At 39.3% G+C, this 288,358-nt stretch overlaps 3 protein-coding genes across 4 annotated transcripts; 2 read left to right on the top strand and 1 right to left on the bottom strand.

The window, feature by feature from the left end:
• Positions 1 to 45,683: 45,683 nt before the first annotated feature.
• Positions 45,684 to 196,674, bottom strand: MAN1A2 (mannosidase alpha class 1A member 2). 2 transcript variants are annotated; one of them, XM_061121050.1, is made up of 13 exons: positions 195,621 to 196,674; positions 162,615 to 162,870; positions 147,749 to 147,845; positions 130,170 to 130,288; positions 124,520 to 124,600; positions 111,093 to 111,187; positions 102,908 to 103,031; positions 97,897 to 97,990; positions 88,476 to 88,591; positions 85,553 to 85,772; positions 79,469 to 79,641; positions 76,382 to 76,497; positions 45,684 to 51,093 (listed from the first exon to the last, which is right to left on the bottom strand). In XM_061121050.1, exons 1-13 carry the CDS (start codon positions 195,920 to 195,922, stop codon positions 50,907 to 50,909), a joined length of 1,980 nt encoding a protein of 659 aa, XP_060977033.1. In that variant the 5' UTR covers positions 195,923 to 196,674; the 3' UTR covers positions 45,684 to 50,906. The 2 variants fall into 2 exon arrangements, with proteins under 2 accessions (XP_060977033.1, XP_060977034.1); XM_061121051.1 differs by having other exon boundaries at positions 50,954 to 51,518; positions 195,621 to 196,662.
• LOC133040842 (ATP synthase subunit g, mitochondrial) lies at positions 70,795 to 71,240 on the top strand. Its single transcript, XM_061121052.1, has one exon. It carries the CDS (start codon positions 70,833 to 70,835, stop codon positions 71,142 to 71,144), a length of 312 nt encoding a protein of 103 aa, XP_060977035.1. The 5' UTR covers positions 70,795 to 70,832; the 3' UTR covers positions 71,145 to 71,240.
• Positions 196,675 to 196,891: 217 nt separating the features above from the next.
• On the top strand, positions 196,892 to 220,803 carry LOC133040843 (thymosin beta-4-like). Its single transcript, XM_061121053.1, has 3 exons — positions 196,892 to 196,983; positions 217,672 to 217,777; positions 220,338 to 220,803. Exon 3 carries the CDS (start codon positions 220,348 to 220,350, stop codon positions 220,561 to 220,563), a length of 216 nt encoding a protein of 71 aa, XP_060977036.1. The 5' UTR covers positions 196,892 to 196,983; positions 217,672 to 217,777; positions 220,338 to 220,347; the 3' UTR covers positions 220,564 to 220,803.
• Positions 220,804 to 288,358: the final 67,555 nt, after the last annotated feature.

A 288,358-nucleotide genomic window follows, 5' to 3' on the forward strand; every position in this document is an offset into this window, starting at 1 on the left:
GACCTTCCTTCCATCTGCTTAGCTTCACAGCTGGGGTCCTGTCACCCACAGACAGATCCCCACTAGTTCACTGGGCATTAGCTGCCCCCTGGAGTCCTTGCTCTGCACCTTTTCTCTCCACAAGATGCTGGAGCAGTTCCAGACCCTGCCGTGTGGCTGAGGTTGTCCTGCAGTGCCTTGCATCCAGGCCCAGGCTACCATAGAAGGGGCAAACCCAGAAAGAGGCAGGCACATTAGAGGGAAGAGAAGAGAAGGCCTTGGGGAAAGGATGGCAGATACAGAATGCCAAGGAATGTTAATCAGGAATTTGAGGCTGAAAGCAGCCAGTGAATGATTGCCCACACTGCTCTCCAAGATGAATGTCTCCTTTCTCAGAATTTTTCTGATCACCCCAGTAGCCCAGCAAGGACTTTATCAATGATCATAACTTTGTACCCATCATGGACCTTCAGTCCTCCAGGCCGTGCAAAACCTATTTTTTTCTGCTGGCACCATGTGCAAACTCCTGTTTATCCTTCAAAACCCAGCTCAAATGTCACCCCCTCCAGGATGCTTTCCCTGAATACTCCCTCCCATGTTCAATCACACCCTCTTGAGGTGTCCCACAGTATGCTCTATATCTACGTATCTCTCTGTGTTGTGGTTGATTAGTTCATATGTCATCTTCTCTGTTTTTCTCAGGACAGTGAGTGTGTCTTATCCATCTCCACGCCCCCAGCTCCTGTCACAAAGCTTAGCACTGACTGAAGACTCAGTTAAAATCTGCTGACAGGGAAGGCAACAAGAACAACATCTTTTGACTCATCCTTCACACACACACACACACACACACACACACACACCCATCCCAGCAAAGCAAATCTGAAGACCCAGCTCAAGGCCTCTGAGGGGCTGAATGTGTAAGATGAACATCAAGACAAGTTCCAAACATCACACAGCCTCACGGAAGTATCAGGATGTGCTTGCCATCTGCAAGGGTGAGTCAGAAGAAAGCTTCCAGAATGGCTCAGAAGTCACCCACTGGGTGTCCTGCAGCGAGAAAGCCATCCTGGCAGGTGGAGATCTGAAGCACCAGAAGAATGAAGAACAAAAAGGCAGGAGTTTCCTGGTGGTCCAGTGGATAAGACTCCACCTGCCAATGCAGAGGACATGGGTTTGATCCCTGGTCTGGGAAGATTCCACATGCTGCGGGGCAATTAAGCCCGTGCAGCACAACTATTGAGTCCATGCTCTAGAGCCTGAGTTCTGCAGCAAGAGAAGCCTGTGCACCACAACTAGAGAGGAGCCCCTGCTTGCCTGCATAGAGCAACAAAGGCTCAGCACAGCCAAAAATTAATTAATTAATTAAAAATAAAATAATGAATTTGCCGTATGACTCGGAACTCAAACAGGGGCTCCGTATCAACCTTGAAAGGTGGGATGGGGAGGGAGATGGGAGGGAGGTTCCAGAGGGAGGAGACATAGGGATACCTACGGCTGATCCATGTTGATGTTTGATAGAAAACAACAAAATTCTGTAAAGCAATTATCCTTCAATTAAAAAATTAATTAATCGATAAAAAAATAAATAAAAATAAAAGAATGAAAAGGCAGAGTGTGACCAGAACCTAGAGGCTGTACTTGCAGGTAAGAGCAGAGGAGGAGCCCTGTAGGAGAACCTGAGCAAGGCCTGACCTCTAGCCCAGGGGGCTCCAGGCAGAAGGACAGCCTGGTAATGTCACTCAAGCTAGGCACCTTGTGGGGACTAAAACTGTCGCCTAAGAGCACTTTGCGATGCCACAGCTCCAGGCCTGACTCCATCAAGACTGTCCAGCCGGGGCCACCACCGGTAGGGGTTGGCAGCTCCAAGTCTGCCTCTTGGCCCCTAGCACATGATGCTGCCACCAACTGCCTGAACTTATGGGGTCCTCTCCTCTCCCAATTGCCCAAATGCAATCTCAGTCGCCATCGCCTCCCAGCTCCTAGCAGCCAGCCTCTGGGTCTGTCTCTCGTCCAGGCTTGCCCCCACGATGCAGCCAGACAGTCCGTGTTAACATGTGGATCAGAGCCTGTTTAAAATTCTCCCATGTGGCCCCTCCTCTGGAGTGAAAAAGGCAGGGGGTCTGATGCATGAGAAACTCCCTGCCTAGCAGACCTGATGCCCTCTGCTCACCTGTCCAACCGCTTCTCATCAGCCCCACCAAACGACCTCTGAGGCTCAGATGACAAAGTTCCTTCCTCCTTTTTCCACCTGCTGCTCTCCAGGTCTGTCCCCCCAACTGAGAGAGACCCCCCAATATTCCCCAACCCTCCACCCCTTGTCTGTTTTTTTTTGTTTTTTTTTTTTTTCATCTCTTGTCTGTTATCTGTCTCTCTGGACTGGGAATTCTGAGCTCCAACTCCTGAGCACTACCAGGAATATGACAGTAAACCAAACAGAAAAATCACATACTGGATGGAGCATACTTAAGATGCATATGTGAGTGTATATATGTACACAAGATGTTTGGTGCTGGGGAGAAAATATAAGCAGGAGAAAGGGGAGTAAATGCTGGTGGTGATTTAAACAGGATCTGAGGAGGGGAGACACCAGTTGTTGAGAAACTGAGGGAACTTTGTGCTGTGGGGAAATGTTCTCTATCTTGACTGTAGCAGTGATTACACAGTTGCATACATTTGTCCAAATTCATCGAACTATACACTTTAGAGTGATGAATCCTACCTATATAAATTATATTCCTCAATAAGCCTGACATCATAAAAGAGTGCCCCAGGCAACAGAAACCCAGAGGCAGGAGTGTGCCCAGCAGATCGGCACAGGATTGGAGGAGCCACAAGCCAGGCGCTGTGGACAGTGCGTGTATACATGTGCTGTGTGTGCGTGTGTGCACCTGTGTGTGGTGCTCTGGGTGGACCCGGGCAGCAGTCTCCTGTGAGCACCACTGATGTACGTGGTGCTTATCAGTATCTATGCTGGCAGCCCCTGGAGGGCAGGAATTGCGCTCCACTCATCTCTGCATCTCCAGGAGGAACCAAGGGGGTGCTCAGTACACAGTGGGTAGAGATTAAATGGTGCTGATTCCCACCAAATCACGTTGTAGGAATCCGAGGTTATCTGTGGCAGTGGATGCCACCTGCCCCCTGTCCCGCCCCCCGCCTCCAAGCTGGAGCGGCAGGGCCCAGCAAAGTTCTTTGTGGATTTGTCCTGGGACAACCCTGTTTCTGAGGCTCACCTGTTCCAAGAAGACACGTAAGGAGGGGCCAGTCAAGTCGCGCTATTTGTCAAGTGGAGGCCAAGCTTGCTCCCCCTCTACCTGACCCCGAGGGCTCCAGGTGGGGTGTGGGCTTGCAGCCCTAAACCTGGACTCTCTCATCCTCCTCTGTCTTCAGGGGCAAGAAGTAAAAGTGTTAATCTTTCAGTCGTGTCCTACTCTTTGCAACCCCATGGACTGTAGCCCGCCAGGCTCCTCTGTCCATGGGATTTCCCAGGCAAGAATACTGGAGTAAGTTGCCATGCCCTCCTCCAGGGAATCTTCTCGACCCAGGTATGGAACCTGGGTCTCTTGCATTGCAGGCGGATTCTTTACCATCTGAGCCATCAGGAAAGCCAAGAGGATAGAAAAAGGCTGGCAAGCAATTCAGACACCTCTCCTCCTCAACTAGTCTCACATGAATGAGGCTGATGGCAGTGGCTTATCTGTGTGCACACTTGAGGGGTAGGGGACTTCACTTTGAAGACTCTGAGAGCTTATACTGGGAGAGGAGAAAAAAAACCCCACGTTTCTTGAGCAAATGCCATGTTTCAGGCACTGAGCCAGCACATCACACATGTCATTGCTTTATCTACACTGCAACCTGCAGGGTGCTGGGGCCCTCACTTAGAGACATAGGAAATGGGTCAGAGTAGTTGAGTTATTGCCCATAGTGAGCATGAAAGACAGAGGTCTTTCTGTCCCTAGAGTATGAGCCCCTCTGAGGTGAAGGGAGGAAGGGGCCACTGGGAAGAAGGTCACTTGCCAGGAGGAGCTGGGAAGGGATGGGGTAAGGGGGTGGGGGGCGGCAGTGGCTACACACAGGCTGTTTTGGCCAGAAACCAAGGGATGTCCCTGGGTTCTAACAGAGAGGCTCTGTTTTCCCCAGACTAACCTTGGTAAGTCTGGTAGTAGCCTGGGGTGGGAGTAGGGTCAGCTCGAGGCAAGGTCAGTGGCCACAGCAGGGGTCTGAGCCAAGGGTGACCAGGGTACAAAATGGAGAGGAGCCTGGGAGACCTCACCTCCAGCCTGAGGACCACGAACCCTGATTCACCAGCTGTACAACCGGAGTCACGGTTCCTGAGGTCCGCAGGGCATGTGGCGCTTTCCACGAACCTTATAAATGCCCACATGTGACCATGTTCCACCTTGCTAGCAGCCTCCCAAGGGTGTCAGGGAGGTGAAGCAACAAGGGGTGGAAGGGTTAAGTGGCTGCCAAGATCACACAGCAGTAAGTGGCAAATCAGGGCTAGAGCAGCCCCCTCAAAGGGCAGCATCCATCTCCCATCCATCCATCTGTATAATCATCTGTGTGCTTCTGGAAGGCCTGGATAACCAGACTGGATTGCCCTGGATAGAACTGAAAGAGTGCGAGAGCCTGAGTGTGCCCCACCCACCGACCCAGATTCATATGTTAAAGCCTAACCCCCCTTGCGGGCTTCACTGGTGCCTCAGACAGTAAAGAATCTGCCTGCAATGCAGGAGACCTGAGTTCAATCCCTGAGTTGGGAAGATCCCCCTGGAGAAGGGGATGGCTACCCACTCCAGCATTCTTGCCGGGAGAATCCCATGTACAGAACATCCTGGCAGGCTACAGTCCATGGAATCTCAAAGAGTGAGACACAATTCAGCAACTAACACACACAGCCCCCGATGTGATGGCATTTGGAGTTGTGGCCGTGGGGAGGAGACTGGTTCCTGAGGGAAGAGCCCTCAGCAGCAGAACTGGTGCTCTTGCAAAAGAAACCCTGGAGAGCTCCTTGCCCCTTGCACCACGTGAAGCCATGGTGAGAGGACAGCTGACTATGAACAAGGAAGTGGGCCCCATTAGGCAGAGTCAGCCAGCACTTTGCTATTGAACTTCCCCACCTCCAGAACCATAAGAAGTAAATGTTTGTTGTTTAAGCCACCCAGTCTATGATGTCTTTGTTACAGCAGCCTGAAGAGACTTCAGTCGGGGCAAGGGTACCAGGACCTCAGAGTTTGGAGGAATAATGTCAACCTCCCTATCTGTGCTCCCTGGGGCTCAGAGCTGAGCTGGCCAAAGCAAGTTGAGTCAATGGTCATTTGGTTTGGGAGCTGCCAAGGAAACATCTGTTTCAGCACTGGGGCTGGCAGACAGGCTGAGACTGAAAACGATCCATCCTTCCCTCTCGCCTGCCAACAGCCAACAACCAGAGCTCCGGTGTTTGCATGTGTATATGAGGAGACCTCTAACCCTGGGTCATCAGGTTATCCATAATTTCTCATCAGTTACCCCGTTGGGAGTCAGGGGTGAGGACCATGCTGGTGCGAGCCGGGAAGGAAAGGAAACCCTGTCCTACCCTGAACACAAATGCTAATGCCTCTGGAGCTCTGCTAGGAAATAAAAACTGCCTTCCACCCCTTCCCACCCCTCTAGGTTGTCACAGAGCCCCAGTTTGTGTTCCCTGAATCATACAACAAATTTCCATTGGCTATCTATTTTACATATGGTAGTGTATATGCTTCCATGCTACTTTCTCCTGGGAGGTAAGAGGGAAGTTCAAGAGGGAGGGGACATATGTACACCTATGGTTAATTCATGTCGATAAATGGCAGAAATCAAACCAATATTGTAAAGCAATTATCCTTCAATTAAGAATAAATAGATTAAAAACAAAAACAACAACTGCTTTCCATCTGGTCCCCACATTTACCTTCTCCCAGGTTCCCAGACAGGTATCCGGCAGATGGATCGTGGGGCCAATAAGCTCGGGGCATGGTCCTCCAGGCCTGGGTGAGCTGCTCCCTGATCCAGGCGCAGAGATGTGTCCTTTGTGCAGGGACCAGCTGACACTTGGTCAGTCCTGGGCTTCCCAAGCCTGTCATTCCCAGGTCCCTGTTTTGGGTGCACAGTACTTTTTAGCCTGGGACACCAGTTGCCACAGAACTCCCTGTATATCACCATGCCAGAAAAATTTTCTGCCTAAGGGCTTCCATTCCCTATCCTGGGTCAGCACTTGAGGGCTTTGCATGCACACCTGCAGGGCTCCCAGAATCAAAGTGCTTTTTTCATAAGAGGCGTTTTTGAGAGTGCATCATGGAGAGTAGCTTTTGTGCTCCCCTTTTCAACAAATATTTATTGAGCTCCTCTAATGCTTTTCTCTTTGTTAAATAATTGCTTCATATGTACTCTGCAGCGGGATCCACAGGAGGCAAGCATTTCTCACCAGGACTAACACATTCCTGAGCCCGCGGCCCTTCCCTTGCTGCTCTCTTCATGAGGCTAGAGGAAAGCTCCGGATCAGGCGTCCTGGCCAAACACAGAACCAAGCCAGACCAAGCCTTCTGCTGGTGAGGTGTGTGGGAGAAGAGGGGAAGGCTGGCTTCTCTGGCTTCAGAGATGCCAGAGAGCGGCCTTATGAGGTGGGAGGTGATCATGGGGTGATCAAGGAGACAGGCCCAGGGAGAAGCCAGAAAGCCTGACAGAACTGTGGCCTAACCAAAAGGTGAAGAAAGGGAGACTTCTTAGGCATTCCAGGGGTTAAGGCTACACCTTCCAATGTGGGGGCTGCAGGTTCAATCCCTGGTCAGGGAGATAAGATCCCATAGGCCTAGTGGTCAAAAAAATAAAGCATGAAAGAGAAACAATATTGTAATAAATTCAATAAAGAGTTTAAAAATAGTTCACATCAAAAACAGACAAAAAAAGGCAGTAAGAAAAGAATGCTTTCTCTCTATGGGGCAAAGAACACCAGAACTCAGTCCAGATGTGAGTTCCCTTCCAGAGCTAAGGGCTAAGGAAGCAGAGGTGGTCTGGGGGAGAATGGCAAAGGGCAGAGGCCCATGGGCCAGACCAGGACAGAAAACAGCAACGCCGTGACAGTGGGTATTGGGGGCCTGCACATTGAGCCACAGAGCGGTCACCAGCCAACACAGACTCTCGGAGCCTTTTACTGGTGACATCCAGGCTGAACGGTGCCAGATCTCGGCACTGTCTTAGGTGGAACTAGGAGAAGGCGTGGGCTTCAAATGGCAACCTGCTCCAGTATTCATGCCTGGAAAATTCCATGGACAGATTTGCCTGGAGGGCTACAGTCCATGGGGTCGCAAAGAGTCAGACAAGACAGATCGTACACACCCAGGAGAAGGCCTTGCAGAGATGAGCCTAACACAGGGGTTCTCAAAGTGTGAATCACCCCAGAACTGGTTAGAAATGTAGACTCTCAGGCCCCACCCCAGACCCACTGAATCAAAACCTCTGGGAGTGGGGCCCGTAGTCTGTTAACAACCCCTCCCCCACCGCCAGGTAGGTGCATTTAAGTTTGAGAACCTCTGGTCTGAAGGAATCCCTGATTCTCTTTTCCTCCAGCATCCCAAGGCGGGGCTGCATCAGGGCAAATGGGGCCTGTAGACTTGGGTTCTTGGGAAACCCACACGAGAGCACAGGAATCCTGTGGTTGAAGAGCGGTCAGAGTCCACCTGCCAGAGCCAAGGCAGCATCTATCGTCCTGCTGCTCCACTGCTGGGGGTGCAGTCAGGCTCCCGGGACTCGGGTCCCTCTACCAACCTGCCACCCAGGAAGAGGCCTGGCCCAGACACAACATCCCATGCTGGGACTTTCCAGGCCCTGAACAAGACCCGTCAGGGCACCAAGAGGGCTCCACCTCCATTTCATTCCCTTTACCCCCCCGCCCCCAACACCAACCCTATTGAATATTGAATTGAATACTCTCAGCATCCTGGTTTTACAGTTGCAGTTTCACAGTTTCAGAGAGTTCAATACCTAAATTGATACCGCTCACTCCTAAGCTGCGGGGGTGGGTCTTGAACCCCTTCTAGCTGTGCACTGCTTCTCCTGATCTCAGCCCCCACTCCATAAATCTTCACTCCAAGGTTGCTTGCTGCCCATTCCCACAGCTCGGGGGTGCAGACCGGCATCTCAGTGACCCTCAGGTTCCCTCTTAGGGGTGGGCATTTGACTCGGTTTTCTCATCCCAGAGCTTGTGAAAGTGTATTCTGTGTCCAGCATCTCTTAGGAGTTTGCTTATGGAAGGAGTCTCTATTTCCAAAACTTCCTTTCCTAGCCCTTCTCCACCCAGCCCCCCGCCGGCATCCACAGCCATCTGCAGGCAGCATGGAGACCAGCAGGGGAAGCCCACCTTGTTTCTGGTGAGTCAGCCTGGTGGGGCCCCACTTTGACAGGACCCTGCCTTATGGGGCTCTTGACATCTCGTTTCCACTGTGTGCCCACTTCTGGAGGAAAACAGATGTGACGGGTGGTGCGTGGGCAGGAAACCACAGGGCAGCCTCCCGCCTCGTCTGTCCCCATCACTCGAGGCAGCCCCCTGTGCTGACAGAGGGAAGCTCCCCGGTTTTCATGCTCCTGAGCTCTAGGCTTAGCCTGGGGGGTGTCCCAAGGCAGTGGAAGGTGGATCTCAAAGCTGTGCAGCTGACAGTGGGAATGGCTAGAAAGGCAGACTGTTGGCCCAGACTCAGACCTGCTGAAGCAGAGACTCCTTGGGTGCAGCCGGGCAGCCTGTGTTTTAACAAGCCCTCCCGGCAACTGCAATGGGGGATCCTCAGACGGCCCCAGCCATGTTCGCAGCCTCTTCTCTCTCCACAGGCCCTCACCCTCACGCTGCCCTCTTGCTGTGCTCATGCTCCTCCTTCCACCAGCGTGTCCTCTTAGCTCTTCTCAGCAGGCCAGCTCTAGGTTACCCTCTGTCATCCCTGACCCCCACAGGCAGCATCTCACGTCACTTCCTTTCACAGCTGTTTCCTTCCACATCTGACGTTCCCTTCCTACGCTTTTGTCTATTTTTCTAACACCAAAAAATCAAAGCGTTTGTTCGTAGCGCACCTGCCTCCGCCTACTCTTTGTCAACTATTTACCACTGTGGATGTGGCAGCAGGCAAGCCATGGGACCCCAGCTCTCACAGAGCTGACGGTGCGGTGGGGACACCTGGACGAGGTGGGCAAAGACCTTTGCTGAGCTGTCCGTTTACTCAAGAAGCAACAGTTAGAACCAGACATGGAACAACAGACTGGCTCAAAATTGGGAAAGGAGTATGACAACGCTGTATATTGTCACCCTGTTTTTTTAACTTATATTCAGAGTACATCATGGCAAAATGCTGAGCTGGATGAAGCAACAAGCTGGAAGCAAGATTGCCAGGAGAAATATCAACAACCTAAGATATGAGGATGATACCACTCTAGAGACAGAAAGTGAAGAGGAACTAAAGAGCCTCTTGATGAAAGTAAAGAGGAAGGTGAAAATGCTGGCTTAAAACATTAAAAAAACTAAGATCATGACATCTGGTCCCATCACTTCATGGCAAATAGAAGGGGAAAAAGTGGAAGTAGTGACAGATTTTATTTTCTTGGACTCCAAAATCACTGCTGATGGTGACTGCAGCCATGAAATTAGAAGATCCTTCCTCTTTGGAAGAAAAGCTATGACAAATCTAGACAGTGGATTAAAAAGCAGAGACATCACTTTGCGGACAAAGGTCAATAGAGTCAAAGCTATGGTTTTTCCAGTAGGCATGTGTGGATGTGAAAGTTGAGCTGTAAGGAAGGTTGAGCGCTGAAGAACTGATGCTTTCAAATTGTGGTGCTGGAGAAGACTCTTGAGAGTCCCTTGGACAGCAAGAAGATTAAACCAGTCGATCCTAAAGGAAATCAACACTAGATATTCATTGGAAGGACTGATGCTGAAGTTAAAGCTCCAATACTTTGACCACTTGATGAAAAGAGCTGACTCATTGGAAAAACCCTGATGGTATGAAAGATCGAAGGCCAAAGGAGAAGAGGGTGACAGAGGATGATATGGTTAGCATCACTGACTCAATGGACATGAATCTGAACCAACTCCAGGAGATAGTGAAGGATAGGGGAGTCTGGCATGCTGCAGTCCATGGTTTTCCAAAGAGTCGGACACAACTTAGTGACTGAAGAAGAAGAAGAAGAACTGTTCACTCTCAAGGCACCCATCAGCCCCTTTCTGGCTATGTCACTGCTGTGAGCACATGCCGTGACTAACGCCACACCAGGCCAACACAGTGCTTCCTCCCGAGGCCCAGGACTCAGTGCTGCATCAGCAAACCGGGAGGTAATGAGCACAAGCCACACACACCAGCACATGTGTGCCCACACACTCCTTACAGCCCTGCTTGAGGCGGGGACAGAATGTACTGGGCATGGCTGGGCAGCACCCCAGATAACCCTGGTGTCCACCTTCATCCTTAGCACTGATCACTCTTGGTGCCACAGGGAAGAGGCACAAGGAAACATCCCCCTTCACTGAACATAAGGGAAAATGGATAAAAACCATTTTCCATCTGCTTTTTTTAAAAAATTTTTTGTTTTCGAAAACACCTTTTTTTTTAAATTAATTAATTAATTTTTAATTTTGGTTGCTCTGGGTCTTCACTGCTGTGAGCCAGCTTTCTCTAGTTGCTGCGAGTGGGGGCTACTCTTCGTTGCTGTGCATGGGCTTCTCATTGCTGTGGCTTCTCTTGATGGGATGCACAGGCTCTAGAGCTTCAGCAGTTGCTGCACATGGACTCAGTAGTTGTGGCACACAGGCTTATTTGCGCTACAGCAAGTGGAATCTTCCCAGACCAGGGATTGAACCCATGTTCCCTGCATTGGCAGGTGAATTCCTATCCACTGGACCACCAAAGAAGACTTCCATCTGTTTTTGTATACCTTGCTTCCTCTGATAGAGGCCAATTCCCCCTTAGGTTGTCTCAAGTGTTGCTGAATCTCCCTGTGAATGGTATTCTCAAAGAGGCTGACCAGAGTTGGCCCCAGCCATGGGGTCTCAGGCTTTGCAGCCCCTGCCAATTCCAGATTAACTGATAAAGAACACCTCTTGCCCATTGCCAGACAGTACAGCGGCTGTAGAGTGTGGTAGGTGAGGGTGTGGCCCATAGAGTCAGATTATCTGGAATCGAATCCCTAATTCACCACCAACTTACTCACCTTAGACACAATTACTCAACCTTTCTGTGCCTTCATTTCCTCATCAGACTGTTAAGATGGGCATAATAACAAAGTCAGTGTCATGGGATTTTTACCAGGATTAAACTGATTCATGCACACAGTTTATTGAGTAAACATTCAGTACATGTTAAGAATTGTGATGAATGGCTGGTTGGATGACTCAAAGTCTTGTATTTCTGAGGACTGGCATTTTCAAGCAGCAGATGGCACCTGAGATCTCACCACAAATCTTCTGATAGGAGACTGTCTGCAGGATGGGTAACTCCCTCATGATTGATTATCTACCTTACCAATTAGGCTTCCATTGGAAGGTGCCCTGGGGGTTTTCATAAACCCATAGAAAAGATTCAAGGAACTGAATATATCCAGTTACTAGTTGAGTTTTAGCAAGTGCGAGGTAAGGTCAGTTTTCAGGGGATCATCCAAATGGACGCCCAAGCTGGTTACTAATCTACCTCCCCTGGCATTGCCAGCACTGCTCACAGATGGGTTGATGTCTCAGCCTTTCTTTTCTGGAAGGGTGCTTGGCAACACACAAACAGTAAATGAGTTTCTACCCTTTCACCTAGTAATTCCTCTTCCAGGAATCCACCTCAGGGAAACAAGCAGAGAGGTACACAAAAATTTATGTATAAGTTTTTCCATCATAGCATCATTCGCATTTTAAAATAAAATAGGAACAAATGTCAAATACTAGAGAAGTTAACTCCGTTCCCTGGTGATCTAGTGGCTAGGATTCGGAGATTTTACCGCTGCAGCCCAGGTTTGATTCCCAGTCGGGGAAGATGTGTTTGGGCTTCCCTGGTGGGTCAGAGCGTAAAGAGTTTGCTTGCAATGTGGGAGACTGAGGCTCAATCCCTGGGTAGGGAAGATCCCCTGGAGAAGGAAATGGCAACCCACTCCAGTATTCTTGCCTGGAGAATCCCCATGGACAGAGGAGCCTGGTGGGCAATAGTCCATAGGGTCACAAAGAGTTGGACACGAAGGGAAATTAAAGGAGGTACATGCCTAGCCTTTAATAATCTCTTCACCCTGGAGCATGGAATGACAACCCACTTCAGTACCCTTGCCTGGAAAATTCCACGGACACAGGAGCCTGGTGGGCTACAGTTCATGGGGTCGCAAAGAGTCGGACATGACTGAGTGCACACACTGAACCTCTTCAAAGATATTTAACAATGGCACACGGGCTGGTGGGCTTCATTTGCTCTTTTGTGAAGGAGGGTGACCACACTCAATTCAAGGGCTCCCCCGAGCCTTCACCCAGCGAGGCCCTGAACCCCATAGAGCACAGGCCACCTGTTAAGTGCTCAGTAGAGGGGCTGCCTTTACTAGGAGCTCCCGGCAGCTCCTGGGAGGTAAGGGCCACCCTTCCATTTCAAAAAGAAGGAGCGCAAGAGGCTGCAGGCTGGGACAGTGCCGATCCAGGCTCAGAGGGAGAGGGTGCTGCTGTGACTCTCCTCAACATGCCTTTCCCATCCTCTTCGGCTGGCACCCCCATCTGTGTAGCCCCTGTCAGCTCTCAAAGCACACTCTACGCGTTATTTCCACAGATCAGTCTGCAACCCGTGAGCCCGGCTGGACCAGCATCACTCCAAGTGCCCAGCTTGAGAGAAGCAAATTCAGATCCCGACACCAGGACTTAGCGGCTGTGTGAACCTCGCAAACCAGCCTCGCACGGTCTCAGATTCTATTTCTGTGGCTTCAGCCTGTTTTGTCATGAGGAGAAGATGTGGAAGTGTCTTTTCACTTGGGAAGTGCAGTGCTCTGTGCCATGCTTTCCAAAGGAGGAAACTAAGACTCGAAAAGGTTTTAAAAAATCCTGCTCCATGTCCTGGGGTTAGGTGGACACAAATTTGGGAAGCACCAGCTCTACCACAGTCCTAACATTTCTTTTCTTATTTTTTTAAAGAGTTTTTTAATGCGGACTATTTTTAAAGTCTTCAGTTAATTTGTTGCAATATCGCTTCTGTGTTGTGTTTTGGTTTTTTTGGCCAGGAGGCATGTGGGGGTCTTAGCTCCCTGACCAGGGATTGAACCAGCGCCCTCTGCATTGGAAGGTGAAGTCTTAGCCACTGGACCATCAAGGAAATTCTTTATTTAAAAAAAAAATTCTTTAACAGTTTTATGAAACATAATACCTATGCCACAAAACTTACTCCTCTAACCTGTACAGTTCAGTGGTTTTTAGTGTATTCATAGTTATACCCCCATCAATACACTCTAACTTCAGAACATTCTTATCACTTCCCCCTAAATAAACCCTGTCCCCACCAGCAGTCATTACTCATTTCCCCCCAAGTCCCTCTGTGCAGGGCAACCACTAATCTACTTCCTGTCTTTAGGGATTGGCCTAACCTGGACATTTCATTTAACTGGAATTATACTACATGGTCTCTCACGACTGACTTCTTTCATTTGGCATAATGTTTTCAAGGTTTGTTTATATTGAGCATGAATCAGCCCCGCGTTCCTTTTTATGACTGAATAATATTCCATTGTGTGGATATGTTGGTTATTCATCCATCAGTTCCTGGACATCGGATTGTATTCACTGCTTAATTATTATGAACAATCCCACGACGAACATTTGTGTACAAGTCCTGTGTGGACATGTTTTCAATTTTCCTGGGCATACACCCAGGAGAGTAACTGCTGGGTCACCCTGCTTTTACTGTGCTGTTTCTCAGAACTTTTTGACATAATGTGCATTTTCCAAACTTACTTGTCCAGGAAACCTTTTTTTTTTTTTTCCAAAAAGCATCTCAGATGAATTTGGGAAAGTCTTATTTAGCCCAACCCCCTCATTTTGGGGAAACAGAAGCCCAGAAGTGTTCAGCACCCTGCCAACATCACACAGGCAGTGAGGTGCAGCCACTACAGAAACAGTAAAGATGCGTGACTATCTGACTAGGAAAGGCAAACCAGGAGGAACAAGAGTTACCCCTTAAACATGAAAGATACTGAAGAAATCAGAAAGGAAAAGAAAGATGAACATGGTTCACACGTATAAACTTCTGAACCTCAAGCTGTGCTCTGCTGTGCGCTTAGTCATGAGCAACTCTCTGTGACCCCATAGACTGTAGCCCACCAGACTCCTCTGTCCATGGGATTTTCCAGACAAGAATACTGGAGTGGGTTGCCATTTCCTTCTCCAGGGGGATCTTCCTGACCCAGGGATCGAACCTGCATCCTCTGTGTCTCCTGCATTGGCAGGTGGATTCTTTACCACTGAGCCACTTGGGAATTGACTGAACCTCAACCTGCATGTAAACAAAGTCAGCAAGCAGATGATGACATAAAAATAGACAACCGTAACCCAATCCTGATTATATAGGAGAATAGCCTCAGGAAAGCGAACAATTCACAGGCCCAGAACCTGCCCACGGAGAGGGATTTAAGTTTTAAATGGGCATCTAGAATTAAATGTTAGAGGACCTAGGGTTCATGTAATTAACAGATAAACACTTATTACAAGATCAATAAGAAAAAGTCCTGTACTGCAGTAGAAATGTGGACAAATAGCAAACACATTATCTTCTCTTATCAGAGAAGAAAGATAAGAAATATGAAAGTTCAACTCTACCTCTAGCCAAAGAAGTGGAGACAATATATTTATTAAGCATCTACCATGTTCCATATAGCTTATGTTAAGGTGTGTGTGTATGTATTAGTTTCTCAGTTGTGTCTGACTTTGAAATCCCCTAGACTGTAGCCTGCCAGGCTTCTCTGCCCATGGAATTTTCCAAGCAAGAATACTGGAGTGGGTTGCCATTTCCTACTCCAGGGGGTCTTCCTGATCCAGGGATTGAACCCAGGTCTGTAGGCAGTTTCTTTACCATCTGAGCCACCATGGAAGCCTCTCAACAATTCCATGATATAGCCCCATCCTACAGATAAAGAAACCAAGCCCGAGGAGTGTGGCCTGGTGTGAGCAGGGTTGTGCAGCAGTGGGGGCAAAGCTGTGACTGTGCCCAGCAGTCTGCCCCTAGAACCTGAACTTAAACCAGCACAGCATGTGGAATCATGAGGCCAGGGCGTGGATTTACCCATCGCATTAAAAGCACTCTGGAAAAGTTAGCTTTCCTTGTTGAAGAGGACCCAGGGAAAGAAATGCTTTCATCCACTGCTGGTGGAATTTTCAACTCTGGATAATCTCTCTCGATAACCATTTGGCAATATGTAGTGCCTGCCTTAACTTGCAGATATCCTTTGACCCAGGACATCCACTGTTCTGAGGAATAAGTGCAGGTGAGGACACAGGACATTTGAAACAAAGCGGAATCCTGATCCCATTTCACAAAATGAGGAAACAAGGACTCAGGAAGATGAGGAATATGCCAAAGTATCTTGGGTCATAGAAGACTAGGGGTTGCCATGTGGAGTCAGAGGCCCTGAGCCAAGTCTACGGGTGTGGCTGGCACCTCTCGGAGTCTAGGACTGTGTAGCCACCCAGGGGCCATGTGTGGTTCCGTGTTGTAACAATCCAATCCTCCCAGAAGCAGTCAACAGCCCTGGCTGAGCCAGGAGAGGGCTGGAGGAAGACATGATGGGAAGTGGGGTGGAGAGGGACGGCCCACAAATGGAGTTTAACACATGTCTCCCTGTAAAACAGAGTGGAAACACTGTCAGGAGGAGAAGGCAAGAAGGCAAGAAAGGATGAGATGGTTGGATGGCATCACTGACTCAAGAGACATGAGTTTGAGCAAATTCCAGGAAACAGTGAAGGACATAGAAGCCTGGAATGCTGCAGTCCACGGGGTCTCAGAGTCGCACACGGCTGATCAACTGAACAAAAACTCCTTGCATAACAGGTATAGGCATGCATGATTATTCTTATTACCCAAGGCTCCAGTGGAGCAATCCTGAGTCCGTCTTTGGCTCCAAAGTCCTGGAGGTCAGGGTCTGGGGCTTGCTCCTATCTTAATCCCAGCCCCTGGCCTGATGCTATCTGGATCACCAGAGGTCAGGGACAGAAAATGTTAAATATTTAATAATGGCTAGTTATCCTTCAGTGACCCTTGCCTGTCAGATCTGTTCTACTGCAGGACAGTGGCACCAAGGATTATTTGAGGAACAAGTCCTCACAACAGAGGTTAGCAGGAAGGAGAGACCAGCCCTGTGCCTGGAGGTACTTGACCTGGATTCCAAACCTTGGAAGTCACTTAGCTTTCCTTCTCAGGTTCCTTGTCTATAAAATGGTTGCAATGGTAGCCCGGGTAGCCCGGAGATATTAGGAAGATGACCGGTGTCATTTTGATTCTGGCATTCCAGGACCTGTCTCAGGCCAGAGGGTAGATGTGTGGTTTTCCACAGGTCTTCCCAGTCCCCTCAGATCACACACTGCTTCCCCATGGACCCATGTTCTAAACTCAGATGGCGCTGCGTGGCTCTGAACCAGGACTGGGAACTCGTCCTGAGCTGCCACGCCTCTGCCCCGTCTATGCGCTCTCCACACAGCTTGACACGGTCTCCTGAGGACAGCTGTATTTGCTGTCCCACTCTGGCCCACCTGAAACCCATAGTCAACACCTCTCTGGGCTACCCAAGCAGGTGACTGCTCTCCCTGGCCCTCCCTTCCCAAGACCTTCCCCGCCCATTCTCCATTCTGTCACCAAGGTGACGCTGAGTATGGTCTGTGAGAGCAGAAAGCAGGTGTCTTAGCTCTCCCAGATCCATTAGTCACTAAGCTGGAAGTGCCCTGGAGCCTGAAGCCTAAGGTGTAGGCAGACACTGCGCACCCCAGGGGCGGGGAGTGGGACCGGTCTCGGAGGCCTACATGTTTGCTGACCTCACTCTAGCTCCACGCGCACTGGCTGCGTCAGTTTGCTCAGAAGTGTCCAGTCAGCCCTGCAGGGGAGATCCGGCTGGGGAGACCCACCCTCAGCCCTGCAGAAGCTTTCAGAGGCAGGGAACATGGCCATCGGTAAGGCAGTTCCATAGCCCACTGCCTCCCCCAAACTTCTCTCCCACTGTCGCACCACAGGATCTAGAATTCATTGTTGCTTTTTTTTTTTAGTTTTCTTCCTTTTTATTAAAAAAGTTTTTTTTTTTTATTTTGTATTGGAGTAAAGCTGATTTACAGTGTTGTGATTGTTTCAAGTGGACGGCGAAGGGACTCAGCGATACATATATGTGTATCCATTCTCCCCCAGGGGCTTTCCTCCTGGCTCAGTGATAAAGAATCTGCCTGCCAATGCAGGAAACTTGGGTTTGATCCCTGTGTGAGGAAGGTCCCCTGGAGGAGGAAATGGCAACCCATTCCAGTATTCTTGCTGGGAAAATACCATGGACAGAGGAGCCTGGTGGGCTATAGTCCATGGGGCCACACAGAGTCAGATACAACAGAAATGACTGCGCACGCATGCATGCATTCTTCCCCAAAACTTCCCTCCCATCCAGGCTGCCACGTAACACTGAGCAAATTCCCTGTCCTATACAGGAGGTCCTTGCTGGTTTTCCATTTTAACTGCAGCATTGTGTTCATGTCCATCCCAAACTCCCTAACTATCCCTTCCCTTCATCCTTCTCCCTTAACCCTAAGTTAGTTCTCTAAAGTCTGTGAGTCTCTGTTTTGTAAGTAATTTCATTTGTGTCATTTCTTTTTAGACTCCACATATAAAGCATGTCATTCAATATTTCTCCTTGTCTGCCTGACTTACTTCACTCAGTATGACAGTCTCTAGGACCATCCATGTTGCTTGCTGCGCTGTGCTCAGTCGTGTCTGACTCTTTGCAACCCCGTGGACTGTCGCCCGCCAGGGATTCACCAGGCAAGAGCACTGGACTGGGTTGCCATGCCCTCTTCCAGGGGATTTTCCCGACCCAGGGATTGAACCTGTGTCTTTTGGGTCTCCTGCATTAACAGGCAGATTCTTTAACACTAGCACCACCTAGGAGGTCCATCCATGTTACTTAGAATTCATTTTTTAACAAATACAATGTTGCAGGCACTGGGCTAGATGTTTGAGAGACCAATTTCAGTCCCTGCCTCATGGAACTCAAGTTTAGTCCTGGCACCGACAGACAAAAAGAAAAATCACAACACAGTATAAGGAAAGCCTGCTTTGGGAACAGGTGTGGGGTTGAAGCAGGAAGGCTTCCCCGAGGAGGGGACAGTGTCTTGGATTGAACAGGGGCTGTGGAAGGGCTGCTATGTAGAGCGTGAGGCTGCACCCTGGCTTATATAGGGAGCTTCTTGTTTGATTGGTGATGTCTGTTACGGAGAGAAGATAATGTCTTGTGCCAAATACTCACTGACTCTGTATTGGGCCTTAGCTTGAACAAAGTAATCAGATTCATTCTAAGGAGCTGACAAGTGGAACTCAGATTGTTTTGATTATAGCAAACATTTATTGTTTCTTATATGTCAGGCATAACCCCAGATGATTTCACAACAACCCTCTGAGGTAAGAACTATTTTTATTTCTATTTTCTAGATGAGGAAATTGAAACCTAGAGAGATTAAATAACTTGCCCCAAACGACAGTCATCAAATGTCAGTATTTAACCTCAGTGATCACTGGTTGAAAACTCTTCTTTTACAGGGGAGAAAAAGAAGGCTGGAAGAGATGTGTTTTGCACCAGGTCATTCAGAACCAGATATGCAGACGACATCACTCTAATGGTGTCAAATCAATCCTGAATATTCATTGGAAGGACTGATGTTTATGCTGAAGTTCCAATACTTTGGCCACCTGATTCAAAGAGCTGACACATTGGAAACGACCCTGATGTTGGGAAAGATTGAGGGCAGGAGAAGTGGGTAACAGAGGATGAGATGGTTGGTTGTATCATCAACTCAATGGACATGAATCTGAGCAAACTCCAGGAGATAGTGAAGGACAAGGAAGCCTGGCATGCTGCAGTCCGTGGGGTTGCAAAGAATCAGAAAAGACTGAGCAACTGAATGACAAATTCAGAGCTGGAAGGATGAGGAGTGGGCCCAGACGCAGCCAGCTCAGGGGTGGGCTGTGGGCAGCTAGGGCTTGTCCAGGCTCTGTTTAGAGCAGAAGCCTGAGTGGATCACTAACTACCCCAAACATCCGCATAACCATGTAACCTTTCGTTATTCTTTCTTTGATGTGGACCATGTTAAAAGTTTCTTACTGAGTTTGTTACAATGCTGCTTCTATTTCATGTTTTGGTTTTTTGGCCTCAAATCACCTGGGATCTCAGCTTCCTGACAAGGGATCAAACCCACACCCCCAGCATTGGAAGGCGAAGTCTTAGCCACTCAACCATCAGAGAGGTCCTGTCTCCCCCGCAGTCCACCCCGCTCCCACTACCTCATGCATTTTCCATTTGAATAATAAACCTTGCTTAGTTTCAGCTGGGGACAGGGCTATGGCACTAGAAACAACTACATTTCCCAGGCACCTCTGTAGAATGCGTGGCCATGTGACAGTTTAGGCTGAGAGATGTTAGCTAAAACAACTCAAGGACACTTCCCTAAAGACCAGCTTCACACCCTTTTGTCCCCTTCCGGCTGCCTAAAAAATAGTGACATGAGGGGCCCACCGGATGTGGAGGGTAGCAGGCTGCCCCAGTACTGCTCCCTAAATGGCCTCTGGGTCTCCTCAGGAGAAAACAGTCCTTGATGGTCTCATGCAGGTGATGTAATATGCATCTCAGAAACAGTCAGTGTCACTTTAGCCCTAGACTAGCTCCACGCATTCACCCAGCCACCAGGGACCTGGAAATCAAACCCTACCATGTGCCTGGAAGGTGCTAAGCCTGTGGCGAATGGCAGTAGTTAGGACCACAGCTTACGGTACAGTTCTGCCTGGGCTGCTTCAGAGAAAGGCTGCCCCCGACTCCATGAAGTCCAAAAGCCACAGCCTCTAGAGCCACAGCTCACAGACGGACTCGTAGATCAGTGTGGGGGAGTAAAGGCCTCCTGGGTTCCCTGGGCCACATACCCTGGAATGCCCAGAAATGCCAGGTGAGTGCAGAGCTGGGTACCAGCCTCTCCACCCCCAGCACCCCCTCCCCCCAGCCTCTGCCCACCTTTGCCTTCTCAACACCCAATAGGACCTGACTCAGAACAGACACTCAGCCCCAGGTGATGGCAGGTGGATGAAGGGAAGGCTGAGTGGCAAGGTGACAAGTAAAGCTTAGGCCTCCCTCTTGCAGGGGGGTCCATCCAGGGCTTGTCTGTTTCCTTCCGGAGTCCAGACAGAGTTGAATTTGCTCCTCAGGTTTCTGACTTGCGTCTGAATCCTGGATGGATCTGATTCAATTTCACAGGCATGGATGGAGCCTCTGCCAGACGCCAGGCCCTTTCTGGGCCCTTTGGGGCCACATAAATGGATCCTGCACAACTCCTGCTCTGGCTGGGGCTCTTGGCCTGGAAGGGTTGAGAGACGGTGCCAGGGAAGGAGCCACCCAAGGTAAAACTGTCTGAGCAAGCAAGCGAGAGAGGACAGAAAGCAAGCAAGGATCTGGGAGCGCAGGGAAGGAGCAGGCACATCTGCAGCCTGGACGTGGGGGAGCGGGAGAGAGCTGTGAAGATGTCCTGAAGAGGTGACAGGTGAGTGAGGCCCTGCGTGATGAGTGGTCCGTATGGGAAGGGAGGGATGCAGGAAGAGGGAACTGCCTGAGTGAAGCAGGAGGGCAGGCTCCAGGTCACGTAGGCAGAGCCAGGAGGGCAGAGGATCACCTCTCCCTTCTAGCCTGGTGAAAGCTGACCCTCTCCACTGCTGTGGAGCGGAAGCCCTGGACAACCCTGGCTGTTCTCAGGCTGTTTACCTTGGAGACCCATCTATCCCTCTGGGCCTCAGCTTCCTCCTGGTAGATGAGGGCCCTGTGCTGCAATAAGCCACCACAGGAGGAAGCTGTGGGAGGGAGGCATTTCCATTGTCCCTGGGGGCTCTGGCACCAGGCTCTGCTCTGCCCCTGGGGACTCCGACACCTGTCAGGCTGGGCTGGGTGGTTGGTTCCCCAGGGTCCCACCCTTGCAGCCTGGGACCTGGGGTTCTCTCTGAAGGTGAAGTGGTGACGTCAGCCAGGGCGCTGTGCACCTTTCCCATCAGCCCTTCCTCCTTTCCGCAGGTGTTGATGACAGACATGGACCCTGGCAGCGGCGGGGAGGAGGGCCTTTGATGAAGGGGAGCTGGGAGGGGCTCAGCTTTATTTGCTGACTATAAAAATGTCAGCTCCTTTGGGCAGCTTCTTGAATCAATATTTGCTGTTCTGAGGCTGAATTCAAATGCTCAGTAATCCGTCAGCCTGGCTTCTTCCTCCCTCACCTGGGTGAGGACTCACCCACAAATATTTGGTAGGGCCCTTCACTGCCCGGGATGGGGAGCCTTCCCACCCCATCCCTCAGAGGGGCTACCCTGAGAGTCCTGTGGGCCAAAGGTAGCTCCCAGAAAGGAGGGTTCCAGGGGAAAGGATTTCCGGGTGTCATTGGTTCATCTGAAAAATGGGTGCAATAATAACTCCTCCTGCCCGTGGTGTTGTAGGCTAAAATCCAAGAAGGGCTGTGCGAGGGTTTCAGCAGCATGACAAGCGTAACGACGATGCTGGTGAGGCTGGTGATGGTGAAAGCCGTCTGCCGAAGCTGTCCACGTGTTGCTGTGGGGCCACGTTCTCCTCTAATCCAGTCTCGTGGCAGTGATCTGAGAGCAAACAGATTCTGGTACACTTTTCCTTGGGAACCTCCACACCAACTGGTGGTTCTCAGCCTCCAGCAGCTGCCCACCCCAGCCCTCTTTCTGATAAGGGGCCAGTAGAATGTTCGTGGTGAAACACGGGACTCTGAAGGTAGGTGGATCCTAATTCTCCACTTAGTGCTGTGTGCCTTTTGGCCGATGACTTAACCTCTCTGAGCCTCAGATCCTCTCCTACAAGATGGAACAGCAAGGCTAACCCTGAAGAGTTAAGAGGGCTCAGAGACAGTGCACATGTGACACCCAGCAGAGCATCGGGCGTATGGTAGGTGCATCACAAGTACTCACTCTCCTGTTCCACAGTTGCTGGCTTGCAATCTAACATGATTTTCCCCCTCACACACCATTCTGGACATCCTCAGAAACCATGAGGTTTTTTAGCTGGCACATGAGAGGCTATCACTATAGAGACTGCTTCCAAGTTACTGTCCCCTACCTTTGTTTAGCTTCTGAATTGGCTTGGCTGCCAGAGTTGGCAAGCAGTTTGCTACCTGCAAGGCACAGACATCCACTTGGGACAGGTGGAAGCCTGGAGTCTGATGCTAAGAGTAGCCTTGGAGGGAGGGGTACAGATTAGGTCTGACTCACACGGCACCAGTCTGGGGCTCATAGCATCGTTGCAGATGGATGCAGGGCCCCACAGACTCTCCCAACCTACTGCCATTTACCACGAGATTTCAATAAGAGGGCCGTGCCTTTGTGGAGACAAGGGGGAAAATCTCAGGTGCTAGAGGGAATTAAAAAATGAAACAACTACTTCAGCAAACAAGAAGCTTCTTTGAAAGCTAAACATACAGTTACTCTATTTTATGAAGAACAATAACAAAACCATACCCTTGCCTTTGAAATGTATTTAAAAATGTATCTTTTAAAATTGAAATTATAAAGGTAAATGTCAAGTAACTCAGTAAGATAAAAACAAGAATCAGTAGGGAGGAGGAAGGCGACACGTATGCCTATGACCAATTCATGTTGGTCTATGGCAAAAACCATCACTGTATTGTAATTATGCTCCAATTAAAATAAATAAAAATTTTAAAAAAGAATTGTCTTCAATTCCCCATTTCCTTTTCCCAAGAGGGTTATCATTTTCTCAATTCTATTTGTTGCTTCCTTTAGCTTTTTTTTTCTTTTCAGTTTTTCATATTTTTCATTCTAACTGACTTTTCACGTTGGAAGATGAGAATTTAGGTCTCTTTAACCATCACTACCACACATGGAGAAAGAAATGGCAACCCACTCCAGTATTCTTGCCTGGAGAATCCCATGGACAGACGAGCCTGGCAGGCTACTATCCATGGGGTCGCAAGAGTTGGACACGACTTAGCGACCAAACTACTACTACTACTGCACATACCAATATCTCTTCCCCTACCACGCTTCCAGGGTGGCTACATCTTGGTTTTTGTTGGATATTTAGTACTCATGATGCCTTGACTAAATACTGAGTATTTAGTAATGGCTGAGCCGCGTACTATACTAGTGTTATTTTTCCTTTCTTACACTACTTTTAGTTTTTGCTGAAGTTTCTCGTTTAATCATTTGTTCAGTTTTAATCTTAGCCTAGATCTAATCTAGCCAAAAACTAGAGTTGGGAGTAGGGATTTAAGTGCATAGACCTCCTTTGGGAGATGCAAATCCAGGTGTGTGAGGATGAGGGAGAAGGAAGGGAGACAAGGAAAGTGGGGGGCAATACAAAGTGGTGTGTTATCAGGCTTGGCAACACAAGAGCCGCTAAAGGACAGAGTGGGCTGCTCAGCAGATATGTTCGCTTGCCCTTGCCATTTCCCTAGCTGAGCCATGCCCAGGGTCCTCTATTTAAAATAAGGGAGAATTTATCTGCCTGTCTCCTTCTTCTCGCTGGTTTCCCATTTGGTAAAATTCATGCCATGTTAATTTATTCCCTCGTACTTCCCAATTGCACTCTCTAGTTCCTTAGTGGGCTGCCCACCTGGGGATACTAGATCCCACGCCCTGTGGGGCGGTGTTTCATCCAACACTGGAAGTGATGGGAGGAGACAGACTCTGGGCAGTGTCTAGTTGGCCCAGCTACAGGAATAGCCAGCAAAGGCTCAGAGAGTTTGAGTCTGATACAGTTTTCCATATACTTATTACTAATGCATCCCCAGCTCTTATCTGTCCACTTAGAACTCTCTTGACCATTCAAACCATCAGATTTTCTGTAAGCTTTGACTTCCTGGAGATCTGTCTCTGGACGCTTTTGACCTGCTCTATTTGGGACTGGTTGCTAGCTATACCTGCTGCACAACTACTGTCCTAAAATCTCCTTTTACCATCATTTGGCGAATTTCTTCCTCCCTCTCTTAAGTTGGAACTCCTGTTTCCTGAATCTCATTTTTCCTTCTTTCTTGGTTTACACCTTTGTTTTGGTAGACAATTTCCTAAGAAATGGGGTATAGTATGCATAAGGTGCATACTAGTTCGATTTTGGCCTTGCTATGAAGCCTCAGCCTTAAAAAGACCAAGGAGCCAAATGCATACTTCAGCATAATTCCTTGCATTCATGAGTTTGTGATATCAATAATCATGTGACTTTGAGAGTAACTATGATATATAATTAGTGCAAAAATGCCAGTGATATGAATATGTCAAGGCATCCAAATTACTGGGTTTTTTTTTTTCCTGAGCCACAAGGCATGTGGGATCTTATTAATAGTTCCCCAATCAAAGAGTGAACCCATGTCCCTTGAGTGGAAGCATGGAGTCCTCACCACTGGACTGCCAGGGAAGTCCCTAAGTTACTGTTAAAATTAGATTATTAATCTTCAGATATAAGCAATCCCTTGAGATGTATTTTGGAAAGAGAACCTCCTTCTGTTTCAATTCTACAAATTATTTGAATATAAATATTATTCCAAAACTGAAATGCCACCATAATTAAAGAGTAATTTTGTGTATAGTAACAATTATTTTAAAAATTCAAACAGGGAATTCCCTGGCAGTTCAGTGGTTAGGACTCCATGCTTTCAATGTGGGTTCAATCCTTAATCAGGGAACTAAGATTCCTCAAGCCATGCTTGACATGCCAAAAATATCTATTTTTTTAATAGTTAAATATATAAGAAACAGTGTCAATTGACATGAGGGTAAGAAAGAGTGGGTTAGAAAAACAGCTATAGGAAGAAATTTTTGAACCAAAAGTGTTTTTAAAAAGGCCTAATATTACAAAAAAGAATAATACAGGCTAGTTTATAGCATGACTTGAATCATTATATTAATAGACTGGTTTGATATATTAGCAATCTGGAAACTAACAAAATAAACTTCAAAAACTATTTTTAGCTTTTTCATTTAGGCCAAAGATATTTCAATAAAATTTGTCAAGGCTTGTGAGGACACACTTTGCCCCTTCAACATTCCATAAGAAAGAAAAAAACTCCCAAACCATGTATGTCATCATTCATGATAAATCATCATCTAACTAAATATCATAGATAAATAAGGGATTAAAAAAGAAAATTTTTAGGAAAAAATGTGGTAAACAAAACATATTTTCTTCTCACTGATCAGATTTCAAAGTAATAGACATCACATGAGTACTTTAAGATGGTTTTTCATTGTTTTGAGTCGTAGGAAGTTAAAAATGTAAACAAAATACTTGATGAAAGAACTGAATAGGGCTTCCCTGGCAGTCCAGTTAAGAGCCCGCCTTGCAATGCAGGGACACCAGTTCCATCCCTGGTCCAGGAGGGTACCACATGCCGCGGGGCAACTAAGCCCATGCGCTACAACTACTGAGCCCGCATGCTGGAACTGCTGAAGCCCGCATGCCATAGAGCCCGCGCCCTTCAACAAGAGAAGCCACTGCAGTGAGAAGCCCAGGTACCACAACTAGAGAAAGCCACGTGAAGCAAAGAAGACCCAGCACAGACGAAAATAAGTAAATAAATAAATAAGAACTGAGTAAGCTGCCATTAATTTTCAGTAATTAAAGATGATGTCTTTTTGAGACTTGGTCAAGCTATGAATTCCAGGTCAAAAAAAAAAAAGCATATTATGATACTAGAAAACCTACTCCTAATACCTGCTATTAAAAAAAGGATAATATTAGCAATGCTTCTGATATTATGTAATAACACCAACTTTCTTTTGATTAATGTTTATTTTCACGGTGTACCTTTATCTATTTTATTGTTTATAACATTTCTTCTCCTTGTATTTCAACTGAATTCCTTGACAGCATCATATAACTTAGCTTTTTTTTGGTTTTTGTTTCATTTTTTAGTCCTGTTGCTGACAGTTGCTTTTAATTGCAGTATTTAGTTTGTTTATATTTAATGTTGAGGCATTTGGATTTAAATGTCATCTCATCATTTGTGCTTTGTTTGTCTCACCTTATCTATGTGGCTTTTTCTCTCATAAATTTTTATTAATTATTTCTTCCTTCCATTCCATTAGCTTTTATTTTTCTTTTAATGATTACCCTTTGAATTTACAACAGGTGTCTCTGACTTATGAAAGTCTACCATATATTAAGTTTTTTTACGACTTCCCAGATATGGTATAATAATGTGATATAATGAGAGATATAGTTTGATCTTTATCCTCAGTTCCTGGTTAGTGCTCCTAAAACTCTTTATAATTTCCTAAGTAATAAAGGTGCTAGGTGCATCTTTGTTCCACCTATTACTTGGTCTTTGATTCTGGTTCCTGACAGAGTTCCTAAACCTCTTGGAATTTCCTGCAATAGAAGCATCTTTTGTTCCAATGAGGTGATTCTTGGTGGGTTACTGGATAGCTTCAGGATAGGGGCTGGTCATCAGAAAGACCAACCAATGATTAGAAGGTTGGAACTTTTAGCCCCAGCTCCATCTTCTAGGGAGGAAAGAGGGACTGGAGACTGATTTTATAATCAATTATGCTATACAGTCCATAGGGTCGCAAAGAGTCAGACATGACTAAGCGACTTTCACTTTCACATGCCTACATGATGAAGCTTCTATAGAAATCTCTGAACAATGTGGTCCAGAGGGCTTCCAGGTTGATGAAAACTTATTATGTGCTGGGGGGTGACACACCCAACTCCACAGACAGAAGGTCCTGCTCTCAGGACCCTTCAGGATTTCTTCATGTATTTCTTCATGGGGCTGTTCATATGCCTCCTTTATCATATCATTTATTATGTAATAAACTGAGAATACACAAGTGTTCTCCTGAGTGCTGTGAGCTCTTGTAGCAAATTACTGAAGCTGAGAAGGGGGTCATGGGAACTCCCCATTTGTGGCCAAGACAGATAGAAATGTGGGTAACCTGGGGGACCCACAGTTGTGATTGGCATAGGCAATGGGGACAGTCTTATGGGGCTGAGGCCTTAACCTGTGCGGTATGATGCTAACTCCGTGTAGACAGATTCAGAACAAAACAAATTGTAGGACACCCAGCTGGCACTAGAGAATTGGTTGGAGTCAAAGAAAATCCACACATTTGGTGATGAAGTATGGTGTGAGTCGTAGTGTTTTTTCTTTTCATCAGATAACATTTTAATTCCTTTTACCACCTCTTGCTTTCTGTGCCTTTCATTATGCATTTTAAACATATATACAGACATAAATTATTGCTATTATTGTTTATACGGTCAATATTCATTTAGATTTACCTTCATTGATGTAGCCTGATCATTACTCTCCATTCCTCCTGCATTCCCAGGTTTCCATATGAGATTTTTTTTCTTTTTCCTAAGGAAGTATTTGTTTTGGTGTAGCATCAAATTCTCCCAAGCTTTGTCCCCCATAAAATGTCTTTATTTCATCTTCATTTTTGAAGGATATTTTAAGTTTCCAGCTGTTTCTCTTCAGCACTTTATAAATATCATGCTAGTATCGCCTATCCTCCATGGTCTCTGTTGAAAAGAAAAGTCAGCTATTAGTATTTTTGTTGCTCCTTTGAAGATGTCTTTTTTCCACCCTCTGACTGTCATTTATTTTGGTCATTTTCATTCTGATGTGCCAAGATGTGACTTTCTTTATATCTCTGCTATTTTGATTTCATAGAACTTTTAAATCTATTGTCTGAATTTTAGAAAATTTTGGCCAGTAGCTCTTAAATATTGCTTCTGTCCCATTTTCTTTTTTCTCCTCTTCTGCAACTCTAGTTGCATTTATATTAGACCTTCCAATGTTTCACATATGTCTCATGTTCATCTCTATATTTCAATCTTTTTTTTTTTCCTACTCTTTGCACTTCAGTATATATATTTTCTATTAGCCTGTCTTTTTAGTCATGAATTCTCTCATCTTCAGTCAATCTGTATAATGCTTGGTTTCAATTACTTTATTTTTTCCATTTTATAATTTCCATTTGACTCTTTCCATGGGTTCCAATTCTCTGGTGAAATTCTCCATCTTGTCACTTTTTCTTAAAAATATTAATCAATTATTTTAAAAATCATGTCTAATAAACTCCAATACCTGGATCATCTGTGAAACTGTTTTTACGTTTTTTTTCCCTCTTGGATTTTAGTTATGTAGTTCTATATCCTATCTAGCCTGGTATTGAATGGTAATTGGTATGTATAAAAAAATTGTAGAGAGAATTCGAGGCTCTGGATGATGTATATTTCTCTGGAGGGGAGTTGTTAATACTTTGGCTTTCTGATAGAGTTAGAGGAAGGACAGATTATATTATTCCAGTGGGAGAGGGTTATACTTGGGTTTCAGTCATTTGTGAGCACCATCTATTTCTGATTTACCCTTGTCCCAGAGTCAGGCTCTTGGGGGTCCTAACGGAAACCTAGGGTGTTTATTAGGGCCAGTTCTTGGTGATCCCAGGACTTACTTTTTTCCCTTAGACTTTTTAGACTACAGAAAACTCTGTTATCTCCCTAGCTTCTCAGCTCTGTGTTGCTTCTAATTGGCAAACGGGCAAATGTTTCAAAGAAAAAGCACTGCAGAATATGGGGTTCATCTCTATGCATCTTTTTTCTCTCAGGGATCTGGCCACTCAAGTCCCAGTTACCTTCAATTTAAGTCTGTGATGCTGTCAAGAGGATGCATGTTTGTATTTTGTCTTGCTCTTATTTATTTATTTATACTTTTTTTGGTGGAAGAGTTGATATGCAATAAAACACCCCACCACTCCTATTTAATAATGTAATTCAGTGTGCTCCTACTGTAGCCTGTTCTTCAGTCATTTAGACAAGCAGAACCAAGTAGAAGATTTTTTTTTCAGAAATGGTCACCACAGTGGATTAATGATGAATGTTTGCCAAGGAGTGGGGGTAGGAAAAGGAAGACTAACCAAAAGGATGGTGAAACTGATAGAAGACAGTCACTGAATAGAAAATCAATCTTTAGAATGACAGTAGGAAAACCATGACTTTCCTGGTGGCTCAGACGGTAAAGCGTCTATCTACAATGCGGGAGACCTGGGTTCGGTCTCTGGGTGGGAAAGATGTCCTGGAGAAGAAAATAGCAACCCACTCCAGTATTCTTGCCTGGAAAATCCCATGGACGGAGGAGCCTGGTAGGCCACAGTCCATGGGGTCGCAAAGAGTTGGACACGACTAAGTGACTTCACTTTCACTTTCAGGAAAATCATAAAGAAGAAATTACAAGCAAAAAACTTTGTTCACATCCTTAAGTTGTGTATTCAGAGTTGTTAACAGTATGTTTTAACAAAATTCCAGGCTGAAGCAAAAAGATAATGGGCCATTTTCATCATTTTCCTTTGTAAAAGAGAAACTATGTGACTTTGAAATTGATCTGTCATTTACTGATATGAGATGGTCAACCAAGATGGAATTGCAGCTATCACATATTAAAAATGACTTGACTTTTTAAAATGACTTAATATTATATGTCAGGTAATAATAATACTAAGTTAGTGGGATTTGTTAACAACCCAAAAGTGAAAGTGTTAGTCGTTCAGTCATCCTACTCTTTGCGACCCCATGGACCATAGCCCACCATGCTCCTCTGTCCATGGAATTTTCCAGGCAAGAATACTGGGGTGGGTTGCCATTTCCTTTTACAGGGGATTTTCCCCACCCAAGGATCAAATCCAGGTCTGCCTGCATTGTGGGCAGATTCTTCACTGTCTGGGCCACCAGGAAAGCCACTAACACTCAAAGGTTAGAGGCAAAGAAATAATTCATTTGTTGGAATCTGCTGGAAAAAATAAGCAAAATAATGAACCTCGAGAGGGCAACCTTTTCTTCAATTGTACCTGTTGAAATTCTTTCATCTTTTTCTAGGAAAATGCCAAAATTCATAGGCATGCAATAAAATCTTAGGCCCAGATGAAAAAAAAATTTTTAACAACTTCAAAGCATCATGTTTATTTTTATGTTATTATTTTTAAATTTTTTGGCTACATTGTGGGATTGTAGTTCTGTGACCATGTATTGAACCCAGGCCTCTGGCAATGAGAGTGTCAAGCTCTAACCACTGTACTACCAGGGAATTTCCCAGGTGAAAATTTATAGAAGGTTTTATTATTCTGAAACCCAGTTATGTTATTTCATTTCCACACTTGTTTATCCTCAGTTTAAAGAAATACAAATCTAAGTGAGAACAAAAATCTGAAGTTTTCTTATGAAAATATAGCTACAACACAAAACTTCAGTTTGCTTCAATCAGATAGCATCTTCATCAGCAACTAAATCTTCAAGTAGGTGTTAAAATAAGCATTATCTTAGTTGCAACAGAGACAAGGAAAGATTAATATGTTGGGAGCATCAGTACCATCAGAGGTACCATGATGCTGGCAAGGAGACATTAAAATAGCTGCTGTTCCATAATGATCATAGGAGTAACTGAGCATCTTGATGAGCTGACAAATTTCATTTCTGCATTACAATGTCAAACTTTAAAAATTTACTTTTAATAATAAAATTATATTACTGGGACTTCCCTGGTAGTCCAGTGGTTAAGACTCCACGTTTCCAATGCAGGGGGCATGGGTTTGATATCTGATCAGGGAACTAAGACCCTACGTGCTGCATGGCGAGGCTAAAAAAAAAAAAAAAAAAAAATTATTAAGTAAACTCTAAAAATAAAATTGCTGGTTTAGTCATGTGTCTCAGAAGTTCATTCAACAAATGGTGACTTTTGGCTTCAGCCAATAGCCAATTTAACTTGGCCATTCTTCAGCATCTCTTCTTAGGTGGTAAAATTTTAAGAGCTGGCTTCTCTGAAAAGTGTCTTTATTTTAGCCTCTTCCTTGATAGTTTGAGCAAATATAAAATTCTGGGTTGGAAATAATTTTCCCACCAGATACTGAAAGTAATGCTCTAGATGTTCTTGCTTCTGGGGTTACTATTGAGAAATCAAATCTATTCTGTTCCTGAACTTTTTATCTGACTTTTATACCCTTGAACCACTTCAGAAGCTCTTTAGATTTTCCTCTTTGTTCACACTGTTCAGAAATGTCAGTTTCACATACGTGGTCTATTTTCATCTCTTGTGATGGGCACTCAGAGTCCTCCCAATGTATTGACGCCTGCTTTTTAGTTTGAGGCAATTGTCTTTATCTCTTTGATGACTTCCTCCTCTATTTTCTTTCACAGGAACCGCTATTATTTGGATGTTGTCCTTCCCACGCCTCAGGAGCTGCCTTCCGCCTCTTGAATTGAGAAGTCTGTTAAAGCCCAAATGAAAGGTTTTATATTTATCTAAAATTTTTCCTTATTTTGTTGGAAAAAAGCAAACCAAAGAAGAAAGACTAGTGGGTGGATGTGGATGGAAATATTGCTGGAGTCGGCCAGTTTCTCTTTCACGGCTCCCTCCTGTCACCAAAACAAGCTCACACCTGACAACAGAAAGAGAAGCTGGCCCACACCAGACAACCTGGTTTCCATTCTCAGATTTACCACTTACTGTTGAGGCCAGCCACATCAATTTCTAGATTGGTGTCTCCTCATCAGTAAAAAGAAATGTGAAAAATAGCAACCTATCCAGCCTAGCAAAATAATATTGCCTCCCATGGAGAAGGGTGAAGGTCTTGTGACAGCAGAGTTTTTAAATCATCCAAGCTTTGTTCCTGCGGGAGAAAAATTTATTGCAGTAACATTAGAGTTGGTAGTTTTAAGATACCGTGTGCGCATATGTGTTTCTGTCTCTCTCTCAATGTTTTTCTAGTTACTGAGAGAGCAGAGCCACAAATGACAATCCCAGAGACAGGGTTTCAACTTGACAATTTGACAACCACCTCCCTTGACAGCAGCCTTGGAAGGCCTGGACCGCTTAGAGTACTAATGATGTCAGTTGTGAGTGAAAAAAGGTCAGCTTCTCACAGTTCCAGAGGCCTTGACACAGAGCTCAGAATTCAGGCCTGGTTTTGGTACAATGGCTTACATGTCCCTGCTTGAGATCACAGGCTTGCGGTTGTCATTTTTACATTATCTTAGGATAACCACTGGTGGCTCAGAAGGTAAAGAATCTGCCTGCAGTGCAGGAGACCTGGGTTGGATTCCTGAGTCAGGAAGAAGGAAATGGCAACCCACTCCAGTATTCTTGTCGGGGAAATCCTATGGACAGAGGAGCCTGGTGGGCTACAGTTCATGGGGTTGCACTGAGCAACTGCCACCAGGATAACTGACAACGTCTTTTACATCTCCACCCTGCCTGTCCTCACTGTTGCTGCCCCAGCCTCAGCTCAGACCTTCCTAGCCTAGACAATAGAGTGTCATTCCTAACGGTCATTCCTGCCTCCCATCTCATCCCGTAGTCCACAGGCCACGGTACAGGCCACTTCATCTTCCTAAAAAGCACAAGTCTGATGAGTCACACTCTGTTTATGTCAAACCCCTTCATCAGGGCACTTAACTTTTCCCTGTCCTTATCCACTCACTCTTGCTTGTCATTAACAGCATATCACTGTTGTTTTTTTTTTTTAAGTGCAACAATTTCTGTCTTTCTCCATTTTTCCTTTTTTAAAAACAATTTGTCAAGTTACTTTCTTTATTTCTTTTTTTCCCCTTTCTTTACACATTTGAAATGTTTGCATGCTGTTTTTGTTCTTTCAGTGACCTTCAAAGTTTATCATACATCTTAATGACCCAAATAACCACCATGGTGTGATCACTCACCTAGAGCCAGACATCCTAGAGTGTGAGGTCAAGTGGGCCTTAGGAAGCATCACTATGAACAAAGCTAGTGGAGGTGACGGAATTCCGGTGGAGCTATTGCAAATCCTAAAAGATGATGCTGTTAAAATGCTGCACTCAATATGCCAGCAAATTTGGAAAATTCAGCAGTGGCCACAAGACTGGAAAAGGTCAGTTTTCATTCCAGTCCCAGAGAAAGGCAATGCCAAAGAATGTTGAAACTACTGCACAGTTGTACTTACCTCACATGCTAGCAAAGTAAAGCTCAAAATTTTCCAAGAGAGGCTTCAACAGTATGTGAACCATGAACTTCCAGATGTTCAAGCTGGATTTAGAAAAGGCAGAGGAACAAGAGGTCAAATTGCCAACATCCATTGGATCATAGAAAAAGCAAGAGAATTACAGAAAAACATCTACTTCTGCTTCATTGACTACGCCAAAGCCTTTGACTGTGTGAATCACAACAAACTGGAAAATTCTTCAAGAGATGGGAATATCAGACCACCTGACCTGCCTCCTGAGCAACCTGTATGCAGCTCAAGAAGCAACAGTTAGAACAGGACATGGAACAACAGCCTGGTTCCAAAGTGGGAAAGGAGCACACCAAGGCTGTATACTGTCACCCTGCTTATTTAACTTCTATGCAGAGTACATCATGCAAAATGCAGAGACGGATGAAGCACAAGCTGGAATTAAGATTGCTGGAAGAGATATCAATAACCTCAGATATGCAGATAACACCACCTTTATGGCAGAAAGAGAAGAGGAACTAAAGAGCCTCTTGATGACGTGAAAGAGAAGTGTGAAAAAGCTGGCTTAAAACTCAGCATTCAAGAAACTAAGATCATGGTATCCGGTCCCATCACTTCATGGCAAATAGATGGGGAAACAATGGAAACATTGACAGACTTTATTTTCTTGGGTTCCAGAATCACTGTAGGTGGTAACTGCAGCCATGAAATTAAAAGACACTTTTTCCTTGGAAAAAAAAAGCTATGACAAACCTAGACAGCATACTAAAAAGCAGAGACATTACTTTGCCAACAGAGGTCCACCCAGTCAAAGCTATGATTTTTTCAGTAGTCATGTGTGGATGTGAGAGTTGAACTATAAAGAAAGCTGAGTGCCAAAGAATTGATGCTTTTGAACTGTGGTGTTGGAGAAGACCCTTGAGAGTCCCTTGGACTGCAAGGTAGTCAAACCAGTCAGTCCTAAAGGAAATCAGTCCTGGATATTCATTGGAAGGACAGATGCTGAAGTTGAAGCTCCAATATACTTTGGCCACCTCATGCAAAGAACTGACTCATTCGAGAAGACCCTGAAGCTGGGAAAGAGTGAAGGCAGGAGGAGAAGGGGGCGACAGAGGATGAGATGGTTGACAGCATCACTGACTTAATGGACATGAGTTTGAGCAAGCTTCAGGAGATAGTAGAGGACAGGGAAGCCTGGCATGCTGCAGTTCATGGGGTCGCAAAGAGTCGGACATGACTGAGTGACTGAACTGAACTGAGCTGACACCTTCCTTCCTCTCCTAGAATTCAGCTCCCTTCCTCCCTCTCTGAACTCCCATAGTGCTGTTTGAATATTTTTTAACTCAGCAAGGACATTTTTGAGTTTATTGATATTATTACCATTTATTTGCTTCCCATTTTCCTTCCCATCCTCTTCCTTAAAGTTTTTTTTAATGCTTATTTACCTTTATCCTTAGCTGTGCTGGTCTTTGGTACTGAGTGTGGGCTTCTCTCTAGTTGCAGTGAGCAGGGACTACCCTCATGCCTCTAGCGGGTCATGAGCTTCTAATTGCCGTGGCTTCTCCTCTTGCAAAGCACAGGTGCTAGGGTGCAAGGGCTCAGTATCTGTGGGGCACAGGCTTAGTTGCTCAGCGGCATTTGGGATCTTCCCGGATCAGGGATCAAACCTGTGTCTCCTGCATTGGCAGGTGGATTCTTTACCACTGAGCCACCAGAAAAGCCTCTGGAACTTATTTTTTTTAAATGGTTCTCCTGGTGGTAAATGTTCTCAATTTTGTTTGTTCCCTATAAATACTTCGCCCTATTCTTGAGCAATACTTCTGCAACGTGTACAAGTCTAAATTGAGAGCTATTTTCACTCAGTCCTTTATGGTCCATCTTCTGGCTTCTATTGTTCTGTTGAGAAGTCTGATGAATCACTCTCATGTTAAATCCTTCCATGCTAGCATTATTCTGATTGCCCTTTTAAAGAGATCTGTCATCTCTTTCTGGCTGCTTTCAAGCCTTCTCCCCTTCTTTGATGTTTTCTCCTTTCTCTACAACGTGTGCAGACACGGATCTCTTTTTTATTTATCTTGTTCCCTGAAGTTTAGATGCAAGCATCCCAACTGCCGGCTCAGTATCTCCACTCGGCAATCTAACGGCCTTTTACACATGCCACATTCAGACATGAGCCCCTGAAGTCCCCCGCTCCCAGCATTGCTCCTGTTGCTATTTTCCTGTATCACAAAGGTCAACTTATTTTTGTTTCTCAAATTGAAAATATTTCATAAGTCCTCCTTGCTTCACTTCTTGACCTTTTAAAGTTTATTCTCAATCCACAGCCATAATCATCTCTTAAAAACGCAAACTGGATCATCTGAGTTCCCGTCCAAATTCACCAGTGGCTTTCCATTCCCCTTAGGACACGACCCAAACTCCGAAGTCGGCTCTTCTTACCTGGCCTCTGCTTGCCTCCCATTTCCTTGTCCCCTCACTGTTCTTCTCCTCATTCATGACACTCCTGACCCCTGGCCATCGAACATGTTTCCGTCTCTGCCATTCTCTCTGCCTGGGGTACTCTTCCCCCAGAGCTTGCAGACTCATCTGCCACTTCATTCAGGCCTTTGCTCAAAAGTCCTCACCTTAGGAAAGCCTTCTCTAACACTCTGTCTGATATAGAATACACATGCCTTCCCCATCTGTACTATTTGTCTCCTGCACCTTCTTTTAATTTACAGCACTCATCGTCACTGACGTGGTGATACATTCATGCCTTCATTTGTTGGCATCTGTCACCCGTCTCTTCCCTCCTGGAATGTATGCAAACGGTTAGGCCTTTATCTGTGTTACTCATTGCTGCATTCCTAGTCTAGAACAGTGCCTGAGACATAAATATTTGGTGAATGTCTGGATGAGTGATTAAATAAATGAATAGACTTGGCTGGGAAAAGACAGAGAGGATAGGAAACAGAAGGCGGCACAATATCGAGGAGGGCTGTCTTAACTCTCTAAGGCCGCCTTCTTCAGAATGTCCAGCCATGTGGTCTTATTCTCTCTGCCACCACGTCATGCCTTTTTATGGCATATAATCTACCTTGTAGTTTGGATATGTTTAGACTGTGATCTCCTTTGGAACAAGGACTATATCTTATTCATTTCCACACCCCTGGTGCCTAGCCTAGTACCTGCCGAATAACAGATGCTCACTCAGTGCTGTTAAGTTGAATTAAAACCATATTGGCTAAACTTTAATTTAAAATGTCTTTATCCTAATTGTTAGCTGAGTCACTTTTGCCCAAAAAAACCCAGATTTAAATTTTACTAACAAAAAGACTAGATGGAATGAAGCCCTTTCCGGGGCAATTCAAAGCATCCTGAAAACAAAGTTGAAATGACAATAGAGTGATAGGTCCTTGAGGCCAGATACTAAATATAACTAATCTTTGCAAACACTCTAGCAGCTTGGCACTGATGATCACTGAATGTGCTTTGTAAGTAAACAAAAGTTGCATGAATGAATTTTTAGAAGAGTCTCCTCTTTCTGCCACCTTTTTTTTGTTTGTTTCCTAAATTGCAAATTATCTCCAAGGGCAGTATCTAGGATCTCTTCAAGCTAGATTTTTTAAAAATTTGGACTTCTCTTTGACATATATACACTATCATGTGTAAAATGCCAAATAAATAAAAATAAACAATAAAAAAAGTCTAGCTTCTTTTAGGAGGAGGTTGACGGTTCTTAAGTCAAGAAGGAGAAAGCTAAGGGAACTTCAATGTGCGGGGAAGGCACTCTGGATTTGCCCTTTGCATCCTCTTCTCTGCTAATGTTGCTGGGAAACCAGGAAACATGTCAAGTGAGGTCCCTTCTGGCATCTCCTGGCTCCTGGAGAGGCCAAGGAGGACTCTGCCTCCCTGCTCTTACTTTGTAAGAACCTTTGCTGGCCTAGGAGCTTATGATGCAAGCTCTGGGTGAATGCGGGGATTCTCCTCTCTCTGGTAGTCTCCCATGGCTTCCCCTTGCACCAAGGGGGCAAGGCCTTGTGAGCTGAGTATGCACAGCCAATCTAAGCCCTCATCCTGAGCTGGGCTGACAGGGAGTGTGGGTGGAGGAAGAAGGAAAAGACTAGAGTGAGCGAGGTGTCACAGGGGCCCTATAAATCATAGATGTTTGCCAAGTGGAAAAATACCCAACTCTCAGAATGCCTCATTTTGCATTTCTTAGAAACATTTCATGAAAGAGGTCAAATGAAATGTACCAACTCTGCTGGAACCAGGTGTGAACTGCTTCCCTCTGTCCTCTACAAACAGGGCCCCTTTCCCAGTATTTGGTCTGAAGCGTGCTGGGCCTGTAATGCCCAGAGGCAATGGCACACACAGTATCACTGCCCTTTTCAAGAGAGTGTCTTCTACACGCCTGGGAAGCTTCCTGCAGTCTCTAGTCCTCTCTTCATTCCGGAGCTCTTCAGGGACTGCACCCTGGACAGCACAGCTCTCGTCAGCCACAGTCCGAGCAAGAGGGAACCTCAGGGCCGCTCGGGTCACCCCTCGGAGCCCCCAAGGCTGGAGGCTGGCCAGGCTTCTGAGGTCTGTTAGGTGCAGATCCCGGTGGGAAGCCCAGCACTCCAGCTAGACTCATCCAGGCCAAGCAACGCGCCAGGACCATGATGTGGAAGAAACGGCCCACCTGGCTCTGATGGAGACTGCAGGATCCCTGTACCTTTTCCAGGGGGCCCACGGGAAGATGGGCTTCATGCTGTAAGCTAAGGCAGCCAGCACTGGGCCCGCAGATGGACTCCACCTGTCCTCATCAGAGGCGCTGTGGTTAGGAGCATACTCGCTTGTTTCAAATGACCATGGGGAGGCTACTTAGTCTGTCTGAGGCTCCATTTCCTAATCTGTAAGTGGGAGTGATCATAGTCCCTACACTCCATGTTGTTACGAAGATTATATGAGATAATATCTGGACAACGAAACGGCAACTCACTCCAATATTCTTGTCTGGAAAATTCCATGGACAGAGGAGGCTGGGAGGCTACAGTCCATGGGATCACAAGAGTCAGACACGACTGAGAGACTAAACCATCTCCACCATGAGCTGATATCTGCAGTGTCCTAGCAAGGTACCTGGCATTTTAGAAGGGCTTGGAATACAAGGGCGTCATTGCTAAGCTGAATGACGAGAGCCTGAATTATAGAGGGATTTCTAGTCATTACAAGATGTACAGCAACCACCCTCTGCCCATAAAAGGCGTGTTAGTCTGAGTTATTGAGCAAGGCTGAAGCCAAGCGGTGGGTCTGTGAGTGAAGCCCTGGCTCCTTGATCTGGGCTCCTGTCCAGAACAGCTGTTCAGGAAGCAAGGGTGGTCTAAGCCTCAGCTGGTCTCGCCTGGTGGTGCCACATGGGACAAGCTCTTTAATCCTCCCAACCACCCTGAGAGAGGTATGTAATATCTCATTTTTCAGATGAGAAGATTGAGACCTAGAGATGCTGGATTTGCGGCTGGTGGTCACCAAGTGAATATGCACCAGACCTGGGATTTGAACCTGTGATGTTCGACTTTACAGAATATCTGTCTTTTCTGTGGTTATTTCTTGCCAGCACTCAGAACTTCTAAGTTTTAGGGAATCCCTTACTATGTGAGTTCAGTGGGAGGAAAGCTCCTTGCCCCTGTCAGTCAGAGTGAACAATGGGATCCATCTCCACTGTTCACCAGGCTTCCCTGGTGGCAAAAGAACTTGCCTACTTATGCAGGTAGATGTAAGAGACGCGGGTTCGATCCCTGGGTCAGGAAGATTTTCTGGAGGAGGGCATGGCAACCCACTCCAATATTCTTGCCTGGAGAATCCCATGGACAGGGGAGGCTGGTGGGCTACAGTCCATAGGGTCACACAGAGTCAGACACAACTGAAGCGACTTAGCGCACATGCACCACTGTTCACCAAACACAAACTTCAAACCTTGCCCGAGGCTGCAAAGCCCTAAGAATAGGGCTGTGATGGTTCCATGACGGAGGCTGTGTCTGATCCTGCCCGGGGCTATCTGTGTCCTGGCTTCCTGAGTCCCTAGCTCCCACCTCTTCTCTAAACCCATGCCTCAAGCTTTCTGCAGCTCTGCTGTCACAGGAATTGCAAAATTAGTGTGTTCAAGAATAAATTTCGAATTCAGCCCTCCTAAATCTTAATCATTTCCATTCAGTAAATGGTAACTCTATTCTGCTGGTTGTTCAGGTCAAGAACTCTGGAGTCAACCTTGCCTTCTCTCTCTCTCTCTCATAGTCATATCCAACCCAGGGACAAATCATGTGAGCTTTAATCTTCAAATCATAGACCCAATCACTGTCCTTGCCACTGATGTGAGTCACTGCCTTTCCTCACCTGGATTATTTCAGCAGCCTCTAACTGGCCCTGAACAATCTGCTCTCCACACAGAAGCCAGAGCGACCCTTTACAAGCACAGAGAAAACCGCATTGCACCTCCCTTAGTCTTTCAGGGGCTTCTGTCTCAGTTATCATAAAAGCCAGTGACTGGGCCCGTGTCTCCTCTTGGGTCCCCTCCCCTTCTATGCAAACATGTCATGCAGCCCTGCTTGGAAGGACTGGTTGCTCTAAAGTATAATCTTCAACTTGCCTCAGCATCTTAAATATAATCATATTAAAGATTATATTTCTTTCCCTAGAATGACTAAGATTATCACTCATTGGTGGCACATGTCCCTGGCTTCTTACTGCTGAACTGCTTCAAAATACTGTGCCCATGCTAATTTGTTTTGGAGTCATCCAAAGGTGGGATGAGTATTTTTAAAAGATACTTCCAGGGGACTTCTTTAAACCTTTTCCTAAATAACATTCATTTTGTGTATCTCATGGGCTCTTTGGTATTGGTAGATGACTAAACCCAGAATTTCAGAAGGGATAGCCACTCCTGGGATCCTGGTGAGTGCCCCTGCTTGCCTATTCCAGACTATGGACAATGTGGTCTCAGGGCCTAAAAAGGTCTGCATGAGAGGATTGTTTTATGGGTCTCAGTGAAATGGGTGTCCTTTCTCAAGTTCAAGGCTAGTGCTTGTGCTTTGGATCTCATATCCTCATATCCTCTCCTTTCTCAAGTACCTCTGCCTTGTCAAATAGGCTCCTTTCCTCCTTACCTTCAAACTCTACTCCTTGAAAAATTCAAATGTCAGGTTTTTAAGGGATCTTTCTTGATTATTTTCTCTCCTCCTAAACCTGTCCTAAGCTTGATTGAGATGGTCCTCCTACTCTCCCCTATAATATGAATGCATTCCCTCTGTTAGAGCATTTGTCATATTAAGTGGGTCAATCCCTGTTTGGGAATAGAGATTTTATTTTGATTGCTATATACTTGAAGCTTACTAGAGCTTCTGGAAACAGAAGGTAAAAGTGCAATAAATGTCTGTGCAATATTATAACCATATTAATTATGTCATGAATCACATGCAAATTTTCTAGTCCAGATTCCTCATTTTATAGAAAATACATGGAGAGCCAAAGAAGTTGAATAACTTGTATAAGATTTTACAATCATTCAGAGGAAGATAACAGACGACAGTCTTGGATCCTTGACTAATCAGAGGTCTCTGTTTATCCCATTAGGCCTTCTGACATTTTGTGCACCAACTGCACAGGGCATTTACCATATTTGCATAAAAAGGACACAATATATGACAAATCCCTTTTGTAATACCTAGACTTTTCTTAGTGTATATGGTTTTGACAATGTTTTCATTGCTAGAAAAACTCCAAATCAAGATAAATTGACCCTAAACTGGGGCAGCCTGGCTTGATGGAGGGCACCGAGGTCTGAGAACGGGGTATTTATTTGACAGATAAAGAAGTTGTTAAGTAGATTAAAAGATGATCACCATACTCTGTCCTTAAGCCTCTGTCAATCTAGCTAGGGATGTAAAGGCATTTCCACAAATAAACGTTAAGACAGAATATAATAAATCAAAAGAGAGTTAAGAATAAGAACAATGGATGTACAGTGTGGAAGAAATTACTCAGGAATGTCAGGAAAGGTCCCGTAAAAGTTGCAGTGAGAACACAAAATGAGTGGAATTTTGACAGATGTGGATAAAGGCCTTTCAGCTGGGAAGAGGAAACTTTAAGGCTAAAATATCTAGAGGAATTTATAAAGAATATCAATAAAAACATCCATCCATCCTTTATTTATTTACTTCTGGAATGGCAGATGGCAGAGTGAGGGGCAACTCTTTTCTCCCAAAAGGAATAAAATAGACAAACTTTCCAGAAATTGGGCAAGGGCATACAACAAATCAAGAAGCATTTATTCAAGAAAATATCACTGACCTTCAGGTAAGAACAGTGGGTCTGTAGTACTTCAGCCTAGGGCTTCGCCCATCTCCTTAAAGCTCCATCAGCAATAGCAGGTCTCTCAGGCGGGACAAGCTGGGGTGGAGGGTGCATTAAAGCTCCATTTTTCTGGGCATTGTTAGAAATAGCAATCTTAGTGGCAAAAAAACAGGAAAGATCAATACAGCTAGCCTGAGATTTTGGTTCTAGTTGGGACAAGCAACAGATTGGCAGACTAGCCAGAAATTTAACAGGGTGATAGGTCCATGGAATGACACAACCATAGTGTACCTAGACATATCCCTGATGGTTGGGAAGGCTGCAAGCAAGAGCAAGGCAGAATATATTCAGGGGAGACTAGAAAGAGCCTTGATGTTGTTCAGTTGCTAAGTTGTATCCGACTCTTTGCAACCCAATGGACTGTGGCACACCAGGCTTCCCTGTCCTTCACTGTCTCTGAGTTTGCTCAAACTCATGTCCATTGAGTCAGTGATGCCATCCAAACATCTCATCCTCTGTGACCCCCTTCTCCTCCTGCCCTCAATCTTCCCCAGCATCAGGGTCTTTTCCATTGAGTTGTCTCTTCATATCAGGTGGCCAAAGTACTGGAACTTCAACTTCAGCATCAATCTTTCCAATGTTGATTTCCTTTAGGATTGACTGGTTTGATCTTCTTGCTGTCCAAGGGGCTGTCAAGAATCTTCTCCAGAACCACAGTTCAAAAGAAAGAGCCTTATTTATCTGCATACATTCCTGGCTGAATGTGAGGCCTTGGACACAGGCAGCTCTCACTAACGAGGGCCCAAGGTAAAATGAAAGCTACATGAACTTGTAAGCTGCACACAATTTGAATTGTTCCACAGCCTACACACAGATCCACTGGCAAAGGATGGAAGACCTTACTGGCTAAAGATATATTGGAGTAAAACTTCTGACAGCTCACTCACTGGCTGACCACTAAGCTATGCTGATGCAGGAGTGAATATGTTTCAAAACATATAACACTGAGCAGAGATATCAGTGACCATGAAGCCCAGGAAAGATTATCTCTGTAGAATTAGTCCAGACAAGACAAGTGAAAGTCGCTCAGTCGTGTCCGACTCTTTGCAAACCCATAGGCTATAGTCCACAGAATATTCCAGACTAGAATACTGGAGGGGGTAGCCTTTCCCTTCTCCAGGGGATCTTCCCAGCCCAGGGATCAAACCCAGGTCTCCTGCATTACAGGCAGATTCTTTACCAGCTGAGCCACAAAGGAAGCCTAAGAATACTGGAGTGGGTAGCCTATCCTTTCCCCAGTGGGTCTTCCCCACCCAGAAATAGAACAGGGATCTCCTGCATTGCTGGCGTATTCTTTACAAACTGAGCTATAAGGGAATTAGTCCAGGGAAATCACTAAACAAACAGAAAAATGGCAGTAGCAGCAATCACCACCTTCCTGGGTGGAGGAGATCAGATCAGAATCCAGAGTTGCTATGATATTATCTAAAATGTCCACTTTTCAATGTGTGTATATATATATGCAAAGAAACAGGACAATGGCTTAATTTCAGGAAAAAAATAAATAGCTAATAAACATCCCTGGCTTCCACCACTAGCTGCCGGTAGTATCAGCCCTCATTTCCTAGGTCATGACAATCAACAATGTCTTCAGACATTGCCAAATGTGTCCTGGAGGCAGGGAAAAAATTACCCCCTTATTCAGAACCACTACTCTAAAACTACAAGTAATCAACATAATTTGCTATTGGCATCAGTTCAGTTGCTCAGTCATGTCCGACTCTTTGAGACCCCATGGACTGCAACACGCCAGGCCTCTCTGTCCATCGCCAACTCCCGGAGTTTACTCAAACTCATGTCCATTGAGCGGTGATGCCATCCAGCCATCTCATTCTCTGTCGTCCCCTTCTCCTCCTGCCTTCACTCTTTCCCAGCATCAGGGTCTTTTCAAATGAGTCAGTTCTTCCCACCAGGTGGCCAAAGCATTGGAGTTTCAGCATCAGCATCAGTCCTTCCAATGAATATTCAGGACTGATTTCCTTTAGCATTGACTGGTTTGACTTCCTTGCAGTCCAAGGGACTCTTAAGAGTCTTCTCCAAAACCACAGTCCAAAAGCATCAGTTCTTTGGCACTCAGCTTTCTTTATAGTCCAACTCTCACATCCACACATGACTACTGAAAAAACCATAGCTTTGACTAGATGGACCTTTGTTGGTAAAGTAATGTCTCTGCTTTTAAAAATGCTGTCTAGGTTGGTCATAACTTTTCTTCCAAGGAGCAAGTGTCTTTTAATTCCATGGCTGCAGTCACGATCTGCAGTGATTTTGGAGCCCCCCAAAATAGAGTCTGTCACTGTTTCCACTGTTTCCCCATCTATCTGCCATGAAGTGGTGGGACCATGATGCCATGATCTTACTTTTCTAAATGCTGAGTTTTAAGACAACTTTTTCACTCTCCTCTTTCACTTTCATCAAGAGGCTCTTTAGTTCTTCTTTACTTTCTACCATAAGGGTGGTGTCATCTGCATATCTGAGGTTATTGATATTTCTCCCAGCAGTCTTGATTCCAGCTTGTGCTTCATCCACCCCAGAGTTTCTCATGATGTACTCTGCATAAAAGTTAAATAAGCAGGGTGACAATATACAGCCTTGATGTACTCCTTTCCCTATTTGGAACCAGTCTGTTGTTCCATATCCAGTTCTAACTGTTGCTTCCTGACCTGCATACAGATTTCTCAAGAGGCAGGTCAGGTGGTCAGGTATTCCTATCTCTTTAAGAATTTTCCAGAGTTTGTTGTGGTCCACATAGTCAAAGGCTTTGGCATGGTCAATAAAGCAGAAGTAGATGGTTTTCTGGAACTTTCTTGCTTTTTCGATGATCCAATGGATGTTGATCCAATGGATGTTGGCAATATGATCTCTGGTTCCTCTGCCTTTTCTAAACCTAGTATTGGCATAAGGAAAGACATAGACCAAGAGACAAACTTGAGAATCCAGAAATAAAACTTTACATTTATGATCAGTTGATATATTGCAAAGGAGCCAAAGCAATTTAATAGGGAAAGGATAGTCTTTTCAACAAATACTACTGGGATAATTAGATACCAACATGCACAAATGAGACCTTTATCATATATAAGGAATTAATTTGAAATAAATCATACACCTAAATTTAAGAGCTAAAACGATAAAACTTTTAGGAGAAAACACAGGTCTAAAGTCTTTGTGACCTTGGATTATGCAAAAAAGGAAAATCCAGGAAAGAAAATATTGCTATATTACACTTTATCCAAATTAAAGTAGGTTGGATTCAAAATAGAGCATTAAAAAATAAAGACAAACCACAACCTTAGAGAAAATAGATACAGTATAAAGAACCCATGCAACTCAATAAGAGTCCAGTTTTCAGAATGGGAAAAATATTTTGAATAGACATTTTACCAGACATCTGCACAGCTAGTAGCACAGACTCAACATCATTATTCATTAGGAAAATGCCAATGAATGCTGTATTCAGATACAATTTCACACCCACTAGAACGGCTGTAACAGACAATAACAAATGTTGGTGGGGATGAGGAGAAACTGGTACTCTTGCCCTTATACATTACTGGTGGGTATGTAAAAACAGCCACTTTGAAAGACAGTATGGTAATTTCTTTAAAAGTTATAGATAACTTTGCCATGTTATCTAGCATTTCCAACCCCTGAGTATATACACAAGAGGAATGAAAACAAATGTCCACATGAAAACTTGTCTGCAAGGTTCATAACAGCACTGTTTACAATAGCCAAAACGTAGAAACCAAAATATCTATTAATTGATGAATGGATAAACAAAATATGGAATATCCATATAAATCAAATGTTTTCAGCAATAAAAAGAACAAACTCTTGATACTTTGCTACAGCATAACTATAGCTTGAAAACCCTATGTTAGATTAAAGAAGCCAACTGCAAAAGACAACACAAAATGCCCAGAAAAGGCAAATCTATAAAGACCAGGGCTTCCCTGATGGCTCAGATGGTAAAGGATCAGGAATATTAAAATTAGCTGACCCAAAAGAAATACTCTCTGAATGTTCCCACAGTCTCCCAACTGAAAGTCCAAGTTGTTCTACAAACAGGAAGACTGAACTGTGCTGTCATCAGCGGGTACAAATGAAGGATAAACAGCCTTTTCACTTAAAGAACATCTTTATTTAATCTTTAATATACAATATTACCTTTAATTTATAAAAATTACACATGGAGGAGGACATAACTGGAAATCAGTTCAGGAGTGGCCGGTGGGTACTGATTTAGGAGGTTATACTTGCCCCACGTGTTAGTTTAGGGAAAAATTATACCAGTGAATTTGAGACCAGCAAGATTGAGAAATGGCATTTCAACTTATGAATCCAGTATTAAAACTGGGGATGCTTTATTCAACTTATCCAACAAAAACTAATTTCTAAATTTTCTAAAAAATAACTTTTCCCAAGAGGTGAGCTTATCTCCATGGATTTTTCTGGTATATAATTTGCAGTAGAAGTCTGTAGCTTTCCAATAGCTGCAACACATTTTTATTTAAAATCTTCTGCATATTAACATGTATGTATGTGGGTGTACATGTCTGTGTACTCACACTTATTCACACTGAGCTGAAGCCATCTGTATTGCATGCTGAACTCAGAGAGGTAATTCATTTATGGTACGTGTCCCCCTGCCATTCTGAGTACAGGCTTCCCCTCTTCTAGCATTTCCAAATACAGTGAAAAATTTGGTAAACTTCTTTGTGAAAAATGCTATCCTCAGGAAGCTCGGTGCACTGCAATGTACATACATACTAGCCATGTGGTATCGTGTAATTTCATGAGTTCTGCTGGGCTCAAAGATCAAAGTGGATTAGTTGTTAAACAGTTAAAAGGCTGAGGATGCTTTAATTTAAATATGATGCACACTGACATTCTAAATACTATTGACCTGAAAAGGATTGAGCAAGTGCAAGAAGAGGAAGGGAACTCTTCTTTTGGACACATCTTTTTCTCTGCATTCCTCAGATTTAGGCTGTTGTAGAGGTAACAAGGGCAATGGTACCTTTCTGCAGTCTAAAAAAAGGAATAGTGGTTGCCACATGGCAACTGAGGCACATAACCCATTTTCTGTTGCTTAAAATTTTTTCAGGAGATTGACTTCTGTAACACAAAGGTCAGAAATATAATTTCACATTCTTGTCATAGGGCCCTAAGAGTATTCAAGTGGAGGAATTTTTGCAGCTCCAGCCATCCAGAGTCCTGGTCCAAAGGTTAATGGGCAGGCAGAACCTGAAGCAAATATACTAATTTTGATACCACAGAGACCCTTTCTTTTACATGGAGACTCTGGAATTGTGGCACTAAGTGACAAGAAAGGATAAGAGCTAACAGCATACCCCACAAACAAACAAAATGCCTCTTTCAAGATAGTTGTACCATACTGAAACCTGAATAGCCTCCAGAGTATAGCTATTTTCAAGACAACAAATATATAGCTTTAGGTTACACAAATACATATGATCGTACATACATGACTTTTTTTTTTGCTTTAAAAATGAATTATGTATTCAAAACACAGATAAAAGATGCATATCAAAGATTATAGGGTCTTACACAAATTAAAATTGGGATCAAGGGTTAACGACTATGATCCATGGGCCAAATCTAGTCCTCCATGTTGCAGAAAATAAAGTTTTATTGGAAAACAGCCACTGATACCCCTTCCTTTGCATGTTGTCTACACTTGCTTTGATGGCTTAACAGCAGGACTGAGTAGCAGAGAGAGACTGTACGGCTCACAAAGCCTGAAATATTCACATCTGGCTCTCTGGAGGACAGCTTGCTGATCCACAGATCACAGAGCACATGGCCTGAATGAGCTGAAGGAACAGAAAACCATATTCATCAATGTTCCGGAACCAAGTACATTAAAATATCTCCAGATTATATTTGGTTACTCAAATATTCTGCTTAGAATTTGTGCAGCCAAAACCAGTTAACAACGGTGTTCACTAACAGAAACAATACTAAAAATCTTTCTGTGTATCATTGTATTTATGTATATATCTACATAAAGAGTAGATTAAGATATGAGCTAGCCAATCTGAGTGTAAGGAAACCTAAAGAAAAATAAGAACTCAAAATACCATTACTAGGAACTGTTATTAGGAACTTAGAAATATTTCAGTATATTCTTCTTTTATATTTAACAGCATGAGACCATTACTGGAACCACAGCAGAGCATAAACAATTTACAACTAACTGCAAATTTTACCCATTTAATTATGTGACAAGATTTTTTGAATATAAAATAACCAGCATTTCTATAAAACATTAACTTTTAATTATGCAATTAAAGTGATAATAGCAAAATAAGAATGTTTTTATTTCTAAAGTAGATATTTTAGTCAAAGTTGCATCAGAAATCAAGTATTTCTTTTGACATTTTTCAAGAGACTTTAGTTATTAACTACAATTATAGCTGTTAGTATTATATAGTAGCACATTGTTTAAAATATATTATAAACCATTTCTTTTCTTCTTTAATTTAAAGGAAATATAAAATTAAGGATTTTGTAACATGAATCATACTGAAAAACACTTAGAACGGTATGAACAACTCTTATACAGAAAATGCCACTGGAATCACAAAGTGTTCTAACACTTGAAAGTGCCGAGCACAACACTTGGCACACATCAGGTATGCTGTGCTTCTTCACTCACTCACTCACTCACTCATTCATAAGGAATCCACGCCTAAGGAGAAACTACAAGGGCAAGCACAACAAATTTTACCAACAAATTTGAAGTTTTGACAAAGACTTTGGCAATGGAGAATGGGAGAGGAGACGTTAATGATCAAAATTTCAAACTGCTTCGTTAAAATCTACCAACTGAAGCCCTGGGCTGTCCTAGAGAACATCACAGAGAATCAGGGTCAATATCCCACAACAGGAATATATTCCTTCAATATCCAGGTTTTGCTTTTATACACAAACATCTGCTCAAAGACAAGGATAAGTCAGTGTCAGACATAAGACAGCACATCTCTACAACCCACCAGAAAGTAAGAATCCTGTGGCTGGGTACCTATTTTTCTGCACTGAGACTTCTTTTCAGTTGGGACCACATTCTCTTGGTTTTAACAGCTTAATACTGGTTTGAACTAAAAACGTGATTCTAAAAGAAAGAAAAATAAATACAGAAGGTAGAAGGGTGTTCAACATCTATTTTTTTCTCTTGTATACCAAATGGTTTACTCTGCACATTTGTGCCAAAGGCACAAAGTAATGTGTCTGCTTTTGAGGAGGCACCTGGAAAGGAGCATTTCTAGGCTCTTTGCAGAAGATCTTAAAAATGTAACGAATGTTTAACCTGAGTCATAAGGGCTACAAAATGCAAAGGACTGTAAAGGACAGAAAAAAGTAAAGAATACTTTCAGAAACTAGCAGAATATGGGAATAATATAGGATAAGGATTGATCTTGGATAAAAGAAATTTTTAAATCCTTAACAAAAATAAAACATGACACTGGCAACTCGTAGCTGACTTAAATGTAATTGCCTTTGGTATTCAGAGAAGAAAAAAAAGAAAAAGGAAGCACTGTCATAAGCTCTAGTCTTCTCACCGTCACAAGGAAGAGAGGAGATGATGAAGACTCTTCCTTCGTCCCTCTCAAGAGTCTTTGCTTGGACCAGAACTAGCCATGCTCATGCCCTCTCTGTCTTCTCTTGAGCTCCACAAATACAAACAGAGCACTTGGTGTGGGGGTTTTGTCTTTTCATTTCTTGAGAAGTTCCTGGGGAACCAAGAAGGTTCCTTTACTCTGCATTCTTCTAAACGAAGTGAGCAAGTGTTCACTGCCATTTACAAAGCTGTTCTGGGTCTTTTGCCAAGTCAAGTTTTTCATTTTTTTTAAGTGACTCATAAGTGGGCTTGTGCTATTTTTAGGAGCAAAGCTAATGTTTTTTGAGAACTAAACACTTTCCCTTTCTCTTCTAAAGTTAGTCATCTATGCTTTTCATTTAAAATTTTTAGTTTTTCAACTAGCAAAAGATATTATAATTTCAATATATGTACTAAAATTTAAGTCTCCTAAAGATTTAAATAAAGCAACTGGCTCTACATCCTTACTTTCTATGTATACTGAAAATCTTGAGATGGTTATCATTTATGGATCATCTTCTGAACTACGTGAACTTTTGTGGCATATGATGAACACCTTTAAAATATTTAATCATATTCATTTACTAAATCTTTCTCCAATGTAAATCTACCACATGCTAATAAAACAATAAAAAAACTATCAAAATAAGACAACAAACCTTCAGAACTCTAAAGTGGGCTTCCTACACATTGTTTTATGAAATCTTCAAATTCATAGTAAATATCAGACTAATAATACTACTCCCAAATATTATTGCCAATGGAAGCTGTTTGTATTAAGTGTAAAGAAGAAAAAGCATCTTGCACTGTGACATAAATTTAAGGGTCAGAAAATTTATAAGCCTTATTTATCTTTTAGTTCCTGATAAAATTTAAGTTATTCCCCCACAAATATAAAGAAATACTGTAAAATCTATTGATGGTAAGAGAAAGCCCCTTAGATATATTTCAAATTTAGTGTAATATAATTAAATTATACCACATTTTAATTACTAAATATTATTTTGAAACTACTGATTAATTCTTTGGATTTATATAAATATCCTTAGAGAAAAAAAGTTGAATTTATTTTTTACATAAAATGTTTATGAAAAGCTCACTCATCTGATGGGATAACAAAGGATCCCCTATCCCAAAAACAGTTAAGGAAGTTTCACTATTGTTTTTTATTTAATAAATTGTGAAGGTAATCTGGCTCATCAAGGTAAATTCAGAGCTGCACACAGTGCAGTGAATTTTGCTAAGCCACACAAAGAGCTGAAAATTGAGGAAGTCTACTAAGGTCAAAGTGAACGAAATTTACTTTGTAGATTTGCTGGTTTGAAAAAATAATCTCCTACCAACAAAACCAAGGCTTTCTCTTAGAACAGGTTTCAAGGCAACAAACTGCAGCATTTTCCCCACTTTTTGTCATGCTACCAACACGAGACTGAACAACATGCACGGAATTCCAAACCCAGGCTCGTAAGTAGTGGTGATGATAAATAGTCGTTTCAATGATTCCATATGGAGACAAAGACTTGAAGAGTATTCTTTGTGAATCATGTCCCCAGAGAAATCAAATTTAACCAAGAAATTTCAATGGACTAGACTGCGACTTGAAATGGCTGCCAGTCTGCATCTAATGGGAACTTGAAAATTCAGAGAGGGATAGGCATTCTGTTTCTTTTTCGAGTCTTCCTGCGGCCGATGCAGTTACACTGTTTTTTTGCTCTTGTTTAATTCATTCCATTATTAAAAATGGAGGGGAAAAGAGGACAATGTGTAAATATTGTGACGTGAGAGCTGCTCCACTTTGGGAGGAAACAAATGTGTAATTGGTTCCAAAGGCCATCTCCAACTCCTGCAAGGTGCTCCACATTCTTGGCTTCTTCTGAGGAAGTATAGCCTCCAGATTCCAGGACTCTAGAAACAACAGCAACAGGCATAATTTCTCAAGTGACCATCTCGTTGAGAATCAAAACACATCAGGTCTCTGTCCTACATACACCAGAATATGTTTTGGTCAGGTATAAAATGGAATCATTTCAAAGTTGAAATATCTACAAGTTGAAAAGTCTTGCAGGGAATAGTCATGTTTCACCCTGCCATGTTGACTTAAGAGGTCCAGGTTTTCAAAAGGCCCCTCTCCAGACTAATTTCTGTAGTGGTCCATGTAAACAAAACACAGGTGAGAATGGTCTTTCTGGAGCTGCATTCATCGAACAGCAGGATTTCTTGAAAGTGTGGTGTTGGCTAAATGTAACACGGGCAGAGGGTGAGCCTCTGTATTAAATACCCAGTGGTCTAAAGGTAAAAGGTCATCACCGGAGAACAGCAGATACAAATACCTGAAAATTTAAAAAAAAAAAAAAAAAATGAGTTTCAACTAGAATTCAACAAGAAGATCACGTGATCTCAGTTATAATGGGAGAGGACACCAGTAACCTATTTTGAGCAACTTTGATAAAAAACACACCAGAAAGTGAACCTAAGTCACTCAAATGATTAAAAACACAAAATCAATGTATTCCAGAAAAGTGCATAATAAAATCCAGTAAGATGAACAATTAGACCTCTGAAAGAAGGCAGTTAAAAAGCAAATTCCACATACCTGTCTGAAGCACATAAAACAATAATGCTGTAAAATGGCATAAAACAATCCAATCCATGATTTTTTAGAGACATTCTTTTAAAATTCAGATATAATATCAATCATACGTTTTGGCAACTTACAGAGATCACAGTATAACTATAAATTAATGTGTGTGTGTGTGTTCGTGTGTTAGGCACTCAGTCTTGTCCGACTCTTTGGGACCTCAAGGACTATAGCCTGACAGACTCCTTTGTCCATGGGATTTCCTAGGCAAGGATACTGGAGTAGGTTGCCACTCCCTTCTCCAAGGAATCTTCCCAACCCAGGGATTAAACCTGGATCTTCTGCATTGCAAGCATCTACATTTATTAACAAACACTAAGGGAAATAAGTAAGGCATATTATCTGGGCACAGCAATGACTTTATATACTCGTAATACATGAGTTTTTATAGTTCTTGGAAAAGATACTGCAAATTGTTCAAAAAAGTTCTAGGAACATTATGGATTTACAGGAGGGTTAATCATTCATTAGTCTCTCTTAATAGGTAATAGCATTGTTTATATGAAGACATATATATTTACACCTCTCCATGAACACTGCAGGGCAGAGGGGGAACTTAGAAATTTAAAACAGTTTATACAATGATTCTTACCATTATAGGTAAAAATATCATATGTATATCACATTATATAATTGGGCAAATTCCAATATGAATTCTATTAAGGGGCTATCAAAGTGAGCATAAAACAACTATACAGAGTTGGCAATCTGGGTTATAACTCTTGATCTTAGCAGTAAGTAGCTGGGCTTTACTTAAGGCTTTGGTGAAGAATTCCTTTACAGTATTTTAGCTAAACTCCCTTTATTTTAAAAATAGGCACATTAACATCTTTTCATTTTACTGTTATAGTTCTGGACAACAGAGTAAAACCATATATAGCACTGAGGTAAATGGAGGCTGCTTATCAACTGTGTAACTGGTAAAGCTGGAATGGAGAGTAACAGGGCCTCTAGTTTCACTCTTTGATCCCAGACCTTGAGATCTGCTTGACCGACTTATTCACCAGGTAACAGGCAGAGAAGCTGGAACTGAAAAAGGCTTGGATGGACACAGCAAGAGACTCTGCTGGGTCTGCTTACTGTATGGAGATGAGAAGCACAAGCTGTATTTTGGGCACAAACACGTCCAGGAGAGAGCTATGTTCTGTGCAGTTCCATGTCTTTTGGCTAAATGTGGGTTAATGTAGCAGGCTCACTCTAATTGCAACACTTCTTGGGAGAGGAGTAGGTAAAGAAATAAAGAGAAAATGCAGTTTCTTGTAAAATGATTTCTTTACATTGTAAAGTGCTATAGAAGTACCTTATGTAAATACACAAGTTACGTGAAAGCTTTAGATAACAGAAAGTGGTATTTTATTTTTAAATAATCATGAAACAATCTTAATAAAACTGTAGTGGGTTGAGTAGCCTCCCTATTCCCCAACTCATGTCCATCTGGTGCCTCAGAATGTCACTTTATTTGGAAATAGGGTCTCTGGTAGATAATCCGTCAAGGATCTCAAGAGGAAACCATCCTTGATTTAGGGTGGGCCCTAAAACCAATGGCTTCTATCTTTACAAGAGAAAGGAGAGCAAGTGATCTGGACCCAGAGACATGAAAATCATGTAAAGGCAGAGGCAAAGACTCAAGTTAAGCTCCCACCATCCAAGGAACACCTTCAGAGGAAAATTATTTCTGACTTCTGGCCTGCAGAGCTGTGAGAGAATAAACTTCTGTAATGCCACAAAGTTTGTGGTGATTTGTTACTGTAGCTCTAGGAAATTAATACAACTTTCATGCCAAGCTTCCAGAGGATTCCTCTGGACCTTAAGCAGGGGTTTGGATGAACTACTTGGAGAGTCAAATAGGCCCTAGACAGCAGGAGCTAGACTACAGATATATATTTTAAAATTTATAGCAAAATAAATGTTTGAAACTAAAGTAAAATAGCTAAAAAACACATGTCAAGGCCATGGTACATTATTACTGACAGAGATTTTTAACTTGGATTTTAAATACAGAACAACTGGAGAAGTGTGATCTTTGCTATGAAAGTTGAGAAAAGTCTAATTCAAATTAGCTATCAGACTACTAGATACTTTCTCTTCTAGTAAGGATTTTTTATGACTACAGTTCAAAGTTGAAGATAACAGATGACAAACGGCATTGCCAAAGGCCTGTAAGTACATAAAAAGGTGCTATTAAGTACCTCAGTTTTACTGGATGTCTTGCTCACTTTTTAGAACTATTTTAAAATGCTGTTCACCTATGTCTCTTTTATCTTCCTTTTATCCAGAAAGACAAGACATTCAGAGGAGGTGATGGTACGAGAAGTAATCTCAACTAAGTATTGGTAGTACTTACCAAATAGGAAGTGTTACAGTCAAATAGGAAAGAACAGTCAACCAAATCTGAGAAGAAACATTTAAGTGTCTATGGAGAAATGCTAAGGCTAAAAAAGAACCAAGTGCCAAGCTAATGTGTTCTTTACTTAATTCTTTATGTTTATCAAATGAGCCTTGCTGACTTGTTTACTCTTTTCCACCACTACCAGGGGCAGTGTTCAGGGTATTATGGATAGGTGCTACAACCCTAAAGGCTTGCATTAGGGACTACAGCTAACTCACAAGAAAACCTCAGACTTTGAAAAATAATTTACTTAAATCTTTCATTTCATTCATACTCCTAATGTTTAAATAATGTCTTAGGATGGATAAATTGAAGACACGCAGTAGAAATTATATTCTAAAAGATGATACATTAAAATATACAACTATTAACCTCTCCAAAAGATCTGCCCCTCTCTGCCTTTCTTAAATCTTAAAGTTGTTCCCTGGTGGGAAAGGGTGGGGAAAAAAAAAAACATTGAAACAAACATGGCAGTATTGTGGATTCAAATCCATTTTTTGAAAGATAAACTGGAAGTGGAACATTTGTGACCTCGAGACACAAAGGGTCTGAGAAAAATTCATCTTCCTCTCCTTTAGGGGTCAAATAATTTAGGGTGACTTTCCTATAGGTCAGAGGACACTGAAACTACATAAACAGTTGGGATTATTTCGTATAACAAAAAGCCCAATAGTTGTGAGTTGTTTATATGGGAAGAGGAATTGGAAAGGATAGGAACGCTAATTTGCTCATGTCAATCACAGGAAGCAAGACTTTGTCTAAATCATATCAAGAAATAGGGGTTAGGTATAAAAAAAAAAAAAAAAGCCCAGAGGTAGACGGTAATCTTGGTTAAAGATTAATGAAAGAATATTAATTTTTTTCCTGGTGCCAAAAGGCCTTATCCTTTTTTCCCTTTTCTTAGGTCACTGCCTTGAGAAAACTTCCAACTATCCCTTTGATACATATGTAAATCTTTTTTTAAAGCTTCATAAACCTCTCGCCAGAGTTACAATCCAGGAATGTTTTTCTTAAAAGGCCTGGGAGCCATACCTCTGAAATATAAACATCAAGGAAGACAGCACCCCAATCTCTCTGTCACTGTAAGGTTAGCTTAGGTGACTTCCTCTAAGCTCTAATTAACCCCTTGTCATAAATATAGAAGTATTATTTTTCCTTTGGATAAAGAGAATTAACACACATGGCCTCCCCAGTTACCTTATGAATTCAGAATGAACTATGTAAAGCAAATGGTGCTGTCAAGAAACTATCCGTTCTCATCACTGCCTTTGTACCTTTGTCAAAAATGCGTCTTCCCACCACGTCCTAGATCCTCTGTTCCAAATATTTGTCCACCAATTGTTATTGTCTATTACACCAATGGATTCTGTCTATTGATCTATTTGTCTATTGTCTGTCTATTACACACAATGGATTTTGTATTGTCTATTACACCAATCAGAACCACTGTTCTGATTATGATAGCTTTATAGTAAGTCTTGAAATCAGGCAGTACTAGGCTTTCAACTTTACTTTTTTTGAAACTTGTTTTGGTTATTCTATGTTCTTTGTATTTCCATATGAAATTTAGAAACAGCTTATTAATTTCTACCCAAAAGAACTTCCAGAAATTTTTACTGGGATTATGTAACTACAGAATAATCGAGGGAGAATTGACAACACTGAATTCTCAGAACCATAAAGTGAATCTCTCCATTTATTTAGATCTTTAATTTCTCTCAGCAACGATTTTTAGTTTTCAGTGTACAGGTCTTTAATGTGTTTTGGCAAGATTTACCCCTAAAATTTCATATCATTTCATATGCTATTATAAGGGGCAATTTTTTGTTTCAATTTCTTGATTGCTCACTGCTAGTATATATAATTGATTTTAATATATTAATCTTCTGTCCACAACCCTGCTAAATTAACTTATTAATTTTAGTAACTTTTTGAGAAACTCCAATAGATTTTCAAAGATGACAATCATCCTCTACAAAAAAAGTCTTTTCTTTTGTCTGGCTGCAGACCTCCATTACAAGGCTAAGTAGAAGTGAAGAGAACAGACATCCTTGTCTTGTTCCTAATCTTAGGAGGATCTTAGTTCTTCAGTATGGTGCTAACTATACATTCTTCATAATGCATTTATTATGTAAATGTATATATATAAATGCATATATAAATATGCATATTTATCAAGTTAAGAAAGTTCCTTTTGGTTTTTTGTTTGCTAAGAGTTTTATCAGGAATAGATATTGGATTTTGTCAAGTGATTTTTCTGTCTATTGAGGTAAGCATATAGTTTTTGTTTTATAGTTCATTGACTGATCTTCAAATGTTAAATCAAGCCTCCATACTTGGAATAAACCCACTTGGGTCATGATGTAGTAACTAATATGTTGTTAGACTTGATTTGCTAAAATCTTACTTAGCTATTTTATAGTTAACTAAGTTCATGAGGGATATTAGTCCTGCTTACAAGGAGGACTCTGTGTCATTGTTATATTTGCTGCTTTTTGCCTAACTTGTCTTTTCCCTCTGGCTGCTTTTAAGATTTTTTTCTTTATCACTATTTTTGAGCAATGTGATTACAATGTGCCTTGGGTGGAGCAATTTTTATGTTCCTTTTCCTTGAAGTTTAGTCTGTGCGTATAGTATTTGCAAAAAGTTTGAAAAGATTGGGATCAGTTTTTCATCCATATCGCTGTCCTCTTCTCCAGAGACTCCACTTTCACATATTTTAAACCACGTGCAGTTGTTACACAGCTCACAATGCTCTTTTCGTTTTTGTAAGATTCTTTCTTTTGTTGTTGTTCTTGTTTCATTTTGATTTCTATTCCTATGTTTTCAAGTTCACTAACCTTTTTTCCCTGCAATGTCTAATGTGCTATTAATCCTATTTGGTATATTTATTTTCCAATCCAGACATCGTAGTTTTCATTTCTGGAAGTTTGATATGGGTTTTAACATCTTCCACATCTATACTTAATGTTTTGAATACACAGAATACAGTTATAATAACTGTTTTGATATTATCTGCTAATTCTAACATGTCTATGAGTTCCAAGTTAATTTCAATTGATAACCGTGTTTGTTCCTGGATAGTTTTCTGTTACTATAAAACTTAAGTTTTGCTCAGGAATATCATTAAGTTACTTGGAAACAGTTTGATCCTTTCAGGTCTTGTTTTTATGATTTGTTATATAGATCCAAAGCTGTAGATTATTCCCCTCTACTGAGGCACAAACTGGATTTAGGAAAGGTAGAGGAACCAGAGATCAAATTGCCAACATACACAGGATCATAGAAAAAGCAAAGGAATTCCAAAAACCATCTACTTCTACTTCACTATGCTAAAGCCTTTGACTGGGTGGATCACAACAAACTGTGGAATATTCTTAATGAGATAGGAATACCAGACTGTATAACCAGCCTCCTGAGAAACCTGTATGCAGGACAAGAAGCAACACTTAGAACTGGACATGGAAAAACAGACTGGTTCAAAATTGGTAAAGGAGTACGTCAACGCTGTATACTGTCACTCTGCTTATTTAACTTATATGTAGAGTACATCATGCGAAATGCTGGGCTGAATGAATCACAAACTGCTATCAAGATTGCCGGGAGAAATTTCAACAATCTCAGATATGCAGATGATACAACTTTAATGTCAGAAAGTGAAGAGGAACTAAGAGCCTCTTGATGAAAAGTGAAAGAGGAGAGTAAAAAAGCTGGCTTAAAACTCAACATTCAAAAACTATGATCATGGCATTTGGTCCTATCACTTCATGGCAAACAGATGGGGAAAACATGGAAAGTGTCAGATTTCATTTTCTTGGGCTTCAAAATCACTGTGGACGGTGACTGCAGCCATGAAATTAAAAGATACATGCTCCTTGGAAGAATAGCTATGACAAACCTAGACAGTGTATTAAAAAGCAAAGACATCACTTTGCCGACAAAAGTCCATATGGTCAAATATGGATTTTTGGTTTTTCCAGTAGTCATGTATGTATGGATGTGAGAATTGGACCATAAAGAAGGCTGAGAGCCAAAGAATTAATGCTTTCGAACTGTGGTGCTGGAGAAGACTCTTGAGAGTTCCCTGGACAGCAAGGAGATCAAACCAGTCAATCCTAAAGGAAATCAACCCAGAATATTGATACTGGAAGGATGGATGCTGAAGCTGAAGCTCCAATACTTTGGTCACCTGATGCGAAGAGGTGACTCACTGGAAAAGACCCTGATGGTGGGAAAGATTGAGGGCAAGAGGAGAAGGGGGTGACAGAGGATGAGATGGTTGGATGGCATCACCGACTCAATGGACATGAGCTTGAGCAAACTTCGGGAGATAGTGAAGGACAGGGAAGCCTGGCGTGCTGCAGTTCATGTGGTCACAAAGAGTCAGACACGACTTAGTGACTGAACAAGAATAACTGAGGTGGGACTTTTCTGAGTAATCGATTTGGTGTCCCATAAATTAGGAGCCTTTCCAATCAGGCTACTGAAACCAGACACTATTCCTGGTCCTGTGTGATCACCACAAACTGTTCCCTTTAATCCCTTACAGATGACTCTCTCCCTCAATTCATGTAGTTTCTTCATCCTGCTGAACACTACAGACCCTTGGGATCTCTGTACAGCTCCTCCCTCTCTGGTACTTTCCTGTGAACACTAGCTATCATAGTTTCCTTGGACTCACAGCTCCGTCTCCTCAAGGAGTCTGCTGCACTCTGCCTCAGAAGTCCCCCTTCCTGCGCAGTAGACTGGAAACACTATCATCAGACAGCAAGCTGGGACAAACACCAGGCTCACCTGGCTTGTGTCCCATCTCTCAGAGATCTCAGTCCTTCACTGCCTTTTGTCCAATGTTTTGAAAACCACTGTTTCATACATAGTTTATCTGCTTGTTTCAAGGGGAAGGGTAAATATGACCTTTGTTATCTCACCTTGGAGGAAATAGAAGTCCTACTCTTCTGTTTTAAAATACTTTGTTAAATGATTTGCTGAACACCATGCAATTATGCTCATAGAATACCTTATGCTCTGTTATTAACCCAATTAAAAAAGATCATTAGAGTTTATCCAGCAAAAACTTGTTGTTAGGAACACTTTCTGTCTCTTCATGATCACTGATTCTTCTCTAAAGACTTCATACTCTGACCTTCTAGAATTTTGTGAAAATGGACATTAAGTTCATCTATCTTCATTTTTCTCAATCTAACTTTTCTCTTCTTTAAAATTATATATCTATTCTTGAAAGCCCAGAGATAAAGCCACGAACCTATGGACACCTTATCTTCGACAAAGGAGGCAAGGATATACAATGGAAAAAAGACAACCTCTTTAACAAGGGGTGCTGGGAAAACTGGTCAACCACTTGTAAAAGAATGAAACTAGAACACTTTCTAACACCATACACAAAAATAAACTCAAAATGGATTAAAGATCTAAATGTAAGACCAGAAACTATAAAACTCCTAGAGGAGAACATAGGCAAAACACTCTCTGACATAAATCACAGCAAGATCCTCTATGACCCACCTCCCAGAATATTGGAAATAAAAGCAAAAATAAACAAATGGGACCTAATGAAACTTAAAAGCTTTTGCACAACAAAGGAAACTATAAGTAAGGTGAAAAGACAGCCCTCAGATTGAGAGAAAATAATAGCAAATGAAGCAACAAAGGATTAATCTCAAAAATATACAAGCAACTCCTGCAGCTAAATTCCAGAAAAATAAACGACCCAATCAAAAAATGGGCCAAAGAACTAAACAGACATTTCTCCAAAGAAGACATACAGATGGCTAACAAACACATGAAAAGATGCTCAACATCACTCATTATCAGAGAAATGCAAATCAAAACCACAATGAGGTAACATTACATGCCAGTCAGGATGGCTGCTATCCAAAAGTCTACAAGCAATAAATGCTGGAGAGGGTGTGGAGAAAAGGGAACCCTCTTACACTGTTGGTGGGAATGCAAACTAGTACAGCCGCTATGGAAAACAGTGTGGAGATTTCTTAAAAAACTGGAAATAGAACTGCCATATGACCCAGCAATCCCACTTCTGGGCATACACACTGAGGAAACCAGATCTGAAAGAGACATGTGCACCCCAATGTTCATCGCAGCACTGTTTATAATAGCCAGGACATGGAAGCAACCTAGATGCCCATCAGCAGACGAATGGATAAGGAAGCTATGGTACATATACACCATGGAATATTACTCAGCCATTAAAAAGAATTCATTTGAATCAGTTCTAATGAGATGGATGAAACTGGAGCCCATTATACAGAGTGAAGTAAGCCAGAAAGATAAAGACCATTACAGCATACTAACACATATATATGGAATTTAGAAAGATGGTAATGATAACCCTATATGCAAAACAGAAAAAGAGACACAGATGTACAGAACAGACTTTTGGACTCTGTGGGAGAAGGCGAGGGTGGGATGTTTCGAAAGAACAGCATGTATATTATCTAGGGTGAAACAGATCACCAGCCCAGGTGGGATGCATGAGACAAGTGCTTGGGCCTGGTGCCCTGGGAAGACCCAGAGGGACTGGGTAGAGAGGGAGGTGGGAGGGGGGATCGGGATGGGGAATACATGTAACTCCATGGCTGATTCATGTCAATGTAAGACAAAACCCACTGAAATGTTGTGAAGTAATTAGCCTCCAACTAATAAAAAAAAAAAATTATATATCTATTCTGTTGTGCTTCTCTCCATCATTCCCAAAAGAACATTAATACTGATTACAAAATCATATTTGTAGTAGTACCTTGGTATGTAATTTCTTTGGATAATTGCAATCATTTAAAATAACAAGTTACCTTTCTCCCTTTGGGACTCTCTCTGTCCTATCTGTTTTCCTTTCATTACATTCCAGGGTAAGCCATAGGGAATGCAGTTAAAAGTACAGATGCTTTGGCATTTTTATTCCCCCCACAAGTTCCCTTGGTAGCACGCCATTGATTCTCTAATTTTTCATTGGGGTAAAAACACATAACACAAAATTTACCATCTTAACCATTTTTAAGTTCAGAAGTGTTATGTATATTCACATTATTGTGAAACAGAGCTCCAAAACTTTTTCATCTTGCAAAATTGAAACTCTATACCATTTAAACAACAACTCTTTTTCTCCTCCTCCAGCTTCTGGAGGAAGCTCCATCTTCTACTTTCTTCTTCTATGAATCTTATTACGGATATTTCAGGTAAGTGGAATCATAACAGTATTTGTCTTTTTGTGACTGGTTTATTTCACTTTACATAATGTCCTCAGTATTCATCCATATTCTTGCCTCCCTAATTTTGATTCTAGAATCCTAACTCCTATTACTTCTAATGAATATTCTTTAGTCAGGCTAGTATTCTTCCTGTACTTTTAAAGAAAGGTAGCATTTATTTTCTCAAGCTGGATCCATGAAATGACTTTCTGCTTTACCTCACTTATTAATACCTTATGCATTACTTAGCATCATTTCAATCTTTTGTCATGACTACTCCAGCCCACACCAAAGTTCCTTTGAATTTCCAAAACATTTATATTCTCTTAAGCACTATACACGCGCATGCGCACATGCACACACACGCACATGCACACACACACACACACACATATTTTATACTTTTACTGAGTTTGCCCATGACCAGAAGTTTTTGTTGTTGTTGTTGTTGTTAATGCTAGATTTATTTGCAAAATGATGAAAAGCTCTTTACTGTTCTGAATAAAAACAGGACAAACGATAAATGGATTTTAATAAAATACATTTTCAACATTCTTATTTTCCTAGTGCTATCCATAGGAAATCTAGCTTACTTTGTGAATATAAAGTATAGGAATTCAACTATATGTACTTGACAAAAAAGAAAACTGATGACAAATAAATACATTACTGATGTCTTAAAGGATTTAAAAGAAGAATTTGGATTAACCTCAATTTTAGTCTTTTGTATTAGAACTTAACTTTCATGTATGAAACAATTCTACTGTACCTAATTTTTTGAAATACGATTGCTAAAAGAAAACTGAAACTTGGAAGTTTTCTGTAAGGTAAAACTAACTTTGATAATATTTTAAAGTTTGCATGTGATAACTATTATTAGTTTTACAGTCTTTATAAGGTAATTTTACATTTACTGAAGATAGTCTTTTAACTGCCTTAAAGCCGAGATTTCTTAACTGGATTGTAAGCTCATGAGTATAGTGTATGTTTCATATATTTAATTCTCAAATAGCACAATTCTGAGAGGAGAGCAGCTACTTTATAAATACTTTTTGACTTGACTCAGTTTATAAATCAGCTTTTAAGGGTTAAGTGAGCAGAGAATAGCAAAAAACAGGAGATTTAAAGCTACTTTTCTCATCTAGCTGGAAAAATAGTTCTCTCATATTAGAAAGCTAACTTTTAAGATACAGTTACAGATAAGTTTATAAAAGATAAATGGAAGAGAATAGTGGCTTTGTTCTTCAATCTTCCCTCTTGAACTAATTTTCCTGTGTAAGAATCCTCACCCCAATAATCTATCTCATTGATTCTTCCTCTCTCACAAATAAATTACTAAGACACTTCTGATAACAAACTTGAATACTACTCTTGATGCTTTGTTGACAAAACCACTATCAAAACTGTCTTTGAACCTACTTCAAAGACACTTTTAATAGTCTGATAGCTGGCTAACTATACATTCATTTATGTATATGGAGAATAACTTTACAGGCAAAGGAAGATAACAGTAGCTATAAAAAGAATTAACTGAAACTACTACAGGAAATGACAACAGTATCAGCAACAATATCTGACTTCTGGATAACAATTTACTATCTTCCCTCCCCACCCCCCACCTCAATATTATAAAACTTTCAAACCTACAGAAATTTAGAAAGAAATTTACAGTGAAAACCATATGCATTCCCTTTCTAGATATTACAATTAACATTCTGGTAATCTCATCACAAATCTATTACTCTATTCATGTATTACTAAAATAGTCCCCTAGAAAAAGCATCTAATTATTCACCTTAGCTAAGTATTAAGAAAAACATGCTCAGTAAAAATGCTTGCAGGACTTCCTGATGGTACAGTGGATAGGAATCTGTCTGCCAATGCAGGGGGACGGGTTCGACTCCTGGTCTGGGAAGATTCCACATGTCATGGAGCAACTAACGCTCACCACAACTACTGAGCCCCCGCACCAGAACTACTGGAGCCTGTGTGATCTAGGGCCTGAGAGTCACAACTACTGAGCCTGCGTGCTGCAACTACAGAAGCTGGAACATGGCTAGAGCCCACATGGCCTAACTTCTGAAGCCTGTGTACCTAGAGCCTATGCTCTGCAAAAAGAGAAGCCACTGCACTGCAACTAGAGAAAGCCCCCATGGAGCAACAAAGACCCAGCACAACCAAAAAGAAATAAATTAATTAATTTAATTTAAAAAAATTGCTTGCGAAGGGAGAAATAGAAGTCTCGCTAGAGTTTTTTTGAAAACCAAAACAAACTTAGAACAAACTTCAGTCAACAATTTTACTGTAGTTTTGAGAAGAAGATTATCGTCACAAATTTTAACTCTCTGTCATCTCTGTTTTAAAGAAGCACCAAGATTAAAACATTTAGAATTTTACTTAATAGCAAATTATTTGATAGTAGCAAAATGTATTAGTTAATTTTAAGGGAAGAATTAAAACATTTCTAGATTAAAAAAATTAAGATTAAGACACTTGTATGTAATCAAACATAATTCCTTTTTTTCTAGATTCCTTTCAAAAGTATATGATTAATGGACCATCAGTAAGTGAATGAATAAATAAAATGTGGTTAGCCAGCCATATAACAGAATACTTATCGAGAGAAAGGAATAACCTGATACATGCAACACCACCAACTGATCTAAAAAAAAAATATTATGCTAAAAAGAATGTCAAACAAAAATAAGTGCATAATGCATGATTGCAGTTATATGAAATTCCAGAATAAGCAACCTACAGTGACGCAAAGCAGCTATGTGTTCAGGGACTCATTGGAAGATGAGGATAGAAATGTTCCATATTACCTGTGGTTGTAGTTACTCAGGCTTATATACTTGGAAAATACAATGAACTGTACACTTAGAATACTTTAATAAAGCCAATTTTTAAAGTTAAGAAAAAAGATCGATGGAAAAGAAAAATAATCTTATTATGTGTTATTGCTACATAAGTACAATTTGAGTTGTAGCTCCCTCTACTGCAGGAAAAGAAAACTGGCAAGGACATTTCAAAATACAGTTTGGAAACTGAAAAAACACTCATATTAAACAGTGCAAGTGAAATCCATTCTGTGTGTGCGTGTGTGTCCCCTGGCGTCTAATATTTAGATTGCACTGATGCTGTGGTAAGTCCTGCATGCTAAGTCACTTTAGCCATGTCCGACCCTTTGCGACCCCATGGACTGTAGCATGCCACGCTTCTCTGTCCATGGGATTCTCCAGGCAGGGATACTGGAGTGGGTTGTTATTTCCTTCTCCAGGGAATGTTCCCAACCCAGGGATCAAACCTGCATCTCTTATGTCTCCTGCACTGGCAAGCGGATTATTTACCACTAGCACCACCTGGAAGCCCCAGGTTAAGTCCTAAGAGGGATTAAAAAATGTGGAGACCATGGCTGTGGTTCTTCAGTATAACGAGGAGACTGGACTACATAAATATAACACTTGAGCAATGATTTGCCCACCTGACCTTATGGTATACTAGTTATCCCTTGTCAGGATAGGTAACTCCTTGATCCCTAATTAACCATTAAGTGGTTTCCTGAGTCACAGGTGTCACCGGTTCCAGAAGTGTGATCCTCCAGAGAGCAGCATCAGCGTCACCTGGTAACTTGTTACAAATGCAGATTCTCAGACTCCACTCTAACCTGCTAATCAGCAGCTTTGGCGAGGGAGTACAGGATCCGCGTTTTAAGAAGCTTTCCAAGTGACTCTGATGCATGCTCACGTTTAAGAACCACTGCCCTAGGTTTACCAGTTTTTGTAACTTCTAACACCACTTAGTTTGTACTGTTTTGCTTTTCTCCTTCATGTTGGCATCTGATCTGTGACTCTCTACTGAAAACAGATCAACTTTCTTGATTCCCTTTTTTCACTTCCCTTGATTCACTTTTCACATCTTTCCTTGTTCTTCTTGCTTTATCAATTTCTTGATTTATTATTAACTATATTCTAGCACTAACTGAATTCATGCCCTGAGCCTCAAGCAGGAAATAAAATAGGTCTATTATTCTCTTCTTCCCACTCCTATTTTGGAAAGATCTTATAAAACTTCTGTTTTTCTGCTCTTGCTCTCTTGGAATGAAATGATTCAAATCCTTTATCCCACAAATATTTAATACTGAAACAAGTATATGTGACTTCACCATTGATGCTGGGGATACAACAATAACTAAAATACACAAAAACATTGTCCTTATCGGTTCATATTCTAAGGCATATATTCTTATATCCCTGAGGAAATTACGTACTATGTATAGATGCTATGGTGAAAATTAAAGTAAGAGAAAATGAGAGAATAAAGGGACAATTTGAAATTTTACACAGGAAATCAGCAAGCTTTAAAAAATACAGTTAGAAATGATAAAGTGATACAATTAAAAACTACTACTTAAGATCTAAAACTGTAAGACACCTAGAAGAAAACAGAGAAACAGCTCCTTTACAGGGGTCTTGGCAATGATTTTTTTTGATATGACACCAAAAGCACAAGCAACAAAGGCAAAAATAAATCTAACTATATCAAACTAAAAAGCTTCTGCAGTGCAAAAGACTCCAAAAAATGAAAAGGCAACCTACAGAATGAGAGAAGATAACTGCAAGTCATGTATCTGGCTGAAGTTAACATCCAAAATATATTAAGAATACACCTCAATAGCTAAAAACTAAATAACCCAATTAAAAACAGGCAGAGGAATTGAATAGACATTTTCCCCAAAATACACAGAAATGGCCAATAGCTGTATATGCAAAGATGCTCAACAGTATTAATCACTAGGAAAATGCAAATCAAAACCACAATGAGATATCACCTTATACCTGTTTCAATGACTGTTACCAAAAAGACAAGTGCTGGTGAAGATGGGGAGAAAAAGAAACCTTTGTGAACTGTTGGTGGGAATGTAGTACAAGTCTTGCACATAATGTTCCACACAAAGAATACTTAAATGATGATGACAATGATGATGACAATGCATAAGAACATCTCATTCCATACAGTTCTTGCTGTATAGTTATTAGGTTTTCACACAGAGACAAGCACATGCACAACAGGTAAGTTTAGTAATTATACAGCATGATGATCTATCCATTAAGTGGAAGTGGATCATCATAAAGGCCTCCATCCTCATCATCCTCATGTTGAGTAGGCTGAGGATGAAGAGGAAGAAGAGAGGTTGGTCTTGATGTCTCAGAGGTGGAAAGGGAGGCAGGTACTCAGTATAGCTTTATGGAAATATAGCATAAATTCTGACTTTTTTGCTTTTGCATTTCTCTAAAAATGTTTCGACATGGTACCAATTACTTCTATCATAGAAGGTCCATCTCGTAAAAGAATTCAAAAGCTGTCTTAAATAATCAGAACCCTCCTACCAGGTAGTCTAAGGTCAATTTGTTTCCTGGAACTGCTTCTTCCCCATCATCTGCCACTGGTTTGGAAGGGCTCATCTTCTGTTAATTCTTCTGGTGTGGAGTCTAATAGCTCTTGAATTTCTGCAAGATCCATATCTTGAAACCCTTCACCTCCTTCTTTTTTATTTTTTTCCCTCATATCCACAATTTCTCTCATGATTTCCTTGATTGGCTCTGTTGTAGATCCTGTGAAGTCATGCATAACATCTGGACAGTTTTCTCCAGCAAGGATTTACTATGTTGGGCTTGATGGCTTTCATGGCTTTTTTTTAAAACAATGATGGCATCTTCAAGGCTGTAATCCTTTCATTCATGATGTCTCTATTGGGGTTCTCATCCACAGTATTAAGTCTTTTATGTAAGTACCCTGTGTAATGAGCCTAAGACATCTGTATGACCCCCTGATCTAGAGGCTGACTTAGAGATGTTATGTTTGGAGGCAAGTAGACCACTTTGATGCCTTTGGTGGTGAACTCTGGAGTTCTAGGTGGCCAGGGTCATTGACCAATAATGAAAGAATTCTAAAAAGCAGTGTCTTATTGGCAAGGTACTTTCTGACTTCAGGGACAAAGCAAGAATGGAACAAATTCAGAAAAGGGTTCTCCTCCAGACCTTCCTACTGTGCAACCAAAACATGATGTTTTTCTTTTTCCTTCAAGGCTCAAGGGTTATTAGCAGCTTTGTACATAAAGGCAGTTCTGATCAACCCAACTGCATTTGCACAAAATAGCAGAGTTAGCAGTTAACAGTAGAGCTATCTCTTTCTGCCTTAAATCTTGGTGCTTACTTCTCTTCTTTACTAATAAATGACCTCTGTGGCATTTTTTCCCCCTAGAATAGGGCTCTTTTGTCTGCATTAAAAACCTGTTTAGCCAGATATTCTTTCTCCTCAACGATTTTCTCAGTGGTGTCTGGGAACTCATCTGCTGCCTCTTGGTCAGCAGATTTAAAGCCAAATCTCTTTCTAAAATTTAGCAAACCATCCTTTATTGGCATGAAATCCTCCAGCTTCAGATCCTTCACCTTCCTTTTGCTTTGTCTTATAATGATTTTTTTCCCTCAAATTATACTAGTCTATAGGAATGCCTTTCTTATAGCAATCCTGCACCCACATAAAAAGCTGCATTTTTAAGGCAAGATAAAAGGTATTTTGCAAATAGTGCAAGGTTTCTGTGTCTGCGGATGTAGCTGCAGCGATGAATCCATGAATTTCTTTTTCTTTCCCACAATCATCCTTACACGGATTCATTTATCATGCAGTGAGAAACCCTAGCTGCAGACCTCAATCTATAGTAAATGTCAAGCATTCAATTTTTTATTGCAATGTCAGTGACTTTACTTCTTAGGAACATGTTCAGCATCACTAGTGGCACTGTAGGGGTACCGTGGTGTTATTTACAGTTCACAATATTGCACTAAACATGATGAAAAATATTTAAAAACTACAAGAGACCACTTTTTCCTTGATAATACAATTTACTAGAAAGATGAACTGCTCCTACGGAGATGATTAGCATCACTCTTCATTTTAAGCATATACTCAAATCACTGGACTGCAAATATAGTGCCATGTATAGTCTGTGTTTGTGTGAGTTTTGAGAAATTTTAATTTTAATAATATATCTGTATAATATTTCATGGTAGTCTATGATAAAATGGACTAGTATGTACATATATTTTATGAATTCATCATGTGCCTGATTTTTTCCCTTAATTTTTTCAACATTCCTAGGTCACATGGTTCATTTGCAAGTTTTTTCAAATTGCCACAAAACTCCAAAAACCTTTCCAATATACTTATTAAAATTAATCTATATGTAAGTGGATCTGCACAGCTGAACCTAAGTTATTCTACGGTCAACTATAACGATCTTTGGGAAGTGAAACTAAATGTGGCATACAGAAAAACTTTTATTTTTCATTTTTTCTGTTCCATACTACTTAATTCATTTTGCTACATCCACAGACTGTTTTTATACTTTAAAAATATCAACATTCAAAAAACTAAGATCATGACATCTGGTCCCATAACTTCATAGCAAATAGATGGGGAAAATGTGGAAACAGTGAAAGACTTTATTTCCTTGGGCTCCAAAATCACTGCGGACAGTGACTGTAGCCATGAAATTAAGACATTTGCCCCTTGGAAGAAAAGCTATGATAAACCTAGACAGCATGTTATAAAGCAGAGACATCATTTTGTCGACAAAGGTCTGTTAACTCAAAGCTATGGTTTTTCTAGTAGTCGTGTACAGATGTGAGAGAAGGATCATAAAGAAGGCTGAGCACTAAAAAAGTGATGCTTTCGACCTTAGTCCTGGAGAAGACTCTTGAGAATGTCTTGGACAATAAGGAGATCAATTCAGTCAATCCTAAAAGAAATCAACCCTGAATATTCATTGGAAGGACTGATGCTAAAGCTGAAGCTCCAATATACTTTGGCCAGCTGACGCGAAGAGTCAACTCACTGGAAAAGACCCTGATTCTGGGAAAGATTGAGGGTAGGAGGAGAAGGGGGTGACAGAGGATAAGATGGTTGGATGGTATCACCGATCAATGGATATGAGTTTGAGCAGACTCCAGGAGATGGTTAGGGACAGGGAAGCCTGGTGTGCTTCAGTCCATGGGCTCACAAAGAGTCAGACATGACTTGATGACTGCACAACAACAGACTAATTTTATACTTTAAAAATATCTGTATTAAAAACAATCATATTAGCCTTGATTACTGAGGAGCTACACAAGACAAAGGAAACATGTTTATCTGACTAATTTTAATGTGACAAGTGCTATGCTCTTCATTCTGTACAGTTCAACAAACATTTGTTGAGTGTATGTATACTCTATCCCAAACATGAAGCAGTGACGATATTAATATTTGCAGACTATCAAGACAAAGGAAGTACTGCAAGTATACCTAAAGATGGCCTAATCCTGTCTTAGTTTTGGAGAGGACTCCCAGACAGTGATATTTGAGCTAGACCTTGAAAAAGTAATAGGATTTTGTAAGGGATATAAAAAAGAAATGATAAATTTCATGCACAAGTGAAAGAAAGACACATACACTCAACAAACATTTGTTGAAATGTACAGAATGAATAGCATAGCAGCGGTCACATTAAAATTAGTCAGATAAACACATCTATTTCCTCTGCCTTGTGTAGCTCCTAAGAAATCAAGGCTAATGTTAATTGGTTTTAATACAGATATCTCTAAAGCATAAAAATAGTATGTGGATATAGCAAAATGAATTAAATAGCATGGAAAAGAAAACATACAGTAGGCAGGCATGGATCAAATAAATGCAAGGCGAAAGTGATGTAGTAGGAGATGTAACTAAAAAGGTACATGCAGAACTCAATCTTAATCATTCAGTAAAAGAGCAAAGAATATAACAAACACAGAAATAAGAAACAACCTTTTTCATCCATCTTTCTCACTTGTGGAAGTAACGTCTAGAGGTAGGATTACTGAGGCAAAAATAATGTGCTCTTAATATTTCAACACGTTCTTTGTAAAAGATTTCCCCACCCACAACAAACAATGTACAGTCACTTCCAGTGCTTATAAGTGACTAGATCCATACGTTCTTATTAAGAGCAGAAAGCGAACTTTTTAAATCTTAAGTAACTGATAGTGAAACCTGGTATTTAATTATCCATTTCATTACTTTATCAGTGGGTCAAATATGTATTTTTCATGTATTTATGGTATTTCCCATCTGTTTTCCAGTGAACTGCCTTAAGTTTTTCCTTATAAGAAAATTTACCCATTGACAGGCAAAAGTATTGCAAGTATATTTACACTGTAAGACAGTGTATCATGTCTTTTACTTTGTCTGATGTTCTTCCCCACCACCACCCCCGCCCTTGCAGATGTTGTTTAATCTTCTGCAGTTAAAAATTTAAATCTTTTCTTCTGATTCAGCCGGCCAGTCAGGGCGACGGGCTCTCCGTCCTAGTACCATGGCCCAGTTTGTCCGTAACCTCGCGGAGAAGGCCCCGGCGCTGGTCAACGCTGCTGTGACTTACTCGAAGCCTCGATTGGCCACGTTTTGGTACTATGCCAAGGTTGAGCTGGTTCCTCCAACCCCTGCTGAGATCCCTACAGCAATTCAGAGCTTGAAAAAAATTATCAACAGCGCTAAAACTGGTAGCTTCAAACAGCTCACTGTTAAGGAAGCTCTACTCAATGGTTTGGTGGCCACTGAGGTGTGGATGTGGTTTTATGTTGGCGAGATCATAGGCAAGCGTGGCATCATTGGCTATGATGTTTGAAGACCAATTTTTAACATGTGATTATATTTGCTTTATTATTCAAGTGTTCTTGGACCATGTGTGAACAGACTGCTATTTGAATAAAATAAGACAATGTGTCAGAAAAAAAAAAAAAAATTTAAATCTTTTCTTCTATGGTTTCTGGGTTGTGTGTCATGCCATCTTCATCCCAACAGCTGGGGAGTAAAAAAAACTTTGATTTTAGAATTTTATTTCATTTTTAATATTTAAAGCTATGTTCTATATAATTTCAGTTTTTGTATTTACAGGAATCCAGTTTGTTTTTCTAATGGATAATTTTTCTAACTTCATTTATTAAATTATTTAACTTTTCCTCAATGATCTGAACTGCCTTTTTTCAAAGATGACATTTCCACATATAAGTGGGCTTATTTTTGAAATCTATCCTGTTCCACTGTTTATTCTTACATCACGTCTAAACCTTTTAAATTAGCATAGCTTTATAATACACTTTTAAAATGATCTATTTTATATACAAATATTGTATATTATATGATATGAAGTAGGTTATATTTTTCATTATCTGCAAGATTTGTCTCCTGTGGGGATCATACTTTGTCAGCATAACTAAGCTGGAACTATATTTGTCAGAATTACTTTCTCTGTACAATTCTGAGTTAGGTTCACTACAAAAAGCATACATATGATGTGGAGGAAAAAAAGCATGAGCCATTATGCTCTCAGGGGCAGTGCAGGGTTGCCACATGCTGTTAAAGTTATGCATATTGTCAGTGATTACCTGGCTCACCTTGGAGGTGTGGGCAGCTGCCAAACCTGCGGTTTTTGAAGTTACTACTGGAACTCCTCATCAATTTCTCCAATTTCCAAGACAGGCTTGTATAGCCCCATGGCAGAAGGTGCCAAGTACTTCTGCAAGTCACCTGCTTATCAACACTGGAGGAAGTGAGACAGATGTGGGATCGTTTGTCCTTGTGACTTCTCCAATTTGTCCTCATTCTCCTTTGCTGCACATCTGCCTTTCTTTCCCCAGCTCCTAGCCACACTGTCCTATAGACACTTTATACCTTCCACCTTATATTTTGTGCCAGGTATAATTCTAAGGGCTTTGCTGTATTAATCCTCATAATAACCCTTTTAGATGATACTATTATTAATTCCTTTTTTACAGATGATGAAACTGAGGTAGAGAAATGAAGTAATTTGTCCAAAGTCACACAATTATTAAGAGAAAGAGTTGGGAAAAAACAGATAAGTAACAATACATGGTTAGATGTCTTTAATGTTTGATTAACTTGGGTATATACAGACAAGACATATCTATTAAATCTGTGCATGACACAAAGCTGGAATAGATAATATATTAAATGAAAAACTCAAGGGTTCAAAAATTTTTCAATAAATTAGAATATGTTAAGCCTACCAAAATAAAATTTAATGAGGAATGAAGGGAAAAGGTAATTAAATTTCAGAAAAGCTAATCATACCAATGTAAGAGAGAAAATAATTATCTTAGTCATGTTTAAAAGAAAAAAGACCTATAGCAAAATTTCAAGATATATTATCATAGCTACCATAAAACAGAATAACAATACTGTCTTCATGTATAAGTATGGCTCAGTCCCTTCACTGTCCACCTGAAATAATCAGAACATTATCAATCAGCTATACTGCAATACAAAATAAAAAGTTTAAATAAATAAATGTTTTTAAAGAAAGAATATAATAGTATCTTGCACTAATGAAGGTGTAATGAGCAACTTAGTGACTGGTACTCTGCCCTGGTTTATTCACATCTGATACAGTGTTCAGTCTAGGAAACCATGAACTCATTCTCCAGAGAAACCAACCGGAATGGTATCAGAAACAAATAATTCAGAAACTTGTCATCTTTAGCCTAATATATACAAATATTTTTAGTTTTGTAGAAGACTCCATATTTCCAAAGCGTAAAGCATGGGACAGAGAATGGAAATCACAGTGAAACAGATTTTTAACTCAATATAAGAAAGATGCTTCTAGTAAAGAGAATTCAAATTGGAAAAGTTAAACTGCCACTGTTTGCAGATGACATGATACTATACATAGAAGATCCAAAGGATGTTATCAGAAAACTACCATCAGAGCTCAGCGTCTGGAACAAATTATCAGAGCTCAGCAATGAATCTCGTAAAGTTTCAGGTTATAAAATTAATACACAGGAATCTGTTGCATTTCTATACATTAACAATGAAAGATCAGAGAGAGAAATTCAAGAAGCAATTCCGTTTACTATCATTCTTTGCATCACAAAGAATAAAATATCTAGGAATAAACCTACCTAAGGAGACAAAAGACCTGTATTCTGAAAACCATAAGATGCTGATGAAAGAAATCAAAGAAGATATAAATAGATAGAAAGATATACCATGTTTGTGGATTGGAAGAATCAATATTGTCAAAATGACTATACTACCCAAGGCAATCTAAGATTCAATGCAACCTCTATCAAATTATCAGTGGATTTTTTCACAGAACTAGAACAAAAAAAAAAAAAAAATCTCAAAATTTGTAGGGAGACATGAAAGACCCTGAAGAGCCAAAGCAATCTTGAAAAAGAAAAATGGAGCTGGAGGAATCAGGTTCCCTGACTTTAGACAGTACTACAAAGCTACAGTCATCAAAACAATATGGTACCACATAAAAATAGAAATATAGACCAATGGAATAGGATAGAAAATCCAGAAAGAAGGACATGCACCTACAGTCAACTCATCTATGACAAAGGAGGCAAGACGATACAATGTCGGAAAGACAGTCTCTTCAACAAACGATGCTGGGAAAAGTGGACAGCCACATGTAAAAAAAAAAAATGAAATTAGATCATTCCTTAACTCCATACACAAAAAGAAGCTCAAAATGGATTAAAGACCTAAATGCTGGACCAGACACTATAAAACTCTCAGAGGAAAACATAGGCAGAACACTCTCCAACATAAATCACAGCAACATCTTTTTTAATCCATCTCCCAGAATAATGGAAATTAAAGCAAAAATAAACAAATGGGGTCTACTTAAACTCAAAAACTTTTGCACAGTAAAAGAAACAATAAACAAAATGAAAAGACAACCCCAAGACTGACTGGGAGAAAATATTTGCAAATGATGTGACTGATAAGGGATTACTCTCCAAAATTTACAAATAGCTTATTACATTTAATAGCATCACAAGAAGAAACTCACTCAAAAAATGGGTAGAAGACCTGAATAGACATTTCTCTAAAGAGGACATACAGACAGCCAACAGGCACATGAAAAGATGTTCAACATTGCTAGTTATTAGAGAAGTGCAAGTCAAAACTACAATGAGATATCATCTCACACCAGTCAGAATGGCTATCATCAAAAAATCCACAAACAACAAATGTTGGGGAGGGTGTGGAGAGATGGGAACTTTCCCACACTGTTGGTTGGAATGTAAATTGGTACCATCACTATAGAGAACAGTACAGAGGTTCCTTAAAAAACTAAAAACAGAACTACCATATGACCCTGCAATCCCACTTCTGGGCATACATCCAGAGAAAAACATGGCCCCAAAAGATACATGCACTTCAACATTCCTGCAGCACTGTTTACAATAGCCAAGACATGGAGACAACCTCAACATCCACTGACAGAGGAATGGATGAAGACATGGTACATACAGACAGTGGAATATTACTCAGCCTCCAAAAAGAATGAAATAAGGTCATTTGCAGCAACATGCGTGGACCTAGAGAGTGTCATATTATGTGAAGTAAGTAAGACAGAGAAGGAGAAATATCATATGACATCCTTTATATCTGGGGTCTAAGAAGAAATGATACAAATGAACTTACTTACAAAACAGAAACAGACTCTCAGACTTATAAAACAAACTCATAGTTGCCGGCAGGGTGGGGGTGAGGGGTGGGGTGGAGAGATAGCTAAGGATTTCAGGAAGGTCACGTACACATTGCTAAATTTAAAATGGATAACCAGCAAAGACCTACTGTATAGCACATGGAACTCTGCTCACTGTTATGTGCCAGCCTGGATGGTAGGTTTGGGGGAGAATGGATACATATATATGTATGGCTGGGTCCCTTTGCTGTTCACCTAAAGCTATCACAACACTGTTAATCAGCTATAGCCCAATACAAAATGTTTTGGTATTAAAAAAAAAATAAAATTAAAAACAGGAATGTGCTTCTAATATTAATAATAAAAGCTCCTGAACAATGCAATGGGTTAGCCTTACAAGGAAGGCAGTGATGTGCTTCATCATCTAACGAGATTAACAAAACACCTTATGGCACACTGTTCTTCATGCTGTAAAGAGATCTGTAGCATTGGGAATGTCCATACAGAGGAGGAATGCACTGCAGTGGTGTTTGTTGGACCTCTAAGTTTTCTGCAGCTCAAAAAATTTCTTCTGATTCTAGGCATAAAGACAGCAACTGAATTTGAGGCAGGAAAATAAGCAGTTTATTTTTACCTGGTAACAAAAGCAAAACCAGAAGAGGATCTAAAAGAATAACACCAATAAGGTACATCACAGTATACATTTTGATGTTGTTGAAATACAATTAAGACATTCATCTCTCTCTATATATATATATGTGCACTTAATAGCCTACTTAATATTATACTGTGAAGAGTCTATAATATCCATTGTGGATGTGCAATAATTTATTTAACTTTCCAACTAATACTAACCCAACAGTAACTTTTTATAAACATTCAATAAACATTCATGTACATAAATTTTTTCCATAGCCTTGACTATATAAGCGTATTGATGTATTCTTATATAGCTTTCCAGAATTCTGCCATTATATTCAAATTCTGAATTATAAGATAGATAGGGTAAAAAAGCACATAAGCAAGATACACAGGCACACACATGCTAAACAATTTCTGCCCCAGAGATTCTGATACCAGTGAAAACAGACATACCATAGTAAGTTGGTCTTGATTTTATGCATTTCTTTTTTAATAGTAAATTTGTTAAGAAGACAATGTTAATGCACAGTAAAGGGCTAAAGACAAAATAAAGGTACTCTTATTTGACAAAATAAGAGTCTAAGTTATTCTTCCATGAGATGAAACTAAAAATTGAAGACTCAACTACACAAGACTTCACTGTATATTTGGAATAAAATTTACTGGAATAAAACATAGTCACAATTAATCATAGAGTGACCACATAGCAAAACCATCCTACAGTTTAAAAAAATTTTACAGCATCTACTTACTTTAATGTTTCAGCAAGAAAGAAGCTCTGCTGTACATCATCATGTGTAGGAGTAGAGGAGTACACATCCTTCACCCCAGAAAATCCGCCACTGACTCGGCAGTACTTCTCAATAGCCTGTGAAAGAGATCAGACAAGAGTCAGTTCCACAGAATTTCAAGTTTTGAAGGACAAGTTAAAGAACCATAGTCAAAAGTTCAGAGTCTCTATGAGAAGTTTATAGTTTCAGAATAAGACTTTTTTAATCAAATGGAAATAGCCTTGCACTGGAAAAATTAACTGAAGCATCCTGTTTGATGCAGAATGTCTCTCTTTCCAAAACTCTTTAATCTTTTTAAGACATTTTATATTTTCCTAACTTAGGAGTCAAATTTAGTCTATTCACACTGAGTTAGATCTGTCTGGTACAATAAAACCTCATTAATTCTGACAAATCAAGAGGGAAGTCAGTTTGAATTAAAAATTTTAAATGCAATTTTATCACTTCCAAGGATAAACAATTCAAATCATGCTAAAAGGTGTATTACTGAAGGAGCTCTCCACAGCAACAGCAATATGATACTTACTATAAACATACTATGTGCCAGACAGTATATTATCATAATCCTAAGAATTAAGCATTATAGTTGGTATAAACCGGCAGGAAGAGCCCACCCTCACACCTATTACAATAATAATCACAAATATTGAGAGCTAACAATCATTAAGAATTTACTATGTGCTAAAGGCTCTTCTAAGAGCTTTAAATCTATTAACAATTAAATTTCTAACAACCCTATGAGGCTATCTTAATAGCTTTACTATTCAGATGGGAAAACTGAGGCAAAGAGTAATTTGCTCCACATTATTATTAACGACTATGTTCTACTGCCCAAAGGGAAGTTTATATTCTTAATTTATCTTTCTTCATCTTTGAACCTGTCTGAATAAAATATTCTGAATTAGAATCTATTCAAAACCCTGTTAATTTAAAACTATCAAACATTCTGCTTTTGCAGGTGTATTATACTTTACAATTAAGGCATACAGAAAAAGTTGAAAGCATGTATGGTTCTTTTCTTTCTCTACTCCACTCCACCCAACCCAGAGAAGCTGAATGAAGGCATGGTTATCTTACTCATCATTAACAGTAGGCTGTGGCTGTTTCTAGCCTTGCTACTTTTCTTACTTATCTGGTCTTCCTCCTTTCTGAAGGAGAGCTAATTAACACTTAAACTATTCATTTTTACATAATTCCTCTAAATAAGAAGCATTAAATGTTAGGAGACATTCAAGTCATATTCACTGCAGGATTACCTTACCTCTTTCCCCTATATTGGAGAATGGAATGGCAACCCACTCCAGTATTTTTGCCTGGAGAATCCCATGGACAGAGGAGCCTGGCGGGCTACAGTCCATAGGGTTGCAAAGAGTCGGACACAATTGAGCGACTAACACTCATTTCTCCCATACATTGATTTACCTCAGCATTAGTAAGGCATTACTACACAACAGAAGTGTGTGTGTGTCCTATTCTCAAACCACTGTGCCAACATTTTGTCTCTTTCTCAACTGTGGCAGGACCCTCCTGCACAAAGTTCCCCTAGCAGCTGTGGTCCCAATTTTGGACCCAGGCAGAGAGAAGCAGCAACAATAAATGCTTTGTCTGTTCCTGCTCTGTATTTGTAATCACCTTGCTTCTATTAATAGTCTCTTAAACTCCATAAAGAACATCTATGTCTGAATGATAAATGACACATAAGTGTCCTCACCTTAGTTCAAGTCTTTATCACATCATTTCTATATTATTGCAGTGGTCTCCAAAACCCACCAACTTGCAGATTACAATCAGATCCTTTTGTTGTGTTACTCCCCACTAAAAAGTCTTCAGCAGTTCCTTCCCCTTTCATAAACCTTTAGTAGTCCCAGGATGGATTCTTAAAGTTAAGGAGTTTTAGTGGGTAAGAGATGGAGAAGAAAAAGAAGATCAGAGGGATTGTGAGCTAGGCAAAAGACTTTCTACTCCTACTTCGCAAATGAGAAACACTTGCATAGTACATGAGAAAAGTGTGTGTGTACGATGTCTGAAACACTAAGTATTCATGCCTTGACCTGACATGCAAGACTATCTACATAATGGCTCCAAACTTTTGTTTGTCAAGTTGACCCGTGAAATCTTCTTTTTACATAAACTGGTCTACATTCTGATCTAAAATACATCTTACACATTCTTGTCTGTGCAATTTATTAACACTATCTCACCTAGAATGTCCTTGGTTCTAGCAAGACTCCAAGTTTAAGGTAAATAATTTGAATATGAATATCCATTGTAATTAGTACTATTTATCATAATTAGTATGTCTCAGAGAATAAAATACTTCCTCACTTCCAGTGATAAGTTATACTTTCATGAAAAATTTTAATGATTTTTCTTTCTCCCAGGTACTGATGACCACAGAATTCTCTGAAAGGTTAGGGTTTTATAAGTAAACCATTTGCTTACTTTACTTACTAACCATTAAAAATTCCTCATTTCAAATGTGCATACACACACCCAGGTGGCACAGTGGTAGAGAATCTGCATGCCAATGCAGGAGACACAAGAGAGGTGGTGGGTCTGATCCCTAGGTCAGGAAGATCCTCTGAGTAGGAAATGGCAACCCATTCCAGTATTATTGCCTGGAAAATCCCATGGACAGAGGAGCCTAGGGGGCTACAGTCCATGGGGCTGCAGTCAGACATGACAGAGCGTGCCCACAACACACACACATATATGGAGAGACAGAGAGTATGTGTGTGTTGGCATTATCTTTCAGTGCAGAAAAATTTTAACACTTCAGTAATCATTCTTGTGGTGCCACTAAGGAATTACTCTGAACACAAACTGAAATGAATGGGGGTTAATTTACCTAGGCTGTGAATCTGGGCAATTCTACAATGATTTTACTTTACTCTAGAGGTTAAGCATTAATAGTCAAGTATAGAAATTTTATAATCATAGTGAAAAACTGCCATGCTAAACATGAAGTAACATGGATGAGGACACATGGCACTATAGGAGGCTTAATTTAACACTCTTGCACATAAAATGAAATACTGGCTTATTTACCAGTGCTGCTTCCCAGCCCCACTCCCTGTATCTTGGATCATGAGTGAATCGCCACAGGTACCAATAGGTTTCAATGACTTCTGGACGGAGGATGTAATACTTTTCAGCCTGCCGGACTGCCACAGCTTCTACTGCACCATCAAACTTGAATGATTCAGGACCGAGCTTTAATGCTGTAACATGACAAAAGAAATAAATGGGCACAATAAACCATTTTTGTTGGGTTTGCCAGAGATTTTTCCTCCCTTTAAAGAATATAGTATGAAGTAATTTTATAGCTGTTTTATTGTTGCTGTTTTGCAAAATCAGTGACTTTAAAAGATCCACATTTGATTTTCTTATAAATATTCCTATTATTCTGACATGAAATATTTCTCATAAATAATGTATATCAACATACTGCTACATCTAACTAAAGTGACAAGAGTCTAGTAATTCTTTAGAAACAAATGTAAGGCTAGACATAAGCACATTAAATTTCTGTTTTGGTCCAAAATCAAATTAAAGAGATAAATAACTGTATTGTGCAAAATATTTTTTAAAAAGTCAAGACAATTTAGGTCTTTTTAACATAACACATACATGTAAAAAAACACTTCAGAGCTCAGATTTTGAGTTAAATTTAGCTGCAGATTATAATCTTTTAAAGTATACCATAGTATGTTAAGAAGCAATATATTTTAAAACTTAAGCTAGTTTTAAAATCATCTCTCTTCTATAACCTCTGTATATACAGCTAAGAAGAGGTTCAAATTGCGAACCACTAAGAACTTAATCAGTAAATTGCCCATTTATCAGTCTGAATAAATATCTGAAACTAACAATACTGTAAATCAACCACAGTTAAAGAAAAAACTTAAAAGAAACCTGGCCATTACACATATACAACATTACATAAAATACCTTAAATGATATGATTTCCATTCAGGCTGGAATACAGTACTACATGAAAGGCTTTTAAAGAACCTCTTTCTAATCACACCCAGCACTCTAAACCTGGGCAATATAAAATCACCCTCTGCTGGGATGTTGGAGTCACACACAATTACCACTCTCAGCTGTCATCTTTCTTTCTTTTTACTAGTTTGTATCAGTGCCAAATAATTTCAAGGTCTCTCACTTCTTTCAAGAAATGCTAGATACTTTTATATTTTCTCAGAAAAGGTAGCATAAGAACCATGCCAAAACAAAAGCAGGCCATAGTAGTTGGCATGATATTCACAATGGCCAAATTTTAGCATTGTAAGGGTGACACCATAAATTCCAAATAATCAAAATTAAAATAAAGCATTTCACACCGAAGAAAAAACACAAAACCAAAAAACACGGTAGTGATGGTAGGTCTGTTAAAAGCAAACCATGATCCAGAAGAGAGCTAAAAACCAAGTTGTTACTGCTAAGTCTTGGAGAACTAAAGTAGAACTTAAGCAGGCGTTTTTAACCTGAGGACATAACTCTATGGTAGGCTTTGGAAGAGGGAGATAATGTTGTGTCCAAGAAGCCTCTGAAATTGCATGCAAAACCTTATGTGTGCTCATATAGTTCTGACCACCTCCTCAATGGGATTTGAGGTAAGGACTAACCAAGAAATTATTAATATATTGTAAGAAAACTTCTACTCAGCTTACTGACAAGATCTGGCATACAATCAAATATTATTGTCATTTATTTATTTTTTTTAAATTTTTATTAGTTGGAGGTTAATTACTTTACAATATTGTAGTGGTTTTTGTCATACATTGACATGAATCAGCCATGGATTTACATGTATTCCCCATCCCGATCCCCCCTCCCACCTCCCTCTCTACCCGATCCCTCTGGGTCTTCCCAGTGCACCAGGCCCCAGCACTTGTCTCATTTAAAAATCTTTTTACAATAAGAAAAGTCAAACAAACATCATAGGCACCGAAATTATAGTAATCCAATAAATAGGAAGATAAGTCATTTACTCTGGGTTTCATGTTTTTCTTTTCTCAAAGACTAGGAGTGTTAAGTGATCATATGGAGTTTTCAAATGTTAACCTTAAAGCTAACTTTAAATTAGATAATAATCCCATAATCAGAATATCACTTGAATTAAAGTAGACACTGGCTGTGTGGAACTAATATTTTAGACTTACTAAAATTTTTATTTCAATGATTAATCATTCATAACTTCATTCATGAGGAGTTGGTGAGTAAAAACATATAAGTCTAATACACATACCATATCCATTATTTTTGCCAAATCATTGCTTTCATGTTTCTGAGGGCATTACTTCTCAGGTGCTCTTTTGCTTAAGCAATGTTGTAAAAAATAATTTCATAACATTCTACCTCTACTTAATTTCTATTCCTTACCTAAAATTTCCCACTTACAAGTGATACATCATTTCTAAAAGGAAAATAATCCAACAGGAAAAATTTTGAGTCAAAATCATAAATAATTTAGTGCTTGAGTAAAAAGAACTCTAGAGGATACAAAAATCATATAATGAAGGTGAAGGAAAGAGATATGCACAAATCTGAAAAATGAAAGTAAAACATCAAATGCAATAAAAAGTCAGTTGTAAGACAGTAAGAGATAATTTTAAAGCAGGCACAGGTTTGTAAAGTCTTGGGAAATAAAATTCATACATGTCTTTCAAGGCAGGTAGAATCTGTAGAGATGGAAAAATAACTACACTTAAGGTAACAAAAGATAGTTAACAAAAGCTAAAAAGCACACGACAGAGGATGAGATGGTTGGATGGCATCACTGACTCAATGGACGTGAGTCTGAGTAAACTCCAGGAGTTGGTGATGGACAGGGAAGCCTGGCGTGCTGCAGTCCATGGAGTCGCAAAGAGTCGGACATGACTGAACGACTGAACTGAACTGAACTGAAAAAGCACAAAGAATATTCTTGGACATGCAATCTGACTACAGTTTGAATGGTCTAATAGCAAGAGAAGAATTTAAACTATTTTCCTGTATTCTTTCCAATCAACTTCTCTTAAGGAAACAATAGCTGTAAAAACTCTTAAAATATGTCCATTTCTCCATGTTCAATGGATGTTTTGTCCATTGGATGTGTTATATCTAAATAGATTAAATTCCACTCCCCCCAGATGTGACAGCACATAGTCTAAGGAAGGTTTTATCCAATTTCAATATGAAGTAAATTAAGTTATATAATAGTCATTATTTTAATAATGTTCAGCAGTTTGTCTGTCTTTTTAATCTAGAAACCCAGATAGAGAAAGTACTATATTCTGGAAGTCTTAAGATCTGGCCTGGCATTTATTTTGCATTATATCTCAGAATATGGGCTTCCCTGGCAGCTCAGATGTTAAAGAATCTGCCTACAATGCAGGAAACCCGAGTTCAACCCCTGGGTCAGGAAGATTCCCTGGAGAAGGAAATGGCAACCCACTCCCGTATTCTTGCCTGGAGAATTCAATGGACAGCGGAACCAGCAGGCTACAGTCCAAGGGGCTGCAAAGAGCTGGGCATGACTGAGTGACCAACACTTTCACTTTTCATACCTGAGGTATGAATAAACTAAAACAATGTATCAATCTAGCTTCCCATGCAGATATAATGTCTTCCCAGGTGGCACTAGTGGTAAAGAACCCATCGGCCAATGCAGCAGACATACAGGACATGGGTTCGATCCCTGGGTCAGGAAGATCCCCTGGAGGAGGGCATGGCTACCCACTCCAGTATTTTTGCCTGGAAAATTCACAAGGACAGAGGAGCCTGGTGGGCTACAGTCCACGGGTTCACAAAGAGTCAGACACAACTGAAGCAACCTAGCACACACCACTAAATTACTGCTCTGTTTCATGAAGATTCAGCAATGTTTCCTACAAACCTAACTAAATATTAAGCAGTAGGCCATGTTTATCAGTAAGTGGAATATGTGAAGAATACCAGATTTTGAAATAATGTTAATTCTAATTCCAACAAACTGAAGTGAAATCCCAAGGCAGTAATTACTGCATGAAATTAACCCAAATAACTACTAAGAAGTGGATATATTTTAAAACAAGTTAGCCAAAAATTATAGCACAGCTATAAGAAAATATAGCAGAAGATGTAATAACCTGGCGGGAAGTAAGCAAAACTAGGACTGTACTTTTTAATTAAAAGATCTAAGCTGGAGATTAAAGATAAGTAAAAACAGTGAAAGACTTGAAAATACAGGATACAAATCAAATAGTAATCTTTTGGGGTATACTATGGGAAAGAGAGCCACAGGTTCTTGACTGGCAATGTGAAAACGACATCAGAGCAAGCATGATAGCAACAACCATAGACTGCATTTTTTAAAATTTCATTTAAACTCAAAACATTCTGAAGAAAACAGGTTGGATATTATTATCCCAATTTTTTGCAGATGGAGCAACTGAGGCTTAGGAAGGTTAAATGATTTACCTAAGACTCATAGTTAATAAATAGTGAAATATGGGATTTTTCAACCTAGTTCACACATTCTTTTCATAGTATCAGTGTTTCAAGTCAGCATTGGCAATATCATTATGAAATGTGAAAGTCAGAACTGTACAGTAATATGAGGAATCCTTTCATAACTCTGGTATTCTATGAATTTTTCAAAGGCAAGGAAGACATCTTGTTCACACTTTAACCCATAAGAATCCAGCATAGTGCTCGGCACAAAACATGTGCTCCATGTTTAATGGAGTGAATGATTAATTATAATAACCATAACAGACCATATTATAATGTGTCTGTTGAATGAAATCCTACTATCTTAGATCTAATATTTGATTTGTGGTCAAAATTTGCATAACAAGTATTATTATCATGGGTCCTAGTACAAACACTTAATATCCATTCTGTTCCTCGATGTCATACTAATTTCAGCTATATTTTAAGTATATATTTGATATCCTACAATATATTTTAACTTCAATTTGTAACTCAGGTCACTGACTTCAGATGCATTATGTACTAAGTTAAATCACCACAAAACGATATCTGCTTCAATGTCCTTTTGACTTAGTTATATTTTGTCAAGAAATGGAATCTTCACTTTAGTTACTGAGATAAGCTGAAGGGTCAATTTCACAGTAAGTTCAATTCCTTATTATATAAAAATAACTTGACAGATTAATCAACTAGGATAAATTTTAAGCCAATCATATCAGTTTCATAGTACCTGATGATATATTAACCCTGAAACATAAATTTAGTTATTTAACTAAAGCAACAATTCAATTTCTAAAATCACAATCAGAAATTCTAGCTTTCAGTTTTTCAGGGAGCCCATTATCCATTATTTCATATAGAAACATACATTTTTAAAGCCAGAGGGAAAACCTGGAAGACCGTGCTCAGTGTTTCTCAATGCTATTCTTCAGGCTTTTATTTAAATCTAATTGCCTTCTCCTTCCATGAAATCTTATATTTAACAAATACATATATACTGTTTATCTATCTAAGACTAAATGCATGTGTGTATATGTGCGTGCGCGCACACACACACAATATTTTTCACCCTCAGAAACCAACTTTTGTCACCTATAAAACTGAGTATCATCTCAGTTTTTTTAGGTGAGGACACTGAAGTCCAGAAATGCCACCTATTTCCCTAAAGCAACATGAAAACTTCTTTTTAAAGGCACAAACAAGTTAAAAATTTTTGGTGAACTAAGAGACAAACTACCAATTATCTAGATACCAATTATACATTCAATTTGACTAATATCTTTTGGCTATTCCTATTTTCACAAGAAGATAGGCAAGGCATGTAACCTAAATCAATTCTATATTCTTTTAAGCAACTCATTTTATAGAAGTGGAAATAAACTAATTCTTCTATATTAAAACAATGTTATCCCATACATTAAGCTCTACCTATTGTCTTTAAAACAACTTCTTCAAAATTTTTATTTAAAAAAACAGAATTCAGAATAATAATTTAAAAAAAGATTCAGGAACACGTATTTAGAATTAAAATTCAAGTTTTAAAAAAAATAACTTACTATGTTAGAATAAATTATTTTGAAATGAAAATGCCTATTTTCCTTCTAATCCCTGGACATATTTTTATCTTAAGATTATTTTAAACTAAACAATTAGCATTATTAATATTCTTACCAGTTCTGTCATAGGACTCATGACATGTACGTGCAATTTCCGCCCCCAGCTCTAAATAATGTCCAGCTTTATCCATTCTGGAACCATCTGCTCCTAGTACAAACATTCCCCCAGCAAAGCAGGCCAAATGCCCCATTTTCTTTTCCAAGTGTCCATTCTTCCATTCTCCAATAAAGGTAAGACCTCCACGAGACTTCCTAATAAGATGTTTTTCTATAGCCTATGAGAAAGAGTAGATATTCAAAATTTTAGAGGCAAAGTGTTAGTATTCAGATTTACCACATCCTTCTGGCACAAAACCTTGGTAAGACGATATTCTACAAAGCAGTAACTATCCTGAACTGAAAGACTTAACTTATAATAATTAAGTTTGGGAATGAACAATCAAGTTACATATAATATTAAACAAGTATTTCATTCACTACTATAATGAGACAAGGTGGGAGACAGGAGACTGCCCTGAAGATTACCTTTCAACATAACATTTCCCGTATTACTGTTTTTCTACTTCTTGCTCTAAAGGAAATGCATAATAACCAGTCAGTTGAGGTCAGGATGACAAGTTACAACTCAGAGACCCTGCTAATTTATTTTCTATTTCATATAACAAAAAGTGAATAGGAAGAACAACACTCAAGTTAAACAGAAAAATATGATTTTGATAATTAGTTAAAATGGCTTCTTTTTCATATAACTGTTCAAGTATTTTAAGAAGGCTTAGTAGGTGAAATATCTTAATGTTATAAAACTTAGAAAAATAAATTGAAAGTTCAAACATAATTCCTTAGTCCCTTACTTCACAAACTTAGGCATTTGTTTTGGAGGCTGTGCCATGGTTAAGAGAGGCCATGAGATAATTTCAATTTTATCCATTCTCCTAAAATGTCAATTTTACTTCTTCTGAAATGTCAGCTTTACTTAAAGGAATGGGAATGATGAGAGAAATCTTTACTAAACCTGAATATAACACAAAGTAAAATCCATAACTACACAATTTTTAAAAAGAAAGCTAAGATGTAAGATCCAGGGATATGGATACCTGTAAGCGTAGAGGAAGGCCAGATGAGGCTGGAATAATTTAAATACACTAGTTTAGAAAGACAAATTTACAAATGATTTATCTTAAATTAGAATCAATCTTAAAAATTCATAATCATTCCTACCTCTTCCATGCATACAACATGTCATTTATTTTACTATCTGTATATACTCTGTCTTCTAACATAATTCTGTTATCAAAGATAATTAACATTGCAAAAACTGCATACATGTCTCAAAATGAAAGTTAGCTAATTGGTTACTTAAACACTCTTATAGGTGCCCATTTTCGACCTAAGGACTAATAAAAACAGGATACAGAAAACAAATATAGAAATAAAATTAGGACACATAACTAATATAGCAGATGATTCATGGAAAATAAATTTTAATTTATGAGATTAAGTTTCAAAACAGGCATCATGCTTTTCAGAGTATTAATATATATCATTTTAAAAAAATGACAAATATGTTCTTTTCCCTATAGGAAAAATTATTAAAAATAAAAGGGAAAATGTTTTCAGTAAATTATTACAAGAAAGTAGCAAACTATGAAGAAAAAAATGATTACACAATATACATGTCACACTATCAAAAATAAAAATATTAAATACACTCATTTATCAAATACTTACTGAATACCTATTGTTTTAGGTCATGCAAGACAATAATAAATAAATTAGTCTGTCTTCAAAGAAGCTACAATCTAGTGGGAATGAGACGTGTGGCTATTTTTAACACTGTGATACTAAAAATGCTGCATTCTTCCTAGATAGTAACTTTTCCTGCATCATAAAAATTTCTAGGTTTAAAGTTTAATAACAGAATAAAATTCTCCAACTTTTCAAAATGTAAGTCTTCATAAAGAATTTTAGAAGTCACCTACTATTCCTGATTATAATTTAGTTCATTTTCTTAGTCAACACACTCCTTCAAGAAGCGTTTATACATACGGTAGGCAAACCAGTACAATGAAACATGTTAGTTCAACTCCTGTGCATTTTCATAAAACTACAGAGATTAGTTCCTTAAAAAGTGAGAATATATATAGGTAATAAGATCCTTGGTTTAACCTAAAGACAAAAGAACTATAACTCTGAGTACGGGTCATTGACTAGAGTCAGAATGGTGTTGTTATATATAAAATATACAACTTTAAAAAGTGATTAAATTATTAAAGGAATATGGGTTTATACTAGATCAGAAGCAAATAATTTACAAAGTGCCTAACACTTGGAAATACCACATATAAGTGTTTCCAAGAATGAAATGTCACAATTTTAAATGGCCACAACACTGTAGCACAAGGTTACATAAATATAAAACAATACAGAATAGTGGTTAAGAGTACAGGCTCTGGACCTAGACTGTTCAGACATGGGTTCCATCACTAACTAAGCTATGCAAGCTCTACTTCTCTGCACTTGGAGGTCTCATGAGTAAAACGGTAGAGAAGATTAAATGATTTCACCTAAGTAAAAGGAATCAGAACAGTGCAAATACTGTAAAATGTAAAAAATACTATGAAAGTGTTTTGTCTTTACATTTCACCTATAAGGCTCTTGATGTGTAGGTTTAATTGGTCATTTCAAAATAGAAATGCTTATGGAAAAGTATGTTAAGTCAGAAGTTTTTCCAGGCTCTGCAGAAAATAGCTACAAATAATTGAAATAAATTTTCATACATAAATATGCTAAATTAAATTCTTCAACAACTACTTTAAAGTGCTACAATAAAGGAAAGCAATATATGATTATTATATTGAAATACTAACAAACTCTAAGTGAATGTAAATAATAAAATATATACAGAATGTTCATCAATTTCTATCAAATACATAATATATTTGAGATGTTAAGCAGGTAAATGTTCCAATAATTATTACCTCAATAGCATCATCATACATTTTTCTGGCTTCATGGTCTGTTTTATCTGACATCAACCATGCTTTTAGTAAGTACTCATAAAAACTGTCTCCTAGCCCGCCAACTGATGTGTGATCTGCAACAGAAAAGAAAAGGATGGAGGTGGAAGAAAGAGAAGACAGAGGACAAAAAAATAATACTTTTTAATTATAATGACTATATTATGTATCAGTAATTTAAACATTATATTGACAGCCCTATTGCCAACATACTTCAAATTTAATCCAGTAGGAGGGTACCATAATCACTCTTCTCTACATCTGAACCCAATTTTCTAGAAAATCTTTTTCTGCTTGATGTGAAAGTAGTCTTTTTCAAGTATTGACGTGGAAGAACACCAATGATGGGAATGTACATCCACTTTGGAAAACAATTTGGCAGTTTCTTTAAAAGATAAACATATATACCTACCATAAAATACAAATACTCCACTCTTGGTTTACTCATGAAAAAAAAAGGACATACATCCACTCGAAGGCTTGTGTGTTCACAACACTTTATTTGTAACAGCCCCAAAGTGAAAATAAGCCAAATGTCCATAAACAGGTGAATGGATAAACAAATTGTGGTATTCCACAAAGTGGGATTATACTAAGAACAATACACACAATATGGATGAAGCTCAAAATAATTATGCTGAGTTAAAGCATCTCACACGCTAGTAAAGTAATGCTCAAAATTCTCCAAGCCAGGCTTCAGCAATACGTGAACCGTGAGTTTCCAGATGTTCAAGCTGGTTTTAGAAAAGGCAGAGGAACCAGAGATCAAATTGCCAACATTAGCTGGATCATCGAAAAAGCAAGAGAGTTCCAGGAAAACATGTATTTCTGCTTTATTGACTATGCCAAAGATTTTGACTGTGTGGATCACAATAAACTGTGGAAAATTCTGAAAGAGATGGGAATACCAGACCACCTAACCTGCCTCTTGAGACACCTATATGCAGGTCAGGAAGCAACAGTTGGAACTGGACATGAAACAACAGACTGGTTCCAAATAGGAAAAGGAGTACGTCAAGGCTGTATATTGTCACCCTGCTTATTTAACTTATATGCAGAATACATCATGAGAAATGCTGGGCTGGATGAAGCACAAGCAGGAATCAAGACTACCAGGAGAAATAATAATCTCAGATATGCAGATGACACCACCCTTATGGCAGAAAGTGAAGAGGAACTAAAAAGCCTCTTGATGAGTGAAAAAATTGGCTTAAGGCTCAACATTCAGAAAACTAAGATCATGGCATCTGGTCTCATCACTTCATGGCAAATAGATGGGGAAACAGTGTCAGACTTTTATTTTTTGGGCTCCAAAATCACTGCAGATGGTGACTGCAGCCATGAAATTAAAAGACGCTTACTCCTTGGAAGGAAAGTTATGACCAACCTAGACAGCACATTAAAAAGCAGAGACATCACTTTGCCAACAAAGGTCCATCTAGTCAAGGCTATGGTTTTTCCAGTGGTCATGTATGGAGGTGAGAGTTGGACTGTGAAGAAAGCTGAGCGCTGAAGAATTGATGCTTTTGAACTGTGGTATTGGAGAAGACTCTTGAGAGTCCCTTGGACTGCAAGGATATCCAACCAGTCCATCCTAAAGGAGATCAGTCCTGGGTGTTCATTGGAAGGACTGATGCTGAGGCTGAAACTCCAATACTTTGGCCACCTCATGCGAAGAGTTGACTCACTGGAAAAGACCCTGAGGCTGGGAGGGATTGGGGGCAGGAGGAGAAGGGGATGACAGAGGATGAGATGGCTGGATGGGATCACTGACTCAATGGACATGAGTTTGAGTAAACTCCGGGAGTTGGTGATGGACAGGGAGGCCTGGCATGCTGCGATTCATGGGGTCGCAAAGAGCCGGACACGACTGAGCAACTGAATTGAACTGAACTGAAAGGAACCAGAAAAAATAAGAGTACATATAAAGGATTGCATTGATATAAGATTCTAAAAAATACAAACCTATCTATAATGATAGAAAGCAGATCACTGGTTGCTTGTGAAAGGCGTAAGAAGGGGAGTAAGGAAAAAAAATCATAAAGGGGTTACGAGGAAGTCTTTTGGGGTAAACATACGTTCACTATTTTGATTGTAGTGATAGTTTACGTAAGTATATACTTATTTTAAAGCTTATTGAACTGCATACTTCAAACACATACAGCTTATTCTATGTCAACTTTACCTTAATAAAACTGTTTTTACAAAATCAAGTAAACAAAATAAAAAGGATATTTGGAATCAGTCCAAACCGATCAGTAACATCAACAAACTTAATTTGTTTCAATTCATCTTTTAAAATAAACTGAGACTCACTCTGGATTTTTTAAAATTCTATCTTCTTAATCTACATAAATACTTTTTACTAAAGACACACATAAATACTAAAATTGTGCAGGAAATTAAAAAGAAATGGTGAAAAGACAGATGAGGATGGACAGGAGCTTTATACAGAAGACTTAAGGAGAGTAAAGAAAAAGAATGTAAACTGATCAAAGTTAGAGCTGTCAGGGGTACTGGTGATCCAGTTAGAATTGGAAATTATAAATTTGTAGTCATCTTAGTTGCTCAGTTGTGTCCGACTCTTTGCAAGCCCGCCAGGTTCCTCTGTACATGGGATTTTCCAGGCAAGAATACTGGAGTGGGTTGCCATTTCCTTCTCCAGGGGATCTTCCTGACCCAGGGATCGAACCGAGGTCTCCTGCACTGCAGGCAGATTCTTTACTGTCCGAGCCATTAGGGCCCAGGTTTGTTATAAATTTGTAGTGACTTTAACCTTTATTATTGATGATTTTCACCAGTAATGCTCAGCTGACAACGGATGAATGGAAAAGGTACATGGCTAGGTTGATACAAGCATTGGATTTGTAGGACAGATAACACAGAAGACTAAAGGTACTGGACTATTCTCACACTGGTTCAGATACTATGTAGTCTAGGCTAGATAGGAAAGGAAGCAACAGGTGATCTTTACTCCACTGTTCACCTATTGCACCCAGCCAGTAAAAACATCAGCCCACCTGAGAGTCTATTTTACTCTTATCCCCAAATTCACAATTTTCACCATCAATGAGAACCTCAGCATTGCTTGTCAAGTTTTCTATGACCCCTTGATTTGTGCTCTTTCCCATTCCCTAAAGCAGAGATTTTTAAATCTCTTTTTCAAAAGACCTCTAAGGGACTTCCCTGGCAGTCTAGTGGTTAACAATCTGCTTTGCAATGCAGGGGATGTGCATTTGATTCCTGGTTGTGGAACTAAGATCCACGTGCCACGGAGCAACTAGGCCTGTGTGCTGCAACTACTGAGCCTGTGTGTTCTAGAGCTCACGTGCCACACAACTAGAGAGTCCATGCTCTGCAACGAAGATGCTGTAACTAAGACCCAACATGAAAAATTAAATAAAGAATAATAATAATTAAAACCTCTACAGCTCTATCTCTTCCTTAATCTCAGTAAACAACCAAAACTTCAAATTCATAGAAAAACTACAGATCACGGACCCCAAAAATGCATCTTTCAACTATCTGTACCCCCATCTATCAATTTATCTGTTTCTTTTGCCTGTTAAAGAGGAAAAAGTGTCCCTTCTCTGCTGTATACACTCTACCTAGCTCTGAACACTAACCACTTCTGTTTCCTTTTCAGGAGTCTCTCTCTTGGTTTATCTTTAACTTCTCCCTGTCAACTGAAACTACCTCTTATTATTAACAACTTAAAATAATCTAATCTTTCCTGACTCTACCAGAATCTTTTAGTTTGATATCTATCAGGTATTTACTGAAAGGATGAAGAAAGAGAAATCATGGATGAAGTCTAGATTTCTTGCCGGTGCAAATGAGTGAACCAACAGTGGGGCGCTCTTCCCTGAAACTGGGAATACTAGAGGGGGAAATGACTTAAAGTGGGAGGAGTCTGAATCTCGGGCATGATGAATCTGAGGGACTAAATGGATATCTAAATGGGTATAACAAACATGGAAGTCCAGAGAGATAAGTTGGCAGTATACCTTTGGGAGTTATAAAATTGGGATTTATAAAAATGTATCTGAGCCATCGTGGAGTTCACTCAGACAGCATGTAAGACATGATCAAAGGACACAAATGGTCCTTTGGAACATCACAGTTATAAAAGTAATTAAGATAATATGTAGGGCATTTAAAAATTTTGCACTTTGGCCTCACACATGTATTTCTCAATATACTGTAGATCTAAGGATTAACAAATGAGCAGGAGAAGAAAACATAAAAAAACTAAAGTAGATGAAATAATAAGAAAAACCTTGGAAAGGTAAATGTCTTGTCATCACAGTTTAGAGGCAATGATTTTTAGATAGGTGAATTACTGCCAGGGTTTACAGATTTAGTTACAGGTTAGTTACTTAGGTTATAGGATGCAGTCCCAGTCCTGCCTAACAGGTTCTCATCAGCTCTTCTAGAATGTTATGTTTATATATTCAATAAATAAATACACAGCAGAAGCCTGAGATCCTTGGTTAACTATGGAATTTATCACCCAGTAGTATGACTTTATTTGAACCACTAACCCATGCCCGCCTTGGTGTCAAATTTGATGTACCATGTCACTCCATGATCCTTTTGAAATTCAGAAATTGATAACACATTAGAAAGTAGAAAGTACTACTAAATACCAATGGTTACATGTCTTAACATGTCATAAAGTTAACGAGGTTCTAAGAAGCTAATTCTTGAAGTGTTCTTATAAGAAATTCTAGAATAAACATATCTGTATCATATGCTATATAGTTTATGAAGTATTTTTAAATATATTCATTATCTCATAAATATGACTCACTTAACTGTCTTAATAAAATAAGTACAAATAACAGATGAAGGAACAAAGGCATGAGGTTAATTAACTTATCTAAATTATTAGGCAGAAAAACCTGGATTAGTCTTTCAACTCCAAATATTATACCCATTCTTACTTTTTTCATATTTTAAATCAGTAGTATGAAATTTAATGAATCAGTAATGATGTTTCCTATATCTTCTTCACTTAAGTCATTCAATGGCATAGGTTAAGTAGTGTACTTAGAAAACTAGTGAAAAAATGAAGCAAAAAAAAAACAGGTATTAATGATGTGCCTTTAAATCTAGGTTGCTTACTACATTCTTTTATATCTGTTGCTAAGTACTTTTCCTGAAGGTAATTACCATAATTCTTCTCTGTGATTGCTGTGTGCATGTCACAGACATTATCATTACTCTAATTATAATACAGTTAGCCAAAGCTGAATTGGCTAACATTTCAGCTCAATTCACTGTTTGTTTTGCAGACTATTTATAGTTATGACAGATGCATACTGTTCAAAGATAATAATGGAATTTGATATACTTTTCAGAAGCTGATATGAAATATACAGAAATACGAAAAGGAACAAATTGGACAATTTAATAAGGACTGCAGCTGCTAAAGAGATATCAGGGTAGCTCCCCTAAAATTTGACCTCTTGCCAAAACAACCAGTGAATAGCTCTTTTTATAACATTCTCAAAATTAATAACTGCTGCGGGTGAAGAAATTCTAAAGAAGTAATCTGGATTCGTTTTGTGGGAAAAGAAACAAGTATGAATAAAATAATTATTTTTTACTGCAATTTTTACTGTGGTAAAATATATGCATATAACATGAATGTTGCCATTTTTACCATTTTTAAGTGGCATTAATTACATTCACAATGTGGTACACTGTCATTATTTCCAAAACTTTCTCATCACCCCAAACAGAAACGCTGCACCTATTAAGCAATAACTCCATTCTCCTCTCAACCAAGCCCCTGGTAACCCCCAATACACTTTCTGTCTCTCTAAATTTGACTAGCTATTTGATATAACCCGAATTATATAATATGTCATTTTGCAACTGGCTTTCCTTTTAGAATAATATTTTCAAGGTTCATCTATGTTGTACCATGTATAAGAACTTCATTCATACCACTGTATGTATAGACCACATTTTATTTATCCATTTGAAGGATGCAGACACAACTGAGAGACTTCACTTTCACTTTTCTTGTTTCCACCGGTATTGTGAATAATGTTGCCGTGAACACTGGCATGCAAATATCTCTCTGTGTCTTTGCTTTCAAATCTTTTGGGTATATACCTAGCAGTTGAATTGCTTGATCATATGGAATTTTATGTTTAACTTTGTGTGAAACCACCAAACTGTTTTTCACAGTGGCTATACCATTTTACATTCCCACTAGTAGTATGAAAGGGTCCCAGTTTTTCCACATTCTCACCAACACTTATTATCTGTCCTTTTGATTACAATCTTCCTAGTAGGTGTGAAGTGACATCTCATTATGCTTTGATTTGCATTTTCCTAATGAATAATGATGTTGAGCATTTTTTTCATGTGTTTGTTTTCCATTTGAATATCTTCTTTGGAAAAAACTCTATTCAAGTTCTTTATCTACTTTTTAATTGAGCGTTTGTCTTTTTGCTGTTGAGTTTGAACCTGAGTTTGAGAAGCTCTTTATACATTCTGGATATTAAACCCTTATCAGATATATGGTTTGCAAGTATTATTTATTTGCAAATAAACTCTCATTCTGTCGGTTGCCTTTCAAACTCAAAACAATATCCTTTGATGTACAAATGTTTCTAACTTTAATGAAATCCAATTTATTTTTTCTATTGTTGCTTGTACTTTTGAAGAAGTCACTGCCAAATCCAAGGTCATGAAGATTTGTCCTTCTAAGAGTTTTACAGTTTTGGTTCTTAAATTTAGGGCCTTTGATGCATTTTGACTTAATTTTTGAATCTGGTATAAAGTAAGTGCCCAACTCCATTCTTTTTCATGTGGCTATCCAGTTTTCACAACACCATTTGATGAAAAGAAAGAGTTACAATTTTAATTAAGATGTCATCAATGAGATACTATTGGTCATTTGAAAGGCTGGCAATTCTCAAATAGTGGTTTATTTTTTCAGTATTCTAAGATTTTGGTGTGCAAGATAGCATCTTCTTCTTATTTAAAAATGCTTTTAATTTTACTTCAAAAGTAACAGATATCCATTATCAGATTAGGTTAACGGAGGTAAACAAAATTAGAAAATAAAAACAAACATTCAGGACAAAAAAAAAAACACAAGGGACAATCTGGTTCCTATTCTTGTGGTGTTTGTTTTCTCTCTTTTCCTAAATATCTTTCTGCTGCTGCTGCTGCTGCTGCCAAGTCGCTTCAGTTGTGTCCAACTCTGCGACCCCACAGACAGCAGCCCACCAGGCTCCCCTGTCCACAGGATTCTCCAGGCAAGAATACTGGAGTGGGTTGCCATTTCCTTCTCCCAAATATCTTTCTAGATACTTCATATTTATCTATGTCAAGTATTCTAATAACATAACTTTTAATGTCTATATAGTGTATCACACCTGGAGGGACTATAACTTAACCAAATCTCTTTCACAAGAGGTTTAAAAACTGCACTGTTCAATGTGGTAGGCTCTAGTCACAAATAGTTAATTAAATAGAACATTTTCTTCATCACAGAAAGTTCCATTGAACAGGAGTGCTTTAGAATGTTTCCAAATTATCCCTATTATATGTGTGTGTGTGTGTGTGTGTGTGTGTGTATACACACACACAGGTCTGAAAATTTTTTGGAATAAATGCCTAGCAATGAGTCACTGCTTCAAAGGTCATACGAATTTTCATATTTTCTGAAGCACTGGATATACTGGGATGTGTCCATTCTGTTTATCAATTTAGTAGGAAAAAAACAGCATCTTCTGTTTAAAAGCTTCACTGATTTGATTAGGGACACAGTAAAGTGGAAAGACAGCAACAAAGGTCTCTGATGACCAATCTACGGAGATGCTACAAATATGGTACTAAACATAGTAATCTTTTGCACATTCTACTAAAGTAGCACAGAAGGAGTGCATTGTCTCCATGTGTCACGTATCTTCGTTAGCACCACTCTTAGGATTAAATGTGAACATCTGTGTACTGTCCATTTGTGTTTTGCTCTTTCATAAACTAACTACAAGAGATTAGTTTCATGTTTTTCATGAAAACTTTATTTAATGTTTTTAAAAAATCAGTTCCTTCAAAGATCAGTTCTAAAACTCTAATGAGGTATAATCACCCCCTTCCCAAACAAAACACAGTCTCCTGAGACAGAGGAAATCACTTCTACCACAGTCTCACCTAACAACTGGTACATTTCCTCTACTACAACATTTGTTTCATTATATAAACCCTGCCTGCTAGCCTAAGAGCTGCCTGAATCCAAAGTCCTATATATTCTTCCCCAGTCTCCAGTCTCATCCAAGAGCCTGGTAAATAACAGACACTGATGCTGTTGTCCACTTAGTCATGTCCGACTCTGTGTGACCCCATGGACTGAAGCATGCCAGGTTTCCCTGTCCTTCACCGTCTCCCAGAGCTTGCTCAAACTCATGTCCATTGAGTCGGTGATGCCGTCTAACCATCTCATCCTCTGTCACCCCCCCCTCTCCTGCCTTCAATCTTTCCAGCATCGGTATTTTCTAATGAGTTGGCTCATTGCGTTAGGTGGCCAAAGTACTGGAGCTTCAGCTTCAGCATCAGTCCTTCCAATGAATATTCAGGACTGATTTCCTTTAGGATGGACTGATTTGATCTCCTTGCAGTCCAAGGGACTCTCAAGATTCTTCTCTAACACCACAGTTTAAAAGCATCAATTCTTCGGCACTCAGCCTTCTCTATGGCCCATGTGTCACATCCATACAGGACTACCAGAAAAACCATAGCTTTGAATACACGGACCTTTGTTGGCAAAGTAATGTCTCTGCTTTGTAATATGCTGTCTAGGTTTGTCATAGACGCTTGCTTTTCTTCCAAGGAGCAGGCTTGTAATTTCATGGCTGCAGTCACCTTCTGCAGTGATTTTGGAGCCCAAGAAAATAAAGTCTGTCACTGTTACCTTTTAAAATGAATGATCAGACGTGGCTTGTCCCAGAGCAATCACACTATTTTCCAGTCATTTAACACACTCAACTCTTCTTCACATTACTTAACTAAATACTTATCTCAAGCAATGCTCTTATTTATACCAAGATATCATTTACAAACAAGGGCTTAAAAGTATAACCTTTTGCAAATGCCACACTGTATTTTAGCAAAGTACTTACACAAACATGAAATAAAATACTCTTGTGAGATGGCATATTAATATTTCCATTTTAAACATATAAAAACTGAAACTACAAGAGATGAGAAGCTTGCCAAAGGTTACAGGACTAGCAGATCCTACCAGGGTTATATACAATCTGGGGTTTCTAATACTACATGTAGTGTACTTATCACTACATCAAGCACAAGTTTTCAGACTATCTTTCAACAGAGCATCGGTTGTAATAGAAATACTTACATTGACCCCAGCGACCTGTTCTTGGGTTCAAATAATTTGGATAAAGACCATTTGGACGATCCATTCTCTGAAGCAGTTTCCGAATGTGCATGACCTAAGCAAAATAAAGAATGCAATCATGAAAAAAAATCACTAAAGTTTTATATTAATCTGGGCTTTGTTTTTTTTCCCTCACTCAGAACCTACACTCCTACCGCCCACTGTGTGTGTGTGAGACAGATGATAAGAAAAGGTTTCTCTTTTTTAAATGACTCATTATTTTTTATAAGAGAGAATATGAGCATTATTTAAAAATAATAAATAAGCAACAATAAAGCACAAAGAAAAGGGCATAGAAACCAATTTTAATTTCAACATTCTACTCTCCAGAAATAGTGATCAGGAACATCACTGGTAAACATTATTCTAGACATATTCAGTATGTACATAACTAAATGTTAAGAACAGAAACAATTTCATAAAAATATAATCATAATAGAACATTTGTAATAAAAAGTATGAAACCACTCTGAAGTTAATAGATGAAAAAGTAAAACTAAATTGCTGAACTTTAAATATTGATCCCATATGAGACATCCCTAAATTCCTAGAATTCCTAAACTTCCAATTCCTAAAAGATATCCCTGAAGTTAACGGGGGGAAATCAAGAAATATATTAAGAAGCTGGAGGCTTTCCCAGGGACTTCATTTTGATTCATCTCTAGATTGGATGATGGATTTTTTAGATGCTTAAAAAAAATTTTTTTTTAAAGCACAAACATGTTCTTTCTTGTATTCTTATTTCAGAATGTTATCATCACATCTGAACAGTAACCTAGTTGGCATAAATGACTTGAGGAAACATTTTTTTATTCACAGGACCTTATACATACACTTCACTATTTTCTGAACTTGAGCATAGCACTAACCCTTTTAACTCACAGTTTCCAATCTTCTTTTATTCAGCTGGATTCTGTCATCATGGAGTTTTAGGAATTGGCTCAGGGAAGCTTACTACTTGTATTCTTGCATGTTTGAGACCACATCTATGTACAACAACCTCAATCTGAATAATTGCACGAAGCAGGTTTAGTCGGTTCTCTCGCCTTCTGAGAATTATGTGTACATTGAATCCCCTCAGCTTCTTTTCCACATCTACATTTCCTTTGTAAACCTTTTTATCTATCTTTTAATTTCCATGTTCACTAGCTTGTCTCCATTTTGCCTTCCAAGTCCCTCACTATATTTTGAATGCTTTCTTTGTATTGCTTCCATTTTGTCCTTCATTTTGACTATAATTTTTTCTTACACTCTATTACTGATATGGCATCTTATTATCTCTGAGCACCTGTATCTCCTTTTATATTCTGGTTTCACATAAATGAGAGCTTCATTATCTTCCCTCTCATGGTGATGCTTGGTCAGGTCTTCAATTGCTATTTTCTGATAAATATCTTTTAGCCATCATTTATTTTTCACATTCCTTCCCTTTTTTTCTGGTAATATTACTGTATAAATTCTACATGTGTTCTTGGTTGATGACTTATTACTATTTTTCTTGAACCAGCAATTCAGAAGGGTTTTGACATAAAAGGATAAGTAAAGTCCAGATGTGAATGTGGTTTCTTAAGCCTTTGTTTCTCATCAGGCAACTGAAACCAGCAATGCAGCACTAGAGAATCATTGTCACTCATGACTCTTCTGTCACTGAAGTGTACAAGTACAAATACAGCTTGTCAGTGAGATCCTTAACTGAACTGCTTTTCTAGCTTCTCAACACATCATATTTAGTGGGGTCCAAAAGAAGAGTCTACCATCACTCTGTAATCTGTTCCCACTGCTGCTAATGAGGATTTGGTTTTGTACCTCAAGAGGTATCACTTACTTTAAAGAATTGCTCTATGAGCTTTTATTTTTGAAATCTACAGCCACCAATATCCTCTCCTCTGTTATCCAAACAGCACACTGACCTTGATTGCTTATGCCAACCTTTCTTCCTATTTTGTTACATGAAATACCAAGTATCTCAATTTTGTTAAAAACAAGTTAATAGTTCCATTTCTCCTTTTGTTGTTTTTAGGTGATTTTGGTTAAGATTTCTCCACTTAAGAAATATTATATGCTAAATTATCTCTGTTTTACAAATTTATCATCTTTTTAGTCTCTTTATGTTTTTCCTTATTTTCACAATGATTATCTCTTGCCTTTATTTCATGCCAGTAATTCGTTTTCAACTATGTACAGGTTACTTGTTATTTTTCATTTGTTTTACAGAAATACGTAAGGTCTCAAGTTGCTTTTTTAGCTCTACTATCTTACTGTATTATTTTATTTTTGGTTTCGAGTTTTAATTTTACTGAATTCAATCTCAATTACAGTGTGAACTGCTCATAGACTTACAAAATTTCAAACTGGGTTCTTTGTCAGTCTCTTACATGCTATTTACCACCCTGCTTTTGTTTCCTGCAGTATGTCTGCATAATTGCCATGCTTTCTCTTTCATCTTGCTCATGTTTAACTGGGTCAACTCTGACCTGAGCTTTGGATTGATACAGTGAAGCTGAACTGTCCTCAAACTCCTTCCTATTGTGTGTACGTGGTGGGGGGGTGGGGCGGGGGGCTGTGTATCTCCCCTCCAGGATACACTCAGATTTGGAATACTAGTGTACTAGCTCATTTCCTGAAGCCTGTGTGCTCACGGAGGACGGAAGGTGAGAACACATGTGGAGCTGTGGGCAGTTGTATTCTGTGGCACTGGTCTCCTTTGTAAGATTAATAGGGAATATCAGGAATCTACTGACTTTCTTTCTCTGCCCAGTAAGGATTCAGGATAAGGCAAGAGACAGACTTAAGATATCACAGCAGAAATCTTCTGTTTTTTAATGGCTATCACATGTTTATGACATAAGGTTTCAGCCTTTCCTTCTTTCATTGTTACTGATTAATTTTTTCTGGTCTTTACTATTTTTCTTGTTATTGCTAATTTAATCAAGAAAGGGAAAATTCTGTGATTTGGCTCCCTTTTGCTAACTTCACCTGAAAATTCTTCTAACTGATAAAATATTTCATACACAGAAAGGAATATATAGAGATTCTACTCATACTTAATTTAAGAAATACAATACAACATAACCTTTGCTATTCTGTTTACCATTACACATTCACATATCACTGACTTTTTCCGAGATGTGGTCACAGTCTTGAATTTTACATTTGTTATTATTTTGATTCTATTAAAATCACTTTGAATCCCTAAACAACATTCTGTTCAGCTCTGCTTCTTTTGAGCTTTTTAAGAATTGTATTATATACATTCTTTTGATTGATGAATGTGAGCATAATTAATTTATTTTCACTGCTGTACTGAATCTTATCATATAAACTGCTAATACAAACAATGATTTTATATGTATGATGTAAATGTACATACCGAAGATTGGAATTATTGGGCCACAGAGAATATGTATTTCCAGCTTTACTGGATTTTGTATTTTAAACTTAAATCTTTAATGCTCCTAGAATTGTTATAATCTACAAAGGTACCACTGTCACACTCCCACATACATGTGGGGCTGTTTAAGGGCTATTTACTCTGTTTATCAGTTTTACTTGTCTCTGTGCACCAACACTAACATTGGTAGTGTTGATAACTGAGTGATACAAATCCATCCACCATGTCTCTCTTCAGAAGTATTCTGAACGTTTCTCTCGTTTAAATTCTAGAAATGTCTAGTCAAGTTCTAAAAAAAAAAAAAGCACCAAGTAACTGACTGGCATTGAATTGAGGCTATAGATAAATCTGGAGGTAACTGAAATTTGAATATAATGAATATAATACATCTCTCCATTTACTTAGGGCCAACTCAATGTCATTTAGTAGTTCTGAACTTTGCTTATTTGTTGTTAGATTTACCTGTGGAAAACTTATACTTTTGTTCCTACTACATAAGATATGTTTTTATAAGTGATACATTTTTGCCTGCTGCAGCTGGTATAGAGAAATACTACTGATTTTTAATATGTATGTTGATCTTTTGGCTTCCCAGGCGGCACTAGTGGTAAAGAAACCACCTGCCAATGAAAATGATAGAAGAAAGTGAAGTGAAAGTTGCTCAGTCATGTCTGACTCTGAATTCATGGACTATACAGTCCTTGGTATTCTGCGGTGGGTAGCCTTTCCCTTCTCCAGGGGATCTTCCCAACCCAACCCAGGGATCAAACCCAGGTTTCCCGCATTGCAGGTGGATTCTTTACCAGCTGAGCCACAAGGGAAGCCCAAGAATACTGCAGTGGGTAACCGATCCCTTCTCCAAGGGATCTTCCCAACCCAGGAATCGAACCAGGGTCTCCTGCATTGCAGGTGGATTCTTTACCAACTGAGCTAACATATAGGAGACACAGGTTTAATCCCTGGGTTGGGAAGATCCCCTAGAGGAGGAAATGGCAACCCATTCTACTGTTTTTGCATGGAGAAACCCATGGACACAGGAACCTGGCGGGCTACAATCCATGAGGTCGCAAAGAGTCAGACACAACTGAAGTGACTGAACACAGCACATCATGTTGATCTTTCATTCAAACTATAAATTAAGCTCTTGTTTAATAATTTAAATGTGAAAGTGAAAGTCTTAGTTGCTCAGTCATGTCTGACTCTTGCAATCTCATGGACTGTAGCCCGCAAGGTTCCTCTGATTATCTTAATATTTTAGGTAATCATTTAATCTGTGAGTAATTACTGTTTTCTTTCTTCCTTTTCAATCTTTACCTTTCTGTTCACTTTGTCCTATTTTACCATACTGACTAGGAACTTCAGCATAATGCTAAATAGAGACTATAATGTAATTTCTTGAAAACCTACTAGTGATTATATCTTCTCAGATAACAGAAAATATATCAAATCTGTTCTAAATATAAGACACATTTCTTTACATAATTTTTAAAAAGGCAAATATTTTCTAAGCATTAATCAAATCTTTGGGGTAAAACCTAAAGGATTCTCTTATAACAAAGAAAAGAAAGCAAGAAAACTAACCTTTTTGTAGTAAATTGGGTTTCCTGTCAAGTAGCTGAGGTGGACAAACTCCATATGTAGTGTGCCAAATTCAGCAAGAATGCTGCTACCTGCAGATGCCCAGCCCCAGTTTCGCCCTACTCCACTGAATGAAACAAAAAGTAAAAGGAGACAGAATTGGGAAAAGACCAAAACATTTTTTAACGAGTATATAACTTTTAAATAACTCTCTCAGAAACTATTATCGCAAACACAATAGATTATTGTACCTAAAATCTTACTATTTTAAAATTATTTTGAATAGAATATTCACATGTCCTAAAAATAAAAACAATGTAAAAAGTATATGTTAAGTATTTCACCCCACTCTCATCTCTGTTCCCCTACAGGCCCCAAATATAATCATTCATTAGCTTCTTATGTGTTAGCATAGAAATTTCTATACATAAATAAGCAATCCAAATACATATTCTTCTTTTCCCTCCTTTCTTAAAATATAGCAAAGTATACTTACTGCTCTGTAAGTTAGATTTTAACTATTAAGAAGTACCTCAGTAGGCTTTCCAAAGTTTATAAACAACTTTCTTATATTTTTTACTTACAAATGCATAGAATTCCATGATATTGATTTTCAATTGAAATGTCTCATTCACACAAAAACGTGTGAGAGCATTCTAAGTTGTTTTAAACCTTGAAAGTACAACTCACATTTATTGTGCTGGGACCAATGATGTCACAGTATTATGACAAAGAACTGTCTTGCCTCTACTGCTGATAGTGTATGAAAACTACTACATTATACAAACAGATATACTCTAATCAATCCTCTACTAGTGGTCCTCTGGCACATTTCTAGTATTTTGCTATTATGAAAACTGTTATAGTGAATAATCTTGGGTGCACTTCATTTGTGCAGGTATATTTCTAGCATATCTTCTTTTTTCTTTTCAGGGTGCCTTATAAATTTTTTACTGGAAGCTAAACTATATAAATGAAAAGTACAGACTCTATGGATGTTATCCTCTTTCCCAGAAGGTTAAGCTTGCTCTGAAACATAGATCGAGTACAGGCAGATAACCTTGGCTCTGAGCTTTGTTAAGGGTTAAAACTATTCTAGTTTTACCTGTACTTCCAGGAAGTGGCCCTATAGGATCTTAGCTGAAAGCCTGGGGTGTTTACCAAGGGCCCTTCACCCTGGCAGCTTCAAATACTAACTCTGTCTCCTCAGTACCATGTAGTTGCCAGTACCATATAGTTGTTAAATTTTCTTCTTTATATCTACTTGTATACTGGCAATTCAATATGCTATGTTGTATTTATCCGTGTTGAGAAAACATTAAAATAGGTATCAAGATACCTATAAAATAGCATCAGGATACCACTACCTTGCTTAAAGTTCTTTAATTTTTTGGTTCTATTTTTGTACTGTTTTTGAAATTATGAAAGGCAAATACCACTAACAGATTTTTTTGAAGCCAGACATGAAAATGAAAGAAGAAATATGGATTCAGTAACTATGTAGGACAGTCATTCATTTCACAAATATAAAGTACCTACTCTTATCTGGGAGATATAACAGTGAACTCAGAGGGTAAAGCGTCTGTCTGCAATGTGGGAGACCTGGGTTCGATCCCTGGGTTGGGACGATTCCCCTGGAAAAGGAAATGGTAACCCACTCCAGTATTCTTGCCTGGAAAATCCCATGGATGGAGGAGCCTGGTTGGCTACAGGCCATGGGGTCGCAAAGAGTCGGACACGACTAAGCAACTTCTCTCTTCTCTAACATGTAACATTCCTGTTCCCATAATAAATGATAATTGTTATGAAGAAAATTAAACATAGAATACTTAGTTGAATAGAATACTGAGTACTAGTGATAGAGGATGAGTTCAAAGACTTTATGTATAATGTTCAAAGAGTTTCTAAAATGACACAATTTAAACTTGAGAACTGAATGATGAGAAGGAGCCAGTGATGAATACATCTGGAAGAAGATTCTCAGTAGAGGAAACAGCAATTGGAATGGCCCTGAGGAAAAAAGTTGGTTAGTGTGGCTAGACTGATTTCCTGAAGGAAATCAACCCTAAATATTCAATGCAAGGTCTGTTGCTGAAACTGAAGCTCCAATACTTTGGCCACCTAATGCAATGAGCCAACTCACTGGAAAAGACCCTGATTCTGGGAAATATTTAAGGCCAAAGGAGAAGTGGGTGGCAGAGGTTGAAATAGTTAGATAGCATCACCAACTCAGTGGACATGAATTTAAGCAAATTCCAGAAGATAATGGAGGACAGAGGAGCCTGGCATGCTACACTCCATGAGGTCACGAAGAGTTGGCTGAACAACAATAACAATGTAGTTTGGCTGGAGCTCAGGAAGGGGAAATGATGATACAGGATGAGGTTAGAGAGCTGGGTATAATCTAGACTGTGTAGAAATTCTGTTGGCTATGGTGAAATTTAAAATTTAAGTATGAAGGAACATCATATAGAATTTTAATGAATGTAACATAATATTTAAGGGATAAAAGCATACCATTTAGAAAGATTACCTAGGCATCAGCAAGGTGGATGGATTATAGTGCAGTCAAGTATAAATACAAAATCTCATTTCCATGTAAAAACTTTCTATCTCATAAAGTCCCAAATGAAAGCTTCATTCATAGTGCATTTAAGCATTATCAAAACACTAAGTTCTAAAAAAAATTTTTCACATTTTTACATACAACCTCACAGGGCCCTCCACCTTGGCAGCCTTACACATTAACCTCTGTCTTCCCAATACCAAGTAGCTGTTAAATTTCCTCCTTTGCCCTTCAGCCTCCAAATGCTGTTTTCTAGTTTCTTTATTTCTTCGTCCTGTGCATGCGCAGGCACAGAATCAGCCAACAACAGGAGGAAAATCTGTAGGTAAATTTTGGGGCTTTTCCTCTGCAATTCCTTCCTGACTTGAGACACTCATCCCTTGTATCTCACCCCTCTTGGCAGTTCCCAGACTTGACCACAGTCTTCTTTGCTCTACATGATGACTGTTTTGGGGCTGGCCTCAACCACACTCAACTTAGAATACACCCTTGGGGAAAAGCCAGCTTTCTACAGAGACAAGCTTCAAGCAGGCCCTTTGGGTTCTCTCTTAGGTGTTGCTCTCCAATCCCTTCAAACCATTTTGTTGGGTTTTATGATTACTTTTGATGGGAGAGTTAACCTGATATAAGTTATCTCAGGGCTGGCATTGGAAGTCTAGATTTATTATTCAAGAAAGTCATGGTTATTCCCACTAGAACTCTAAAACCATTCTCTATCTAGGGTCTTTTCTACTTTTAGGAGGAAGTGAAAAATATAAATCTTTCTCTCATAGAAAGATGGACACTTTTGGTTTCGGCTCTTTTAGCACTAGTTGATTTTATTTTAAACTCTGTATCACCTAGAATAATATTAAATTAGGTGAGTGAAATGACAAATACAGAATAAATATGAGCTTTTTTAGAGAAAAGAATCTTAAAATCACCACTAAAATGTATGCAGAAAAGAGTAACACATGATTTGGTAGAGAAGTTGAAGTACATGTAGAAGATAAGGATATAACCTTAATACTGATGTAGCACACAGGCTCCTAATCCTGGCATTAATGAACTGAAGGACCTTGAGCAAGATATTTTCCTTCTCTGAGACTCAGTTTCCTCATCCACAATATAAGAATTTATGATAACTAGTTCACATGACTGTTAGGAAAATTAAAGACATTTAAGATTGTGAAAACACCTCACAAAGGGCCTAATAAGAATAGTATCTAATGAGTTTTTGAATAATTTTATTCTAAGTTACTTTAACAGTTTATCTAGAGAAAAAAACTTCCTCAGTCTGATAAAGGCAACTGATAAAAAAAGCTACAGCCAATATCATATTGATAATTAAAAAAATATATATATTATAAAAACATTTTATGGAAATCCAGGAGACTATAAAATACAGGTGAAGGCAATCTTTTTAACCAAGATTGAAAACCCCAAAGTTATAAAAGACATATTTGAATATATAAAAAATCAAAACTTAAGGATGAAAAATTATTATAAAAACAACAAACAAGTAGTAGAACAGGGGGAAAAAGTAACTCTATAATCTGTAAGGCTCTTTTATAAGCTAACTAGAAAAACACAACTCAATCAACACTTAGAAATAGACAATTCACAAAAAACAATCTAGATGTCCAATAAACTTATGAAAAGGTGCTTGAATTCACTAAGCAGAAAATACGAATGAAAATAACAACAGTAACATTTCATAGCCATCATTCTCTTGAAAGTTAAATAGAACATATACTTATAGACATTTTGGTACTCTCACATACTGTTGGTGGAAATATGATGAATTACAGCCTTTTGAAAAATATGTGGGGAGTAACTACTAAACTCAAAAAAGAAAATATAGCCTTTGATCCAGCAATTCCACACTTGGGAAATCTATCCTAAAAAAAAAAAAAAAAAAAGACATATGCCCTTTGAAGTAGCAATCTTATTTTTAAGAATCATTTTCAGAAAAACTTCCTCATTCTACGAGGACATATATGGTGGTGGTTTAGTCACTAAGTCATGTCCAACTCTTGCGACCCCATGGACTGTAGCCTGCCAGGCTCCTCTGTCCATGGGATTCTCCAGGCAAGAATACTGGGGTGGGTTGCCATTTCCTTCTCCCGAGGATCTTCCCGATCCAGGGATCAAACCCAGGTCTCCTGCACTGCAGGCAGATTCTTTATTGAGTGAGCTACAAGGGAAGGACATATATAACAGGATGTCATTATAACATTTATGGTAGCAAAATAACGGAAATAAACAAATACCACTGATATGGAATAATTAAATAAATCATGGTATAACCTATGTATTTACAGTATATCCTATGTTTTACTCTGTAATTATCAGAAAGTATGAGTTAAAGCTCTGTGGCATGACCTAGAAAAGCATTTCCATGAGATTTTGTTGAATGAGAAAAATAAGAAGTAGAAAGAAAATAAGAATACGAAAGAAAAACAAGTATCCAAACAAATCATAAAATTTTAAAAGCTCCACCAGTATGTATATATGTATGTGCTTCTGTGTGCTAATCATATTGCAAGAGATAAATAATGCTAGATTATTAACAAAGGTTGGATTTCAGACATCAAGACCGGAATAAAGTCTATGTGAGAGATATGTATAATTCAATCAAAACACAAAAGCAAAAACCTTTAAAAATAGGTAAATACACCTGTGCTCTATAAACTCAAGTAAAATACATATTTGTATGAATATATACAAATATGCAGTATGAAAATTAAGTTTATGTTCAAAACGTGGTCCTTGAAAGCTCTTCTACTTTTTTGTCTCAATGTAAATTTGAAGTTTTGCAATGCTGGATTTTTGCTTATTTTTTATCTAGATGATAATAATAATAATATCCTAAATATTTCTTCAACTCAGACTTAAACTGTAAGTTAATTAAAATTCTAATCATATAAGAAAATTATATGACTGACAATGCTACTGAAGGAAACACCAGAAAATCTGTAATGAAACTAAGAACAAAAAAAGAACAGTTATGTGCTTAACACCTTTGGCCATATCCTTTTGTGGAGGCTGGTATGGAACTCTGGCTAGCTTCTTCCTCACAAAGAGTCAGTTTACATCATATATAGTGTATGACAGCAAAGAACAATAAAGTTAGATTTCATGTTCAGTATTATGATTTCTTGATGAAAATCAAAACTTCATCAAGTTCTCCATTAAAAAGAAATGACTAAAATAGATTCATTTTCCCAAATAAAGCTGTCAGAGAATCACGCTTCACTTTGAGCTTCAATAATTTGGATATCAAAAAAAGGACCCTACAGTTGATGTCTGAGGAGACCTTACAAATAGCTGAGAAAAGATGGGAAGCAAAAGCAAAGGAGAAAAGGAAAGATATACCCAATTGAATGCAGAGTTCCAAAGAATAGCAAGGACAGATAAGAAAGCCTTCCTTGGCGATCAATACAAAGAAACAGAGGAAAACAATAGAATGGGAAAGACTAGAGATCTCCTCAAGAAAATTAGAGACACCAAGAGAACATTTCATGCACAGATGGGCTCAATAAAGGACAAGAAATGGCAGGGACCTAACAGAAGCAGAAGATATTAAGAAGAGGTGACAAGAATACACAGAAGAACTGTACAAAAAAGATCTTCATGACCCTGATAATCACAATGGTGTGATCACTCACCTAGAGCCAGACATCCTGGAATGTGAAGTCAAGTGGGCCTTAGGAAGCATCACTATGAACAAAGCTAGTGGAGGTGATGGAATTCCAGTTGAGCTATTTCACATCCTGAAATATGACGCTGTGAAAGTGCTGCACTCAATATGCCAGCAAATTTGGAAAACTCAGAAGTGGCCACGGGACTGGAAAAGGTCAGTTTTCATTCCAATCCCAAAGAAAGGCAATACCAAAGAATGCTCAAACTACCACACAATTGCATTCATCTCACATGCTAGTAAAGTAATGCTCAAAATTCTCCAAGCCAGGCTTCAGCAATACGTGAACCATGAACTTCTAGGTGTTCAAGCAGGGTTCAGAAAAGGCAGAGGAACCAGAGATCAAATTGCCAACATCCACTGGATCATCAAAAAAGCAAGAGAGTTCCAGAAAAACATCTGCTTTATTGACTATGCCAAAGACTTTGACTGTGTGGATCACAATAAACTGTGGAAAATTCTGAAAGAGATGGGCATACAAGACCACCTGACCTGCCTCCTGAGAAATCTGTATGCAGGTCAAGAAGCAACAGTTAGAACTGGACATGGAACAACAGACTGGTTCCAAATAGGAAAAGGAGTACGCCAAGGCTGTATATTGTCACCCTGCTTATTTAACTTATATGCAGAGTACATCATGAGAAACGCTGGGCTGGAGGAAGCACAAGCTGGAATGAAGATTGCCAGGAGAAATATCCATAACCTCAGATATGCAGATGACACTACCCTTATGGTAGAAAGTAAAGAAGAACTAAAGAGCCTCTTGATGAAAGTGAAAGAGGAGAGTCAAAAAGTTGGTTTAAAGCTCAACATTCAGAAAACTAAGATCATGGCATCTGATTCCATCACTTCGTGGCACATAGATGGGGAAACAGTGGAAACAGTGGCAGACTTTATTTTTCTGGGCTCCAAAATCACTGCAGATGGTGATTGCAGCCATGAAATTAAAAGACGCTTACTCCTTGGAAGGAAAGTTATGACCAACCTAGACAGCATATTAAAAAGCAGAGGCATTACCTTGCCAACAAAGGTCTGTCTAGTCAAGGCTAAGGTTTTTCCAGTGGTCATGTATGGATGTGAGAGTTGGACTATAAAGAAAGCTGATCACCGAAGATTGATGCTTTTGCACTGTGGTGCTGAAGACTCTTGAGAGTCCCTTGGACTGCAAGGAGATCCAACCAGTCCATCCTAAAGGAGATCAATCCTGGGTGTTCATTGGAAGGACTGATGTTGAAGCTCAAACTCCAATACTTTGGCCACCTGATGCAAAGAATTGACTCATTGGAAAAGACCTTGATGCTGGGAAAGATTGAGGGCAGGAGGAGAAGGGGACGACAGAGAATGAGATGGTTGGATGGCATCATCGACTCAATGGACATGGATCTGAGTAAACTCCGGGAGTTGGTGATGGACAGGGAGACCTGGCGTTGCCGCGGTTCATGGGGTCGCAAAGAGTCGGACACGACTGAGCGACTGAACTGAACTGAAAAGTTGATGTCATTGAGTTATGTCTTTCTTTATCATTAGTAAGACATTCAGCAACAGGAAGCCCTGATTTTTAGGTATGTTGTGTTCTATTCTGACTTAGAGAAAAACCAACGGGCAGTGTACAAAAAAGGAAGAGAGGGAAAGCACTTTGAATCCATTCCAGCACTAAGTAGACATAAATAAGCAATCTTAAAGAAACAACTATAATGTAACAATAAAGGTGTGGGAGAGAAATCTAGACTTACAGAAACAAGCAGTAGAAATGAAATATAGTTTTACTGTTTCTAAACAAAGAATGTATTTTAAAAATCAGGCAACGCTTGAAAGAAATATCCTTCTGTATACATGCAGAGAAAAACAGTTTTAAGTCTTAAAAAGTATGGTGAAGGCTCAAAAAATCATTTAATCTAGTACAGTTAGGACAAGAATAACCATATAAAAATAGAATTTACCTTTTCAGATTCACCATTGCCCAAGGAATTCCCGTAGGTGTGTTAAAGGCAGGAAGGAGTTTCTCAGCCAACTGAACTGCTTTAATCTTGAATATCTGGGACAAAAACACAAACATTCATAAATTATGAAATTACTGATGTCAATAAAATTTCCTGATCTCTCCTATAATGCATACCACAATGTACTGGATATATGAAAGTACGGAGGGAAAAATGGCATCTCTTGGTACCATGGAGTATACAGCAATCAGAGAAAATTGTTGTAAAGTGGATGGATAGTGAAGAAAAAGCTGAAAGTGAAATGGCCTGAAACCACAATTAATTGAAAGGGAAGGACTGGTTTTGGTGTTAATATCTGTATTTTCAGCTGGTAAAAAATCTGAGCAAAAACACTAGGCTATGAAATTCATCCATGGTATCAAGCTCAGAACAAATATTAAAACAAAAGAAAGAGATGCAACCCTATTTCATAAATGCCCTTTAATTACTATAATCATGTTTATATCTTGCACATTTGTATCTTGACACTCTCCATCAAGGTTCACCCATAATTATTAAAAAAAAAAAAAGAAAAGAAAATATTTAAGTTCACATTCCAAGTTTATTTTATGAGTTATAAATGCTTCACCCCTTGGTTCCAATTACTGCTTTTTTTGGTATACAAAACAATAAGCTGCCTAAATATCAATGGTTCTCAAACTTTTAAAACCAAGGTACTATTACCAAGACATTTATAGTATAATTTCTAATATTCTTAACATGTATCTCATTTTAGAGACTACTGACTTAGAGACTCAAAACTGAGAGTCAAAATGCCCTGCTAACAAAAGTGGCATGTTCTTCTATATGCCTCAAGGCTATCCTTTCAAAATCATTCGATATTTAAGGTTCCATCTTTTCACTGTGGTCAAGTACTTTTGATAAAATATTATTGGATTTTTCAAATAAGTTGAAAGCATGGTCTAGATCAAAGTTCTAAGCTGAGACGATATTAAACAAAGCACACCTACATTACTGGGGGTATAAACTAGAAAGGAGTATGTGCAAGTATACAAAGCAATATAACATTAATATATTTTGCAAAGTTTCTTAAATAACAGAAAATTTTCAGCAGAATTTCAAATTAGATATTCTTATCTATCTACAACTTACCACTTCCTTGAATACCTACTTAAAATTACTAACAGTTATATGTTAGTAAAGAGAAACTGAGGGTTTCCCATGTGGCTCAGATGGTGAAGAAACTGCCTGCATCAGAGAGATTCGTGCTGGATCCCTGAGTTGGGAAGATCCCCTGGAGAAGGGAATGGCTACCCACTCCAATATTTTGCCTGGAGAATCCCACAGAGAAGCCTGGCAGACTACAGTCCATGGGGTTGCAAAGAGTCGGACACGACTGAGTGACTAACATTACGTTATTAGTGAATAGCACTGCTTCTTTATCTCACACTTTACCAGGGGGACAAAGGGACCAAGTTCTTAACTAACACTAATGACATGTATTTGCTGATCATATCTTTTACATGTAAAACTAATATTCCAAATGGTAAAGTAACTTACAAACATAAGCTTTTTTCTAAACAGAAAGCATTCTTATTTCACTTCAAGAAGTAATTAGTGACATATTTTCTAATTTTCAACTACCTATGTCAGTTAACATATATAGTACCAATAATAATAATACAAAACTCAATAAAAGCACCACCCCAATGTCAGAGAGAAAAAAAAACTCCTCACCTAGAAGGCTTAATTTATTCAGGAAAATACAAAATCTTTAATGATAAATATACCACAGCCTTACACTTCCTATTTTCAGAAACATTTTGGCAGACAACAGCAACAGCTAATTTAAAACAAATTAGCTAGTATGCAATGCAGGTGTAAAATACAAATCTAAAAAGCATCAAAGTAAAAGGTAAGTCTCTTTTCTAGTCCTAACCATTGATCACAGAAGTCCTTCTATAATGCAAATAGCTATTAATTTCTTAAGTATCTAGTAAATACTTTGTGCTAAAATCAGTTCCAAGGTATACATAACTCCTAGCATGTCACATCAAATTCTCATTTTCCATTTCTCAGAAATTCTATTACACACCCAGTTTACACAATATCATATACTCTATTCTTAACTTGTTTCTTTCACTTATTGTATATTGGAGATCTTTCCATATCATTCCACCTCTTTCTCTTCAGTGGCTGCAGAATTTATCCTTGTATAAATAATACTGTAATTTACTTAATCAATCTTCTATTCATAGACATATGTTTCCAAAACTATGTGCCTCTGTAAGATAAATTATAAGAGTGAAATTACTGAAGCTATGGATCCATTCATTTGTAATTTCGATAATTAATACCAACTTGGACTACAAGGAGATCCAACCAGTCCATCCTAAAGGAGATCAGTCCTGGGTGTTCACTGGAAGGACTGATGTTGAAGCTGAAACTCCAATACTTTGGCCACCTGATGTGAAGAGCTGACTCACTGGAAAAGACCCTGATGCTGGGAAAGATTGAGGGCAGGAAGAGAAGGGGACGACAGAGGATGAGATGGCTGGGTGGCATCACCGACTCGATGGACACAGGTATGAGTGGACTCCGGGAGTTGGTGATGGACAGGGAGGCCTGGCGTTGCTGCGGTTCATGGGGTCACAAAGAGTCGGACACGACTGAGCGACTGAACTGAACTGAATGACAACTTGTTCACACCTCTCACATATTTACATTTCTATCAGAATTTATGACCAGCTGTTTCTCTGTATTTTTGTTAACATAAGAGTTGTCAAACTTTTGATCATTGCTAACCTGAGAGTTGAAAAAGGCTACTTCACTGTCAATTTTATTTTCATTTCTTTTAATATGATGTGGTAATATTCAACACTCACTCAAATACCTTTTCAAGCAAAATTCATACACTGCAGAGGATGGAAAACTATACGTAACATTTCCCAGATTCCATCCCACCTAAACTTCAAGATAAGGCCTAGGCATTGGTAAGTATACATAAATAAGCAATATCTGGATGGAAGAAGTAAACAATTTGAAGCAGTGGTCTTTCATGCAGAGGTGCCTGATTCTTACATGTTAGCTCTGACAGAAGTTCTAATGACTAGTCCCGAGTTTCAAAGATAACATGTGGGCAATGGAGGGAATGGGTCTGAATCATACCATAAAAGCCACAAGGTATGCTTAAGCATCCAAGTACTGCATTTCGGACTCTTTTGTTGACCACGATGGCTACTCCATTTCTTCTAAGGGATTCGTGCCCACAGGAGAAGATATAATGATCATCTAAGTTATTTTCACCCATTCCAGTCCATTTTAATTCATTGATCCCTAAAATGTCGATGTTCACTCTTGCCATCTCATGTCTGACCACTTTCAATTTGCCTTGATTCATGGACCTACCATTCCAGGTTTCTATGCAATACTGCTATTTACAGTATCGGACTTTACTTCCAACACCAGTCACATCCACAACTGGGTGTTGTTTTTGCTTTGGCTCCGTTTCTTCATTCTTTCTGGAGTTATCTCTCCACTGATCTCCAGTAGCATATTGGGCACCTACCAACCTGGGGAGTTCATCTTTCAGTGTTCTGTCTTTCTGCCTTTTCATGCTGTTCTTGGGGTTCTCAAGGCAAGAATACTGAAGTGGTTTGCCATTCCTTTCTCCAGTGGACCACAGTCAGAACTCTCCACCATGACCCGTCTGTCTTGGTGGCCCTACACAGCATGGCTCATAGTTTCACTGAGACAGACAAGGCTGCAGTCCATGTGATCAGATTGGTTAGTTTTCTGTGACTGTGGTTTTCAATCTGTCTGCTCTCTGATGGAGAAGGATAAGAGGCTTAAGGAAGCTTCCTGATGGGAGAGACTGACTGAGGGGGAAATTGGGTCTTGTTCTGGTGGGTGGGGCCATGCTCAGTAATTCTTTAATCCAATTTTCTGTTGTGGGTGGGGCTGTGTTCCTTCCCTGTTATTTGAAAGTGAAAAGTGAAGTCGCTCAGTTGTGTCTGACTCTTTGCAACCCCGACCCTGTGGACTGTAGCCTGCCAGGCTCCTCTGTTCATGGGATTCTCCAGGCAAGAATACTGGAGTGGGTTGCCATTTCCTTCTTCAGGGGATCTTCCCGACCCAGGGATCGAACTCTGGTCTCCCGCATTGCAGGCAGACACTTTAATCTCTGAGCCACCAATGAAGCATTCCCTGTTATTTACCTGGGGGCAAACTATGAGGCAATGCCAAAGAATGCTCAAACTACCACACAGTTGCCACTCATCTCACATGCTAGTAAAGTAATGCTCAAAATTCTCCAAGCCAGGCTTCAACAGTACATGAACTGTGAACTTCCAGATGTTCAAGCTGGTTTTAGAAAAGGCAGAGAAACCAGAGATCAAACTGCCAACATCTGTTGGATTATCAAAAAAGTAAGAGAGTTCCAAAAAATAATCTACTTCTGCTTTATTGACTATGCCAAAGTCTTTGTGTGGATCACAATAAACTGGAAAATTCTTAAAGAGATGGGAATACCAGACCACCTGACCTGCCTCCTGAGAAATCTGTATGCAGGTCAGGAAGCAACAGTTAGAACTGGACATGGAACAACAGACTGGATCCAAATAGGAAAAGGAGTGCGTCAAGGCTGTATATTGTCACCTTACTTATTTAACTTACATGCAGAGTATATCATGAGAAACCCTGGGCTGGATAAAACACAAGCTGGAATCGAGATTGCCGGGAAAAATATCAATCTCAGATATGCAAATGATGCCACGCTTATGGCAGAAAGCGAAGAAGAACTAAAAAGCCTCTGGATGAAAGTCAAAGAGGACAGTGAAAAAGTTGGCTTAAAACCCAACATTCAGAAAACTAAGATCATGGCATCTGGTCCCATCAATTCATGGCAAATAGATAGGGAAACAGTGGAAACAGTGACAGACTATTTTGGCGGGCTCCAAAGTCACTGCAGATGGTGACTGTAGCCATGAATTTGCTCCTTGGAAGAAAAGTTATGACCAACCTAGACAGCATATTAAGAGCAGAGACATTACTTTGCCAACAAACGTCTGTCTAGTCAAAGCTTGGTTTTTCTAGTAGTCATGTACGGATGTGAGAGTTGGACTGTAAAGGAAGCTGAGCACCAAAGAGTTTATGCTTTTGAACTGTGGTGTTGAAGAAGACTCTTGAGAGTCCCTTGGACTGCAAGGAGATCCAACCAGTCAATCCTAAAGGAAATCAGTCCTGAATATTCATTGGAAGGACTGATGCTGAAGCTGAAACTCCAATCAATACTTTGGCCACCTGATGTGAAGAACTGACTCATTTGAAAAGACCCTGATGCTGGGAAAGATTGAAGGCAGGAGGAGAAGGGGACAACAGAGGATGAGATGATTAGATGGCATCAAAGACTCAATGGACATGAGCTTGAGTAAACTCCGGGAGCTGGTGATGGGTAGGGAGGCCTGGCGTGCTGCAGTCCATGGGGTCACAAAGAGTTGGTCATGACTGAGCAACTGAACAGAACTGAACTAACTGAACTGATGTTTGAGCATTTCTCCTGTCTGCACGTTTTCAAGCTATATAACAAAATATCTGATTTCATGACCCTCCCAAAGATTCTGTTAGCTGGTCAGTACCTTCTAATAAATCACTAGATAAAATAGATTGTTTTCTGCAACTACAACTCTTGACTAATAAGATGATGAAAGTGTTTAAAAGTTCAACAACATTTAAATGAAGATTTCCAAAACCTATATTTATAGAAAAAACTTTTATGTATTCATCATCCATTATGTAATGTATGCAAAATGTTCTTTATTCTAGTTACACTCTTCCTAAATATAATAAAGTTACTTTGGCATGTTATAAATTATAGCTAATTTTCTGTCTTATGTGAGATATAGGGATTTATTATCTATCCAGTATTAGAATAATCTTATATTCAATGTTTTATTTATTATTAACAGATCTCAAGGATTTATTGTTTGTTTCCTGGAACAGACATGGATCAGAGCTTTCAATGTAAAATGATGAAGTAGAAAAGTAAAATGGTCAGTAAAATCTGATTTTATGAGAAAGAAAAGTAAAACATGTTCTTACTTTTATGGACAGTAAACTCTATTCAAAGAAATTAACTTATGATATCTGTTTTCAGATATCAGACTTCCCTGGTCGCTCAGACAGTGAAGAGTCTGCCTACAATGTGGGAGACCGAGGTTCGGTCCCTGGGTCGGGAAGATCCTCTGGAGAAGGAAATGGCAACCCGCTGCAGTACTCTTGCCTGGAAAATCCCATGGACAGAGGAGCCTGGTAGGCTACAGTCCATGGGGTCGCAAAGAATCAGACACAACTGAGCAGCTTCACTTTCACTTTCATCTGTTTTCAAGGAGCTTCTATGGTAGCTCAGCAGTAAAGAATCTGCCTGCGATGCAGGAAACACGGGTTCGATTCCTCCCTGGGTCAGCAATATTCCCTGAAGAAGAAAATGGCAATCCACTCTTGTATTCTTGCACGGGAACTCCATGGACAGAGAAGTCTGGTAGGCTACAGCCCATGGAGTTACAGAGAATCGGACACGACGTAGTGACTAAACACCAACAATCTATTTTCAATTAAGTGAAATAATTTTCTCACTAAGCTGGACAAGACTTAGTGACTAAACAACAACAATCTATTTTCAATTAAGTAAAAGGATTTCCCAAACAGTATATTTACCGTACAGGAAAAAATCCAAGGAGGAGGAAAAATAAAGTAGTATCAGATAATATTGCTAGGCACTTTTGAATAATTTAATCCCCACAACAACTCTCAGGTGAACTCTATCATTCTTTTACAGATAACAAAACTTAAATTACAGGAGGGAAACAGCTTGACAAATAACCATTATGAAAGGGAGGCAGAGTAGAGACTCAAACCCACAGCTCCGAAGTACTGGTGCTTCCCTCTACTTCACAGTGTTTCCTCCTGAAGTCTGAGGTATTAAAACTACAAAAGTGGAAATACTGGTAACACTGCATACTTTTCCAGCATTTTAGTGTTCTCCTGTGACAAGAGCAACCAAAACTTCAACACTTTGTTTCAACCTTCAGAGAAACAGCCTAATGAAACAGAGGCCGAGGTTTCTTTTACATAAGTTGTTCATAATTAATTTTGAATCATATGCCTTTTGGTATAAAAATTAGTCAACCACACACAAAAAATTTCCTATTTCCTCTACATAGTCAGACAAGCATGAAATAAGAAAAAAATGCTCTATCTCAATGACATCATATAATGTTTAACCTGGTAAAGACTAGGAAGAATGGAGTAGCAAGTAACAGCGGTTCATGGCTGGGAGAGGGACAGGCTGTAGAGGCAGACCCTCTCTGGCGGGTCTGCCTACCCTCTACTTCAGGCATGCAGCGGACACCTGAAGTAGAGGGTAGAGCAAGGGCATCAAGAAAGACTTGCCTGCAAAACAGGCTCACTGTAATTACAAGGTAGTGTGAGAGGAATTTGAAGCCAGTGGTACACTGCAGGTAATCTTAGCAATGAAAGTCCCAAACCTGTTTCAACTCCGACTAAACTTACTCAGCTCCCAGCACTAGCAACACAGACATGCTATTCCGGCACAAATGTTATTACCATCCATACACGGTATTTTGTATTAAACAAAATATTATTAAACACTAAAGAAAGCAAGAAAAGTTAATCCACTTTCTAGAGACAAAGCAACTGACAATCCAGACTCAATGAGGTTGAAATAATCATAAAGAATTTTAAATGACTATAATTACTATGTTAAAAGACCTAGTAGATAAGGTGGAAAACATGCATAAAGACAGTGAGGAATTTCAGCAGAGAAATGAAAACTGTAAAGGTCAAATGAAATATCAGAAATAATAATTTTAAAAATCAAGATAAAATAGTGATGAAAAATGCCTCCAACACGCTCAAAAGTAGATCACATAGGTTAGAAGATAGACCATATGACATTACCTGAAAGAAAGAGTAACTATAACAGAATCAGACAAACCAAAGATAAGAGAGAATATGAACAGGGATAAAGAGAAAAACTTTAAAATAATAAAAAACCAGATTTACTAAGGAGACATAACAATCCTAAATATGTACACACTTAAGAACAGATCTCCAAAATACATAAAGTAAAAACTGACAGGACTGAAATGAGAAACAAACAAATCCATAATTTTAGTCAGAGACTTCAAGACTCCAAAACTTAGTATTTGACAGAACAAGTAAACAGAAAATTAGTATATTTACAGAAGTTCTGAGCAACATAATTATCCAGTTTGACCTAACTGAAGTTTTAACCCAACCACACAGCAGAATAAACATCTTTTCAGGCACACATTTTTTTGATAGACCATATTCTGTAAATAGGAAAAAAGCTCATGAAATATGAAAGCTCATGAAACAAGCTTTGACAAACAACAGATTTTTTTCTCTATTCATTGCCCATTAAGCAAACTAGAAATAAGTAACAAAGATATGTGGTAAATTCTCAAATACCTGGAAATTTAACAGTATACTTCTAAATAACTCAGCAATAAAAAGGAAGAGAAATGAGAAAATATTTTAAATAAAAGGAAAACAAAAACATATCAAAATTCATAGGATGCAACTAAAGCAAGGCTGAGAAGCAAATCTTTGATTATTAATGCTTATAGACTACTAGGAAAAAATTAAGTTACAAGGATGTAATGTACAGCACAGGGAATATAGTCAATACCTTAAAATAACTTTGATGACATATATGTTATAAAAATATTGTATTACTATGTGTACATCTGAAACTAACAGAATACTGTAAGTGAACACTACTTCAGTAAAAAGATAGAAACAAATAAAATAAGAAAAGGTGTCATACTAATGATCTAACAAGCTTCAACCATAAGAAACTGTGGGGGGAAAAAATAGGGAAAAAGGTGCAACTTAACCCCAAAGAAAGCAGAAATAAAGATAAAAGCAAAATTAATAAAATTGAACACACAAAAGTAGAGAAAAATCAATGAAACAAAAACTAATTCTCTGAAATAATAATATTAATACACTTGTAGCCAGACTGACAGCCAAAGAGAAGATGAAAACCCCATAGACTGGAGCCCACTAGGCTCCTCTGTCCATGGGATTCTCCAGGCCAGAATACTGGAGTGGGTTGCCATTCCCTTCTCCAGGGCATCTTCCCGACCCAGGGATTGAACCCTGGTCTCCTGCATTGCAGGCAGACGCTTTACCACCTGAGCCACCAGGGAAGCCTGAAATAATAATACACTTTGTAGCCAGACTGACAACCAAAGAGACAATGAAACAGGGAACATTACTAAAGACCCTACAGATATGAAAAGGATAATAACAAAGTATTACAACAACATTATGTCCACAATTTAGAGGAAACACATTCCCTGAAATAAACAACAAGAGCCACACAAGCTTACAAAAGCCACCTAAGAAGAAAAAACCTGAATAGTACTGTATCTACCAAAGAAACTGAATACATACATTGTAAAACTTAGTGGGAAAAAAACAAAAAACTCTAACCTCACCTGGTTTCACTGGGAAGTTCTACCAAACACTGGAGCAGGAAATGGAAACCCCCTCTAGTATCCTCGCCTGGGAAATCCCCTGGACAAAGGAGCCTGGTGGGCTACAGTCCATGGGATCACAAAGAGTCAGACACAACTGAGAGACTAAACAACAATACACAAACTTCTCCAGTAGAAAGAAACACTTCCAAACTCATTTTACATCGTCTGCATTATTCTTATACCAAACACATACATACAAACTCATTTTACATCGTCAGCATTACTCTTATACCAAACACATACATACATAAAGATATGTGTTCATATCTGATATCTTCATATCAGATCAATATCTCATATGAACATACATGCAAAAAACTCTCAACAATGCATTATCAAATCAATTCCAGCAATATTTAAAGAAGATAATACAGCATGACCAAGTGGGATTTCTTCCACAAAATGCAAGGTGATTTCAAAAGTCAACTAGTATAATTCACATTATCAACAAATAAAGAAGAAACATCATATAATCATCTAATTAAACACCAAAAACATTTGACAACATTCAATACCTATTCATGAGTTTTAAAATCTCAGCAAAGAGGAATGGCAGGGAATTTCTTCAAGATGATGAAGGGCATCTACCAAAAAACCCATTATGCTTAATGGTGAAAAACTAAATGCTCTTCCCCTCATATCAGGAACCAGACAAGGAATACACTCTCATCACTCCCATTTAACTTTGTATTTAGTGTAGGTTCTAGGTAAGAAAAAGAAAAAATAAAAGAACTATACAAATAAAACAGTTCTCTAGATAGAGAAATAAAACACCTCTGTTCCCTGATGACATGATTCTTTAAAAAGAAATTCCCAAAGAATCTATTGAAAGGAAGGAAGGAAAAGATCACTAAGTTGTGTCCACCTCTTTTCGACCCCATGGACTTCATGTAGCCCACTAGGCTCCTCTGTCCATGGGATTTCCCAGGCAAGAATACTGGAGTGGGTTGCCACTTACCTAGGGAGCAAACCCATGTCTCCTGCAATGGCAATCAGATTCTTTACTGCTGAGCCACCAGGGAAGCCCCAAAGAACCTATTAAAATCCATTTAAAAGTGACTAAAATTAACTAGCTAATATAGGGTAATCTCAGGCCACAAGGTCAATGTAAAAATCAACTGCACAGTGCACAACAATGTGAATGCTATTCTATTACAGTATGTACATTTTACCACTTTTTATTTTTTTTTTTATTATTTTATTTTTTTTTTTTTCCAGTGGGTTTTGTCATACATTGACATGAATCAGCCATGGATTTACATGTATTCCCAATCCCGATTCCCCCTCCCACATTTTACCACTTTTTAAAAAAATGATAGCATCAGAAAAGTTATTCAGAGAAGAAAAAAATGTCCTGAGCCAGCTGCAAACTTAAGCTTTTATTAAAAGCTGTTTTAAATCAATTGTATTTATATACACTGACATTGGACAAACAGCAATTAAAATTTAAAAATGCAGTACCACTTTTAATAGCATCAAGAAACGAATTATAAACCCATCAAAATATATATAAGATCTGTAAAATCTAGGAACACCAACAAACAAAATTAAAGAACTAAATAAATGTAGAGATATGTTATGTTCATGCACTGGAAGATACCAATTTTCCTTAAACTTACCGACAGACTCAATATAATCCCAACCAAAATTCCAGTAAGATTATTTTGTGGCAATCAGGAGACTGATTCTAAAGTTTATATAGAAAATAAAACTAGAATAGCCAAAATAATTCTGAAAAGGAACAAAGTTGTAGGATTCATGCAACCTAATTATGAGATCATAAAGACCATGATTTCAATTCTATAAATCCATAATTATGAACACAGAATGGTAACAGCAAAAGGACAGACATACAGATCAACAGAACAGAGTCTAGAAGTACACTCACACTTGGTCAATAGATTTCACATATGGTCAATTAGTTTCGAAAAAGGTGCAAAATCAATTAAATAGAGAATGACTAGTCTTTTCAACAATGGTTGGATTTTCAAATTCTAGCAATGGTGCTAGAATTTTTATATATCTATATGGAAAGAGATGAATCCCAATCTCTACCTCACAGCATGTAAAATTTAACTCAAAATGAACTATAGATTTAAAAGTATAATAAAGTAAAACCATAACACATTTAGAAGAAAATTAGAGATAATTTCTGTGACCTTGGATTAGGCAAACATTTCTTAAACAAAATATCAAATACATGAGCCATAAAAGATAAAACTGATAAACTGGACTAATTCAAGATGTGACAACTTCAGTTCTTCAAAAGATACTGTTAAGTCACAGAAAAGCCACAGAGAGAAAATACTTGAAAACACACAGGTTATAAAGTCCTAAGTCCAGAATATACAAAAAAAACTCTCAACATCCAAAAATAAGAAAACAAACAAAATTTAATGGCTAAAGACAGAATTAAAAAAGATATATGAATGACAAAACATGAAAAGGTGCTCAACATGATTTGTCATTAGAGAGAAGAAAAATAAGACCACAATGAGATACTACTACACACCTATAGCTAAAAATAATAAAGAAACTCTCAATAGCAAGTACTAGTCATGATAGAAGACAATTGTTGGAAAAAGAGTCTGGTGAGTTCTTCCAAAGTTTACTAACCATTTGATCCAGCAATCCCACGTCTAGATATTTACCCAAGAGACATAAAAATTTATGATCCTACAGAAACCTAAAATGCAAATATTTATAGTGGCTTTATTCATAACCTCCAAAACTAAAACAAATCCACTGGTGAATGGATAACTACCTTAGAGTCACACAATGTGATACTATATACAGCAGTTAAAAAAAAAAAAAACTACTAAATACATAAATAAATCTCAAATGCACTGTACTACAGAAAGAAGCCAGTACTCCCCTCTGTAGGAATGGAAAACCTATCAATTGTTACCAGAGGCTGGTGGTAATGATAAAAGGGAATTTTATGGGATGATAAATTACTCTATATCTTACTTGTGCTTACTAGATTGTACGCACTGTCAAAATTCATGAAAGTATACACTAAAGTGAGTGAATTTTACTGTGTAAGTAACACTTCAATAAGTCTGACAAAAAAATTCTATTAACTTATTATGATTTTATTGATAAAAGTGAGGTGGTATACTTGTTAAGGATGTTTCAAGCACTCTTTGTTAAAGGTGATTTTTGGAAATGATGGGTCTGTACTTTGAGAAACTCTAAACTCTAAAAGCTGGGTCAGAATTTCTCAAAGTACAGAACCATCATTTCCAAAAATCACCTTTAACAAGGAGTACTTGAAACATACTCAACAAGTAAGTACACCTTTAACAAGGAGTACTTAAAAATATAAATAATGGTCTCTATTTCAAACCAACTGAATTTCAGTCCAAGACTTCCAAAAAGGAGAATTTAGAGTTGTTGCTGTTTTATTTTTTTAATTTACAGCAATAAATTGTGTTCAATTTCCAAATAGGCACTTTTAACAAAATTTTTGGACTTAGGAGAATCCACATTCATTCTTACTGATTCATTCCTTCATTCTAATCTTATTAATTCATTTTCTCCTTTTGTTTCAAACATGTAATTAACTGAAACGGCAAATTCTAGAGGATTACTCCTACAGAGGAGACACAGCGTATGTAATGTTAGGATGTGTGATAAATTTGTCTTACTGATATTCTCAAAATGAAAAAATCATTATCCCCAAGGAACAGAGCTCTATCTGAAGATCTAGTTATTTCAGCAAACCTGTAGATTAGTTCAATATTAGACAATTTAAAAAGATGCTAGGGAAATCTTTCATTTTACTAAATTTCATTCACAACCTTTTCCCCAAACAATTTATTACTTGATTTTGCTCACCTCCTCTCCTGAAAGGTAATATGCTGCAAGCAAGCCTCCAATAAATCGAATGTTGACTTCAAACACAGACACTTCTGAATTCTGTGAAAACATATTGAAAATGCTCACATATACACAAAGCTGTAAAGGTTTCAAAATATCTTCAATACTTCATATGTTTCTCACAAACACACTGGGGAGAATATTTTTTTCCACTTTCTACATCTTCATTTCTCATGCAACTGAAATCTCACCTCCCATTTGTTAATGCTACTGAAACTCCTCTACTGCTATCAGCACAGCTTCCTGGTTGCCATAACCAATGGGCCATTTTCATGTGCCTTACGTATGATTATGAAATTAGCAAGATATTTGATGCTGTGGACTATTCTCCCTCATGAAAGCCTCCATTTCTTAAATTTTGAAATAGTGCTCAATCTACTGGTCCCTTTCTGTTCTATGCTATATTCACTACACTATAATATATCTTCAGTAAACTGTATGTCCATTTTTACTTCTATCTCTTCTCATGAATTTTAAATACTTTTTTAGTATGTATAACTTAATCAATGTTAAAGGGGGTACCAAAAAGTCATGACAAGATGATAGATTTTTTCAATTAATAATGTTGAAAAACTGACTCCTAGATGAGAAATTGATTTGACTCTTATATATGATATACACATATTTATCAAAATGAAATCAAAATAATTTAGAAGTAGACACAGAAGTACCAAAAAAAGTAGGAGAAAATGTGACAATATATCTGTACTCCCTTGAGAAAGCAGGTACTTTGTAAGCATATAATCAATTGCACTGATAACAAATAATGACAGAAAGACATGAATTTCCCCATAATGAAAATTACCTATAACAAAAAAATCATGAACAAAATTAAAAGGCAAGAAACAAATGGAAGGATGTCTGCCACAAATATAGAATAATTTACCACATATAGTCTACAGGTTTGTATTTAGATATGGATAAAGATATTGCTGAGAAAGATTCTAATGCATGGAAAGAAAAGTAAAGAAGTGGCGAAGAACATGGCCAAAGAATCCACAGAATATACAAAAGTGACTAATAGAAAAATAATATTTCTAATTAACTTTTAAATAAAAATTAAAAGGAAATATATATTACCCTGAAGTCTTTCCAATATTCACAGGCAGAAGACATCATTTGCTAACACAAGCATAATTCTCTAATACAGAACTTTCACAATATAATTATTTTAATAACATAAACTGTTATTCCATCCTCAAAAGCAAAGTATTTATATTACTTCATATATTCCCAATATAAAGCATACTGCAGGATATATAGTAGACATTCACTAAATATAGAGAGGAAGCCAAAGAGGGAGAGAGGGCCTCTGTCACTCACTAGAAGAATAATACCTTCTAACCAGTTTCCCTGACTTCATCCTTCCCAGTACTCTATTTGTTCAGTACCATATAGCTAGAGCATAATATAACTTTTCAATCTTAAGTCAGCATAGATTACCACTCTGTGCAAACTTTTACAATGGTTTCTGGTTACACTCAGGGTAAAATGACTTATTAGACCCAACATAATCAGATTCCCCACAACCTCTCTGACATTATCTCCTAACAAATATCCCTGTGATTCACTTTATGATTACACCAAATGGGTCTACCTGCCATTTGAGAATTGTCAAATTCACTTCTGTGTCAGTCTTTACACTACTTGCACATCTCTATGAGTAAATTTCACTTAGAAAGTTTTTCTGACCACACAATATAAAATAGTGAAGTAATCCCTCATCACTAATATTCTTTATTCTGTACTATTTCCCCAATTAACACTTACCATCATCTTAATATGGCATAATTCTTTATAAAATTCAAACCTTTCCTCACAAGAGACAGAAGAGAAAGTCTAGAGGACAGAACAGAGCGGATGAGGAAGAAACATTATTTACAGGAGTAAAGAGAGAACCTTCCTAAAGTGCTGAAAACAAAAGTCCTTAGACTAAAGAATATTATGTGTCCTTTATGGAATAATCTAAATAGAGAATGGTAAAGAAACTACAGAAAAACAAAGCAAAGAAAGAAAATATTAACAAGGGGGGAAAAGATTACCTTTTAAAAATTAAACTGACAGCATACTTTTCAACAGCATATTAGAAAGACAATGAGACTGTATCTTTAAAAGGTTAAGAGAAAATAATCATCAACCTCTAATTTTATACTCAGCTATAATATCTATTAGGAGAAAGCTTGGCTCTCTCATATCCACATGACTTCCCTTGGGTGTCTTCTCAGAAATGTTATTACCTTCAATAGTCATCAGATATAAAAACAGCAACTTCTCACCACTGCTTACTCCTATTTACTCACCAATCCTATTTATTTACTCTTCTTTAAGAGTAAGAACTTACCACTACCTGATATGTTATATACAATTTTAATATGCATTTACTATTTTTCTCCTATAACTAAAATATAAACTAGTATAAACTAGAGATAAAACTCTGTTTTGTTCATTCCTGTATCCATAGATCCAGAACAGTGTCTGTCACAGAGAAAGCACTCAATAAATATGTTTATTTTTCTATTCATTGCTTAATTTTTCTATTCATTACCTAATTTTTCTATTCATTACTTTAAATGCAAGCTGGGACCAACTAGACAACAATTACACATAAGACAAGAGGGAAATGAGCTAAATTAAAAGATCTTTATATTTTTCAGAAGAAAGAGAAACTGATTGATTTTAAACTTTGGTAAGTATACCTATTAAAATTTCAAGAGTAACCCCAAAATAAACAGAAATGTAAAGTATATAATCAAACTAGTAGAGGTAAAAAGAGATACAAACTAAAAAGTAATAGAGGAAAACACAGACATGAAGTAATTTAATATAAAGTAAGAAAGAGAGAAAGTAAAGGTAAATGAGAAGCACAATAATAATATAGGTAGCAAAATAATGATGGAAGATCCAACTTCAAAAATATGTTACTATACTAAGTGTAAATATTTCAAATTTAACAGTTAAAAGATTCCAAGACTGGATAAAAATAACAAAATCTAAGTACACATCATATGTAAAACATACAGCTAAAACAAATGACACAGAAAGGCTAAAAGAATGAAAAATAACTGTGCTGATTATTAAGCTATTTTTTCCTCAGCTTCAAATCCATCCTTTAACATTCTACTTTGGTATACAGAAACCAGAACTCTTCAAATGCATTTCTCATTTGCCCACGGGCTCCCCAAGAGGCCCTGCCAATGACAAGAAGTGCTACAAAGATAATACAAAGATGAAGGAAGGAAAAGGAACTTATTCCTTCTAACTTACTTCTGGCTTCTGACACTGCCAAACCAGCCATGGTTCTTCACCCTTGCATTTGCTTCCAGGTTCCAGTTCCCCTGTCACAGACACATTCCCCAAGTTGGCCTCTTTATGCCCTTTTTGAGATACCAAGCTCTAGCTAGGTACCCCCTCTTCAGATGTCTGAGCCCTAGCTCCAAGAGGATCCATTTAAGAACTCCTAAATTCTCAAAATCAGAGCCCCAAGCTACTCAATGTTATTGGTCTCAGCCTCTTCTGACTGTTCTCAGAGTTCCAGGCGCGGCAGCTGTTTACTGCAGTTAATAATACTACCTCTTGTAATACAGTAATGTTCTACTTTGCCTTTTCAGTGCCCCATTACTTGTCAACAATTCTAAACAATAAATCCTCTCAATTAAAAAATTGCACAGTTTTGGTTCTTGATTGAGCCAACTGACACAATATACCAACAAATTATCAGGCATAATAAAACTGCCATGTTAACAAACAGGAATGTCGGAGATTCACAAATGCCAATTCTCTCCAAATTAATCTATAAACTGAAGGCAATCCTCATCAAAATTTCAACAGGGTTTTCCAGAGCTTAAAAGAACAAAGAACTGAGAACTGCTAAGATAATCTCCTAGTAGAATAACATCAATAATAGCAAGATTCAAATATAGATATCAAGTTGTCTTATAAAAATATTGTAGCTAAGGGTACAATAAATATTTAGACTGCTAAAATATTGATGTAGGGATAAAGAGAAGAGCCAGTAGAAAACAACAGACTATAACTAATACATGACTAATGTGGCATGTACAAATAGCAGGGAAATATTAATAAACAGACTCAACTATTTGTTGATCAACTGATAATTGCCTATCATAGTCTACCTACAAATTTAATTATATAAGAACTAAAGACCCAAATGCAGAAGTTTAGAATTAAACACTGGAATATATCTTCATGACCATGAAGTAAGGATTTCTTAAATAAGATACGAAAAGCATAATCTCTAAGGGCTATATAACTATATGGGGTGGGAAGAAGGGGTGGTGTGGGAGGGGTAGATGGACTACAATTCTCAACCCCGTTTACAATAAGATGTGGCCACATGAGCAAGATTCACTCACTAATACACAAGCAAAAATGGGGTAACCAACTTCTGAACAATCACCTATCTTTTCTCTGCTCGTTCCTTCCTCCTTTCTGCCATGGGCACTTATCCACCTTATCTTGAGGAATCATCTATGAAGATGAAGCTTTATACCGCAGTTGACAGAGCAGTAAGACAAAGGATCCTAGATCACTGAGGAGCTACCCAAATCAGTCCTAAACTGCTTATCTCTGCACTTGATTTCCAGGAAACAGAAATAAATTCTCTCTCTTGCTTAAGCTATTTCATGCTAGATTTTCTGTTATGCACAGCCAAACCTAAACCTGATAATAAAAACTGTTGTGATATATGCTCAAAATGCTAAAATAATACAAAAGAAAGTAATCAGTTTTTGTCTAATTAGCATCAGGAAAGGTATCAGAAAAGAAATAATTACAGATTTAAATAATAATTTGAATGATACAGAGTCTGCCAAAGAGAAAAACACATAAAGGAGTGGTTTCTCACTACAGTCAGAAGGAACAGCAAGTACAAATATCATGAAAGATAATAATGAATATGACAAAACAGCCCACACATCTTTTAGGTGAAGACTGGTAGCAATGAAAATAACTGCTATCATTTACTGAACACTGAATATGTACCAGATTATCTCAAATAATCCTCACAATACTGCAAGAGGACAGCAATTTTATGACAGGTTTAGAAAGTAGCACTTACTTACAGGTAGATTTCCCAGGGAGTACTAAAATGTAGCTGTGCTGGGCTTCAAACCTAAGCAGTACCACTTAACAACTATGCCAAAATTCTGGGATGATGAGCACATGCCTATGAAGACTCATCAAAACTGTGCCATATTCACAACATGATTCAACTATACTTCAATTTAAAAAATAAAATTTTTAAAAGATGTTAAAAAAAACTGTGCCAAATCACTGTATCTTTAAAAAACAATAAAATATTTATTTTAACGTTAATTTATGATTTTTCTATATTTTCAGTTCAATGTGCTTTTCCCCCCAACTCTTGCTTTAACACACTCAACACAGTACCTTAAATGATAAGAGTAAGAAAAGTAAAAGGAAAATGGTGAGAAAAGGTGTCTATTTTATGCAAAAACTAAACAACTGACAACTGCAAAAGAAGAAGGGAGACTTGGGATTTCCTTAAATTCAGTATAACACTCAAAACTATTGTTAGAGACTGTTTTTCTTTATAGTCAACTGAATAAGTTATGAACTGCATACTCACCACACTGAAATCAAGGTTGTTCTCAATCCATTTTTGCCCATCTCGGAATTCATCATGAAGTCCCATGATATAAAGGGTATCCAAAGCATCTACTATAGTAGCACCCATTTGTGAAGTTCCTATATTTAGAGAGAAAAATGTCATTAAAAAGATGCCCTTCATACAAGACTTATTTTCATTTTTCATATATATAGAAAGTAAACCAAAGTAGGAATATAGGGATTAAAAAAATATCCAACATCATCTACTTTTCCATTACATAGACAATATACATTGTTTAAAACATTTTTCTAAAGAGACACATTGATAACTAATAGGAAGATAAAGGAAAACTAAAACTATAATTCTTCTTAATTTTCTTCCTGGTTCAGAAAATGAGATCTATTTAACTGAGATAGATCCAAAAAAAGGATTAATTTAAGAAATGGGAAGGGTGGTTCAAGATGGTAAGCTAAGTCATAAGACAACCATGAACAATGCTCTTTTGGTCCAAATTCATAGAAAGGGCAAAAAATATACTTAAAATAATAATAAAAGTATAATAAGGCTAAATAACTGTAGTGGGAATATAAAGTATAATAATCCTTAACAATCAAAAAGCAGAACATATTTTAAAAGAAGGAAGTCATAAAATGTGAGTAGAGAAAATCAAAGTACTAAGGTCTGCCTATCTTCAAAAAGAGATCATCTTGATCTTAAAGAAAATGTTTCAGGGAGGGAAGAATTAATTCAACAAAACTAGCCTAACTGATACTAAAACCAGATACTGGACACACAAGAAAACAGAACAGGCCCACCTTACTAATCAATATAACTGCAAAAACCTTGAATAAGATACTAGTAAGACAAATCTAGTAGCACAGTAAAAGAACAAATAACAGGGAGCAACTAGGTTCTCCCTAGCCCTAGGAATGAAATTATTATTTCTACCTTCTGAGAATGAAAATCATCCACACAGCTTACTGCCTATATTAACATAACTTTATTATTACACTGTCATCATCAATGAGTTTATTCTTATAGGAAACATACTCAGAAAGACAGAAGTTGCAAAATAAGTTTACTGTTCATTCCAAGAACTTCTTCAAAGATCCATCAACTCTTTAACAGATAATGATGGCTAACACTCCAAAACTCTAATCCTCTTGCCTTTAAATTCTCTGATCATGTTGCTGTTGTTTAGTTGCTAAGTCATGTCTGACTCTTTTGCAATCCTATGAATGGTAGCCTGCCAGGCTCCTCTGTCCATGGAGTTTCCCAGGCAAGAAATACTGAGGTGGATTGCCATTTCCATCCCCAGGGGATCTTCCAGGGATCGAACTCACATCTCCTGAATTATCAGGTGGATTCTTTCCCACTGAGCCACCAGGTAAGTGCATTACATGATGATCCTTTCCCAATCATAACCAAGATATAATCAACCATAATCCACCAATTGAAGGGCCCTTATTAAGCAAGACTTAAAATCTCAATATATATCTGAACTTCATCCTTCTCTGTCTAACAGGCTACTAAGGTTCTGCTGAGGGAGTGATCTCCCTTACCATTGTAAACATTATCCTCAGCTAGGGCTTCTCTGATAGTTCAGTTGGTAAAGAATCCACCTGCAATGCAGGAGACTCCAGTTTGATTCCTGGGTCAGGAAGATCTGCTGGAGAAGGGATAGGCTACCCACTCCAGTATTCTTGGGCTTCTCTTGTGGCTCAGCTGGTAAAGAATCTGCCTGTAATGCAGGAGACCTGGGTTCAATCCCTGAGTTGGGAAGATCCCCTGCAGAAGGGAAAGGCTACCCACTCCAGTATTCTGGCCTAGAGAATTCCAAGGACTGTATAATTCATGGGATCACAAAGAATCAGACACGACTGAGCAACTTTCACTTTGTCTTACCAACAAGTTACCCTGGTGATATTTTAGGGATCTGTATGATACTACTTGGGTTCATTGTTGTTGTTGTTTAATCACTCATCATGTCTTAACTCTTTTGCAACCCTGTGGAATGTAGCCTGCCAGGCTTGTCTATTCATGGGATTTCCCAGGCATGAATACTAGAATGGGTTGCTATTTCCTTCTCCAGAAGATCTTCCAGACCCAAAGATCAAATTCGCATCTCCTTCGTTGGCAGGCAGATTCTTTAACACTGAGCCATGAGGTTCAGGCAGATTCTTTACCACTGAAGCCTATTTAGGGTCATTTAATATTTCTTTAATATTCTTTCTATTTTAATATTTATGTATTTAATATTCCATTTAATATTTCTTCTATTTATTTATTTTGGCCACACTGCACTGCATGTGGAACTTCTCTAAACAGGAATCGAACCCATGTCCTCTGTAGTAGAAGCTCAAACTCCTGGTAGCCAGTGGACTACCACGGAAGCCCTTTACTTTCCTTCTTAATTTCATACTTTTTTCTCCAAGTGTTCTCTTATAATGGTTTAAAGCTATACAGATTTGTTCTTATAGTGCTTGTTTTTAACTTACATCACACTTTCTTGTTCATGTGCTCCTAATTATTTCTTCAACTTACCAAGAAGGATATCTTTCTACTAACAAAATGAGTATTCCACCACACTCTTGATAAATTCCTTGGTCTTCTCCCCACTCAGTTCCCTTCATGTTGATATCAACTATAACATTTGTTCTGGGTTATTACATACTTTCCATTTCTTTTTTGTTCCTCAGCTTCCTATTAAGATAACAAACATGTTTTCAAGCCATTTAATCACCCATATATCACTATCTCTTGTACAATCTTTGGCTACCTGATGCGTAGAACTGACGCATTGGAAAAGACCCTGATTCTGGGAAAGATTGAAGGCAGGAGGAGAAGGGGATGACAGAGGATGAGATGGTTGGATGGCATCACTGACTTGATGGGCGTGAGTTTGAGCAAGCTCAGGAGTTGGTGACGGACAGGGAAGCCTGGCGTGTTGCAGTCCATGGGGTCACAAAGAGTCGGACACGACTGAGTGACTGAACTGACTAACTTGCATAATCACTTGAATCAAATATGCATCTCTATTTATTTTAGTATTTTGTCCACAATATATATCAGGCATATTTTAAATCCTTAGGAGTCCCTGTTTTTGTTCTTATTTCAATTTTTATAGGTAGCTATGCTCGGTTCTCTAGTTATTTATTTAGTCCTTTAAGTACATGTTCCTCTAAGGTGTTGACTATTCTGAAACGGAAAAAGGCCTGACCCACATACCTGTACTGATTTTGGTTGATTACACAAGGAGAGGTTTGTGCCACAGGCTAAGCAGCACAAAAAAGTGAAAGGCAAAATTGAAATTACTGGCTGTCACTATGACTGTTTACCTAGATAACTGAAGATTTCAATTGGAAAAAATTAAAGGGTCTAAAACTACTCGTGGGTCAAATAAAACTTAAAGTATGACACTACAGAAGATATAAAACATAAATAAAGATTTATTATGAGAACACAGGAATCAACCAGTTCTGAGGAAAAGTCCTAACTTGAAAATTTTGTACTATTTAATAAGAACAAATGAAAACAACTGCATTCTGTTCTACTAACAAAGTAAGAAAAAGAATGATAAACTTGAGCAACAATGTAGAAGAATCAGAAAAGCTAAAGGCAGAAGTAAATGGATTAGTAATACAGAACTATCAGAATAATGAATTCAAGAGATAATTCTATGAAAAGAACTATACAATAAATTTATAACTGATTTTTTTCAAGTAGTCATTCAAAAGTGGAAAAGGAGTACATGAAGGCTGTATATTGCCACCCTGCTTATTTAACTTATATGCAAAGTACATCATGCAAAATGTTGAGACAGAGGAAGCACAAGCTGGAATCAATATTGCCAGTAGAAATATCAAAGACCTCAGATACACAGATGATACCACTCTAATGGCAGAAAGTGAAGAGGAACTAAAAAGTCTCTTGATGAAGGTGAAAGAGCAAAGTGAAAAGGCTGGCTTAAAACTCAACATTCAAAAAACGAAGAGTATGGCATCCAGTCCCCTCACTTCATGGCAAACAGATGGAGAAAACAGTAGAAACAGCAGCAGATTTTATTTTCTTGGGCTCCAAAATCTCTGCAGATGATGATTATAGCCATGAAATTAAAAGATGCTTGCTCCTTGGAAGACAAGCTATGACAAACCTAGATAACATATTAAAAAGCAGAAACATCACTTTGCTGACAGAAGTCCATATAGCCAAAGCTACGGTTTTTCCAGTAATCATGTATGGATGTGAAAGTTAGACCATAAAGAAGGCTGAGCACGTAAGAACTGATGCTTTCGAACAGTGATGCTGGAGAAGACTCTTGAGAGTCCTTTGGACTCTCTGATCTCTCAAGGAGATCAGACCAGTCAATCCTAAAGGAAATCAACTACAAATATTCACTGGAAGGATTGATACTGAAGCTCCAATACTTTGGCCACCTGATGTGAAGAGCTGACTCACTGGAAAAAGACCATGATGAGGGCATGAGGAGAAGGGGTCCACAGAGGATGAGATGGTTGGATGGCTTCACTGACTCAATGGAAGTGAGTCTGAGCATACTCTGGGAGATAGTGAAGGACAGGGAAGTGTGGAGTGCTGCAGTCCATGGGGTCTCAAAGAGCCAGACACGGCTTGGCAACTGAACAACAAATGGGAATATATAAACACAAAAAAAGGAACTGAGAATGCTACAAGAGACAGATATAAAAGAAATTAAGAAAACTTAAAAAAAAATTTAGTTGTATCTTCCAAATAAATTTGAAAATGAGTGGAACTGACAATTTTCTAAGCAAATGAACATTATTTTGACTTATGAAAAAAGAAACAGAAAAATCTAAACACAGACCAAGAAATAAATTGAGAAATTTTCAAAGAGCTACCCACAATACAAGATCTGTACTGTAGAAGTTTCATAGAATAAACTCTACTTATTTTAAGGATGACAAATACTACATAAATCTTGATAGCAACATAGGGGGACAAAAACTTATGAATTCTGCATACCATTGATGCAAAAATATAACAGTAAGAAAAATAAAACTATTGGCTGATCTCATTTGTGAACATCATGGAAATATTTAGGTATGGACTTGCTAGCAGGTATGGGGAGTTTATGTTCAATTTTATGAGAGACTGACAAACTGCTCTCCAGAATGTACCATTATATACTCCCAAAGCAATGTAAAAAGTCTAGTGGCTCGGTGGGTAAAGAATTCGCCTGCAATGCAGGAGACACAGGAGATGCGGGTTCGATCACTGGGTCAGGAAGAACCCCTGGAGAAGGGCAGGGCAACCCACTCCAGTATTCTTGCCTGGAGAGTCCCAGGGACAGAGAACCCTGGCAAGCTACAGTCCACGGGGACGCAAAGAGTGGGACACAGCTAAAGTGAGCACGGACGCACTGGTCGTCCTACCATCCTTTCTCAATGCTTGACACATTGTTGGCCTTTTTAACTGAACTCATTCTAGTGTGTATGAATAATAGGATTTTGCATTATAGTTTGAATTTTAATTTCCCTGATGACTGATGTGCTTACTGACCATTCATCTATCTTCTTTGAAGTATTATTTCTATATTCTGAATACATGCCTATACATGTACCACAAATATTTTCTCCAATTCTGGGGCTTGCGTTTTCATTTCCTTAATGTCTTTTGGAGAGCAGAGATTTTTAATTTTTAATTTTCATGAAGTCCAATTCATCAATTTTTTTCCTTAATGGTTTACTCCTTTTGTATTCTTAAAACTCTTAGCTCACCTCAAAGTCACAAAGATTTTCTCAAATGTTTTTTACTGGAAATTTTATATTTTTAGTTTTTATGTTTAGATTTATGATCCATTGCAAGTTCATTTTTGTACAGTGTTGAAGAGTCAATGTTTCTGTTTTTTTCTGTAGGAGTATATAACTGACCCAACACCACTTATTAGAAAGACTTTCCTATTGAAAGCATCTTTGTTGAAAATCAATTAAAAATGTATGTGTAGCTCTATTTCTATTCTTTTCTAGTGATTTCAATGTCTAACTTTACACTAAAAACCATACTGTCCTCATTACTAAATCCACAGTAAGTCTAGAATCAAGCAGCATAAATCCTTCAACTTTGTTGTTTTTAAAAACTATTTTGATTATTGTACATGCTTTGAGTTTTCATACAGATTTTAGAATCAGCCTATCAATTTTTATGGAGAGGTCATTTTTACTTGGATTCCTTTAAATCTAAAGACGGATTTCAAGAGAACTGACATCTCAACAATATTGAGTATTCCAACTCATAAACATGGCATGTCTCTCATTTAAGTTCTTTTCAATTTCTCTCAATAATCACAGTTTTCAGTGTATAGATTGTGCACATAGTATGTTAAATTCATCCACATGTATTTCATGTTTTTATGCTACTGCAAATGATATTATTTTTATTTATAACTGTGTACTGCTAGTATCTAGAAATATAATTTACTTTGTATATTGAACTTGTATCCAGTGGCCTCACTACTAAATTTGTTTTCATTCTAGTATTTTGTTGTTATTGTTTGACAGATTCCCTAGTATTTTCTTCATGAGCAATCATACTGACTACAAGTAAAGACAGTTGTACTTCTTCATTTATAACCTTTGTACTTTTCTGTCTTTTTCTTACTTTAGTGCACTGGCCAGGGCTCCTTGCATAATGTTACATAGAAGCTGGAGAGCAGAGACATCTTTGCCTAGTTCACAGTCTTCAGGGAGAGTGTCTAGTCTCTCAACATTAAGTATGTGGGGATTCTTTTTCTATTTGTTTGCTTTTGGGTATGTGTCAGGGGAGCGAGGGTAGGTGTATTTTAATGCTTTTTATTAGGCTAAGAAAGTTCCCCTCTAGTTCAAGTTTGCTGAGAGCTTTTATTATGCTTTTATTATGGATGGATGTTGAGTGTTGTTAAATGCTTTTTCAATACCCACTGAGAAGATCATATAATTTTCCTCTTTTAGTTTCTTAATATCTTCAATTATATTGACTAAGTTCCAAAGGTTAAACCAACCATGCATTCCTAGGATAAACCCCACTTGGTCATGAGGTGTTATTCTTTTTACATATTACTGAGTAAGATTTACTAAAATAAATCTAATCTGGTCAAAGATTTTTACGTCCATTTTCATGAAGGAACCATGTTTATGAACATGGTTCATAAAGGAACCATAAGGAACAATGGTTTATAAGTTTCCTTTTATTGTAATAGCATTGTCTGGTTTTGGTAATAGAGATTTGGTGGTGGCACCAAGGAGATATATATATTAGGTGTAAATACCTAACAAGAGCACTTCAAAATATATAAAGTAAAAGCTGACAGAACTGAAAGGAACAAGAAAGAAATCCAATATAGATTTGGGAACTTCAACACCCCTCACCTAGTAATTGATAAAACTATAGACAGAAAATCAGCAAGGACAGAAGCCTGAACAAACCCATAAACCAATGAGATCCAACTGACATTAATAGAACATTCTACACCCAGTAACAGTCACTATATATAATACACATTCTATTCAAGCATAAATGGAACATTCACCAAGACAGGCCATATTCTGAGTCAAAAAGTAAATCTTAAATAATATAAGACTTAAAGAATTGTAACCACACAAAGTGTATTCTCTGACCATGAGTATGCGTGTGCTCAGACTCTCAGTCACTTCTGACATTTTGCAACCCCATGGACTGTAGCCTGCCAGGCTCCTCTGTCCATGGAATTTTCCCAGCAAGAATACAGGGGTGGGTTGCCATTTCCCTCTCCTGAGGATCTTCTTGAACCAGGGATTGAGCCTGTGTCTCCTGCATTGGCAGGGGAATTCTTTACCACTGCGCCATTTGGGAAGTCCATTCTTTGACCATGATGGAATTAAATTAGAAATCAATAACAGAAAGACAAAAGAATAATCTCTAAGCATTTAGAAATTAAACAACTTAAGCTAAGTTTTTAAACATACTGAATTGAGTAAAAATGAAAACACAATATATCAAAATCTTTCAGATGCAGCTAAAGCAGCACTTAGCAGAAAACTACTTGGCACTAAATGCTTACACTGGAAAAGAGATCTCAAATCTATAATCTAGGCTCCTAGTTCAAGAAACTAGAAAGCGAGAACAAAAGCAACCCAAATCACACAGAAGAGTAGAAATAACAGAGAGCAGACATCAAAGAAAACTAAAACATACAGGAAACATAAGAAAATCAGTGAAACCGAAAGCTGCTTCTTTGAAAACATCAGTGAAATTGATAAAACTTTTAGCAAGACTGACAAAGAAAAAAAAAAACCATAAATTACTAATATTAGGAATAAAAGGGGATTATAACTACAGCTGCCATAGATATCAAAAAGATAATATTACTCCAAACAACTCTATGCACATAAAATCAATGGCTTAGATGAAACAGACCAATTCCTCAAAACCGTCAATTACCAAAACTAACCAAAGGTGAAACAGATATTAAATGGCCCTTATAGCGATGTGAAAGAGAAACTGAAATTGTAGAAGTTGTAGTTGAAAGTCTCCCAGAAAAAAAGCTCCACATGCAGATGGTTTCACTGGCAAATTATATCAAAAACTTAAGAAAGAATACCAAATCAACAGTACAGAAAAACGAAGAGCAGAGAAAACTTCCAAACTCAGTTTATTACACTGATACCAAAACAAGACAAAGACAGTACAATAAAAATACAAAACAATATCCTTCCCTAAATATAAATGCAAAATCCCCAACAAAGTATTAGAAATAATTATCAAGTTAAGAAATAACAAAAGAATACCTGGAAGATAAAAGGCACATTCAAAAAAGCACTGTAAAAACAAACAATATTCTTTTCCAAATCAAAATTCTTTCAATTGTAAGATCTATCCCTAACAAAAATCTTTCAATTCTCCCAAGTATCTAAGTAAACCTAATTCATCATGACTATCAATCACTGCTGGAAAAATTATTATCAGTGGTAACCTATGTCCAGCAACATTTTCCTCTCCCCACTCACAAGGTCCAGGGCTGAGCCCTAACTAGACAAAATCAAACCAATCTATCCTGCTAAGATGTCAATCTGAAGATATAAACACACAGAGGAAAACAGAGGAGAGATAAAGAAAAATGCTTAACTGGAATCAGATCTACTCTAGAACATCACTGAGCTCATTGAATTTTTTTTTTTTTAGTTTAAGCCATTTTGAAATGAATTTTCTGTTATCTGTACAAAATGAAACCTTGATGTCAACCAAGTACAAACTAGACAGAAGTCAGAGGAATATGACTTCAGTTACCATATAAAAGAATGTTTTAATAATCAAGGCTAAGAAAAAGAAAATGGACACATTTTAAATTTCCTTATAATCTAGAAATTATGAAAAGTGAAAAGCAAAAGTGCTGATCACACTCACGTCCGACTCTTCACAGGCCCATGGACAGTAGCCCATCAGGCTTTTCTGTCGATGGAATTCTCCAGGCAAGAATACTGGAGCAAGTAGCCATTTCCTTCTCCAGGGGATCTTCCCAACCCAGGGATCAAACACACGTCTCCTGCACTGCAGGCAGATTCGTACCATCTAAGCCACCAGGAAGGTTCGATTCCTGCCTATATGCTCCTATAGTAATAGGTAAGATTTTTAAAGTTTCATCCAACTTTTACAATTCTAATTTTAAAAAGGCATACGGAATCTGGGATATCAAATGAGACACTATGATCCTTCCCTTAGAAGGATCTTCAACAAAAAAGCTAAAAATAGATTTAAAAAAAAAAAATCCCAAATAATACTCACTAGCAAGAATATGAGATGTAAAAAAGGAACAAAGTAGGAAAAAGTCAAACTCCTTTTATTAATCCTTTAGTAAACTAACTTCGTAACTAAAACCATCAGACAAAACAAACAATAAAGGATTCATTCCCACTTAGTTTATTCCACTGGAAGAAAAATGTAACCCCTCAAATATTTTTCTAAAAGTATCAATATAAGCACTTAATTTTGACTACTGAAAATAATATAGATTGCATTTTCATTTTTTCTACCTTTTCAGTACAATTTTGTCATAATAGATTTTTCCCATGTGCTGGTATTTTTTTTTCCTGTCTTTCAAGTTAGCTGAAGCAGAATTAGAAGCATGAACTTCAGCACAAAGTTGCCTATAATCAAAATCTGGCTCCATTGTTTACTAGCTGTACCACCTTGAGTAGGTTAGTTAACCCTAATTGTGCCTCAGTTTCCTCCTCTGTAAAATGGGAATAATAATAATAGTACCTGCCTCATAGTGCTCCGAGAGTACTAAATAAGCCCACTCACATAAATCACTTATATCAATCCTTGGTATATAGTATGCTTATTATTCTGCTCGGCTTACCATAACAAAACACCATCCACTACGGGGCTTAAACAACAAAAATTTCTTTTCTCACAGTTCTGGAGATTAGAAACCAAGAGCAAGCTTCCAGTCTTTAGAGGAACAACTTCCTCCTGACTTGATGTTCACCTTCTTGCTATATCGTACCCACTCAGCCTTTTCTTAGTGTATGTGCAGCGGGAGAAAAGAGCTTGGGTGCTTCTTCATATTCTTTAAGGGTTACATCCCTTTCTGATTAAGGCCCCTAGTTTAATCTTAATTACCCCCTAAACACTCTATCTCCAAATACAGTCACACTGGGAGGTAGAGCTGTAATATGAATTTATGGGGCAAAAGATTCAGCCTACAGGAGTAATACTATAATACAGGAGTAATACAGGAGTAAATACTGTTGATGCTGCCACCAGTAATGTGTATGTAACTATTGTTAATAGTAATGTAACTAGTAATGTATATGTAACATACAAAGGAAAATACAGTTTTACTCACAAACCCAATTACAGAATCTCTAAAGCAAATAACTGCCCTCATACCTCAATAAAAAGATAAACATTTTATTGGAAAATATTTAACTAATACTCATTACAAGATGATCCCTCAGAAACAGCACACCAAAACTGACAAAATCTTGCTTCTATACCAAATGAAAAGACTAATTTTCTAAAGTCACCCTTTCCAACTCTAGGCTCCTTTAATTTCTATGATCTCACAAATAACTTTGTTTATCCAGTAAACCAGTTTAAGTGATCCTAATGACCAACCAGTAAGAACTCACCTGACAATAATCTGAACCTGTCATTGCTCTGGTCATCATTTACCACCTTAACCAAACAGTCATCTACAAAGGTCACTTATGAAGAAGTCTGACAAATTAAAACCACTTTTCACAACAGAATTCCCTGTTGGCCCAGTAGTTAGGACTCCAAACTTTCACTGACATGGGCCTGGGTTCAATCCTTGGTCAGGAGACTAGGATCCTGCAAGTCATGTGGTGTGCAGCACAGCCATAAATAAATAAATAGCAAAACCACCTTTCATAAGAATGCTATTTTTATTTTTATTGTTTTAAATTTTTTTATTAGTTGGAGGCTAATTACTTAAGAATGCTATTTTTAAAAAGAGAAAACATTAAGTCAAAACTTACCCATTAGGATTTTAACAAAGCCACATCTATTTAAGAAGGAAATGGGCTTGTCTGGTGGTTCAGATGGTAAAGAATCTGCCTGAAATGTGGGAGACCTGGGTTCGATCCATGGGTCAGGAAGACTGCCTGGAGAAGGGCATGGGTACCCACTCCAGTATTCTTGCCTGGAGAATTCCATGGACAGAGGGAACCAGCAAACTATATAGTCCACAAGGTCGCAAAGAGTTTGACACAACAGAGCAACTAACGCTTTCAGACTTTAAAAAAGAAACAACCATTTTGCCAACTAAATGAATTCTATTGACTCATAAGGAATAAAATTTTAAGAAGTTACCTGAAAGCCCAGTTATCTTTAAATTCAGCAAGCAATCACACCTTACAGTTATTGTCATGATTAAGTAAAATAAATGTATGTTATTTACCTACTGCCTCGCCTAGGACCATACTATTTGATAAATCTTACTTACTGTATTAGATGTTCTGAGAAATAAGATTCAAAAAACTAAACAGAAAATTAACATCCAACTCATTTTCAAAGGGCTCAGAGTTTACCACTGAGTTTAATACAAATGGATAGTTAGTTGCAGAGAGGATCTAAGTTTAATTAATCACTAAATATCTTTTACTGCGCTAATGTCTCACTGTGGCCTCCACAAAGCAATAGTAACTCTTAATTCTGTAACCTCTGCTAAGGAAATAAACTGTACTTCATTAAGAGATAGATGCTAAATTAAATGTCATATGTGAGATCTCTGGTGTCTTTCATTACCTAAAGAAAAATTTTTTTCATTATTCCTCCATCCCAACATCTCCCAAACCCAGGAGAAATTATCTTTTCAGTCATTTTCTTTTTTGACAGGAAACAATCAAGCACTGAAAATCACTGCACAGGAAAAATTCTTCCACAGTCACAGTAAAAAAACAGTTATTACTGTGGTGTTGCATTACAATTAGTGAAGACGACTGCACTGCATGTGGCTGACAAATGTGCTTTCTGATTCCATTAGTATTTTCTCACCTTCACCTACTGCTATTTCAAAGATATCCATCACATCAAGAAGTACCTAAAGTGAGAGAAAGATGTGAAGACTCTAAAGAACAACTTGATAATTCTTAAGACTTACTCTTGGGTTAAGTAAAAGTTGTTAAGGTAGTTAATACTCTTTTAAAATGAGAAATTTAACAAGTGAACTGAACTCAAGTGAGGTAGAAAGTTATTAAATTCAAGTTAAAAAAAAAACCTCTTCCCCAACCTTCATCCACACACACTGTCAATTTCTCCCTTGGAACTGTGAATATACTGTACATTTACTCAATTTACCAACTGAATCACCATGGGCATGTTACTTTTTTTTTTTTAACATACATAGCTAACACTACTGGAATTTCCTATCCTTTTCCTCCTCTGCAATATGTGAGTATCATAATTGGGACTACGTTGAAGAAAAAGAATTACAAATAGGTACCTACCTTTCTTATACTAAGGAAAAACAATGCAGAAAAAGCTTCAAAATACAAATAAATGACTAAAACATCTGTATGCAAATACAAAATTTATCACTTATCTGTGATAACTAAATCTTGACTGAAGCTTGCAAAAAACTACACCTTGCTCCAAATTATAGTTCCACAGAAATACAGTTCTTACTGTTGTTTAGTCACTAAGTTATGTCTGACTCTTTTGTGACCCCATGGACTGAAGCCCATGAGAAATAAAGAAGTCCCCTTTATCTCAAGGTGCCCAGATACCTGGAACCCTGGAGAGTACCAAACTCTACTTTTTTTTTTATCTATACATACATATCTATAATAAAGTTAAATTTATAAATTAGGCACAGTATGAGACTGACAATAACTAATAATAAAATAGAATAATTATAGTAATTTACTGCAATAAACATTGTGTAGATGTGGTCTCTCTTCCTTAAAAGATCTTACTGTACAAATGTAAAGACTTCTCCATCTTAACTGAACACTTAATTGCACTACGGCTATAACCTGTCAGTCTGAAGCACAACAGCAAAACTAGCACAAATTTCCTTCCTCACAATTTCATGATTAGAATATTTATTCTCACCTTAGATCTTAACCTCAGCATACAGTCCTTCTTAAGTGAAGAACTTTCATCTTTTCACTTAAAGAAAGCACTGTACAGTTTCTCTTTGGCAAATCCAAATTGCTGGCATCACTACTCTTGTGTTGTGGGCCTAATATTAAGTAAGATAAGGACTGCCTGAACACAAGCACTGTGATATCTCCACAGTTGATCTGATAACCCAGATAGATGCCTAACTAACAAGTAGGATATGCTGGACAAAGAGATGGTTCATACCCCAGGCTGGAAAAAGCACAGAATTTAAATTTATTAATTATTTTTGAAAATTTCCATTTAATATTTTCAGACTGAGATTGACTATAAGTAAATGAATAGAAAGAAAACAAAAGCTTAGATAAGGGGGGACTACTATACTCAGGTTTGAGAATGTAACTAAAAAGTTAGATCCTATTTATTTTTTTCTTTTTTTTTATTTACTTATTTTTATTTTTTTATTTTAGTTTTTATTTTTTTTTCATTTATTTATATTAGTTGGAGGCTAATTACTTTACAATATTGTAGTGGTTTTTGCCATACATTGATATGAATCAGCCATGGATTTACATGTGTTCCCCATCCTGAACCCCTCCACGTACCTCCCTCCCCATCCCATCCCTCTGGGTCACCCTAGTGCACCAGCCCTGAGCACTTGTCTCACGCATCCAACCTGGACTGGTGATCTGTTTCACAATTGATAATATACATGTTTCAATGCTATTCTCTCAGATCATCTCACCCTCACCTTCTCCCACAGAGTCCAAAAGTCTGTTATGTACATCTGTGTCTCTTTTTCGGTCTTGCGTATAGGGTTATCATTACCACCTTTCTAAATTCCATATATATGCGTTAGTATACTGTATTGATGTTTTTCTTTCTGGCTTACTTCACTCTGTATAATGGGCTCCAGTTTCATCCACCTCATTAGAACTGATTCAAATGTATTCTTTTTAATGGCTGAGTAATATTCCATTGTGTATATGTACCATAGCTTCCTTATCCATTCGTCTGCTGATGGGCATCTAGGTTGCTTCCATGTCCTGGCAATTATAAACAGTGCTGCGATGAACACTGGGGTACACGTTGTCTCTTTCAGATCTAGTTTCCTGGGTGTGTATGCCCAGGAGTGGGATTGCTGGGTCATATGGCAGTTCTATTTCCAGTTTTTTAAGAAATCTCCACACTGTTCTCCATAGTGGCTATACTAGTTTGCATTCCCACCAACAGTGTAAGAGGGTTCCCTTTTCTCCACACCCTCTCCAGCATTTATTGCTTGTAGACTTTTGGATAGCAGCCATTCTGACTGGTGTGAAATGGTACCTCATTGTGGTTTCGATTTGCATTTCTCTTATAATGAGTGATGCTGAGCATCTTTTCATGTGTTTGTTAGCCATCTGTATGTCTTCTTTGGAGAAATGTCTGTTTAGTTCTTTGGCCCATTTTTTGATTGGGTCGTTTATTTTTCTGGAATTGAGCTGCAGGAGTTGCTTGTGTATTTTTGAGATTGTCTGTTGCTTCGTTTGCTTTTATTTTCTCCCATTCTGAAGGTTGTCTTTTCACCTTGCTTATAGTTTCCTTTGTTGTGCAAAAGCTTTTAAGTTTCATTAGGTCCCATTTGTTTAGTTTTGCTTTTATTTCCAATATTCTGGAAGGTGGGTCATAGAGGATCCTGCTGCGATTTATGTCGGAGAGTGTTTTGCCTATGTTTTCCTCTAGGAGTTTTATAGTTTCTGGTCTTCCATTTAGATCTTTAATCCATTTTGAGTTTATTTTTGTGTATGGTGTTAGAAAGTGTTCTAGTTTCATTCTTTTACAAGTGGTTGACCAGTTTTCCCAGCACCACTTGTTAAAGAGGTTGTCTTTTCTCCATTGTATATTCTTGCCTCCTCTGTCGAAGATAAGATGTCCAGGGGTACATGGATTTATCTCTGGGCTTTCTATTTTGTTCCATTGATCTATATTTCTGTCTTTGTGCCAGTACCATACTGTCTTGATGACTGTGGCTTTGTAGTAGAGCCTGAAGTGAGGCAGGTTGATTCCTCCAGTTCCATTCTTCTTTCTCAAGATTGCTTTGGCTATTTGAGGTTTTTTGTATTTCCATACAAATTGTGAAATTATTTGTTCTAGTTCTGTGAAAAATACCATTGGTAGCACTGAATCTATAGATTGCTTTGGGTAGTATACTCATTTTCACTATATTGATTCTTCCAATCCATGAACACAGTATATTTCCCCATCTATTTGTGTCCTCTTTGATTTCTTTCATCAGTGTTTTATAGTTTTCTATATACAGGTCTTTTGTTTCTTTAGGTAGATATATTCCTAAGTATTTGATTCTTTTTGTTGCAATGGTGAATGGTATTGTTTCCTTAATTTCTCTGTTTTCTCATTGTTAGTGTATAGGAATGCAAGGGATTTCTATGTGTTAATTTTATATCCTGCAACTTTACTATATTCATTGATTAGCTCTACTAATTTTCTGGTAGAGTCTTTAGGGTTTTCTATGTAGAGGATCATGTCGTCTGCAAACAGTGAGAGTTTCACTTCTTTTCCTATTTGGATTCCTTCTATTTCTTTTTCTGCTCTGACTGCTATGGCCAAAACTTCCAAAACTATGTTGAATAGTAGTAGTGAGAGTGGGCACCCTTGCCTTGTTCCTGACATTAGGGGGACTGCTTTCAGTTTTTCACCATTGACGATAATGTTTGCTGTGGGTTTGTCATATATAGCTTTTATATGTTGAGGTATGTTCCTTCTATTCCTGCTTTCTGGAGAGTTTTTATCATAAATGGATGCTGAATTTTGTCAAAGGCTTTTTCTGCATCTATTGAGATAATCATATGGTTTTTATCTTTCAATTTGTTAATGTGGTGTGTTACATTGACTGATTTGCGGATATTAAAGAATCCTTGCATTCCTGGGATAAAGCCCACTTGGTCATGATGTATGATCTTTTTAATATGTTGTTGGATTCTGTTTTCTAGAATTTTGTTAAGGATTTTTGCATCTATGTTCATCAGTGATATTGGCCTGTAGTTTTCTTTTTTTGTGGCATCCTTGTCTGTTTTTGGTATTAGGGTGATGGTGGCCTCATAGAATGAGTTTGGAAGTTTACCTTCTTCTGCAATTTTCTGGAAGAGTTTGAGTAAGATAGGTGTTAGCTCTTCTCTAAAATTTTGGTAGAATTCAGCTGTGAAGCCTTCTGGTCCTGGGCTTTTGTTTGCTGGAAGATTTCTGATTACAGTTTCGATTTCCTTGCTTGTGATGGGTCTGTTAAGATCTTCTATTCCTTCCTGGTTCAGTTTTGGAAAGTTATACTTTTCTAAGAATTTGTCCATTTCTTCCAAGTTGTCCATTTTATTGGCAGAGAGCTGCTGGTAGTAGTCTCTTATGATCCTTTGTATTTCTGTGTTGTCTGTTGTGATCTCTCCATTTTCATTTCTAATTTTGTTGATTTGATTCTTCTCCCTTTGTTTCTTGATGAGTCTGGCTAACGGTTTGTCAATTTTACTTATCTTCTCAAAAAACCAGCTTTTAGCTTTGTTGATTTTTGCTACAGTCTCTTTTGTTTCTTTTGCATTTATTTCTGCCCTAATTTTTAAGATTTCTTCCCTTCTACTAATCCTGGGGTTCTTCATTTCTTCCTTCTCTAGTTGCTTTAGGTGTAGAGTTAGGTTATTTATTTGACTTTTTTCTTGTTTCTTGAGGTAAGCCTGTATTGCTGTGAACCTTCCCCTTATCACTGCTTTTACAGTGTCCCATAGATTTTGGGTTGTTGTGTTTTCATTTTCATTCATTTCTATGCATATTTTGATTTCTTTTTTGATTTCTTCTATGATTTGTTGGTTATTCAGAAGTGTGTTATTTAGCCTCCATATGTTGGAATTTTTAATAGTTTTTTCCCTGTAATTGAGATCTAATCTTATTGCATTGTGGTCAGAAAAGATGACTGGTAGATCCTATTTTTAAAATGAAGGTAGAAAATGAAAATAGTAAAAAAGTAACCTTACCAAATATATTAGTGGAGTGTCCTTTCCTTGCAATAGGTCTGAGTTCATTATGCCCCCATCCATATATCCTGTAATTATCCCAGGCATGTTTCATCATCTGTGAAAAGAAAAATTATAACCTATCAATCTACATTTTTCACAGACTGTTATCCTTATATTTCATGCAATTTAAAGATTCTATTACTATATCCTTACACATTCTCCTGTATCTCCTACATTAGTATATTATTCTGTTAACATCTGTGTCAATATGAAAACATACATAATCATGTTTAACTTAAGTATACACAACAGAACAAAAAATTAGGTGTAATAGAGAACCTCTTTTTATTGGGGAGCAAAGTGTCTATCTGGCATTCTCTCCTTTTAGGAACTGCCAGTCCTTTCAGAAACAGCTCCCCTTTCCTCACTGTGACCATGACAGAGCCATCAAAAACAGGCTCTGATTCCACAATCAATGAACACAGCCTGACTTTAGACCAAAGATCAGCAAACTCTTCCTATAAAGTAAGTATTTTAGACTTCAAAGTCTATATGGTGTATATGCTAACCACTAAACTCAGCTATTGTAGCAAAAAGCAGCCCTGGACAATATGTAAACAAATGAGCATGACTGGGTTCCAATTAAACTGTATTTTTAAAAAACAGGAAGCAGGCAGAATTTGGCCAGTAGGTTGTAGCCTGCCAATCCTGGACCTATACTATGTGACTGGGTACATGTGATTCAGTTAAGGCAATCAAGTCCTTTCACACATATTGTTATAGATACCATGAGACAAAGGACTCTCTTATTTTGCAATCTCAAGACCTATGCGATATATAACCCTGGAGCTGATGGGGGCTAACTCTCCCAACATGGAGAAATGAGGTAACAAAAGAAAATAGACAGAGATATACATATCTGAATATTGACACAATATACAATCTGTATATTGACAATAACATCTACAGGGTTGGACTGAGCCAAATTTGAAGCCCTGGTTTAGAGCCCCTAAGCTAATAAATATTTTTATATCAATTAGTTTGAACCAAGTTTTTTACAACCCAGTGAGTACTAAGCTATACAACAGCAGAGTGTTTAATTAAATATCAGTTGAATTATGTAATAGTAGCTTATAATATCAAACGTAATATTCATTAAAACATTTCTCAACCTTTTTTTGCAGCTTGCATTACTCAGACACAAAAACTAGGCAAAAATATTACAAGGAAATTAAAAATCAATATATCTTAAAAACACAGATGCAAAATTCCTTAACAATTCCTTAACAAAAATTAACAATATATAAAAAGGATACTACACAATGACCCTGTGCAACTTAAGTCAGGAATATAAGTGGAATTTAACATTCAAAAACCTATCAATATATTTCACCATGTTAACAAATAAAAGGGAAAAAAAAACATACAATCATCTTTTTAGATGCAGACAAAGCATCTGTAAAATTCAACACCCAGTCATGATTTAAAAAAAAAAAAAAATCTCAGAAAACTAGAACTACAGGGCAACATCCTCAACTTACTAAAGGGCATCTCCAAAAAAACCCTACAGCAGTCATCATACGTAATGGCAGAAGACCCTACTCCTAAGGTTGAGAACAAATCAAATACATGCATGCTCACCACTTCTTTTCAATAATGTACTGAAAGCCCTAGCCAGTGCAAAAAGAAAAAGAACAAAAGGCACAAAAATCAAAAAGGAAAAAGTACCTCTATTCACAAAGCAAATGCCTATGTACAAGGAAAACCAAAGCAATCTTAAAAAGCCAATAAAACTAAAAGATGACTTCAGTAACAAAAACTTCAAGTTCAGCAAACTAAAATCAAATACATTTCTATATGATAGTTATGATCAGAAATAGAAATTCAAAAACAATTACATCTATAAGACATCAACAAACATGAAATAGAATATGTGCAGGAACTATACACTAAGATCTATACAACACTGTTGCTAAGAGAAATTAAAGAAAATCAACAAGGGTCACTTGTTGAACAGTCACTACAGGCTTTTTCATACTCAGTACATTTGTAGGGCTTTTCTCCGATATGAGTTCACTGGTGCTTTCTGAGGTTTGCATTCTGGCTGAAGGCTCTATCAAAATTCACTGCATTTATAAGGTTTCACTCCCATGTAAATCCTCTGGTGCTAAATAAGAGATAAGCTGAACTCATTGGTCACAGCAAACACCCTCTTCCAACAACACAAGAGAAGACTCCACACATGGACATCACCAATTGGTCAATACCAAAATCAGATTGATCATATTCTTTGCAGGCAAAGTTGAAGAAGCTATATACAGTCAGCAAAAACAAGACAGGGGAGCTGACTGTGGCTCAGATCATGAACTCCTTATTGCAAAACTCAGACATAAATTGAAAAAATAGGGAAAACCATTAGACCATTCAGGTATGACCTAAATCAAATCTCTTATGATTATATAGTGAAAGAGACAAATAGAGTCAAGGGATTAGATCTGATAGACAAAGTGCCTGAAGAACTACAGACAAGGGTTCATGACATTGTACAGGAAGCAGTGATCAAGACCATCCCCAAGAAAAAGAAATGCAAAAAGGCAAAATGGCTGTCTAAGGAGGTCTTAAAATAGCTGAGAAAAGAAGAGAAGCGAAAGGCAAAGGAGAAAAGGAAAGATAAACTCATCTGAATGCATAGTTCCAAAGAATAGCAAGGAGAGATAAGAAAGCATTCCTCAGTGATCAATACAAAGATATAGAGGAAAACAGAATGGGAAAGACTAGAGATCTCTTCAAGAAAATCAGAGATACCAAGTGAAATTTTCATGCAAACATGGGCACCATTAAGAACAGAAATGGTATAGACTTAACAGAAGCAGAGGATATTAAGAAGAGGTGGCAAGAATACACAGAAGAACTATCCAAAAACTATCTTCATGACCCAGATAATCATGGTGGTGTGATCACTCACCTAGTGCCAGATATCCTGGAATGTGAAGTCAAGTGAGCCACAGCAAGCATCACCACGAACCAAATTGGTAGAGGTGATGGAATTCCAGTTGAGCTATTTCAAATCCTAAAAGATGCTGCTGTGAAAGTGCTACACTCAATATGTCAGCAAATTTGGAAAATTCAGCAGTGGCCGCAGGACTGGAAAAGGTCAGTTTCCATTCCAATCCCAAAGAAAGGCAATGCCAAAAGAATGTTCAAACCACCACACAATCGCACTCATCTCCCACGCTAGCAAAGTAAAACTCAAAATTCTCCAAGTCAGGCTTCAACAGTATGTGAACTGTAAAATTCCAGATGTTCAAGATGGATTTAGAAAAGACAGAGGAACCAGAGATCAAATTGCCAAAATTTGTTGGATCATCGAAAAAGTCCAAGAGTTCCAGAAAAACATCTGCTTTATTGTCGACACCAAAGCTGACTGGGTGGATCTCAACAAACTGTGGAAAATTCTTCAAGAGATGGGAATACCAGACCACCTGACCTGCCTCTTGAGAAATCTGTATGCAGTTCAAGAAGCAACAGACTGGTTCCAAATAGGAAAAGGAGCATGTCAAGGCTGTATATTGTCACTCTGCTTATTTAACTTATATGCAGAGTACATCATGAGAAATGCTGGGCTGGAAGAAGCACAAGCTGGAATCAAGATTGCCAGGAGAAATATCAATAACCTCAGATATGCAGATGACACCACCCTTATGGCAGAAAGTGAAGAAGAACTAGAGAGCCTCTTGATGAAAGTGAAGAGGAGAGTGAAAAAGCTGGCTTAAAACTCATCATTCAGAAAACTAAGATCATGCCATCTGGTCCCATCACTTCATGGCAAATAGATGGGGAAACAATGGAAAGAGTGACAGACTTTATTTTTTAGGGCTCCAAAATCACAGCAGATGGTGACTGCACCCATGAAATTAAAAGACGCTTGCCCCTTGGAAGAAAAGCTATGTCCAACCTAGACAGCATTATTAAAGAGACATTTGCCAACAAAAGTCCTTCTAGTCAACGCTATGTCTTTTCCAGTAGTCATGTACGGATGTGAGAGTTGGACTATAAAGAAAGCTGAGCACTGAAAAATTGATGCTTTTGAACTGTGGTATTGGAGAAGACTCTTGAGAGTCCCTTGGACTGCAAGGAGATTCAGCCAGTCCATCCTAAAGGAAATCAGTCCTGAATATTCATTTGAAGGACTGATGCTGAAGCTGAAACTCCAATACTCTGGCCTCCTGATTTGAAGAACTGACTCATCTGAAAAGACCCTGATGTTGAGAAAGAGTGATGGCAGGAAGAGAAGGAAATGACAGAGGATGAGATAGTTGCATGGCATCATCAACTCAATGGACATGAGTTTGAGTAAGTTCCAGGAGTTGGTGATGGACAGGAAGTCTGGTGTACTGCAGTTTATGGGGTTGCAAAGAGTTGGACACAACTGAGAGACTGAACTGGGCTGAACTAAGTGGACTGATATAACATGCTCAGGTAATGAAAGACTCAATGTTGGTTTCTTTTTCTTTAATGTTGTTAAAATAACAATTTTTCCAATTCATCTACAAATTCAACTTGTAGATGAATTTCAATCAAAATTTCAGCAACCTTTTATTTTCACAGAAAAGTTAATTCTATAAAGGCAAAAGACTTAGACTGACCAAACAAGATTTTTAAAAGAACAAAGTTGGAGGACTTACCTGATTTCAAAACTTACTACAAAAGTTACAGTAATCAACACAGTATCATATTCTCATTAAGAACAGGCATACAGATTATTGAGTAGAAAGAATAACATCTGATTCTGTCAACCAATTTTGAACAAAACGGTCAAGTTAATTCAATCAAAATGGATAATCTTTCCAAGAATAATGTTAGAACACTAAAATGCCCACCCTATGAGGAAAAATGAAATACAATCTCTACTTCACATAATAAACAAAAAAAATTAACTCACAACAGGTCACAGACTGAAATATCGAATTAAAACATGCCCATACAAAGACTTATATACAGATGTAAACAGCAATTTTACTCCTAACAGCCAAAAACTGGACCAAATGATGAACAAACAAATGGTCAACAGGTGAATGAATAAAACAAATCATGGTACATCTATACAGTGGAATAATACTGTATCATTTGAGATTCATGGAATGAATTTCAAAAACATGCTGAACAAAAGCCCAGAAATAAAATATCACATCCTTATGATTTCATTTGACTGAAACTCTAGAAAAGACGAATCTAATCTATAATGACTAAAAGCAGATGAGTAGTTGCCTGGGGCCAAGGAATCGGGTGAACTGGCTGAACAGGGACACAAACTATTTTGAGATGATGGACGTATTCACAGCTTGATTGCAACTGTTACACCAGTGAGTAAAACTGTCCAAACTCATCAAGCTGAACTCTTAAACAGACACATTTTACCGTATGTAAAATATGTCTCAATAGTGTTGAATTTTTAAAAAATCTAATAGCCTGTCCTATCTTCCCCACTTTCCTAACTTTCCCTTTTCCTGAGCCAATTACTTAAACTTTTCCACCTGTTTTTCTACTTACCACTGTATAGTTTACAGGGCGATTTGTTGATTTAAAAAAACAAGTTTGAGCTATTTACTATAGTCCCCTGTAGTTAATTTAGCTTTCTTATAAACTATCAACCCACCCCTATACATACTTCTCCATTTATATTCCCTGTCTCACACTCTTTCAATATAGTTAACAGTTTTTTCTTATATTACTATCGATATATTAATTTGTTCAACTTTTGTATTACCTGCTGTTAACTACTGGTCTGAAGTTTGGTGGGGTTTATTGTTGATGCAGTGTTAGTAAAAATTATTAATTTACTTCCAAATTAAACTTGAGTTTCAAAACCTGTCTCAAAATAATCAAACACTTCAGAAAACTGTCAGTTTCACTTTATTCTCTGATAAGTCCTTTCTGAGGCTCTCTTTCCTCCTACTCTAAAGGGGAGTTCCGTTCTCTACCTGAAGGACAGCGACCATCCTACTGATTCCCATTTTCACAATCCTGACAGTGCCCTTGCTTTCTCTCTCTAGTCACAGCTCACTTGTTTCCAAAATCACTTTCTCTATTTTTATGCTGAAGCATATTTTCTAGGAACAATCTCACAAAATGTCTAAAAATATATTTCCCTCAGATTTGAGTCATAATTTGGCTGAATATATAATTCTTTCTAAGCCTTAACTCCACACTCTTTCAGTTTCTAATATTACTGTTGAAGAATCTAATGTGCCATTATACACAATCCCAATCTTTTGGGTAGAACTATTTTTTTTTTTTTCTCTATAAACTTTTAGGATCTGTTTGTTATGCCACTTTTTCTAAAATTTTCTAAAACTTCGTTTTCTTTTCTAAAATTTCAGTAGGAACCTTTGAATTGTGTCTTTGAATTCTTCCCCTCTACTTTCCCTGTTCTCTTTTTAAAACCACTAATCAGTCATTTATTAGATGTTGCAGACTGATCTTATCATTTTTCTTATTTTCTCAATCTTTGTCCTTCTGAGAAAGATGCTCAATTTTATCTTCCAATTCTTCTCTTGAATTTTTTAAACTATCACATTTTTATTTTCCAAGAACTCTTTCTTATTCTGTAAACGTTCCTTTTTATAACTAATTCACATTTTATAAATTTAATTTTTTGGCACTGTAAAGATGTTAATTCCTTTTAGGTATCTGTATTCTGGTCTCTGCATTGTTTCTGTATCCTCTAAACTTTCTTCCATTTCTCTCATGTAACAAACTTTCTTTACATGTCAGGTGTTCTTTGGTTTGCTCTTCACATATGAGTAAAGCATTTACAAAATAATCAAAGGCTGTCAATAAACAGGCTAGACTTGCTGACCGAGTTTCATCTTAGGGAGATCAGGTGAAACCTAGTGGGCACTTTACTGAAGAACAGAGTAGCTCTTTCCTCTTGTGCCACTCATAGTCAGGTCTCCCCGGAGAAAAATCCTTCATTTTCCTGCTTACTGAAAATAAATTTTACTAGCAGAATTTTAAAAGTCTAGCAGAATAAAGCTGTCTCAATATTCAGAATCCTTTTTTCACTTAATGCTCTCCACCGCCAACACTCTTCATTTTTTTTAGAATAACTTCTGCCCTTTCCCCTCAGCCATACCATACCCGGTATTTCCTAAATCTAGATCTTCTCTAATTTATCCATCCAAAAGTAAACTACTGGTTTTCTTTTGGGAAAGGGAGGACAGTATCCAGGATGCTTAGGCTAGAGAATTGGAGATTTAGGGGTTAAAAGCTCCTTTTAAAACTTTTAAATAATGCTTTTCCATCTCTATTTTATACCCCTGCCTTCAGAGGTAAATAGTGCTTTAATTCTTGAAACTTTCAGATATTCTGCAGGTAATGCACATCACCTTGCCTCTTATGAGCATCTACCCCTGCAGGTTAGGTCTCAGCTTTCTCTCCTTGCTAAGACATCAACCATAATCTTTAACAGGACCCCACACAGGGATTCTTAACAAGTTTTATGTTAATCTACAAGGATACTAGATAACGCGATGTTATCTAAAGGATTCACTCAGCAAGTCTGGGTTGTCCAAACCCTGCACATCCTCAGAGAAGATTTGGCCTAAACCAGGCTCCTGGAAAATAACCTCTAGACCTTTATTATTCTGCCTGTTAAGAGCATTTTTGTTTACCTAAAGCCTGAGCCATGTCAGACAGTTTATGCTAATAATGTGACCTACGGTGGGGACCTTGAACCACATGGAATCAGCCTGATCTCTGGAGGGACTGGAGAATTAAGACCAACCAAGCCTACATGGGCTTCCCTGGTGGCTCAGATGGTAAAGAATCTGCCGGCAATTAGGGAGACCTGGGTTGGGAAGATCCCCTGGAGGAGGGCATGACAACACACTCCAGTATTCTTACCGAGAGAATCCTCATGGACAAAGGAGCCTGGCAGACTACAGTCCCTGGGGTCACAAAGAATCAGACATGGCTGAGCAGCTAAGCACAGCACAAGCAACAGATTTCCCAACCTGGGGATCTGGCAAAAGGGATGAGAACCCCCAGGGAATTCAGTGGGATTTGATTGTAGAACTTCCACGGGACTGGGGAAACAGACTCCTGGAGGGTACAGACAAAACCTTTAGCGGACGAGGAGCCAGAAGAAAGGAACAGGGTCTCCACAAGGAGCAAACTTGCCTGTGAGTGTCCAGCAGTCTCCAGCAGAGGTGTAGATCAACAGTGGCCTGCTGTGGGGTCAGAGACACTGAATATAACAATGTGTGCACAAGTCCTTTTGAAGGAGGCCACACTACCATCATTACCTCTAACACAGTTTCGTCTCAGGCCAAAAAACAGGGAGGGAACAGAGCCCCAGCCATCAACAGGAAATTGGATTAAACATCTACTGAGCAAGGCCCCACCGATCAGAAGCAGTTTCTCCCTAGTCAGTCTCTCCCATCAAGAAGCTTCCGTAAGTCTCTTGTCCTTATTCGTCAGAGGACAGAGAGAATGAAAACCACAATCACAGAAAACTAACCAAACTGATCACATGGATCACAGCCTTGTCTAACTCAATGAACCTATAAGCCATGCCATGTAGGGCCACCCAACATGGACAAGTCATGGTGAAGAGTTCTGACAAAACATGGTCTACTGGAGAAGGGAATGGAAAACCACTTCAGTATTCTTGCCTTGAGAACCCCATGAACAGTATGAAAAGGCAAAAAGAAACGATGCTAAAAAAAAAAAGAAGAAGAAAAGAAAAGAAACGATGCTGAAAGATGAACTTCCCAGGCTAAGAGGTGCTCAATGTGCAACTGGAAGAGAAATAACTCCAGAAAGAATGAAGAGACAGAGTAAAAGCAAAAACAATCCCCAGTAGTGGATGTGACTGGTGATGGAAGTAAAGTCTGACGCTGTAAAGAACAATATTCCATAGAAACCTGGAATGTAGGTCCATGAATCAAGGTAAATTGGAAGTGGTCAAACAGGAGATGGCAAGAGCGAGCATCAACATTTTAGGAATCAGTGAACTAAAATGGACTGGAATGGGCAAATTTAATTCAGATGACCATTATATCTACTACTGTGGGCAAGAATTCCTTAAAAGCAATGCAATAGCCCTCATAGTCAAGAGTCTGAAATGCAGTACTGAATACAATCTCAAAAATGATAGAATGACCTCTGTTCATTTCCAAGGCAAGCCATACAATATCACAGTAATCCAAGCCTATGACCCAACCACTAATGCCAAAGAAGCAAAAGCAGAACAGTTCTATGATGACCTACAAGACCTTTTTGAACTAACACCCAAAAAAGATGTCCTTTTTATCATAGGGGACTGGAATGCAAAAGCAGGAAGTTAAGAGATACCTGGAGTAACAGGAAAATTTGGCCTTGGAGTACAAGATAAAGCAGGGCAAAGGCAAACAGAGTTTTGCCAAAAGAATGCACTGATCATAGCAAACATCCTTCTCCAACAACATTGGAGACTACTCTACACACGGACATCACCAGACAGCCAATACCAAAAATCAGATTAATTATATTCTTTGCAGCTGAAGATGGAGAAGCTCCATACAATCAGCAAAAACAAGACTGGAGGTGACTGTGGCTCAGATCATGATCTCCTTACTGTAAAATTCAGACTTAAATTGAAAAAAGTAGGAAAACCACTAGATCATGCAGGTATGACCTAAACAAAATCCCTTATGATTATAAAGTAGAAGTGACAAATAGATTCAAGGGATTAGAACTGATAGAGTGCCTGAAAAACTATGGACATAGGTCTGTGATCTTGTACAGGAGGCAGTGAGCTGATAGACAGTCAACTTGAATTTATCTTTGATAAGAATACATGCCACTGTACATTCAGATATTATTTAAAACTGCAAACACACTGTTTTATATGTAAGGTACAGTATGTAAAACTCTTTATTAAAACAATTCCACATATCATAAAATTTCAGCTTGCCTTTTTGCGGCCTTATATTTTGATATAAAGATGATTAAAAGAATGTGCAAAGCAGTGATTAGAAATTTTTATTGCCTTTTGTGATTCTCCAACTTGACACATGTGCCAAAGATCACAGAGATAAAATACAGCCCTATGTATTTACTTATGATGCATTAACGCTGTCAGAAGTCTTATTGAGAAATGAAAAGCTTTAGTAGAAGAGATACAAGGTAGTTATTAAGTTTGAATATTAAAGTTAAAAAAAAAAAAAAGACCATCCCCAAGAAAAAGAAATGCAAAAAGGTTTTCATTCCAATACATAAGAAAGGCAATCCCAAAGAATGCTCAAACTACCACACAATTGCACTCAATCTCACAAGCTAGTAAAGTAATGCTCAAAATTCTCCAAACCAGGCTTCAGCAATACGTGAACCGAGAACTTCCAGATATTCAAGCTGGTTTTAGAAAAGGCAGAGGAAGCAGAGATCAAATTGCCAATATCCACTGGATTATTGCAAAAGCAAGAGAGTTCCAGAAAAACATCTATTTCTGCTTTACTGACTATGCCAAAGCCTTCGACTGTGTGGATCACAATAAACTATGGAAAATTCTGAAGGAGATGGGAATACCAGACCACCTGACCTGCCTCTTGAGAAACCTGTATGCAGGTCAGGAAGCAATAGTTAGAACTGGACATGTACCAACAGACTGGTTCCAAATAGGAAAAGGAGTACGTCAAGGCTATATATTGTCACCCTGCTTATTTAACTTATATGCAGAGTACATCATGAGAAACGCTGGGCTGGAAGAAGCACAAGCTGGAATCAAGATTGCTGGGAGATATATCAATAACCTCAGATATGCAGATGACACCACCCTTATAGCAGAGTGAAGAGGAACGAAAGAGCCTCTTGATGAAAGTGAAAGAGGAGAGTCAAAAAGTTGGCTTAAAGCTTAACATTCAGAAAACTAAGATCATGGCATCTGGTCCCATCACCTCATGGGAAATAGATGGGGAGACAGTGGAAACAGCGTCAGACTTTATGTTTTTGGGCTCCAAAATCACTGCGGATGGTGACTGCAGCCATGAAATTAAAAGACGCTTACTCCTTGGAAAGAAAGTTATGACCAACCTAGACAGCATATTAAAAAGCAGAGACATTACTTTGCCAACAAAGGTCCGTCTGGTCAAGGGTATGGTTTTTCCACTGGTCATGTATGGATGTGAGATTTGGACTGTGAAGAAAGCTGAGCGCCGAAAAACTGATGCTTTTGAACTGTGGTGTTGGAGAAGACTCTTGTGTCCTTTGGACTACAAGGCAATCCAACCAGTCCATCCTGAAGGAGATAAGTCCTGGGTGTTCATTGGAAGGACTGATGCTAAAGCTGAAATTCCAGTACTCTGGCCACCTCATGCAAAGAGTTGACTCATTGGAAAAGACCCTGATGCTGGGAGGGATTGGGGGCAAGAGCAGAAGGGGACGACAGAGGATGAGATAGCTGGATGGCATCACCGACTCGATGGGTATGGGTTTGGGTAAACTCTCGGAGTTGGTGATGAACAGGGCGGCCTGGCATGCTGCGATTCGCAAAGTGTCGGACACGACTGAGTGACTGAACTGAGCTGAACTGAAGGAGGCCTTACAAATAGCTGAGAAAAGAAGAAGCTAAAGGCAAAGGAGAAAAGGAAAGATATTCCCATCTGAATGCAGAGTTCCAAAGAATAGCCAGGAGAGATAAGAAAGCCTTCCTCAGAGATCAATGCAAAGAAACAGAGGAAAACAATAGAATGGGAAAGACTAGAGATCTCTTCAAGAGAATTAGAGATACCAAGGCAAATTTTCATGCAAAGATGGGCTCAATAAAGGACAGAAATGGTAGGGACCTAATAGAAGCAGAGGATACTGAGAAGAGGTGGCAAGAATACACAGAAGAACTGTACAAAAAAGATCTTCACAATCCAGATAATCATGATGGTGTGATTACTCACCTAGAGCCAGACATCCTGGAGTGTAAAGTTAAGTGGGCCTTAGGAAGCATCACTATGAGCAAAGCTAGTGGAGGTGATGGAATTCCAGTTGAGCTACTTCAAATCCGAAGAGATGATGCTATGAAAATGCTGCACTCAATTATGCCAGCAAATTTGGAAGTTAGCCACAGGACTGGAAAAGGTCAGTTTTCATTCCAATCCCAAAGAAAGGCAATGACAAAGAATGTTCAAACTACAGCACGATTGCACTCATCCCACATGCTAGCAATATAATGCTCAAAATTCTCCAAGCCAGGTTTCAACAGCATGTGAACAGTGAACTTCCAGATGTTCAAGGTGGATTTAGAACGTGCAGAGGAAACAGACATCAAATTGCCAATTTCCACTGGATCATAGAAAAAGCAAGAGAGTTCCATAAAAAAACATCTACTTCTACTTTATTGACTACGCCAAAGCCTTTGACTGTGTGCATCACAACAAACTGTGAAAAATTCTTCAGGAGACGGAAATACCAGACCACCTGACCTGCCTCCTGAGAATTCTGTATGCCCCTCAAGAAGCAACAGTTAGAATCGGACATGGAACAACAGACTGGTTCCAAATTGGTGAAGGAGTACATCAAGGCTGTATATTATCAACGTGCTTATTTAACTTATATGCAGAGTACATCATGTGAAATGCTGGGCTGGATGAAGCACAAGCTGGGTTAGAGAATGCTGGGAGAAATATCAATAAGCTCAGATATGCAGATGACACCACCCTATGGCAGAAAGTGAAGAAGAACTAAAGAGCCTCTTCTTGATGAAAGTGTAAGAGGAGAGTGAAAAAGCTGGCTTAAAACTCATCATTCAAAAAACAAAGATCATGGCATATGGTCCCATCACTTCATGGCAAATAGATGGGGAAACAATGGAAAGAGTGGCAGACTTTATTTTTTAGGGCTCCAGAATCACTGCAGATGGTGACTGCAGCCATGAAATTAAAAGACGTTTGCTCCCTGAAGAAAAGCTATGACCAACCTAAAGTGCATATTAAAGAGCAGAGACATTACTTTGCCAACAAAGGTCTGTCTAGTCAAGGCTATGTTTTTTCCAGTAGTCATGTATGGATGTGAGAGTTGAACTATAAAGAAAGCTGAGCACCAAAGAATTGATGCTCTTGAACTGCAGTGCTGGAGAAGACTCTTGAGAGAGTCCCTTGGACCGCAAGGAGATCAAATAATTAGTCCTCAAGGAAATCAGTCCTGAGTATTTATTTGAGGGACTGATGCAGAAGCTGAAACTCCAATACTTTGGCCACCTGATGCGAAGAACTGACTCACTGGAAAAGACCCTGATGCTGGGAAAGATTGAGGGCAGAAACAGAATGGGATGACAGAGGATGAGATGGCTGGATGGCATCACTGACTCGATGGACATAAGCTTGAGGCAAGCTTCAGGAGTTGGTGATGGACAGGGAAGCCTGGCATGCTGCAATCCATGGGGTCAAAGAGTCGGACACAACTAAGCGACTGAACTGAATAAAAAATAATTATAAAAAACCCCCAAAACCTAGACACCAAGGCTTGGGTTTACTTCTCTGGTTGGTAATACATCACACATACTGCTACACATCATTTCTGGGAGAATTAAGCACTGTCCATATCACTCCACTGTGAGAGGACAATGAGAAGCTTTTGCCTGGGCTCTACTGGACTTTGTCCTATATGCCTTTTCTATTGATTTTAATCTGTATGCGTTTGATGAATAAACCATGAATGTAACAGTTTCCTAAGTTCTGTGAGTACTCCCAGTGAATCACTGAGCCTGTGGGTGGTATTGGGTCCCCAAGGAAGCCTGACATGCTGCAGTCCATGGGGTCGCAAAGAGTTGGACACGACTGAGCGACTAAACTGAACTGAAACGCACAGTGTTATCTATATGAATTATTATGTAAATCAGAAAGTATTTCAATAAATTCTAATGACATTAAAAAAAAAAAATTATCAAAGTCTCCTCAACACTGCCCAAAGAAAGTGCCTCAAGCAGCCTGAGCACAAAACATAGACTCCAGAGTAAGGTAAAAATCAGAGTACATATCTTATACTAATTCATAAAGGAGGCTTAAAATACCTGCAAATCTTCCATATTCACTACTAGAATATATTCTAATAGATATCTATTTGAACTAAACTTATTGTCTTATGTTATGATAAACAATCAATTTGAAATACTGTTTATGCTATTACAAAATCTTGTTTCTTCACAACAGTAAAACTAAAACTCTACCCCCACATTAGCAGGATTTCTAATTAACAAAGTTCTACTAAAACATTCACTAGATTTCGTCTCATTCTGGTATTTTATCTCCAAAGAACCCCTAAAATAACAAAACTGAAAGACTCCTGAGACCAAACAAATTTCAAAAATGTTGAATTCAATCCTTCCCTATTCAATCCATTGAGACTCTTTGGAAAGATGTGTTCTTAATCTGCAGTATGGTTAAGTGGTATCATGACAGGTTCCTTGAAAGATGGTACATATAAAGCTAGCTCTTCAGAAACTTGCTAACTTTTCAGAAACTAGTAACTAGCAGAGGTCTGTGGAAACAGATACTTATGAAATTTCTTATTAAATGATAAATTGTTTATGGGTCTATTCTACATTATTTACAAAATATTGAGTATCAAAAGTTCTCTGAACACAAGGTAAGGAGCATAACCATCCAAACAATATCTTATCAAAAATTGTATGTATCCTATAATTATGTTATGATTGATATTGAGAGAGATTTAGCACTTGCTGCCATCTTGCAAAATGAACTACAATTCTGACCTCAAAACAAACAATTTGATCAAAATACAACAAAGTTTGTACCACAGATGGCATAAATACAGATAGGCAGATAAATTTACACCCAGTCAAATGCATATCCATATCCCTAACCACCCCATATCACAAATCTCAGCTTATTACCTCTTTAATTTTTTCCCTTTTCTCTCTTAGATCATTATCTTCTGGGTCTCCACCATGTGTTCCTATAAGGTTTGGTATAGGAACTGCTGGCAGTGGCTTTTTCTCTCTTATCTTCATTTCTTGGACTATCTTATTTTTCTCTGTCTGTATTTCTGCTCGGATTTCCTCTCTTGACTTTTTTAATTTTTCTTTTGCTTCTTCTAGAGCCTTCTCGTGATCAGCTCGAATTTTATTTCTCAAACGTTCTTCTTCTTCCCTGTAAGAAGAGGAGAAAAATAAATATAAAACTTAAAGCTTCCTTCACCAAACCTTGATAGTTGTTTTCTACTCCTGCCATTGAAAAGAAAGAACCCATGAGAGAGACCTGGATCTACCTACACAAGTCAAAGTCAAAGTCGCTCAGTCCTGTCTGACTCTTTGAGACCCCATGAACTATACAGCTGGAGAAGGAAATGGCAACCCACTCCAGTGTTCTTGCCTGGAGAATCCCAGGGATCGGGGAGCCTGGTGGGCTGCCATTTATGGGGTCACACAGAGTTGGACAAGGCTGAAGCGACTTAGCAGCAGCAGCAGAACTACATAGTCCATGGAATTCTCCAGGCCAGAATACTGGAGTGGGCAGCCTTTCCCTTCTCCAGGGGATCTTCCCAACTCAGGGATCAAACCCAGGCCTCCTGGATTGCAGGCAGATTCTTTATCAGCTGAGCCCCCAAGAATACTGGAGTGGGTAGCTTATCCTTTCTCCAGCGAATCTTCCTGACCCAGGAATCAAACAGGGGTCTCCTGCATTGCAGGTGGATTCTTTACCAACTGAGCTATGAGGGAAGCCCCAAGAATAGGATAAATATATCTTAGTATGAGAAAGAAAATAAGCCCCAGATGCTGAGCAGCAAACACTTTCCACAGTAGGAAGAGGGAACCTGGTAAGTTACAATTTAAGGGCCAAGTGAAAACAGAGAAAGTAGCAATCAATAACCTATTAGACACATTGGAGAAAAAAAAAAGAAAGACCAGTGAAAAACTAGATGGGGGAAGAGAAAATGAAATATAGAATTAAGCTTTGCACAGTGGTAGTATCACAGCCAATTAGGTTTATCCAAGGCGAAATTATTTGTAACTGAAAAAGTAGAATTAAGTATCAGAGGGGACTGTATGATAAACAACAAGGTCCTATTGTATAGTACAGGGAATTATATTCAATTGTTGCTGCTGTTCAGTCACCAGGTGGTATCTGACTCTTCGCAACCCGATGGACTGCAGCACACCAGGCCTCCCAATATTCAACACACTATCATAAACCATAGTGAAAAAGAATATGAAAAAATACATATGTGTATAACTGAACCACTTTGCTGTACACTAGAAATTAACAGAACACTGTAAACCAACATTACTTCAAGTTTAAAAAAATTTTAAATACATAAGATCACTTCATAAACTGATGTGAAAAAGACACAAGGAGATATAAACATAGGGTCAAAGAGAGATAAGGAAAAAAGATAATAAGAGGGTTGGAAATTTTTTATTTGCTACATATACATTATGTTGTTGTTTAGTCACTAAGTCATGTTCAACTCTTTGTGACCCCATGGACTACTGCAGTCCACTAGGCTCCTCTGTCCATGGAATTTTCCAGGCAAGAATACTGGACAGGGTTGCCGTTTCCTCCTCCAGGTGATCTTCCCAACCCAGGGATCAAACACACATCTCCTGAACTGGCAGGTGGATTCTTCACCACTGAGCCATCAGGGAAGCCCCATATGCTTCTGAATTTTTACATTTTGGAAATTCCATAGACCTTATAACACAATGGTCCAACTAATGTGGGCATGACCACTCAAAATTTGCTTTAGCCCTTGTTAAAAATAAAGATTCTAATTCAGCACGTCTGTATGAGATCCATGAATTTGAATTATAAAGAGTCCCCCTGATGATTCTGGTATGCATACAACTTTAGAAACCACTACTGCAGTAGATACCTACCAGGTTTCTACCCAGTGCTGAATCTTTTCTCCACCTCCACCACAATTCACATGAATGAATATATGAGTGTTAGTTACTATTTTTCAAATCATCCAATGATAACTACTCTAAGGGGTCACCAGAGTTACCCCTAGAAATTTAATTCAAACCCTAGACTTACAACATTTCTGGTGAGAAAGTAAAATGAATGGTACAGCCACTTCAGAAAGCTTTAGCAGTTTCTTTAAAAACTAAACATGTAACTATCATAGAATCCTGCAATTTCTTGGACATTTAACCTAGAGAAATTAAGGCTTATGTTCATATAAAAACCAATACACAAGCCAGTCACAAAAAGAAAATATTGCTTAATTCCACTTATGTGAGAGTCTTAGGGTAGGTTAAAATCAGAAAAACAGCAGAATGATGGTTAGGAGAGGCTTGGGGAAAAGAAAATATGGGAAGTTATTGTTTAATTGGTAAGCAGTCTCAGTTCTGCAAGATGAAAAGATTTCTGGAGATGGATGGTGGTGATGGCTGCACAGTAATATGAAAGTATTTAATACCACTGCACCGTACATGTGAAAAGAGCTGAGATGGTAAACTTTACGTTATGCATATGTGTGTGTGCGCCAAGTCACTTCAGCTGTGTCTGATTCTTTGCAACCCCATGAACTGTAGCCCATCAGGTTCCTCTGTCCATGAGATTCTCCAGGCAAGAATACTGGACTGGGTTGCCATGCCGTCCTCCAGGGGATCTTCCCAACCCAGGACTGAACCTGCATCTCTTATGTCTCCTGCCTTGGCAAGGGGGTTCTTTACTGCTACTGCCACCTGTGAAGCCCCTATGTTATGCATATTTTACCACAATTTCAAAAACTGGGGGGAGGGTGGAATCCTAGACACAAATGTTTATAGTAGCTTTATTTGTAACAGGCAAAAACTGGAAATAACCCTCATGCCTTTCAAAAAGTAAATGGTTAAACAAATTACTGTTTATACTGTGGTACAGTCACACTATGGGAACACTACTCAGCAAAAATAAAAAGAAATAAATTATTCAAACATACAATTTGAATGAATTTCAAAGGTAGTATGTGAGTGAAAGAAGCTAGTATCAAAAGTTAGTCCTTTTACATGACATTCTCAAAAAGACAAAAAAGAGGAATAATGAATATATACATATATACATCCTGTCAGTGGATGACAGGAGTTATGGAAAGGGGAGAGGTTAACTATAAAGGAATAATACAGGACAGTTTTTCTGGATTGTAGCACTGTTACATACCCTAATTTCTGTGCTTACACAAATGTGAACATGTGTTGAAAACCACAGAACTGTATATCGAGAGGAAAAAAAAACCAATTCACAGCCTAGTATTAAAAATAAAATGTTAAACGTTTAAAGAAAAATAAAATTGGATAGCTCACTATGAAAAGAGGCTAATGAGAAAACAGAGAAAAAAGGAGGAATCGCAGCAGAGCCAGACAATCGGGAACAAACAAGGTCATTCGGGTAGCAGGAAAAAAATCCATCTGCAGACAGACTAGATACAGGAAACGTATGGCAGAAAAGAAACAAGGTTGGCCCCAGTATGCATCCAAGGGTAATTCTGGGCTGATCTGTTCAGGAGACTCAGGCAGATGAGGGCATCAGCAGCAGATAAGCTCTAAATGAAACCTTAGATAAGATAGTGACTCTCCAGCCTGTCGACTCTTGGGACCCCATGGACTTAGCCCACCAGGCTCCTCTGTCCATGGGATTTCCCAGGCAGGAATCCTGGAGTGAGTTGCCATTCTCTTCTCCAAAGATAACTATGGTAAATATGCAGGCACCACCAAACTGCCTTCCAATCCCTCTTCCCCTCCTTACCAACAGAAGACATTGTGCCTAGGCCTAGAGAACAGATCCAAGAAGAAACCTTTTGCAGTTGGAAAAAAGGTACTTGCAGTAAAAGTACTTAACCAAAAAGTCAGGAGACAAGGATTCTGGTTCTACCTCTGCCCTCAACTCTCTGTAACCTGACATACATCACTCGAAAACCTCCAAGATGAGTACTTTCCTCAATAAAGATAGCAAGACAGGTAATACTATCCTAAAACACTTGGCAGAAAGTGAAGAACTAAAGAGCCTCTTGATGAAAGTGAAACAGGAGAGTGAAAAAATTGGCTTAAAGCTTAACATTCAGAAAACTAAGATCATGGCATCCAGTCCCGTCACTTCATGGCACACAAATGGGAAAACAGTGGAAACAGTAGCTGACTTTATTTTTCTGGGCTTCAAAATCACTGCAGATGGTGATTGCAGCCATGAGATTAAAAGACGCTTGCTCCTTGGAAGGAAAGTTATGACCAACCTAGACAGCATATTAAAAAGCAGAGACATAACTTTGTCAACAAAGGTCTGTCTTGTCAAGGGTGTGGTTTTTCCAGTAGTCATGTATGGATGTGAGAGTTGGACTATAAAGAAAGCTGAGTGCAGAAGAATCGATGCTTTTGAACTGTGGTGTTGGAGAAGACACTTGCGAGTTCCCTGGACTGCAAGGAGATCCAACCAATCCATCCTAAAGGAGATCAGTCCTGGGTGTTCATTGGAAGGACTGATGTTGAAGCTGAAACTCCAATACTTTGGCCACCTGATGCAAAGAGCTGACTCTTTTGAAAAGACCATGGGTCCCTGATGCTGGGAAAGACTGAGGGCGGGAGGAGAAGGGAACAACAGAGGATGAGATGGTTGGATGGCATCACTGACTCAATGGACATGAGTTTGGGTAAACTCTGGGAGTTGGTAATGGACAGAGAAGCCTGGCGTGCTGCAGTTCATGGGGTTGCTAAGAGTAGGACATGAGTGAACTGAACTGAACACTTGGCTAGTGATATCCAAGGTAAGTATAAGGACTTAGTAAATTGTAATTTTCTATACAAATGTAAGCCATTAATTTTACCAAATATTTTCATCTCTGTTTTTGTGTGTATATAGTTTTTGGATTTGCTGTTTATGTGAGGTTTTGATATAGCAATCTATATATGTAGCATGAGGCTGTTTTAAGTTGCTGGTCTCTTTCCTGCTAAAGAGTTCCTTTAGCATTTGCAGCAAAAGTGATTTTGTTGGTGGTGAGCTACCTCATCTCCTGTTGTCTGAAAGTTTTTGATTTCTATATCAAATCTGCATGAGAGCCTTTCTGGGTAGAATATTCTTGATTCTAGGTTCTTCACTTTCATCATTTAAACACATTGAGCCACTCCCTTCTGGCCTGCAGAGTTTCAGGACAGAAAGCAACCAATAACGTGATAGGAGGTCCTTTGTATGTTGTTGTTTTTCCTTCCTTGCTTTTATTATTTTAAATCTGTCTTTAATTTTTGCCAATGTGATTACTATGTGTCTCTCAGCATGTTCCTCCTTGGGTTTATCCCACCTGGGACTCTCTGCACCTTCTCACCCTGGGTGGTTGTTTCCTTTGAAACGTCGTGCTGTGCTCAGTCACTCAGTCATGTACGACTCCTCACAACCCCACGGACTACAGCCCACCAGGCTCCTCTGTCCATGAGGATTCTACAGGCAAGAATACTGGACCCTCCTCCAGGGGGTCTTCCTGACCCAGGGATGGAATCCAAGTCTCCTGCATCACGGGCGAATTCTTTACCATCCAAGCCACCAGAGATGCCCAAGAATACTGGCGTGGGTAGCCTTTCTCTTCTCCAAGGGATCTTCCTAACCCAGGCATTGAACTGGGGTCTCCTGCATTGCAGGCGGATTATTTACCAGCTGAGCTACCAGGAAGACCTTGTTAGGGAAGTGAACTTTCAGCTATTTTCTCTTCAAATATTTTCTCAGATCCTTTCTCTCTCTCCTCTCCTTCTGGGACTCCTATAATGCAAATGGTAGTACATTTAATGTTGTCCCAGAGGTCACTTATACTGTCTTCATTTCTTTTCATTCTTTTTCTTTTTGTTATTCTGTTCCTCAGCAGTGATTTCCAACATCCTGTCTTCCAGGTCATTATCTGTTCTGTTTCAGTTATTCTACTGTTGATTCCTTCTACTGTATTTTCCATTTCAGTTATTGTATTGTTTATCTCTGTTTGTTCTTTAGTTCTTCTTCAGTTCAGTTGTTCAGCCGTGTCCAACTCTGTGACCCCAAGGACTGCCAGACACCAGGCTTCCCTGTCCATCACCAACTCCTGAAGCTTGCTCAAACTCATGTCCATCAAGTCAACGATACCATCCAACCGTCTCATCCTCTGTCATCCCCTTCTCTTCCTGTCTTCAATCTTTCCCAGCTTCAAGGTCTTGGATCAGGTGACCAAAGTATTGGAGTTTCAGCTTCAGCATCAGTCCCTCATGTGCATACTCAGGACTGATTTCCTTGAGGGACTGATTGGTTTGCTCTCCTTGCGGTCCAAGGGACTCTCGAGAGTCTTCTCCAACACCACAGCTAAAGAGCATCAATTCTTCAGTGGTCAGCTTTCTTTATAGTCCAACTCTCACATCCATACATGACTCCTGGAAAACCATAGCTTTGACTAGATAGACTTCTGTTGGCCAAGTAACGTCTCTGCCTTTTAATAGGCTGTCTAGATTGGTCATAGCTTTTCTTCTAAGGAGCAACTGTCTTTTAATTTTGTGACTACAGTCATCATCTGCAGTGATTTTGGAGCCCAAAATAATAAAGTCTGTCAGTGTTTCCACTGTTTCCCCATCTATTTGCCATGAAGTGATGCAACCGGATGCCATGATCTTCATTTTGTGAATGTTGAGTTTAAACCAGCTTTTTCACTCTCCCTTTAACTTTCATCAAGAGGCTCTTTAGTTCTTCTTTTCTTTCTGCCAAAGGGTAATGTTACCTGCATACCTGAGGTTATTGATATTTCCCCTGGCAATCTTCATTCCAGCTTGTGCTTCATCCAGCCTGGCATTTCACATGATGTACTCAGAATATAAGTTGAATAAGCAGAATGACAATACTCTTTGCCCAATTTGGAACCAGTCTGTTGTTCCATGTCCAGTTCTAACTGTTGCTTCTTGAGCTGCATACAGATTTCTCAGGAGGCAGGTCTGGTATTCCCATCTCTTGAAGAATTTTCCACAGTTTGTTGTGACCCACACAGTCAAAGGCTTTGGTGTAGTCAATAAAGCAGTAGTAGATGTTTTTATGGAACTCTCATGCTTTTTTGATGATCCAACGGATGTTGAAAATTTCATCTCTGGTTCCTCTGTCTTTTCTAAATACAGCTTGAACATCTGGAAGTTCACTGTTCACATACTTTGAAGCCCAGCTTGGAGAATTTTGAGCATTACTTTGCTAGCGTGTGGGATGAGTGCAACTGTGCAGTAGTTTGAACATTCTTTGGCATTGCCTTTCTTTGGGGTTGGAATGAAAACTCACCTTTTCTTAGTTCTTCTAGGTCTCTGTTAAACATTTCTTGCATCTTCTCGATCCTTGCCTCCATTCTTTGTCCGAGACTCTGGATTGTCTTCTCTATCATCATTCTGAATTCTTTTTCTGAATAGTTGCTTATCTCCACTTCACTTGGTTGTTCTTCTGGGTTATTATTATCTTGTTCCTTCAACTGGGACATAATCCTCTACCATTACATTTTGTCTTAAGTTTCTGTGATTGTGGTTTTTGTTTCACAAGTTGTAAGACTATACTTCTCCTTGCTTCTACTCTTTGCCCTCTGGTAGATGAGGCAATCTACTAGGCTTGTACAAGCTTCCTAATGGGTGGGACTGGTGGTACCCTAGAACTTGGTCCTATCCCTCTGGTGGGCATGACTGTGCTAAGTAAAACTTTAATGTGCTTATCTGTTGATGGATGGGGCAGCGTTCCCTCCCTGTTCATTGTTTGTCCTGAGGTGTCCCAGCACTGGAGCCTACAGGCTGTTTGGTGAGGCTAATGGTGGCCTCTAGAGGGGTCACATGAATGAGTAATTCCCAGGACTGCTGCTGCCAGGGTATTTGTCCCAGCAATGAGCCACCAGATACCCCTCACCTCTGAGTGGTGAGCACACACGACTTTGTGTATGCCCTCCAAGAGCAGAGTTTCTGCCTCCGCCCCCACCCCACCCCCATCCTGAGGAAGTCTTGTAATTAAACCCCACTTCAAAGCCAGATTATCTGGGGACTCTTCTTCCTGTTGCCAGATACCCCCATGCTGGGCAGCCTGGCATAGGGCTCAGAACTTCTATTCCAGTAGGAGAACTTCTGTGCTGGAATTGTTCTCCAGTTCGTGGGTTGCTCATCCAGTGGGTATATGATTTGATTTTATCACAATTATGCCCCTCCAACCATCTTATGTAATTTCTCCTTTGTCTTTGAGTATAGGGTATTTTTTTTTTTTTGCCAGGTTCCAGAGTTTACTTTGTTGATGATTAGTCGTGATTCCAGTGTGCTTGTAAGAAGGAGTGACAGCATGTCCTTTTACTCCAATCTTGAGCTAGTCTGTCCTCATTTCAATCTCATTTTCAAGAGGCTCCCCAAATTTTGCTTTAGTGCCCAAATTTCTAGATTTTAAATTCCATCAGTTGGATCAAATTTCTAGATGTTTATTTTCACCTGAATGACCTTTCTTTTACTTACATCTTTTTAAGATTTTTTTTGTAACTTTGATATCTTCAACAGATAATCATGGTGAACTTCCATTTGTCTCTTGCTTTTCATCAGTGCCTTGTATCCTTCCGTGTAGTAAAGAATTTTGCATTGTCCAAAGACAAGTCTGGCCTTGTTGTCACCTTATGGGAAGTAATCTGTCTACTTCATAGATGTGTCCTTGTTTATTTATGGTGGGTGCTAGCCACACCAGCTTTTAGGGTCCCAGGGTGGGGACTGCCCATACTAAAAAAAAAAAAAAAAAAATCCAAGAAAACAACTTAGGGTGAGGTTTCAGGTCATACAGTATCAGTCAACATGGAGACTAAGTTGCTCATTCATGGAGGCAATTAGTTACTCATTCCTCAAAAACTCTGGACACCAAAGCTCACATGAGCTTAGCTGGGTGACAATACACACTGTCACAACTTGATATACCAGGAGAGTCATGTCCTGACTTTATAGGAAGAGGACACTAGAAGCTCTATATCTGAAACCTTCCTGGAATATATGCTATGTGCTTCTTTCCCTTGGCTGATTTTAAACTCCATCTCTTCACTATAATCTGTAATCCTTTCATGAGTGGATAACTTTTAGTGAGTTTTGGGAGTCCTAGCAAATTATCAAACCTGAGGGTGGCTTTGGAGTCCCCTGAAATTTCAGGTGGTGTCAGAAGGGTGGTCTTGTGCAGGACTGTGCCCTCAAACTTTGCAGAACGGCTAACTATGGGTACCTTCCAAGATTTCCAAAAAATATCCAATCTTATGTCTGCAAGTTCACATGAGATTTGAAATTACTTTTTCAAAAACAAAAAAGTTACTTTTTCAATTATATCCTATGTGTAAGAGTTAAATCACTTTTTAATATCCCATAAATAATATTAGGTTTGCATTTTTTGTAAGTTGTTGTCTCATTTTGTTTTTATTTTTTCCTTCCAGACATTCTTGTCCTTGAAAATCAAAGGCAAACGACACCAAAACTAATAATTGTTGTTGGCTTAGATATACCAGGCACTGACTTAGTCAAATACAAGATTACCTTATTTAGTCCTCATACCAATTTATGAGGCATCCTATACTTAACACTGTTCTCCATCTTATTAGGAAAACACTAAGGCACAAAGATAAAAAGGAAACTGTTCAGGGTCATGTATGGATGTGAGAGTTGGGACTATAAAGAAAGCTGAGTGCAGAAGAATTGATGCTTTTGAACTGTGGTGTTGGAGAAGACTCTTGAAAGTCCCTTGGACTGCAAGGAGATCCAACCAATCCATCCTAAAGGAGATCAGTCCTGGGTGTTCATTGGAAGGATTGATGTTGACGCTGAAACTCCAATACTTTGGCCACCTGATACAAAGAGCTGACTCATTTGAAAAGACCCTGATGCTGGGAAAGATTGAGGGCAGGAGGAGAAGAGGACGACAGAGGATGAGATGGTTGGATGGCATCACCAGCTCAATGGACATGAGTTTGGGTAAACTCCAGGAGTTGGTGATGGACAGGGAGGCCTGGCGTGCTGTAGTTCATGGGGTCGCAAAGAGTCAGACACAACTGAGCGACCAAACTAAACTGAACTGTTCAGGGTCACAGAGCTTGTAAGCAGAGAGCCTAAGTACAAACACATGCATTTTAACTTCTTAAATACAGAAACACTGCATTTCACACAAAACATGAATTTTTAGAGATTGTCTCTTGTTATGTAGACACTGATACTTATCTCTCAAGTACTTTGGTCCCTTCCTCCTAAGTCCTAGAGCTGTCAATTTTTAGCTAGGCATTTGCTGTTGTTATTTTTTAATTGCCAAGTCTTGTCTGACTCTTTGCAACCCCATGGAGTGCAGTCCATAGCTAAACACAGTAGCAGTGTTAGTCGCTCAATGGTGTCCGACTCTTTGCAACCCCACGGACTATAGCCTGCCAAGCTCCTCTGTCCATGGGATTCCCCAGGCAAGAATACTAGAGTGTGTTGCCATTTCCCCCTCCACAGGATCTTCCCGAACTAGGGATCAAACCCAGGTCTCTCACATTGCAGGCAGATTCTTTACTGTCTGAGGTACAGGGAAGTCCCATAGCTAAGCATACTCTCTTACAAAATAAAAATTCTATTTTTCAGCCTCCCTTATTGAAACTATCCTATGGATCAGAAACAGACTTCTGTCATGCTTAAGCCACTGTTATTTTATGATTTTTATGGCTGGTAAATGACCAGTCTTTGTTGAGCCACTCTCTGTCCTAGACGTTCTCTTTCCCTGAGATACTCATTAGTATCTGAGGGCTGACTTGCCATAAATAAACTAACTACCCAAGTTTTGTGACTCACAAAACTCACTAAAACCAAGTAATTGGCTTCCTTCTTCAATTAGAGTGTTTAAAAAAATCATGTTTGGAAACATTCTGAAGGACAAATACAATCCTAGATTACAGAAGAACAGATAAAATTACACTGAAATCTTGTTTGGCAAAGATTTAGTGGCTATACTTTTCCTTTTATATTCATTCCATCCCTCTTTACTAGAGTTTTACTCTTTACCTACAAACATTAAGTCTTATCCACCTTAAAAAATTAAATAAAAACTTCCCTCAAAACTGCCTCCACCTCTACCTTCATTGGTGTCCCCACCTCCTTCCTTTTACAACTACACTTTTTCAAAGAGCACTACACTTGCTATTTCCACTTTCCCTAATCTCACATCGTCCTTCTAGCCACCAAAGTTAAAAACTGATAGCTAAGTTTTTCCTTCCTTTAAACTCCTTCTTTATCCATGGCTTTACCACCATCAATGCACCCCCAAAATGTTTTATTCCATTTTCACTTCTGTTCTTACTCTATATACTCTTCCTATTCAACATTCTTCATCTGTATTTCTTCAACTCTATATCAAAATATATATGGTCGGGGCTTCCCTGGTGGCTCAGTGGTAAGGAATCTGCCTAACAATGCAGGAGATGCAGGTCTGACCTCTGGAGAAGGAAATGGCAACCCACGCCAGTATTCTTGTCCAGAAAATTCCAAGGACAGAGGACTACTGGTGGGCTACAGTCCATGGGGTCACAAAAGAGTGGGACATGACTTAGCAACTAAACAGCAACATATACAATCAGCCTTTTACACATTACTAAGTACTCCAGATCCAAATTTCTAACATTATATAAGACACTTGCCAAATACCTCTGATTTAACATGTCCAAAACAGAACTGAAGGATTACCATGGAAAAAGGACAATCAGAGGCTAAGCTCATTCATGAACACGGAGTGTGTTTAATATTAGCAAAGTTAGCAACATTTTGAAAAATAGCTGGCATAGTGGATAAAAGAATCCACGTGTTAAGGTAGGGGAAACGGGTTCAATCCCTCATCCAGGAAGATTCCACATGCCACGGAGCTACAAAGCCTGTATGCCACAACTACTGAAGCCCATGCATTCTAGGGCTCTCAAGCCACAACTACTGAGCTCATATGCTGCAACTACTGAAGCCCATGCACCCAGAGCCTGTGCTGCACAACGAGAAGCCACCATAATGAGAAGTCCCAGGCACGGCAACAAAGAGAAGCCCCCATTTGTTGCAACTAGGGAAAGCCCATGCAAATCAACAAAGACTCAGTACAGCCAAAACTAAAATAAATAAATTGAAAATTTTTTAAATTTTAAAAATAGAAAAAAAAAATTCACTATAACCAATTGGACTTACCCGAAAAGTGAGAATAGTTTAATATCAAATAATTCTATCCATGTAATTTACTATTAAAGAGAACTTGTATAAAGTAGAAATAGGAAACTGACAAAATTAAACACTCATCCTCAAAACTTTACAGCAAAGGAAGAAAAGAGAACTTCAATTTCATAAAAGATATCTCCCAATGTCTCCAACAAATATCACTCTTCACAGTGAAACTTAAGAAGCATTCCCTTCAAAATGAGAGAAACAAATAAGGATGCTCACTATCACACTTCTATTTGATTGCACCTCTAGCTTTCTTGGTGGCTCAGAGGGTAAAGCGTCTGCCGGCAATGCGGGAGACCTGAGTTCGATCCCTGGGTCAGGAAGATCCCCTGGAGAAGGAAATCGTAACCCACTCTAGGACTTTTGCCTGGAGAATCCCATGGATGGAGGAGCCTGGTAGGCTACAGTCCACGGGGTCGCGAAGAGTCGGACACGACTGAGTGACTTCACCTTCTTTTTCTAGCTTTGGGCTTCCCTGGTGGCTCAGTCAGTAAAGAATCCGCCTGCAACGCAGGAGACCTGGGTTCAGTCCCTGAGTTGAGAAGATCCCCTGGAGGAGGGCATGGCAACCCACTCCAGCATTTTTGTCTAGAGAATTCCCATGGACAGAGGAGCCTTGCGGGCTGCAGTCCACGGGGTCACAAAGGGTCAGACACAACTGAGTGATTGAGCACAGGCACGCCAGCCAGCAACATAAAATAAGATGAAAATAAGATTAAAATATAAGAGAAAATTAAACTTCCCCCAAAATGTCTATATAAAATCCAAAGAATCTACAAGTTATTATAAATAAAAGTGCAACAAGGAAGGACAAAAACCCAACAGACAGAAGGTACTCAGTAATTTCCTTCTCTTACTATTCATTGGATCTCATCTTTCTAGACTACAAGCATTTAAACTTCTGCTGATACATTCTTTCCTAATACTAATAGTAGCATTATTTACATCAGCTTTCATTTATATCCATTATTTCACTGCTAAGATTTCCAGGTTCTGTTCTTCTGACTAACATTTAAGAAACATGAGAGCCCTTAAAAACTTTGGCATATAACTACCCTCAAACCATTTATAAGGGAATTTTACTAAACTGACCCTAACTAATCATCAATTTTTAAGAAAACTCACCAAAGCCCTTATGAACCAGTTTTTAAAAATTGCTGAGTAAATCAATTATGTAATTCAATCTTTTAAAAGATGAAAGACAAAATATAGAGTGGCCCTTGTTTTTAGTAACAAAGTTAGGTACTAAGCAACATTTTCAAACACCATGTATTTTCATAATATTCAAAAATATTTCAGAGGATCCAGGCAAGCACAACAAAACCAGTTGAAGCAGTTATACAAATAACTACTTATGTACAAGTACAGGCTAAAAATGGATCTAGCAAACAACCATACGAGGGTCAGAAACTAGTACAAAAAATACCGAAATTAACAGTATTCTACAGAGGTCAGTGCCAAGTGCCTAAAGGAATTAAGACCTTCCAAAGAGAAATGCCACTCCTTCAACATCATGAAGAACTCTTTAAACTCAAAGTAACCAAGAAGTACTGACTATTTTAAGAGAGCTGTTCACAAATACAATCTAAGATGATCTACAACAGCAAATTAATACATTCTATTTGAACAGAATAACACTGTCATATAAATGACAAAGAACTTTCTGAATGTTACTCTTTTAAGCTAAGCCATGTATTCTTCTGGTATACTGATTTATAGGTAAGAACCAAATAAGACAAATTCGCTCACATTTGGGCTCAAAATTCTGTAAGAATGAATCCCATTCTTAAGAAAACATATTAATGTAAAAGTCCAACTGTTTCTCAATATGAGTAACTGTTAGCCACCTGAAAGAGGATGAAAGCAATTCAAAGCAAAGCATGATGAAACTTATTGACCTTCACGCTTCTATACCAAATCAATTACTTTATCATGTGGCTCCCACAAAATACCAGCTTCTTTAGTGTTATCATTTTAATACAGCAGTTCATGAATCATCAACACAAACTCACTGTCTTTACCTCAATTTTAGTTAGATACAGGTTATTTCTGTGGGTATTAAAAGGTTTTATTTACATAGAGAGCTGCTCTAGATCAATCTAACTTGGGTTTTAGGGGATTTTAGTCTAAATTAATGGTAATTACAGGTTAAATGGGCTTCCCAGCTAGTGCCAGTGTTAAAGAATCCACTTCCCAATGTAGGATACATAAGAGACAAGAGTTCGATCCCTTGATCAGGAAGATCTGGAGGAAGAAATGGCAATGCACTCCAGTATTTTTGCCAGGAAAAGCTCATGGATAGAGGAGCCTGGCTGGCTACAGTCCATGGGGTCACAAAGAATCGACACAACAGAGCATCTGAGCCACAACCCACAGGTTAAAGAGTTATTGGTCATTGAATTACCTTCAGCTTAACTCACTGATAATCAACAAATATTTACCAAATGTGAGGCGCATTGAGCTAGGTGCAGGGAATATAAGGAAAAGAAGACAAATTATTTGCCCACAGGAGTTCACAATCTAATAAATACATAAACAAAATAAGCACAAAACAGGTACATCACAGCAGAGGAACTAAATAACTATAGGTGGGGTACCAGGGAACCATAGGTTAGATAAAAGAGGTAAGACAGTCACAGAAAAGCAGAGGCATTTGCTAATAAGCACACATTTCAAACTACTGTACAAATCTGCTCATTTTATATGCCAACAAGGTTATGCTCAAAATCCTTCAAGCAAGGCTTCAGCAGTACATGAACTAAGAACTTCCAGATGTACAAGCTGGGCTTAGAAGAGGCAGAGAAACAAGAGATCAAAGTGCCAATATTTGTTGGATCATGGAGAAAGCAGGGGAATTCCAGAAAAACATCTACATATGCTTCATTGACTACCCTAAAGTCTTTGACTGTGTGGATCATAACAAACTGGAAAATTCTTCAAGAGATGGGAATACCAGATCACCTTATCTATCATCTGAGAAACCTGTATGTGGGTCAAGAAGCAACAGCTAAAACCAGACATGGAACAACTGACTGGTTCAAATTTGAGAAAGGAGTTAAGACAAGGCTGTATACTGTCACCCTACTTAATTAAGTTATATGCAGAGTACATTATGCAAAATGCCAGGCTGGATGAATCACAAGTAGGAATCAAGATTGCCAGGAGAAATATCAACAACCTCAAGTGTGAAGAAGAACTAAAGAGCCTCTTGAGGAGGGTGAAAAGGAGAGTGAAAAAGCTGGCTTAAAACTCAACATTCAAAACACGAAGATCATGTCATCCAGTTCCATCACTTCATGGCAAATAGAAGGGTAAAAAGTGAAAGCAGCAACAGATTTTAACGTCTTAAACTCCAAAATCACTGCAGCCATCAAGTTAAAAGATGCTTGCTCCTTGGAAGAAAAGCTATGACAAACATAGACAGTGTATTAAAAACAAAGACATTCCTTTGCCAATAAAGGTCCATATAGTCAAAACTATGGTCCAGTAATCATGCAAGATGTGAGAGTTGGATCATAAAGAAGGCTGAGTGCCAAAGAATTGATGCTTTCAAATCGTGGTGCTGGAGAAGACTCTTGAGAGTTCCCTAGATTGCAAGGAGATCAAATAAGTCAATCCTGAAGGAAATCAATCCTGAACGTTCACTGGAAGGGCTATTGCTGAAGCTCCAATACTTTGGCCACCTGATGCAAAGAGCCAACTCAATGGAAAAGATTCTGATGCCGGGAAAGATTAAAGTAAAAGGAGAAGGGAGCAGCAGAGGATGAGATGGTCAGATACCATCACTGACTGAATGGACATGAATTTGCGCAAACTCCAGGAGATAGTGGAGGACATAGGAGCCTGGCGTGCTGCAGTCCATGGAGTCACAAAGAGTCAGACATGACTGAGCGACTGAACAATAACATGAGCATGACTTGAAAATAGATTTACATAGGAAAGTAGCATTAGAAAGGCATACTCTTCAAATAGAAATTAAAAGGGGAAAAAAGCAAATTTGCCAGGCAGATCAAAATAAGGGCATGCTAGATAGAAGTGACAGTGTACAAAGAAGAAGCAACACAATGTAACAGGAAATGAGTTGGTATGGCAACTAGAGTATAGTGTGCAGCGTGGAGAAGGTGCAGTAGTGTAGAATAGACTGGGCATGGTAAGAAAGCCAGAGAAGACAAAAGTTCAACCATGAATAAAGTCTCTTTTGCAACCGGAGGACAAAGCAAGCCATTAAAGAATTCCTAATTGAAAACAGCATACCTGATGGAAACACAGAAGACTACTAATACCCAAAGCAATCTTGAGAATGAAAAACAGAGCTAGAGGAAATTAGCCTTCCTGACTTCAGAGTATACTACAAAGCTACAGTCATCAAGACAATATTGTATTTTGACACAAAAACAGAAATATAGACCAAAGGAGTAAGATATAAAGCCCAGAGATAAACCCACATACGTATGGGCACCTTATCCTTGACAAAAGAGGCAAGAATACACAATGGAGCAAAGACAGCCTCTTAAATGCAGTCCCCAATCTTTTTGGCACCAGAGACCAGTTCCATGGAAGACAATTTTTCCATGGACTGGGGTGGTGCGGGGGTGAGGGGGAAGGATGGTTCAGGTGGTAATGTAAAAAGCAACAGGGAGATGAAGCTTCACTTGCTCGCCAGCTCCTTACCTCCTGCTATGCAGCCAGGTTGGTTTCTATTATTTAAACAGTACGCTATGCTATTTAAACAAATACACAGAAGGACATAGAGAAATATGAAAAATTATTATCAATGAGATGATTGGATGGCATCATTGACTCAATGGACATGAGTTTGAGCAAGCTCCAGGAGATGATGAAGGACAAGGAAGCCTGGCGTGCTGCAGTCCATGGGGTCACAAAGAGGTGGACATGACTGAGCAACTGAGCAACACCAACTACATAAAAATCCAAAAAGCAAAATATCATAAAGGAAAATATTCTCAATTGCATTAAAATTTAAAACTTCTATAAAACTGGAGTATAAAAATAAACAAAGCATGAAAATCAGACATCCATTGCAAGAATTTATCTTTAATGCATATAAGTAATGAAGAATTCATCTAGAATATATAAATAATTCCTACAAATAAATAAGAAAAAGAACAATCTCAAAGAAAAATTGGCCAAAAACAAACAAAAAAAAAGTTAACAAGCAACTCAAAGATTAGGAAACTCTAGCAACCAAAAAGTATGTTTAAGAAAAATTCCATCTTCTTGTAATCAAGAAATAAAAACTAAAATTTGTATCAAATTGCTAAAGATTTCTAAAATTTAACAATGCCATGGTTTACAAAGATCCAAGTGGGAGGTAAATTGGTACAACCACTTTAGAGACTAACTTAGCAGCAAAACATGCAGTCAATGATGCATATAATTTACAACTGAATAACTGTATTAGTAAGCTTTTACCTTGGAGGAAAAAACACATGTGCCCAAGTACACATGTACAAGAATGCTTTTGCAGTTAGAATATGGAATTAACATTAAAAAAAAATCTATCAAAAGGGGCATATATAAATAATCTGAGGTTTAATCATACAATAGAATATCTAAGTGAATAACTGAACCAGAGCCCGATATGATAATATATCCAATATAATATAAATAAATCATTTTTAAAATGTTGAATTAAAAAAAACTTGCTGAATGAGACATACAATGTTTAAGAGCATGCAGAATATAATTATATATTTTACAATTATTTGTATATATAACATATCAATATATATGGAGCATAAGTATAAAACCATGTACTGAGAAAGACTATCAAACTCAGAATAGAGGTTTATCTCAAGAAGGGTAATCTTCAGCTAAAACAGAAAAATGTTAACATCTGAAATAGTGTATACAGTGACAATGTTAGCTGTTAAAAGACTTTTATGTATGCTTATAACAAACAAAAAAGAATGAGAGGACTTATACCTGATATCAAAACATACTATAAGACTTCAAATGGTGGCTACTTTGGGGAGTAATCAGAAAGATCCATGGGGGTTTAAAGAAAAAAAGAACTCTGTATACTCTGGGATATATTATCTTTTATTATATTTAAATTTTTTTTCTTTTTTTAGTATTTGTTTATTTACTTATTGGGGTTGCCGGATCTTAGTTGCAGCACTCAGGATTTTTTAGTTGTAGCATGTGAACTCTTAATTGCAGCATGTGGGATCTATTATAGTTCCCTGACCAGGGATCAAACCCTGGACCCCCACATTGGGAGCACAGAGTCCCAGCCACCGGACCACCAGGGAAATCTTGGGATATATGACTTTTTATTTAACCAATTCCCTGAGGACAAACATTTGGATCATTCACCAAATGTCATGTTACAGCTTCCAGGGACATTCTTAAACATTTCTTTGTGCACTGATGTAAAGATTTACTAGGATAAGTTCTTAGAAGAATTTCTAAATCAAAGAATATGTACTTTAAATTGGTTGGTATTTATTAAATTAATTGATTACTAAATTGTTCATTATAAAAATTCTATTATTTTACACCTGCACCAACAGTGTAAGTGCAAGTGGGGCCAGCTGCTCAATATACACTGCCCCTAGATATAAACAATCTTTTAAAGTAGAGGAAAAAAAACCTAGGTCATGAAAAGGTTAATGTTGATTAACAGTGGCACAAATTAATAGAAAAATAACTTATATTTATTATACACAGCAAAAAGATATAATATTTATATCAGATGCCACCTTACTGCAAAGTAATGGGAGAAGTCACGTACATAAACTTTTTAAATAAACTTATGACCATAACTCTATACAGCTATATATAAATAGTTTTAGATACCTGAAGACATATAATTGTGTGAGATGCCAATTTAGCACAATGACTGGCATACTTTTTTAGATGCCAGGGTCTGGTTCCTTATTGAAAATAGCTTCAGAACATTGCACCTCACTTCCAGATAACCCAGTCCATGTGCCAGAAATGCATAAATTAATGATACAAATGTTTATTAGGAGAAAAAAGGAAGGAAGAAAAGACAACAACTTGTCTGAACTCTCAAAAAATACCAATGACCTAAATGCATATCTGAGCCTCACCCAGGTGAAAAAGTATCCTAAGATCCCTAGAATCTGACTCCAGAGATGATAATTTATACTTGAAGACAATGTTGAGATTTGAATCTCAGGTTGAACATTTTCAGTAGTGTCCAACTAAAAATTTATCTTCTATAATATTCTCCAATAACCCCAATACTTAGTATAATGCTTGGCGCAGCATAAATACTCAAAAAAACCACTTGCTGAATAAATGAATGTGTTATCACTATGGAGAGGCCAAGAGATCTGCACAAGTAATAGAGGCTGATATCATAAATATGTAAATGTCAAAAAGTAAAAAGAAAAATGAGATACTCGTTGTTCTTTGCAGTCTCCAGATTACATCATATCCTTTCTTTTTTAAAACTATATAACTTATCTCTAAAGTTCTTATTGATATGGAAGACAAAAGAACAGACACTTTCAATGGCATCTTTCCATATTAAGGTTAGGAAATTATTATCTCAAAGAAAATTCTGCACTGGGGTAATTAGAGCCCTACAGGGTCTGAGGCCTGAATTATTCAAGAACTCTTGTTTTCCAAAGAATCTATTCTAAAGTTTTATATAACAAATTAAACTGTTATATAAAACTTTGTATGTAACTGTTAACTGAGCTCAAAAGTGACACCTGGAAATACTTTTGTAACGTACCTATTACCTTCAGGCTGGTATAAAAAAAATGTTCAGCAAGTTATACTTTTAAACTTATGAGAAATAATGTATAAAAACACCATTTCAGCCATTTACTCTCTTTAAACTGGCACACATTTCATTATAAAAATAACCATAATATCTATAAATGAATTAGTCATTTATAAAATTATTTTTCAAACCTTAATTTTTATATATAGAAATGACACTAATTCCTACTTAGAATGCACTGTATTTTCAAAGTATTTGTCATGCCTTGAACTAAATTACTACACATTCTTCAGTCCCCACTTCATAAAATTACCGGTATTTCATATGCATGAGCTGGAAGGAATCTTTGAAGGTTCAATCAATTCCTTCATTTCATAAACAAGGCACAAAGAAGCTAAACAGCTTAAAGAAATACATCCAATAAGTAAGGACAACACTGAAACTAAAGCCCCTATCTCTTAACACTGAGCCTAATGCCCTTTTAAATATATAATGATGTCTTCATTCTGGACTACATAAAATTCCAAGATAGATATTGGAATAAATGTCTTTAAAGGAGATTTTTCCTTTATAATAAATCCTAAAAGCCAATCTATATATAAATCTCCATCCATGCTTCATTTTAACTGTGTTCTAAAAGGAAAAAATTCCAGCAAAAATTTAATGGTAATCTAAATAAATTTTTCTGACAGAATATGCACAGTTACGAAAAATAAAATAGCAAAGTGACTTACCTAGCCAAAAATATATAGTCAGCCTACACCATAATTTAAATACTTTTCATAACTTTCAAACAATAGTAAACATAACATTTGCCCAGTTAATTAATTAAATTAATGTTTACCATGTACTAGAGATTTCATATAGATGTTTAGCTTCTGTGATACCAACTTTCCAACACTGTCATGATCTAAATTTTAAAGTATCTATATCTGTAAAAATAAGGTTAGTAATACCTAACTTACAGGTCTGATGTAAAGAATAAATGCTAAATATGTGAAAATATTCATCACATACTCTCTTTTTCCTAAAGAAGGAAAAATTCAATGTAAGTGCATGCAAAATAACTTAGATACATGTGTAAGGATAAGTATTTTCTAGAGAGGGCCAAAGTGAATAATTTGCAAGTTTTTTAAAATTATTTTTAATAAAGGGCCTTTATTAAACACTGTATCCTCACTTTCAGACATTATTCTTTTGCAAATATTATCCTACTTTTGCATCTTATCTCTCAATATTGACTTACATTGTTTATATTTCCTTTTACAGAATTTGTCACCTTGCCATGGACATCACTTATTCAAGATACATACTATTCTAAATGGCTTCAGTGGGGAATTCTATCAAGCATACAAAAAAGAACTTATACTGATCCTTCTCTACTTCTTGACCGAAGAGGAGGAAACACTCCCAAAGTCATTCTATGTGGCCACCATCATCACCCTGATATCAAAACCTGACAAAGACAACACCAAAAAAGAAAACTACAGGACAGTATTTTTGATGAATTCAGATGCAAAAATTCTCAACAAAATATTAGCAAACCAAATTCAATAAGACATAAAAAAAATCATACACCACGAACACACTGGATTCAACCCAGGGTCACGAGGATGGTTCAAAATACACAAATCAAACAATGTGACACACCACATAGATAAAAGAAAAGACAAAAATTACATGGTCATCTCAACAGATGCAGAAAAGGCATTTGCTAAATTCAACATCCATTTAGGAATAAAAACTCTTACCAAAGTGAGAATAAAGAGACTGTATCTCAACATCATAAATGCTATTTATGGCATTTATGATGTTGAGATACAGTCTCAACATATTTATGACAAATCTGGATTTCCCTGGTAGCTCAGATGGTAAAGAATCTGCTTGCAATGGAGGAGACCTGGGTTTGATCCCTGGGTCGGGAAGATCCCCTGGAGATGGAAATGGCAACCCACTCCAGTATTCTTGTCTGGAGAATTCCATGGATAGACCATGGGGTCACAAAGAGTCAGACATGACTAAGTGACTAACACTTTCTTCTATGACAAATCTACAGTTAACATAATATTCAATAGTGAAAAGCTGAAAGCCTTCCTGCTAAAACCCAGGATAAAACAAAGATGCCCACTTCTAGTATCAGAAGTCCTAGTCATAGCAATCAGACAATAAAAAGAAAGAAAGGTATCCAAATTGGAAAAGAACAGGTAAAACTGTCATTATATACAGATGAGATGATACTATATACAGAAAATCTTAAAGACTCAACAATAAAACTACTAGCACTAATAAACTCAGCAAGGGAACAGGATGCAACATTAATATATAGAAATCAGTTTCTTTATACTAACAATGAAATATCAGAAAGGAAAAGTAAAAACCAATATCTTTTAAAATTGCATATATACACACACACACACACACACACACACACACACACACACATACATATACACTTAGGAAGAGGCCTGACCAAACTGGAGGAAGGTTTATATGCTGAGAACTATAAAACACTGATAAAGGAAACTGAAGATGATTTAAAAAAATGGAAAACTATCCCACGCTTTTGGATTGGAAGAATTAGTACTGTTAAAATGGCCATACTACCCAAAACAATATACAGATTTAATAACATCCCTATCAAATTATCCATGACTTTTTCATGGAACTAAAACAAATAATCCTAAAATCTATATGGAACCATAAAAGACCCAGAATTGCCAAGGCAATCCTGAGGAAAAAGAATAAAGCTGGATGCATAAGTCTCCTAGACTGCCAACAATACTACAAAACGATAGCAATCAAAACAGTGTGGTATTGGAAATTTCCTGGCAGTCCAGTAGTTAGGACTCAGTGCTTTTACTGCCATGGCAGAGTTCAATCCCTGGTTGGGAAACTAAGGTCCCACATGCCAGGTGGCATGGCCAAAAAGGTGGGGAAAAAAGCACAAAAAACAGACATATGGATCAACGGAACAGAATAGAAAGCCCAGAAATAAACCCACACACCTCTGGTCAATTAATTTTCAACAAAGGAGACAAGAAAATACAACAGAGAAGACAGTCTCTTCAGGAATCGATACTGGAAAAAATGTACAACTGCATGTAAATCAATGAAGTTTGAACACATGTTCACACCATACAAACTCAAAATGGCTTAAAGACTTAAACATAACACATAACACCATAAAACTCCTATAAAAGGACACAGGCAAAGCATTTTCTGACACAAACTGTACCAAAGTTTTCTTAAGTCAGTCTCCCAAGGCAATAGAAATAAAAGCAAAAATAAATAGGACTCAATCAAACTAACAAACTTTTGCAGAGCAAAGGAAACCTTCAACAAAACAAAAAGACAACCTACTGACTAGAAGAAAATATTTGCGTATGATGCAATGGACAAGGGCTTCAATCTCAAAATATACAAACAGCTTATATAACTCAGAATCTAACAACCCAATCAAAAAATGGATTGATGACCTAAACAGACATTTCTCCAAAAGACATACAGATGCCAACAGACAAAGGAAAAAACGCTCAACAGCACTAATTATTAGAGAAATGCAAATCAAAACTACAATGATGTACCACCTCACACTGGTCAGAATTGCCATCATTTAAAAATCTACAAATAACAAATGTTGGAAAGAGAGAAAAGGGAAACTTCCTACCCTGTCAGTGGGTATGTAAACTGATGCAGCCATTATGAAGAACAGCATGGAGGTTCCTTAAAAAACTAAAATTAGAGCTGCTATATGATTCAGCAATCCCATCCCTAGGCATGTTCCTAAAACTCTAGAGTTCCCAGAGTTCCTAAAACTCTAACTTGAAAAGATACATGCACCCCTATGTTCACAATAACACTGTTTACAGTAGCCAAACATGGAAACAACCTAAACTGTCCATCAAAAGATGAATGGATAGAAAAGATGTGGTATATTTACATAGTGGAGGATTATTAAACCATAAAATACAGAGTGAAATAATGCCATCTGCAGCAACATGGATGGACCTAGAGATTACCATACCAAATGAAGTAAGTCAGAAAGAGAAAGATATGATATCACTTATATGTGGAATATAAAATATGATAAAATGAACTTATATATGAAACAGAAACAGACTCACAGACATGGAAAACAAACTTAACATTACCAAAGGGGAAAGTGGGTGAGGAAGGGATAAATTAGAAGTTTGGGATTAGCAGATACAAACTACTATATATAAAATAGATAAACAAAATGGCCCTACTGTCTAGCACAGGGACTTATGTTCAACATACTGTACTAAAACATAACAGAAAAGAATAGATATACAAAAAAACTGAATCACTTTGCTGTACACCAGAAACTAGACTAACAACACTGTGAATCAACCACAATTCAATTTTTAAATATTTATATACTTTCATTAAGGGTCAAATGAACATTAAGCATTGGAGAGACAAAAATAATTAAAAGACAATCATCTGCTTACAAGGAACCCATGTTCTGTTGGGAGCAACAAGTAAGCAAATGACTGTAAATATGCAATCACAGACAATATATGAGAAAGATAAAAGTACATGGGAAAAAGACTACCTAAAGGCAGGAAAAGTAAAAGAATAAATTTGTCTGTGAAAGTGAAAGTCACTCATTCTTGGGTGTTGGCAATCTTAGATGTTAATGGGTAAATTAATATTAACCAGAAAGCTATAGATCAGAGAGCATTATTACAAAATAAGATTAAATGCAAATCAAAGTAATTCAAGCACAGATTTGTAATACTGAATAATGATGACAAAATCTAATCTTAGACTACATATTAATTTCATAGATGCTACATAAGTCTAGTAAATATTAATATGGAAGGAATATTCTGAGATTGTATGTTTGATCCATTAGTAAGAAAAATCAAAAGAAATATTAATAAATAAGAGTAAATAAACACTTCATAACCCTAAAACACTTGTTATAAAACCCAAAAGAAATTTTGGAATGGTTATTATAGCTTACAGCAAATAAACTATATTTGAACAAATTTTATTTCCTTAAAACATTTAACTTCATCTAATAAAAAATGCTTACTTATTAACATTCAACTTTTGGGGCACTGAACAGCAAGCAATTTCTAATACATGCTGACCAACATGAAAATCAGGACTTATACCTTGGCATTCTGCATTTTAATCATACCATACTAGTTCTTTATTCATTTCTGAGAAAAATGAAAAACATACTGATTTTATAACAGTAATTTTATAATGTAAAAGCAAAGTCACTGTCACTTTGCTTAGGATCAAAATTAGACTCTTAAATAAGAGTACACAAATGTCATCTGGTAAGCAGCTCCAAAATACAGTCTCTTTCAAATTACTATTAATACTTATGAAAGATGCAGAAAAGAATAAAACTCAGGATATCAAAGAAATAAGAGCCATCATGTCAGAATCTTGAAGTATTCTTCAGTAACTTATAACCATATCTTACTCATTAAACAAAAAATGTTCAAACTACATTACCCCAACTGTAACTTATCTCAGAGACTTAATCATAAAATGGAATAGAAACCTTCATGTCGTCAGAGCACTGTTCAACTTGCCTTCCCCACAGTATCTTCCCAATTCTTACCGTATTATCTAACTAGCTAGGCTATATCAGAGAACAACTCCTGGAGGATAGGGGAAGCAGAATGAAAACCTGTATTCTAGCTGGTAAGAGAACAAGAAGAATCTCAGTAGCTGTCTATGACGTCAACTGTACCCAAAATTGTGAAATCTACTCTAGTGCTACAAGTTGAGAGGACTAAAGATATTAGAACAGAAGAGACTGAAAGCTATAAAAATCACTCTGTCCTCCAACTATGGAGCTCAAACGGGTATTCACTCAATATATAAGCAGATCCAAAAAAAAAAAAAGCATCAAAGACATCTACACCACAGATTATTGATAAATGTCAGGTATAAACTGATCTTACCTTATTCGCACCTGAGTAGAGGGAAGTGGGCCTTAGGAAGCATCACTACAAACAAAGCTAGTGGAGGTGATGGAATTCCAGCTGAGCTACTTCAAATCCTAAGAGATGATGCTGGATGCTGTTAAAGTGTTACATTCAATAGGCCAGCAAATTTAGAAAATTCAGCCACTAGCCACAGGACTGGGAAAGGTCAGAATTCATTCCAATCCCAAAGAAAGGCACTGCCAAAGAATGTTCAAATTACTGCACAATTGCACTCATCTCACACACTAGTAAATACTCAAAATTATCCAAGCCAGGCTTCAACTGTATGTGACCCGTGAACTTCCAGATGTTCAAGCTGGATTTAGGAAAGACAGAAGAACCAGAGATCAATTGCCAACATCCACTGGATCACAGAAAAACCAAGAGAATTCCAGTCCAGAAGAACATCTACTTCTGCTTCATTGACTACATTAAAGCCTTTGACTGTGTGGATCACAACAAACTGGAAAATTCTGAAAGAGACGGGAATACCAGACCACCTGACCTGCCTCCTGAGAAACCTGTATGCAGCTCAAGAAGCAACAGTTAGAACAGGACATGGAACAACAGACTGGTTCCAAAGTGGGAAAAGAATACGTCAAGGCTATATATTGTCACCTTGCTTATTTAACTTACGTGCAGAGTACATCGTGTGAAATACCAGGCTGGATGAAGCAGAAGCTGAAATTAAGATTGCCGAGAGAAATATCAATAACCCTAGATATGCGGATATGCTACCCTTATGACAGAAAGTAAAGAGGAACTAAAGAGCCTCTTGATCAAAGTGAAAGAGGAGAGTGGAAAAGTTGGCTTATAACTCAACAACTAAAAAATGAAGATCATGGCACCCAGTCCCATCATTTCATGGCAAATACATGGGGAAACAATGCAAACAGTGACAGACTATTTTCTTGGGCTCCAAAATCACTGCAGATGGTGACTGCAGCCATGAAATTAAAAGACACTTGCTCCTTGAAAGAAAAGCTATGTCAAACCTAGACAGCATATTAAAAAGCAGAGACATTACTTTGCCAACAAAGGTTCAAATAATCAAAGCTAAAGTTTTTCCAGTAGTCACGTATGGATGTGAGAGTTGGACCATAAAGAAGGTGAACGCGGAAGAATTGCTGCTTTTGAACTGTGGTGTTGGAGAAGATTCTTGAGAATCCCTTGGACTGCAAGGAGATCCAACCAGTCAATCCTATAGAAAATCGGTCCTGAATATTCATTGGAAGGACTGATGCTGAAGCTCCAATACTTTGGCCACCTAATGTGAAGAGCCGATTCATTAGAGAAGACCCTAATGCTGGGAAAGACTGAAGGCAGAAGGAGACGAGATGGTTGGATGGCATCACCGACTCAACGGACATGCAAGCTTGGGGATTTGGTGATGGACAGGGAAGCCTGGCGTGCTGCAGTCCACGGGGTCGCAAAGAGTGAGACACGACTGAGTGACTGAACAGCCAAAAAAAGGGAAGTAGGAAAAATAACCACAAGACAATTAGGGAAATATATTGCAACCTCTCTAAAACAGAAGCAGTAAGCCCTAAATAAAGAACAGGATGCAGGGAGAGGAGGCATGGGAGATGAGGTGAGGAGAGATAATAAGAATGCTAAACTCATAATGGTGAGATATATAAAATCTCTACTCCTGCAACAGAAAAGAAAAGTGAATCAAGCCAAAAATACAAACATAACCTGAAAAACTTGAGAAACTCTCACTACAGCATGCTACAATCTGGACTAGCCATATGTCACGTTCAAAGGCACATGACACTAGTGACTATGACATTGTCCAACACAGGTTTAAAGTGATTCTGTCTAGTACAATGTCACACAGCTAGTTAGTAAAACCAAGATGCAACTTTAAGTCCTTCTGACTCCAGATCTTGTGTTCTTTCCTTTTGAGCAAACTATCAGAAGTTAACATACACCCAACCCCAAGAATTCAATTTATACTTGCAAAATTTTGACTGGAGGATGAAATTTATTGGTAGTTCAAATAAATATTTCAAAAAACAAAAACACAAAGCCCATTTATATAATGCCAACATATAAAACAAATGTCAGGGTCAAAAGTGAAAATTAATAAATAAAATTCTTATTAGATAGGCCTGTTATGTACACAAATTATGAACATGCTACTTTACGTGTATCAGTGTATATTTATAATATTTCATGTATACTATTACCACTAGCTAAATGTTTTGGTTACTTTAAAATCACACATGCTAAACATGACTAAAATCACAGATGCTAAACATGTACCATGAACATCAAATGATACATTCTATGTCATCATCATCTGGAAAGTATATATTGCTTAAAAACTCTGTATTACTTATGAACCACTTAATGGGAGGGACCATATAGGTTTTCTCAGGACAATACTTTATCTTAAATTCATGTAATATCAATTATAAAAAGTATTCATTAAATATAGTGTATATTTCTTAGCAATCCATAACCATGTCACTCAGAAACAGTTATCCGAGACTACTTCCATATTCAACCAACCACCAATTTCCATGCAACTTAACAGTTTGAATGTCTCTTGAATCAAGTACTTTTCTCCACTAATTTCCTTCCTCCACTTTCACCACTGTAGTCTATGCCAATATTCTCTGTGACCTATGCTCTCCTAACTGATTTCACTACATTTCCTCCTGTTCCCCTCCAACCCAGTGTAAGTGATTGTTTATATTTTTTAAATACTAAATGATTATGACATTCTCTTGCTTCAAAGAAAACTCTTCAATGACTTCCCACAGTACTTAAGATCAAAATACTTGGCTAAAAACTCTACGGAATTCTGCCTAGGGATTCCGAACTCAACAACAACCGGGTTAAATATTGATCCATTAAATTTACTTATCTGGCAACTTAACTGAGTGGCACAAAATGAGGAGCCAATGCCCCTCTAGAGGGAGTAGCAGCTGCCTGGATCCAGCTGAGCATTGCCATCTGAAAATGCAGGCTTGGATTTTGCTATATCCTCTACTTTTACAAGAGAAATTCGAAATCCAGACTTTGTGTGAAATTTCCCTGATATGTCAATGCTGGCAACTCATTCAAACTTTTCAAACAATAAGGAAGCCGAATATGACTCCTCACCTAGTCTCTTCACCTAGCCCCACAACACTAACTATATGAGCCATACTAGCCACACTGAGTATTTCTCAGATCCTCGACAATGCTTAAACCAACCACGATTCTGCACAGCCCTCCAGGGCACAAAACCCTTTTCTGTGTCCCAGTCCTTGTTTGTAGGAAAAAGGCTTTCCACCTCCAAGACCTTTCCTAAGTCCACAGGGCAGATTCAGTTACTAACCAGGGAAGTGAGGGAACAGCAGAAAGAAACAACACAGCAGTGATCCTCCTCAGGGAGGTGCATAACAATATGACACATATCTCCCAGTTCTGACAGAACTAGGGCCTCCATCCAGGATGAAGACAATATCTTCAGGCTGAACACAAACATGTTCTAGCTCCAACCCTAATTGGTGGGAATCAGAACGCTGATGACTGAGATTCCTAGAACACCACCCTGTTACCTCACCACCAACAGATTAAGAGGAAGTCACACACCCTACAGCCCTCTCCCCAGAACTTTTGTCTATAAAAACTCTTCCCTGAAAATTACCAGGCAGTTTGAGTCTTTGGAGCACGAGTTGTCCCATTCTCTTTGCTTGGCCCTTGCAGTAAACTTTTCTCTACTCCAAACTCAACGTTTGCTCGGCCTCATTGTGCATCAGGCATATGAACTTGGGTTCGACAGGAATACTACTTAGGGCTCTCACACTGCTTAGGGCTGTCACACATGTCGTGTTCTCTGCTTCGATCTTTTTTATCCTCCATAACTCTACCTGACTTAGCAATCTCCTACTTCTAAGCTTCTGAGCAGTTGTTTCCTCAAAAAGCCTTCCCTCCTCCCACTGCCTGTCCCCCACTCCACAAGCTAACTCACATCATTATGTGCTCTAACAATACAATACATCTTATAACACTCATCACACCCAAAAAATAAACTTGTCCATTTAATGTCTGTCATCCCTTCCCATCCCTCCCCCTAAGTGGGAAGTGACATAAAAGCAGGGCCCAATACACAGCAGACATGCAATACACATTTATTGCAAAATAATTTGATGATAAAATATTCCTTTAGATAATAAGGTTCTGGTGCACTTTTAAAAATTAATCTGCACCCAACTTTTCAGAAACATGTACAATATTTAAAGGTACATGTAAGTAGACTCAGAATTAAAATACTCAAAATATAATTATGAATAATAATTGCTAATATTTACTGAGCATTTACTAAATGCTAGGAACTACACTGAGCACTTTGCATGCACTATATCTCATTCAACATAACAATCTGTAATCCAGAGGAAGCAACTAAGGCACACAGTTTGAAAATCTGTTCCAAATCACATATTTAATCAATAACAAACTAGGGTATGAATCCATGCAGTCTGACTCCAGAGCTTAAGCACCTAACTACTACACTAAACTAAGTAATTAAGAAAACTCAATTCAACAAGTATCTGTTAAATACTGTGAATAAGAAATAATGGCCAAGATTTACTTTTCATTACTTCTCCATTAAAGTAAGGCTCCTCATCCCTCTATCCTGCACTCTTCTCCACACACACAAAATTAAGATAAATCATCATTTGCATTTTCTACACTAGGAAAGATGATCCTTTGACCACATCCAAAATAGGCATGAACTTAGTACCAAGTGTATCTTAAAATGCCATCATCCTGAATTACTTTTAAATATATTAATGTTAATTCAGAAAGACAGCATTTTAACAGACAGGATAAGATGGTTGGATGGCATCATCGACTCAATGGACATGAATTTGAGCAAACTGTGGGAGACAGTGAAGGACAGAAAAGCCTGGTGCTGTAGTCCACGGGGTGGCAAAGAGTCAGACACAACCAAGTCACTGAACAACAACATTAAAGTTTATATATTAATGTTTCATATTTTACATTGAAATCTTGATTATTTGAATGATATATTATTTGGAATGTATTTTGTTACTCAAATTAGAAAAATTACTTGTAACTATAAACTGTTTCCAGATATGATGACAATCAATATAAAAATAAACTGACTTACCACATAAAACAAGCTCAGAGATAATAAAGGGATCCCTCAACACCTGAACTCTATCCCAATTCGTGCTTTCCAAAACTCAAGAACCAAACAGATCTGAATAAGTGTCTCACATAAATGATTTGTCGTCCAGACTCTTACTACCCAAAACCTAAGATTTGGCTCACTCGCCATACCTTGTTAAGAGAATTCAGTAACCAATCTCTCACTCCAAACTCAGAAATCCAACAGTTTTGTACAGTGAAACAAAAAGCATATGTATTCAAGGGCTATATAAATTTAAGAGTTCTTGTTTTAAGAGATTTGAATAGGTTTTTAAAATGTGGGAAAAAATGCACATATTGCACATATATGTATTTTCATTCAAATCTGAAATTGAAACTCCACATAATTTTTCTATGTGAACATTTTTAAACTAGAATGTGCCACAGTTCTTAACCTTTAAACCAATTTAAAATATAAAAGAAACTGTTAAGTATATGACAGATAACTATAAGAAAGTTAAATAATGTTAATTTGTGGCTTCAAAGAACTATGAAGTCAGTCTTAGCATCTTTTTAAAAAAAAAAATACTTATCATTATAAATACCATGGGAAATAAGGTTTTCAAGGAAAGCAGTACTTTCAGTGTTAATTTTTCAGCAACATATTTCACAGGTCACATCAGATTTTTCTCAAAGTCACAAAGAGCAAAGGACAAAATAAAAGAAACAAATGAAAAGAGTACAAAAGTTGAAGATGATGGCAAAAATTGCAAATTAATTTGGTTACAGACGAATGGTATGAAACAATTTTAGAAGTAACTACTCCATAAGGTTCAGCCAAAAGTCAAAGAAACAGCAAGCAAAGAACTAGACTGAGAAAAAGGAAAAATCAGCTCTCATTACAACAGTCCATTTTCCTAAGTATTACCTTCAGATAACATTTGTTCACAAGCTTTTTTGAAAACTTTGTGCTTGAGGAAAAGTTAAAACCAACATCAGTTGAGAACAGAAGATAAGCCTTTTTTTTTTCAAACATACTCAAAAATTAATTTAAGAAATGGAGCAAAAGGGGGAAAGATGGAGCAGCGGAAAAAAGAAAACTGTAGGTTTGAAGAAAGCAAACTACTTTCCTAGATTCTTCTTTTGATATAATAAAATACTTAAAAAGAGCTAGAGCTCCCATTTTATCCTAATTTGGATACATTCTCCCAAGAGCTCACTTCAGATTTAGTGACTGGAAAGAATGTGAACCCTTTAATTAAGCAAATTTCAAGAGTTACTTGACACACACTACCTTCCACGTGGGAAGGGAAAAAAAAAGGTCAGAACAAAATTATATTTAAAAACATAACCAAATCTTGTCTACAAGACTCACAAAGTGAGTGACTTAAGATTCAGTGATATCTTTAACTTAACTGATTCCACACAGAGCACCAAAATACATCTACTGTGCCTGTGCTTGTTCTACCAAAATGCTTAAGCTTCACTACTGAGGTTAACTACCAGCCAGAGAACGAGGGCCCTTTGAGAGACAACAAATCCATAGATGTCAGGATTCCATGGATCCATTTCACAGGGTGGCACAATAACATAAAGCAACACCTTCTTAATAAATGAAGGCACGGCCTACTTCACTATTTCTTCAGGTAAGTTTTCATACCTCCACTCCCAACTGTTCACATCAGACCCAACACCCCTGAACACAAATGTTCCTCCTACATAAAAGGAAGGAGCTGGACTTTGGATGGGGCTCTGGAGTCCTTCCAGTTTGTGGTTCTCTATTTAACTAGCTGTGAAATCACAATACAGCTCTCACAACTCAGGGAAAGTTACATTTTACTGCCCAAAAATAACAGATCTGATGCAACAGACCATACCTCGCTCTGCCAAACGTTAATACCAGAACTTCTGAAATAAACAAACCTGTGTCTATGCTCATCTGGTCCATGGATCAGGAAGATTCCAGAGTGTTTCGCCCCTTTGCCGGCATCTACATGAGGAATTAACACATCTTCCAAACCTAGATCAAATCGTTTGTGTTTTGAAGAGTCTGGAAGAAAGAAGAATGCCCCAAAACACAGGGTGATGAAGGCACTTAGAATAAGGAGGAGGATAAACTTCTCAGAAAGTCTCAAGGTAGCCCTGTGATGCGGGAAGGAAGGCGGCCCCAGGTTCAGAGGTGGTATCCTTCGTCCAGAGAGGGGTAGCAGCGCTGGGGTAGTCATCGTTTAAGCTCTTGGGCAAAATATTTTATAAAGTTCTCATCTTATATCAAACGTACGATACATTGAACAGTCTTCGGAATCTTGGCAAAAATGGGAAAATCCAATTTTTCTCCTCTTAAAGGACTGTTGTGCTTTTCAATAGGGCACCTCTTTCACGCTCATTCAATTACATGCAGAAACGCGTGTGGCCCCAAAACGATCACTAGTTTAAGTCCTGTGATATTTTCTTTGCCATCTGGCTCTCGGTACCTCACCGGGTGATTACAAGTCTCCTCTTCATTCCCAAGGGTAGATCAGGCAAGCAACACCGCAGAAAGGATGCAAGGTGGGCTCTTCCATTCCTGCACCTCCGGGAGATGCTCCAACGTGGTCTCCCGCCCCAAAAGGGAGACTGACGTGACCCAAGGAGTTGTAGAAGGTTCACTTGGGCTCCTCTGATGCTTCGACTGGAGAATTTGTTAATCTCAGTGGTGGAAAAACAAGGGGCTCTTCGGAAGTCGGCCAACCGAGAGGAGGGGTCTCCCGCCTCAGCGCGAAGCCAAAAGAGCGACGCTGGGTGAAAAGCAAGAAAGAGGGCTCCTACGCCCGCGCCTCCCGACCCTTTCCCCCGGCTCCGAGGGCAGGCGACAGCTCCGACGTCGCCCCCTCGACAGTCGGCGCGAAGGGCATTCGCGTCCAAAATACCTGCGCCCTCCCAGCCGCGGCCGCTGTTGCTACCGCTCGGATCTGTCAGCGAGCGGAACTTCCTCCTCCGCGGCCACTGAGAAGCCCCTGCGTGTGCTGGGGGAGGGGAGGTGCGTCGACCGCCCCCGCCCGGCTCCTCCTCCTCTCGGCGGCCGGTTAAGTTAACCCCGGGGCCGACTCCCCGAGAGAGGCCGCCGCTGACCCCGCCGCACCCGGGCCCGGCGACCGAGCCTCCGCAGCCCGGAGGCGTAAGAAGCAGCCGAGCCGCGGCCCTCAGGTCCGAGAGCCCGGGGCAGGCGCCTGCTCATTCCTCCCTCAGCCCGGGGGCGGCGGCGGCCCCGGGCGCGCGGGAGCAGCCGCGCCTCAGGCGGGCAGAGGTCAGTTCCGTCTCCTTCCTCCCCGACCGCCGGCCGCCGTGGGGGCCTCCGCCGCGCAGCCTCGGGTCGTTCGCAGCTGCTCTCTCTGGCGGTGGCGGTGGCGGCGGCTGCGGGAGAGGCAGCGCGTCCACGCGGTGCGGGGCTGCGGCCCGGTCCTTGCCCTGTGGCACTCTAGGCCCCGAGAGCGCGGAGCAGCCGGGGGCCTTCACCGTTGGGCACACGCCGGAGAGGAGCCGGCGTGTGGGGGTGGGACGGATGGCGCGGGCCGGCCTCCGGCCCCGACTCGCGAGTGGGCGTCCCCGGGCGGCGGAGTGTGAGGTGCGCGCGCACGCTCCCGGCCCCGCCGCCGCCCCTCCCCCGGCCCGCCCGGCCCGCGCTCCGGCCTCGCGCCGCTGCAGGCTCCAGCGCCGCCCTCCCGCCAGCCGCCGGCGCGCCCCCCGGAAGCGTCCTGCCACCGCCGTCTGGGTGCTTGGGGGGAGAAGGTCTCCCGTCCGCGCTTCAGTGATAACTTCACCCGTGCCGGGCTTTGCCATCGTCACTCGTGGGACTGACCGAGCGTTTGGGGAGGGGGTGGGAGGTCACCAAGGCTTCGCTGCAATCAAATTACTGGGACTCAAAGGATCTGATGACCAAGGTTAACGTTTAATCTTGCTCTGTGGAAATCATGTCTTCAGTTGTGGACCGTTGATCCCTTAGGGCTAAAAGACTGGGTCTCCAACTTCTTTGCAGCCCCATGCACGTCGTTGGGCACCCGAGGCTCGAGTCATCTCTGTTGAGCATCAACCAAGTGCCTGGCTCTGTGTTTAAAACGGCGACCTTTCGTTTAGGTGTCCTGGTTGAGGAGTCTCCAGCAGCAGTCCATATGACCCCACAGGACAGCAGCCTCGTCGTCATTCAGTTTCTGAAAGACCTTCTCCCAGCATCTCCTTCACACTCCTCACCACCACCGCTCCTGAAAAAGAGATAATAAGTATGAACGAGGAGGTGCTAGAACCCCAAAAGACAACAATATTGTTTAAATTAAGCCTGAAAAGCAACCTGAGTTGATTTCTGTTATCCATAGTGTTCAGAACCATGTTGTGATTGGTGATGGTGGTTTAGTCTCCAAGTCGTGTCCGACTTGCGACCCCATGGGCTACAGCCTGCCAGGCTCCTCTGTACATTAGATTCTCCAGGCAAGAATACTGGAGTGGGTTGCCATTTCCTTCTCCAGGGGAGTCTTCCTAACCCAGGAATTGAACCCGGGTCGGTCACCTGCATTGCAGGCAGATTCTTTACCAACTGAGCTATGAGGGACGCCCCCGTGTTGTGATTAAGAACAAAAAATTTATATGATACACAAATACTCTTACTTCCAACTTTGAGATTTTGTTTGATATTAAGATGCCATTCCCTCTACACATACTTAGAGATAACTGGGAATTGGAAAGGAGTCCCTTAAGTAGCAGAGACAAAAGGTCAGCCTTAGCTAAAAATCAAACAAAAAATCCTCGTTCATTGGCACGATTCAAAGTACATTCCAGTCTGCACTATTTCCAGAAGTTCTGCATATCTAACCACCTACCATATGACAAAAGAAGTCATTGTCATTGATTCACCAAATGAAACAAAGACATAAAAATGTTATGTGCCACCTCTCACCCATTCAGGCTGGCAGCCCAATCCAAAGTGAGATTTGTGTTGGACACTTGTGAAAAGTAGATGTAAAAAATTCCCTGCCTTCCCAATGTGTCTTTATAAAGTGTGCCAATTATATGAATAAGTTTCTAATGCTGAGCCTCTCTGTAAGCCAAAGGAGAAGAAACCCATGGGTTTCCAACTGTTGAGGTCATTACTTTCCATGGAAAGATCAGGGGAAATAAATTTGATTTCTAAATGAAATAGAAAGTTATATAATCCTTGAAGGATAAATATTATCTAGATCAACACCAAATTGTTAACCACAGACATATCAATCATGAAACCTGCTTTAACCTAGTAGACAAGTATGACTCATAGCTGGTGGAGAAGACTTATCTGTGTCCCTCTCTCTTGCCCTTGCCTGTTTTGCAAAATTCACTTTTCCTTTAGGAGAGTAAAAACATCATTACTTAAATTAGAGGTTATTACAAATGCAGTCTGCAATTCTAAGGCCATTGATGATGCTGTTGATTATCTTACTGTAATCCTACACAAGCATCAAAAACTGTGTGTTTTCATTCTAGAGACTAGTCCCTGAAATGATTTTTAAAAGAATCAGTATTGCTTTGTTGATCTTTAAAAGCAAGTCAAAAATATATTCATAAATTATGACTACAGTATATAAAATTATGTGTATAAAAAATTTAAAGGGAATATTTGAAGAAGACTATAGCTGTTGTTAAGCATAGACTTACCAATCATGAAACCTGCTTTAACCCAGTAGAAAAGAAATGCAAAAAGGCAAAATGGTTGTCTGAGGAGGCCTTACAAATAGCTGTGAAAAGCAAAGGAGGAAAAGGAAAGATATTCCCATTTCAATGCAGAGTTCCAAAGAATAGCAAGGAGAGATAAAAAGCCTTCTTCAGCGATCAGTGCAAAGAAATAGAGGAAAACAATAGAATGGGAAAGACTAGAGATCTCTTCAAGAAAATTAGAGATACCAAGGGAACATTTCATGCAAAGATGGGTTCGATAAAGGACAGAAATGGTATGTACCTAACAGAAGCAGAAGATATTAAGAAGAGGTGGTAAGAGTACACAGGAGAACTGTACAAAAAAATCTTCACAACCCAGATAATCACGATGGTGTGATCATTTGCCTAGAGCCAAACATCCTGGAATATGAAGTCAAGTGGGCCTTACTCGCATCACTATGAACAAAGCTAGTGGAGGTGATGGAATTCCAGTTGAGCTATTTCAAATCCTGAAAGATAATGCTGTGAAAGTGCTGCACTCAATATGCCAGCACATTTGGAAAACTCAGCAGTGGCCACAGGACTGGAAAAGGTCCGTTTTCATTCCAATCCCAAAGAAAGGCAATACCAAAGAATGCTTAAACTACCGCACAATTGCACTCATCTCACAAGCTAGTAAAGTAATGCTCAAAATTCTCCAAGCCAGGCTTCAGCAATAAATGAACTGTGAACTTCCGGGTGTTCAAACTGGTTTTAGAAAAGGCAGAGGAACCAGAGATCAAATTGCCAACATCCACTGGATCATCAAAAAAGCAAGAGAGTTCCAAAATAAACATCTACTTCTGCTTTATTGACTATGCCAAAGCCTTTGACTGTGTGGATTACAATAAACTGTGGAAAGTTCTGAAAGAGATGGGAATACCAGACTACCTGACCTGCCTCTTGAGAAACCTATATGCAGTTCAGGAAGCAACAGTTAGAACTGGACATGGAACAACAGACTGGTTCCAAATAAGAAAAGGAGTACACCAAGGCTGTATATTGTCACCCTGCTTATTTAACTTATATGCAGAGTACATCATAAGAAATGCTGGGCTGGAGGAAGCACAAGCTGGAATAACGGTTGCCAGGAGAAATATCAATAACCTCAGATATGCAGATGACACCACCCTATGGCAGAAAGTGAAGAGGAACTAAAGAGCCTCTTGATGAAAGTGAAAGAGGAGAGTGAAAAAGTTGGCTTAAAGCTCAGCATTCAGAAAACTAAGATCATGGCATCTGGTCTCATCACTTCATGGCAAATAGATGGGGAAACAGTGGCAGACTTTATTTTCTGGGGCTCCAAAATCACTGCAGATGGTGACTGCAGCCATGAAATTAAAAGACACTTACTCTTTGGAAGGAAAGTTATGACCAACCTAGATAGCATATTAAAAAGCAGAGACATTACTTTGCCAACAAAGGTCTGTCTAGTCAAGGCTATGGTTTTTCCAGTAGTCATGTGTGGATGTGAGAGTTGGACTGTAAAGAAAGCTGAACGCCAAAAAATTGATGCTTTTGAACTGTTGTGTTGGAGAAGACTCTTGAGAGTCCCTTGGACTGCAAGGAGATCCAACCAGTCCATCCTAAAGGAGATCAGTCCAGGGTGTTCATTGGAAGGACTGATGCTGAGGCTGAAACGCCAATACTTTGGCCACCTCATGTGAAGAGTTGACTCATTGGAAAAGACCCTGATGCTGGGAGGGATTGGGGGCAAGAGGAGAAAGGGATAACAGAGGATGAGATGACTGGATGGCATCACTGACTCGATGGACATGAGTTTCAGTAAACTCCGGGAGTTGGTGATGGACAGGGAGGCCTGGCGTGCTGCAGTTCATGGGGTTGCAAAGAGTCGGACACGACTGAGCGACTGAACTGAGCTGAACTGATAGCTGTTGTGTTAAGATGGTATTATATATGGTTTTTCCACATGTGCTCAGTTTGTATTACTTTTATAATTAAATAAAAAATTTTAAATAGACTGACATTTGAGAAAGTTAAGGTCAAATTTCAAATAAGTGGACAGAGTTGTAGCAAAATGAACACACATCTGAAGGCAATCAACAGGAAACAGAGCCTATGTGAGCAGGTGGCATTTTCCTATAGCTCAGATAGTAAAGAATCTGCCTACAATGCAGGAGACCTGGGTTCAATCCCTGGGTCAGGAAGATCCCCTAGAGAAAGAAAGAAAGAAAGTGAAGTCGCTCAGTCATGTCCAACTCTTTGCGACCCCATGGATTGTAGCCTACCAGATTCCTTCATCCATGGGATTTTCCAGGTAAGAATACTGGAATGGGTTGCCATTTCCTTCTCCATGAGATCTTCCCGACCCAGGGGTTGAACCTGCATCCCCCGCATTATAGGCAGATGCTTTACTGTCTGAGCACTAGCGAAGCTCTGGAGATGGCAACCTGCTCCAGTATTCTTGGCTGGGAAATCCCATGGACAGAGGAGCCTGGCAGGCTATAGTTCATGGGGTCAAAAAGAGTCAGACATGACAGAGCACACACCCAGACATAGACAAGATTCCAAAATGACAGATGAATTTCCCTTTTATAAATCCATATATATTAATATTTTAGGAAATAGGAATTATTAAGTTCATAATAAAACAATTTATCCCGACGGTTCAGATTTATAGGACCATTACTGAGATCCACTTATGTATTACAGTCTAACAGCTATTTGTTCAATCATACCTTTTCCATTATTGAAACAATTTAACATCTATTAACACATACATCTACTAGCACACATACATACACCATCTAGCTCTGTTTTCAGTGAAACTGAAGTCATCTACTAGAGAGAAAAAATATAGCTGGAATGCAAAAAGAGGCTTTTGATTTACTTATATAACCTGTTCCATCTTAGTTTCAACTGGTTCCCAAGGAAGATGTTATAGGAGAAATTACGACATCACCATTAATGTGTAGAAAAATTACTAAGTTTTGGCCAGCTCTTTCCACTCTTGCATTCTTCTATAAAGTTTTTTTCCTAGAGGTCAGGGATAAGCTGAAGTTCAAGGTTATGAAACTCTCAAGTTAGCTCTCTGTAACTAAAGGATAAAGGATCCTTTAACTAAAGGCAGATCCTTTACCACTGAGCCAGCAAGGAAGCCCCTAACCCATGAGCCCTTGAGGCTTCAGTTTGTCAGATAATTGTCAATGCTCACCTATCTCCCCACACCGAACTGTGTGCTCATTGAGACAGGTATTCCAACTTATTTCTCCAAACCTCTGGCACCTAGTACAGGCTATATTACATGGTAGTCCTTCAACAAATATGTCTTTCATAAGCAAATGCTCAGACAGACAGGTGAAGTTTTCTGGACTCTGCTGACTTGTTGATATCCTTTACCTTGATAAAGGATCAGCTTAGGGGCTTCCTTGCTGGCTCAGTGGTAAAGGATCTGCCTGCCAATACAGGAGACTCGGATTGGATTCCATCCCCGGGTTGGAAAGATCCGCTGGAGAAGGAAATGTCAACCCACTCTCATTCTTGCCTGGGAAATCCCACAGACAAAAGAGCCTGGTGGGTTACAGTCCATGGGGTCGCAGATGAGTTGGGCGCAACTTGGTGACTAAACAAGTCAGGAGAGTCCAAAAAACTCCACCTGTCTGTCTGAGCCAAAATACTTGAGGCACATTTGCTTATGAAAGACACATTTAAAAAAAAGAAAAGAAAAACCCATTTGTTGAAGGACTACCATGTAATATAGCCTGTACTAGGTGCTAGAGGTTTGGAGAAATAAGTTGGAATCCCTGTCTCAATGAGCACAGAGTCCGGTGTGGGGAGATAGGTGAGCATTGACAATTACCTGACAAACTAAAGCCTCAAGGGCCCATGGGTTCACTGAAAGGACACCAAAGTGAGGGGAGGGAGACTGGAAGTATGTCAAGGATGGTTTCTAGATCAAATGTTTGAGCTGAGCCTTTAACCAGCAGGGAAGAAGGCTAGTGTTCCAACATAGGGAGCAGAACATGCACAGGCATCCAGAGTTGCTTGTTACTACCGCTTAACCAGAAACTTCCCTGCTTTATTACAGTAAATATGTTGCTTGACCTAAACCCTCAATACTCTTGAGCCATGCATACTTACTCCGTCACTTCAGTCATCTCCGACTCTTTGCAACCCCATGAACTATAGCCCGCTGGGCGCCTCTGTCTATGGGATTTCCCAGGCAAGAATACTGGAGTGGGTTGTTTCACCAGGGGATCTTCCTGACCCAGGGATTGAACCTGTGTCTCCTGCTTTGGCAGGTGGATTCTTTACCACTGAGCCACCTGGGAAGCGGGAATATGAAATTTTCAAATTTTAGAAAAACATGTGACTATGTAAACACATGACTAGGACCTCTGAGTAAGTAAGTGTTAGTAACTTAGTCGCTTAGTCATGCCCGACTCTTTGCAACCCCATGGACTGTAGCCCACCAGGCTCCTCTGCCCATGAGGTTTTCCAGGCAAGGATACTGGAGTGGGTTGCCATTTCCTCAGGGCCAAGCCATGAGGAAGCCAGACGCTTCAGCATCACTGGCCACATAGTAAATTGTTTCTCTGTGAACCCAGCTATACCTAAAGCTAGTTCATCCTTTGAACTTCTGAGTTACACAAGCCTGTAAATTTCTTTTATAGTCATAATTAGTTTCTGTGACGTACAATGTAAAGAATACCCAGGAAGTCTTTGCATGGAGGTGCTGTGGCTCTCTCTAATATGTGAAGCATCAATAGTTCCACAAGTATAAAGGATAAGGGACCAGAAGGAACTCACTCTTTCAGGCAACCATCAGACTTGGGTCAGGGATGACAGTGGGGAGAAGGCCTAAAATGGAAAGGGCTGAACACAAATGACAGCAGAAGAGTACTGCAGGGTGTTGTACACCAGGGAGTTGTATTCTAATGAAACGCTCCTACCCACCCTTCCCCTACCATGGGAAAAGTGAGGCCAAAGAAAAGGAGTTGCCTCTAGCACATGCCATGTTCTTTCTCGTTCCTCCAACCTTTTCACAGGTTCTTCCCACTTTTTTCACCTGCCAACTCCTACTCATCCTGATGCCTATAGTAAAAGCTATCACTCATATTTACTGAATCCCAGCTATGGGGGAAGCAATATCTCATTTAATAATCATAACAACCCTATGAGGTATGTATTTTTATTTTAATCTTATAGTTGAAGAAATAAGAATAAAGAAGTTTTCCAGTGTTTCCAGGTTCACACAGGTCAATGGCAAAGGTAGAATTAGGTCTAAGATTCTCCAGTCCCAGAGCCTGGATTTTTTTCATTATATGCAGCTGCTTTCCATATTTCCTTTACCTTTTGATATCTAGAACATATATAGCACTGACAGTGGATGTGCAATACTATTTAGTGAATGAATATATAAATCAGTGGCATACCATCAGCAGACAAATGGATAAGGAAGCTGTGGTACATATACACCATGGAATATTACTCAGCCATTAAAAAGAATACATTTGAATCAGTTCTAATGAGATGGATGAAACTGGAGCCCATTATACAGAGTGAAGTAAACCAGAAAGATAAAGAACATTACAGCATACTAACACATATATATGGAATTTAGAAAGATGGTAAAGATAACCCTATATGCAAAACAGAAAAAGAGACACAGATGTACAGAACAGACTTTTGGACTCTGTGGGAGAAGGCGAGGGTGGGATGTTTCGAGAGAACAGCATGTATATTATCTATAGTGAAACAGATCACCAGCCCAGGTGGGATGCATGAGACAAGTGCTCGGGCCTGGTGCACTGGGAAGACCCAGAGGAATCGGGTGGAGAGGGAGGTGGGAGGGGGGATCAGGATGGGGAATACATGTAACTCCATGGCTGATTCATGTCAATGTATGACAAAACCCACTGCAATGTTGTGAAGTAATTAGCCTCCAACTAATGAAAATAAATGAAAAAAAAAAAAAAATCAGTGGCATATATTGTCAAGATAACTGCCTTGAGTGGATTAAAAACAGCTTTAATATGAGGCTTTACAAAGAACGCTTAACCTCCTTTAGCATCAGATTGCTCTTTATAAAGGTGGATGGGAATATCCAATTTTGAAGAGTCCATAGGGGCTCCTGGGTTTCCTTGGTGCTTGTTAGAGAAAGTAAATAAATAGTCTTGTTTAGGCTTCAAAAATAAAGCAGAGTAGGCCTCGGACCTTGCTTCTAACCTGCCTGGACATTGCCCCAACTGTGAGTGACTGTAGGTGACTGCCTCCTGTGAGTTTAAGACTGGCAGCACCATAGAGAAGATAGGAAACTGATTTTGAGATTGTTTAGCCCCTGGACGGGGTCTGGTGAAGCAAGCCCCAGGCTTAGCAACATTTAAAGTTTTACAAGACAAATGAAAGTTGCTCAGTCTTGTCTGACTTTTGTGACTCCATGGACTGTACAGTCCATGGAATTCCCCAGGCCAGAATACTGGACAATTTCCTTCTCCAACCCAGGGATCGAACCCAGGTCTCCCCCACTGCAGGCGAATTCTTTACCATCTGAGCCACCAGGGAAGACCCTTGTTTTTACAAGACAAAACAAACAGCATTAACATGAAACCAGGCTTGCAATTTGCTCACAGACTGATGATTATATTAATTTGTGAGATTATAAGTGGGAACCCCAAACTGCAATCTCTGAAGTCTCACCCAGGGAGTGGATGTGCTGCCTGGGACCTTTTCCCAATTGGACTCAAGATGTGCTGTGACACGGGACTTCCCAGTGCTGTCTAAGTCTGGATGTTGGTCAAAACCCGATTTGGTGATGTATCCTCTGCTCTTTCTATTTCTCTTTTAATGTTAGTATATTGAAAGTAAGCTAGATAATTCTCTAATAAGTATTTGGATTATTTAAATATATGTAACGAGTGGCTTGGGCTTCCCTCGTAGCTCCAGTCGGTAATGAGTCTGCCTGCAATGCAGGAGACCCAGGTTCAATTCCTGGGTCAGGAAGATCTCCTGGAGAAGGAAATGGCAACCCACTCCAGTATTCTTGCCTGAAGAATCCCATGGACAGAGGAGCCTGGCAGAGGACCCCTATAGTCCATGGGGTCACAAGAATCGGACACGACTTAGTGACAAAACCGCCACCGCCACTTGGGTACTTATATCACACTCCTTCACACTCAGGAGCGAGCTACCTGATTGGGGAGTGCTCTTACATTCGTTGGCTTATAGGCTTTGACTGAACGGAACTAATCTATTAAAAAGTCCCAATTACTGAGGACTCATTCTTTTGTTCCCTTTCTGCCCCAGAACTAGTGCAACAATCTTTTGTGAACATGTCTGCTTGTCAGACCCCGCATTCCCCTTTGCTGGGCTGTCCTGAGGCCAAGTTTTGTGGGAGTGAGGGGTCAGCTGAGAGTGTCTGAAGCTTTTTTGGATTATAGATCTAGAACCTTGTTCTTTATTAGCTTATCTGTAATAGAGCTGACATAAAAAAAAAAAAAAAAAAAAAACCCTCCTCTTGACTATCCTGTATGTCTTCATTTAAAATCAGTGGGGGAAAGGGGTGGGACATGCAATTTACTGATCCTCTCAAATAATTAATTATGGCTATAACCTAGATGGTAGAGGGAGGGTATGTGAGAGGTAAAGCCACAGATAAAAGTATTATATCTACTACTGTGGGCAAGAATCCCTTAGAAGAAATGGGGTAGCCCTCATAGTCAACAAAAAAGTCTGAAATGCACTTGGGTGCAATCTCAAAAATGACAAAATGCTCTCTGTTCATTTCCAAGGCAAATCATTCAATATCACAGTTATACAAGTCTATGCCCCAACCAGTAATGCTGAAGAAGCTGAAGTTGAACAGCTCTATGAAGAGCTACAAGACCTTCTAGAACTAACACCCAAAAAAGATGTCCTTTTCATCATAGGGGACTGGAATGCAAAAGTAAGAAGTCAAGAGCTACCTGGAGTAACAGGCAAATTTGGCCTTGAAGTACAAAATGAAGCAGGGCAAAGGCTAACAGAGTTTTGCCAAGAGAATGCACTGGTCATAGCAAACACCCTCTTCCAACAACGCAAGAGACGATTCTACACATGGACATCACCAGATGACCAATACCAAAATAAGATTAATTATATTTTTTCCAGCTGAAGATGGAGACGTTCTATACAGTCAGCAAAAACAAGACTGGGAGCTGATTGTGGTTCAGATCATGATCTCCTTATTGCAAAATTCAGACATATTGAAAAAATAGGGAAAACCACCAGACCATTCAGGTATGACCTAAACAAAATCCCTTATGATTATATAGAGGAAGTGAGAAATAGATTCAAGGGATTAGATCTGATAGAGTGCCTGAAGAACTATGGACAGATGCTTGTGACATTGTACAGGAGTCAGTGATCAAGACCATTTCCAAGAAAAAGAAATGCAAGAAGGCAAAATGGTTGTCTGAGTAGGGCTTACAAATAGCTGAGAAAAGAAGAGAAGCTAAAGGCAAAGGAGAAAAGGAAAGATACACCCATCAGAATGCAGAGTTCCAAAGAATAGCAAGAAGAGATAAGAAAGCCTTCCTCAGTGATCAAAGCAAAGAAATAGAGAAAACAATAGAATGGGAAAGACTAGAGATCTCTTCAAGAGAATTAGAGATACCAAGGGAACATTTCATGCAAAGATGGACACAATAAAGGACAGATATGGTATGGATCTAACAGAAGCAGCAGATACTAAGAAGAGATGGCAAGAATACACTGAAGAACTATACAAAAAAAGATCTTAATGACCCAGGTAATCACGATGGTGTGATTACTCACCTAGAGCCAGATATCCTAGAATGTGAAGTCAAGTGGGCCTTAGGAAGCATCACTACGGACAAAGTTAGTGGAGGTGATGGAATTCCAGTTGAGCTATTTCAAATCCTAAAAGATGATGCTGTGAAAGTGCTGCACTCACTATGCCAGCAAATTTAGAAAAGTCAACAGCAGACACAGGACTGGAAAAGGTCAGTTTTCATTCCAGTCTTAAAGAAGAGCAATGCCAAAGAATGTTCAAACTACTGCACATTTGCACTCATCTCACACACTAGCAAAGTAATCCTCAAAATCCTCCAAGCCAGGCTTCAACAGTACATGAAACGTGAACTTCCAGATGTTCAAGCTGGATTTAGAAAAGACAGAGAAACCAGAGATCAAATTGCCAACATCCATCGAATCATAGAAAAAACAAAAGAGTTCCAGAAAAACATCTACTTCTGCTTTATTTAATTCCCTGGTGGCTCGGATGGTAAAAGCGTCTGCCTACAATGCGGGAGATCAGGGTTTGATCCCTGGGTCGGGAAGATCCCCTGGAGAAGGAAATGGTAACCCACTCCAGTACTCTTGCCTGGAAAATCCCATGGATGGAGGAACCTGGCAGGCTACAGTCCATGGGGTCACAAAGAGTTGGACACGACTGAGCGAGTTAACTTTCTTTCTTTTCTGATTTACTGACTACACCAAAGCCTTTAACTGTGCATTATGGCAAACTCTGGAAAATTCTTAAAGAGATGAGAATACCACACCACCTTACCTACCTACTGAGAAATCTGTATGCAGGTCAGAAGCAACAGTTAGAGCCAGACATGGAACAATTGACTGGTTCCAAATCGGGAAAGGAGTACGTCAGGGTTGTATATTGTCACCCTGCTTATTTAACTTATATGCAGAGTACATCATGAGAAATGTTGGGCTGGATGAAGCACAAGCTGGAATCAAGATTGCCAGAAGAAATATCTCAGATACACAGATGATACCACCCTTATGGCAGATAGTGAAGAGGAGCTAAACAGCCTCTTGATGAAAGAAAGAGGAGAGTGAAAAAGTTGACTTGAAACTCAACGTTAAAAACACTAAGATGATGGCATCCAATCCCATCACTTCATGGCAAATGGAAGGGAAAACAATGGAAACAGTGACAGATTTTATTTTCTTGGGCTCCAAAATCACTGCAGATGGTGATTGCAGCCATGAAATTAAAAGACACTTGCTCCTTGGAAGAAAAGCTACAACCAACCTAGACAGCATATTGAAAAACAGAAACGTTACTTTGCTGACCAAGGTTCATCTAGTCAAAGCTATGGTTTTTCCAGTAGTCATGTATGGATGGGAGAGTTGGATTATAAAGAAATCTGAGCACCAAAGAATTGATGCTTTTGAACTGTGGTGTTGGAGAAAATGCTTGAGAGTCCCTTGGACTGCAAGGAGATCCAACCAGTCAATCCTAAAGGAAATAAGTCCTGAACATTCATTGGAAGGACTGATGCTGAAGCTGAAACTCCAATACTTTGGCCACCTGATGCGAAGATCTGACTCATTAGAAAAGACCCCAATGCTGAAAAGATTGAAGGCAGGAGGAGAAGGGGATGACAGAGAATGAAATGGTTGGATGGCATCACCGACTGGATGGATATGAGTTTGAGCAAGCTCTGGGAGTTGGTGATGGTCAGGGAAGCCTGGCATGCTGCAGTCCATGGGGTCACAAAGAGTCGGACATGACTGAACTAAACTGGACGAAACTGAAAGCCAGAAGGTTAAACACTAGAAAGATTTCTGCTCAAGTTGGTACAGTAAGGTCATGCTTTGATCTACAAACTTTACTTCACACAAATAGTAATGATAGTGAAAATAAAGAGAAAGCCAAACTGATGTAACCAAGCTCTGTAACAAAATAACTCTTTTCTTAGATCAGAAATGGAACTGAAACAGAAAGAACTTAGCAAGTCTGCAGCTAGAGACCCACTGAGGTAGAAAGTTTGAAACCCAAAATTTGTGTCTCCTGTGAAGTGACAGCAACTAAACAGGCTCCAAACAAGGTGCAGGACAGTCTTAGTTGTTGAAGTCGGGAACTTGTGAGAGGATACTGAAAATAAACTGCTGCCAGCCCACTGCCTGGGGAAGCAGAAGGACAAAAAGACACAGCCTTGGAATCAGGAACTAAGCCAAGTAGGTGGCCAAGTGACTAGTTCTGCAGTATCCCCAACACCACTATGCAGTAGGAGTACAAAATGCCAACAGTAATCCTGATTCCAGAACAAAAGTTCAGGAAGGCATCTGGAAGCAAAAATCATTGAGCCTGAAGGGGTGAGCACAAAGAGGGCAGGGGAGGGGGGAGCATACTAAATTAAAATAAGACAGAAAAAAGCAAATAGAAACTTCACTCAAAATGAGCCTGACCACCAAATTCCAAAGATATACAGAAGTCTCATACTATGAAAGATGGCCAACAAAATGAACACTCAGAATATGAATTTACTCCAAATAAAATTACACTATGATATTATGTGACAAAGATTTTTTAAATTAATGTTTCACATTATCAAAGTGATAACTGAAGGCCCAGCATTCATTTTAAAAGGAAAAGAAATTAGGAAACAGATACAAGTTGCATGAAGAACAGGTAAATGAAGTAAAGATGGGGGAAAAAGACAATAGAAATCTTGAAAATAAGTATATGGTCATTGAGATTTTTTTAAAAATCAATGGACAGGTTAACCCTGGAGCTGGCCAAAGTTGAAGGGAAGAAGTAATTCATCCAGAACATAGTAGAGAAGAATCCACCCAGAACATAATATAGAAAAATAAAGTTATTTTAAAATGTGAAAAAAAATTGGTATTCAGGGGATTATATTGAATGGCTTCCATATATGTCTCTTAAGAATTCCAGAAGGAAATACTGAAAACTGAAGGGAAGAGTGGACAAGTTATACTTTAAAAATGAAGAAATGACGGAAGGTTTTCTAATCAGAACATCAGAACACCATGTGTACTGAGCAAGATAAATAAAAGTAAATGACCACTTCGGTCACATTATAGTGAAACTACAGAGAAATAAGGATAAAGATAAAATCTTAAGTTACCAAGAGGAAAATACTGATTACCTTCAAAGAATCTATGGAGTTCTCCAAAGCAACAGCAGAAGAAAGAAAACAATTGAGTATCTTAGAAGTATTGAATGGAACATTATCAACCAAGTATTTGATTTCCAGATAAACTACCATTTCAAGAGAGGGCAGAACAAAGACATTTTCAGTCATAAAAGACTAGGGAGTTTTCCACCCACAGACCTAAACTAAAAGAACTACTAAAGAATGTACTTCCCCCAATGAGAAAATTAAGCCCAGAGAGAAAGCATAGGATACAGAAGGTTCTAGTGAGGGAAGAAATTAATAAACTGTGATGGTAGAATTGAAAATAACTACTTTAGGAGTATGGTATTAACAGACACAGACTACTACAAGTAAAATAGGTAAGCAACAAGAATTTGCTATATAACACAGGGAACTATATTCAATATCTTATAAAAACCAATAATGGAAAATAACCTGAAAAAATACATACATATAACTGAATCACTTTGCTGAAACTAACACAATATTGTGAACCAGCTATATTTAACTAAAAAATAGTTATATTTATATTTAACTAAAAAAATAATACTTCAGTACTGAAAAAGAAGGAAAGAAATGTTTTCAATGGGTAGTTAAAACATGCTAAGTCCTTTGTCATGTTTGGAAGAGAAATATAAATGATTGTGTCTGAATACTTTGTCTATAAGATATTTTATATTAATAAAAAACTGATCTAGAGCTTCTAAACCTGCAAAGAAAAAAGAGTAGCAAGGAATGGGGAGAGTTGATATGGAAAACTGATCATTCTATAGAAGGCAGAAAAGAAGAAAAAATCATGTCAAACAAAACCCCAAATTAAATAGAATAGTAGAATTAAATCCTATTATCAGCAAGCACAATAACTAAACAGATTTAAGTTACTTATTAAAAGACTGATTATCAGATTGTTTGGAATAATATTCAGACATATAACATTAGTGAAAAAACACAAAACTAAACCACAGAAATATTACATAAAAAGAGATTTAAAAAAAGAAGCTATCAAAATACTGTAAAAAAAAAAGTTGATGAAGCATTATTAATATGAGACAAAAAAGTATTTTGAATCAAATATACTAATTAAGAGTATCGGTACCAAGAAGATGAATGTAGTTTTCAGTTATAGAAAGCAAAACCACCAGAATTACAAAGAGAAATTGACAAGCCCACTGTCTGAGTGGGAGATTTTAATCTATCAGACACAACTATTACGTTAGTGCAAACATAATTGCAATTTTGGACCGTGAAGTTTAAATAATTATAACTAGACTTAAATACATCTTTATTAATCTAAATAGGAACCATTATAATCAACACATTTTTGCCAAAAAGAAATTAAGTTTGCTTATTCCTGTAGCATAAAAATCCATGCTACAGGATTCCATGAACTCTTGGAAAGTATTTTTTGCCTTCTGCTTGTTGTGAAAGCATTTTCCCTGCAGAAAGTTGTCAAGATGCTTGAAGAAGTGGTAGTTGGTTGGTGAGAGGTCAGGTGAATATGGAAGATGAGGCCAAACTTCGTAGCCCACTTTGTAAAACTTTTGAAGCATTGGTGTGTGACGTGTGGTCAGGCATTGTCATGAAGAAGAATTGGGTCCTTTCTGTTGACCAATGCCAGCTGCAGGTGTTGAAGTTTTTGGTGCACCTCATCAATTTGCTGAGCATACTTCTCAGATGTAATGGTTTCTCTGTGATTCAGAAAGCTGTAGTGGAACAGACCAGCAGCAGAGCACCCAACAGTGACCATAATCTTTTTTGGTGCAACATTGGCTTTGGGAAGTGCTTTGGAGCTTCTTCTTGGTCCAACCACTGAGCTGGACGTACTGGCTGTCATATAAAAATCCACTTTTCATTGCTCAAACTGTTTGAGAAATGGTTCATTGTTGTATACAGTAAGCAAAAATGACACTTCAACAATTTTCTTGATTTGGGTCAGCACTCGAGGCACCCACTTATTGGACTTTTTCACCTTTCCAATTTGCTTCAAATGCCAAACAACCATAGAATGGTCAACACTGAGTTCTTCAGCAACTCCTCATGTTGTTGTAAGAGGATCAGCTTCAATGATCCTCTCAGTTTGCTGTTGTCAACTTCTGATGACCAGCCATGGCACTCCTTATCTTCAAGACTCTTGTCTCCTTTGCAAAACTTATTGAACCACCAGTGCACTGAATGTTCGTTAGCAGTTCCTGGGCCAAATGCATTGTTGATGTTGCGAGCCATCTCTGCTGTTTTATTATCTATTTTCAATTTGAATAAGAAAATTGCTCAAATTTGCTTTTGCCCAACATCATTTCCCTAGTCTAAAATAAATATAAAATAAACAGTAAGTAATGTCATTAGCAAAAAAAAAAAAAAGCAAGAAATGTGCATTAAAATAATGTCTAACATAAGCACATTTATTTAAGAATGTATTCCAATATGAAATGCCAAATTTCAACAATGCAAAACTGCAATTACTTTTGCACCAACCTAATAGATCAAGCAGACAAAACAAACAGGTAATAGGGATTGAATCATGAAGGGCCTCTAAGAGGCTGCATTAAGGAGTTGGGTTTTATTCTGAGAGCAATAGGAAGCCATTAAAGGATTTTAAACAGAGTAATGATTACATCAGATGTCCTTTTTTAGAAGGATCACTCTAGCTGTAAAATGGAGAATGGACTTCAGGATGATCAGACTACATAAAGACAAGAGGACTATTTTAGAAAACTCTTCCTACCGTATAGCCAAGAGATATTAACCTGAACTATAAGAGAGTCATTGGTGAAGGAAAAAGTCATTGGTGAAATGTCCCAGACATTTCAAGGGACATTCAGATGGCATTGTTGATCAAATGACAGAGGAGGATCAAAGACAACATCTGTATCTGTGTTCTACAAAACCTGATACATAGCAAGGAAGAGGAGAAGCAGGGTTTTGCCAGGGGTAGGGAGAGGAAGTGGGGTGGTAGGGAAAGGTGGAGATATTGTGTCCTTGTTTTTGATTATGCCGCTTAACTCTCAGTCTGTCAATTTTGACATTCAAACTGGTTCATTAAAAAGTTATATTTTAGGGACTTCCCTGGTGGATCAGTGGTTCAGAATCCACCTGCCAATGCAGGAGACACAGGTTCGATCCCTGGTCTGGGAAGATTCCACATGCCACAGGACAACAAAGCCCCTGCACTGCCTGAATACCGTAGAGCCTTTGCTCTGCAACAAGAGAAGCCTGAGCACCGCAACTAGAGAGTAGCGCCCCCATCTCTGCCACTAGAGAAAACCGTGTGCGGCAACAAAGACCCAGCACAGTCAAGAATAAACAAAATAAATAAGTTTTCTAAAAAAGTTAAATTATGGATTTCCCTGGCTGTCTAGTGGTTAAGACTCCACTTTCAATGCTGGGGCCACAGTTTGGATCCCTGGTTGAGGAAGACTCTGCATGCTGCATGGGGACCAAAAAAAAGGGGGTAAATTATATTCAATATACAAGCAGTATACAAGTCAATTTTAAAAGGTGTCTACCAAAGATACGCTATTTTAAATTATTGGTGCTTATGGAATATTTCAATAATCTGGGCAAAAATTATACATTAACAATATCAGAAAACAATGTGTATATTTGAAATAATAATTTTTCATGTGATAATGGCACTTTAAGATTATTTATATTTTTATTGCAGATTTTCATGCTTTTCTGTACATAACAGACTTTAATTTGCCCAAATATTACAGTGTTATACAGTTGGTAGGGCTTTCCTTAGTGTATAGCAGGTATTATGAACAAGGAATTCCAATCTGTCGACCTGTGAATTTTTACAGAGTCATAGATTTCATGGCACATAGCTCCTTTTCTTTTCCTGGTTGTTCTTAATTACCTTAAACTAATTCCAAGTTTACAGTGTGTGTTTATATTTCAGAGGACAATCATTCAGCACTGACCGAAGCTAGGAAGGGTGTACATATTTTACAGCCAAAGTGAGGTTACTTACAAATGCTGGAAACTAAGGCGCTATTTTTCCAAAGGCACTTTATTCAGTATCTACAAGCATGAAAAAGTTTAAAGAACTTACAGATTTCCAATTATGAGTTTTAAGGTTTTGTATTTCTTTTACAGTCATTCCAAATGCAAATGAGGTTCCGAGTTCCAAATGTGCTATGCAGTTTCAGCCTAGTATTCTAATGCATGGAGTGGAGTGTGAGCCTGTAATACAGAAACAGGACTATTTGAACTGTCGAGAAACCCTTTGGATCCTTACAGGAAATCTGCCTGAAAGTCTGCAGACTGGAAGATTCCTGGTAGGAATAGAGCTATAAGGAGATATGTGATTCCAGTATTGCCTTTTAAGTGACGGCAAGGATGTGTTTTGAAAAGACAAAACCCTTTTTGTTTCCGGTTTTTAAAGTTAACAACTTATTTGAGCTAATTAATGCTAATATTGAATTAAATTTCACACCAGATTCTGCTGTTTATTTTGAGCCATTATCATTTTAGTTTCAGTTCAGACCACATTGCTTCATCAATTGCACCACTCTGCATTCAGGGGTAGTGCAAGCAAAATAGTGAACTGGGCTCTTCTCCTTTGGGCCCGTTGCTGTATCACTCTACTTAAAACATAATTTGGTTACCATCACGCTATATAGACATCTCTGTCTTGATGGAGAAATGCTATAACCAGAGATTCCGCTATCAAGATGTTATAGGGTTCTTCCCTATCATGGAAGTTGAAAGAACAGATGTATTATGCTTTCCTAATATTATTTAAAATTATAGTAACTTGTTAGTTTTAAACAGTATAAAAAAATTAGGCCACATCAATAAAATTATAATTCTTTATATTTCTAGCTGAGTCAGATATGTATTAAAATTAAAGGGAGTTTTCATTTCTGTCATTGAGTTGGTGGTAATTTCTTTAACCTTTATACTTCCTGGAAATACGTATGCAAGGAAGGAGAGAGGGAAAGAATTGATGCACCAGTAGATGTGAATAATGCTGAAGATTTAAACGTGGTACACAAAAATTACTGAGGTGACCCAAGGACTAAATAGTAGATAAAACCAAGGAAGGTCTTAGAATGCAGGAACAGAAAAACCAGACCCTTATCATCTTTCCCTCCCCCATGTTGTAACTATTAACGGATTTCAGGTCCTCCTGAGCAGTATAACCTGTCACCCCTCCTACCCCATCAGTTCAGTTCAGTTCAGTTGCTCTGTCGTGTCCTACTCTTTGTGACCCCATGGACTGCAGCCCACCAGTCCTCCCTGTCCATCACCAACTCCCGGAGTCCACCCAAACTCATGTCCATTGAGTCAGTGATGCCATCCAACCATCTCATCCTCTGTCATCCCCTTCTCCTCCCGTCATCAATCTTTCCCAGCATCAGGGTCTTTTCAAATGGGTCGGTTCTTCGCATCAGGTGGCCAAAGTATTGGAGTTTCAGCTTCAACATCAGTCCTTCCAATGAATAATCAGGACTGATTTCCTTTAGTCCTGACTGATTGGATCTCCTTGCAGACCAAGGGACTCTCAAGAGTCTTTTCCAGCACCACAGTTCAAAAGCATCGATTCTTTGGCGCTCAGCTTTCTTTATAGTCCAACTCTTACATCCATACATGAATACTGGAAAAACCATAGCCTTGACTACCTCATAGGGAAAAGGTATTTACCTTACTCTTCCTCCACCCAGTATATGTGCCTCATCCAATCAGCAAATGACCCACAAGACCCCTACTCCTTGTACCCTAGGTATAAAAGTGGACTAAGGACATTGTTTGAGGTCGGTTCTTCCTTGAGCTGGCCTGCTGTTCTAACAGTGTTTCTCACTCTAATAAACTTTATTTCCCTCTCATTCTGTCTCAAGTCTGGAAATTCTTTTCCAACCCACACCTGGACCATGACATTTTTGGTGGCCTATACAGGGAACATGGGGTCTCTTCCCCCACCTCTTCACTTCTCCTTTTTCATAGGGACCCTCTGTGAACAGGCAAGTGCTGTGGAAGCAACTGAGGAACTCTGGCCAGGGTTACCCTCTGCTGTGTTCTAAAGGGCCCACTGCTCACTGCGCCCCAGTAGCTGCCATCTGAATGGGTGAGGGTCTCACCTTTTGACTTCTTTCCAACTGAGGACTAGACCAAAGAATATTGTGTGGGCACGGGTCAGGCACTGAAAATATATTAGGGCGCCTGCCACATGAAGACTGCCATGTGAGGATGAGGGGGACATGGAACAGATAAGGCCACAAGGGCATCTGCCCCTAGCAAGACAACTTCTGTACACCGTGTCAGTGGTTGAAGCAAAACAGAACATTTTCCCCTGGCCACCGCCTCCCCAATAGGATTGTAAGGCAGATTCCTCAGCCTTCTCCCTTGTCCTTTCACTTCTTTCCCTTTCCGTCCGGATTGATTTACAGGAGCCTAAGTGTTGCCTCTGACCGTCCGGATTGATTTACAGGAGCCTAAGTGTTGCCTCTGAGCCATCCCAAGAGCGCCTTCCATGTTTCAGGGAATCCCAGAATGGTGAGTCACCTGGTTGCTCCCAGGAATCTCTGTCTTTCTCTGCTCGGGTCACATGATGCCTTAGTTGCATGGTTCTCAGAGGTCACATCTCACTGTTGGACGCAGCTGTTGAGACGGTCGCCCATTTTTGTCCCATTGGTTGCACAGAGATGTCACTGAGGCAAAAAGGGACGGCCTTTTGCCAGTCGGTGACTCTCAGAACCCCCATTCTATGACATATAGGCGACAGATGGGATCTGATATGTCTCAAGAGACTCTCTCAGACTCACTCCTTGGCTACATTCTCAGAAACTGGGAAATTTTGACTCTGCCAAAGGCCTGGCCCCAGTACAAACTGGGGGACCCAAAAAACACGGCCTCTGAATGGCACACTAGCTTTTGCCAAAAGCAGAGAAAAGACTCAGAATTTCCTTACGTTCAGTCCTTCATGGCCCTCAGTCAGAATCCGGATTTCAGGAACTCATGCCACATGTGTCTTTCTGTTGCCTCCCTCTCTCCTGTCCCCCTCTGTCTCTCTCCATCAGATTTCCCAGATGACCCCTACTTGACCTTTCGTATCCATATGACCTCTAGGAAAGAATTCTGGGGTTCCCTTTGGTCCAGGTCCTTCTCCTATTTTCAAAAGCCTGTGGGATCAAAAAACTCTCCTAACATTCTAAAGAGAAGGACCAAGCTTCCCCCACTCCTGCAAATTCCCTTAACCCTTCCATCTTCTGATGGGACAAAGACCTCACTTCTCAACCAGAGGGACAATCCAAGATTTTTATCAGCTGATCTGCCCCTGATATCAGAGTCAATTTGAGCACTATTTGGTCTATGTTTTAGCTATGAAACTATGACTACAGAAAGGAAAGATGACTTTTGGACACAGGATGGCCATGATATATATTCTTTAGACTCCAGAGAAAATTGGTTAAAATGAATTTTTTTTCTTGGAAACTGCAAAACCAGTTCTTTTTGCATATGCAATTACAAACAACTAGCTTGTTAAAAAGCCTGCCTAGGGAAATGTTTGAAGTTAACCCTTTCCATATCCTTGAAATACGCAGCCCACTTTGCCTGAGACCTCAGCCTTGGACAAATTAGAACTTCAAAACAAAAGAGGGGAATCAAAGAGACATTTTAAATCTCAAGCGGAAAACTATGAAATCTCTGCCTGTCTGTCTGGATTTATATATGTCTCAGTGTGTGTCTTTTTTTTTTTTTTTTTAATAATATTGCTGAAGTTGTAAATGAGTTCTAATTTAATTGGCCTAAAGAAAAGTAAGCGCTTACAAATCAGACCATTCTAAATACAGGAGAAATTAACCTAAATGAATTTCAAATTTACATGAACTGGGAAATATTCAATATTAAATATCTAGTGTTAACGTTTGTTTGCTAATCTAATATAGACATGTCTAAGAGTCGTTAACATTAAGCATAATACTTTCATTGTGCCTAGGTTTATCATAAGTTAAATATTGTTATACTGTTATATCTGTTACAAGTTTGTCAGCAAGGAAAGTAACTCGAGTGAAGAAACTTTAAAAAAAATATATAAATGAGGCAAGAGCTTTTAGATAAACTATTAAGAATAATTACACTTTAGAAATATCTGTCTAAAACAGTCTTTCTAGATATTGGTAACCTGAATTTCAAGGGTTGTGCTAAACTATGCGACGGAAGTTTAGTGAATAGCTAGGTCACTTCCAAATAAAATAAGATTCTGAAACATTCATTACTGAACACTAACTTCCTCTTACAGAGAAGCTAGAGATTTTGGACTATTAATGAATAATGTTTGATGCCATCCTGAGACATTCTCTAGAGTTTTTTTTAAGAAATTATCACTGGTAATTATGTTCACCAATCTGTAGAATTCTAATACAAAGGTCAGTTCTTGGTTGCTTAAGGAAAGTAGGATGTGTGTTTTCAGTAAAGAAGGTATGAGGAATGAAATTACATTTTATGAAGGAAAAAGGAAGTAGGTCTAACACAGAGGTGACTGTTTCAGGATGGGAGAATGAAGTAATGGCTACAGAAAGTGATAGAAGGTTTTATGGAAAGTGGACCCCAAGAGAAGAGTTTTGTGCATAAATACAAGTTTTCTTGAGATGTTGAACTGCCTTTGATAATGAATTTTAAGTTTCTTTACCTTGGAAGTGATCTGTTCTGTTTGCCTTTGAAATCTTCTTTATTACTTTGGTTAAGTGAACATATTGTTTCACAGTGATCTATATGATTCTATCTGACTGAGTGTTATAAACCCTTTTGATACTTATCAACAAAGCTTCCTAAATAACTTGACTTCTAGCTAACTTTGGGATGCTTCAGAGGGTCCCTGAGACATCCCAAAGTGCTATTAAACTACCTGGGTTCATTGGACATGTTAAATTATATGCAAAGTACTATTGAAGGTGTGATCAATCTTCTCAGGTTATACTGTGTGATGTTACTAATATAGACATCCTAAAATTCTGTGGAATTCATATAGATCTGATATGCTCTGATAAAATGTGGTCAATTATAATTCTAGTTATCATATTAAAGTGCTACTTTGTCAATTGCAATTTAATAGAATTTTAAACATGCCTTGTGGGCACTCAGCTGCAGCCACAGTGCAGACCAGACTTCACTCGCTCGCAGCTCGCTCCACGCCCTCTGCAACAATGTCTGACAAGCCCGATATGGCTGAGATTCAGAAGTTTGATAAGTCGAAATTGAAGAAAACGGAAACGCAAGAGAAAAATCCACTGCCTTTGAAAGAAACAATTGAACAGGAGAAGCAAGCAGGCGAGTCGTAATGAAGCATGCGCCGCCAGTATTCACTGCACATTCCACAAACAGTGCCTTCTTATTTTACTTCTTTTAGCTGTTTAACTTTGTAAGATGCAAAGAGGTTGGATCGTGTTTAAATGACTGCGCTACCCCTTTCACATCAAAGAATGGAGAACTACTGACAACGTAGGCCGCGCCTGCCTCTCCCATCTGCCTATGTGGCTGGCAGGGAAGGAAAAGAACTTGCATGTTGGTGAAGGAGGAAGCTGGGTGGGACGATAGTGAAATCTAGAGTAAAAAGCTGGCCCAAGGTGTTCTGCGGGCTGTAAAATGCAGTTTAATCAGAGTGCCATTTTTTTTTGTTGTTGTGGTTCAAATGATTTTAATTATTAGAAGGCACAATTTTTTAAATATGCAAATAAAAAGTTTTAAAACCTGAAAAAAAAAAAAAATAAACATGCCTTGCATGGTTTCACTCCGATGCCTTTGCAAGAATACTGGTGCTGCTGCTGCTGCGAAGCCGTTTCAGTCGTGTCCGACTCTGCGCGACCCCATAGGTGGCAGCCCACCACACTCCCCCAACCTGGAGATTCTCCAGGCAAGAACACTGACTTCAAGGTTTATGGAAAAGACGTTTCTAAGATTAACCAATAAACAAATTTTGTTTGTTTGTTATCCAATAAACGGATAACAGACTGGAATTTATTTAGTCTACTCTCTATGTTAAGAGAACAGTTTTCTTGGAATGCAGCTTTCGATAACAGATTATGGATTTCTTGGCCTTTAAGTGATTTCTATTTGTTTTTTTCTTAGTCTTTTTTTTACTTTGGTAAAGTAAATAAGCATTATTTAAGATTATGGTACATGTAAAAGCTCATTCTGCTTCTACAAAAAATAACCCCTCACTGTTAGACTTTTGCTATTCTGATGTCCTTAAACCATGACAACAGTCTACTCCTAAATCGGGGGAATTAAAAAATGGGTGAACAATAGCTGTAAATCAAAGAGTCAGGGCTATGGGAACTCCAAGACAGCCACTTGGATTTTCCCGGCTCCCTGACAAACCTCATTTTTATTTGATGGGTTAAAACCTTCCCTGGCTACAGGGTTAATGCCCTCACAATGACAAAAAAATTTATTTATCACTTGATATTAAGTACTAGTTTTGTTAATTAGGGTCTGTGTTTACTTGACTCATTTCTGAGATAGTTCCTTGTTGTTATGTTATATTGCTAAAAGGTTTAATTAATTAAGTTATTAAAAAGGACACTCTAAGTTTGTTTCTAAAGCTTATCTCAATAACCAATCTTTGGATAAAGGTCAGAGGCTCCATGATGTACAACCTGGAGATTCACACCTGGCTATAATCATTTGACTAAGTCGGATGACCCGGGTATACTGGACTATACCTAATGAAAGTTCTTGACTTAAATTCTTGCTTGTGACCTTACTAATAACTGCTAGCTATATTATTTTCTATGTCACTTGTTTCAGAGGATTGTTTCTTACCTTACTCCATATGAGATCAATGATTGTAACAATATAACTCTAGCTATGGGAAGAAGCAACAAGAGGGAATATTTTCTTGGACCAAGAGGCTAGTAAGACAGGTATGGTCCAGAGACTTTTGCTACTTGCAAAGTCTGGTCTAGTAACAGCACACTGCATGGCTTGTCAATGGAATCTTCGTTAGACCTGGGAATGAACCTTCCCAACACCACGGGACACAATGGCCATGAAATGTCCCCAAATGGTCAAACATGTGGCTATGAACGGACCCTGCTGACTGGAACTTGGCATTTGCCAGCTGTCTCTACAAAGGTTACATCATGACCACTGCAAGCTGCTGACCTTCAACACCCCCTGAAAGGAGCTCAGGGTGGAGATCAGAAACAAGGCACTCTGCTCTGGGAAAAACCCAGAAGAACTGGCCTTCAGATAGTCAGATGTTTTCAGGTAAAGATTTTATGAGCCCAAATTCTTGCATCTTCTTATACCTAGAGAAACACTAACGTCATGAACCACTGTCTGGTCCTGGATCTCCTGGCTAGCCCCTGAGCAGCTTTTCTACTATTAATCTTTGGGCCACGTACACATTCTGTCGTTTTTGAATTGCATCCTAAGTACTGCATTTCAGACTCTTTTGTTGACTGTGATGGCTACTCCATTTCTTCTCAGGGATTCTTGCCCACAGTAGTACATATAATGGTCATCTGAGTAAGACTCACCCATTCCAGTCCATTTTATTTGCTGATTCCCTGCCGCAGGGATGGGGGCTCTGGGTGCAGCAGACTTGGGTGTGGTATAAGCCCTCTTGGAGGAGGTTGCCATTAACCCCCCCCAAAGAGATGCCAGAACTTACACAGGACTGAGAGATAGACTCTGGGAGGGCACAAACAGAACTTTGTGCACCAGGACCCAGGAGAAAGGAGCAGTGACACCACGGGAGACTGACCCAGACTTGCCTGTGAGTGTCCAGAAGTCTCCAGCGAAGGTGTGGGTTGGTGGCACTGAGTGTAGCAGAACATGCATGGGATCTTTTGAAGGAGGTCACCATTATCTTCATTACCTCCACCATAGTTTGGCCTCAGGTAAATAGTAGGTTGGCAAATAATACACAGGTAAGAAGAGGTGGCAAGAATACAAAGAAGAACTGTACAAAAAAGATCTTCATGACCCAGAAAATCGTGATGGTGTGATCACTCACCTAGAGCCAAACATCCTGGAATGTGAAGTCAAGTGGGTCTTACTTGCATCACTACGAACAAAGCTAGTGGAGGTGATGGAATTCCAGTTGAGCTCTTTCAAATCCTGAAAGATGAAGCTGTGAAAGTGCTGCACTCAATATGCCAGGAAATTTGGAAAACTCAATGGCGGCCACGGGACTGGAAAAGGTCAGTCTTCATTCCAATCCCAAAGAAAGGCAATGCCAAAATTGCTCAAACTACTGCACAATTGCACTCATTTCACAAGCTAGGAAAGTAGACTTCAGCAATATGTGAACCGTGAACTTCAAGTTGTTCAAGCTGGTTTTAGAAAAGGCAAAGGAACCAGAGATCAAATTGCCAACATCTGCTGGATCATCGAAAAAGCAAGAGAGTTCCAGAAAAACATCTATTTCTGTTTTATTGACTATGCCAAAGCCTTTGACTGTGTGGATCACAATAAACTGTGGAAAATTCTGAAAGAGATGGGACTATCAGACCACCTGACCTGCCTCCTGAGAAATCTGTATGCAGGTCAAGAAACAACAGCTAGAACTGGACATGGAACAATAGACTGGTTCCAAATTGGGAAAGGAGTATGTCAAGGCTGTATATTGTCACCCTGCTTATTTAACTTATAGGCAGAATACATCATGAGAAATGCTGGGCTAGAGGAAGCACAAGCTGGAATCAAGATTGCCAGGAGAAATATCAATAACCTCGATATGCAGATGACACCACCCTATGGCAGAAAGTGAAGAGGAACTAAAGAGCCTCTTGATGAAAGTGAAAGAGGAGACTGAAAAAGTTGGCTTAAAACTCAACATTCAGAAAACTAAGATCATGGCATCTGGTCCCATCACTTCATGGCAAATAGATGGGGAAACAATGGAAACAGTGACAGACTTTATTTTGGGGGCTCCAAAATCACTGCAGATGATGATTGCAGCTGTGAAATTAAAAGACGCTTGTTCCTTGGAAGAAAAACTATGACCAACATATATAGCATATTAAAAAGCAGAGACATTACTTTGCCAACAAAGGTCTGTCTAGTCAAAGCTATGGTTTTTCCAGTAATCATGTATGGATGTGAGAGTTGGACTATAAAGAAAGCTGAGCACTGAAGAATTGATGCTTTTGAACTGTGGTGTTGGAGAAGACTCTTGAGAGTCCCTTGGACTGCAAGGAGATCCAACCAGTCCATCCTAAAGGAATTCAGTACTGAGTGTTCATTGGAAGGACTGATGCTGAAGCTGAAATTCCAATACTTTGGCCACCTGATGCAAAGGGCTGACTCATTTGAAAAGACCCTGATACTGGGAAAGATTGAGGGTAGGAGGAGAAGGGGATGACAGCGGATGAGATGGTTGGATGGCATCACTGACTCAATAAACATGAGTTTGGGTAAACTCCGGGAGTTGGTGATGAACAGGGAGGCCTGGTGTGCTGCAGTTTATGGGGTCGCAAAGAGTCAGACTTGACTGAGCAATTGAACTGAACTGAACCTTTAACTTTCTTCTTAAGTTTGTTTCTTCTAGAATACAACAAATCTCTAAGTGGTAGTACAACAAGGATATTCCCTGACCAAGTAGAGGATGCTGAAACAAGTCACCTTATTATTCCATGGACTGTCATCTCCTTCCTTAAATGCACCCTGACAGAGAGCAGGCAAAGGGAACCCAGAGCCCCATGATGCCCCTGTACAGCCTGATGAAGCCAGAGCAGTCATCGCCCCCTTTCCCCTGAGACTGGATTCCCAAATGCTTGAGAAGGGAAACAGGTAGATAGTTAGACATGAGCAGGATATCAACAGGGGCTAAAGAATTGGCCCTAAAAATAAAGAGAGGGAGGAATGTGGTGACCAAAGGACTAAAAGGCAGAATAAAACCGATGAGGGTCTTGGAATGCAGGAACAGAAAAACCAGAAACTTATCATCTTTCCCTCCCCCATGTTGTAACTATTAATGGATTTCAGGTCCTCCTGAGCAGTATAAACTGTCTCCCCTCCTACCACATAGGGAGAAGGTATTTGCCTTACTCTGTTGTAGCCACGCGTTCTGGGAAACAAACTCACTCAGAAGGACAATGCAGATAGTGGAGTGCAGTTTATTACACCGGCGGGCCCAAGGCAGAATCTCTTCTTAGCCAAGAACCCCGACCAGTTTTTGTGAATACCTTATATACCCTAAGTGTCCTTGCTCAAACCCACCTCCCCCAATTTCTCAAAACTAGTCTGGACAAGGTAAAAGAGAGATACAATCAAAGTTAACCCATGATTCATGTGTCACAAAACTAGATAAACAATGGATATTTATCAATAGGCCTGTGGTAATATCTCGATAAATTAGCATATTCTTTTAGGCAACGGAGAGTCCAAGTCCAAGTCCTGAGGATCTTTTATCTGGTGGGGGGGGGGGGGGGGAGGGGCTCTAGTTTTCCATTGGGATGCTATTTCTACAGACACCGGGCACAAAGTTCAGAGTCCATTGGGAGGGTGACCATGCATGTAGCCTAATGTTCGCAGCCAGGCCTAAGACGGAGTCCAGCTCTGTCTGTTTCCTCCTTCAACTCTTCCCCCACCCAATATACATGCCTTATCCAATCAGCAAATGACCTGCAAGACCCTTATCCCACTCCTTGTACCCTGGGTATAAAAGTGGACTAAGGACCTTGCTCAAGGTTGGTTCTTCCTTAAGCGGGCCCACTGTTCTAACAGCATCTCCCATTCTAATAAACTTAATTTTCCTCTCATTCTGTCTCATGTCTGGAAATTCTTTTCCACCCGTGCCCAGAACACAACAATTACTACTACCTCTACAACTACATCAAGATTTGAAGATAGGACAAAAACTAATTGTGTCATTCTCACAATAGCAATGTTAATCATTATATTAATGTAATGACAAAGAACCTGAAGAAAGTCTTTAGTACTTTCTCTCATTTTTCAGCAAAATATGTACAGTGTCCCCATAAGACACTGACTATCTGTTATGAATCGGAGGAAAATGAAGACTCCTCAAATGGCTGTCTTGCTTTTTTATACAAAATTGTTCTATGCATCTAACTTGAAATTCTTCCCTGTCTTAACTTCTCTACCAGGGATTCCTATAGGCCAAGGGGAAAACGATAGTCACAGCATCTCCTAGGTATCAGGTTCATTTAGGTTGATGTAACAAGAGAAGTGGAAATTCCTCATAGAGATAAAAGCAGAGCTGGGGAGTAACCATTAACCCCAAATAATCAAACTGAGTACTGCGCAAATATAGAAAAAAGAACACCAGAGAGCAATCTAAATAAAACCTGGAGGGAAGATGGACCAAAGGGCATAGAGTTGCCAGTCAATTATGAGTAAGAGACTCAGAAGTCCCATGTTGTAACTCTCTGAAAATGAGATGGGTTTCTTGGCAAGACTATGGCACAGTAAACGTAGGGAACTATGTTTATTTCTAATGAAATAATCAAATAGTCTGTGAGCATTTATATCCCAAAATTTCACTGAAGCATTCATTCATTCAACTAATTTTATTATTATTATCATTATCCTTATCCTCACCCTCACTGGTGTCAACCATTCTTCACCTTTTTTTTTAAACCAGAGAGATTAATGACTTCCATCTATTAACCAATTCCATAGGTTCTCAATTCTAGCTGTAGGTCATAATCACTGATAGAGGTGATTTTAATCTGCAAGGCCCTCCTTCCCAGAGCCACTAAATGAGAATTGCTTGAGGGCAGGACATGGTCACGTAATGAACCCTAAAACACCTCCCTGGAACAAAAGCCTTTTGCAGCATCCCTGCTGTTACTGAGTCTGCTATGGCAGGCCAATAAAATCAGAGATGAGATATTAAGGCAAAGAATACAACTTTATTTGGAAAGCCAGCTGACTGAGAAGATGGCAGACTAACGTCTCAAAATAGCCATCTTGTTTGGGTCTGTATGCTGGGTTCTTTTGTAGAACAGAAAGGGGGAAGAGTTGAGGAAGTAAAAAGGCCATTATCTTGCAAATATCTCCTGTAATGGCCAACTTCAGGGAGGGGACGTGTTAATCTCTTCTTTCTTGCAGCCATTCACAGGTGGGCAGGGTCAGATTATCTCTTTGTGAGCTGAACAAAAGCACTTTTAGTTTAACAGTCAGCCAGAAGGACAGGGTTCCCTGAGGCAAGGCATTATGTATGATTATAATAACAAAAGCAATAGAAAGCAAAGGTTAAAGTCAAAGAAACAGATCCAACAAAGAGTCAGAATTGGTTCTTTCCTGCAACACTGCCATCCTTAGACTAAGGGTTTCTGGAGCTCTTGAGAAGAGGCCAGGATTCCAGGTTGGGTGAAAAAGACACCCTCTTGCAGACACCATTCACTTCTGAGGAGCCAAATTTTGGGTGGTTACTGCTGCTCTGAAAGTACAAGCTTTACAAATGCCCTATTGTTTGATGAAGGTGTAGGGTGTATGAGTCAAAAGCATTCAGGGTGGGGTGGGTGGTGGTAATTTATTTACAAGATTGCCTGTAGATGGTTTTATTCTGTATATTACCAGAGAATGAACCCATGGCTTATCTTCCACAATGTATACAGCAAACACTCCAAAATATTTGAGGAGGGAATAGATAGTTAGATCTAGCTATTGATGGTTTGGGTTTCCCTCGTGGCTCATACAGTAAAGAATCCACCTGCAATGTGGGAGACCTGGGTTTGATCCCTGGGTTGGGAAGATCCCCTGGAGGAGGGCATGGCAAACCCACTCCAGTACTGATGGTTTAGAACTCTGCCACTTGCTACTGTGAAACTTGGAGCAGGCTACTTGACTCTGATCCTCAGGAAAGTCAGGCTAAGATTACTTCCTTGGAGGTTCTTGCAATGACTAAAGGACAGAGCATAAGAAAAGCAGCTGGCACAGTGCCCAGACCAAAGTTAATATTAATAGTTAATACACATTTAGAAAAGCAGCACAGCCAAGTGCACCCAAACCTTTTATTTTCCTAATTTTGTCTCTTTCCTTATTTAATAAAAATGGATATTACAACTATAATCGTCACCATCAAAACCCCAGAAAACAGGGGAGACAGGATGAAAGGTCAGAGGTGACTGCTCTGCAATTCTCTCAGGTAGACACTTATAAATTCTGATTCATTAATATTCATTAAACAACTTGTAGAGACCAGGTAGAGCATAAAGGGAAAATAGCCAACTGAGAGATCAGCCTACTTTCATACCAGCTCCTCTGCACAGAAATTAATCCAACACAAAATCAACATTTGCAGAACTCAAGTATAAGACATAATTTAAAGCTCAGCTGAATTTGTCTCTCTTCCCCATTCGAGAACTTGGAGTCAGGGACAAAAGAATCATCAATCACATATCAGATGTCATTTGAAAAATCGGCATCTGTTTTGCTTTTTTTTTCTTTTTTTAAATAATGCATCATTATTTATTTATTCAGTTTTCCCCCATTTTTATTGAGTTGTAATTGACACTCATTACTGCGTAAGTTTAAGGTGTATGGTATAATGGTTTGACTAACAAATATTGTAAATCCATTTTGCCTTTGATAATAATATCTAGCATTTAATGAATGCTTACTACAAACCATTTTTATATGTCCTCTCTTATAACTGTCAGAACAGTTATTTCCATGTTAGAGATAAGGAAACTCAGGGCTGCTGTTGAAAGTGTAGAGGTTTAGAAATGTGCCCAAGATTGTTTGGTTAATAGGAACCAGCCTGTCCCCACCCCACTACCCCCACCACCCTCCACACACACACACAGCCTAGACACGTACGTACTACACTGAACTGCCCTATCAGAAACTAGCCTTCTCCCCAACTGACCGGGCAGGTCTGGTCCCCATTTTGATTTCCCATCTCATTCTGGTGTCTATCTACTTGCTGTTGAGCTCTTCTGGTCCCTGAGCTTAATAATATCCCTCTCAGTCTGACAAGTCTGTCTGATATTTACTGCAGGTTCATGACACATCTGAATTGTATGGAGGCTGGCCCTTGCCCTTCCCATGGTGAAGAGAATGCTGTGATTTCATGGCAGGGTTCCACTGGGGTAACTCCTTTCTTGCTTATTTATTTAGGCAAGCAGTCTCCAGCATGCTCCTCTACTGAGGGGACACAGCCACTCAGGCAGATGAAAGAGTCTATTAACCAACAGCATGAGTTCTGGGGGAGAAAGAGAGCCAGGAATAAGGCAGGTTGTTAGGGACATGCATTCACTGAGTCAGTGCTACAAGAGTGTGGACTGTAGTTGGTAGCAAGTTGCCACTTCCATTACATTTGCACTGGGTGTCTTTCTCACTTAGCAGCCCCGTGACTCCTGAGCTCCCTCCAGCAGAGGAAAGTTGCTCTGGGCTTCACATTGCACATGAAGAATATTCTATTTTGCAAAAAGTTCTAATAGTCTTAATTAAGAGATCTCAAAATATCATAACAACCACATTTCCTCATGCCTCACCCAAATCATGCTTATAGGATACTTTTATCTATAATAACTACATTATAATTTGTAAAACTTATATGCATTTGACTTGCTATTTTCAAAAACAAGATTAACATGGCTTATTCTCTAAGTGTCAACCACTTACGACCCACGCTCAACCCTCACCTCACCCCACCCCCACCCTCACAGATAGGAAGATGAAGAATTGTCATTTAATATTTTTGAGAAAACTCTCTTAGCCACATTTTTGTACTGATTCTGCATGTGGATTGTTTCTTTGCTAAGAAAAACCTCTTTTCATTCCAATCCTACATTGCCTTGGTTCTGTTTCCTAGAATGAGCAGGAGGAAACTGAATAAAATATCATTGTGTTTCCCATTTTCATTTTTCTGCATGAGGTTAGTGGTGATGAGACCTGCTTCTCAAAGCAATTGCATCTATGGCAGTTGGCCAGAGTCTGAGACTGTCCCTGGCTGGCCTCAAGGTAGTCACCAATGCAGTGAGCTGTGGCCAAGACCTTTCTTGATTTAGCTGCTATTCCAGAGAGAACACCCACACAAGAAAGGATCACAGCAAAGGAACTGTCAGTAGTTTTTCTTTTTCTTTTTTTTTTGAGAAAAGAGGATAGCAGGTGTGGGAATAGGGATGCAGAGATTGAGGATTTGAAGCACAGATTTTTACTTTTTTTCCAGAATTTCACAGCATTAAAGTGAGCAGAAAGATAGGTTGACATTGCTGAATCCAAAAGGTAATAAAAGGTGCCCTCACCCTCTCTTACACACATACCCACCTCCCTTCAACTATTTCTGTTCAAGTTTTCGCTTTCATTTTGTAGGAGTATTTTCTTACATGCGTGTGTGCCAGCTTAGTTACCAGTCGTGCCTGACTCTTTGCAACCCTATGAACCATGGCCCACCAGGCTCCTCTGTTCATGGGATTTTCCAGGCAAGAATGCTGGAGTGGGTTGCCATGCCCTCCTCTAGGGGATCTTCCCAACCCAGGGATCAAACCTACATCTTTTATATCTCCTGCATTGAAGGCAGATTCACTAGGCAAGTGGCCTAGTGCCACGTGGGAAGCCCCAGGCGTATAAATTTTCTGATGACAGGTCAGTTCAGTTCAGTTCAGTCTCTCAGTCATGTCCGACCCTTTGCGACCCCGTGGACTGCAGCACACCAGGTTTCCCTGTCCATAACCAACTCCCAGAGCTTACTCAAACTCCTGTCCATCTAGTCGGTGATGCCATCCAACCATCTCATCCTCTGTTGTCCCCTTCTCCTCCCGCCTTCAATCTTCCCCAGAATCAGGGTCTTTTCCAGTGAGTCAGTTCTTCGAATCAGGTGGCCAAAGTAGTGGAGGTTCAGTTTCAGCATCAGTCCTTCCAATAAATATTCAGGACTGATTTCCTTTAGGATTGACTGGTTGGATCTCCTTGCAGTCCAAGGGACTCTCAAGAGTCTTCTCTACACCACAGTTCAAAAGTATCAATTCTTCAGCACTCAGCTGTCTTTAAGTCCAACTCTCCCATCCATACATGACTACTGGAAAAGCCATAGCTTTGACTAGACAGACTTTTGTTGGCAAAGTAATGTCTCTGCTTTTTAATACGCTATCTAGATTGGTCATAGCTTTTCTTCCAAGAAGCAAGTGTCTTTTAATTTCATGGCTGCAGTCACCATCTGCAGTGATTTTGGAGCTCAAGAAAGTAAAGTCTGTCACTGTTTCCATTGTTTCCCCATCTATTTGCCATGAAGTGATGGGGCCAGATGCCCATGGTCTTAGTTTTCTGAATGTTGAGATTTAAGCGAACTTTTTCACTCTCTGCTTTCACTTTCATCAAGAGGCTCTTTAGTTCTTCTTTGCTTTCCGCCAGAAGTATGGTGTCATCTGCATATCTGATATTATTGATATTTCTCCCGGCAATCTTGATTCCAGCTTGTGCTTCATCCAGTCTGACATTTCACATGATGTACTCTGCATATAAGTTAAATAAGCAGGGTGACAATTCACAGCCTCGATGTACTCCTTTCCTGATTTGGAACCAGTCTGTTGTTCCATGCCCAGTTCTAACTCTTACGGCAGGTATATAAATCCAATTACGAAACACTGCCCATTTCTCTAACCCACAGAGAGGCTATCTCCATACTAAAATAACAGCAACAACAAATGTGACTGTTGTTTTTGTTTTCCCTGTAGGTATATTAAACTTAGTTGCTGATTTCCTATTCTCTAAATTGTTTAATGGCAAGTGTTTTGGGGAGTCTTTATAAAAACAAACTTCGTTGAGCCAAGCTGTAAGCCTCTAATTGAAGTAAATCTAGCTTGCCTAAAGTGATTAAATATAAGTGAGGCCAGAAGTTTGACTTACCTATTTGAAATTCTTCTCTGTCCACAAAGTATATATAAATCTTTATGGAGTGACGTATTAACTGCCTGCTGCTGGAATCAAGCTATGGACTTTGTTTCCATTATAAAGTAAGGTCACTCTGCTTTTGGCAAAAAATGGATGTAGCTGCTTTGATAATTAAAATCTACAGAGTCTTGAAGTGATGATATATTTAAACTTCTAGAAAACAATGTGGAAGCTATAAAATTACAAAAGGAGAAGGGATCAGAGTTCCCTACTACTGCTCACCAAATTTTATGTTGGTAATAGGGTATTGATGTCATTCTTTAAAAAGGAATGGCAAGAAATTTTGTTTTAAAACTTTCAATCCAAATCCTGAAGCACTTCTGGTCTGTTTCACTACCAACGGGCACTCCTAGAGAGCGCTGAATAGGAGGGTGTCATTAAATGTCTTCAGCCTTCGGTGAAGGTGCTCATTCTCAGCTGTTCAGTCGTGTGTGACTCTTTGTGACGCTATGGACCAGAGCCCACCAGGCTGCTCTGTCTGTGGAATTTCCCAGGCAAGAATACTGGGGTGGATTGCCATTTCCTCCTCCAAGGGAACTTCCCAACCCAGGGATTGGCCCACATCTCCAGCATCTCCTGCATTGCCAGGCAGATTCTTTATCACTGAGCTACCTGGGGAAGCCCTCTGTATGAAGAGTTCTACTAAAAAAATCCAAGCATGCTGCAAGGCAAAGAGTCGAGAGTCAAAAGAAATCAGCCTGGCCCTTAACATGGGGTTTTTACCCATAGACCTACTCCTTGCAAGCTTGTAGGCTCCAACCTGCTCTAGGAAAAGCTCTTTCCTGACTTTTTTCTGCTGCAGTTCAGAGCAGGTGCTTCTGGCTCTAGTATGATAGCACCATCTGGAGAGGCAGTACCTAGAATTGAGATCAAACAAATGTCTTATTCCTCATGAGATTCCAGTGGTCCCATGAACTAGAATTTTTTTTTTTAGTTTTTGGTGGTACAATGAGACATGCAGAACTTCCTTGACCAAGGATTGAACCTGCACCCTCTGCAAGAGGAAGTGTAGAGTATTAACCACTGGATCACCAGGGAAGTCCTAGAATTTTTTAAGTTATACTTAAAAGTCAAAAAATCTTTCAGGCTAAATTTTTGAGATTTTCCTAACAAAGATACCCTAATCCTACCTTCGTCTAGATCCTTAGCCTCACTAAACTTCATTTTAATCATTTATAAGACAAGTAAATCATAATTTATTTTATGAATCACTAGATTGTTCTGAGTGTTTAGAACAGTGATGCCTGTGGAAAGAGCACCGAGTGTCATGCTGGCCCTGGTGAGGGCTTCTGAAATGCTAGGTACAGTAAGTACAACTGGGCAAATAGTTTTAGTTCTATTTTACAGATGGGGAAACTGAGGCTGAGAGTTGAAGTGATGATGTATTTAAGTTAGAAAATACTGAGGCAAGAACCTTGTATTAGTAGTATAGTGATCCAGCGCAGTTACTTCTAACGGAGATGGTCTACAATTTGCTGCTTGTCACTGGTTGTTCTGCACACCCCTAAATGGCTGGTTAGTCCAGTCTTCTCTCCAAATGGGAGGAAGGTGTGCACACTGGCACCACCCTCCTGCAATGCTTACCTGGCTCTCTCCCCTAACCCCTTCACCCATCTCAGCCCCCAGAAGAACGGCCATGCTCCCTAGACAAACAGAGGTGTACTCTCTCCATCCTGTCCAGCCAACTGCTCACACTTGGGTTACTGTGAGATGCCACTGGAAACGTTGATATTTACATCCGCTAGAGGCTGTATCCTGGCCTTCCTCTCTTTCCCTTCTGTCTCTTCTTTGTCCACTTTCTTTTCTTTCTTGATCCCCTTTCTTTCTCTCTCTCTCCCTCCTCCCTTTCCCCCTTCTCCCCATTTTCCTTTCCCCTCGCCTCCTTTCTCATTCTTCCTTTACCTTCTCTCCTTCTTCTGCCTCCTACACCATCATTACCATCCTTATCATCACTACCCCTTTCCCTTCTAGCAGGTCTGAGAGTCTTGAAGGCAAATAGACCTGGGTTTGAACCTGTCTCTCATAATAGTTGTGTGACAATGGGCAAGTTAATTAACTCGTGTCTAAATTTCCCCCTTTCTAGAATAGAATGGTTGATGACAATAAATACTGGTAATGATGGAATTAGAAATAATGTTAGGTACTCTGTGTCAGGACATGTGGGTATATGTTTCTCCTTGCCCATTTCTCAACATCCTGCCCTCCCTTCATGCCCATCATCGAAGCCCATGGCTGCAGTTTGTCACCCCATGTGATGCTGCCACAGGGAGAGGATATGGTAGTTTGCCAGCAACTGCATTCTATTTGGTTTACATGCTAGTAACATTTCTCACAGGAATAGATCAGCCCTTTGGTGTAGACTTTGGTCCCTCATGGGTTTGGTCAAGGCACTTCAGTTGACTTTGGGAGCACAATTCTGGGACATTGACAAGGTAGAGAAAGATCTTACAACTTGCTGACTCAATGGAGTCAGGACACCTGTGAGGTCTCTGAGGAGACAGACAGACTCTCCTCCCTAAGGAATGCACCAGCTTCAATCCATGCTCAGTTTGAATGGCAGTTTTATTTACTGGCTCTGTGGGCTTGAGTAAGTCACTAAACCTTGTTGGACCAGTTACCTTCTCTGTACAGTGTATCTCACAGGGTCACAGTGAAGATCAGTGGTGAAAACGTTCCATAGACTGCAGTGCGCTATTTAATTATAAGTGATTACTGTTTAAAAATTACATTAATATCTAAGAAGTCTTACCATTCTGCTTCATTCTGTCAGTGTGAGGTCAAACCAACTTTAAAAGGAAACTTGAAAATTCAGAAAATCACATTTGGAATTGTACCTGAGAAACACTATTTTGAAACCCTAAATCTATACACATATTTACATCTTCTTATGTATATATTAAGTATATTATTACATATTTATGGTTATTACGTTGAGTCACTGTTATAACCCAGATGGTGGAATTTTAAGGCAACAAAACACAGTTTTATGTTAGTTAGCATACGTGCAGCTTCTGATGTGATATAAACATATCTTTTACTTGAGCTTTATTGGTCTTCTATTTATTTACCCTGCCCCAATCATTAGAAATTATTTTCTGAGGCATAAATGACAGCTATAGGAGCCCCAACTGACCCATCTTTGCTTTGCTGTAAACTCGATTATATAGCAGAATAGCTAAAGGTACTGAATACCAATGTTTTGGGTTTGGAATTTTATCACTCTCTCTGGCCATTGAGCATACCAGTTATAAATTACATTTTATTACCTTCTAGAAAAACAAATTAACTGATGGGCAATTCACATTCCATATGCAAAATGGCTAAACTGAGAAGTAAGACTCAGCTGGACAAATTCCCATTTTTCCCACCAGTGGGAGCAGGGAGAAAGGGGAGAGGGATGAAGAAAGTGTTTGTTTTGAAGTAGCTGAAATACCTGACTTACCAGTCGGTGCTGTTACTTGAGATGACGTAACAGTGGGCAGGGAATTCTCTGGCGGGCCAGTGGCTTTTACCCCAGACCAGGCTCAGTCCCTGGTCAGGGAACTAAGATCCCACAAGCCATGTGGCACAGCCAGAAAAGAAACAAAAAACAGTGGACAGTCAGAGTGGTATGTGGGCCATCTCACCAATATCACCTCCATTCCCTTTCAAGAAAAGAGAGCAAGTGAAATAAGTCAGAAAGACAAAAACAAACATCATATATTAACATATATATATATATATACACACATATATAGAATCTAGAAAATGGTACAGATGAATCTATTTGCAGGGCAGGAATAGAGACACAGAGAGAGAGAATGGACTTGTGGACACAGGGTGGGAAGGGAGGTTAGTAAGAATTGGGATAGCAGCATTGACATATATACAACACCATGTGTAAAATAGATAGCTGGTGGGAACCTGCTGTAGGGCAGAGGGAACTCAGCTTGGTGCTCCGTGGTGACTTAGAGGGGTGAGAAGCGGGTGTGGCAGGGGGTTCAAGAGGGAGGGGATGTATGCATAGAGCTGATTCACCTTGTTGTTCAGCAAAAACTAACACAACATTGTAAAGCTGCTATACCCCAACAAAAAATAACAATAGAACAAGAGTAGTTAATTAATCTAGAAAAAAATAGAAAGGAGGGCAGCTGATGTGGCCTACAGTCTCCACGCTTATTTGGATAATTTCTTCTCTTGCTCATCTTGGTTGGATGTTGGTTAGATGTGATGTCACTTGGTAGCTGCTTTCAGTCTTTAAAGAGTTTTTCCATCTTCCTTTTGTTAGTTGTCTTTGCTTGCATTCAAATGAGTTTATCCTCCCAGCTTCTTTTAATACTTTGCCTTATGGTTGTTCATTTTTCGCTTCTGCTTCATTTCTGCTTCATAATTTTCCTAATCTGCTTTCTAGATATTTTTTTGTACCTTCTTTCTCTGATTCCCTATCTAATTTCTACTCCATTCAAGGTGGATGTGGTTTACGTCATCTTGGGAGGGTCAAGAACTGTGTTTCCCAAAGCACACAGAACACAAACTGGGCTTAAGTGTCCCTGGAGACAATGATCAGTCATACCCAGACACTGACACTCAATGACACTGAGTCACACAACGAGCAAGTTGTTCCCTTTCCAATTCTCTCTTAGTCTTGCTGATTACTTCAAGGGAAAAATTTTCCATTTGGTCTCTGTTCATCTATCATTTCCTAATCTCGCATTTTAAGTGAGAGCAGGCCTCAGGCTGAAAGCCTGTGGCATGCGATAGTACCTAGCTAGTCTTTTTTTTCAAGGATTGTTTTGGTTTTTATTACATAAATATGTGCTTGTTCTTCTTGTTACCTTCTATTTATGGCAAGATTTTTTTTTTTTTACAGTCATGATATAAAGTCTCTCTTTTAAAAGAATATGTGTTCAAGTCGCTTCAGTCGACTCTTTGTGACCCCATGGACTGTAGCCCACCAGGCTCCTCTGTCCATGGGATTCTCCAGGCAAGGATACTGAGTGGGTTGCCTTGCGTTTCTCCAGGGATCTTCCCAAACCAGGGATTGAACCCACATCTCCTGCATTGTAGGCAGATTCTTTACTGCTGAGCCACCAGGGAAGCTCTTAAAAGAGGACATGTAAGTTTAAAGTGCGTAATGGTTGAAAGAAAAACATTAAATGAAGTAAGCACAAAGAGATGGGAAAAATATTAAGGGTGGTAGCATGGGAACAGTTAAAGTTTGGGAGATAATGGCTTAGAATCACTCCATCAACACTTGTTACTTTTTTCTTGCTTTACAGAATTATAGTTCATTTTCAAAGCATACTTGTTAATAATATCCAGGTCTAGACACAAGTCATTCTACTTCTGAATTTCTCCAATTGAAATTATACACTGATTACATCATGGTCTCTTTTAACTCCTTTTAGTCATAGGGTTTTGACAAGCTTCTCTTCAAATAGACACTGAAAATCACTGATGTTCCATTTGGCAGACTAGGGCAAGTATTCTGGTTTAATTAATCTATTCAGAGTGCTACAATCTGTACTTATTAAAAAAAAAAAAAAAAAACCATCTTCCCTCTTTTGCCATGAGGCAGAAGATAAAGCCATAGGATTTGAAGACTTTGACATTTATTAAGAATTCTTCAAGGTGATCTCACTAATCCCAAGCAATGCAAACTCTGCAATGCTTCTCTAAAGAGAAAAAGGTCATATGTCTTCTGAAGACTACTCAATCTCATCTATAGAAAGGAAAATTTTGGTCTTAGAGAATAATATTCTCTTCCACCTCGCTTTTCACCCAGCAGGAAAACTCTCTAATATGTCTAAGTTTATTCTTGGAGGTCCAGTTGGATCATCCTCAAGAGCAGAGGCCTTTGGCACCCCCTGAAAATATCTAGGTGGGCTTCAGTCTGCAGACATTGGGAGAGAACTTCCTGATCTCCATTCCAACCTGCTGGCCAGTATAGAGCAAGCCCTCTGAATAAACCAGACCAGGTTGGCATCTGTGCAGCTGCTCCTAGACCCACCCTCTCATTTCAGGTACTGAGTCCCTGCCATCCAGACCCACCTCTTCCTTTCCTTCCAAAAAAGTCAGGCCTTGCCTTCATAGTTCCAAAGTAGGTACAGGTCAAACCTTTATGTTAAAACCATAATCCTCCTAATTCTTGTAAAAGGAAGTGGGTCAGGCATAGGTCATGGAGTAATTGCAAGGTAATAATTACTTTTGGTCCACTGTCCCACACCACTCGACACCAAATCCATCCTTGTTCTTTTGCGTCTACTCTGATATCTTTAAATCTCTGCACGCCTAATGACTTCTCTGGTGAGGGGTAGGGCCAGTTCTCCTTTTAGCTAATTTACCGTGTCTGACTCTCTGTGGTGCTTTTACCTTGGGAATACTAAAGATGGGTTTTCTTCCTGATCATAGTCTTTGCAGTGTAGCCTCGCTCCCTAGAGTGATAACCCATTAAAAGGCAACTATGTTTCGTAGATTTCTGAGCATCATTTCTCACATTTTTTCTTTGAAGATTGAGCCTTGTGACTAGCAAAGGGCCACCTATAGGTCTTCTCAGAAGCCTTAGATCTGAGGTCAAGACTTTGCTTTTCTGGCAGTTCAGTATCTGTCCCAGTTGATTTGGGTGATCCCTGGATTCCCGTCCTTACTCTTGGCAGCTGGAGGGAATTAGGAGCTTGTTCTTAGACTGGCAGCTGGAGTTTTGACTGATGCAGTCTTTTCAAGGCAGCCCCAATAATTACTTGTTCACAGAGAGCCTGATCTATATCTTCTTTACCACTGTCATGGGGTCTCCAATTTTAATAAGTAAGGTTTTTTTCCCCCCTTTCTGGCTCACCGATGATTTAGCAATTTTGCCCACATAACTCTACAGTTAACAACACTCCCAAATACCTGCTCGAGTTCTCAAACATTAGGCAGTCTTACCAAAGTACCACATGACTTAATTTATCTATGAACCTCAACTGTCAAGCTTTGAATGCTCTCTTGTTAACGTTACTCAATTTCCTAAATGAGGTAATGCTTGTAAAGTGCTTTGCACAATGCCTGACACTTAGTAAGTAATCAGTAAATGTGAGCTATTGTTACATTTACTGTATTTGGTGCTGTTACTGTTTCACTTCTGATACCTGCCATTTTTGCAGTGTCTGAGTGGGTTTCCCTAGCCAGAGTCTAATTTTTTTCCCCCAGTGCTATGGTAACACTCTTGAGGAACATGCCACCTTTTGTCCCCATCCACCATGGATTCCACCACTGTCTGTCGCAGAACATGAGCTTATGCACATATGGCGGCAGGTGGTCCAGTTGGGTTTTAAATCCATTGGTCAACTTTCTATCCAAGGACTCTGGTCATGTCTGACATCTACCGCACATCTTGATCCAGGAATAAGTTAAATCTCTACAGAAATTCAGTATTTAAGGTAGAGAGGAGGGGGCTGAACGACTACTTTCCAACACTTATCTCTCCAAGGGGTGTAACATAATTAAGCTTGAGCAAAGCTGCATTTACTTCCTCTTCCTTTCTGAGAAACTTGCCAAGCACTTTATCCCTTTCCAGGATCCTTAAAGAAGACTGTCAGGCGTTTTTAATTTCAACTTTCTCACTACTCACTGGCTCTCACAAACAAACAGAGAATGCACACCTATTTAGATCTCCCGCAAAGTCGTTGCCATTTCCAATTACCAATTCCCTCTAGTTCTTAGAAGGAAAATTTAGTCCTTGTTACATGTGTGTAGATATAGTTCCCTGGTGGTCTAGTGGCTAAGATTCGGCACTTTCACTGCTGTGGGCCAAATTCAATTCCCCATCACTTGAGGCTGTCAAGCAAGACTGATGTACAGAAGACATGCCAGGCCATGCAGTCCTGTATTTATAGCAGATTTGGGCTCCAAATGTTATTGCAGTTCCTTGATGAGATCTGTGTTTTGCCTTCTTTTAAGGGACCCAAGTTTGCTATTTAAAACTCTAAGTTTTATGTAATCAAATGTATCAATCTTTTCTTTATAACTTCTGGGATTTGTGCTATATTTTTAAAAATCTTGCCCATCCTAGAATCACAAAAATATGCATCCATGTGTTCTTATAGGATGTCTGTGATTTTATGTTTTACGTGTATATCTTTGATCCATCTGGAACTTATTTTGGTATAAGAACACAGAGAGGGACCCGGTTTTACTTGTCCCACCAACCCAAAATGGCAAGTCAGTCAATCCAATTACCATTTATTGAATAATCTACCTTTTAAAGAAGTCCTTTAAATAGCAAACTTCTCCATGTACATTTTAATATGATTCAATTTATATAAGCTCTATATATGCATTTATAAAAGTTCTTTTTAAAACATAATGACCGAAACAGCTATGTGGTTGTGGACGGTTGTTTAAATGCTCCTCCTCAGTCTGTTTCCCCACCTATAAAAATCAAGACAACATTACCTTGCAGCAGTCTTGTGAAGATTTTAAATGCAAAATATATAGATGCTTCTACCTTGACAAATGAGAATTTCTTTCTGTTCAATTTTCTACAATAAAGCAATGTGGGCCCTCAGAACAAGCTTCAAATTGGGGTCTTAGATTTGGTTTCTCTTTAGTTCCTGAGCACATAGACAAGGCAAAAGGGTCATGGCTTTTTCAACAATGACATGTAATTGTTTTCCTTTCTGGTCAGTGCTTAAGAAAGTGAAAGTGAAAGTCGCTCAGTTGTGTCCGATTCTTTGAGACCCCATGGACTATACAGTCCATGGAATTCTCTAGGCCAGGATACTGGAGTGGGTAGCCTTTCCCTTCTCCAGGGGATCTTCCCAACCCAGGGATCGAACCCAGGTCTCCCACATTGCACACAGATTCTTCAGATATCTTCTTTAATCCTCTTGAGGTATCAAACTTCACCTTTTTGGTTCCCCAAATATTTCAGTAAGTTATGGTGCTTGGCACAACTGTTACCACGCAGACATGAGTTTGAATTTTGTTCTTCCACTTACCAAGTATGTGACCTTTCTTGAGGAATAACTTAAAGGGGGAGAATGACAGCCCAATGGACCCTTGTGTATTGCAAGCTCCATGAGGACAAGAACTTTGTCTCGTTAATCACAGTATCTATCCCCAGTGCTAGGACAGTGCTTGGTGTGCAACTGCCACTTATTAAATCAGTATAGACGGAAGGAAGAAAGGATGGGTGGATGGACGAAAAGGAGTTAGAGCAATTAGCAAGTAGCTAAAACTTTCAGCTCTAAGTGGAGGTCAGAGGTAACAAAAATGTGGTCCTGCCTTCTGAGGTTAGAATCTGGATCTAAAAGCTAAGGTGTTTAGCACTTATATATGAAGCATAACAAAATGCACGGTATCACATGTGAAGTGAAATGAAAGTCATTCAGTTGTGTCCGACTCTTTGTGACCCCACAGAGTATAGCCTGCCAGTCTTCTCTATCCATGGAGTCCCCAGGCCAGAATACTGGAGTGGGTAGCCTTTCCCTTCTCAAGGGGATCTTCCCAACCCAGGAATCAAACCCAGGTCTCCCGCACTGCAGGCGGATTCTTTATCAGCTGAGCCACAAGGGAAGCCCAGGAATACTATAGTGGGTAGCCTGTCCTTTTCCCAGCGGATCTTCCCAATCCAGGAATCGAGCCAAGGTCTTCCACATTGCAGGCAGATTCTTTACCAACTGAGCTAACAGAGAAGCAACAAAGTGCTTTGGAGGCAAGTGGGAAATCATGAATTTCAACTGGAGGATTAGGGAACTGTTTTTTGGAAGAGGGCTGTGTTTATGTTGGACCTTAAAAGAAAATAGATTTTTTAAAAAAGAGATTTAATTTTCTAGGCTGGGGGGAAAGAAAAACACAAAATGGGGTAAGTGTTTGGCATATTCCAGGACCAGAGCTTAGTGTGAGTAATCAGAGTGCAAGTTTGCTAGAAGAAAGAGTGTCTGGAAGGTCAATCATGGTGAACTTGAGTGTTCTACTGTAGTGTTTGACAGTTCACATATGTGAAGGTTTTAAAGTTGCTGAGTCATAGGGACAGATTATTATTAATATTAGGTTTACTTATTCATTATTTGTGTTCATTATTCAGAAACCAGTGCAAAAGATAAATTAGTAGGAGTAAGCATTTTAAAAGGTGTTGTAATAACTCAGGGGAGATGTCCTCATGGTCTAAACTCAAGAGCTGCTGAGGAATGGGGAAGGAGGAAGAGATGAAAAGTGAGGGGAGCACAGAGTCATAGGCAGCTGAGAGTCTGCTAGGCAGATAAATGATGTTTCCTGAGGTCAGAAATATAGGAAGATAAACAGGGTCAGTTTGGTCAGGGAAGTGTTGAATTTAAGGATGTCTTCTGGACACTCAGTTGGAAATAGGGCATTGATATCCAAGAAGATGTCAGAAGAGGTAGAGATATGTCAGCGTTCCTCCATCATTAATGAGATGATCAAAGCTGCTTTTCTAAGATGTTTACAGTCAACATAAAATATAGAAATGGAAGTATCTCAGATCAATGAGGAAAGATGAAATATTCAATAAATACTGTTGATAAAACTTGCTGACTTTGTGGTCAAAAAAAAAAATGTGGTACCCCATCTCACACTGTATTCAAAAATAATTTTCAAATAAAGCAAATGTGAAATTGAAAGTATAAAAAAGTCAGAAAAATATTTAGATAAGGAATAGGTATGTATTTAAGTATACATATGCATATCTGTGTATGAAGGCTTCCCAGGTGGTACTAGTGGTAAAGAACCCACCTGTCAATGCAGGAGACATAGAGACATGGATTAGATCCCTGGGTCAGAAAGATCCCCTGGGGGAGGGCGTGACACCTACTCCAGTACTCTTGCCTGGAGAATCCCCTGGACAGAGGGAGCCTGGCAGGCTACAGTCCATAGGGTTGCAAAAAGTTGCACACGACTAAAGCGACTTAGTACACATGCACATATGTATATGAATGGGTGTGTGTATGTTCAGTTGCTCAGTCACGTCCAACTCTTTGCAACCCCATGGACTGTAGTCCATGAGGCTCCTCTGTCCATAGGGTTATCCCAGCAAGAATACTGGAGTGGATTGCCATTTCCTCCTCCAGGGGATCATCCCAATGCAGGAATCAAACCCACATCTCCTGTGGCTCTTACATTGGCAGGTGGATTCTTCACCACTGAGCCACCCAGGAGGCCCCCAGGGTATATCAATATACATATTTACATTGATTCCATATCTATATATTTATTGAAATCTGTGAGCCAATGCTGATACCTCCAATTTCAATTCAACACCACAGTGTTTATTTTCTTTCTCCTTTACCTTATTTTTAAGCCTCTCATATGACACTGAGAAATAGCTCTCATCATTTCTTTTCATGATTTTTGATATATTTATTTATTTGACCAACTTCACAGTATGTTAGCTGTTCCTTTCTCTGAATAGAGCCCTTCTCATCCTACTTGAGTTCTGATATCCAACAACAGGCCATACATCTGAATCGATGTCTACCTTGCTTTGCCCCATATGATGGCTTTAGGACTGAATTATTCAGAAAAGGGACAGGAAGAAGAAGAAGAGGAAAGGCAACGGAGAAAAGACCTTTCTGTTTATTTCTGTTTGTTTACTGAGTGTGCAACAGAGTGATCCACCTTTGCAGTTGGATTCCCAAGGACAGAGGAGCCTGGCGGGCTATAGTCCATAGGGTCACAAAGAGTCAGACACGACTGAGTGACTGAGCAGACACATACACCAATAAGACAGCCGACAGCACCACCGTGTGACCCGGCATAGCCAGTCAGTTCAGCCAGGGCTTTGTGGTGGTTTTTAGAACACATATCCAAGCGACCTTTTTTGAATGGGGTATTATTTGAAATGATGAATTTACTTAAGAATGTGTTGCCCATTGGTTTAAAATAGAAAATAAATATTCTAGGACACCAAAAATCTGCACATATATATACGTATATATTAATATATTTGACTCTATTTCATTCAGCTACCATTTATCAAACATTTTCTGTGCTTAATGCATTCTGGGAAAAATAAGGAAGTATTTCCCAGAGCATCGCTGACATTCAAGAGTTTACAGTCTCACTGGGGAAATTAAACACGGAGACATAAAACCAATAAATACAATTTAAAAATAAGCAGTTCAACACAATTCTAGAGCAAGCTGGCGCCAGATGCCCGATTTTCATGGAGCCAAGTGGATGAAGACATCATTTCTGCAAGCCTGGTTTATCTGGGGCTGGAACTGAAGCCTGATAGTGCAGGTTGAAGACTCCCTCTTACTAAAAGGGAGACAGCCCGTAAGAGCAAGTTTTCTTTTCAAGGACGTTTTATCATAACCTTTTCATGCCAACTAAATAAAAATTGCTACCATCCTGTATATGCAGAACAAAAAGCTGTCTGTAGATCCTAATGGATCATTGCCCCATTCCCAAATAGAGCAGGTCTATGATCTCGGGGTTTCTTCTACCACCTAGGCTCCAAATTCGAGCTTCTTCTGGAAAAATGAGCATGGGAACTCTGACAGGCTCTATTTTGTTACATAAATAATACAAATTCTTTTTTAGAAATTAGACACAGGCAAAAGTGCAAACATTACCCATAGTCTTACAACTTTTGGAGCAAATACTTTCAGAAATTTCTTTCTCTGTGTTTGTATAATCTCAAGTAGGTAATGTAATTAGTTGCTGTATGTCAGCTTCCTCATCTGTAAAATGAAGATAATAGTGATATGATCTACCTCATACAGTGAGGGCAAAATGTGAGTTAATATACATAAAGTGCTTTGAATAGTGATGTTGCATGGTAAGATCTGCAAAAAATAATATTACTTATTTTTATTTAGCATTTATCTATCTAGATTCAGCTATCTATTTTTATTAAGCGAGAAGGAAGTGTTCCTATTTTTTTGTACTTTTTTTTATTTCATTTAATGACATTACATAAACTTCTTTCCTTGTGTGAAAGTTTTAAAAGAGCAAAGAGACCAGTAGATTGTTTGAGTGATTTTTCTAAGGTGAAAAGTAGTGTAGGGAATGGATTCTGGTCCTGCAAGGGTGTTGGTTCTAGGTGATGAGGTAGGTTAGGGCAAGGCCTGGATCTGTTAATAATGTTTTCTGAAACTAGAAGGCTGGGATGCTCTTACATGTAATCTTGAGCTCCTCTAGCTCATAAGTTTTCAAAATTATTAAAACAGTAAAGCCATGTTTTCCCCCAACAAAATCTTATGTGGATATCTACCCAATAAGTAAAACAATTTAAAACATCAGAGTAAATGAGATTACTAAGGCTGCTTGACCTGGTAGCTCAGACGGTAAAGAATCTGCCTGCAATGCAACTGACCGAGGTTCAGTCCCTGGGTCGGGAAGATCCTCTGGGTAATGGCCCACTCCAGGATTCTTGCCTGGCGAATCCCATGGATGGAGGAGTCTGGTCGGCTATAGTCCATGGGGTCTCAAAGAGTCGGACACAACTGAGCGACTTTCACTCTCTCACTCAGGCTGCTTGATTAAGAAAAATTAGAACTCCAAAGATATGGATGATCATCACATTCTTAGGTAGCATCAACTTCCATGCAGTGTTAATTTCTGTAGCCCCTGTAGCCCCACTGCCATAGAATGAAGTATTAGAACCAATGTTCCAACACCTTTATTTTTCTACTAAGGAAATGAAGGCCTAGAGGTGTTGTGTAAAACTGCTCGGGCTTCTAACATGGACTGCCCCCAAAACAAAAATAATCTGATAACAGGATGAAAATAAATATTGCACTGAAGAAAGTATCTGGAATGGTTAAACGTATTATCCACAAAAACACAGTTTTCCATTTAAATGATTACCATATAGTTCTCCAATTAATAAAAATGGAAATGGTCAATTAACTTAGCAGCTGTTCTTTCTTGTTTTGCATTATCCTCATAGCTTGTAAGCACTCAATTGTGCTGACTATGTAATTCGTATTTTATTCCATTAGTGGATATAGATTTACTGATTATCTCTAATAATTAAACTATTCATTTCAACTTATGAATCAGCATCTCATTTTTTACATATCAGCTCTTCTTGTCTTTTAAATATTCATCCCATCATCTGTAATTTTAGTTGTTTTCTAATCACGAGGCTTGCTTACGAGATTCAGGAAACTACTATTGACAAACAGTTTCCTTCACTGATTAAACAAGGCCAGTCTTCACTGGTGGAAACAAGTTGATTCTGTTAACCCTGCTGCTTCCTCCTCATACCTGGACATGTGATGCCTACGCCTGAGTGTTGTTATGGCTACTCTGCCCTGCTTATGTGAGCACTGACAACCCCCTGGCCTCTGTGTTGGGCACAGTTCTGCAAAACTTTATGTGTATTTCATTTTTAAAAAACAAAAAAAGGAAAAGCAGTTCTCACAAATGATCCAAAGTCAAGGTTTTAAAAGTTACATTGAGAAATATATCATATATGAAAAAATGTATATGAGGTATTTACAGAAAAGTGATTTGTTCTTTCAAAAATTAATGGTATCATAAAATCACACTTGCTTATTATAGACAGTTTAGAAAATATGTTAAAAGTTAAAAATCTAATAACATAACTGAAAATCACCCATAAATAAATCTACCCTTCATTGTTTTCTCTCTCTATAATACATATATATTTTATACATATATACATCTCTACCTATAGATGTATACATACATATACCAAATATAAGAATAAGTACATCTATATTTTTACACTTTTTGTGTCCATTTTCACTCAATAATATAACATGATTATTTTCCCATGCATTGCATGTTTTTAAACAATCTCAAGGTTAAAAATGTCCTTATTTCTTCCCCCTTTTTTTGAATACCGACTTTTCTTACAAGTGTTTTCTTATTATGAATAAGATTTTGATGCAGAACTTTAGGCATAAATACTTGTGCTCATCTCTGATTTTTTTCCTTTGTGTTAAGGTCATATTTCCTGATGTCAGATTTTGTGACTAGACTGATATTCTCTTAGTAATACTCCTAAATCTATTCTAGTCAGTATATAAATGATTTCAATATTAAAGTTCCTGGAAGAACTGTTACAGGCTCATGTCAGTGATGCTGGTGAATTCCGGTTCCTGCTCTTACTTGGTTTACTGAGCTTTGGTTCCTGTAAATCTTTTGACTTCTGGAAGTTTCTTTTGGACTGAATTGTGTCACATGATGATGAATATGCAAATAAAATAGACTGAGATTTGATGGATGTCCAGATTTAATGGGATGACTTGCATCCAGGAAATGAGAGATGAGGAAGGGCAGAAGAGGCAGAAAGGAAAGGAAAGTAAAATCAAGTTGTGGAGTCTGAAATTAGAGAGAGAAAAATCAAGTGAGTCGTTGGGCAATGGTGCCAAAGGCAGCAGAAAGAACAAGATGAATGAATCAAAGAGACATCATTAGATTTCATCAGAAAGTGAGCATCATTTACTTTTGAGCAGTTTAAGTGGAGCAGAAATAAGGATAGAAGAAGTGATGGGTGGGGATTGTACCAAGAAAATGGAGTTAACACCACACAAAGCCTGAACCTCTTTTCTTGCCCTGTGTTCTTTCTGCTGGTTAGAGTACTATAACACAGGCAATTTCATTCATTTTCTCATTCCACAGGTATTTAGTTAGCACTATTCTATAGGAGGCACTGTGCCAGGGCAAGGGAACAAAGCAGTGAATAAGACAGACATGTTTCCTGCTCTGATTAAGCTTACCTTTTACTGGAGAGACAGTGGCTTAACAAGGAAACACGTCATCAAAAAAAAGAAAAAAGTACGAGGTGGTGATAGATGTGAGTTAAATTAGACAGGATAGAGGTAGATATTGTTTAAACTGGGGGGACAGTTAGTTTACCTATGGTAGTTAAAGTAAGTCCTTCTGAAAGGTGATATTTGGAGGGGAAGTCGGCATAGGGGAAGAGCATTTTGGGCAGAAAGAACAGCAGTTAGGAATCTGGGAGATGGGAATGAACTTAGCTTTCTCTAGAAGCAGAAAGAAAGTTCATGTGACTAGAAAGGAGTAGATGAAGGAGAGGTTGGAGTGGCCAGTGAATGATAGGGAAGATTAGACACACAGATGTAAGCAGGTGGCCTGATCTTATAGGTCCTTATAGGATTTTGAATTTTGTTCTAAGTGTAGTTGGAAATCAACTTTGATAAAGAAATAAGCCTGAAATCAAATGATTGTGCCTTTACCTCATGCAGCGTAAGGGCCTGGAAATAAGATTAACAGGTAATATGTATGTCTGATTCACTTTGCTCTATGGTAGAAACGAACACAGCAGTTTAGCAACTACACTCCAATAAAAATTAAAAAAAAAATATTAGCTGGTAGAGAGGACATATTCTTGTTTTGTCCACTTAACTAACCTTTCCCATTTCTCCTGGTAACTGTAGCCACTTGACCTACCCCAAACCAGGGACATCTACTAAACAGAACCTCACTCTCTCTGACCTCAGGAATGCACATACCACCTAGGTCAGGGCAACCAGGGTCCCTTTCCTCTGGCCACACGGACTGGCCCAGGCAGGGGTATATGATTTAAGCCAGAACTATCACATGTGTTCACTAATCCAGGTGGATGCTGGATGGGAAAAACTGTCTCCATCCTCTGGGGTCACCAAACAGGGACGATGCAAGCTTGACAACATCTGTGACCACTTCTTCCCTCTCCTACTCTAGATTTCTCCTATTCTCACCTCCTCTGCATAGACTCACTTGTGTAACTGGAAAGAATAAGGTGAACACACAGAATTAAGCTGAAAATGGAGAGGGAGAAAAAGATCTAGAGCTAGCAACTGACACATTTCCTCACTTCCTGTCTCCCAGAGGCCAACTTCTTCCTAGACTTCCTGGTTGGCGGGCCTGATCAAATAAATGTCTTTTTCTTGCTCAAAGTAGCTTGAATTTGGTTTCTGTCACTCGCAAACCAAAGAATTCTGACTACTATTGCTATTGTTGTTTAGTTACTAAGGTTCCTCTGTCCATGGGATTTCTCAGGCAAGAATACCAGAGTGGGTTGCCATTTCCTTCTCCAGGGGATCTTCCCAATCCAGGGATCAAACCTGAGTCTTCCTGGTGAATTCTTTACCACTGAACCACCAGGGAAGCTCATCCTGGCTCTTCTAGTATGTTAAAGAGGGGAAAGGAAAGTCTGTTGACATTTACACACATTCTCCAGGCTTTCTCACTAGAAATAGGGTATGCGAACAGATGGGATGTGTATCACTTGAGACTTCAGTTTCTGCGACAAAGACATTTACAGTAAATTCTCCAATGACCAGTCACTCTTTCCCTCATGCCTTCTTTCCAGTGATATGCTGGTAAACTGGCTTCTTTGGGGGAGAAAAGAAATGATTTGTAACATTTGGCAATTTCTGTTCCATAAATCCTCCCACTATGGCAGATTCTGCCAGCAAAATTCCTGAATGTGAGAGTCAGTAAGACCAGGCTCCAGTACACCATCGCTTTCCTCTCTCTTCCTGCGTGCAGTCTCCCTCCCTCCATTCTTCCCTCTTTGGTGCAGTTAGCTTTCCTCTCTGCCACAAGTTCACCCACAAGTTCACCTAGGGTTTCCTCCCTGTTCTCCGAATCTCAACAGCATTATCATCCTGTTTGATGCCAATGACATAAGGTTATTGGAAGGAACAGAGGTTTTGGTGTCGTGTTTAGTTTTAGTCACTTGCGACCTTGAATAAGTTACTTAATTACACGGAGCCTTGGTTCTCTAATCTATAAAGTAATTTAAAAAAAACAAAAAAAAACTGTGCCTCCCACATAATGGATGTGAGGACTGTACAAGACAACTGATGTGAGAAATGCTGAGTGAAAGGCCGTCAGAGAGAGTGTTAACACCCCATCTGTGCCCCAGGGCATCCCCCAGCCCCCAGGGCTAGTTCTTGCCATGAGCATTGCACGTGTCTCTCCCACCACTTAGAGAACTCTTTGACTGCAGGGCTTTGTCTTATTCATCTTCATACCCCAGATCCTGGCTCAGTGTCTGGAACATGGTAGATGCCTAATAAATATTAAATGAATACTGTCTTTCTTACCCATTTCCTATTTGATCATGGGAAGAGCTGGGAGAGAAAGAATTGGGCTGCAGAAGAAAATAGGAGGAAAATGTTTGGGGCCGAGGAGACTGGCTGGGATGTATGTGGGCCGCCAGCGCAGCAGGTGGGCAAGGGTGGGAAGGCTGGCAAGGAAAGCTGATTTGTTAGCATATGGATTGCTGAGTTCTCCCAGGGGCCCAGCTCATTAGTTTACTTGGTACACAAAGCTGAACAAAGCCCAGGGGAAAGATAATTCACTCAATAGCATTCACTCTTTTTTCCTCTCTTGTTTATCTTAGCTGCTAGTGCTCATGTCACATCTTTAAGTTTCTTTCACTGATTGCCTTTTTGCTTTAAATCTTTAAGTTATTTTTTTCCTTCTTGTCCTGGAGATATATGAACCAAAGCCAATAAAGTAAGAGCTCTCTTTTTCCTTCACAGCTCTGAAAGCTTTACATAAGTGTTTCTTCACTTCTATTTTATGGCCAGGACCAGATGCAGAAGTGCTAAAATATTTTGATAAGAGCTGTCCTGGCAGTACTTCTTGCTTTTACAGCTATCCAGAGGGAGAGAATTAGCTAGGAAGTCAGCCCGCAGAGAGGAGATGGAAGCTATGAAATCTCTCTACTGACCGAGATTCTCAATTAGTTTAAAAAATCACTTAGATGAAGAAAGAAAGAAAATTTAGGCCATAGAGCTTTCAAAATGAAAACTAGTAAGTAAATTTGAAGGCCATCATAATTCCTAACATTTATGGGGGTGAGCTCTTTTGAAGTTTATTAAGTGCCTTTATATACAAACATATCCTGAGACCTTGAGTTAAACATACACTTCCCAATCCCATAGTACCTGAAAGGTAGGAACTATTGGTATCCTCATGAAACAGTTGAAACTGAGGCCTAGAGAGATTAAGTGACTTGCCCAAGTTTCTATAGCTCAGCAATCCCTAATTATTCTGGCTCCAGGGACCAGTTTCATGGAGATAACTTTTCCACAGACTGGGGCTGGGGGGATGGTTTCAGGACGAGTCAAGAACATTACATTTATTGTGCACTTTATTTGATTTTGTGGCAACCTCAGGATATTCTGCTTTGACTTTAGCATTAGGGTTGCGTTCCTATGAGAATCTAATGGTATGGGTGATCTGACAGGAGACAGAGCTCAGGCAGTGATTTGAGTGATGGGGAATGGTTGTAAATACAGGTGAAGCTTTACTTGCTCGCCTGCTGCTTACCTCCTGCTGTGCATCCTCAGTACTGGTCCATGACCCTGGGGGCTGAGGACTCCTGACGTAGCTGATCAGTGGTGATGCTGGCATTCAATCACTGTCACGTTTAGTTGTTCAGTCGTGTCTGACTCTCTGCAACCACATGGACTGTAGCCCACCAGGCTCCTCTGTCCATGGGACTCTCCAGGCAAGAACACTGGAGTGGGTAGCCATTCCCTTCTCCAGGGGATCTTCCTGACTCAGGGATTGAACTCGGGTCTCCTGCATTGCAGGCAAACTCTTTACTGTCTGAGACACCAGGGAAGCACTGTCTCTCATCTGTTTTGCGGAGAAAAAGTCAGAAGTGTAGCAAGGGTGAGTTGTACAAGATGCCGTAGAGCAGGAAGCAGAAGGGTGACATTTTTTCTTTCTCCACTCTGCAATGGGGTCATCACCTCACTCTGAGCCTGTCTTTGTCTCATATTCTTTTCCATCTTAAAACTTTCCCTTCATCTCGCCCACTCTTTTGTTTCACTTCTTTCCACCTCATTCTGCCCTCTCGGTGTCCTTTGGGGGCTCAGTTTTCATCCCTCCTCCTGGGTTCCACACATGTGACTGTGTCTCAGGTGATCTTGCTGGGTCCTTACCTTATGCCAGGAGCCCATCCCCATGCATACAAATATTAACTCATTTTTATCCCCCACAGCAAACCTAAAAAGCAAACACTATGATTATCTTTATTTTCCAGATGAAAAAAATCAAGTCACTTCACCTGCCCAAGATCACACAGCTAATAGGCAAAGAAGCCAAGCATCAAGGCTGAGCAGTCTGGCTTCAAAACCTCATCCTAAATCATTCAGCTGCCTCTCTCTGGGAACTTGACTTTCCCTATATCTGTCCTTCAGGATACGTTCACGCATAGCTTTGCCTGGACATAGATGTTCCTGATGTCATTGCTCTCTCTTCCTTTCCATTGTGTGAAGTTAGGCAGTCTGGGCTGGGAAGTGGCTTTCAAGAAAGGAATTTGTAAGGGATATAGATGAGATGAAATTTAAATTCACAGTCTCTTAGTCTCAGTTCAGGATTCCATTTATTTATTAGTTTGTTCATTCATCAGCCTGATGTTGCCTGCGACCTCCTTGAGAAGCAGCAGCAAAAACTAAACAATTAAGCTACTTAAAGGATGGCTCATAATGATAAACTGTTTGTTGAATAGTTCGTGGTATGTCTGCAACTATAAGAAATATGTCATTTTCCAAAGGGAGAGAGAAATGTAGCCTGACAGAAGGGAGGATAACCAACATGGGAATAGGTAATAAAATAAAAATTCTGAATCCATTTTCCTTTGGTAAGATGTATTAGATTTTAATCATCTAAACCAAATGGCTGAAACTCATTGAAAGCCAGATCAGCTAAATTTTGCCTCATGTTTGTTTATGTAAGCATCTTCCTTCATTTGCCATTAGATTAAAAGCTCCTTGCACATAACACTGAAGGTTACTCATCTTGGTCTCCTGCTAAATGCCTGGCATATTGCCTGGCACATAGCAGGTGCTCAATAAATGTTTATTGAATTGAATTAAAAAGAAAACATTCATTACTTATCAATTCTATACTCACCCCCAGAGAAAAAAGAATAAATGTGATGTTATGCTCTATTAGGTGCAAAAATGAAAACAAATACCATCTCAAGGTTGTTAATTTAAGAATGCAGGGACTCTGAAATGAAACCTCTTCACAGTGGAGAACTGCTTGCAAAGCATTTTATATATCAAGGTTTACTATAACAACACCACAGAATAGTCCAAAGGCTTTCTATTTTAATTCCCAATTTTCCAAGATCAAAGAATAAAAACTCTCTGAAAAGCACAAATAGTCACTCATTATATTTGATCTCAATTTAAAGTTTGTCTTTTAACCTACTTATGTTTGAGGTAGAAGAACACAGGAATTAGAAATTGTCTTGTTAATTTTTCTAGATATGTTCAAGTTTGTTTTTTTTTTTTTTTTGTGGGGGGAGAAATATATAAAACCCTTATCCTTTTCACTGACATAAGAACAAATTGTGTGAGACACACGACGGTCAGGCAAATGTAAATAAAAAATAAAATCTATGTTTATTTACTTGTCTTTATTGACGTATAGTTGATTTACAGTGTTATATTGGTCTCTGGTATGCAGCAAAGTGATTCAGCTATCCATAGGTCCCCATGTAAGGTCGTAAGACCTTGTTGTTTATCTATTTTATCTGTAGTAGCTTGTATCTGCTAATCCCAAACACCTAATCTATCCTCCCTCCACTCCTTCCCCCTTCGGTAACCAGAAGTTTGTTTTCTATGTCTGTGAGTCTGTTTCTGTTTCATAAATAATTCATTTATGTCTTATTTTAGACTCCACATGTAAGTTACATTATATGGTGGTTGTCTTTCTCTGTCTGACTTCATTTAGTGTGATAATCTCTAGGTCCTTCCATGTTGTTGCAAAGGGCATTATCTCATTTCTTTTTATGGCTAAGTAGTCAAAAATAAAATCTTTATTACTCATGAGAAAGGTGTTTGGAAAAGGTGCTTAGGTCGGTTAACAAGTGTGCTTGCTGAGACCATGCCCTAGATTAAGTTTGCCCATCACCCTGCTAGTGAAAACACAACAGCCTCAGATCTCTGTCACAGGGGCCTTCCCCTTAAAATTTATGGCAGACTACAGGAACCTGAGTGCCTGCTCCCTGCGGACATGTAGATCCCTAGGAAGAGGGAAAAGGGCTAACATAAGCACACCCGGTTTGATCTGCCAGATAGAAAGTTAAGCCTGTTTTCTTGGAAGGGGTAAGAAGCGGGATGGAGCAAAGACTTGGTATGTTATCCTTATGGCAGTCTCTCCACACAAAAAAGATGAAGAGCAGGGACTAGTTGTTCCTTCCAACACATAACATATTTTACAACAGATGTACTCTATTGCCAATAACTTGTAAACAATTTGAATTTTATCTTTTAGCAGTGATTTATAGAGTCCTCTGTGCCAGGCACTATACTAAAAGCTTTACAAATGTGTTGGCTCATTTGATCCTGAAAATAACCCTTCAAGGGAAAATAGTTTGGTGTTTCCTCAACAAGTTTAATTTGGAATTACCATATGCCCCAGAAATTCCACTCCTGGGTACATACCCAAAAGAACTGGGAACAGGTGCTTAAATAAAAATTTGTACACAAATGTTCATAGCAACACCGTTCACAATAGCCAAAAGGTGGGAACAACCCAAGTGTACACAAACAGATGAACGGTGAAACAAAATGTGGTCTATTACAATGGAATATTACTCAGCCATAAAAAGGAATGAAATACTGATCTGTGCTACAACGTGGACAAACCTTAAAAACATTATGTTAAGTAAAAGAAGTCAGACAAATCCATAGAGACAGAAAACTGACGGGTGGTTGCCAGAAGCTAGGAGGAGGAAAGAATGGGGGAGTGATTGCTTAATGGATACAGTTTCCTTTGGGGGTGATGAAAAATTCTTGGAAACAGATAGTGGTAATGGTTGTACAACATTATGTACTTAATGCCATTGGACTATACACTTTAAACTGGTTTAAATGCTACATTTTGTTATATGTCATTTATCACAATAAAAAACATATATAATCTTATCCCAACTTTACAGATAAGAAGACTGAGGCGCTAAGAGAAATCAATGAAATTGCCATCAGACAGGGGATGAATCTAAGTTTTGTGCAGTCTGAATTTTTTACAGTTTAAGAAAGTACCCTATTTAAGAAAAATATACAAAATTATGATTATGAAACTAAACTGCTGGGTACCTCCAAAAGTTTAAAGATCTTTGTAAGGGAGGACTCTGAAGCTTAGCTATAATTAACCCCAAGGTAAATTCACATTTATTCTTAGTATGTAGAACTGGGAAATGAAAAAAGCTAAAAACCTGTAGTTCCATTTTCAATAACAGCAAAAGCTGTAATACTCAGCTTTTGTAATGTTAATACTTAGGAGTAAATTTAACAAAAGATGTGTCAAATTTCTGCAATAGAAACTACAAAACATTGCTAGGAGAAATTTTAAAGGACCTAAACAAATGGATAGCTGAACCATGTTTAAGAATTGGAAGATTTAATTTTAAGATGTCAGTTCTCCCCATATTGATTTATCGACTCAAATCAATTCCACTCATAATCCCAAGGCTGTTTTTCATAGAATTCTCAAACTAGCTCAAATTTATATATAAAGTACCTAGATTGCCAAAGAAATGCTGAAAAAGAAAAAGTTCAAGGACATACACTGGCTTCAATACTTAGAATAAAGCTACACTATCAAGACAGAATACTATTAAGAGAGAAAAATAAATAAATGGAACCAAACAGAGTGCCCAAGAATAAGACCATTTACACAGTCAAATGATTTTCAACAAAGACACTATAACAGTCCAATGAGGAAAGAGAATTGTTTTCAATGGATGATGCTGGAATAACTGGACATCTGTATGGAAAAGTGAGTAGGCAGAGCTGGAATTTGACCCTAGGTCTGTCTGCCTCCATCTGTACCCCTTCACACTACCTCTCTTCCCATCTTGCTTTGTCCTTGTCCTACCTAAACCCTCTCTGGCTACAGTCTTTGGAAAGGTGACTCTAAAACTTGAGACAGTGAGGCCTCTGAACCAATCTTAGAGTCAACTGTTTGCTAGGAAGATTAAGGGAAAGGAATCTTGACTCTGAAGGGGGTTACTTGCTTTGAGTCTTGAGAGGCCTGGGACCCTACTATCTGTTGTCAGAAAGGGATTTAGGAAGTCTGTCAGACAGGAAATAAAACTCAGAGTACATTTTCACTGTTAGTCAAATGATCGAAGCCTGCTCTCAGAAGTCACCGTAGAGAGGGAGGAATTCTGAACTTGCACTCAGAATTCTTGGGTTCTGTTCTCTCTCTGGCTCTCTACGACTCTAGGTGTGTCCTTAGTTCTTCTTTGATCCTTGGTTTCTCACCTGAAAATTACCTCCTCTATTTTACCCCATGGGTTGCCATTAAGTTCAAATAAAGTAGAATATTAAAGTATCCTTTGAAGACTATGAAATCTTACATGATATAATTTATCACAGTTCTGTATATACTCTGTGTGAACTGAAATAAGTGATAATATTACCTTGTCTATTCTAAATTCAAAATTTACATATCAAGTTTATTCTATAATTATTTTTCTTGTTCCTTTTATGTTTATAAAAGAAATCAAACATTCTAGTAATGATTCAGAATTCCTTTATTAGTGCAGCTTTTGAGTCAGAGATACTTGTTTTAATTCCACCTATTCACTTATTTCACTCATTGAGTTTTTAAAAATTTCACTTATTAATTAATCAATTCATTGTGGTCATTAAGTTCTTATTTAGTACCTACTATGGGCAAGACACTGTTAAATGCAAGCAGTAAATGGATGAAAAGACATAATCTCTGTCCACAAAAAGCTTAGGCTGTTGAGAATACACACATATCCTTAAAGAGCCAATTATGGTATAATGTCACCATTGCTATAAAGGACTTACAAGTTACTGCCCTGGAGGAGGAGCATCTGTGGCTGAGTATCACAACAGGCTTCACAAAGGATGTGATCTTCCAAGTTGGAATTGAAAGGAGAAAAATGATTTTACCAAGACAATCTAGGGTAGATGGGCACATATACCAAGACAGGAAACAGCATGCTGGAGAACCGCAAGAGAGTTTAACATATGTAGAGTTTAAAGTTAGAATAGGTGTGGCCAGAGAAGAGACTGGAGGAGCTGGCATAGAGTAGTAAGATCAGCTCTATAGATTAGAAAGTAAAGCATGGCCAGTGGAGGACAATGTGGGGGGCTGGCTGGAGGTGGGGACAGGGGAACGGGCAGACGGGACCAAAGGATATGCTCCGCACTGTCAGAACTCATTTGGGAACTTCCAGACCCTTACCAGGAACTGCTGACTCCTGGTAAGGGTCTTGTTTCCTAAGAAACAAGTAGGAAAACCCGTTAAGCGGTCATTGCAATGGTCCAGACTGAACTAGACTCATGGTTATAAGCTTGGTCAGAGGACACTGGTCTGAGTCATTTAAGAAGCAGAACCAATAGGATTTAACAATTAGTTAATTGAACGTAATGAGTGAGAGAGAGAAACTCCGCTCCGTCCCACATTACTGACATGACCTTGGATACACTGCCTGACCATCCCAATTCTCAGTTTCCTCATTTAGAAAATTGGGAGTAATGAAACCTAATCTGTAAAGTTGTTGGGAGCCTTTAAGGTGCTCAGTGTAAAACCACCTATCAGAGGGCTTTGTACAAAATAGATTTTCCACAAAGACTGCTTTTCTCCCCTACTTCCTTCTCGTTTCCTCAGCCCGCACTGCACAAGAGCTCTTCTGAATTATGGAGACTTAGCTCTTAGAGACACTCGTGCTGGACACTAAAAACATTGGGCTTAAAGGCTTTGGGGCCACATGTTTGCCCCTAATATACATCTCTAGAGTTTTCATGATAAAGCAACTTCTAGGCTGGGTAGACCATGTTTGGGGTTCAGGTGGCAATTCTTAAGCTATCTGAGGAAGCAATCAGCAGTTCCTGGTAAAGGCCTGCAAGTTCTCAAATGAGTTCTGACAGTGTGGACCATATTCTTTGGTCCCAGAATTCAGTTAACATTGTTCTCACCTCTATGATACAAGCTGATGGAGCTGGCATCCTGTGGCTCTCCTGGGGCCCAACAGGGCTCTGTGTCTCTTTCCTACAATGAAGAATTCTGGATTTCCCTTCAGTCCACATAAGATCTACCTGCTTCCCATTTAGAGATTCCAAATTTTTCTCATTTTCCTCCCATGGCAGAGGTCACGTAGGCCTTAAACACAACAGTAGGAAACACTATTCCAATCCTGCCCTTTCTCTCAGCTCAGTTAAGTCTCTCAGTCGTGTCTGACTCTTTGCGATCCCATGGACTGTAGCACGTCAGGCTTCCTTGTCCATCACCAACTCCCAGAGCTTGCTCAAATTCATGTCCATCAAGTTGGTGATGCCATCCAACCATCTCATCCTCTGTTGTCCCCTTCTCCTCCTGCCTTCTATCTTTCCCACAGCATCAGGATCTTTTTCAATGAGTCATTTCTTCACATCAGGTGGCCAAAGTATTGGAGTTTCAGCTTCAGCATCTTTCCTTCCAATGAATATTCAGGACTGATTTCCTTTAGGATTGACTGGTTTGATCTCCTTGTAGTCCAAGGAACTCTCAAAAGTCTTCTCCAATACCACAGTTCAAAAGCATCAGTTCTTCAGTGCTCATCTTTCTGCAATCCTTCATTCTAGTGTCTTGACTGGATGTCCAGGTACCATTAGAGAAAGCAACACTTGGAGAGAGACAAGATGCTATGTGACACATCCCCGAGAAGGCGGAAGCAGATTTTGGAAAAAGTTCGGTACAAAAGCTACTGCCTAGAGAGGTGTTGATTGAAAGGCCTGCAGTCTTCAGAGGCTAAGATAATTAAGAATATAAGAGCTTTCTTAAATTAAATGGTCCCTTTATTTCTGACTGGCATTTCTTGGATGTTATTGCTGAAAAGGAGGGGACTTGTGGGTAACAATATTCTTATCCATGAATAATAATTAACTACCTCTGGCTTCCAGGGTCACTATACCCAATCAGGATTTATACCAGTCTTTTGAAAACCAGAGCAGTTCTGAAAATTTTCCTTTGTTAACCCATTTTCCTTTTCCCAGCAGATCAGCGCTACAGACCATTCAGATCCTGAGCTCCTGGGAATTCTATTAAGACACACCAGAGGGAAGTCATTAATGATCTGCCTGCAGAAAACCTAAGCTCTGCTTCTCATCCCTGATACCCTCCTTTGTGATAGAGCCTTGTCTAATGGTGTGCAATGATGTGCCAGATCTTGGGGGAAAATTGAGCTCTCCTACAGGAGCTCTGAGCTGTGGGGGGGAGTTTTCTCTCCTGAGTGGTGTCTGCAGCTGAGAAAGGCTGACACACTGCCTCTTCCCAACAATTCCTGGACTGCAGGATGGAGGATAGTGATTAAACCAGGGACATAGAAGATGGTAGCAGTCCTTGCCTGGCTGCTCAGAAGTCCACAGATGTAATCAAGATAAGTAAGTCAGGGGTCTTATAGGAGATGTAATTCAGGGTAGTAGGAAGAGCCAAGTTATAATTATTGTGATAAAAATTCACACACAGTGAATTCTTAATTATCTGATAATGAAGTTCAAGAGAGGATACCAGAATTGCAAAGCACAGATAAACTGAAAAGCTAATTTCAGATACATGTTCATTATCATCCAACATTTATCCAGGGCAGTGAATGTACTCTCTAGTGATAATAGTTCATGTTTATGTGTGTCATATATCATAGGTATGAGTGAGTTTCAAGGATGTTTTTAGCAGCATAGTATCAAACAAAATCTCCTCTAGCATCTCATAATATAAAGCAGGTAAAAGTGGAGCTGCTCTGGTGCAGCCAGACCTTGAGAGACTAGAGCTCTCTACCTGAGGATAATTCCTCCCTTTCAACTGCCCCATCCCCCTTTTAAAGCCATAGCTTCTGAGGGATCACTCAGGAAGCCTGGAACCCAGAAGAATGCAATTAAAAAATTGGCTTACATTAGCTCTTGACTATCATGTGCCCTATAAAGTAGATACTTCAGGAATTAATATTCTTCTTTTCCTGATAAGGTGCAGGGAGGCTGGGTCACACCAGTGGAGCTGGAACTTGAACTCAACCTTCTGATGCCAAATTTAACATCCTTTTAACTCTACCTATGTTCACTTTCTCAGGCTACCCTCTTGTGTTGAGATGTCTTAAGAAGAAAATTCACCAAAAGAAAAATTAAGGGATGAGGTATTAGTTCAATAGAGAGCCTTCCATGTTTGCTGAACTGTACTTTCCCCATTCTCCATGTGACAAATCAGCCACTGGTCTGATGAGAGTCGGGATGGAATGAGAGATGTTTTCTGTTTCACTGATCACCTTTAGTGATTGGAATTTCAATTTCTTAATAATTTCTGTCGCTTCCTGGCTGTGTCTAAATATTTAGGCAGATCCGTGCAGAGTGGATTTGTCTATTTGATGTGTTGCATATATTTTTGTGTTCTGATTGTCAGTCAGTGAGGAAACCACGCCACAGAAAGCAGATGTGATCTGACAGTCGCCAAATATGACTCTCACTGTTCCCAGCATTCCCTGTGCCTCTCAAAGGCAGAACTAATTTCTGTCTTTGGACCACAGACGCTCGCAGAACTCAACCTCCTGACATTTGCTTTCTATATTCACTTTCTGTGAAATTTTAGGCATATCCATGGCTTTAATTACATCCCTAAACTCTAGTGATTCTCAATTCTATATCCTTGGCCCTAACCTCTCTCTAAGTTCCAGGCCTACGTTTCTAATTACCCACTAGACATGTGTAATTGGAAGCATACATACTTACTGATTCAAAATTAGATATTTCTAGTGAAAACAGTGCCTCTTGAGTTTCCTGTCTTGGTTAACACTGCTGCCACTTACCTCCTAACAAAACTAGAAAACTCAGTTTCCTTAAACCCCTCCCCTCCCTCATCATCCACTTTCAACTAACTACCAATACATTCAGATTCAACATTTTAAATATCTCCTGTCTTTGGTTCTCCCTTCCCCTTCCAGTCCCCACCATCTTAGTTCAGTCCCTCCACCTGACTACCCTAATAGTTTAATGGGTGCTTCTCCAATTAGCCTGACTGGTCTCCTTCTATTATGATTCATCAGCCTTTCTGCTGCCCCTACACTTAAGCCTAGATTAACTCATAAAGGATCTACACAGTTGATCCTTGATCCATCTGGCCAGCCTCTATTCCCACCACAACTCATTCTTCTCCTTAACCCCCAAATCCATCCATCCAGTCAGAAATTCCTCCTGCCATGTTTACAACATATACCTCATAGCCACCCTGCTATGCTGTTCCCACTGCTGTTTCACCAGGATATTGCCAACCCTCATCATTCTTTGCCTGCTCTCTTGCAATTACCCGAGATTACAACTGATCTCCCTGTTCTCAGTCTACCTTCACTGAGGTTTCTTTTTTCAGTGTATCCATGTATTTATTGTTATAGCTTTTTTTAATTATTTTTATTGAAGGATAATTGATTTACAATGTTGTGTTGGTTTTTGGTATATAGCAAAGTGATTCAGTTATGTACACAGACACATATATGTATTTATTCTTTTTCAGATTCTTTTCCATTGTGGGTTATTACAAGATCTTTAATATAGTTTCCTGTCTCATACAGTAGAACCTTATTGGTTATCTATTTTATATATAGTAGTATATATCTGTTAATCTCAAACTCCTAATTTATCCCTCTCACCTCTTCCCCCTTTGATAAGCATGTTTGTTTTCTATGTCTGTGAGTCTATTTCTGTTTTGTAAATAAGTTCATTTGTATCTTTTTTTTTTTTTTTAGAATCCATAGATAAGTGATAACATATGATATCTGTCTTTCTCTGACTGACTGACTTCACTTAATATCTAAATCTCTAGGTCATCCATGTTGCCGCAAATAGCATTATTTCAAGTGAAATCAGGTTATTTTGTAAGATATATATTCTCTTGCTACATGCTCTTAGAATTGCCTTTTGGAATTTGAAGTTATTACATCCCACTATAATTCTTAGATGATAATTTTTTTTTCCTTATCCTTTTGGCACTCTACTAGCCTTTCAGTCTGAATTATTTTTTATTTCAGTCTAAAATCTTTCACCCTGGGAATTTTTAATCACTATTTACTTATACTTCCTATACAAATTATCCATTGTTGCATAATAAATTACCCCCAAAACATAGTGACTTAAAGGAACAACAATGATTTCTTAAGGTTCTGAGTTGTCTAGGTGCTTCTATTGGTTTTATGGGTCATACGCCTGTGTCTGCCTTCAGCTGAGGGGAATCCAGTGGACAAGGCTCCTCTGGTCAGCTAGGCTGACTAGGCTTCTCTCATCATGGGGTCTTTCATCCTTAAGGAGGCTCAGCTAAGCTTCCTCACACAGTCTGGGCAGTGTGCACAAGCACTTCTTAAGTCTCTGCTTCCTTCAAGTGTACTGATGTTAATTAGTCAAAGTAAATCAGGGTAAGTCACATGATCACATGTGCTCTTGCCCAGGTTCTTACATCTCTACTTGCTTTACTGATATCCAATTTGTCAAAGTAAAGCCCATGATCAAGCTCAACATCCATGTGAGAGAAAACTAATTCTACATTGTCGGAGGTGTGGTTCAATGCGGGCCACAGTGTTACAACCTACCCTGTGTGCATGTGCGCGCAGTCACTTCAGTCGTGTCTAACTCTGCAACCCCTTGGGCTGCAGCCTGCCAGGCTCCTCGGTCCATGGGATTCTCCAGGCAAGAATACTGGAGTGGGTTGCCATGCCCTCCTCCAGGAGATCTTCACAATCCAGGGAATGAACCCACATCTCCTGCGTCTCTTGCATTATAGTCAGATTCTTTTCTGCTGAGCCAGCGGGGAAGCCCACAACCTACCACATCTCCTTCTATTTACTTTTTTTCTTTCCTTCCAGAACTCCTGTTAAAATCCTCACTTCTTGCTTCCATTATTCTTACCTTTTCTAACTTATTTTTCCTCATTTCATTTCTTCCTAATGCCTTGTGAGATAGTTGCTCAACCTTATCTTTTGTTCACTTGTTCAATTTTGTTTGTATCCATTCTGTTTTTTAATCTCTTCGAGTTCTGAATTAGACCGCTATATTTTTCCTACCTGGTATTTTTACTTGATCTTAAAAAAATTACTGTATTCACTTCATGTTATTATATTATTTGTCCCTCTTTGTATATATTATACTCTTCAATTTTTAAAATCTATCTCATCTAGTATGAATAATTTAGTTTATTATTTTTCTTTGATTAGTGGCTGCATTCCTTAACTATCGGGGTGCTTTTCATTTACCTTCTAGGTGTCAGCTCTTCATTTATGTGCCCTTAGTGGAGAGAAGCCTAAACTCAGCCTCTCATTTATGTCATTCCTGCAGATTTAAAGAAGGATGAGATGGCCTCCTAGGGAAGAGAATCAGTGGATTGGAGTCTGGGTTTGACTATTTCTGACTGCTGCCTTCTAATAAGGTGATCTTGTCCCCATAGTCTGAGTCCTCATGCTTCTGTCCTTGGCACTGATTCGTTTGTTTGTTTCTTTGTTTTTGCTTTAACAGGAGTTTTACTTCCTCGACAGGAGGGAAGGAAGAATGGACCCCTTGGTCTAAGCTTTTCTCCCATGGCCATCCATTCCCTTCTTCTCACACCAGGCTTCTAGACCCACATAATGTTAATTCCCCAAATCTCCGCTGGCCTGAGATTCCATTTTCCTGTCTCTCAATAATGTTAGGGTGAGCAACAATCCACTCAAAGCTCTTCTCTTTTGAAATCTTTGGGAAAAGTTTTCTTCACTTTGACTCTTCCTCTCAAGGGAGAGTTGGCCACATACCAACTATGCTGGCATTTGGAGTCTGAAAACTCCCCTCACAGGTCTGTCAAACTCAACACCTTTATGAAATCCCCTCCTGGTGAAGATAAGTATTTATTAGTAATCTCTAGGTTTTGTAGCTCTTAGAACTGCCTTCCCTCTGCTGCCTTCCATTCTGGTTGTGTGTTTGTTTTGCTATCTTAGGGGTCATCTCTATTTTTGTTTTGGGGGGATAGTCAGGAAAATTAAAGATCACATCATCTTAGCCACCATCTTGCCTCTAGTCCACTTCTAGCTTCACTTTCCCATCTCAGTGACAGGGAAATTTTCTGATACTAAACAGATGAGATTTTTTCTGGCTCAAATACATTCAAGAGTTTAGCTTTCTTTTCCTTATTGGACAATACCTAAAATCCCTGAGGTCCTCCATTATCTCAGTTCAGTTCAGTTCAGTCGCTCAGTTGTGTCCCACTCTTTGCAACCCCATGGACTGCAGCATGCCAGGCTTCCCTGTCCTTCACCAACTCCCAAAGTTTATTCAAACTCATGTCCACTGAGTCGGTGATGCCATCCAACCATCTCATCCTCTGTCATCCCCTTTTCCTCCTGCGTTCAATCTTTCCCAACATCAGGGTCTTTTCTAATGAGTCTGTTCTTTGCATCAGGTGGTCAAAGTGTTGGAGTTTCAGCTTCAGTATCAGCCCTTCCAATGAATATTCAGGACTGATTTTCTTTAGGATGAACTGGTTGGATCTCCTTGCAGTCCAAGGGACTCTCAAGAGGCTTCTCCAACACCACAGTTCAAAAGCATCAATTCTTCAGTGCTCAGCTTTCTTTATAGTCCAGCTCTTACATCCATACATGACTACTGGAAAAACCATAGCCTTGACGAGACAGACCTTTGTTGGCAAAATAATATCTCTGCTTTTTAATATGCTGTATAGGTTGGTCATAGCTTTTCTTCCAAGGAGCAAGCATCTCTTAATTTTATGCCTGCAGTCACCATCTGCAGTAATTTTGGAGCCCCCCAAAATAAAGTCTGTCACTGTTTCCATTGTTTCCCCATCTAGGAAGCATCACTATGAACATAGCTAGTGGAGGTGATGGAATTCCAGTTGAGCTATTTCAAATCCTAAAAGATGATGCTGTGAAAGTACTGCACTCAATATGCCAGCAAGTTTGGAAAACTCAGTAGTGGCCAGATGCTATGATCTTAGTTTTCTGAATGTTGAGTTTTAAGCCAACATTTTCACTCTCCTCTTTCACTTTCATGAAGAGGCTCTTTAGTTCTTCGCTTCCTGCCATAAGTATGGTGTCATCTGCATATCTGAGGTTATTGGTATTTCTCCCGGCAATCTTGATTCCAGCTTGTGCTTCATCCAGCCTGGCATTTTGCATGATGTACTCTGCATATAAGTTAAATAAGCAGGGTGACAATATACAGCCTTGATGTATTCCTTTCCTGATTTGGAGTTAGTCTGTTGTTTCATGTCCTGTTCTGTTGCTTCTTGACCTGCATACAGATTTCTCAGGAGGCAGGTCAGGTGGTCAGGTATTCCCATTTCTTGAAGAATTTTCCATGGTTTGTTGTGATCCACACAAAGGCTTTGGCATAGTCAATAAAGCAGAAGTAGTTGTTTTTCTGGAACTCTCTTTTTTCCAATGATCCAGCGGATGTTGGCAATTTGATCTCTGGTTCCTCTGCCTTTTCTAAATCCAGCTTGAACATCTGGAAGTTCATGGTTCATGTACTGTTGAAGCCTGGCTTGGAGAATTTTGAGCATTACTTTGCTAGCATGTGAGATGAGTGTAATTGTGTGGTAGTTTGAGCATTCTTTGGCATTGCCTTTCTTTGGGATTGGAATGAAAACTGACCTTTTCCAGTCCCGTGGCCACTGCTGAGTTTTCCAAATTTGCTGGCATATTGAGTGTAGCACTTTCACAGCATCATCTTTCAGGATTTGAAATAGCTCAACTGAAATTCCATCACCTCTACTAGCTTTGTTTGTAGTGATGCTTCCTAAGGCCCACTTGACTTCGCTTTCCAGGATGTCTGGCTCTAGGTGAGTGATCACACCATTGTGATCAGGTCCCCTTCTTTTGTAGCCTTGTTTCTCATTTCACATAATCTTTTTCTTTCTTGGAGAACAAATAAGGCTCCTTCTGCCTCTGCCTCTGCTCAGAATGTTCCCTTAACCTTGAACACTCCCAGCCCTATCTTCTAGCTCACAACATCTTCATTGTTCTCCAGGACCTATTAAGTCTTGTGTTTTCTAAGACTTCCCCTCCCATCCTCTCCTGTAAACAATTATATTTATTGAGCACTTATAGTGAAATGCCAGGCAATGTTCTAGTTAATCCTGATGAGAACCCTATGAGAGACAACAATTATTATCTGAGTTTTAGAAAACAGAAACTCAGAGTGGCTAAATAGAACGTGGACAAGGTAACAGTCAGTGGCAGAATGTCAATTCAAACGTAACTTGTGTCTTCAGAAACTACACTCTGAAGTATTTCACTACTCAGGTCTTAGAGACGCAACTTAATGTTTTTGGTCAACGTCCTTGCAGATGTTTCTTTTTCTGTCTTTCTGTTTCTAGATATACACATACATGTGCTCTGTCATCTCTCTCCCTCCTACTCTCTCTGTCTCTCAGACACACACTCATGTAGATCGAAAGTTTTGCATCAACTTTGTATAAAATTTGCATATATCACTCCCTTGATTCTTACAGTTATTAGCTACAGAAACAGGAGCAGTCCTGTCTAGTTCTGCCTTCCAACAAGATTTAAAATTCGTTGGTGACCTCTTGCTACTGAATATCTCCCTTCATAAGTCAGTACTGAGCCCTGAGTAGGAGCTTTGTGCATGCTTGTTGATAGACTAACAGAAAGAAAGGATATAATTGGAAAATGCTTGTTTACAGATAGAGTCACTGATATGTTGTCACAAAGCTCTGTGGAGACAGGAGAAATGCCGCATCTCCCTCTGGTTCCACACTTCCGGGTGACTTTAAGCAATATACTTGGGCTTCCTTGGTGGCTCGGTGGTAAAGAATCCATCTGCCAATGCAGAAGATGCAGGTTCAATCCCTGGCTTGAGAAGATCCCCTGGAGAAGGAAATGGCAACCTGCTTCAGTTTTCTTGCCTAGAAAATCCCATGGACAGAGGAGCTTGACAGGCTATAGTACGTAGGGCCACAAAGAGTCAGACATGACTTAGTGACTGAGTGTGCATGCACGCAGGCAAGATACTTAGGTGCGAAGGCTAAGAAATGAAGATCCTGTCTGCAGCTGTGAAGGATGGCCAGGCGTATCTATCATGGTCATCAGCTCGCATTCTGTGGAGGGAGGTTCAGAGCAGAAGGGAGGTAACATCGACCAACTGCTAGGAGCTTCCTGCAGTCAGGACCACACATGTACCAAGGATAATTGCTGGGGGGAGGAGGAGGCAGAAACCAGAGGGCCGGTCCTTGTGCTCACCCAGCAGGATGTGAAAAATTCAGCTGGGTTCTTTTTATAGTTTCAATCATCCCTGGTAATGAAGATTCTGCAATTAGAACTCAGCTGGCAGTTGTGCTGGGGATGTGTGAGGCAGAATAGAGTCCTGGGTCTGCAGGAGGGCAGGCCTGTTTGTCAGAAAGGCTTGAAGGCACCGCTGGGAACAAGCGATGTGATGTAAGGACGAGAGCTATTTTTACAGACCATTTTCAAGCCATAATCACTCCTTAAATAAGTTCCACTTGGGCATTACAGCTTTAACATTTTATTGAGACTGCATTCGGTTCTCAATTATCTGTACAAATAGAGGGACATGTTAACACAGATAATAGAAAACAGCAATACCACATTTATGTAAGCCACCACTAACTTGGAATTTATGATCATTTCACCTGGGGTTGATTGGAGTTTACCTGTGTATATTCAATGAAGAAAGCATTTGATGAAAAAGATTCAAGGTGGATTAATCTAAGAGGAAGTACTTAAGAGGAAGTACTCTCTTCAAATATGCATGCGTGTGCATGTGTGCTAAGTAGCTTCAGTCATGTCCGACTCTTTGTGACCCTATGGACTGCAGCCTGCTAGGCTTCTCTGTCTAAGGCCTTCTCCAGGCAAGAATACTGGAGTGGGTTGTTGTGCTCTCCTCCAGGGGATCTTCCTGACCCAGGGTTTGAGCCCGTGTCTTTTATATCTCCCTGAATTGGCAGGAGGGTTTGTTATCACTAGCACCACCTGGGAAGCCCTTAAATACGCATATTGATAAGTAAATTTTTATTGAGCATTTTCTATGTGTTTAGGCACCATGCAAAACTCTTTACGTGCATTATTATCCCTAATTCTCTTAGACACCTTATTGGATAGGCACCATTATTAGTCCCATTTTATAGGCAAGGAAATGGATTCTTGTCCAATATCATATATCTAGTAAGTGGCCAATTCTGGCTCTAAATCCAGTCAAACCTGACCTAGCCACTCTTACTCTCAGTTATGAAATAGTAAGCTGGTAACAAGCCAGTCTCCTCTAATCAAAAAAATAACTCTGGTCACCTCTGCAAGGCATTTGCTGTTAGCAATTAGATTCATTATCACTGCTTCTTAAAAATCTATGCGGTGAAGAATGAGGGAGAAGTATCAGTTTCTTGCTAAATTCTACAATGCCTTTCTCATTCCTTGTTCGTGCAGGTACCTCTTGGTTTCTTCTCTGTTAGATTTGAAACTCACATTAGAACTCCTACACTATGACAACCATTCCATTTCTCTAAATTGTCTTATGAAAACAGAAAACACATCTGCTCAAATTGACATTTCTATCCTGACGAACTCATCTGGTGAGCCCCAAGCTGCAGCTTGTGTTCAAGTCATGTGCCTGTAGCTGGGCTAGGCTGACACCACCTATCCCTTCCTGAGGTACAAGCCCTGGGGTCACTTGTAGTAAATAGACTACTGGGTATGGGGCAGTGGAGGCCCCATGAAAATATGAAAGAGAAAGAAGGAAAACTTACTGCTTCTCAGTGCTCTGATGGACTTCCCCGGTGACTCAGAGGATAAAGAATCTGCCTGTAATGCAGGAGACACGGGTTTGAACTCTGGGTCGAGAAGATCCCCTGGAGAAGGGAATGGCTATCCACTCCAGTATTCTTGCCTGGGGCATTCCATGGATAGAGGAGCCTTACATTCCATAGGGTTGCAAAGAATTGGACACGACTGAGCAATTAACACGGTAATACTCTGATATAAAGCAATGAGCTTTTATACTTTTTAGAGGAGGGTCATACTGATAGGCCCATTCATTCATATGTGAACTTAATTTGTCATGTGAGGAACAGTTATTGGTCTGTGGGTATGTTACCCGAGAAAATGTGCTGATCTTCTAGGTCAGGCATAACTTTCACAAAAGATGAGTAAATACACACACACACACACACACACACACACACACACACACACACACATAGAGCTAGTGCACACAATCAATATATTGGAAAATCCCACTCTTCTGACACCCTAAGCATGAAAATCCAAGGGTAAAATGTGAAGTTTTGTTTATATTTAGTTATGACAATGCAGCAAGTCTTACTTAGTGGTATCTGGTGCCAACATTCTGAAAAATTCATAAGCTAGTGATGCTTCCCTCTGAAGATTAGACTGGAGAAAGTGGCTTGAGATTCCACGAGACTTAGAGATTCAAGTGGATACAACTAAAATAAGAGAAGGTTTGGGGTGCTTTGTAAAATCATATTTACTAATACCACACACACAAAAGAATTTTATTAAAGATAAAATGGTTTGGAGAGGGTCTTCCTTGGTGGTCCCGTGGTTCAGATTCTGCATTTTCACCATAGGGGCACTGATTTGATCCCTTGGTCAGGGAACTAAGATCCTTCAAGCAGGGAGCTCAAACCTGGTGTTGGTGACAACATAGACAGATGGTGTAGGGTGGGAGGTGGGAGGGAGGTTCAAGGGGGAGGGGACAGATGTATGCCTATGACTAATTCATGTTGATGTATGGCAAAAACCAACACAATATTATAAAGCAATTATCCTCCAATTAAAAATAAGTTTTTTAAAAAAGAAATGAAAAGTACTGCTTTAAAAAAAGGTCCTGCAAGCCACAGGGTGCAGCCCAAACACAAACAAACAGAAAAACATTTTGAAGAAATGCTATTTTGCCCTTGGGTTGAATATTTAGTTCCACAGAAAGGCTGCTATGTTATAATAGAGAGAGAAACCTAAGTATGTTTGTAATAGAGTGAACTGTGCCCTTTCATGCAGATTATTCAAAACAAATCTTTAATCTCTGGTAGGTTTGCTCTAATTTCCTTCAGTCCTACTATATCCAGTAGACATAAAACGGAATACATATTAATTGTAATTCAAGCAAATCTATGCTGGGAAAACATCTACATTAAAAAGAATCACTAATTGCATTCCAACAACAGCTCTCCAAAGCCCTAATTTTATGATCATCTGCTATTTTGAATGATACGTGCCAGTGCTCACTGCCATTTGTGTGGCTGATTAAGAACTGACTCTGTGCATGATAAATATTGACACACTCACATGCGGAAGTTGGGGCAACATGAAATTGTTCGCTGACTTAACTCAGGTAAGTCAAGAGACCTCCCATCCAAGCTGCTCAAAGCCTTCAGCTAGCCCCAGCAATGTTTCTGCCACCTCCCAAGCCCTTCCCCTGCCTGTCCTCACGTGCGTACCCCTGCCTGCCACACCTGGTCCCACATTGAGCCCCAGACCCCTGCTCCCACTGTGCCCAGATATGCATGTGCTTGGAGTAGCTTTCTCCCTAGAATATTCTGTGTACATAGCTAGGTTTACAGCCCTGAATGCTACTTGAGTTCAGGCTGGGCATGGCAGTGGGTGGTTCTGGAGTTAGACTGAGTCCTAGATTAGGCAGTAGGCAGCTGGGATGTGAAAGATTGTCTGAAGAGGTAAGCTGAGGGGGACAGGTTGGAAGCGAGAACCAAATCAAACTATGCTGCAAAGAGTTACCAGCAGTGAAAGGTCAAATGAAGAGCTGTGCAGAGCTGCCACCAGCCCATATGGTGCATTTTAGAACTTAGGGAAAGATGAGTCTCTGTGTGTATGCAACCTGGTGCTGGGGTTTGCAGCCAGACAAACACACCTCAGGCAGGATTTCAGCCCTTACTTGTCCCCTGGACTGGGTGCTTGTGTTCAGGATACAGACTGTACAACCCTGGAAGCTTGCCCTGGAGTCAACTGGAAGAGTCTGGAAAGATCCACTGGGGGATGGTTGGGGAAACATTATAAAGTTAAGAGCAATATATTTGCAGTACTAAAAAATATAGGGGAAAGAAATAAAAGTAAAAATCTCTTATCTCACCAAAAGAAACCACCATTGGCACTTTCTCGAACATTATTAAAAAATGTTTATGAATGTACTAGCATGTGTAGTATTTACATAAAGTGTCCCTATAACACATACTTTTTGCACCTTACTTTTTTCACTTAATGTATTTTGAAGTAATTTAATATCAGTGTAGCTTAACCATCTTCTTATTTTACTGGCTATGTGGTATCCCAAAACAGATGCATTCTATTTAGCCAGTTTTTGTTATTGGATATTTAGATTCTTTCTTTCTTCCTTTCTCTCTCTCTCTCTTTTTGTTAGTGACTTATTTATTTTATTTTTTGGCTGTGCTGGGTCTTTGTGGCTGCATGCAAGTTTTCTCTTCACTGCGGTGTGCAAGCTTTTCACTGTGGTGGCTTTTCTTGTTGCCGAGCACGGGCTCTAGAGTGCGTGGGCTTCAGTAGTTGCAGCACGGGGGCTCAGCAGTTGCACCTTGCTGGGTCTAGAGCACAGACTCAGTAGTTGCGGCACACAGCCTTAGTTGCTCCCCAGCACGTGGAATCTTCCTGGGCCAGGGGTTGAACCCATTTCCCCTGCACTGGCAGGTAGATTCCTAACCACTGGGCCACCAGGGAAGCCCAATTTCTGATCTCTTACTATTTTGATATTTCAGTAAACGTCTTTAAAATCACCCTTGATATATTGGTTGGGTAAGGAGAATGACATGGAATCACAGTGTCATGTCCACTTGAGGACATTGAGACCAAAAGCTGCAGTGGCGAAGTTGACCTGACACATCTCTAGTCTTCTACAGACTTGACTTACTGTTGGTGACTGATGCTGAGTGGGGCTTGGGGAGAGAAGGATGTGGGCAGTGCATCAGAAACGCCTGTTTTTCTCCCCACGGGTCTGACACAAACAGCAGCTCTCTTTCTAAGGAGAACCATAGGGGGACCCATGAACTCGCCTCTGCTGTGCCCACCCTCTCACCAACAATGAGATAGAGAAGGACCTCCTTGTACTTAACACCCCTGGCTGGATGACAAAGCAGGTGAGGTTATGAGAACAGTCCCCTGATGAACACAGACCTTGAGGAGAAGCTGTGGATTCTGCTCCACTTGGCAAACTTATTTCCAAGAAATGGGTCTTTTGAGAATTTCTCTGACTCTGTGGTTGCAGTGCGTTTCAGAATTCCCATGCTCTATTTATGCTTTCCGAGGAGAGTGGCTCAGTGGGCTGAATTATGCTGACTTATGCCTGGCTCCGCTTTCAGGTTTTCTCAAATGAGAAATTGAGGAAGAAGTTACATTAACGACCTTCTTTCTTCCTGAAGGTTCAATCAAACGATAGGAAAGCAATCTACATAGTAATTATAACACCCTTTCGAGTGAATCCCTGTGCCCCAGCAGAGAAGAAGAGTGTGGAAATCATATCTGTAATGAAATTCAGACCCAACAGCTTTTAAATCACAGGGAGGTTAATTCAGGCTGCATGGTCACAAGCAGAGGTGGTATAATATACTGGTCACGGAACAGTTCACATTGTTCTCAACAGCAGAGGGCAACAGGAAATAAGCCAACATGGAGACAAGGCTGGTGCTAAGAGAGACCTTAATCTGGGATTGCTTGAAGTATTTTATGAAGGTACCATGGACCATTCTTGAGTTTTGAATGGAAGCCTGACTTTTTCCAACATCAAAGGAGAAAATACAATAGTCCTAAATCTGAAAATCAAAAGATCATGAGATGAATGGATGCTAATGGTGTTAATGGATCGTTTTTTTAGGGGAGGTAGTGGTGTCTGGGGGGAGAAGTACATATCTCTAAACATTTGAGACTGTTCATCCACAAGCTTCCATTGGTGCCCTGTCAGTCATCTCCATCTGTGATGCTGGGAGGATTCATTCATTCTCATGACCTAGTGTAGCATTTCTCATGTCCCTATTAATAGTGTCAATGAAATTAAATCTAGTCTTTCATTTCTGCGATTAAATAATATTTCCCTTTTAAATATGGATGCAATGGGTCATCACTATCCTCAGGGCTCTGATGATAACTAGAGAATTACGACCTGCCAGCATTCAGCGAAATTCCTCAGTCTCTTGCCCATTCCCCTGGAGTCCACTTGCCTCTCTGTTGCTGGGTTACCTCCAGCTCTACACAAGGCCAGCAAATTACTGAACTCCTTGCCATTGCATCTGTACATTGTCCAGGTAGGTTTTTCAAACAAAAAGTCAGTTTTATTCCTTTTCTGTTCACTCCTGGCAAGAGCTCCAGTCCCAGCAACGTTTCTGAGAATGATTTCCTTTCCAAAGCCCCAACACAACTCTTGTCTTTGTTAAGCTTGAGGTTCTTCTTGGTCCTGTGCTGCCCCGTGTCACCACAAGTGGTGTCACACGTGAGGTGAGTCTTTAAGCAAGTGCTGAGTTAGAGCCAGCAAATGACCATCGAGGATTCCACAGGAACTGAACCATCTGTACCATAAGATGCTAAAGCACTTTGACATTAGATTTCACCCTGTATTGTTGGTTTGATTTGTGTGTGTGTGTGTGTGAGTGTGTAAATCAGCACACCCCATTCTCATCTTGGGTTCCAAAATCACTGCAGATGGTGACTGCAGCCATGAAATTAAAAGACACTTTCTCCTTTGAAGAAAAGCAATGACAAACCTAGACAGCATATTAAAGAGCAGAGACATCACTCGGCCAACAAAGATCTGTATAGTCAGAGCTATGGTTTTTCCAGTAGTCATTTATAGATATGAGAGTTGGACCATAAAGAAGGGTGAACACCAAAGAATTGCTACTTTTGCATTGTAGTGCTAGAGAAGACTCTTGAGAATCCCTTGGACAGCAAGGAGATCAAACCAGTCAATCCTAAAAGAAATCAGCCCTAAATATTCACTGGAAGTACTGAAGTTGAAGCTGAAGCTCCAATACTTTGGCCACCTCATGTGAAGAGCCAACTCATTGGAAAAGACCCTAATGCTGGGAAAGATAGAGGGCAGGAGGAGAAGGGGACGACAGAGGATGAGATGGTTGGATGGCATCACTGACTCAATGGACACAAGTTTGAGCAAACTCTGGGAGATAGGGAAAGACAGGGAAGCCTGACATGCTGCAGTCCATGGGGTCACAAAGAGTCAGACACAACTGAGCAGCTGAACAGTAATATTCTCATCTCTGTGATAATTGATAGATTATCACAGATAGATAGATAATTGAACTACTTCCAAATTGTTATTAGGTGTCTTAGTTCCTGTGGCTGCTGTAACAAATTATTGAATACTAGGAACTTGGTGACTTAATGCAACAGAAATATATTATCTCACAGTTCTGGAGCTGGAAGTCTGAAATCAGTACCACAAGCCCAAACTCAAAGTGTGGGCAGGGACGTGCTCCCTCCGTAGGCTCTCAGGAAGCATCTGTTCCTCGCCTCTTCCAGCTTCTGGTGCCTGCTGGGAGCGTTCCTTGGCTTGTGGTTGCATCATCCAGCTTTCAAGGCCAGTATCTTCAAATGTCTGTGCTGCATCTTCACGTTGCCTTCTCCTCTGTGTGTCTGGGTCTATTCTTCCTCATCTTCCCTGTATAAGATTGTACATGTAGAAGGATACGTGTGATTGCATTTAGGATCCACTCAGATAATGCAGGATAATTTCTTCTTCACAAAATCCTTAATTTAATCACATTTGTCAAGAATAAGTTAATATTACCAGTTCCTGATATCTTTGGGGAATGTTATTTGGCCTACTATACTTGCTTCTGTGTATTTCCCATGTTGTATATATACCATAATTGCTTTATAAATGCTTCTTTTTTAAAATTTGCAATGCTGTGTTAATTACTGCTGTATAGCAAGGTGATTTAATTATACACATATATACATTATTTTTCATATTCTTTCCCATTATGGTTTATAACAGGATATTGAATATAGTCCCCTGTGCTATACAGTAGGACCTTGTTTATCTATTCTATATTTAATAGTTTGTATCTGATAATCCTAAACTCCCAGATCCATCCCTCTCCCACCTCCCTCCCCCTAGGCAACCACCAGTCTCTATTCTCTATGTCTATGATTCTGTTTCTGTTTCATAGGTTATAAATGATTCTTTTCATTAAATCAATCATTTATTAGAATGAGCCCATACTAACTGATTGGATAGGACCTCATACCAGATTTTCTGCTTCAGGAAGAAGAAAACCAACATATAGGTTACGTTAGACACTGTCTTATGCTTTCCCAACTCTCTGACTTGCTGTATTCTCCCTGTAGCTTGTGCCACCTACTGGAATGAGCCCCAAAAAGAGGAATGGAAAGAGAACAACGTGACCAAGTAAAAGAGGAAGTGAGAAGTTTTGGGATTGTTTTTCTTTTGCTCAGAAGGTGGAGTATAAAATCAAAGCCCGAAGGAGAAGGACTAGAACATTGACTCCCATTCCTTCTGTGCCCCCATCCATTCACATTCTATTTGCATGAAAGGATAAATCCCATGAACATAGGAACCTCTGAGCTAGATGGTCATGGACACACAGTGCACGTCTGGAGTCAGGACCTCAATGACCAATCAAGAATTCCAATTTTCCCTTGAGCCTGGGGCAGCTTCTCTCTCTTCAGACTTCTGCCATGTGGTTGCTAAGTCCATAAGTCAATAGACCATACAATCTCACCCAGAAGAGATAAACTGGATTTGGCTCTGGAACATAATAGAAAGTCCAAGAGGAAACTGAAGTTTGGGGCTGGAGGAAAAAAATGTTTAGTTTAGAAAAAAATTGGCAATAAACAGAATATAGAGTAATTGGATAACCAGGGACAGGGAAAGGTCTCAGACAGAGTGGAACAAGAGGGTAATCTCTTTCTAAGGACACAGAATAATTGTGTACACAAAGACAACCATTCAGACACAAGAGGTAAATCTTAGGCAGTCAAGTGGAGAGAACTGTTTGTTCTTCAATTTCAAGCTGAACTACCTTCATGATGGGTTTCCCGGATGGTGCTACAGGTAAAGAACCCACCTGCCAATGCAGGAAACATGAGACACGAATTGGATCCCTGACTTGGGAAGATCCCCTGGAGGAGGACATGGCAACCCACTCCAGTATTCTTGCCTGGAGAATCCCATGGACAGAGGAGCCTGGAGGGCTACAGTCCATGGGGTCGCAAAGAGTCAGATACGATTGAGCAATTGACACATACACTCTTCTCCAAACTTTGTCATCTTCCTCGATGATAATCTTTGTAGACAACTCATCTCAGATCTGATGATGCCATGGATCACCAAAGACACTTGTGACCAAGCTATTATACCTGATGGAGACCTCTCAGTCCCTACATACCTTTTTCTGGGTCTGACATTTGACCCTGTTGGCCATACCCTCCTCTGAAAGTTTCCTCCTCCACTGGAGCTCCTACCACTGCTCGCTATTAGGTCTTCTCTCTCTCTGGATATCTTTACCTCCATTATGAGCTTTTTTTCCTGGTATCTTCAACTTTATTATGAGCTTTTTTCCCCGTATGTCTTGGTGATCCTCCGAAGTTCTCTCATCAGATTGCTCTGTGCTTATCTGTGGTTAATCTCATCCACTCCCATGGTTTCAATTACTATGAATATACTTATGACTCCCAAACATCCCTCTTCAGCCTGGCTCTTGCCCTTGAGCCCTGGACCCATATATACAACTGTTTGCTGAACATTTTCACTTCTGTATCCTCCCAACACATAAATTTCGATATATTCAAACTGAACTCACTACCTACCACTTCAGGCTAGCTCCAATCCTGTATTATTATTTTTAATTGATAAGTATAATTATTCATATCACAATGAGCTCTTGTGTTCATTATTCTTATCACTATTTTTTAAATTTAACTTTTATTGAAGCCTAAGATACATGGAGAAGGAAATTTCAACCCATTCTAGTGTTCTTGCCTGGATAATCCCAGGGACGGGGATGCCTGGTGGGCTGCTGTCTATGGGGTCGCACAGAGTCAGACACGACTGAAGCGACGTAGCAGCAGCAAGATACATGCAGAAAAATTCAAAATCCTCACACAATCCCTAAGTGTATAGCTTGGTGAATTATCACCGAGTGGACACATCCATGTAATCATCTGGGTCTACAAATGAAGCATCCATCAGCATCTCAGGAGCCCACTTTGCACACTTGTATCATTAACTCCTCCCTAAAGACAACTAGCATGTTGATATACAACATCATAGGTCAGTTTTGTCTGTTTTTAACTTTATAGAATATGTATTCTTTTGTTTCTGGCTTCTTAATACCATGTTTGCAAGATTTATTCAAGTAATCACTTTGGTGTAGCTTATTCATTTTCATCCCTGTATAGTACTGGTGGCTCAGATGGTAAAGAATCTGCCTGCAACATGGGAGACCCAGGTTCGATCCTTGGTTTGGGATGCCCCTGAAGAAGGGAATGGCAACCCACTCCAGGACTCTCACCTGGGGAATTCCATGGACAGAGGAGCCTGGAGGGCTACAGTCCATAAGGTTGCAAAGAGTCGGATATGACTAAGTGACTAACACTTCATTCTGTAAATATATCACAATTAATTTGTCCATTGTACAACCAATGGGCATCTGGGCTGTTACCAGCGTGAAAACATCAAGGATGATGCTATTTTGAACATTCCAGTGTGTACCTTTTGGAACATAGACTGCTTCCAGCTTTCATCCTTGGATCTGTCATTTTCAATGCTTTAATTAATTACATCAGAACCATGAATCACACATGAGGAAAGTCAAAGCTCAAAAATCTGTTGATATGTTGTAGCAATTGGCAAAAACTACTAAAGTTAAATTTAATGGGGGTTAATGTAAAATTTTAAATTTATCCTTAATGAATGTACATGATATCATGATATCAGTTAAACTGAAAAATAAAAATCCAATAATATGGAAGTGGTTAAGTAAATTGTTATTTGTCTTCTCAATGGAATATTAAATATTCCCAAATGAGAATTTAAGGTTATTTGAGCTCCAGAAAAATATTTCTGACACTTTATACTACAAGACACAGATGTGTATATATGTTATGATTAATTGAGAATAATTATATCTATATATAGCAAAATGTTGAAAAAGTTTTAAAAGAGTTATGATGAAATTGGAGATTCAATTCACTTTCAAAATTACCTTTAATATTTTTAGATATTATTTCAGTGAAAATTAAAACTAGAAATTTTCAAAATTGTTAGACAGAGGGGCAAGCAAGCAGAGATGTAAATACGAGATACTAACCAACTTGGGGATAAAAATGCATTCATCTTGTAGGTCATAATAAAGACTAAAAGTTATATGAGCCCAGTCGCTTTTGGAAACGGCCCTCCTACTGGCACTGAAAGGGTGTGGGAGCAGGAGTGTGATGTAGGAAGTGTCCTGGACGAACCATTAGGGGGAAGATGTGGGAACATGTTCATGAAAGGGACTTATCCCTTTCCAGTGAAGGTCAAACAAGCCTCCCAATAAGCCTCTTCCACCCTCCTCCCAGAGCATAAGTGTTGTGGGGAAGATCGGGAGGATACAGAACAGCAGCATCCCAAGGTTGTGGAGGGTGAGGGTCAAGGCAGAAATGAATGCGGTCCCTGCTGGTGCAGCAGCTGCTGCTGAGAAGCCAGTCAGCTGCCCAGGGAGCAGTAAGGAAGGGCCATGCTGGGAGCAGAGGGTGTTCACAGCAGAGGCCCTGATGCCTGGCACTCTCCATCCATCATCCGAGTTCCCCTCCACCAACTGTAAATTTATGGCTCTGCATATCCACTCTGAGATGGGGATTCTGGGAGGCTGTTAGCCTTGATGATTTGTAACCTATGGATTTAATGTTTGCTATATATTTTCTCTATAACTAAACTTCTTTCTACAGGTTACACCGGTAGAATATGTAATATGGTTGGGCAAGACACCACTTGCCCCATTCGAATCAGTGCTTGCTCTAGAATAGTGATCATCCTTAAATGGTTGACATTTTGTCCACTCTAGATAGAAGTGACTTTGAACTTGAATACTGCTACTCTTTATCCTGCTGTATTAACTTCTATCTCTGTCCAGGATGTCTGTAGTATACTTACTCATGCATGCATGTGTTATATAGCAAACATACAAGAAAGTATTTTTTAAAGAAGATATGATTTAACAATTTGTAAAACAAACCCCTGTGTGATGATACAGAATATTGCTAGGACTCCCAAACCTTTCCTAATTATAATCCCTTTCTCTCCCTAGAGGTATATACTTTCTTGATTTTCACAGTGTTTACTTCCTTATTTTTCTTTATAATTTGTCCTAAAATTTATTTAATTTCGCCTTTATAAAATTTTAATATAATTTATACCATCCAGTATGTGCCCTGTATTGTTTGGCTCTTTTCAATTAATATCACTTTTTTTTTGTTTTTTTTTTTTTAATATCACGTTTTTAAGATTCATCTTCTATGCGTCATGTAGCTATACTCCACCACCCCAGTTTTTCACTGTGTAGCATTTTATAATATGAATATACCATAACTTTTATTTACCCCACTCTCTATAGACATTTAGGTTGTTTCAGCTTGGAGCTATTATTCAATACTGCTATGAGCATTCTTAAATATGTATACTGGTGCACATAAGCATACGTTTTATGGGGACATATGACTCGGAGGGGAATTGCTGGGTCATAAATTATGCGTATCTTCTGTTTTACAAGATGATGTCAATCTTTTCCATAGTAAAGTGCCAGTTTATAGTTCTACCAGCAGCCTATCAGAGTTCTTGGCACTCAATATCTTAGCAACATTTGCCGATGGCTCTCTAGTGAGTGTATAACAGTGTGGTTTCAGTTGCATTTCCCTGCTAACTAAAGAAGTTAAGCATTTGGGGGGCTTGTTGTCTATTCAGTTTCTCTTTTGTGAAGTGCCTGTTCAAGTCTCCTAGTCACTTTTTATTGTGTTGTTTATTTTTGTCTTCTTTTTGATTTATAGATTTGTGGGAGTTCTTTATATGGTCTCTTATTGGTTAAATTCCTTGTTGGTTAAACTTATTGCAAAGTGTTCCCAATTTGAGCCTTGACTTTTCCCTCTTTTAGTGGGATGTTTTAATGAACAGATGTTCTTAATTTTAGTGCAGTCCTCTGTTTCAGACTTTTATTTACTGGCAAGTGTTTTGGTATCCTGTTTAAGAAATTTTTCCTGATAGAGGATTTGTAAAGATTTTCTCCCATATTAACTATTAGAAGCTTTACAGTTTTGCTTTTCTCATTTGATTTATGATCTACCTGGAAATGATATCTGTATATAGTGTTCTGTAAGAGTTTGTTAATTGGTCTTAAATGATTCATCTCTTTTGGTGATGTTGAGCTTCTGCATGCTTGGTTCTGCATACCCTAAATTTGAGGTTAATCTAAGTGGCAAGTCTACCAAACATCTTAACAGAGTAATAATCTACCAGGTCCTTAAAATATAGAAAAGAATATATAATAGATACTATATACAGCTATACATAAAATATATATTATGTATAATAGTATTTATATATGCAATACACATATATATACAAGAAATAAAAATAACAATTATCAAGAATGAGAAGATGTGCCCTTTACAAGGAGATGGAAAGATATGATGGTGAAGGTTACAATGTTTTGAGAGAGCTCAAAGATAGGAAATCTGAAGGACTGGTTATTGACAGAGAGGTCAGGAGTCTAAAAGTTGGTAATTGTGGGGGATATCTATTGTTTTTCATGGTCAGAATGATAGGCCTCTTCTAAAACTCTTAACAGAATGTTTGCTTCATGATACTAGGTGTTGATGGTCTTGTTTTCTACATTTGGCATAGTATTAATACCTAGCATAGAAGAAGCACTCAATAAATATCTGCTGAATGAATAAGTGAAATCCTCCTTCCAAATCAAAGTTTAAATGAGAGCTATCATCTTGTCACAGACCACCTACACAGCCTTCATGATAATGTTAATGATAACTTTAGTTGCATGCTTACTTTGTGCTAGACAAGATGCTAAATGATAGGCATTTATCATCTCATTTACTCCTTGAAACTACTTCACAAGATAGGAATCATTATTACCCCCACTTTAGAGATGAAGAAGCCAAAGGCATAAAATAGTTGAATAACTTGTATAAAGTATAGCTGATAAGTGCGGCAGTTAGAATTTGAAACCAAATCATTGGACCTCAGAATCTATGCCTTTAATCTCGCCATTAAATTGCCGTAGCATGGCCTCTAAGCATGGCCTCCTAATCCTGCCAGCTAAACCAGTAATAATAGCTAGTGATTATTGATGACTTACTTTATGGCAAGTAATACATAAAATTATTTGTACATGTTTCATCTCCTTTAAAACATCACATGAAACCCATTAAAGTAGACAGTTATTATACCCATTTTACATGTAAGGAAACTGAGGTAAATGAGCTTGAAGAACTTTCCCAAATCATACAGCTAGCAGGTAAGGGAGTCAGTATTTGGACCTTTTGCCTGCCATGCCATCTGCCTCTCCTGAGACCTTATATCCCTTTTCTCAGGAAGGAACATCTCAACAAGAGAAGCTCACCAGAGTCGTTTTCTGTTCTGAAGGACTTTTAAACTTGAGTCTGTTCCTTTCTGGTGGGGAACACATGAGGCTCTGAGCCCATGACAGCCACAGCCCCCATGGCGTGGCTGACTCATCTGCAGAAGAAGAAGAGTGATGCTGACAGACAGCGAAAAGCACAAAAGAGAGAAAGACTGAGAATCCCACTGGCTCTTTCATTCACACTCAGCTCTTCCTTTTGGAATGACAGCTTTCCAAAGAGCTAGTCCCTTCACTCCTTCTTAGTGTAAGTTAGTTCAGTCTGGTTCTTGTCACTAGCTACCAGAATAGTCTTAGCGAAAACAGAAGGCGGTGGCACTCTCCCAAATGTATTAACATCTATGAAAAAGCGTCAGAACACTTTAGAGTTTAACGCACACTATATTGCCTGACTTTCCATTTGATGAATGAATGAAGATGATGACTTTTATAAAAGTGCCCTCTGTGGGTTTCTAAATGAATAATGCCTGGTCTTGTTTTGTCAAATGCTGCAACATCTTGTGCTCAACTTTCCAACATAGGGGACGGCCTGACTTATACGCTTTTGAACTAAGCATTTTTTTCTACCTGTTGATCTAGTTTTTCAAAATGTGTACACTTTACAAGGGATAGCTCCTGTGGGGAAAATGTTCATAAGTCCTGGGCTCCCACAGGGAGGTTTTATGGTTATATTTCTTCATTGGGTTTTGAGACTACACTTTTTTTTGGAGCTGCAGATATTTTTTTTTCCTTTTGGTTTATTTTTTAATTGAGGTATTACTGCTTTACAATGCTGAGTTAGTTTCAGTGTTGTGCAGTGGCGTGAATCAGCCGTATGTAAACACACATCCCCGCTCTTGGACCTCCGTCCCAACCACTCCCCCCAACCCACCCATCAAAGTCACACCAGAGCACCAAGCTCAGCTCCCTGTGCCCGACAGCGGGATCCCACTGGCCATCTGTTTAATACACGGCAGTGGACACATGTCAATCCTAATCTCCCAGTTCATTCCAATTCCCTCCCCAGCCCATGTCCACACAATTTCTACATCTGTGTCTCTATCCCTGCCCTGCAAGCAGGTTCATTTGTACCATTTTTCTAGATTCCACATTCCTGTATTAATAGACAATATTTGGTTTTCTCTTTCTGACTACTTCACTCTGTATAACAGATACTCTGGTCCATCCACATCTCTACAAGTGACCCAATATTGTTCCTTTTATGGCTGAGTGATATTCCATTGTATCTACGTACCACATCTTCTTTATCCATTTATCTATTGATGAACATTTAGGTTGCTTCCATGTCCTGGCTGTAAATAATGCTGCAATGAACATTGGGGTGCATGTGTCTTTTTGAATTATCGTTTTCTCAGGGTATTTGCCCAGCCATGGGATTTCTGGATCATATGTACTTTCTTTATAGCTCTCTGAGTCTCCAGCCTTGTTTACAAAATGAAAGGATTGGATTGCAAGAGACCTTTAGGATCTTAGGGTCTCTTCCAGCTCTGAGCTTGGTGTTTGAAACTAAATATAGTGTTAACTCGTGAGATATTGGAGGTCATTTGCATCACTGGTCCTGGTATTGGCTTGAGTGAGATAACACCTGTCATTTCATAATGTGGAAGGGGATCTCTTTTTCTTAGTTCATCTCATGAATGTCTAGTGTTGCAGTGTCAGACTCGTCTACAGGGTGGGACACTAGTTCTTGGAATGCTTCTCAATAAAGGTCTGTTATTCAAAACCTGTATGTGTTATCTCCCTCAAGGATTCACAAATTCTAGTTTAAAGACCCTGAGAATGTTTTCAGTACACAACCCTGTGAAACTTTCTTTACCCTAAGATTTTCCATACTTATTTGGTCACAGATCATTTATCTTTTTGAGAAAAATGCACATGGCACATTATACATGGGAACCACAGATTTTATATCTTCTCTCTAGAGTAGACAGCAGATGTCTACTTCTGTACAGTAGATGTCAAAATTGCCTTAATGTGACCGTATTTGAACTGCAATCATGTTATCTTTAATTATTCCACTTTTGGGGTGTAGCTTTTTGTGAATTGAAAGTCCAAAGTTTATGTGGAGATTATGATTTGGTTTCATTACTAGTTACCAATGGGGCTTTCCTGGTGGCTCAGCGATAAAGAATCCACCTGCCAATGCAGGTTTGATCCCTGGGTAGGGAAGATCCCCTGGAGAAGGAAATGGCAACCCATTCCAGTATTCTTGCCTGGGAAATCACATGGACAGAGGAACCTGGCAGGCTACAGTCCATAAGGTCATAAGAGTTGGACATGACTTAGTGACTAACAGGTTCACCTTTTCCCTGAACTCTACATGGCTATAAAGAGTCCTTCCAACTGACCAGAAGAGGGAAGCAGAGGACCTGGGATGGTATCCAAGGTCCCAGTCCAGACTTGGGAACAAACCTAAGACAAGGCAGCAACTGTCCAGGAGTCTGTACTGAGAGGATCAGCTCCAAAGCAAAGGGATCCATTCACATTTCAACCACACCCTTGGCAGAGCATGGGGTCCCAGTGTTGGAAGACATCACCTTTCATCACTATGCATTTCTCAGAGTTTCCACAGGGAACAGGTTTCCTTAAAGTTGGGGAGCTCCAGGAGATTCATCAGGAAGAGATAGGTGGAGACAGCAGAAAACAGGCATGGTCAGGGAAGGCAGTCATAGCAACAACGCTCAGGACCTAGGGCTTCCTCACCATTGTGTGTCTGTTCCCTCCAAACCCTATGAGCAGCCACTGCTCAGCTGGGCTCAGATCAGAGGAGTCACTTGCCAGGGCACTGGCCACAGTGGTCTTAGAATGGCAGCTCCTTCATCACCTGTGCCGCTTGTTTGGGATGACATGACATTCTTTTGGAGTGGTGTCAGCCTTGGGCACAAGGTTCTGAACACCAAACCCAGTCTTGTCCAAGTGATGCCCATTGCCCATGTGGTTCACAAGGAGGATATCATGCTCAGAGGACAGAGTGAGGCAATCACATAAGTTCTTTATGGCATTGTGGCCTCAAACACTACTCTAGGCCATTGAGAAACCGGGAATAATCACTAAAGGGTTCTTCTTGCCTAACTGAAAGGCAAAATTCAACGTTAAAAGTAGACCAAGATCTCCTTGGTTTTTCCAGTAGTCATGTATGGATGTGAGAGTTGGCTCATAAAGAAGGCTGAGCGCCAAAGAATTGATGCTTTCGAACTGTGGTGTTGAAGAAGACTCTTGAGAGTCTCTTGGACTGCAAGGAGATCAAACCAGTTCATCCTAAAGGGAATCAGTCCTGAATATTCATTGGAGGGACTGATGCTGAAACTGAAGCTTCAATACTTTGGCCACCTGATGTAAAGAGCCAACTTATTAGAAAAGAGCCTGATGCTGGAACAGATTGAAGGCAGGAAGAGAAGGGTACGATGAGGATGAGATGGCTGGATGGCATCACTGACTCAAGACATGAGTTTGAGCAAGCTCTGGTGAAAGACAGGGAAGTCTGGCATGCTGCAGTCCATGGGGTCACAAAGAGTCGGACATGACTGAGTGACTATAAACAACAACAACAACAACAAAGACCTCCTTGGCACATTTCCCTCTATGTTTATACCTCTTTGGGCTTCTATATTTTAACTTTCTGATGACAAGAAAAGATGAATCCAAGGAGAAGCGTGTTAAGGAAGGAGAGAGAAACAAGTTTCTTCCAAAAGATCTGGAAGTGAGATATTGTAAGCCACTGAATATAAGCCTTCTTAGCACACCAGGGGTACAAAAGAGAAGTTTCCAATACATGTACACTCAAAAGAATGATGTGGCCAATAAAAATACCTATGAACTTGACTCATCCTCATTACCTTTTTATCACTCTCTAACTTGGATGTGTGGGTGGGAATATAACGGGGGGAGGGAAGTGAGGTAAGGAGAATGGAGTGGGGAACATAGGGAAGACTGTTTTCTTATTCCCCCTCTTTCCCCTCCCACCTGCCTCCTCCTCACCATCTATCTACCCTATTCTCTCTTGTCAGAGCCCCTAGTTACAAGTTTGAGTGTTCCGTGTTGAATGTCAGCACTCACGCTGTGTTCTCTTGCATTTTCTGCTTCCTATCTTTTGGTGGTACTATAAGAAAGAGAGAGGGATTTTGGTGTTACTTGATGGTGTTACATCTCTTCCCCCTCCATGCAGGGAACCCAGAAATACTTGATCCCTGCTCTTTCAGTGTCCCTTCTGGCCATTAGTTTCCCAACGGGAGATCTCTGCAAGGCAAGGAAGAGCAACAAATGAGAATCAGTTGCTGAACCAGCACCTGGTAATTCTTAATGAGGGGCTTTGTGATAAAAGACAAAGCTTGAGCCTGTGGCTTAAGCCTCCAAGTCTGTGTTGGGGTCTTTTGTGCGTGTGTGCTTAATCACTCAGTCGTGCCCTACTCTTTCTGACCATTTGGACCATGGTCTCAAAATCTTTGGCATATTGGTAGATAGAGAGCTCCAGGCCCAGAGAGGAGTATTAAACTCACATATCTTCCTAGCACAAGGCTGAGGAAGAGATAAGCGATCTCCTGGCTGCACATTAAAGAGAGATAAGAAATAGAAAGTACAAAAGACCAGAGCATGAGTTCTGACTTGTCAACATAGTGACCCTCCCTGCTGATAACTGGCTCTAATCAAAACCCTGGACAGAAAGTAAGTTTATAGACATTCTTCCTTTGAGTTGGGGGAATTGATGAGAGCTACAGAGAGTGTGGTCAGAGACAGAATTCCCTCATACAGAGAGAGGAAATTTCCCATACAGCTTCTAACACCTGAAAAGAAGTCATTGCAGATTTGTGACTCCTAGGAAGAAGACCAACATTTCCTAAATATCTATTATGCCCCACATTGGGCTAAGAAAATTTCCCAGGACTGTCTGTTGGGTTTCTTTACTTGCAAGTAACAAAAATAATTCTGATCTATTTTTTAAAGCTGAAGAGGAAAGTTGTCAGGAACTTTTTGTCCTTAGGGTGTATACTATGAGAGATATATATATACACACACACATATATATATACACACACACACACACAGTCAAATTACTGTCTTAAAGTCACCTTGGATGCTTCATAAAATTGCTAGTCAGATTGGACAACCAGGCTCAGACATTCTGTAGTCAAAATCAATTTCAAAATCAAATTATCCCATCTTAGTCTAAGGGAGGACCCCTCAAGTCAGTTCCTGAGGTCTTTGAAATAACTTTAACAACTTTCTTGCTACCTGAAGGACAAGATATTCTATGCCCAGCTTGTACATTTCCCTTCTCAAGCCTGGAATCCAACATTCTCTAAGGAGCTCTGGTTCAGTTTAATGAGAAATGATATTTAGAGGATATAATCTGGGGAACTAGTGGTCTCATGTTAGTAGATTGTTTCTATGTCTTTTCAATGGGTAAATACAGTATACATATTTATGTAATACATATTATATTGTATACAATAAATAATATATATTATATAACACATATTTATGTTACATTAATACTAATTATAAATAAGTTATTCACTAAAATACATTATGAGCTGATACTGATAGTTTCATTTGAATTCAGGACTACAGAGTTTTTATTTGGCCTTATCATCATCTTACATCCATATTTCCTTTCTCCCATATCTGAAATTTTACTTCTCAAGGATACCTATTAGGGACTGAATAGTGTCCCTCCCAAATTTATATGTTGAAGCCTCAATGTCAATGAGCCTATATTTAGAGATAAGACCCCTAGGGAGGCAATTAAGCATAAATAAAGTCATCACAGTGGCACTTGTAAGAAAGGTAAGAGATACAAGAGGGCATTCTCTCTGATTGTGCACAGTTCAGTTCAGTTCAGTTGCTCAGTCGTGTCCAACTCTTCGCAACCCCATGGGCCACAGAACACAAGGCCTCCCTGTCCATCACCAACTCCCAGAGTTTATTCAAACTCATTTCCATTGAGTCGGTGATGCCATCCAACTATCTCATCCTCTGTCATCCCCTTCTCCTCCTGCCCCCAATCCCTCCCAGCATCAGGGTCTTTTCCTGAGTCAACTCTTCGCATGAGGTGGCCAAAGTATTGGCGTTTCAGCTTCAGCATCAGTCCTTCCAGTAAACACCCAGGGCTGATCTCCTTTAGGATGGACTGGTTGGATCTCCTTGCAGTCCAAGGGACTCTCAAGAGTCTTCTCCAACACCACAGTTCAAAAGCATCAATTCTTCAGCACTCAGCCTTCTTTATAGTCCAACTCTCACATCCATACATGACTACTGGAAAAACCATAGCCTTGACGAGATGGACGTTTGTTGGCAAAGTAATGTTCTCTGCTTTTCAATGTGCTGTTTAGGTTGGTCATAGCTTTTCTTCCAAGGAGCAAGCATCTTTTAATTTCATGGCTGCAATCACCATCTGCAGTGATTTTGGAGCCCAGAAAAATAAAATCAGCCACTGTTTCCACGTCTACTTGCCATGAAGTGATGGGACCAGATGCCATGATCTTAGTTTTCTGAATGTTGAGCTTTAAGTCAACTTTTTCACTCTCCTCTTTCACTTTCATCAAGAGGCTCTTTAGTTCCTCTTCACTCTCTGCCATAAGGGTGGTGTCATCTGCATATCTGAGGTTATTGATATTTCTCCCGGCAATCTTGATTCCAGCTTGTGCTTCCTCCAGCCCAGCGTTTCTCATGATG

The sequence above is a fragment of the Dama dama genome, chromosome 20 (assembly GCF_033118175.1).
Source record: "Dama dama isolate Ldn47 chromosome 20, ASM3311817v1, whole genome shotgun sequence".
In the NCBI taxonomy this organism is placed as follows: domain Eukaryota; kingdom Metazoa; phylum Chordata; class Mammalia; order Artiodactyla; family Cervidae; genus Dama; species Dama dama.

Bases quoted from the DNA above. Each gene is read 5' to 3' on its own strand.
- MAN1A2 (XM_061121050.1), bottom strand. From the start codon at position 195,922: ATGACTACCCCAGCGCTGCTACCCCTCTCTGGACGAAGGATACCACCT. The intron at 111,188-124,519 runs GTGAGCAAAATC...TTTTTGTCCCAG, and splicing joins ATTACCTTTCAGGAGAGGAG to ATATTCAAGATTAAAGCAGT. The intron at 85,773-88,475 runs GTAATAATTATT...TCTTTCTCATAG, and splicing joins TGTATGATGATGCTATTGAG to GCTATAGAAAAACATCTTAT.
- LOC133040843 (XM_061121053.1), top strand. From the start codon at position 220,348: ATGCCTTGTGGGCACTCAGCTGCAGCCACAGTGCAGACCAGACTTCAC.
- LOC133040842 (XM_061121052.1), top strand. From the start codon at position 70,833: ATGGCCCAGTTTGTCCGTAACCTCGCGGAGAAGGCCCCGGCGCTGGTC.